We start from the raw sequence: 288,358 nt of genomic DNA, 5'->3' as shown, positions 1-288,358 counted from the left end.
TCCCGAACTCATGAGATCAGATGTGTGGTTAGCAGGGGTGGAAGCAGAGGAAGTAGGGGCATTAGATGAAGGTGGGGGTTAAAAGGCACAAACTAAGAGAAATGAGTACTGGGGATATACAACGTTACTATTAATACTGCTGCATGGTATATTTGAAAATTACTAAGACAGTAGATTTTAAGAGTTTTCAACACAAGGAAGAAATATTTTTTTTCTTTTTTTTAATCTACACAAGATGACGGATGTTAACTAAACTTATAGGAGTGATAACTTCACAATATAGAAGTCATTATGCTGCATACCTCGGTGCTGTATGTCAATTACAGCTCAATAAAACTGAAAGAAAAAAAGAATGATAAGAAAGGGAAATAAGTGTTAATTTTATGAAAACTCTTCTCAAAACTAAAGAGTGAATAAATTAGTGAATGTTTGCCCAAGTTAAACAGTAACAAAGCATCCTAGTGAAAACATCTTTCTTTCAATAATGGGTGTGAGATATAGGATAATCCAGAGATGAGATACAGGCAATTATATGATTAATAATATTTGCTTTAATAGTATAATGATAACTCAGATATTTTAAACAGGCTAAAGATATTCAGCAGATAAGGAATGCCATAATCCATATGACTTTTATCAATACTGCAAAACAATCCCATTTTCATTACGTGACTTACTCAGGATGAATATGAATCAGCCTGAAGGGCTCCCTCCCACTGATCAAACCTGGGATAATTTGAACATCAAATAACTAAAGATAGCAACAGATTTTATCCACAAAATGAAAGAATCCTGAACAATAGAAATAAACTAAAAAGAAGAGAAAATTCTTTCTTAAAATAGATTTCCAATTAATAAACATGGTAGATTTGATAGGATTAGAAAAAAAATCACAATTTGTCATGAAATAAAGAGAAAGATTAAGGAATTTCTTCAGAGTGGAGGAGACTAACAGAGACATGATAAATAAATGCAATAGGGATCCTGAACCAAAGTAAGAGCAATAGATATTTAGCAAAATCTGGAACTTTTTCTTTTGCTATAAAAGGCATCAGTGGGACAATGGGCATGATTAGAATCTCTGGACCATTACTGTCTAACAGAACTTTATGCAATGATTAAAATGGTCTATATCTATGCTTTCCAGTACAACAGCCACTGAACTGCTAAATGCTTGAAATGTTAAGTAGTGTGACTGGGGAGCGACATTTCTAATTAATTTAATTAGCCACACGTGGCTAGTCGTTATCATATTGCACAGCACAGGTATATAGATTAGACATGATACTATATCGATCTTAATTTACTGATTTTTGTAATTGTATTGAGTTTGTCATGCTGTCTTTAATTTTAGGAACTATATAGAAAAAATTTCAGAGGTTAAAGGCCATTATATGTGCAGCTTAAATACTTCAAAAAGTTTCAGAAAAACATGAGAGAGAACTAAATCAAATGTGGTTAAATGTTAATATTTGGAGTATTTGGGTAAAGGTATAGAATTCATTGTATTATTTTGCAACATTTTTGTAAGTCTAACATTACTTCAAATAAAAATTTAAAAAGAGAAAAGAATAAAATAGCACATAAAACCAATGTTATTCTCATTAGAACTTATCATAAAATTATTGAGTTTCTATCCATCTCTGTATTTTTCACTTATTTTTGGAATTTAAGTATTCAACTAATTTGATTTTCATTAAAAAAAGCAACTCTTTCAACACTCTAAAATAAAATATTCACTTTTGACCCAAAGTGTGTATGTTTAGTTATTCTAAACTTTTTATAGTTAGCAGAGAAGAGAAGAAAGCTCAGATTTTGGCCTAAGTATAGAATGTTAAAAGCAGCAAAGGTATTTAAAAGTTAAGGTCATTCAGGAGAGCACAAATAACATTTTGAGCATCTCTCTGAGGACGTGGAACATATATAGTCATTCCTACAGAGTAAAATGGAGAGGCCTGTAAAGAGTAAGATTTAGTGGGTTCATCCTTGGGAAGATACTCAAGAAAAAAATGGCTGTATGTCTCAACTTTATGTGATCAATCATAGGTCAATGACAAATAATGCAAAAGTTGCTGAATGGAAAATCTGGAAACTAAGTAAGAAAAGTTATCTAATTTTATTTTATTTTTTTAATTTTTTTTTTAAAGATTTTATCCATTCATTTGACAGAGAGAGATCACAAGCAGGCAGAGAGGCAGGCAGAGAGAGAGAGAGGGAAGCAGGTCCCTGCCGAGCAGAGAGCCTGATGCGGGACTCGATCCCAGGACCCTGAGATCACGACCTGAGCCGAAGGCAGTGGCTTAACCCACTGAGCCACCCAGGCGCCCAAGTTATCTAATTTTAAATAAGATTTCTTTTTTTTCTACATGCTCCTTAATCCAGTATAATCAAGTTTTCACCATTACTTCACTAAAACTATTCTTACCAAGATCAATTATGTGCATTTCACTAAATCCAATGAATAATTTTTCATTCTTAACATCTGGATAATGTATGATAATACAGACTATGCCTTTTTTCTTCAAACTTTCTTTTCTCTTGACTTTAATGATGTATATTTTCCTGATTTTTTTTATCTCTCTACATCCTTCTTCCAATATCCTTTGCATGCATGCTTCTCTTCCTTTACTCATTTCTTAACTATTGATATTTCTCCAGATTCTGTTCTAGAATATCTTTTCACATTATACACACTGTCCCTGAGTAATTTCATCCCATATTCCTGGCTTAGAAAAACCATATACTGCACATATAGGAATGAATCCAAAGAGCACCCTGTTCAAAATCATCCCAAAGTTCCATGCTCACAAACGGACTCATGAGCATATCCAGTTGAATGTCTTTCAGGAACCTATAACTCAAAAACTAAACTTCTTACTTTTGACTCCTATGGCTACTGCCTCCCCATAAACTTCTCTTCCTTCATTCTTGCTCTTCAAAAATGGCACCATCATTTATTTGCGCACGATAGATCTGAGAGTTATTTCTGATTTTTCCCTCTCCATTACTTCTATTTAAAGGATCATCGAGTTTTGTACATTCTACCATTTAGAGCAGATTCTCATTATTTGCAGTAGTTATGTTCCACTAAAAGTATAAAGTAAGTGTTATTGATTTAGGATCTTTTAAAAAATAACATAGCATTTATAGCTCCCAGTACTTTCTTATACTTAAGAAAATGAAAGCCAAAGCAGCAGCAAGGCCTGAAATAAAAGACCAGAGTTTTAAATTGTAACTCCCATGTATAGTTGAGATTTTTGGCTATGATTACTTATACATGAGACAAACTGGAATCAGCTAAACTAGAAGTCTAAGATTTGAGATATTTTTTTTTGAAAAGTCACATATAGCACTTATAAAAAATGACTATTTAACCTAAAGAAAATAATGGGTTCCCAAAAATGCAACAGCAGAAATTGTATCTTAAGTTGCACATCCCACAAGAGAGCATATTCTTTAATGTACACTTTAAATGTGGCTATAAATAAAAACCTTCTAACAGAAAAGCCAGGGATCACAGAATACATTGGAAAAAAAGATTCCTACCAACAAACAGAACTGGGGAGAGAGTAAGAGATAGGTGATGTTATACTGTATGTAGGAAGTAGTTTAGTTATGGCTATTTGGGTGGTCTTTCAGTTATCTATTGCAGTGTAATAAATAACCACAAATTAAGCAACTTAAAACTATGTACATTTATTATCTCACAGTTTCTGAGGACAAAGAATCCAAACATTAGTTAGGTGTGTCTCTTGCAAGGTTACAATCCACATGTTGGCTAGGCCTGGGTTCTCATCTGAAGGCAACATTCTGTTCCTTAAGATTATAGTCCTGAGCATTATATACCTGCTCTACTCAAATAAAATATCACAGAAAAGCTGTGGCCATACCCTCACCCCAAAGCCTGATAGATTTCCACTATGACTAGGTTATAACAAGGCAACACTTAGCTCTGCAGAGCTGGAGTCAGAGAAGACCAGTAGGGAACCAGACTTTCATCCACACTGGCTAATAAAAGGACCTACTCCTGGGATGTCAGTGGAGGCCTTGTGAGGAGATGGAAACTGCACCCACCCAGCTGTCATGAGAGGCTCCTCTCCACAATACCCCTTGGGAATCAACAGAGGACAATTGGGAAACCTAACTTTTCTATCTCCACATGGTAGTAATTGAGCCTCCTTCTCCTGCTGGACAGGTGCTAGAGAAAACCAGCTAAAATAACAGGTTTAAATAATATTTGGAGTCTCGTACTATAATTCTGGACAAAATAAAAATGAGGTTTTGGCTGAAAGTTACTCATCATACAAAGAACCAGGAAGATCTTAAACTGAATGAAAAAGACATTCAACAGATGTCAAAGCCCAGATAACAGAGATGTTCAAATTCTCTGACAAAGATTTTAAAGGGGTCATCTATGCTTCAGGGAGCAACTTAGAACACACTTTAAACAAATAAAAATTAGAAAACTCAGCAAAGAAACAAGAAATATAAAGAACTAAATGAAAATTTTAGAAATGAAAAATATATAACCTGACTAAAAAACTCAAAGGATAGGATCAATGACAGAAGAAAGGAATCAGAAGAAATAATTAGTATTCCAGAAGATAAAACAGAAATTTCATAGTAATAGGCAGTGGAAAAATAAGACTTAAAAATTGACCAGAACTTTAGGAACCTGCGGACCTATAACAAAAAGTCTAATAACACTCATGTCATAAGAGTCCTAAAAGAAGAGAAGAAAGAACGTGGGGCTGAAAAAGTACTCAAACAAATAAAGGCTAAAAATTCCCCAAATCCAGAAAAGACATAAACTTAAAGGGGCACCTGGGTGGCTCAGTGGGTTAAGCCTCTGCCTTCAGCTCAGGTTATGATGTCAGGGTCCTGGGATTGAGCCCCACATCTGGCTCTCTGCTCAGCAGGGAGCTTGCTTCCCCCTCTCTCTCTGCCTCTCTGCCTACTCATGATCTCTCTCTGTCAAATAAATAAATAAAATCTTAAAAAAAAAGACATAAACTTACAGATTCAAGAAGGTAAGCCTGCCAAACAAAAACCCAAATAAATTTCTACCAATACATATCATAGTCAGACTTCCAAAACTAATGACCAAGAAAAAAGTTCGAAGGCATGCAACAAACAATCTGGAAGACAGATTTTTCATCAGAAACCACAGAACCTAGAAGAAAGTGGGATAACATTTTTCAAGAGCTAAAAGAAAAGAGCTGTTAACCCAGAATCCTATATCCATTAAAATTCCATCAGGAATGACAGATTAATGAAGACATTTTTTGATAAAGAAAAACTAACAGAACTTGTCACCGCAGACACAGTATAAAAAAAAGCTATAGGAAATCCTCTAAACAGAGAAGGAATAATTAAAGATGTGAAAAAATATGGGTAAATACAGTATGCTTTACTTTTCTTCTCCAGGTTTCTAAATTATATTTGATGGCTGAAGTAAAAATTATGTTAACTACTATGTCTCTAAATGTATGTAGAGCAATCTTAAGACAACTATATTATAAATGGGAAAAGATAAAAGAACATCAAAGGAAGCAAAGTTTCTGTACTTTAACTGGTAATATGACAACACAATAGACATTAAGGGGTGTGTGTGTGTGTGTGTGTGTGTGTGTGTATTGTGTGTGTGTGTACACTAATACCTGGAGAAACCTCTAAAAAAGCTCTACAGAGATATTTGAAAACACTAAAGATAAATCAAAATTCTAAAAAAAGTTCAACTGACCCATATAAAAGTGGAAAAAAAAACAAAATGAAAAATACATTAAACAGAAAAAAAGAAGCAGAGTTAAGTCCATTATAGTCGCAATTACATTAAATGTAAATGGTCTTAGTACACTAATTAAAAGACAGAGACTGGCAGATTGGATGAAAAACATGACCTAAGTATATGCTGTCTATAAGAAATTCAACTTCAGGGACGCCTGGGTGGCTCAGTTGGTTGGATGACTGCCTTCGGCTCAGGTCATGATCCTGGGAGTCCCGGGATCGAGTCCCGCATCGGGCTCCCAGCTCCATGGGGAGTCTGCTTCTCCCTCTGACCTTCTCCTCGCTCATGCTCTCTCTCACTGTGTCTCTCTCAAATAAATAAATAAAAATCTTAAAAAAAAAAAAAATTCAACTTCAAAAATAATAATATAATCAGATTAGAAATAAAGGGATAGAAAAAATTTATCATGCAAACACAAATCAAGAAAAAGCAGGTGTGGCTATACTTAGTAGACCTCAGAAAATTACTAAATACAGATAGTGACATTATGTGATGATAAAAAGTCAGTCCATTAAGACAATATAGCAATCTGAAATGTGTATACACCTAAGAGCAGAGCTACAATATTTGAAGTAAAAACTGATAGAACTAAATGGGGAAATAGACAATCCACAATTACTGTTGAAGACTTAAACTCTCTCAACAACTGATAGAACTAAACAGAAAATCAAGAAGGATATAAAATCTGAACAACACAATCAACAAACAGGATCTAATAAACATTTATAGAATACTCCATTCCTAACAGCAGCATACACACTCTATTCAAATACCTACAGAACATACACCAAGATAGACCATATCTTGGGCTATAAAACAAATTTCAAAAAATTTAAAAGAATTGAAATATAATAGAGTATATTCTCTGACCACCATGGAGTCTAACTAGAAATCAAATATCAGAAGGATAATGGGAATATCTTCAAACACATAAAAATTTGTCAAAGACAAAGTCTCAACATAAATTTAAAAAAATATACTGCACTGAATGAAGTGAGAATAAAACATATCAAAATATGCATGCCTCAGACAAAAGATTATACCCATTAAGTGTATTCATATGAAAAGTCTCTTTATCAATAATCTGTTTTTACCTCAAGATCCCAGAAAAAGATCAAAATAAACCCAAAGAAAGTTGAAGAATATAATAAACATAAGAAAAAAAATCAATGGTATTAAAAGCTGAAAAACCTATAGAGAAAGAAAATCAAAGAAATTACAAGTTGGCTCTTCAGAAAGATCAATAAAATGAACCTCTCACAAAAGTAACAAAGCAAAAAACAGACAAGACACATATTACTAATATAAAAAATGAAATAGTGATATCATAATAGACCTGCAGGCATCAAAAGGATAATAAAAAAATATTACAAAGAAGCCTGCACACATAAATCTGACAACTTGGATAAAATAATACAATATCTCAAAAAGCACGAGCTACCATAACTCATCCACTATGAAACAGATAATATCCAACGTAATCATAATTACCTTAGAGTGAATAACCCATCATCTAAAAAATCTCCCAATGTAATAAGTCTTTAGGACCAGGAGTCTACCAAATGTTTAAAGAACTGACACAAATTATGCAGTCTTTTCTAGAAAACAGAAGAGGAGGGAACACTTTGCAATTCATTTTATGAAGTTAATAATACTCTGATGTCAAAAAAAAATAGGATATAGAAGAAAAGAACAGACCAATACCCCTCATAAGTATAGATAAAAACACCCTTAACAAAATATCAACAAATAGAATTCAGCAATATACAAAAAGGTTCTTTTCACTATGATTAATGGGGTTTATTCCAGGGATGTAAGGCTGGTTCAATATTTGAAAGTCAATATATTCCTTCATTACTAACAAGATAAAGAAAAATCGCATGATCATAATGATCAGAGCATAAAAGCATCTGACAAAATTCAACACCCATTTCAGAATTTAAAAAAATAACTCAGATAAATGAGAATAGAGGGAGCTTAACTTGACAGGGTATCTACAAAACTCTATAGCCAACATTATAATTAATGGTAAAACTGAAGGGAGAAACTTAAGAGAGAAATCCCAAGACAGGGAACAAGTAAAGGAGTGTCCTCTCTAAACGACTTCTATTTAACATAATACTGGAAGTTATAGCCAGGCGAATGGTAGAAAAAAGAAATGCATAGAAATGGAAAAGAAAGAAAACTGTTCCTATTGCAGATGACATGACTGTCTACATAGAAAATCCCAAGGAGGGATGCCTGGGTGGCTCAGTCCATTAAGCATCTGCCTTTGGCTCAGGTCATGGTCCCAGGGTCCTGGGATCAAGTCCCATATTGCGCTCCTTGCTCAGCAGGGAACCTGTTTCTCTCTCTGCCTGCCATTCCCTCTGCTTGTTCTCTCCCACTCTCTCTCTGACAAATAAAATCTTAAAAAACTAAAGGAAGGAAGGAAGGAATGAAAGAAGGAAGGTAGGAAGGAAAGAAGGAAGGCCCAAGGAATTCACAAAAAAACTCCTAGAACTAATGAGTTCAGTAAGGTTGCAGGATACAAGGTAAACATATACTAGCAATGATCACATAGACACTAAATGTGAAAATACAATATCCTTTATAACCATTCAAGAAAAATGAATTACATAGGTATAAATATAACAAGACATACAGTACTTGGATGCTGAAAATACAAAATAGAGACAAAAGAGATAAAAATCCTAAATAAATGGAGAAAAATAACCGTATTCATGGATTAGAAGACTCAATATAGTTAAGATTTCAACAGTCTCCTCATTGGTATTCAAACTTCATCAATTCCTATCAAAATCACAGCAAGAATTTTTGTAGATATAGGTGAGATTATTCTAAAATTGATATGAAGGATAAAGAAAGTAGAAAAGCTGAAACAATTTTGAAAAAAAAAAAACAGAGTGAGAGAAATAGAGCCTGTTTTCAAGACATGATATAGATGTAGTAATCAAGACTTTATATTAGTGGAGGGATACACACATAGATCAATGGAACACAAATAAGAATCAAGAAAAACACCCACACAAATGTGGCTAGCTGATTTTTGACTAAAGTGCAAAAACAATTCAATGAAGCCAAGATAGCTCTTTCAACAAATAGTAAAGGACCAATTTGGTGTCCATTATCTCCCCCTGACTCCCACCAAAAAAGAATCTACCTAAGATTTATATAAAACTATAAAACTTAATACCATTGAAAAAAACAGATTTTGTATTGTTTTTGAAACAACCCAGATGTCTTTCAATGGGTGAATGGTTAAATATATACAGTGGAATATCCATACTATGGAATAATACTAGTAAGCCATAAAAAAAATTACAACCACTGATAAATGCAACAACATACAATCATACATACAGTATGATTTCATTTATATAACGTTCTTAACATGACAAAATTATAGACATGGAGAACAGATTAGTTGTCAGGGTTAAGGGAAAGCACTGAGAAAGGAAGTAGATATGACTTTGTAAGGTTAACACAGGGATCCCTGTAGTGATAGAAATGTCCTGTATCTTGACTGCTTTAACATCAATGTCCTAGATGAGATATTGAACTATATAGTTTTGTAATATGCCATCATTAAAGGGAACTTGGTAAAATGTACAGTGTCTGTAGTAGTAGTATTACTTAAAATTGCATGTAAATCTACAGTTATCTCAAAATAAATGCTCACTTCAAAAAAATCTTTTAAAAGTATGAAAAAAAAACAGACTACAAAGTACTTCTGCCTAAGAAATCTCTGTATTCTATAAATGATAATATTATTTATCTCATATTCTCTGTGTTGGGTAATTAATTTTGATATGGACACAAATAATCTGAATAAAATAGCAATGTTGAATATAGCATAGCTGATTAAATTTAGCAAAATATGTAGAATCTTCATTCATTTAAAACTGATAACATGAAATATGACATTTCATACCCTTGTATGCAAAAGGATATGTCTAATTTTCTAATGTCTAATATTTCAGACAAACTTTCAGGCAAGAACATTTTGCTCCTAAAAAAACCACCTTATAGTGGGCTTCTACTTTATTAAGTTTCTTCTAGCAATACCTCATGACGTTGTTGATCCTAGTTAATCTTATAAGCATTCCCATCAGTGTCAAGGGAAACTGTGTTGAAGCAACCATCTGTTAGAGATGGAAATCTTAAAGCTCTCCACAAAATAATCAGCTGGACACTTTTAGACTTCTACTAGATTTCTTTTTTTAAACCAAATGCATACAAACATCATTTGCTGGCTGTGATCTTGACAGATTTAATATCTCTGAGACTCAGTTTCTTCGTATATAAAATCGCATAATTCCTACAGCAAATGACTTTTATCATTTGGTTAAACATATACAGTGTGGAAACTCTAAGTGTGGAAGTAGTAATGATACCTGGCAGTGAACAGTCATTTAATAAATTTCAATAATAGCTGATATTTCTAGGTTAAGGCATAAAAAATACAACATAGGTATAAATTACATCATGCTGCTTCAAAAAAGGGACACAAAGTTCACTTTGCACATAATTTCCCTTCTATATAATGCTAGTGTTAGATGCTAAAGGAAGGCAAAACACAAAGTTGTTAAGAACAAGTGGCTTGAGGTACCTGGATGGCTTAGTCAGTTAAGTATCTGCCTTGGGTTTATTCAGGACATGATCTCAGAGTCCTGGGATTAAGCCCCTGGACTCCCTTCTCATCAGGGAGTCTGCTTCACTCCCCTCCTCTGCCCTTTCCCCTGCTTGTGCTCTGTCTCTCAAATAAATAAAATCTTTAAAAAAATAAAAAAACAAACAAGTAGCTTAAGAGAGAAAATGCCTGGGTTTAAATTCAGTCTCCATCACTTCCCAGCTGTAAGACCTTGGTCCATTTACATCCCATCTCTAAAGCTGAACTTCCTCATCTACAAAAAGGAGCAAGAATATTATAATACATGTAAAGTTCTTTGCATAAATCCTTTCAGATATTAAAAGCACATTAATGTTAGCTATTAATAATAACAACAATCTTACCTAACATAGTTGCTCAATTATAAAAGTGATAATTATTGACATCACATCTAAAATATCTTTTCTAACAGTGTGGAGATTCCTTAAGAAATTAAAAATAGAGCTACCTTATGACCCTGCAATTGCACTACTGGGTATTTACCCCAAAGATACAGATATGGTGAAAAGAAGGGTCATCTGTACCCCAATGTTCATAGCAGCAATGGCCACAGTTGCCAAACTGTGGAAAGAGCCAAGATGCCCTTCAAAAGACGAATGGATAAAGATGATATGGTCCCTACATAAAATATGGCCTCCATGAGAAGGATGAATACCCCACTTCTGTATCAACATGGACGAGAGTAGAGGAGATTATGCTGAGTGAAATAAGTCAAGCAGAGAGAGTGAATTATATGGTTTCACTTACTTGTGGAGCATAAGGAATAACAGGGAGGACATTGGGAGAAGGAGAGGAGAAGTGAGTTGGGGGAAATTGAAGGGGTAGACAAACCATGAGAGACTGTGGACTCTGAGAAACAAACAGGGTTTTGGAAGGTGGGGGTTGGGTGAACCTGGTGGTGGGTATTAAGAAGGGCACGTATTACATGGAGCACTGGGTGTGATGCATAAACAATGAATCCTGGAACACTGAAAAAATAAAAATAAATTAAAAAATAAAATGTATTTTCTGACAAGGTAAGATGTAAGGATTAAAACATAATTAAATTGCAAAAGGTCCACTAGAACTGAAATAATTTGCAGAAAGATTTTGCCTGAATGTGTTCATTATGTAAGAAAGTATTATGTACTCTGCTCCATAAATATTTGATAAAAGAACCATAATTTCCTTTTTAGCTCGTTGATGGCATTTTTCCAGCATAAAATTAAACAAAATTATTATTTAATAATTATGTTCATATTCATAAGCAAATATATTTTTTAAAATACTTTAAAAATTATTTATGTCAGTCAATTCAGAGAAATAACAAGAGTTTTATAAACATATCAATCTGTCTCTTTAACAGTCAAATAAACTATCTTTAGAAATCAAATTGTAATAAACTACATTATGAACAATTTAAGATTAGAAATTAGATCTCATTTGGGCCTGGGAAGGGGAAATTAACTAAGAAATTCTATAATTGTAAGTAACAGCTGCACAGTCAATATTTAATCACTATATTGTGAGACAGTTCAGTAGTGGAAGACAGGATTAACATATTGCTTTAAAACATTCCATTACTTTCTGCATCTGTTTACTGATAATAAAAGACACAGCTGTTCTAAACGAAACACACTAACAGGTGTAAAGTGCCAATTTGGCATTTTACACAAAAGTTACTCCTCATTTCCTTTTGGAATACTCTAAAATTATACTCTAAGCACAGCTACCAGTAACTTAAAGAATTTTTTATACTAACTTGGATTATTCTAGTCATTGAAGAAAAGATACACTTCATTCTCCATGAATTCAGGATTATTTTTAAACAGTACACATCCTGAACTAATTATAATTACCCCAGATGTTTTCCATAAAAATGGTCACACATTTGAACAGAGTTTCTTTAGCAACTGTTCTATATCAAATTTACTGCAAAGAGCATCAAAATTATGAAGTAACATTGTATCAGATTTGTCATGTTTAAACTACAAATGATAATGAAGCTTGAGCTTATAATTTATTTTGACAAGTATTCCAGCTAATCTGTAGTTGTAGGTATTTAATCCAAGGCCACCATAAGGAAATTCAATATTTTTATAATAAATTCTCAATAATCACTCACCTAAAGCAACTTAAATTAACCAAAATTTGTGAATTCCATAAATATAACTATATAGTTTTGGCTTTTTTTGCTTGCTTGTTTTTAAAACACAATATATCACAATTAACTTAAAATATCCCAAGTGAAAGAATGCCATTCAGGTAGTTTAATAAACCTGGATAACTACTTTTTAAATTTTATAAAATACATTATGAGACAATTACAACATCAATGTCAATTAAAATACTTATTTGTGATAAGAAAGAACATTGAAATATTTTAATTTGGCCATCATATTTACTTTAATATATAAAACTTGGATTACAAGGTAGAATATCAAAGAAGTCCAAAGCGTTCCAGTCTCTTTCTTTTCTTTTCCTAAAATAAAGACATTTGTCAAATTAGCTTTAGAAAAAGAGATTCACTAACATTGAAAAATACTTGAGTCCTTGAGACTATGTATATATTTTGAGATATACCTAACCTGAGGAAAAACATATAAAATATAAACATTTTAATTATTTAAGATTACATAAAGCATTCATATCTTCCTCCAATAGTTCCTTTTCCTATTGTAGCTCAGCTACAAATTCAAATAAAATACTCTACAGCTTTACAGTGAAGTGCCCTCAGCCAGGTCATTTTGTTACTATAGCTTTTCTGATCCTTCCAGAAACATGTTATGATCAATGAAAACTCTCTTAGTTTGCTGCTTAAGCTTTGTAAAAAAACACAGGAAGCAAATTTTTACACCAAAAGAATACAGAAAAACATCACTTTTACTGTGGAATCTAATAAAGCTTAACTCTGCCTATAATGTGGTAAAATTATGTTACCTAGAAACATAACCATGGTATTTTCTGATTTGTAATATAAGTCAAAGTATACAGTCAGTAACCCAAATCATATGATAATGAAATCTGTGAGTTGTTTATATAGATTTCATAAGGCTCTCAGTCTTTATAAATTTAACTACTACATACAATGATTTATCCAAGCTATCTTAATCTTTATCATATTTAATTATCAAAAAAGGGGTTTGTTACTTGGAATTGCATGGACGTACATGCTGTGGTGTATCAGCTACAAAACTACAATGCACACCTTAAAGGATTTTTAAATTCCTTTCCCATACAAGATTATACTTAATTGTTTAATCCTTGCTGTAACTGGATATACATATGTTCTAGTAATTACATAATTATTTTGTATTCTTTTCTGTTCATAAGGAAAGGTGGATCAACCAATTTGTATTATTAAAAGAAACAGCTGAGGTAGATATAAAGGAAAAACTAGGAGTAGAGAGAAACACAGAGCCTCCTTTAGAAAACTGAGATTGTAAAACACTTGCTAAAGCAGTTAATTCCACTGATTCAGGGGAAAAAAGACAAAATGGCAACCAAGAGACAAAACGACTTGTCAACTCATTAAAGATAGTAGGAATCACAGTTTAATGCCTTTAAAGAATCAGCCTTTAAAGGAATTACAGGATGAGTGCTTCTAACAATTAAAAACTACTTAATTTTTAAAACCTATATTGTATAAATTTAAATTTCTATATTAAACTCTTGACTCTCTTTCCAGTATATATAAGTATGGTTAGAATCAAGCGATACTGGCATAGGGTTTTACGTTACACAGGACTTGAGTAGCTAAGGCACTTCATCTAACAATCAAGTAATGAGTTACAGCTGTGGTTTGAAATATTTTAGGATGGTAAGAAATCAATAAATTCTCTAAATCTCTTTCATAATTCAATAATCTTCCTGCATCAATCTTACTGTATCTTCTGGATCAATCTTAAAAACTGATATATTTCCTCCCAAACTAGTAACAAATACATAATGAGAATCCTATGTTCAAATGGGTTTTAATAAAATGGTATGTTAAGACTAGCAAACTCAGAACTTATTTTGTTCTATAAAATTTCATTTAAAAATCTTTAAGTATTGATTCCATTTCCTACAACCATGACGTAGCTATCCATCTGGTAAATTCTGAGCCATTAATTATTAAGTCTAACTAGTTGCTTTCCTTCCACCTTCTACTAATGCAATTTTTCTTCAGATGAAGTAAAATTCTTTCAATTCATTGTTTTTCAAAAATTCAAATAAAAGTTTGCGTCAACATGTAAATACATGTAGAGTAATACATAGGAGACTTCATTTAGAAAGGGTATATTAGAAGCTTAACTTAAATCCATGAAATAAATTCTGCCTTTCCTTAGCTTGAGATGTGAACAGTGCTTAAAAAGGAAAGAGATTCCCATCAGAAAGGATGAATACCCAACTTTTGTATCAACATGGACAGGACAGAGGAGGTTATGCTGAGTGAAATAAGTCAAGCAGAGAGTCAATTATCATATGGTCTCATTTACATGTGAAGCATAAGTAATAACACAGAGGACATTAGGAGAAGGAAAGGAAAAGTGAGTTGGGGGAAATCGGAGGGGGAGACAAACATGAGAGACTGTGGACTCTGAGAAACAAACTGAGGGTTTTGGAGGGAAGCGGGTAGGGAAATGGGTGAGCCTGGTAGTGGGTATTAAGGAGGGCACATATTGCATGGAGCACTGGGTGTGGTGCATAAGCAATGATCTTGGAACACTGAAAAAAATAAAATAAAATAAAGATGTTAGAAAAAAAAGGAAAGAGATTGAGGCATGTATAGTTTTTATTAGATTACCTCCAATCTCTAGTGAAAAAAATAAGTTACTAAAGAGTGTTTATAAATACTTTTTAACTATTTACATGTTACATATCACCATCTTATACCCCTAAAACAAAAGCTGTGTCTTTGCTTTCACTGAAAATTTAAATAGCTTTATTGCTGCCATATTAGTAATTTAGTTACTGATTTCATTATTGATTAACTTAAATACTGATTAACAGTAAAGAAAATTTGATTATGCTTCAATTGTTATGACTGAATAAAACAAGACGCTCATAAATATAACCATAGACTACTAATGCATATTAATCCACACTACTAATACATATTAGTCAAGCATAGAAAACTATTTTAAGAGGTAAATAAGTGAATTTTATAGGTCTGGAATTTCATTATTAGGTACATAGTATCAGAATAGGTCAAACTACTACCTGTTAAAAATCAAAAGGGATTTTCAAATTGTTCTATGACTATGCGGTTTGAGTACTTCCAGATTTTAAAAAATCAATTAAAAATACAAACTCAGATCTTATATATGACATGTTTACACAAACTGGAAGATTGTCAATGTATTAGTTTGGGTGTCAATGGAGAAAGATTAAGAGAGAGATTGAGAGAGATGGGGAGAGAAAACAGACACAGACCTTGGAGTAAACTTTTTTGGTTTGGTCATTTCTGCATACTTTCCAAATTCTTATGATAGTACAATTTAGGAAAATGTAGTTTGGTATGGAAGTGCTGGCTTAAATTCAGATTGGCCAGCCCAAGTTCATTTTCAGGAGAATATTCAGATGAGTGTAACAATACTGTAAATCAAGACTTTTGTGATATGATAAAGCCAAAACAAAAAGCAATAAAGAAATACACTGCAACCAGTGCTGATATAAGGCTGTAACTGTTATGTTTAACCTTGTTAAAATTAGTTCCTAAAAACAAGTCTCTTATTTCCATTTTTATATAAAAAGTAAATATAAATTAACATGACTTTTATGTAATTGATGCTTTTGATGTTTGTTCTAAAGTCATTAAAAATCTTTTGCTTGTATATTAATTTATTTAGCAAAATTTCATAATGCAAAGATAAATGTCCTATCCATTTCAAATGATAAGTTCTTAAATGAATAAAATTTGGATCTAAAGCTAAATTCAGAATACATCCATTTTCACAATGATATATTCATAGCGGGTAATTCAAGCATAGAGCTAAAGCAAAACATATTTATTCTAGACATGGGACCTGTGTTATAGAGACCGCTTTTATACTTGAAAAAACAACTGTAGGGGCACCTGGGTAGCTCAGTAGGCTAGGTGTCTGCCTTGGGCTCATGTCATGAACTCAGGGCCCTCGGATTGAGCCCCACATCGGGCTCTCTGCTCAATGGGAAGTCTGCTTCCCCCTCTGTGCTCACACTCTCTCAAATAAATAAATAAAACCTTTTTTAAACTAAACAAAAAAAAAAAAAGAAAAAAGGGAAAACACCTTTAACATAATTCTAAAAGCAAAATTTTTAAACTATCACTACTGAAATCAGTAATTATTCATAAAGCATCTGAGGTACATAGAAAACACAATTTTTTTATTCATAAATATTATAGCTTACCATGTCGCTATTGACTTCTTTGCCTAAGAATAAAAGATAGTTCAGATTTCAAATGATATTAAATATTGTCACATAATAGGTTCAATTTTAAAAGCTGATAGAAAAACATAAATATTGACAAAAGCAAACTAAGCAGTTCCTTATGGTACCTAAGGTGCCTATGATACCAACACTAAACACCCACTACATGTGCTAAGTACTGTGTATATAACTCCACATGGATTATTTGTAACCTTTAAAAAAATCTCTACAAGCTGGCATTTTCCAAATTTTATAAATAAGATGACCAAGTGATTTACTGATAAAACTGGTACATTTCTGAGAATTAAGGCAGAAGACATTATTAATAATTATGCTAAGAGGACAACTGTAAGTCATGACTATTCCAGGAAAACGACAATACAAGGTCACCTTACCAATGAGGAAACTGCCTTACAGACTCATTCAAAATGTATTCATGAACATTTATTTAACAAATTTTGCACTCTATGTTAGTTAACGGGGATGGCACTCTGAATTTGCAGAACAGGTAATTGCTTTCAAAGCTTTATCTCTAACCACTATATACACTACCTACAATTCATAAATAATATGAATCTCTAAGGCTTTATGTTTTTCAAAACATTTTCACATTCATATACTCTTTGATTTTAAAGGTATATTATGTGTTACCTAACCATTTCAACCAGTAACTCCTACTGTTCACATGTGTTCACTGAACTTAAAAAATGCTCTTATAAGTTTGATATGCATTTTTATTTTCTACTAGTTTTGCTCTAGTTTGACATTATATATATATATACATATATGTATATATATATATCTTACTTTGAAATATATTATGAGATAGGATTCTAAGTTTTTTGGTCCAAATTAATAATGTAATGGCTGGGGGCGCCTGGGTGGCTCAGTGGGTTAAGCCGCTGCCTTTGGCTCAGGTCATGATCTCAGGGTCCTGGGATCGAGTCCCGCGTCAGGCTCTCTGCTCAGCAGGGAGCCTGCTTCCCTCTCTCTCTCTCTCTCTCTGCCTGCCTCTCTGTCTACTTGTGATCTCTCTCTGTCAAGTAAATAAATAAAATCTTTAAAAAAAATAATGTAATGGCTGAATATAATTCTGAATAATCCATTCCTTGGCTAGTGATTTATAGCATTTGCTTTTTCATTTTCACAGGTTAAATTTAAGTCATCAATTTCATTCCACTGATATCTGCTTAATCCCATGTTATTAATATACTATCTTATTTACTAAAACTATATAATTATTACTTGGCCCTACCACTCCTTCTATACTTGCTATTATTGCCTATTTATTTTTGCAGATTCCAGTTTGAATCAAGATAATCAAACTCTAAGAAAAAAAAATTGAGAAAAAAGAATTCAGAAAGAAAAAGACAGTTGTGAAAATCAATGGTAACACAGAAAATGTTAAGATTTTGGTTAACAACTGACATAACAATTCTACATTTTGTGTTAAAATATTGAAACAAATTCTAGGTAATTTTAACAAGAAATTGCCATGGGAGCTCTATGGGTAAAGTTAAATTTGTCTTATTCAGGGGGAAGAGAGATGCTGACTAATTTTGCTAAAAAACTATTTATAGTTAAGAATATATTTTAGGAGGACTTTCCAAGTTGGTGGAGTAGGAGACTTTAGTTTTGTCTGGTCCAAGGAATTCAGCTAGATAGCTATCAATTCATTTTAAATACATGTGAACTCAACTGGAGATCTAATAAAAGAATTGCTGCAATTCTACAAATAGAAAAGCAACCACTTTCTGCAAGGCAGGAGGTGCAGAGAAGTGAATCTGATAAACTGCAGGGGGAGGGAGCCTTCATAAATCAGCTACTGGAAAGTGATATAGCAATGGAGTGCAAAATCAAAACTTTAACAAGTCTGCTCCAGTTAGGGACGTCCCTGCCTGAAAGGCACTCCGGTGGCAAAGCAGAGTGGAATCTTAGGTGGGAGAGTGTGGTCTCAGATCCTGGGGTCGGGAGGAGGTGTCACAGAAATAATGGGGGTGCCTAAGTGTGGCAGAGTTCCCAGGCATCAGAGTGAGGGAGTCAGCTGCAATCATTGAGCTCAGGAGTGGACTTTCAGCTCAGTGTTGCTATAAAGCACAAACTACCGAAGAGTTGGACAACTGCTATCCAAGCAGGGACCGAGCAAGTGGCAAAACCATGGGGAGACCCCACCCCTATCTCTGGGAGGAGTGGCACAGCTGTGCATTGCAGGAGTCAGGAGGGTTTGTAGACGCAAAGCAGGGTCACATGCCTGAGATAGAAACGCTTGGTCACAGGCTAGGCAAGCACAGAGTGTGGATGGAGATCAGGGAGAGAGGAGTGATTGACTGCTTTGCTCTGAGGGTGCACTGAGGAGTAGGGGGCATGAGCTTTTGGCTCTGGGGCTGGAGACTGGGAGGCTGCTATCTTCATTCTCATCCTCTAAAGAGACATGGAAAGGCTTCAGGGAGTAAAACCTACATAGAGCAATCCAGAACCACTTACTTAGCATGGCTGTCTGGCAATGGCAGTGTAATTCCGCCCCAGGCAAAGAAGACACCTGAGAATCAGCACAGCAGGCCCCTCCCCCAGAAGATCAACAAGAACATCGAACTAAAAACAAGTTTACCAATCACACAGAACTGCAAACCTCCAGCATTAGGGGAAAATAGGATATAGAATTCACAGTTGTTTCCTTATGGTTCTTTGGTCTTTCGATTTTAATTTTTTTCTCTTTTATTTTCAGCCAATTTCTTATTTTGTCAACTTTTTCTAAGTCTTCTTTATTTTCATCTTTACAGTTACCTTCTGTCCTTTCATTGTATTTAATTTTATTTTTGTATAAATAAGTTTTTATTCCCTACAATTTTGGTGTGTAGCTTCCTCTAACAAAGAGACCAAAATATACCCAGAATCCAGTGTATTGCTCCATTCTATTTACCTGTCTGATTATATTCTCTCCTTTTTAAGTCTTTTTAAATTTTCATCTTTACTGTTACATTTTATCCTTTCACTGTATTTAATTTTAAATTTTGTACATATATTAGTTTTTCTCTCTTTATAATTTTGGGATGTAGTTTTCTAGAAAAATGACCAAAATACACACAGAATCCAGTGTATTACTCTGTTCACCTGTATGATTATATTCTCTCTCTCTCTTTTGGTTTTGGGTCTCTTCTGACTTGTTTAGTGTATATTTCTCTGGGGTTGTTGTTGCCATTTTAGTATTTTGTTCTCTTGTTCATCTATTCTATTCTGCACTGAAAACAAGATGGAAAAACTCACCTCAAAAAAAGAACAAAAGGCAGTACTGACTGTCAAGGATGTAATCAACATGAATATAAGTAAGATGTCAGAAATAGAGATTAAAATACCAATTATAAAGATACTAGTTGGGCTTGAAAAAAGCATAGAGGACACTAGAGAATCCCTTTCTGAAGAAATAAAAGAACTAAAAGCTAATCAAATCAAAATTTAAAAAAGGCTAGTAATGAGATGCAATAAAAAGTGGAGGCTCTGCTAGGATAATAAAACAGAAGAGAGGAATAGTGATATAGAAGACAAAACAGGAACCTAGTTGGTTCAGTCGATTAAGCATCAGGCTTTGGCTCAGGTCATGATCCTAGGGTCCTGGATCAAGCCTTGCATCAGGCTCCCTGCTCAGCAGGAAACCTGCTTCTCCCTCTCCCACTTCCCCTGCTTGTGTTCCCTCTCTCTTCCTCTGTCAAATAAATAAATAAATAAATAAATATTTTAAAAAAAGAAGACAAAATAATGGAGAAAAAAGGAGCTGAGAAAAAGAGAGATAAATAACTACTGGATCACCAGAGGAGATTCTAAGAGATACGTGATACCATAAAGTGTAACAATATTAGAATAACTGGGATCCCAGAAGTGGAGAGAGAGGGGCAGAAGGTATATTGAAGCAAATTATACTGGAGAACTTGCCTAATCCGGGGAAGGAAACAGGCATTCAAGTCCAGGAGGCACAGAGAATTCCCTTCAAAATCAATAAAGATAGGTCAACACCTCAATATATAATAGTGAAATTTACAAATCTCAGAGACAAAGAGAAAATCCTGAAATCAGCTTGAGACAAGTCCTTAACATACAAAGGGAGAATTATTACACTGGCAGCAGACCTATCCACCGAGACCTGGCTGACCAGAAAGGAATAATATAATATACTCAGGGTGCTAAATGAGAAAATATGCAGCCAAGAATACTTTATTCAGCAAGGGTGTCATTCAAAATAGAACAAATAAAAAGCTTCCAGGACAAACAGAAACTAAAAAGAATTTGTGATCACTAAACCAGACCTTCAAAAAAATATTAAAAGGTATCCTTTAAGTGAAGAAGTAACACAAAAAGTAACAAAAGTAACACAGCCCAGAAAGGAACAGAGAAAATACACAGCTTTACAGGTAATACAATAGCACTAAATTTATATCTTTCAAAGTTACTGTGAATGTAAATGGGCTAAATGCCCCAATCAAAAGACAAAGGGTATCATATTGGATTAAAAAGCGAGACCCATCAATATGCTGTCTGCAAGACTCATTTTAGGCCCAAAGACACCTCCAGATTTAAAATGAAGGGGTGGAAAACCATTTATCATGCTAATGGACATCAAAAGGTATCTGGGATAGTAATACTTACATCAGACAAAGTAGATTTTAAACCAAAGACTATAGTAAGGGAAGAAAAAACCTGAGAAAGCCTATATCATACTAAGGGTTTACATAAGGGTCTAAAGGGTCTGTGCAACAAAAGATCTAACAATTACAAATATTTATGTTCTTAACTGGGGAGCAGCCAATTATATAAACCAATTAATAACAAAATTACAGAAACACATTGATTGTAATACAATAATAGTAGGTGATATTAACATCCCACTCATAGCAATGGACAGATCACCCAAGCAAAAGATCAAAATGGAAACAAGGGCTTTGAATGACACACTGGACTAAATGGACTTGACAGATATATACAGAGCATTCCATCCTAAAGCAACAGAATACACATTCTTCTTGAGTGCACATGGAACATTCTCGAGATTAGATCACATACTGGGTCACAAATCAGGTCTCAAAGAGACTGGGATTATTCTCTGCATATTTTCAGACCACAGTGCTTTGAAACATGAACTCAATCACAAGAAGAAATTTGCAAAGAACTCAAATACATGAAGGCTAAACAGCATCCTACTAAAGACTGAATGGGTCAATCAGGAAATTAAAGAAGAATTTTAAAAATTTATGGAAACAAATGAAAATGGCACGTATTGCATAGAGCACTGGGTGCGGTACACAAAGAGTGAATTTTAGAACACTGAAAAAAAAAAAGAAACAAATGAAAATGAAACACAACTCTTTAAAATCTTTGGGATACAGCAAAGGTAGTCCTAAGAGGTAAGTATTTAGCAGTACAAGCCTTTCTTAAGAATTACAGAAGCTCACCTTATACCTAAGAGACTTGGAGAAAGAACAGCAAATGAACCCCTAAACTCAGTAGGAGAAGAGAAATAATAAAGATTAGAGCAGAAATCACTGAACTAGAAACCAAAAGAACAGTAGAACAGATCAATGAAACTGGGAGTTGGTTCTTTGAAAGAATTAATAAGATTGATAAACCCCTAATCTGACCTAACAAAAAGAAAAAACAAAGGACACAAATAAATAAAATCATAGAAGAGATCACAACCAACACCAAAAAAATACAAACAATTGAAGAACATATTATAAGCAACTATACACCAAAAAATTAGGCAATCTGGAAGAAATGGATGCATTTCTAGAGTCATATAAACTACCAAAACTGAAACAGGAAGAAATAGGAAACCTGAACAAACCCATGGCCAGAAAGGAAATTGACACAATAATAAAAAATCTCCCAAAAAACAAGAGTCCAGAGCTGGATGGCTTCCCAGCAGAATTCTACCAAACATTTAAAGAAGAATTAATACTTATTCTTCTGAAGCTTTTTGAAAAATAGAAATGGAAGGAAATCTTCCAAACTCTTTTTATGAGGCCAGCATTACGTTGACCCCAAATCCAGACCAAGACCCCACCAAAAAGGAAAATTACAGACAAATATCCCTGATGAACATGGGTGCAAAAATTATCATCAAGACACTAACCAATAGGATCCAACAGTACATTAAAAGGATTATTCGCCACAACCAAATGGGATTTATTCCTGGGGTGCACTGGTGGTTAAACATCTGCAAATCAAGTACAAAATACACTACACTAATTTAAAAAAGGACAAGAACGATATGGTCCTCTCAATAGATGCAGAAAAAACATTTGACAAAGTAGAGCAAACTTTTTTGATTAAAACTCTTCACAGTGTAGGGATAGAGGGAACATACCTCAGTATCATAAAAGCCATCTATGAAATGCCCATAGTGAATATCAAGGGTAAAACCTGAGAGCTTTTCCCCTAAGGTCAGGAACATGGCAGGGATGTCAACCATCACTGTTGACTTCAACACTGTTCTTCAACATAGTACTAGCCTCAGCAATCAGGCAATAAAAAGAAATAAAAGATATCCAAATCAGCAAAGAAGAAGTTAAACTCTCACTTTTCACAGATGACATGATATTCTATGTGGAAAACCCAAAAGACTCCACCCTAAAATTGCTAGAACTCATACAGGAATTCAGCAAAGTGGGAGGATATAAAATCAACGTAAAGAAATCAGTTGCATTTCTATACACTAATATGAGACAGAAGAAAGAGAAATTAAAGAGATATTAAAGAGTCAATCCCATTTACAATTGCATCCAAGACCATTAGATACCTAGGAATAAACCTCACCAAAGAAGCAAAGGATCTATACTGAGAAAACTATAGAACACTCATGAAAGAAACAGAGAAAGACACAAAGAAACGTTCCATGCTTATGGATTGGAAGAACAAATATTGTAAAAATGTCCATGCTACCTTGAACAACCTATACATTCAATACAATCCCTTTCCAAATACCATCAACTTTTTTCACAGAGCTGGACCAAATATTTGTATGGAAACAGAAAAGACCCCAAGTAGCCAAAGGAATGTTGAAAAAGAAAACCAAAGTTGGTGGCATCACAATTCTGAATGTCAAGCTGTATTACAAAGCTGTAATCATCAAGATAGTATGGTACTGGCACAAAAACAGACATATAGGTCAATGGAACATAATAGAGAACCCAGAAATAGACCTTAAACTCTATGGTCAACAACTCTTCAACAAGGCAGTAAAGAATATCCAATGGAAAAAAGACAGTCTCTTCAACAAATGGTTTTGGAAAAATTGGGTGCCCATGTAGAAGAATGAGACTGGACCATTTTCTTACACGATACACAAAAATAGATTCAAAATAGATGAAAGACCTAAATGTGAGGCAGGAATCCATCAAAATCCTAGAGGAGAACACAGACAGCAATCTTTGTGACCTTGGCCACAGCAACTTCTTGCTAGACCGGTCTCCAAAGGAAAGGCAAACAAAGGCAAAAATGAACTATTGGGACTTCACCAAGATAAAAAGCTTTTATACAGCAAAAAGAACAGTTGAAAAAAACCAAAAGACAACCTACAGAATGTGAGATATTTGCAAATATCTTATCAGATAAAGGGCTATTATCCAAAATCTATAAAGAACTTGTCAAACTCAACACCCAAAGAACAAATAATCTAATCACAAAAATGGGGAGAAGACATGAACATGCATTTTTCTATAGAGGACATACAAATGGCAACAAGACACATGAAAAAATGCTTAACATCACTCAGCATCAGGGAAATGCAAATCAAAACCACAATGAGAAACCACCTCACACTGGTCAGAATGGCTAAAATTAACAAGTCCAGAAAAAACAGGTTTCAGCGAGAATGTAGAGAAAGAGGAACCCTTTACTTTATGACACAGCAATTGCACTACTAGGGATTTACCCCAATGATATAAATGTAGTGATGTGAACCCCCATATTTATAGCAGCAATGTCCACAATAGCCAAATTGTGGAAAGAGCCCAGATGTCCACTGACAGATAAATAAAGAAGATGTGGTATTTATATACAATGGGACACTGCTCAACCATCAAAAAAAGAAATCTTGCCACTTGCAAAGACATGGATGGAACTAGAGGGTATTATGCTAAGTGAAATAAGTCAATCAGAGAAAGACAATATCATATGATCTCACTCATATGTGGGATTTAAGAAACAAAACAGAGGCTCCTATGGGAAGGGAGGAAAAAACAAAATAAGATGAAATTAGAGAGGGAGGCAAACCATAAGAGATTCTTAATCATAGGAAACAAACTGTGGGTTGCTAGAGGGGAGGAAGGTGGGGAGTGGGATAGTTGGGTGATGGACATTAAGGAGGGCACTGGGTATACAACTAGAATATAATTAGAACTGGGTATTATGTAAGACTGATAAATCTCTGACCTCTACCTCTGAAACTATTTTTTTTTTAAAGATTTTATTTATTTATTTGACAGAGAGAAATCACAAGTAAGCAGAGAGGCAGGCAGAGAGAGAGGAGGAAGCAGGCTCCCTGCTGAGCAGAAAGCCCGATGTGGGGCTCGAACCCAGGACCTGGGATCATGACCTGAGCCGAAGGCAGCGGCTTAACCCACTGAGCCACCCAGGCGCCCCCCTCTGAAACTATTTTTATACTATATGTTAATTAATTGAATTTAAATAAAAAGAAACTAAAATTAAACTGACATTCTGAGTGTTTTTAAAAAGAATATATTCTAAACATTTAAGAGTAAACATTAAAAATAAAAACCAACAAAGACCAAAAACAATAAGCAAACAAAAAACAGAAATAAAACCTATTGCTTCCAAGCCAAGGGAGACTAAAAAAGGGAAAATAAATTTTATTAGAAAGCATGAAATCAGGGAAACACACACACACAAGCAAAAACAAAAAGAACAACATAAGATGACGGCACTATGTCCAATTAGATCAGTCATCCCAGTAAATGCAATGGTTTAAATTCACCCATTAGCTAATAATATTATATTGTCAAGGAGATGAGCAAAACTATATCCTCAATTCTGTTAAAGGACTAGAGGTAGAGAAAAGCCATGCTGCCATCTGGTTTCAATCTTCTATACAAAAGAGACTGACAATTTAAGTCTAGGGTGGTATAGACTCTCTCCTAAAATATTATTCTTCCTTCTCTCCCCACCAAAACACTGATCACCCATACTTATTACAAAGATCTCCCAGCCTCAGGGGGTTTCCAAAATGCTGGTAGTCAGGATTACCCTTTAAGAAGGAAATTGAAATATTCTTCCCTTGGGAATAGGACCAGCCCAAAGAAAAGACCTGAAATCTGTCCTGGTTCTCCAAAAAAGCAGTCCTCAGATAACTATTTAAGGAAGCCTTCAATAAACAAACCTACCCAACTAGCTATTTAATGTCCCTTTTTCTTAGTATAAACAGGCAGTCAAGGATCAGAAAACATCTGAGAAAAGCCACTAACATAAAAGACTGAAGTGAAAAACTTGAAGGAATGACTTGGAAGGAACAAAGGAATATGAAACCTTCAAAAGAACTCATATTGCATATTGAGAAAGAAGCACAGTCATATATCATTAATGGAAGTGCAAAAAAAAAAAGTATAATCCTTATCAAAAAGAATTTTGCTAATATATTTACCCTTTGACCCAGAGTTCTTATTTCAAAGATCCATCCTGAATATATATCTCTACCAGTAAGAAATAACATATTCACAAAGTTATTCATTGAAGCATTACTTATAAGAGCAAAAACCATAAAAACACAACCATATTAGGGTACTAGCTGAATAAACTAACATATCCATATAAGACTACACAGCCATAAAAAAAGAGCGAGGAAGCTCTCTCTGCACGGAGTTTGAATGATCTCCAAGATATATTGTTAAATGAAAAAAGCCAAGATGCAACACAAGCTATCTCAAAAAAAAAAAAAAGCTGAAATAAATAACCTAATCTTATAGCTAACAGAGCTAGAAAAACAAACAAACAAACAAACAAAGCCCAAAGCTAGTAGAAGGAAGGAAATAATATTAGAACAGAACTAAATGAAACTGGGGGTGTCTGAGTGCCTCTGTTGGTCAAGTGTCAACTTGTGATTCTGGCTCAGATCATGATCTCATGGATTGTGAGACTGAGCCCTATGGTGGTAGGTTCTACGCTCAGTGGGGAGTCTGCTTGAGAGTCTCTCCCTTTGCCTCCCCCCAACCACTTGCACATGTACACTTTCTCTCTAAGATAGATTGATAAATAAATAAATACTTTTAAAAAAAGAAATAAATGAAACAAGACTTAAAAAAATAGAAAAGATCAACAAAATCAAAGCTGGTTCTTTCAAAAGATAAAATTGACTAACCTTTAACCTGACTCATCAAGAAAAAAAGAAAGAGAACTCAAATAAAATCAGAAATGAAGAAGTAACAACTGACACCACAGAAATAAAGGATTGTAAAAGAATAATAAAGGAAATTAATTGCTAACAAATTGGACAACCTGGAAGAAATGGCTGAATTCCTAGAAACAGAAAATCTTCCAAAACTAAAACAGGAAGAAATAGGAAATTTGAACAGATTGAATACAAGAAATGAAATTGAGTTGGTAAAAACAAAAACAAAACCTCCACACAAACAAAAATTCAGGACCAGATGGCTTCACAGATGAATTCCACCAGAGTTAATACCTACTCTTCCCAAACTACTCCAAAAATAGAAGAAGAAAAACTTCCAAATTAACTCTACAAGGGCAGCATTACCCTAATATCAAGACCAGACAAAGTGAATATGAAAAAAGAACACTATAGGCTGATACCTCTGATGAACATAGATGCAACCCTCCCCCCTCCAAAATACTAGCAAGATTAATCTAAGAATATAGTAAAAAAAATCATTCACTATAAGCAAATTAGATTTATTCCAGGGATGCAAAGGTGGTTCAGTATTCACAAATCAATGTGGTATGTCACATTAACAAGGGAAAGGATAAAAACCATATGATCATCTAAATAGAGACAGAAAAAACACTTGACAAAATACAACATCCATTCATGATAAAACCCTCAATAAAGTGGGTGTAGAGGGAACATACCTCAACAAAATGAAGGTCGTATATGAAAACCCCACAGCTAACATCATACTCAATGGGGAAAAACTAGAAGCATTTCCTCAAAGATCAAAACCAAAATATGAATGTCCACTCTCACCACTTTTATTCAACTTAGTACTGGAAGTCATAGCTGCAGCAGACAAGAAAAAGAAATGAAAAGACTCCATATTAATAATGAATAAGTCAAACAGTATTTGCCGATGACTTGATATTATACATAGAAAATCCTAACGACCATTAAAAAGCTCTTGGAATTAATAAATAAATTCAGTAAAGTCACAGAATACAAAAGTAATATACGGAATATTGTTGCATTTCTATACACTAATAATGAAGTAGCGGAAAGATAAATTAAGAAAACAATCCCATTTGCAACTGTACCAAAAAGAATAAAATACCTAGGAGTAACTTAACTAAGGAGGTGAAAGACCAGTACTTCAAAAACTATAACTCATTAATGAAAGAAATTAAAGATGACACAAATTGAACAATAATCAACCCTCATAGATTGGAAGAGTAGTGTTAAAATGTTCACACTACCCAAAGCAATCTATAGTCAATGCAGTGCCCATCAAAATACCAACATTTTTCACAGAATTAGTACAAATAACACTAACATTTGTATGGAACCACAAAAGACCCTGAATACTTAAAGCAATCTTGAGAAAGAACAAAAATGAAGGTATCACAAGTCCAGATTTCAAGATACACTACAAAGCTGTAGTAATCAAAAAAATATAGTACTGTAACAAAAACAGACACATAGGTCAATGGAACAAAATGGAGAGCCCGGAAATAAATACATGATTATATGGTCAATTAGTCCATGACAAAGGAGGCAAGAATATACAATGGAGAAAATCTCTTCAATAAATGGTGTTGGGAAAACTGGACCATATATAAAAGAATGAAACTGGAGCATTTTCTTAAACCACACAGGGAAATAAAATGGAATAAAGATCTAAATGTGAAACTTGAAGCAATAAAACTCTTAGAAGAAAACACAAGCATTATTCATCTCTTTGACGTAGGCCTTTGCAACATTTTTCTAGATATGTCTCCTCAGGCAAGGGAAACAAGAGCAAGATGTGGTCCATATACACTATGGAGTATTATGCCTCCATCAGAAAGGATGAATACCCAACTTTTGTATCAACATGGACGGGACTGGAAGAGATTATGCTGAGTGAAATAAGTCAAGCAGAGAGAGTCAATTATCATATGGTTTCACTTATTTGTGGAGCATAACAAATAACATGGAGGACAAGGGGAGATGGAGAGGAGATGGGAGTTGAGGGAAACTGGAAGGGGAGGTGAACCATGAGAGACTATGGACTCTGAAAAACAATCTGAGGGGGAAAAAAACAATTTGAAGGGGCGGGGGGGGGTGGGAGGTTGGGGGAACCAGGTGGAGGGCATTAAGGAGGGGACGTATTGCATGGAGCACTGGGTGTGGTGCGAAAACAATGAATTCTGTTATGCTGAAAAGAAAAAAAAAAGAATAAACTATTGGACTAGACTAAAATGAAAAGCTTTCGCATAGCAAAGGAAACCGTCAACAAATGAAAAGGCAATCTACTAAATGGGAGAAGATACTTGCAAATGATGTATTTCATAAAAGGTTAATATAAAAAAATACAAAGAACTTTTATAACTTTACATCAAAAATACAAATAACCCAATTGAAACAATGGACAGAGGACCTAAATACATACTTTTCCAAAGACATACAGATGGCCAATAGAAACATGAAAAGATGCTCAATATCACTAATCATCAGGGAAACGCAGATCAGGACCATAATGACATACTACCTTATACTTGTCAGAATGACTCAAATCAAAAAGACAAGAAATAACAAGTGTTGGTGAGGATGTGGAGAAAGAGGAACCCTTGTATACTATCAGTGGGAATGTAAATTGATGGAGCCACTATGCAAAACAGTATGGAGGTTCCTCAAAAAATTAAAAACAGAAATATCATATAATCTAGTAATTCCACTACTACATATTTACCCAAAGAAAACAAAAACACTAATTCAAAAAGATATATACATCCCTATGTTTACTGCAGATTTAGTCACAATAGCCAAGGATGCAAGCAACTCAAGTGTCCACTGATAGATGAATGGATGATGAAGACATGGTACACACACACACACACACACACACACACACTCAGCCACTAAAAAAGTGAGATCTTAACCATTTATGACAATGTGGATGGACCTAGAAGGTTATTATACTAAGTGAAATAAGTCAAATAAAGAAAAACAAAACATTTGATTTCACTTATATGGGAATCTAAAAAACAAAACAAATGAACAAAGAAACAAACAAATAATAGCAAAACCACTCTTTTAAATACAGAGAACAAACCAGTGGTTGCCAGAGGAGAGCTGGTTGAAATGGATAAAGGGAATTAAGAGGTATGAACTTCCAGTTATAAAAAAAGTCATGGAGATGAAAAATACAGCATACAAAAGATAGTCAAAATTATTATAATAACATTGTATTGGTAACAGCTGATGACCACACTTAACATAGTGAGAAATGAATTATTGAGTCAATAAGTTGTACAATGGGCCATCTGGGTGGTTCAGTCAGTTAAGTGTCTCACTCTTGATCTCAGTTCAGGTCTTGAGGTCAGGGTCATGAGTTCAAACCCCACATTAGGCTCCACACTGAGTATAGTGGCTACTTAAAAAAAAAAAAAAAAAGTTGTATACCTGAAACTGATATTTTATGTTAATTATACTTCAATTTTTTAAAAAAGCAAGGTACAGAAAAGTGAATAAAATATGTTACCTTTTATCTCAGAAAACAGATAAATTATATATATATGTATGTATATATGTATGTATTTGGGTATTTTTGTAAAGGGAAACAAAAGAAACATACGAACTAATAAAAAAGGTATGTACAATAATGTCTGTAAGAGTGGGATGGTGGAAGGGAGAGGAGAGAAGCAAAACTTCTCTAAATACACCTTTTAATTTAGGCTTTGACCATGAACCTTAAAAAATGCGTTATATAGCTTAAAATAAAATTAAATACAAGTAAACTCTGAAAACAAAAACAAATTGAAGCAAAAAACCAAATCGAAACCAAAAAACCCTCAAACTGTATTACAAAACTATTAGTAAGAGGATTATTGGGACGCCTGGGTGGCTCAGTTGGTTAAGCAGCTGCCTTCAGCTCAGGTCATGATCCCAGCGTCCTGGGATCGAGTCCCACATTGGGCTCCTTGCTTGGCAGGGAGCCTGCTTCTCCCTCTGCCTCTGCCTGCCACTCTGTCTGCCTGTGCTCACTCTCACTTCTCTCTCTATGACAAATAAATAAATAAAATCTTTAAAAAAAAAAAAAAAAGTAAGAGGATTATCAAACATTCTTAGTAAAAATACAGACTTTCAGATATAGATAAAACATGTGAAAAAAATCTTACATGTCCATCAGTACTTTCACAGTTAGCAATAACTTTGTTATTGACTTCTAAAAACTATTTTACATATATTGTAAAATAAAATAAAATAACATTTTAATGTCATAAGAACCTAGATCTTTAGGATAAGAAAAACAATTTTAAGTATAAAAACAAAGCATAAAAGGAAAAAACCTGAAATATTTTTAGTTGAGTTAGAAATCTATATTTGAACTCAGTTTTTTAAAAAATGACATGTGGGGTATGTGTATGTGTGTGTGTATCTCCATCCATCTTAGCTATAGGCCCTGGGAAAGCCCCGAATTATTAATACCATCCCAGTAATGAATGAGTACACCTAAAATACCTGCCATTGGTTTCTATATGCTATTCTGACAAAAAGGAGCCAGGAAAGAGAGCTGATTTTCAGGGCTGAGGAAAGTACAAGATGAGCCTGGGGCATCACATATGGGAAAAAACAGTGATGTGCTCAAAGACCATAAAAGTGTAGGTTGAAAGGACACAAAAGCAGCTTGAAGGGACTCTTATTGGGCAGATTTGAAACAATTTTAGTGTTAAAAGAGTATATGCAGTTAACTGTAAGATACTGAATTCATAAACATTTAAGAATCCATACTAACAGTCAAAGGGAAAGGAAAAAAGTCTTTTGCCACTATAGGAGAGGACTATCACATCACTTACAGAGTGAAAATTGGTAAATATTCAAGAATTAGACATTCAACCTACTTTTTAAACTATGGCTGATGAGGGAAAGCTCTACTTCACAGAAAAAAACAAGTCAGCTAATAAACATAAAAAGAACAGTCAAATTAGAAATTGCCATTCTGTAACCCCCAGTGTAGTAACTGAAAAGAATCCTCGCACAATTAGCATGGCACCTGGGTGGCTCAGTTGGTTGAGTGTCCCACTCCTGATTTTGGCTCAGATAATGATCTTGAGGTGGTGGGATCGAACCCCAGATGATGAAGTATTAGAATATAAGGGAGGTTCAGTGGGGTGGAGTCCGGAGCTGACAACCAAGAAAGAATTCTTGAGCCATCTTTGGTGCAAAATGAGGTTTACTGAAGCACAGGGACAGGACCCATGGGCAGAAAGAGCTGCTGCAGGGGGAGGGGTGGGTGTTATGAGGGGTGGCTGATTATATATGTTGGGGTTGGAGGAAGTAAGGAAAAGGGAGGTTTTAAAAGAACTTTTATATGCTAAAGAGGACCATTGTCAAGTTAAGGTTGTTTTTCCCCTCTAGCAAGGCGTTAACATTAAGAAAGTCAGAGGAATCCTGAAGAAGTCACACATGTCCCACCCAGAAGTGGAGGGTGGGGGGAGGCTGCGGGGTGTCAGCTTCTGCTTCACTCTCAGCTCGCTTTGTGTTTCCTCGTCACAGGTTGGACTCTGAACTCAGTCCAAGTCTACTGAAATTCTCTCTCTCACTCTCCGTTTGCCCCCCTCCCTACTCATGTGCTTGCTCTAAAAATAAATTCTTAAAAAAAAAAAGGAAATATTTGCACAACACCAAGGTCTGTTCCCAGAGATAACTTGCTAATTGCAAAGGGAAAGCATGCCTTTACAATGAAGAGGGCTAACAGTCATCACCTTCACCACATGATCAAACTTAGCATCATGGATAGTGGAACAACCTGATATTACATCCTTCCGTTATTATGTAACGTATTAAGTTATCACCTATGAAGTCGTCTTGCCAAAAAGATTTAACCTGAATCTAATACAAATTGAATTTAGAAATACAAAGCACAGAACAAGTTAAAAAACCAAGAGAAAACAATCAGACAAATCCTTCAAGGGAACTTTCTTGGTCTCATTAAAAAGACAAAGCTATTTTTAAAAAATGAGAGACCCGTTCAATATGAAATAACATCAGTAGATACAAAAGCCAAATGCAATGAATGAATCTGATTGTATTTGAATTTTATTTATTTTTAAAAGACGTATTCATTTATTTGAGAGAGAGAGAGAGAGAACATGTGTGAGCAGGGGTAGGGGCAGAGGGAGAGAATCTCCAAGCAAACTTCCTGCTGAGCACAGAGCACCGATGTAGGGCGTAATCCCACGACCCATGAGATCATGACCTGAGCTAAAACCGAAAACCAGATGCTCAACCAACCGAGCCACCCAGGCACCCCCGTATTTGAATTAAAACAAAACAAACAAAACAGTTCTGGAAGATATTTTTGGACTGGGAAAATCTGAATATGGATTAGGTGATTTAAGGAATTAACATTAACTTTCTTACATATGACACTTGTTGGGGTTAATGTACAGCATGAAATCATACATAATACCAGGCTGCTAAATTGTAACACAGAGCCCGTTGCGGGGCAAGGCAAGGTTTTGGAGAAGGTCATAGGCCTTTGGAATGCCAAGGCCTGTGTGACCACACTGCCGTAGGAATGCCATGTGGAGTTGCCTTCCCTGAAGCTTTCTTAGCCCAAAGGGCTGCCCTGTGATCTAAGAGATGTATGCACTGTCCCCTCGGCTATAGTTAGCAGATCTCATAGAATATGCAGATTAGCATATTGTATCTTTCCTATAAACAGATCCTCCTAGTTCCAGTAACCCCCCTTGTCACACATTATGTGCTTGAGAAACAGTGATAAGGATTTGTATATTATCCTGAAGGACCAATAAAAGGGGGAGCAAAGAAGGGTAAAGGGTCTTTGTCCCTGAGCGTTGACCCCCTTGCCTTCTCTCTTTCACGGCAAAGTCTGGAGTAAGTTTCATCCGTCAGGACAGGGACTTCTGGCCATTCTTGGCAGACACAGTTTTATTTTTGAAGAAGAATATTTCTAGGAAATGCATTCTTTTAGGAGATACATTCTGAAGTACTTAGAGGTCAAGTGTCATGATGATTACAACTTTCAAATAGTTCAGAAAAAAAATACAAACATGTAAATAGCTATAGCAAATGTTAACTGTAAATCTAGAAGGTGAGAATATGGGTAATCACAGGACTATTCTCTCAGCTTTTCTGTTTTTAAAATGTTCATAATAAATTTTTTGAAAAAATACAGAATATGAGCAGTTGATATTAATAGATTAGCACACATTTTTTTTTAAAGTTGGAAAATGAAGTTGAGGAAATTTAGAAACTACAGTATAAAGGCAAAGAGATAGATAATTATTCATATATACATATACATCTATATACAGGCGTGTGCATATCTATCTATATACACATCAATCTAAGAAGAGTGTCATACGAAAATTTTAAGAGAATACATGTAGGAAGAAACCAGTTAGAAAACACAAGAAAATATCTCAGAACTAAAGAACATAGATTTAAAACTGAAAAGGCTCATGGGGTGCTCAGCACAGTAATAAAATCAAATCCTCACCAAGACACATTTTCATAAAATTCCAGAATAGTTAGGGTAGAAAGGTCCTACAAGTTTCTAGAGAGAATGAACAAGTCAGATACCACCTACCCTCCAAATCAAATGCCTTTAGACGGCACTGCCAGAAGCTAAGACAAAACAGAACACTGCCTTTAAAGTTCTATAAGAAATATTTTCTGAGACACCTAGAAGATGGACTTAGTACGTCACGCCACTCTATAAAAAGTGGGCATTTCGTAACACAGTCATGTTACTATAACCGTGTTATTGCAACCTTCACATACACACACACACAAAAACCAAAACGCAAAATACTCCAGACGTAACAATTTCAGGAAATGTACCCCTACCCTAAATATCTGTTTAACCCAGAATTTCTGCTTCTGTACTACATTTAGCAATTTTTAAAAACTGGCAACAGGATGTGGTTTATGCCTTTGTAAGTCTACCCCTGAGCTCATTCGGGGCTGCGAGGTTTTGGAGTGCATGAGCCCCCTCACAGCCACCAGCTTTTTAATAAAGACTCCTCAATTTGGCCTCCTGAATGTGGTGCCCATCTGCATAACTCGCTGCTCTAGATACAACACTTCCACGTAGAATTTTATATCTTGCCAAGTGTAAGCAATCAGATATAAGTGATTTCAGGCACAAGAAGTCTCAAAAGCTTTAAATCTCATGTACCATTTCTCAAGATAGTACTGGAGGATGTACCTCACTAAAATAATGTAGAAAACAGGAAAGAGAGACACTGGGATTCAGGAAACTCAATTCAACTCAAGAGATGTAAAATGAATCCCCAGATGATGGTAGATCCCTGGAAAATGGCCGTGCATGAGGCATAGAGAATGACCAATTCAGAGTAGAGCAGGTCAGAAGCCTCCAGTGAGGTGACTTTAAGAAAATAAAAATGATAGATTACATAAAGTGTGTAAATGTACTGAGAAACAATTTAGAAATTGGGCAGGTTTGTTGGATAAATGAATGACAGATGTAAAAACCCCAAAGGGAAAAAACACATAGAAAATACATTTGTATTTGATCTTGGAATACGAAAATGTTCTTTACAAAAACCTGTTATTTTTTAAAGTTGTTAGATCTTACAAGTAATAACATTTGATCTATATAGCAAAAAAAAAAAAAAAAAGGTAAAGAAAAGTCGGTGTGAGAAAATTAAACCCACCTAAAATTCTATTACTTAGAGAAAATAAACATAGATTAGTTCAGTGGTAAAAAGAAAAAAAACTAGGATAAGTAGGACAGAGTAATAAATAAAAAGGGAGGGATGGGCTATTTTTTTTTTAAGATTATTTATTTATTTATTTGACAGAGATCACAAGCAGGCAGAAAGGAAGGCAGAGAGAGAGGAGAAAGCAGGCTCCCTGCTGAGCAGAGAGCCCGATGCCGGGCTCGATCCCAGGACCCTGGGATCATGACCTGAGCCAAAGGCAGAGGCTTTAACCCACTGAGCCACCCAGGCGCCCCTGGGCTGTGTTTTATAGAGTGACTAGGGAAGTCATTACTGATAAAAGAATATTGCAGGCAGAAAGTTCAATGAACTGAGTCAATAAACAATGTAAATACCAGAACAAAAGCATTCCAGAAAAAAAAAAAAAAAAAAGGCAACTGGAAAGACCCCGAGAAAAAGATCATGGCTGACACTTTGAAGCAACATTAAAGGAGCCAGTGTGGCTAGAGGAATGAAACATGGAATCAAATACAGAATGTTAAAACCATAGAGAAACGCAAGTTGGGGCTGAGAGGCATTCATAGTGTAAAACTTTGTAGGGCATAGTAAGTGTCTGGAATTTACTCTGACAAAGTCATTGGAAATTATATAGAGAGAAATGACTTAATTTCTGTGAAGGACTGCTCTGGCTCCTATGTGGAGAAGAGTTTATAAGGAAGCAAAACCGGAATTAAGAGATCAGTTAAGCAGCTTTTTAAAAAAATAATTCATTAGCTAACATATAGTATACTATATACTATATAATAGTTTCACGTGCACAATACAGTAATTCAGCAATTCCATATATCACCCAGCGCCCACCACCTCTTTAAACCCATGCCCACAGCCCCCTGCTCTCTGGTAACCATCAGTTTCTTCCTCATAATTAAAGAGTCTGTTTCTTATCTTTTTTTTCTCCTTTTGCTTGTTTTCTTTCTTAAATTCCACGAGTGAAATCATACGGTATTTGTCTTTCTCTGACTTCTTTTGCCTAGAATTATACTCTCTAGCTCCATCCATGTCTTGCAAATGGAAAGATTTCATTCCTTTCTAAAGGCTGAGTAATATTCCATCGTATATATGCACCATTTCTTTATCCATTCATCAACTGATGGACACATAGGCTGCTTCCATATCTTGGGTATTGTAAATAATAATGCTATAAAACACACAGGTGCATGTATCCCACTGATTTAGCGATTTTGTATCCTTTGGGTAAATACCTAGTAGTGGAATTACTGGGTTATTTAGTATTTTTAATTTTTTGAGGAACCACCATACTTGTTTCTTATGTTGATTTCAGCCATTCTGACAGGTGTCAGATGAAATCTCATGGATGTTTTGATTTAATTTCCCTGATGGTAAGTGATGATGAATAACTTTTCATTTTTCGGTTGGCCATCTCTATGTCTTCTTTGGAGAAGTGTTTATTAATGTCTTCTGCCCATTTTTTATGAGATTATTTGTGGGTTTTTGGTGTTGGGTCATAAAAGTTCTTTTTTATTTTTATTTTTTTAAAGATTTTATTTATTTGACAGAGGGAGAGTACAAATAAAGGTAGCAGCAGGCAGATGGAGAGGAAGAAGTAGGCTCCCCACCAAGCAGAGAGCCTGATGCAGGGCTCGATTCCAGGACGCTGCATTTTGGGACCATGACCTGAGCCAAAAGCAGTCACTTAATGACTGAACCACTCAGGTGCCCTGGGTTGTGTAAGTTCTTTATGTATTTTGGATACTAACTCCTTATAGGATATGTCATTTGCAAACATCTTCTGCCATATACTAGATTATCTTTTAGGTTTACTGTTCCTTTGCTGTGCAGATGATTTTTACTGTGCTACAGTTCAAATAGTTTATTTTTGCTTTTGTTTCTCTTGACTCAGGAGACATGTCTAGAAAGATGGTGTTACAGCTGATGTCAGACAAATTACAGCTTGTTTCTAGGACATTTAGGGTTTCAGGTCTCGCATTTAGGTCCTTATCCATTTTATTTTTGAGTGTGATGTAAGAAAATGGCCCAGTTTTCCCAACACCATTTGTTGGAGACGGTCTTTTTCTTGTGTCCGCTGTCAAAGGTTAACCGCCCATGTAATCATGGGTTTCTTTCTGGGCTTCCTATTCTGTTCCACTGACCTATGTGACTATTTTTGTGCCATTGCCATTTTGGTTATTATAGCTTTGTAATATAACCTGAAGTCCAGAATTGTGATTAATTCCAGCTTTGCTTTTCTTTTTCAAGATTGCTTTGACTTTTCAGGGAGTTTTGTGGTTCCATACAAATTTTAGAATTGTTTGTTCTAATTCTGTGAAAGTGTTGTTGGTATTTGATAGGGATTGCATTAAATGTGTGCATTGCTTTGGGTATAGTATAGACATTTTAACAATATTTGTTCTTCCAATCCATGTGCATGGAATATCTTTCCATTTCTTTGTATCCCCTTCGGTTTCTTTCATCAGTGCTTTATAGTTTTCAGAATACTGGTCTTTCCCCTCTTTGGTTAGGTTTATTCCTAGGGTATCTTCTTATTTTTGGTGCAACTATAAATGTGATTGTTTTCTTACTTTCTCTTTCTGCTGCTTCATTATTGGTGCATAGAAATGTAACAGAAGGGGTGCCTGAGTGGCTCAGCCAACTGAGTGTCTGACTCTTGGTTTCGGCTCAGGTCATGATTTCAGGGTTGTGAGACTAAGCCCATGCTGGGCTCCACACTCAGTGTGGAGTCTGCTTGAGATTGTTTCCCCTGCTGCTCCTCCGCCTCTGCTCCTGCCCTTGCCCTGACTCATGCTCAAATAAATAGAAATTTTTAAAAAATGCAACAGATTTCTATACATTTATTTTGTATCCTGCAATTTTACTGAATTTGTTTTTCAGCTCTAGTTTTGGTGGATTTTGGGGTTCTCTATACATAGTATTATGTCATCCGCATAGTTAAAATTTTACTTCTTACCAGCCTGGGTGCCTTTTATTTCTTTCTGTTGTATGATTGCTGTGGCCAGGACTTCTAGCAGTAAATTGAATAAAAGTGGTGAGAATGGACATACTTGTCTTGTTCCTGACATTAGGGGAAAAGCTGTTATTCCCCATTAAGGATGATGTAGGTTTTTCATATATGGCCTTATTCTGAGGTATATTTCCTCTAAATCTACTTTATTGAGGGTCTTTACCATGAATTGATGTTGTACTTTGTCAAATGCTTCTACTAGAAATTATCATATGGTTCTTATCCTTTCTCTTACTGATGTGATGCCTCACACTGATTGATTTGATAATAACGAACCACCCTTACAACCCAGGAATAAATCCCATTTGATCCTGGTGAACGATTTTTTTAATGCATCATTGGATTTGGTTTGCTAGCATTTTGTTGAGGATTTTTGCATCAATGTTCATCTACAGTACTGGCCTATAGTTCTCTCTCTTGTGTGTGGTGTCTTTATTTGGTTTTGGTATCAGGTATTGCTGGTGTCATAGAATGAGTTTGGAAGTTATCCTTCCTTTTTTATTTTTTGGAATAGCTTGAGAAGAATAAGTATTAACTCTTCCTTAAATGTTTGTTAGAATTCGCCTATGAAGTCATCTGATCCCGGACTTTGAGGGGTTGGGAGTTTTTCGGTACTGATTCATTTTCTTTGCTGGTTATCAGTCTGTTCAAATTTTCTACTTCTGCCTGTTTCAGTTTATATATGTTTCTAGATATTTATCCATTTCTTCTAGGTTGTCCAATTTGTTGGCATATAGTTTTTCATAATATTCTCTTATAACTAACCGTATTTGTTATTTTGGCATTACTTCCCCTCTGTCCTTTGTGATTTTATTTATGTGAGTCCTTTCTCCTTTTTTCTCGACAAGTCTGGCTAGAGCTGATCAATTTTACTGAATTTTTCAAAGAATCAGCCAATGGTTTCATTGATCTGTTCTACTGTTTCTTAGTTTCTATGTCATTTATTTCTCCTCTAATCTTTTTTATTTCCTTCCTTCTGCTGGTTTAAGGTTCTGTTTGTTTTTTTCCTGGCTCCTTTAGGTGGAAAGTTAGGTTGTTTGAGATTTTTCTTGCTTTTACACTTATACTGATATAAACTTCCCTCTTAGAACCACTCTTGCTGCATCCCAGTGGATATGGGCCATTGTGTTTTCATTTTCATTAGTCTCCATGTACTTTTTCCCCCTTCTTTTATTTCCTGGTTGACCCATTCATTGTTTAGCAGCATATTATTTAACCACCATGTATTTGAGGTCTTTCCATATTTTGGTTGTGGTTGACTTCTAGTTTGAGTGTTGTGGTCAGAAAAGATGTCTGATATGACTTTGATCTTCTTGAATTTGTTGAGGCTTTTTTTGTGGGGTAATATGAGATCTATTCTGGAGAATGTTCCATGTGCACTTGAAAAGAATGTGAATTTTGCTGTTTTAAGATGGAATATTCTGAATATACCTGTTAAATCCATCCGTCCCTGTGTGTCATTCAAAGCCATTTTTTCCCTGCTGATTTTCTGTTTAGAAGATTTCTCCATTGATGTAAGTGGGGTGTTAAAATCCCCTACTATTATTGTATTATTATCAATTAGTTCCTTTATATTTGTTATTAATTATTTTTTGTATTTGGGTGCTCCTAAAGGAAGCTTGTTAAGTAACCCAGTGAAAGATCACAGCAGCTATTAAGGCTCAAGTGCAATTCCCTCTAGTCTTTTCCTGTGCATTTTAGTGTATGGATAATTAATGTAACTCGGATTAAAAGATGTGTACAGTTCAGTACCATGCTTCTATGTAAAGTTAAAATATTTCATGTGATTTAAAAATTCACATAAAAGGTTACAATTCTGTATCTAACAAATATTTTTCTTGGTTTCTTATATCCTTATACATTTATTTAAGTGTTAAATGACATATAGAAACTGTGAATAAAAATTTTGAGAAAATTGTAACAATTGAAATCATCAAAAATAAATGTTTAAACAAATCATCTTATATCCTGAAACACTGTGCAGCTATTAAAAAAACACCTAAAAATTATTTTTAACATATGAGATAATGCTTATATAATGGAAAGAACAAAAAACAATAAGATTATATACAAGAAATATTCTCATCTATGTAAAGTATGTATCAAAAACACTGGAAGGAAATATATACAAATATTATTTCTGGATGGTGAGATTATGGGTATTTTTCTGTTGTATTCTGCATCCTTCAAATTTCCTATAGTGAATTGGAATCAATTTTATAATCTAAAAAGTTTCATATTAACAAAAATTAAGAAACACATAGTATTGAAAGACATAAATTCAAATGTGTTATATGATACTAATCACATGTTTCTTACATTAAGTGTTCCCTTAAATATCCATTTTCTCACTTTGAAAATGAGGATAATAGTTTTACCCTCAAAGAATGACTCTGAAGATTATATACCTGAGTTCTCTCAACAGCATAAGTCCTAACATATTCAATGCTTGATAAATGTTTAAACAAATATGAAAATCTGATGGTCTGAGAATTCGTATTTCAAGTAAAATGCAAACTCTCTCATGAAGACCTGATTTAAAACAAGTGAAAAATGTCATTTTTCCTTTCACTCTGTTCACTCTTATTTGCAATCCAATTCAAACTGAAGAAAAATAGATCACTCTAAAATTAATATAAAAGGCAAACCAAATCGCTACCTTCCTTCCTTGGGGCATGTGTCTGCCTAAAGTCCTCCCTAGTATTGGAAAGAAATTTTCAAATTTTGCTGCAAAAAACTGTCTTCCTAAAGTTAAAGTAAATACTGGAGAGGAATTATTTAAACCCTCCTTTGTTCAAGCAGATGCTGAATGAAAAGTGACTGAAGTACAATTTCCCACAGCTGATGAGAGCTTGGCAATTCATATATGGTACCGACTCAATTTAACAGATAATTATCAACTCAGATTGGGATGGAAGCACTTTTAACATAATAAATATATAAAATTTTAATAGTGGCCAAGGAATTAAGGTAACTGTAGACTGTAGACATTGAAGACAAAGATAAGAATTTCCTTTTACTAGAGGAATCTAAAATTACCTTACCTGCTACAGATTTTTTTCCCATGAGTTTCAGATTTTGTTACGTGTGGGCAGGTAGGGGAATCATAAATATTAGTCTCATGCCAACTATGTAATTATTGCTATATACTTTATTTATTCAGACTCTGACATATATATCCTCATTTTCACACTTTTAAAAGAAAGTAATAAAACTCAAAATATTATTTCTTTAAGCTGCTTCACACAAATGGAAACCTGAGACGCCATGTACTTGCAACTAAACCACTAACTTTAGGAAATACAATTGCAGGTGTCTCTAGCTTCAAAAGACTAAAACTCCAGATTTAGAGAACAAAGAAATTATGAAATTACTGTATTACACAATGTACTTTACTCTTAACACTTTATCAAATTTCCTTTTATGCGGAAACTTAATTCCTGAATTCAAGTATTTATTTGTAAATTTTACTTACTGGTGGTAGAGTTTTAATAACCTCATCCTTCTCTTTTGGACAGAAAAGTGACAGAGATACATATGTATAGATTTCAGTAGGGAAAAATGAAAAAAAAAGTATGGTGCTTTGATGTATATGATCTTGTTTCACCTGAATAATCCTATCAGATTCTTTTCCCCTTTTTTAAGTGAGAACCTAAGGTTCAAAGAGGATAAATGACTTTGTGAAGATCACTGAACTAGGAAAGTACCAGAGCCATAATCGGAACACAGGTCTTTTCACTCTAAACAATGTTTTTTGTAGTATACAAAATCAACACTTCTGTGACACATTTTCCTCTGCAGGTAGGTTGTATAAATTTAAGGATTAAAGGCTAAACTACATTGACGTTAAAACTGCACAATCATTTAAAAAACCATTCCTTATGTTCCAATATCTTTTCCCAAAAGTGACTTTAAAAACAGGTTCTGTACTCAAGATGGCCAAGATGACTCACCAGAAAATTGTTTTTACATTTCATATTAAGGAATCCAGTTAGGTAATCTTTTCCCATTCTGTGTTAACAACTTTAATATAGTCAGGGATGACTAAAAGAAACAAATATTTGTCTTATAAAAAGTATAACTGTGTAAAAAGTGTAATTCTGTAAGCAACTCTGTAGAATGTCAGCATGGTGACAAAGAAATGGACCAAGAGTAAAGAGATTTGCCAGGGACAAACTTGGGTTAGTTACTTAAACATATTGTACTTCATCTACAAAACACTAATGACCTACAGTATTTCTGTGAAAATTACATAAATATGTATATGATGGAAATTTGTAAGGCATCCTATATAAATGTAAGACAACAGAACTATTGATTTGCTTATGTGTTTCCTAATGTAGATACCAATCATTATTCAATCAGATATATAGCTAAACTTATTTTAAGCTATAGAAGAGTTACTAAAAATCATACATCAATCAAAGAAAGCAAATTTGAATACTTCTTCACTCCTACCATACTTACAAATTAAAAATTTTTACATATGAAGAATGATTATAAGTTTCTAAGTTTATTTTCTACAAATCATATACACAGCCATACTTATCATCTGAAGTATATCTTTATAGGCAAAGTGTCATCTCTTTTCCAATATAGAAAAACAATTTGAATTAATCTAATGTTTACAATGTAAAAGGCATTCAAAAATTTATTGACCCCAAAGGTGATGACTGATTAATGTTAACTATTAATTCTCAAAGAACTAAAATATAATGAGTGAGATATTCTTAATACAAATTGCAATTAAAAAATTTAATCTTCCTTAAAAGATAAAAACTTCTCTTTGAGATCTTCCTTTGCTCTACAAATTATTATGTATATAAATTATTGTACAATTTTAATAATAAGTCAGCTATCTAAGGCTAATAATTAGCAAATTAATTTATAAATGTGTTTAACCTAAGTTAATATATGCAATCATTTTATTTTCCATATTGTTCATATTATTTTGGATTAATTTTATCAGCCTATATAATCCATAATAATTAGAATTAAACCTAGTAACATATTAAGTATTAATGTTTTTTATATCTTTTAAGGAAAATTGTGCAACAGAATATATAGTAATATATATATAGTAATATAAGGTTCATAGCTATCTTGCTATGTAATACATATAGTATACTATATACTATATATATAGTAATATAAGGTTCATAGCTATCTTGCTCAAGATATCTGTTGCTCAACTTTTACTCGTTGATCTTCCATTTATAAATATTTTCTCTAGAATTTATACTTCCAATTTTTCCTATACTTGAGATCCTTAAAAAGCCTATTTTTCAGTATCTACTAACACCTATCCTGTTAAACCACACTTATTTCCTTCCTTCCTCATCTCCCACTTGTTAATTTCTTTCTCTTCAGTTTCTCTCATCAGCTCCTTAAGAGATAATTAACAAAGAATCATTTTTACTTAATGTACTTGAACAAGGAAAAGGGAAGAATATACATTTTGCCAAGATGGGCAGGAAAACTGATAACCTTCCTAGAACTTGTCTTCCCTATTGACTAAATTCAAACAAAAATTTGGGGTCATGAAAAAAAGATAGTGAAAGTTGAAAACTGAAGTATGGTTTTTTCATGGCTGACCAAAAAAGGGTAATTCTGATACCTATTACTCATAGATAGTGTTTATGTCCTACACATGTTTACCTTAATAGCATATTTATAAGCACACATGCAATACTTTGAATAGTGACAGTACATACCAGTTGATATATTGAATCCAAAGCTTTAAGGAAAAAATAAAAAAGAAATGCTCTATGAGAAATTCCTAACTATGCAGCTATCATATAGAAAATATTTCAGATTTTGCATTTTTAAAAAAAGACTTTTTAAATTAGAAAAGCAGGAATTACCAAGAATTTCCTGGTGATTTTCTGAAGTCTTCATTTGTAATTATACCAAACTTCTTAATTCTCATATTAAGCCTCTGAAAATGAATAAAATATTTTATAAGCTTAAGAAACTATAGTAACATTGGAAATAAAACATAACTAAAAGACAACAATATTCCTAATAGTAGTTCTCAGGAAAAAACAACAGATAATATAATTAAGAACAGTATTTCAAACCTCAGATAGCTATATAATTTGTGGAGAGTAAGTGGTAAAGAAACATAAGATTTTAACACATGAAGATAAATATAATCTCCTAGGCTCCAAAGAAACATAAGGATGGAAACTTACCTTACCTTACCAGATATTAAAATTTCTTACATAGCAATAATTATAAAAAGTTTGGTTCTGATCATAAAATAGAATCAACAATGTTAATAAAAATAATAACTGATTTATTGAGCATATACTGAGTCAATGTGTTAAACAATATACATGTTTTATTCATATTTACATTTGATTTAATTACTTATATTTAGTTCTTGCAAAAAATTTATTATCTTAATTTTATAGATAAAGAAAAGTGCAGAGGTTAAAGGCACAGAGCTAATATACTTGAATGCATTATAATTTAGCATATGAGCAAGGCAGCATTTCAGGTAAACATGAATTATTTATTAAGTTCAAGAGACAACTGGCTAACATTTTAAGAAGAGAAAGGTAGATATTCATGACACTTCTCATACCAAATGTATTTCCATAGTTAAAGATTTTCATTAGAAATTTAAAAGGACCAAGGGGCGCCAGGGTAGCTCAGTTGGTTAAGTGTCTGATTTCAGTTCAGGTGATGATCTCAAAGTCCCAGAATCTAGCCCCGCATCCATCAGGTTCCCTGCTCAGTGGAGAGTCTGCTTGTCCCTCTCACTCTGCCCCTTGCCCTTCTCTCTCTCAAATTAATAAAAAAAATTTTAAGTACCAGAAGAAAACAATAACATACATTTATATAATTTTGGAATTGTGATTACTTACATTAGGAGATCAAGAAAAAAAAAACACTAAAAAGATCTCTAACATATTTGATTACATAAAACCCCAAACATCTACATGATAAAATACACCACCACCATGTTAAATATACATAATAAACTGGTAATTTTTTTACAACATATAGAACAAAGTTTTTCTCTCTCCAACATAAGAGTTTTACAAATACTAAAACTACTGATACTCTAAATAGAAAAAGAAACTGGTAAAACACAGAACAGGGCATTCACAAGAGAAGAAACAGAATGCTCAATTAACATATGAAAATATTTTCATCTTCACTAGTAATCAATAAAATGCATACTAAAATAGTATCAAGGTATATTGCTTGCCTGAGCAAAGATAACTGGTACTGGCAAAGGTGTAGGAAAATCTCCACTGACAATTATTGCTGATGTGAGAGTTAATTACCACCATCCTTTCTGAGAGTAAATGTGGTAATGTGTACATCTTTTTTAAAAAATCATCTTCTTAGATGTAAAAATTTCACATCTTATGAATTTAATCTAAGCAAATAAATAGGCATACATTTTTTATAAAAATGTTTGAGGGCTGCATTGGTTATAATGGAGAGAAATAGCTAGAAGCAAACAAAAATCCAACAATTCAATACTGTTTAAGTTCAAGCAAACCCATACGATATACTAGACTGTGATTAAAATGGTGACGCAAATCTATATATAGTAATAGGAAAAAGTGTTCATGCTTATTGATAAGGAAAGCAAGACAGAGACCACCATGTTTAATACTATCATAATTTCATGAATACTGTATATGTAGACTAAAAGACTAAAAGAACAGAAATTAGGTCTAGGTAGGAATTTAGATAACCTTTTCCCTTGTTTTGAATTTTCCACTTTTTCTAAAATAAATAGCAGCCCTTACACAAATAAATTAACTGAAAAAAACAAATAGGAAGTAAAAAGTAGAGAAGCAAATATAGACAATGCTTTTATGATAACAGGTTATAAAGGAGAGAGAATGAAGGTGATAGCCAAGGGGCTAATATATGAATAAAAAAGAAAGACATCCCTAAAAAATAGGGATGAGAAGGGGAATAGCCAAAGGAAAACACATACAGCTTGCATCACAGAAAAAAATATTTCAAAATTATTATAAAAACAGGCTTCAAAGACCCTTGAACCAATTATGGATCAAAAAAAGTAGAAGCTAAAAAACCACATATTATTCCATTTCTGACAATACAGTCACCAATGATATCAATGAAAATAATAATGTGGTGCCTTAGGAAACATATGAGTTAATATTTTCCAAGAGTCTATATGAAGTACAGCAGTGAACATAAAACAGAATGCTTAAGTTGATACACATGAAAGTACTTTGTAAACTGCTCAGATTTACAGCAATATTACTAATCTTAAAGACTGAGTCAATGAATTAGGCTCAGAATGAAAAAAATGGCTTATAAAAACTATTGCAGCAATGTAAGAAGCTTTTTAGCTAAGCTTAGAGCAAGAAGATGAACCAAAAATTTCTGTTTGTTTCAAATGATATATAACTCTGAGGAAAGTGGCATAGACAGAATAACACAGATCATCCTACTCTGCTTCCTCTTCCTCGTCATACTAAAAAAATCGAATTGGGAAAGGTAGAACAAATATGCAAAACTGAAATTGCAGATATGATATAGATACATTACAGAATCCTACAAATTCTTTGAATTAAAGGTCTCCAAGTAAAATCCAGATCATTCTGATATGAAATATATGTTATAATAAAACACTAGCAGCTCAGCCAGATCCTTAAACCTTCAGAAGCAGGGATATATATATATATATATATATATATATATATATATATATATATATATCCCATATATGCCCCATATGAGCCCCAGTTCTCAACAAGGAAAAATTAACAAATGCTATTATCTAGAACTAATGTAGCTTCATGTTCATGGGTACATGGACACACTGAATCATGACTTAATTGAGAAGAATATCCAAATTTCTTGGAATATACATGACTTAGGTCTAAAGGGGAGTCTCCACTCCTTGCAGCTAGAAATAAAGTACTCTCAAGAAGCTAGACAGACATGAAGAAAATGAGGAAAAGCAGCTGAAATCTATTCCTCTACCAGCAGTTAAAATGCTTCCCCAAAGTACCAGTACTACATGATGCATATACTCTACAGTTAAACAGAGCTAAGGTATGTACCTGACCTCAGCTAGAAAGTGGTCCTCAATGCTCCATGCCCATCAGCCCCTATCTTTATTTCCTCCTATCTTGCTGGATCCCAAGTCTATCTCATTCTATTAATGATTCCCTCTCTTCTGTACCACTTTTACCCATTCTTTTCTACGCCACTTTCCTAATATATAAACATTTTAAAGGCTTTTTTAAAAACATATTTAAAACAAAAATTCTCACTTGGCTTCATATCCCACTTTGACTAACACACTCCCCTCATGTTATATGTTTACACTCTTTCTTTCTTTTCTCATGAACTTCTCAACCCACTATAAGATAGCTATTTTTTCTGCTCTACTGAAAGTGCTCTTGCTAAGTTCCCTAGTGATCTCTAAACTGCTAAAACTATAAGATATTTTACAATCCTTGTCTTATTTGACCTCTCTTAAGCATTTAATACAGACTTTCTTCCCTCCTTCCTGAAATTATCATTTCCCTCAGCTTCTAAGAACACGGATGCTTATCTCCCCTGCCTCCACAACATCTCTCTGGCTGCCTCTCCTCAATAATCTTGTTGGGCTCATCCTGTCCCTTAAATATTAGTGCTGCTCAGGATTCCATTCTTATTTTCAAAATAAATATATAAATACATGCCAATTCTAAGTTTTCTTCCTCTCCATATGTCCTTTGAATAACTTACCTACACTAGAGATTTTGCTTATACAACTATTACTTCAAGTTTGCATTTTCAGCTCTATCCTCTGTTCCAAGCCTTATATATGGCTTAGTAATCATCTCATTGCAGATGGTCCCTAAGTGCTTCAGGGGGATAAAACCAAAACAAAAGAGGATAACATTTAAATTAGTATAAAACAAACAAAAAAAACCTTCCACTGGAGCCGGAAGTAAAAACATCCAAAATCACAGTGAAAGATTTTAACACCCTCTTTCACTCTTCAATAACTTACAGAGAAACAAAAAAAGTTCATGTATGTTTGTGTTAACAACACAATTAATGAGCTTGATCTGATCTAATGAAAGGGTGTGTGTGTGTGTGTGTATAAATCTGCACTCAACAAATGGATACTCTTCAAGAACATGTACAAGAGATTTATTTTATAAAGCTGTAATAATTAAAAACAGCGTATTAACTCTGAGACAAAGAAACCAATGCAACAGAATAGGGGATTCAAAAATCTGTGGAGGGGGCACCTGGGTGGCTCAGTGGGTTAAAGCCTCTGCCTTCGGCTCAGATCATGATCTCAGGGTCCTGGGATCGAGCCCCGCATCGGGCTCTCTGCTCAGTGGAGAGCCTGCTTCCTCCTCTCTCTCTCTCTCTCTCTCTCTCTCTGCCTGCCTCTCTGCCTACATGTGATCTCTGTCTGTCAAATAAAAAAAAAAAAAAATCTGTGGAGGAAGGATGTACCTTAGTAATAATAAATATCATTAGGATAATTGAAAACTGATAATCTATATGATTAAAAAAACCTGAATATATACAAAATAAATTCTAGATGAAATCAGTGCTTGAGTGTAACAATGTTTAACTTCATCTGAACCCTGTGTTCTCTGAGAAGAGTGGTAGTTGAAAAATCCCACCACATTTTGTGTTCTAACAAGCTCTATCCATCCCAAATATGACCCACTTCTACCTTTCCCCAGTGACATAACTTCCTTGTTTACCTGGCTTTATAAAACTCAAGTCCCCTTCTTTTGAGATGTTCTTAATGATTGCTGTCACTATTGCAAGACCCTCAATGAAATCACCTTCTTGAGTCGTGCCTCTGACAAGCATGAAAAGCATAGTGAAAACACTGTGAAAAGAGAATGTGAAAGAAAATCTTGGTAACACCAGGGCAAGTAACAATTCCTTGACTAAGATGGATTAACTTCAGTAACACTGTTCAAGTTAAAAAAAAGTTGCAGAAAAAACCTTCATTTATATATTTATATAAAACTTAAAAAATGTGTGTGCGCGTGTGTGTAATTAAGGATCCAAACTTATGCGACAAAAATTCAAACTGTGGACAAAAAGGATACATATCTACTTTTGAACAGTCATCTATTGTGAGAGAGGGAGGTGAAGAGCATGGGAGAGGGGGAAAGTTTTGTTGGATATACATTTTCATTTTAAATTAGATTTGCATCAAAGTTTCCAATAACTTGGGATTTCTATTAAAATACAGATTGTGATTCAACAGGATTGGGACTGGGTGTGGTGCTGAGATTCTGCATTTCTAATAAACTCACAGGTGCTGTTAATGCTTCTGGGCCACGGACCACACTTTGGATCCTTGAATTTAAAGACAATATGGCTAACTTTATTAAACCTAGGTGGTGCTTTTAAAAGAGTCTATTGTTTTCTGGTATGTTTCATCTGGTTCATAAGTAAATATAAAGTTGAAGAGAATTTCTACCAGCTTCACTGAGATGCCACCATGCAATGGTGAATAATCCCTCTCTCAACTATATATACATATAGCTTAAGGCTGTTCTCATTTTGTGGCACATACAATACTATTTACAAATACACAAACACATATGAAAATAAGGAACTCACATGGAATTCTAAAAAAATATCAGGACAGTAGCATAGATTCGTATAAAATTATTTTATTAATTTAATTAAGCATTAATAAAAATCAATAAACTATTAATAATTAATTAGTAGTAAAATTTTACTTTTTTGTCATTCAGTCCCCAAAAGTTGACAAATTTCTTAGTTAATTTAATCCTAACCTCTTCATCTGTCATTGATGAGATACTCCTGAGGGATACTTTTTGAGGTGTTCTTACACTATAAAAAAATAGAATAGAATAGCATTAATTCAGATTAACATTTAGAATTCAGATTAGTATGTAAAGTAACATAAATAAAGTGCTTCACAAAAAAGAGAAAAAACTCTGCTTCATGAATAATATTTTCTGTATTTGAAGAAATGGGTTTAGGAAGTTTACATCAATTCATTAAGACAATCATTAAGCATAGAATGAAAGGTCTCTAAAGGCCAGATCGTTGGTGTGGTTGGTTCTCTGCGATTTCATCAGCATCTAAAACACTCCTGGTTTATATATACCCTCAACAAATAACTGTCAAATAAATAAATAAATTTCATTTACTGACTCCAATGTACCAGGATATTATAAAGGCTATAAAGATAAACACAAGACAGCCTTGCCCTTCAGGTGCCAAAATCTAGTGGGGATAACAGACAGAATTAATTTATATCTTATACATTATAAAATTACATACTAATAAATATTGACATATTTAGAAATATACATATTTTTTAATTTTTTTAAAGATTTTTATTTATTTATTTGACAGAGAGAGATCACAAGTAGGCAGAGAGGCAGGCAGAGAGAGAGGAGGAAGCAGGCTCCCTGCTGAGCAGAAAGCCCGATGCGGGGCTCGAACCCAGGACCTGGGATCATGACCTGAGCCGAAGGCAGCGGCTCAACCCACTGAGCCACCCAGGCGCCCCAGAAATATACATATTTTTATACAATAGGAAGAAAGTATGGTCACATAAAAAAGGAGGAAAGATATGTATTCAGAGACAGGAACTATATATAAAGTCATGTATAATGTGAAAATAGGTAAGGTGGCAAGGATGGTAAAATACATACAAGATGCTATGAAAAACCATTAAGGAGGGAATGCTCAGTTTGCTCACAGAGATCAAGAGTCAATACTCAAGAATTAATTTTGAGTCTTGCAGGATAAAGCAAAGCTTGACGGGTGGCCTGGGGTACAGCAGGAGGGATTAAGTTATTGGGAGACAGATATTCGAGAAAGAGCAATGTATAGGAAAGCAGGAAAACCAAGGTTTATTTTAGAAAACTGCAAGCAATTTAGCATGTCAAGGTTTAGGGTAGAAGAGAAAAAAAATGATTGGATATGAGGCTGAAAAGGTATACTGAGGTCAGACTATGAAGTGCTTGATACATCATGCTAAGAGATTTGATTAGTAACAATGATTATAACCAGTAAGAGTGATTTAATTAGACTTGTATTTGAGAAAGATTCTTTGGTAGCAACAGGAAGTATGAACAAGAAATGGGTAGGACTAGAGAAAAAGAAAGGTCTTTCAATATGGTTGAGGCCAAAAGTGATTAGAGCTTGCGCTAAGGCAATAGTTTTGATAAGTGAGAAGAGGTTTAAGAGCTTTCAGGAAGTGAGCTGACAAGATGATCAAGCAGATGGTAAAATGGCTCCCATATTCCTGACTTGGAAGACTGGGTGCGGTGTGCAGCACGATTTTAAGTACACCGATGCATGTGTGCCAAAAGCATATGCACAGGACAGAAAGAAGCTGGGAACAGAGAAGCATGTCAGCACACAGGAAAGACAGGGAAGGCAACATATAAAATGAAGTATGTGTATGTGAGAGAAAAGATGGAAGCAGATGGAAAAATGTTTGTGGTGATTTTTTTTTTTTTTTTTTTAAAGCAGTTCTCATTTTCATTTCAAGTCACCTAAAACCTATACTTAAAATTCAGGGACTGTCTAGTTCTCTAAATAAGTTAACATATATAAAGGGCTTAGAATAGTAGTTAGTAAATAGTAAGTTTTAAATGAATTTTAACTATTTTATTATTACCCTGAACCGTTGGAGAGCTTTAGTCCCTACTCTCACTTTTCTACTTAATTCTGAGTTCCAAAGAAGATTTGGTAAAATCTCTGGGATAAATATAACTTTCAAATTCTTCACCCTTGTCACCCAATTAAAGCATTTTGTTGAAATAAAGATGGTCTCTTTAGTCAAAACAAGGAGAAACTGGAATAAGGGCTTTCATTAACTGTCAAGATTTGCCCCAGGAAATATATAAAACTTACCCACCCCATGTAGGTATTACAGTGACAGTGATTCCAGATCTGCCTTAGAAAGATACTTTACATCATCGAGAGTTGATGCAATCTGTTTCTAAAATGGTTATGAATGAGAAGAATTTGAGAAGTAAAGGATAAAGAAATTCAATAAATTTCCAGAATTGCTTGAATTGGACCTTCAAAATGTTCTTATTCTTTTCCTTGATAGACCAAAAATATCCATATACTACAGCAAATTTCAAAGAAAATATAAATCAAACTACAGAGAGACTTTCTTTCATTAGCTTAGTAGAAAATTAACTGTAAATTCATAGTATCAAATTACTGTCAGCATCTAATTACTCTAAGATGCTGTAATGATGAGTAACTTACTGAAGATGATACGCATTTGTTAGATGTACAGTGACAGACTAAGCATTTTTAAAACACTTTGTTAAAAAAAAAAAAAAAAGGAAGGAAGGAAGCAAGCAAGATGGTAGGGGCAAGGCAGGTGGGCAAAAAAATAAAATGCTTTTTTTTTAACTGCAATATCTCTTAAGAAATAGGTGAAAAGAGATAAGGGATATGAACTAATATTCACTGGATATCTACTATGTCCTAGGTATTATACTAGTCGCTTTACATTTTCCCTTATTTTGTTTTTAAAAAATTGGCAAAGTCTTATCTGCATACAATAATATAAAGGGGGCACACTGACGTTAACAGTCTATCATAACAGAGCTAGTAATGGATAAAGCCAGAATTTAATCCTGAAGCTTTCCAACTCCAACGCCCACAGTCTTACAGCATACTGTGTTGTTGACTCTTAAATATAGGATATATATGTCTTATATTTGACTAAAAGTTATAAATTTTAAAGAAATTTGTGTATTTCACTGACATATCATGTGCTTCTTTTGAACTACCATCTTCACTTATAGTTTCTGTTTCTTCCTCCTTTAGGGAAAAGAAAAATGTAATATTAGGACCAATCTTAACATATATACAAGAGTAGGCAGTTTTCCCCCAAAATGTATATCCCTAAATTGCCTGAAATTTAATAATTTAGAGATTAATTTCAGAGCAACTGTTTCATTTTAAAGTCCAAATATCCTAGCCATTCACATCATGGTTCCCCACCCCCCGCCGCTTTATGACAGAATGTTTCTTCATACCATTCACGTTGATATAAATCCCTTTTAATCTAATTCTTTTTAAAACTTGGCCAAGATCAACCAAAATAAGAAAAAGGAAGTGTAATCTGTGGTTGGGAAAGAAATAACAACCAAGAGGTATCTAGAAATATTTAGGCCCTTACAGAATGCAGCAGAAAGTACAGAGATAGCAATTGGGACATGGAACCCATAAAGTCTATAGAGAAGGATAACAAAATATACATTTCCCCCCAAGGCAAAACATCAGAATATTTGCTGTTATGAAAATTAAGAAAAACTAAATAAATTTAAAGCATCTTTTTGTCCATGTGCACCATAAACTCAACATTCTTGTTACGTATGGTTTGATCATCATCCAAAGTCACTAATGAACACATTTTACTGGCAAATATTAAAATAGAAAAATGGAAAAGAAAAATATGTCTTAAAATTTACTTTGAATTTAAGTTTAGAACTAACATATTTTTATACCTCAAGAATGTCAAATTCTTCTTCAAGCTCTTCTAAAGAAACAACTTCTTCTTCTATGTTGAATGAACATAATGAAAATGAGATGACTGAGACACTTATGCATACCATAAATGGAATTCTAGCAGTGTGATTTTTTTCAACTAACCTTCCTTACTCCTTCCAATTCATTTTCATCATGTTTTAAACTAATATTCTTTTTTTTTTTTTTAAAGATTTTATTTATTTATTTGACAGAGATCACAAGTAGACGGAGAGGCAGGCAGAGAGAGAGAGAGAGAGAGGGAAGCAGGCTTCTTGCTGAGCAGAGAGCCCGATGTGGGACTCGATCCCAGGACCCTGAGATCATGACCTGAGGCCGAAGGCAGCGGCTTAACCCACTGAGCCACCCAGGCGCCCCTAAACTAATATTCTTAATGTACCATTCTGATAATGTTACTTTTCTAGTTAAAAACTTGTAGCTGCTCTTACTAGAGTAAAAAATCTTTAGTCTGACATTCAGGGCCCCTCAAAATTTGTTTCTAAAAGAATGTCTAATATTATTTCCTGTGCTCATCCTTTGGATGAGGAGTAAGAGTACTGGCTAGTCAATATTTGCATATTTGGAATTAAAGGGAAAGAGTGCTAAATAAAATGCTATCATTCAAATATACAGATAATTGTAGATTGCCTTTTGGGTTAGGCACCATGCTGGGTGATAAAGATAAGAAGAGGTAAAACTATATATAAGAAATATTACAGTACTTAGTGACTTTAATACTAAGTATACCAAGCACTGAATGAATGACAAACACAAGTGCTAGAGTTTAGGGCTTATTTCATTGTTTTGGAAAAAAAAAAAAAATAGAAGGAGGGGTGCCTGGGTGGCTCAGTGGGTTAAAGTCTCTGCCTTTGGCTCAGGTCATGATCCCAGGTCCCGCATCAGGCTCTCTGCTCCGCGGGGAGTCTGCTTCCCTCTTTTCTGCCTGCCTCTCTGTCTACTTGTGATCTCTCTGTCAAAAAATAAAATAAAATCTCAAAAAAAAAAAAAAAAAAAAAAAAAAAGGAGGAGGAGGCCAGGCAGAGGTAAGAGTCTCATAAGCTATGAGTGAGAAGGAGAAAATGAGGAAAGAACTTTTGTGGTGATGAAACACAGGTTCCCTCCAAATCTAGGGCTTCTTCCTTTCTTCCTATTGACTGTAGCTGTTGCTCTCCACCCACAGAGCTTTTTCAACTTATTTTTTCTGTATTCTTTCACATTCCTTTACTATTTAATTTGAATGTCTTCTTCTGTGTTAATGGTTTTGAATTATTTTTTAATTATAATTCACTGCAAATCCTTTTTGGAAATAAAAAGTGATCAAGTCACATTTTCTTTACTGTTTCAAATTTTTTTTTCTTCAAAAAGCAAACAAACCAATTAAAAATGTATCTGAACAGACTTTTTTTTCCAAAGAAGATATACATATGCTCACATGTACATGAGAAGATGCTCAACATCATTAATCATCAGGGAAATGCAAATAAAAACCATGATGAGATATCACCTCACACCTGTTAGAATGGCTATTGTCAAAAAGACAAGAAATAGCAAGCATAGGCAAGGATGTAGAGAAAAGGGAACCCCTGTGCACTGTTCATGGGAATGTAAATTGGTAAAACCACTATGTAAAACAGTAAGAAGTTCCTCAAGAAATTAAAAATAGAACCATATGGTCCAGTAATCCCTACTCTGCATATTTATCAAAAAAAAAGAAAGAAAAAGAAAACACTAACTTGAAAAGATATAACCACCCCCTGTTCACTGTAGCATTTATTTATAACAGCCAAAATATAAAAACAACCTGTCTACTGATAAATGAATGGATAAAAAAATATTGTGGTGTAAAAAATACTGTGGTGTGTATATATATATATATATATATATACACACCACAGTATTTTTTGTATATATATACATATATATATACACACACACAATGGAATATTATTTAGCAATAAAATAATTTGTGACATTTGCCATTTGAAACATGAGTGGACCTAGAGGGTATGATGCGGAGTAAAATAAGTCATTCTCTGATCTCTTAAATGTGGAATCTAAAACACAAACCAATAAATACAGATTGCAAACTGGTGGTTGTAGAAGATGGAGGTAGGAGGCGAATGGGTATACTGTGTTTTGCAAGTTTAAATAAATTGAATAAAAAATTATTTTTAAAAGTATACCCAACATTATATAATCATGATGAAAGAATGTGAAAATATTTATTAAAAATGTAAGTGTGAAAAAAATAAAGTGAACAAAAAACATGCAAGAAACTTTAGGAAAAAACAAAACAAAACAAGAAAAATTCCCAGCCCCCACAGCCAGCTGTGCAATATTCTTCATGAAGCTGATCACCCTTGCTGATGTGATTTGCATTTATTCTGAACCTTCCTCCATATTTATTCCTCTCATTCAACAATGATTCTAACAGGGTTATTTGTGGACTATTCTCTTTTAATAGATCAAATCTTCCTGGAGGCAGAGATTATATTTTATTAAATTCTGAATCCCTCTATGTCTTGAATTCCCCAAGGTGGTTTTGATAGATGTCTGGTAAAAACAGAGTAAGTGAATAAATCTGAATAAGTTTTAAAATGTCACTAAAATAATTCTCTATGAAAGAGGTAAAGCCCAGAGGAGATTGCCCTTAAGAAACTATTATAGGGAATAATATCTACACAAGTCATAGCATGAACCAAAGATAAAAGAGAAGTTAATATTAGTAAAAATTATTAATACCTTTCTCACTCATAATTTGATCCCATGGATAGGTGACAACATGGACAGGTAAGAATGGAAAATTCTAGTAATTAAGTGGAAGAGCTGAAAATCAGATCTTCAAATAATCCTCAAAAGTAATATCTCCAGTCTCAAAGACATAATCATAATTTAAATATAAATTATTTCTTAAATATAAATTATTTAATGCTAGAACATTTTCATGAGAAGAAAATAAAATGTGGGGCTGGCTGGCTCAGTTGGTTAGGCGCCTGACCCTTGATTTCAGCTCAGGTCATCTCAGCTTAGGTCATGATCTGAGGGTCACGGGACTGAGTCCCAAGTTGGGGTCCTCACTCAGTGAACAGTCTGCTTTTTTCCCTCTCCTTTTGCCCTTCTCCCTGCTCATGTGAACTCTCTCTAAAATATAATAAATAAATCTTTAAGAATGAAAAAAAGAGAAAAGGAAAATGCTAGAAATTTCATAAATATATTTATATTAAAAAAACTATAACATTTTTGTATGAAAATTTCAGATGAATTTGCAACTCTTATACTGATCATTTTCTCAAATATCAACATGACATTTTGGTAATAAACATTCTCAAATTGGCATAATGTAAGTGTTCTGTTTGTCTATCTCTGTGTAATAAATCACATCAAGACTTAGTGGTTTAACAATTTATCTTTCATTGTCCTGGGGGTTGATGAGCTCAGCTGGGCAGTTCCCACTGGAAGTATTTCATATAGTTGTCACTAACTAAGGGCTACTAAGGCTAGAGTCACCAGAAGGCATCTTCCCTTATTATGTGGCACCTGAGTTTAGGATGGCTGAACAACTGGCAATAGGGAGTTTTCTCCACTTGGCTAGCTTGTGCTTTCTTTTAACAGATTCAAGGTAGAATGACTTCTTATGAAGTGACTGACTTCTTCAGAGAAACTGTTTCAAGACAGCCAGCAGGAAAGCTACAAAGCTTCTAGGACTTTATCTTGGAAGGCATATAGTGTCACTTCTATTATAATCTAATGATTAAAGTAGCCCAGATTTAAGGAAGTGGGGGGGGGATTACTTGTGGGTACAAGAAGGTAAGGACAGATGGTGGCCATTTCGGAGCCAGCTACCTCAATAACATTCTTGAGAATATAGAAATATAACGTTTTTTTTCTTTTTTTAAAGATTTACTTATTTATTTTTTAGAGAGAGAGAGAGAGAGAGAGAGAGAGAGTGTGTGTGTGTGTGTGTGTGTGTGTGTGTGCACACAGGGGGAGGGGCATGAGGAGAGGGAGAGAAACAGATTCCCCATTGAGCAAAGCCCAAGGCAGGGTTTCAGGGCTCTATCTCAGGACCTGAGATCATGACCTGAGCAGAAATCAAGAGCTGGATGCTCAATTGACTGAGCCACACAAACAGCCTTAAGTCCAATGTAAATAAAGAATGGTATCCCAGAAGAAAACCTAAATCTAACTTCCCAATGAAAATTGAGAATAGAGAACCATAAACAGACTCATAATCCTGATTATTTGCTTTTCAGTATCCATTTATATTAAAAATGTATCTGTATTCTATTTCAAGAACCTAACATTTGGCAAAGGATCATATGTATTCTTGTTAACCCAGTGTGGTTCCTGAACCAGTAGAAATGTCGAAATGCAGAATATCAGATCCTACCCAGAACTACTGAATCAGACATGTATTTTAGCACGAAGCTCAAGAGATTCCTATGCACATTAAAGTTTTGGGAAGTGATGATTTGGATCATATTTATGCACTAGCATACACAGGGTATCCTCAAACTTCTCCTCTGAAGAAATCTAGAAAACTTGAAGTAACCTTCTTCCAACTTTGGAGCAGAGAAGTATTGTACATTTAACTTTGGTTTTAAGTCGAGAAAATAGCTAAAACTTGACTGTCCCTAAAAAAATCTTTGACAAGTTAGAAACTACATGTGTGGAGTGGAAATCTTACATTTATCTGGGACATCAAGGATCATCACTATGTATGTGGGAAAATGTTTGATCTATGGCAGTTTATATGTATATATACACATATACATATAAAAACAACGAGGGAAGCTAAAGAGACAGACCCAAAAAGGTACAAAGAACTTCAAAATAGATAAGTACCTTATGTACGTTTAGCTAGTTATATAAAAAGACACATGGAAATGTTTTTTGCTATTATTAGTGAATCACTTAAAATATATTTTTGGGCAGGATAACATCACTGCCTTGCCAGTTAACTTGCTGTTATTTACCAACGTCTTTAGATTAAAAGAAAGCAAATTTAAAAACAAGAATGTCCTTTTTAAACGAATAAAACTAACTTTTGAGAACATACCGTTTTCTTCCAAAAATATGCTCAATCCATTCCCAATCTCTTGCTTGTTTCTTCCGAACTCATCACTCATTTCTAGGGTCTAAATTATGAAACATAAAATACCTACAAGAAAGTTCTTAAGAATCGAATCAGTTCAACATTAAAGATAATTTTTAACTTGCCAGCCATTACTTTGTCTTGCTAGGAAATCATATTTGAATACCGAAGTCCTTTATAAACAAAACTGTTTCATTTAAGGAACAACTAGAAACTTCAGGCTGGTCTCCAAAAGGCCCAGATACAAGCCTAGATTACAACTTGGACATCTGATTTAATAATTTTCTAAAAAGATATCAAATGATATTCCTAGTCTGTGAGAAACTTAAAAGAATCAGCTGCAATTACATTGACTTCTTAGTAAAGAAAGGAAAGGCAAATGACCCTCCATTCTTCTAGTAATCCGATCTCACCATAAATTAGCCAAATGAGAGACTTCTCGGAAAAGACGTGGGAACTTTAGTTCTATTACAGCATCATCTCAGAAAATCTAAATTACTGAACCCCCCCCCCCATAAGGTTCTGAGGGGCTTCAATGCCTGTCAAACAGACTCTTACTACAGAGCCTTTCTCTATCCATTTGGATCACGGCATGGTCCCAACGAACTCTTAAGTAGCCTGCTAACTTGTTCTGCTTTTAACTTGGCTAACGTCTTCCAAACCTTACAGTGTACTTCCCTGCTTAAAAATGTTAATGGCTTCCCACAGTCCTTATAATGAAATTTTCCAAATCCTTTGGGCACCTGGGTTGCTCAGTTAGTTAAGTGTCTGCTTTCAGCTCAGGGCCTGTGGGAGCCTGTGTCAGGCTGCTGCCCCGCAGGTAGTCTGCTATCCCTATTCTGCTGCCCCCCCCCCCGCCCCGCTTGTGGTTTCCCTCTCTCTCAAATAAATAAATAAAATCTTTAAAAATTTTTTCCAAATCCTTAGAGGCCTGAGACCCCTTATGAACAATGTTCTACTATTCTAATCCAATCTCCATTTATTCCTCAAGATCCAATGATGTAAAATTCCTTGCATTCATCAAGGCACTGACACATGCTACTCCGTCTGCCTAAAATATCCTTTTTTTCTTTCTTCTCCCAGATCATTCCTTATCAACTTTCAGCTTACTAGTTTCTCCCACAAGTTTCTCCAAGCCGAAGTGGGTGTGCCTTTATGCTTCCATAAGTATTCATGTTATAGTGCAAGTTTTTCTCCTTTAGAGGGCAAAGAATGTCTTCGTAGTCTGTGTTCAGCACTGAGTGTGACACTCCGTAAATGTTACTGAATAAACAAAGGAATGAATATGCAACTAAAGTAGAGATGGAGGGGTTTGTTTTAGCGATTTCTAGCCCAATCTGAGTAGGGTGGAAGAAATCTACACCCCCAATCCTCCACCACTGATAAGTTTAAAAGATTTTATGGAAAAAGTGGCCTAGGTCAGAGGCACTTAAATATGGTTAACAGTAATGTAGTAATAATTAAGTGAAAAGAGGTTATTCCAGGTCCTGCTAACGAATGTTCAAGACAAAACAGGGAGAAACAAAATTATGGCATGTGACAAAAGATTGTGCACTTAGGGGTCAAGTTCAGCATCTTCATGGCAGAAGTGAAAAATAATAAGCTAAAAGAGATGGATTTGAGATTCTTGGGGGAACTGTGATGTAGGATAGGGCAGTGGTTCAAATCTGATAACCCCAGGACATGATTTTAAAAACTAAAGAAAAGATCGTTATATTAATGTGTAGTGGCTTAAGGAGGAGTAAAGAGTGTAAAAAATATAAGCAGAGAATCTCAGGTAGCGGTGGTGAGACTTCAGTGCTAGTATTCCTGGAAACAATAATGGTTTCGAAGATTAAAAAATTTCTTAAGTTTAGGTGAGATGAACCAAAAGATCTAGACTAAGGTAATTATTAATTACTCATGCTTATAAAGTAATTGACAATATTAAGTCTTTTAAAAAAAATTTGTCTTTGCAGTAAAATTCATTCTTTCAGTACTTACCTTTGTTGGGTTTATGGTAATAACGTTTGAAGCAGAACTAGCAGAGCACCAGACCACTGTGGGCCCTGAGGCCGGAATGATTCATCTGTAAACTGTGTGGATTAGATCGCCTCGAAGACGCTATTAACTGAATCCACCAACACCGGCTGGCCATGACCCGCGCAGACTGCTCCAATTCCGAGAACAAGTCTAATTCACTTAATCACCTTCGTGTCACTACTTCCGCTGGCTCGGCCGCTTTGGTTTCTAAGTTACGGGGCAACCTTTGGGTCCAGTAAACACGTCCTATCTGCATTTTCGGTTAAGAACCGCAGGCCGCGGCGAGAGGGACTGCGGTCCTACGACCCCAGCCACGACACCGGGTACCATCGCGGGCATCGAACGGCGTCAACAAGGACACGAGCCGGGCCGCCGGATTGAAGGCCTGGTCCGTGGGTCACACGATCCGGACGTGGCAGGCTCGGCCCGGCCCGCACCGGAGCTCCCGGGCAGACGCGGCAGCGCCGGGCCCTCAAGCCTTGCCTGTGCGTGGCCCCGGCGTCCCTCGTGCCGTGGCTGTGCGGGCCGCGGAGCTGGGCCTCAGGTCTCAGGGGCGCTTCGGGGAAACCGCCCCGGAGAGGCCTCCCGCCCCGGCACACCCCGCCTCAGGAGCAAACGGGCAGTGTAGAGCTTTTCCTCCTCTCCAGAGCTCCTCCCCTTGCCCTGAACCCCAGCGCCGACCTCCCAAGCCGCAGCGGCCGTTACCTCCGTCCCCGGAGCCAGGGCTTGGCCGACGCCGCCGCCCGCCGCCGCCATCTTGTCCCGCGGGGCCGCGGCTGCAGCGAGGGCTTGCGGGGGGAATGGGGGGGGCAGCGGGGGGGGGGCAGCGGCGGCGGCACGAGGGGGCGGGACTTCCGGGGCCTCCTGGGGAGCCGGAAGGGGGCCCCAGCGGGCCTAGCGAGAGTACCCCGCCCCCCAAACTGCGCTGGAGCGAAGGCTGCGGCCTGGAGTGGAGCCGGCGGCCCTTCCAGGGTGCCAGGGCGCTCCGTGCGCTGCCCCCGGACACCGCGGTTGAGCGCAGCGGCTCCGGGGCCAGTTCTCGGGGCAGGCGGTGTGACCGTGGCACAGTCCCAGGGAAGCAGGCTCCATGCGCCTACGAGCCCAAGTCTGTTGTAAGGAGGTCAGACAAGCTAAGTAGGTGCACAGCGTATCCGGCAAATACGCAGTAGCATCTGCCATCATTACCACCAACCTGATGGGGCACAATCAAAGGCTGCAAAGAAAAAGCAAAATAAGTTTATTCGTGTGAGAGGTCGTCATGAGATCTCTTGCAACAGTGGAAGGTTAGCAGCTAGAAAATGAGTCCTAGATTTCCTTTAGCGCTGGTCCAACGTGTGATGCAAATTTTGTCATCTTCTGTATCTCTGGGGGCTTCTCTTTCTCAGTTTACCCAGTAATTTAAAAAGGATTACTCTCAGAAATGCCTCCCAGAGAATGGCCCCAAACTTCCAAAGGGGATAATGGAAAAAATACAGTATTGGGGCATTACGGGTAAGAGGATCATATTGGCAGGGAAAAAAAGGCCTCCTACAGGTAAAATTCCATGTATCACAATTTGTACCTCTTACACAAGGTCCTTAAGAATTGAAAACTTCTTGAGAATTACGGGAGATGGTACTGAGTATGGAGATAGTGTACCCAGTATAACACATCTTTCTTTATTAAAAAAACCATATCCATTAAAAATGTTTCAACTTTTTGGAAATCAAGTGTTTTAGTGCAGTATGCGTGGGACCTAGTTTTTTAAAGGACGTAATTAATAAGCTTACCTAAATTTTTTCTTTTCTTTCTTTTTTTTTTTTAAAGAATTTATTTATTTGACAGAGATCACAAGTAGGCAGAGAGGCAGGCAGAGAGAGAGGAGGGGAAGCAGGCTCTCCACTGAGCAGAGAGCCGATGTGGGGCTTGATCCCAGGACCCTGAGACCATGACCTGAGCCGAAGGCAGAGGCTCTAACCTACTGAGCCACCAGGCGCCCCTTACCTAAATTTTCTATTAAATCTCTGGATCTTCCTATCTTCTCTTACAAATGGTGACCCCAACGCCCAATAATTTCCATATAAGAGATAGCAATTTCTAAACTGTTACCCCAAAATAGAAGTATATGGCAGGATTTTGAAAGCTAAACTTCCTTCATCTAAATGTTATTTTCTCACTTTCTCCCACTCTGTCTCTCCATCCTATTTTAGACAACATGGACAACTTCTGTCAGATATGCCAGCCCAGTCTTTGACTTCTCTTGGCATAGGACTGCTAAGTGTATTAGTCCATTCAGGCAGCCATAACGTAATACCATATACTGGCTGGCTTAAAAAAACAACAAACATTTATTTTCTCACAGTTCTGGAGACTGGAAGTCCAAGATCAAGATGCCAGCATGCTTGGTTTCTGGTGAAAGCTCTATTCCTATATTACAAAGGGTCACCATCTCTCTGTATTCTCATATGGAAGTTGGTGAGAGAAAAGGGAGAGTGAATAAAAGCTCTTGATGTCTCTCTCTTCTTATAAGGGCACTAACCGAATCATGAGAGCCCTTCCCCTCATGACTTCATCTAAACCTAATTACCTCTAAAAAGGTCCCATCTCCAAATTCTGTCATAATGGGGGTGAGGACTTCAACATATGAATTTTGGAGACACAATTCAATCCACAGCCCCTAGTAAATCAACCACCCAAGAATACTAGGTATTTTCAGTTTGGAGTTTACAACCAATAATAATTATGAAGGCTGGTTCTTGAGAAAAAATCAAATAGTTGACGTTAAAGTTTTCAAAATCTTTTAAAATATAAAAGTCAGCAAAGCGTCACTTATAACTAACACATGATAGTACAAAAATGGTTTAAAGACTGACTCCTATTATTTTATTACCAAAACAATTTTAATAGTAACAAATTTTCTTAAACATATTTAATCAGGTATCTTCTGGAATATGGGTTAAATGATGAAAAAATGGGCGACCATGAACACACCCTTTAATTTCATTTCCAAATTGGTCCTTCATTCTGTAGATAATGTCTTGGACGTCCTCTTTGGATAAGTACATGGGCAACTGTCTAGATAGACGCACTGCTTCTCCCTGTGAAGAGAAAGTCACATGTTATACCATGATACACCCTGAAGCAGAAAACACGTTATTCCTGACAAGAAAGAAGACCAAAAACAGATTATATTATTATTCATTCACACACATATTAAACACATATTACATGTTCATCACTATTGTACGTTTTACACACAGTGGAGAATAAGACAAATATCCTTGCTCATGTTAAATTTTATTCTAGTGCAGAGACACGAAACAGATAAAAAGACAAAATTTTGGGGCGCCTGGGTGGCTCAGCCAGTTGGGCGTCCAACTTTTGATTTCAACGCAGGTCATGATCTCAGGGTTGTGGGATAGAGACTGGGGTTGGGCTCTACACTGGGCATGGAACTTACTTGGGATTTTCTCTCTCCTTCCTCTGCCCCTCCCCACACCCCTCTCTAAAAAAATACAAATAAAAATAAATAAATTAAAAAGAGTCCTCACATGAACAGGAGGTAAAGTCAAAACCTGTTGATGAACTGGTTATGAAGGATACGGAATCAAGGGTAATGTCCACATTTCTGGTATGGTGATGCTGTTTTCTGAGATACGAAAACTGAGCATTTAGGGGTAAATGGTATTAGCAAAGCTGGTTTCTTTTAAAATTTATTTAAAAACAAATTGTACTTCAAAGAGCTTGAGCCTAATCTAATTCTCTAACCACATACCCTCTTCCATTATCCTACTCCTTTCCAACTAAACCTATTTTTTCCTTCACTTTGACCTTTAATCTCCTCAGTCCCTCTTTATTGCTCTGCCGCACCAGCACCTTTCTTGTCATCTTTCCCTACGTAAGGCACAGATAGTAAGCCATTAAAGATACTATTTCTAGCTTTCTGTATTCCTTTTTGATTCCTACTACTAGAACCTGTTGGGTCGGCGGTTCCGGGAGTGCAGGAGGAACAGTAGAAATGACCGCCGGGGCCGCCATCTTCCAGTCTCCCCCCATTCCTTAACTCTTGACTCTCCTGCCAAAAGGATGTATGCCCAGGTCTCGTCTCCATAGCTAACCCAATACCTATGCAGGAAACAGGAGTATCAAGAGCCCCCTACCCCATACCCTCCTATCACCAAATACCCTACCATATATGGATGTGAACCCATGCCCTGCCTTGGCCGGATAAAAGACCCCCGCCAACTCCCTCCCAGTGCGACTTCCCCGACTCCACTTTCCAGAGTCACGGAACTTTGCCAGAGGGTGCCCACCTCCTCCTGGCACGACTTTCCTGGCTCCCCTTCTCCTGAACCCTGAAACTTCGCTGGAGATGCCTTTAATAAATCTTGCCTTGCGCCTACCTCACCTGGTGTTGTGTTTACCTCGCCTACAAAATTTTACAGAACCTAATTCATCTTTAAAATCTTCTAGGACCTAACACAGTTTCTTGTGTACATTATGGGTTCAAATGTGCTCACTCACCCCCTTGTTCTACCATATTCACCTTGTAATCCCTATACCTGGATAAACTGTACCATGTACTATTAGAAAATCACCAAACTATCCTGGCTGGATCCAATACCAATGTTAGCTCTTGTCAGTGCTAAAGGCCATTTGGACATCTTAGTCTTCTCTAATCAATCTTCTCTTATAGTACCTACAGCTCTTATTTTTGGATCTTTTCTACTATACTCAAATCCCCAATGCCTTCCTAGCCTCTTCACTCTCAGGAAGTAACTTCTCCTACACCTTCATCACATGTATCATACATGACTTCTCTCAAGTTTACCTGAAAATAGTTTTACTTCTACTTTCCTTCCCTTTTGCTCTTGATTGAGAGAAGTTTCTCCTTTCTAAAACTTCTATCATTACCCTTGTCTTCCTTCCTGCCTCTTTTGGAACATCTGCTTGCCAATCTTTTATGTCAGTCTTTTCCACCAATAACAAAGACAAGCTAATCTCTCTTTTCTTCTTTTTACCACCATATGACTTGCTGCCTACACTTTTTCACGACTGCCCTACTCTTTTGCCATTGGCGAGTCTTGCATCTGGACTACTTTTCTATTATCATTGCCATCCAGCAACCATACCAAATGGTCTTTAAGCAACTATTACCCTATAAAGAATCTGCTACTACTTTCTCATTTTCAAATTTCTTTCCTCCCTTGACCTTTATATCTACTCTTCTACTGTTTTTTCTTTCACTCTCCTGTCTTTATTTCTGATTCATCTTATTCAGCTTGACTTTAAACGTAAGTATTCCTGTAGATCTTATAGAAGTTCTCTTTTTTCCCTAGACTCTCTTCCAAAACAATCAATTCACAACTGACTTAATGTAATGAGGTATAATATTAGTAAAAATATTTATACCTAATGCCAACCACTTTTTTTTTGTTGTTTCTGAAATCATATTTCTTCCCATATGGTTTTTCAATATACAAAATACTACCCTCCTTCAACCTTCATTTAAGTTTATTCTACCTCTTTCACAAGAAGATTCCTTTGAAGTCATTAGAAACTATCAGTGTTAAATTGCTCATGCAATAGGCTAGGAAAGTCCACAAGTCAAGGCTCTTGAAGGACCTATAGAATGCTACTGAATACAATCTTCAGAAAGGGTGAAAAGTGGACTTTCCTGAAGTCTGGCCCTCAGAATACAGTGGGGACATCATGATTATATTCTAAACAAAAATGGCCCATTTTTTTTTTTAATGGAGAAAACAAATCTTATTTATGTTCAGGTTTGTTTTTGAAATAATACCAAACTTGAGGGAGAAAATTCAAACATTGAGACATTCACTATGACATTTAAAACCTTATAATCTTCCTCCATCCCATATTACATCAGAACTTATTTTTTAACCCACTGTTATGTTTCTTATTTGTGGTAGATATTCCTAGGTAACTAAAATTTCCTTTTATTCAATAATACATCTTTCACTTTATCTCTTTTTGCTCTTGCAGAGGTCAAGGATTTCTTTTTTTAGTAGTATTTCTCCTTAGAAAAAAATAATAGACCTTACAGAAACTTTACTATTTTGAAAACTTACTGTTTTATTAAGAAACCGTTAAGTATGTTAAAATCCAACCAACCTACATAATCTAATAATAAATACCTCTAAGTAGCTTATCACTTTGCGAGGTCTACATTCATAAACTTCCTTTGCATTTTTGTTTAATATAGCATTAAGAATTTCTTTTAAGTCCATCACTCCATAGAATGGGAGACAATTAGCCATTTCTTCTATTTCCAAGTAGTCTTCAGCAATGGAAATGCCTAAAAGAAAAATAAATAAAACCACATGTAGATATGGTCAGTTTTGTTTAAATTATATTCCAGAAAATGTCTATTAAAAACAAAATCACTGTTAAAAATATTTAGTGAACCTTCCTTAGAATTTAATGTAGTCAGGACAAAGTTCTGTTCCTTAGTTGGAGAACAAATAGTAATTTCCCATAGGACTTCACATTAAGTCATAAGCGTCAGAGACACCACATGTGCTTTATATCATTTAATTTAATCTTAGTTATTGCACTTCTGTTCCCTACATTTGTTTAGAACATTTCTTACTTTGGAGAGAAAATGAAGTCCCATGATATTTATTAAAATAAAACTGGTTTAAGTGTTTTAACAACTGCTGCTATTCTATTCAAAGTCTATTCTACTAGTTTAATACTAACTTAAAGGCCTGAATTATTTCTATGATTATTTTAACTTACAATTTATAAAAATACTCATATAGTAATTTATTTTTTATAGTTCTATTAAGATATAATTGATAAACACGAAGTTTATGGTATGCATAGTACTGATTTGACACACTTATATACTGCAAATAGTAACATTAATATATTACTAGTTTGAGAGAATGAAATACTGTTTAATCAGTAATGTTTACTCAAAATATCTTAGTAAAACAATATTTAAAACTGACATTATTTATTAAAGTACTTTAAATAATTTAGTGACTAAAATAAAACTAAAAAAAGCGACATGATTAGATATATCATGAGGTAAAATATCCATAAGAGCATATATTCCAAAGGATCAAATTTGGCTTTAGAATGCATTTTAAGATGTTGCAGAACAGCAGATATTGAACTTCTTTGGCTCTATCTGTGTAACAGTGTTCTTAATATGTAAGCCCGCCCATGTTACATAGAACTAAGAAAACAAGACAGTTCAACATTGGGTAAGTGGCAGCTATCAACAGATGAATGAAAAAAGAGGAGTGATACAGCTTGAAGAGTTTCAGGTCCTGAGACATCAGTGATCCTATCCCTAATCTGTTTCCAGTTAGAGATCACTTTCTTGACCTGGAGAAGATGCAATGATGGTGCACTAAACAGAGCAGGCACCCCTGGAAACAACTGGAGAGTAACAGAAGATCTATAATCAGGCACTGAGGAGCAGAATACAAAGTTTGGTCAAGGAAGACAAAATAAGAGATTGAGCAACCAGGGCAACTTAAATGGGACTTGAAACAGGATTTACACAGGCAAAGAGGAAGAAGCAGAGTATTATAGTTCACATCTTTTTGCATATATAGAGAAGGAAATTACAAAAATATTAGCCCAATATTAGACTTTTCACTATTGCTGGTTCTTTACCTTTTATAGAACAATTAGACTGAAGAGTCTAATAGTGACTAGATTTGCCCTGGAAAATCATACACTTTTCACAGAATTACTTGTGGATATGGGTACAGTATTTGGCAGTAGATGAGGAAATTGAGCAATATTTTAATTACCATGTTTGTAAAATTCTGATATGGGAAACTTACAGACATTTGGAACCACGTAACAATAAACTTTCAAGAATTTTCCATAAGATTCTGTGAAATGTGTCCCAATTTTCAGGGAAAATATTTCAAATGAGTAAGTGGTTTGACAAGTTTTCACTTTCTTAAAATACAGAATTCTTATTGATGCAGAACAAAAAACTAATCCTGTGAATGAGAAAAATTCTTAGGATCACATTCAGAATCTTTTCCCTCAGAGTTAGATGTATTCCTCCTCTCTTTTAAACGTCCTTATCATTCAAAGATGTTTAGTGACAATTGGCAAACTGCTCATCCAAAGTTCGTCCAAGAAAACAAACTCACGAAGAGGAGAAATGGTTTTTAAGAAAACGTGACATAAAAATTAATGAAGGAAAAGAAAGGCTTAAAAAAGAGGAAACCAGAGTTTTAAATTTGATCTGTTACTGCTAAGATAAATAATGCTGTTGACAATCTAAGAAAATTAATTCCAACCAAATCAAGTCAGTTTGCAGGTGACTCTTACTCATTTTTATATCTCTGGTGCCTTGTAAAGTACCTAGTATTCAACAGGACTTAAAGAACACTACCCACAGGGTACCTGGGTGGCTCAGTCTGTTGGGCGTCTGCCTTCGGCAAAGGTCATGATCCCAGGGTCCTGGGATATAGCCCGGTATCAGGCTCCCTGCTCATCAGAGAGCCTATTTCTCCGTCTCCCTCTATGGCTCCCCCTGCTTGTGTGCTCTCTCCTTGTCAAATAAATAAATAAAATCTTTAAAAACAAAAACAAAAAACACTACCCACAAGCTAAGAGCTGAAAGCATAAACATGTTCTTAGAAAAGACAAGGAAGTAGTTATTCTAACTTTTTAAAAAAAATTGCTGTGATACTATTTTTTATGAAAAAAAAAAAAAAAAAAAAAAAAAAGAGTAGCACCTGCCAGCAATACCACATAGGTCGTTAGAAAAACAGATTAAGAAAAAAAAAAAATCTTATTACACACAAACCTATACACACCCCTTGTTTCACACTTCAAATAAGTGCCAGGGGTCTTGAGGAAGAAAGATTTCTGGGAGGACTAAAAGAATTACAGAAAGGGGTACTGGAAGATGGGAAGAAAAGAGAATATCCAAACACCTACCACTGGCAAGTGCTATGCTAACTGATTTCCCTAAGTACCTCTCTAGTGCTCACAACTACTTTCTGAAGTAAATATCTCAATTTTTGTAGGAAACAATATAACATTAGTTAAAAGCTAGACTGTAAATGCGCTTGGGTTGAAATCCTGGTTCTACTACTAACTGGTATGTTTAAGCAAACTTCATTTGTGTCTTGATTTTTCCATCTGTAAAATGGAGACAGCAACAGAACCTACTTCATAGGGCTATTAGTTAATATTAATACATTTACTATTTAGAATAGTGCCCTGTACATTATAATTATTCGTTAATTATTAGTTGTTATGGTGAGAAAACATTGAGTCCACTCCAAATCTAAATATCCAAGACTGAGACAGAAGGTAAGAAGTCCGGGGCAGGTGCTCCTAAAACTGCAGAAGTAGGTAAAATTGAAGTTTGGAGCACCAAACCATTTTCTGTATATACTTAATTTCATAGCTTCATACAATTGTTTTTACTCATTTTCTTTTTACGTCTAAATAAAACATCCCTATAAAAATCTTCAACTCTGTTTTGGTTGAACTTTTTCTGTATATTGGTTATGACAAGTTTAGTGGCAGGCAGGAGGGGAACAGTGGCATCACTCTTCATGATACTCTTGAGACCAGACAAAGGGAAAATAATAGGACAAGACCAGCCTAGGCAGGGCAGAAAAGAGTTAAGTATGAAAGTTATGAAAGAATAGAGAAGAGACCAACCAGGAAAACAGAAGTCTGCTTCCCAGAACGATTTAGTTTTCTCTCCACCCAGTGACTTGCCATACAGAGAAGATAGTGTTATCACAGTCTTTTTAGCAAAGCAATGCAATCAAATCATTCTCCAAATATTAAGACTGCTGATGTTACAAATCTAATTGGCAAAACAGGAAAAGAGATGGCCATTTTTGTTAGACCTTTCCGATATACGACACATTTATTTCTTTCATCATCCAAAGGAGTATTAAATACTTTAAATACACTAGGCATATTGTGCCAAAGATGTCAAAAATTACAATGAAACTTCTCGATTAGCTATGAAAACACAAATGCAAGGTAACAGACTGAAAGGGATGCCAAACTTCCTAGTTTCAGGGATTACCTTTTTGAAATAGGATTGTTTTTATGTAGCTGACACTGTACTTTTGGTGAGACAAAAATACACCGGTATGTATATTACGAAACCCAAATGAAACTTCTGGAACAAGACTTCTTTTACTAAGTCAGGAACTAGTAAACCACATCTTCATACCTGGTATCCATTTTATCTTGAAACCATTTGCTGTAAGACGAGGATCGGACAGGTAAGCTGATCCACTGTATCTCTGATCATCTGTGGTCATTTTACATAAAATCTCTAAATAATGAGATCCATTAAAAAGACTGAAAAAGAAATTATGGTCCTTTAACTTATTAAATATGTAAAATGAAATAAGAGGATTTATGGAAAAAAGTTAATGCAAGGGCCCTTTAAAAATGATTCGTAACAAAATACAAAGATGTAAGTAGCCCTGTGAGAAACTTTACTTTTTTACATCTCTGTTAATATCTCTTAGAAGACCTACTATATACAGCATACAGAAAGGAGGAAGAATGGACACAAAAGACAGTTTCTATCTTTTAGAACATTATGAACTAAATGTGAGATCAAAAACTGTGCTCTCTCTATAAAATACAAGTGAAAACTTTATAAATAATGCCATTGCTATATTATTATTATTCTATCATAAGGTTGTTGTTAAGATCAAAGGGTTTAGTAAAGTTCCTATCATATGGTAAATCCTCAGCAAACATTGGCCGTTGTTATTACTGAGCTCCTACTTCGTATTTTACGGAGATCTAAGTTACGCCATTGAGAGATAAATGACACAATCTTCATTAGAATCATAGTAAGGACACTGAACCCAACCCATAATTCCTGTCTTCCACTCAGTTTTGAAAAACTTATATTAATTGTGGTGGGCATGTCACATTTGAAAAGAAGGGTGAAAACAATTTTGAATTCAGTTTTGTTGCTGTCCATGTTCAATTAAGAAAGCTTTATTATCAGGCTAGTATGGGTCCCAAATAATAGTTTATTATTATTATTTTTTTTTCAAAGGTTTTACTTATTTGACAGACAGAGAGATCAGAAGTAGGCAGAGAGGCAGGCAGAGAGAAAGGGGGAAGCAGGCTCCCCACCAAGCAGAGAGCCTGATGCGGGGCTCGATCCCAGGACCCCGAGACCATGACCTGGGCCGAAGGCAGAGGTTTAACTCACTCAGCCACCCAGGCACCCCGCAAATAAGTTTTCAATGTATTTGTTTTTGAATAACAGAATATCATAAAGGAAAAAAAAATCTTTAAAAATGTTTAATTTGTAGAAGCACAGAATGATTTTTAAAATATAAATGAAAGTTCACAAATAACCATGTAGAGAAGTAATCATGTTTAAAATTTCAGATATATCCTAGTTCTTTTTAAGGGAAGAACAGAAAGTACTATCAGATTTTTGAACTGTTTAATACAGGCCAAATCTGTATTAATTCTTTTTCTAATTCTTTGACAGTTTGCTAAGCCAATCTCAAAGAGAATACTATAAAAGATGCTGGATTTAGGTGAATGTGATTACTGCTGTCTTAATTAAAATGACAGCTCTGGGGGCGCCTGGGTGGCTCAGTGGGTTAAGCCTCTGCCTTTGGCAGAGAGCCCGCTTGCAGAGAGCCTGCTTCCCCCTCTCTCTGCCTGCCTCTCTGCCTACTTGTGATCTGTCAAATAAATAAATAAAATCTTAAAAAAAAAAAAAAGACAGCTCTGATACATGTTTTCCTGTGTCTTGGCCCTATTTTTTCCTTCTGGTAACAGGGATTTTTTTTTTCAAAATACAAAATTATATTTTTATATATATCAAGAGCAGATAAATAGACGATGAAATTTAAAAAATAACCCCACTTATTAGCATAAAAACCCAAAATATTCGGGAAAAATTTTTTCAAAAAAATACCTCTATACTGAAAACTACAAAATATTGCTGAGAGAAATTAAAGAAGACTTAAATCAATGGAGACCACTGTGCAGGGATTGGACGATGCAGTATTGTTAAGATGGCAATTCCCCCCAATATGATCTACAGGTTCAAAGCAATCCTAATCATAATTTGGTAGCAGGGCTTTTTAACAAAAGAATTTTAATATACTTTATAAAAGATTTTTTTTATATATTCTTGGGAGTTCTGAAACAGAGTTATCTAGTGACATGTCCCAAAGAACAAACCCTCAATATCTTTCTAATTTCAGGTTTTTTTAAAAAAAGATTTTATTTATTTATTTGACAGACAGAGGTCATAGGCAGAGAGGCAGGCACAGAGAGAGAGAGAGGAGGAAGCAGGCTCCTGGCCGAGCAGAGAGCCCGATGTGGGGCTCGATCCCAGAACTCTGGGATCATGACCTGAGCTGAAGGCAGAGGCTTTAACCCACTGAGCCACCCAGGCGCCCCTAATTTCAGGCTTTTATCTCTTTTCATATATATGATTCTTTCCTCTGTCAGACCAAAGAAAGAAATAATAAACATTAAGAAAAGGGAAATGTTAACGGGTTAGCTGTTAGCTATTCATTTTTACAGAAAATAATTTGCTCATGTAGGATATTAAAGGGAAATACCCCATTTGGCAATCTATAATAAAATCAGTTCAGGCCAACAATCATCAGTGGATGAACTCATTAGATGGAAAGGTTGCCCGGGAATTTTAAGGTATGAGAGCCGCTGTCAGTATGTGAAACCAGTGATGAGCGCCTTCTGCTGTGATGAAGCAAGAAGCACACAGCACAACTCATTAAATAGTCGCCCCAGAAAGTAGAATCGAGATCTAGTCAATCCTCCAGGGCTAACTTCTGGTTAAACATGGGAGGGGCAAAAACAAGGAACCACGAGGAAGCCAAGGGGCAAACTGAGACAACAGGATATTCTGAAAAACAAGTGACTTAGTATCAACAACAAGTTAATGGTGTGATATTAGAAGAGACTGAAGAGACAAAATGTAACAGCTGGACCTTGTTTAGATACAAATTAAATTTAGTAATTTAAAAACCATAAAAAAGACATGTTGAGACAATGAGGTATACTTTCAAGGAATTAATATTGTGTAAGATAGGAAAAAGTCATTGTGGTTAGGTAAGTCATTTTTAAAAGAGAGAAACCGAAAGATGTTTGGGTGGAAATCAGCTAAAAAATTTAGGAAAGAAAAAGAAAATATATCTCTGTGTGTGTGTGCATAATATACATATATATATATATATATATATATATATATATATATATTTGAAAGGACAAATAAACAAATGTGGCAAAATCTTGGTAATTGTTGATAAAGGCATTCATTGTATAATTCTACTGTGGTATACATTTGAAATGTAAAGTGTACAATGACAGAGTCATGGCAACCTAACTTCAAAATTGTCCTAGGCAAGTCACTTATGAACAGGAAAATTGAGGCTGATATTTATAAACTGCAGAAGTAAACTAGCTAGAATATTCTAAAATTATTTATTCAAAAACAATTCCATTGAAGATTAGAAAATCAACTTTAAAAAAGATTTCCTTAAACTTTTCTCTACCAGAAAACACTTCCAACTTTTGCTTTGAATTTCCAATCTAGTATGGATTGATAAATCTTTTGAGAGGTAAAAAAAGAAATCTATTATTTCAACATACCTCTCTGTTAATATAATTGGCTTTTCCAGTGGCTCTGCAGGAAGTTTATGATTTTCAATAAGTCTTTTAAATAGCAGGGCTTCTTCCACTCTGTAAGGATTTAATAGCATTACCTCTGTTTTGGATGTAATTAGCCACGCATCAGGAAACTTGAGATTGTGGAGCAAGCAAAGTTCCTCCTTCTCTTCTAAGTCAAATTTATGTTTCTCAAATTTTTTTTTTAAGTTTTCCATAGAAAAGGGGATCTGAACTATTTTAATGTTTTGGTTCTTTTTTTCAATTTGGGACTGCAAGAGCTCATCAAGTTTTGGCTGATTAGATAATGAAGTTTTCAATTTGTGCTTCTGTGCCAAATTCCATGCACTGGTGGGCTTTATCTTTTTTCTGCCGTCCTTAAATGATGTTTGTGATTCCTGTTCAATGGCTCTCTTGATTTGCTTATTGTATCGTTCCAAATCTTTAGTAGCTTTCTCTTCGTATCTGGGAATAAAGATAAAATAGAACTAATGAGGTCATAATCAGAAACGTATTGGCCATCTGAAGTAAATTTTATAAAAAACAAAGAGCTGGTGTTCCAAGTCTGATAATGATGAAGGAGCCTATATTGGACTAACCTTCCCTACGTAACTATAATTCTGAACAAAATACAGAGATCAACTATTTAAAATGGACATGGAAAAGCAACCAAAAATAGGCAGATATTGGAATGACTCAACATTCAAAAAAGAGATCCATATTTATATAGCTTTTACCTCAAGGGCAGTTCCTAGCATTAAAGGGGAGTGGCAAAAATGAAAGCAAGCAAGCAAGCAAGCAATAAGCTGCATTCTTTTTGAAAAAAACAAAACAAAATAAAACAAAACTTTTTTTTCCAATATTTTATTTATTTGACAGGGAGGAAAACAGTGAGAGGGAACACAAGGAAGGAACACAGGAGGGAGAGGGCTAAGCAGGCTTCTCACTGAGCAGGGAGCCAGATGTGGGACTCCATCCCAGGACTCTGGGATCAATACCTTAGCCAAAGGCAAACACTTAATGATTGAGCCACCCAGGTGCCCCATGAAAAAGTTTTTCTTTTTTTTAAAATAATTTTTATTATTTATTTTTATATCACATAATATTACATTATATAAGTTGCACTCTTACTAGCTTGAATAACTAGAACAGAGTTCATTGCTTCCAAAACAACTGGAAATTAAAGGAGAAAAATCCCAGAAAATTCCATACGTGGAAGCCTGGAGGAAAACAACTGCTAGAATGTTCAATGAGCTAGACACAGATTTTAGTGACTACCTATGGCAGAGTAAATGGAATTTAGAGTTTGAATTTTATATAATTAGATGGCTTAATAAACGATTTGCACTTCAAATTAAAACTGGATGAGGGCTACATCCTAGGGTAAGGGAAAAACTATGTCCTAGAATTAAGAAAGCTACCCCAGGGTTGGGGGCAATATTTAAAGTCTCTCTCTAAGGAAGTATAAAACAGCCTTCCAAGCTCAGTGTGATCTGTCAGTAACTTAAATCGTTGCAGAACAAACACCAACACTTTTCAGAAGAAGACAACAGAATCTAGAGTTTCTTCAACTATCACCCACAATGTCCACTAAACAATTAAAAGTTATCATTCAAGCAATAAAAAGGCAAAATGTGAGTAATGATCAAGAGAAAAACTGGTTAGTAAAACCAACCTCAACATGTCTCAGATGCTGGAAATTGCCAAAGGGAAAAAAAAAGTTATTTTTGAAATGGGTTTTTATAAATATTTAAGGACTTAAAGGAAAAGATTATCCTAATGAGAGAACCAAAAGGAATGTAAACAGGGAAGGGACATTATAATAAAGAACCAAAGGGAAATGCTACAACTAAAAAATACAATATCTGAGATTAAAAATGTCAAAAAGAAAGCCTGAAAATGCTTAACAGCAGATGAGAGATGGCAAAAGAAAGGGTCGGCGAACTTGAAGGCAGAGCAATAGAACTTATCCAATCTAAACAGGAGAGAAAAATGAAGATTAAAAAAAATCTCCGTGGCCTATGGTACAACAAACAACCCAACATATTTGGGATCCCAGATAAAAATGTAATTGGAATTCCAGATAAAAAATGTGGAACTGAAGAGAAAAAAAAAATTAAAAAAAATAACTGACGACAATTAGGCAATTTGGATGAATGAAACATTTTGTAGATCCAAGAAGGTCAGTGAACCCGAGCGGGATAAATACAAAGAAATCCACAGCTTGATACATTAGATCAAACTGCTGAGAAACAAAGACAGATTCCCTGAAAGCAGTGAGAGGAAAAAAAAAAAAAAAGACATTACAAAAAAAGAATACCACAAATGATGGATATTACTTATTAGAAGCAATGTAGAGTCAGATGGCAGTAAATTACATTTTTTAAGTGCCAACAGAATCCAATGATACAAAGCAAAAATGTCCTTCAAAAATGAAAATGATATAGACATTTTTGGATAAAAGAAAGCTTAGAATCCCTTGCCAGCATAACTGCACTATTAAGAGTTGACACAATAGAAACTGTGATCTACAGGAAAAAGTGATAAGCACCAAAATGGTAACTATGTAGGTAAATAGCAAAAAAGGATTTTTTAAAAAATTCTCATTTCTTTGAAAGATAACTTTAAAATTTTTTAAAATAGCATTTTAACCATATGATTTCACTCATGTGGAATTTAAGAAACAAAACAAATGAACATAGGAGAAAAAAAAAAAGAGAGAAGGAGGTAAATCAAAGAGCCTTCTAACTACATAGAACAAACTGAGGGTTGCTGGAGGGAAGGTGGGTGGGGGGATGGGCTAAGTGGGTGATGGGTTTTAAGGAGGACTGTGATAAGCAGTGGGTGTTGTATGTAAATGATGAATCACGAAATTCTACTCCTAAAACTAATATTACACTACAGGTAAACTAACTGGAATTTAAATAAAAACTCGAAACAAAAATAAAGTTTTATTTTGTATGTAGATATAAAACATATGACATCAACTGCACAAAGGACAGGGGAAGTAGTGATGGAAGTCAAATAGTGGCTGTGTACAGAAGCTAGCTGATAAGTGGCATAAGTGAACCTTCTGGGGTGGTTAAAGTATTCTGTATTTTTTTTTTAAAGATTTTATATATTTATTTGACAGAGAGAGATCACAAGTAGGTAGAGCAGCAGGCAGAGAGAGAGGGAGAAGCAGGATCCCCGCTGAGCAGAAAGCCTGAGGCTCAAATCCCAGGACCCTGAGATCATGACCTGAGCTGAAGGCAGAGGCCCAACCCACTGAGCGACCCAGGCACCCCGTAAAGTATTCTGCATTTTGTTTGAGGCAGTGGTTACATGGGTGTACACATATAAAAATGCGTTGAACTATATATAAAGTTAAGATCTGTGTATTTCACAATGCTACATTTTACCCAATTTTAAAAACCATTTATGGAAGCACTGAAGACATAAACACTAAAAAAAGAAAAAGAAAGATAAAGAAAAAACTTATAAATAACTAAATAAAACAGTTAATTCTACATCTGAAGAGTTCCTTACACATTTACTGTAACATCAACATGGAATAAATAATTTCCTGAGCACTACAAAAGAAAACTTGCACACAATACTCCATTTACTAATTAGACACTGGTAAAATTAAAGTTACTCTAGGGGTGCCTGGGTGGATCAGTTGTTAAGCGGCTGCCTTTGGCTCAGGTCATGATCCCAGGGTCCTGGGATTTAGAGCCTTGCATCAGGCTCCCTGCTTAGTGGGAAGTCTGCATCTCCCTCTCCCACTCCCTCTGCTTGTGTTTCTTCTCTTGCTGTCTCTCTTCTGTCAGATAAATAAAATCTTAAAAAAATAAAGTCACTCTAAAAAAAAAAAAAGTCACTCTAATGATAACATGCAAAATAAAGATTTTATGATTAAATTTGTAATGGATTCATAGCTAAATATTAACTTTTTCAGTTGCTATTTATTTCTCATTTTAGAGTGATCAGTGAAAAAATATGTTAAAAAAAAAAAACTCAATACATCCAAACTATTTAATTTAATTCAGTTTCAAAGGTACAAGATAATAGACAATTCAAAATTATCCTGGGTAAAATCAAGACATCTTTTATTTTGGGTTAATGAAACTCCTACAGCCAATCAAAGACAGTCTAGCATAGAGGTTATAGAAACTGTTTCTAAAAAATTGAGATGCCTGAATCCCATCCTCAAATTTTCAAATTCTCCAGGTCAAGATTGAGGTTGAACAATACTCTTTAAAAGGCTCCATGTCCACTTCCTCATATCAGGGAGATCATATGATAGTTGTCTTTCTCTGATTGACTTATTTCGCTAAGCATGATACCCTCTAGTTCCATCCACATCGTTGCAAATGGCAAGATTTCATTTCTTTTGATGGCTGCATAGTAATCCATTGTGTATATGCAACACGGGGGGTTAAGGGGGTAGGAGAAGAATAAATGAAACGAGATGGGATTGGGAGGGAGACAAACCATAAATGACTCTTAATCTCACAAAACAAACTGAGGGTTGCTGGGTGGGAGGGGGGTTGAGAGAAGGGGGGTGGGGTTATGGACATTGGGGAGGGTATGTGCTATAGTGAATGCTGTGAAGTGTGTAAACCTGGCGATTCACAGACCTGTACCCCTGGGGATAAAAATATATGTTTATAAAAATAAAATAAAATAAAAGGCTCCATGGATGATTCTGAAGCACTCCCAAAACTGAAAACTACTCTTAGGTGTTCAGTAAATTATAGTGGTAAGAGCACAGACCCTGGAGACTGACTGACTGGTCTGGTGCTGCCACTTAGTAGCTCTGTAAATCTACAAAAATTATTTAACTTTTCTGTATCTCAGGATAATCATTTAATATAGATAATCTACATTTACTTCATAGTTTTGATATGAGCAATAAAATGAGTTAAAATGTTTCAAGTACTTAGAATAATGCTTGGCACTACAGTAAATAATTATAAACATTTGTTATCATTGTATATCAAGGAACACATCCTATAATGAATGAGGCACAAGATTGACTAAAGGCTGCTAATTATTTAAGCAACTTTACTAAAAAAATTTTTCAAATGCAGTTTTAAGTTTGAGACTGAAGAATTAACGCTCTTTCTAATCTTTTTTTTTTTTTTTACGCTCTTTCTAATCTTAAGTAACTCAAGAAACTGTCTAAATTCTATTGTAGGTAATATACATGGAACATTTTTAAGGAGAAATTTATATAGATATGTGTTAGGATATAAAAATGGCATTCTTGGGGTGAACTGTATTAAATGTTAAAATTGAGACTAAAACCTGGGTGGCTCAGTGGATTGAGCCGCTGCCTTCGGCTCAGGTCATGATCTCGGGGTCCTGGGATTGAGTCCCGCATCGGGCTCTCTGCTCAGCAGGGTGCCTGCTTCCCTCTCTCTCTCTCTCTGCCTGCCTCTCCGTCTACTTGTGATCTCTGTCAAATAAATAAATAAAAATCTTAAAAAAAAATTGAGACTAAAAGACAAGAGACCACATTATGTTGTGTAGTTTGTACTCAGTATATGTTTGTTAAATACAGAAATGTTAGCTGGATAAGAATCTAAAAAAGACCTTGTGTCACTGTAAACTAGAAGAAAAATGCTTCTCTGGTTACTTACCAGGCTATATTCATAATTTTGTATATGATTTTCTCTCATTTCTATTTAGAATCTGACATTCTGGATTAGCTACATAAAACAGATAATTTTCAACAGTTTCCTTTAAATAGGTACTTTAAGTAAGTATTTTTAGCTCTTGGACATTCCAATTCAAGATTTTTCCCTTACGGTTAAAAATGAGTTCAAGATGAAGGTCACCATTTGTAATTAATTATAATGTGCAAATTTTCACATATGGTACGAATCTTGTGATTTACTCAAGAAGTCAATTTAATTAGTTCCTTGGGAAATATAAAAAGCTATGTCCGAAGGAAGATTAAGCAAATGTTAAGTAAAAACAGCTGCTACATTTGACTTAATGTCATTAAGGGATTTAGTAACCTGAATGGAAAATATTAATTTTGATTTGACCAGTAATCAAATCGAATGCTTTTGTGACAAAAGATTACATGTAATTATAAAGTTTATTTACCATTTTTAATACCCCAATTACAATATTATTTTAAGTAGAGGTATGTTCATCGTATGCAAATGTAAAGTTCAAGTTAACATCAATTGACTGAAACCCCAGTGGGCAAGAGTAAATCTGGCTAAATCTGGCTTCTAAACCACCAGAGGAAAGGAGAAAAGCAAAGGAAAAATATCTGGAAAAGAAGAACTAAAAAATGAAGTACTCCCCACACCGAAGTCTGTCCCCTAAGCTCTCAGCGCAAAAACCCTGATCCTAGGGCTTATTCAAATTCTTTGTTATGGTTTACAGAATCTTACATAATCTGGCCTGCTTTCCTTCAACTTATTAGACTCTCTCATATTCTGTTCCTGTTACAGAGAGCACTTTAATTTCCTCAAACACTATTTTCCTTTTAGCTGTTTTATTTAGAAAATTTCCTATACCTTTCTGATTATTTTTACTTAGGGAAACATTTCCTGTCTCATAAATGAGAATAAGCCCACTGATAAGTATTTTCATAATTCTTTATATTTATTTTAAAACTGACTCATTGTATTCTATGATTACTTTGTGTTTTCCTCATTATACTGCATCATTTATAAGTAGAGAAAGTATATTTTCTTTATCGCTATATCTGAAGTGATTAGCTAGAATACATAGGGCCTTGTATACAGAATGCCCTTAGTCAATATTTCCTAACTGAAGACAGGTAGAAAAGGAGGGAGGAAAGAAGGGAAGGGAAGAAGGAAGGAAGGGAAGGGAGGGAAGGAGGGAGAGAGGGAGGAAGGAGAAGAAAAAATAAAAGAAAAAGGAAAGGAAAAAGAAAGAAAGAAAAAGAAAAGAGGAAAGGAAAGAAAAGGAGAAAGGGAAGGGCAATGAAGAAGGAAGGGAAAGAAACAGAAAGAAAAGAAGAAAAGGAGAAGGGAAGAGAAAAGATGAAAGGAAGGAAGAAGAGAAAAAACCAGTTAGGATAGGAAAAAGTGAAGGGAGGATAGAGAGAAAGATCAATTACCCAAAGAAGAGGAGTCTACTCTGATATCCCTTAGCATTTCCTACAGAATTTAGGATCATGGAAAGAATTCCAAGATAAATATTACAGAAAAGTGGTAGTTAGTGTGATTGTTGAGTATGGTATCATTTTTGCTATACTTTCTCACTGATCATAATTTTGGACACAGCCACCATGGTCCCCAAACCCCCGGCTCTCAAAGATTCTGACACATTTTGTGACATATAGTAAGCTCTCTGATTCCAAAATACTTATATTTTCTTCTATTTATGGCCTCCAAATTAAATTTAATCTTCACTAAGCAAGTAAAAAATGTCAATCAAAACATAGAAATTTTCTTTTCACAGGTTAAAAATTCTAAGTAAGATCACGAACAATGTGCCAGTCATTTTTCTTACATCATAACACATAATATCTTACTTAATCCTCACAACAATTTAGGAGATATTGTCCACACATTTTTACAAAAAGCCAGCAGAGAAAGAAACTGGAGTTAAAATCCCGGTGTGGTTTCAGAAGTCTGCTCTTGTCCAACACTGCCTCTTTTGTTTACCTACTGGCAGTAAGATAGAGAAAACTTTGGATTCTTGAATACTGCCTGATGATAAACAAATTTTTAGATAGGGACTATTACCCATAATCCTGTACCCTGATACCTTGGGGCCTACAAGAAGAAACAATGCTGACACTCCCCAAAAGTCAGCTGGAACAATACCTGCTGTTGTGAGGCTGTGAGGGAACAGCCATCTTTTAAGCTGTCACCCACTGTCCCTATCTTCCAAGAGAGGGAAACATCTATGCTTTTTTCCCCTCCTTCTCAGATAACACATCACCTCCTTGGTCAACACAATTCAACTTCTGTGGACTTGCTGTACTAGAAGTTAAATGCACTGATCTTAAAATGCCTATGCCATTTAGATAAAACTAAAGACAATCACAAGGTGTGAACCTTATTTGCATCTTGATTCAAATAAACAAACTTTAAAAAACCTGGTATTAATAAGAGAATCTTAATCTCACAAAACAGAGGGTTGCCAGGGGGAGGTGGGTAGGGAGAGGGTGGTGGCGTTATGGACATTGGGGAGGGTATGCGCTATGGTGAGTGCTGTGAAGTGTGTAAACCTGGCAATTCACAGGCCTGAACCCCTGGGGCTAATAATACATTATATGTTTATAAAAAGTTTTAAAAATTTAAAAAACAAACTGGTATTAAGTAATTAGAAATTCAAACACTGAATATCTGATGATATTAGGAATTCTTGTTTTAAAAATTATGATGATTATATTATGGCTATGTTTAAAGTAGGAACGTCTTTACTCTTTACAGATACACAGCAAAATGTTTATGAAATAGATGATACTATCCTAGGATATGCTTTAGAATAGTAATAGCAAAAAGAGGAAGTGAAATGCATAAAGGTATGGATGATACGAGACTGACCATGACATGGTGGTTCGTGAAACAGGGTGATGGGTTCACTGTACTCTTTTTGTCTATTTCTGTGCATGCCTGAAAATAGAAAAAAACACAAACATCCCCACCAAAAAGAAAGAAAGAAAGAAAGAAGTAAAGAGAGAAGCTAATTTTATGGAGGTTTTGCCTGTCAGTGTTAATAGGGACACATGATGTGATGAGCACATGCGACTAATGAATCATTGAAAATTACATCAAAAACTGATGTACTATATGTTGGCTAATTGAAGTTAAATTAAAAAAGAAAAAAGAAAGTTGCTTTTTACTCCCACATACAAAATAGTGGTCATTATTATTTTAAATTGATGGTGTCTTCATAAGACTGAATAAGCTAATGAAAAAGTGAAAAAAAAATTGGTCAAGTGTCCATGTTTGTCATCAAATAAAAACTCTGAATGATAAGTTATGTTTAAATTTTCTTCAAGCTATTTACCATATTATTGAGATACCATACATAATATATGGTTGGAAGTATAATTCCACTGTTTCATTTTCTGGTGGGCTAGATCACTCAAGACATACTACTCTGTATTTACAGTAAGTGCCCTAAGTCAACTATAAACACTCATCATATTAGTTTATAATATTTACTTAGATCATCTAGTCTAGAAATGGCAAGTAATAAGTAGTTCTTTTCATCATAGATAGATCAAACCACCTATTGACCTACCAAAACACCCCACCATAGTTTATAAGTTGCCAACAAATAAATAAAAGATTTTAGAAGGAAGCCTTCAGTTTATACTGAATAGGGACAGTATTGATTCCACTAAATTCAATCTGTAAAAATACTGTAATTTTCATTTTGTGTTACATATTTTGGAGACCAATTTAAAAAAGGGAATAGTCAAGATATTTCTTAAAACCACCACTGTTATAACTCTTCTAATGCATAAGCTTAAAAAGGAGAAAGTCCTGTCATAGATTCTTTAACATAAAATTTAAAAAAGAGAAGAAAATACATTTTTAAATTAAGAAGAATGGAAAACCTTTAAATTTTAATAATAAGTAGTGAAGGCCTATACCAAAAACAAAAAAACCCCAAAAATAAAAAATAAAACACTGAAAACCTCTAAATTTAAAAAAGTGATGCCAAAAAAGGTACTCTAGCCAAACCAAAAGGCATTTTCCATTCTGGTTTTCCATAAATAAGAAGTTAAAAAACCCAGTGAGTCATATAGAATGGAAATATCCCAGCAGCAAGTCACAAGCAAGCTCTGGAAACTTACTTCAGTTTCTCCTCTTCACTCAATGTCTTCCACAGTTCTTCAATTTGTACTGTTGTATCCTCCAAATTGGTCTTAGAATTTTCTGTGAGAAACTGAGCACGATGATCTTGAATAAAAAGGGCGCTTGCTGACATGGGTTTTCTGATTACCCGATTGCTAATTAAATCATATGCTGTAAGCTGTCCAGATTTGTTATCTACCACATTTGATTTTTTGTTACAGGAACCTTCACTGAGATTCTTTTGTTCAGGGCTTGGATAAGCTTTATTATTGAGTTCATATGCTGAACTTTCTCGAGGCACTAAAATTTTCACAGGTTCAATGTTTTCTCCCATTGAATTTTTAAGTGTATTTCCCTTGCTCCAGTCATCTGCACAGATTTCCAAAGACTTCTCAGGAACTGCTGCTTCCTCATTTTTTCCACTCCCAGCGCTATTGTTTTTACTGCCATTTTCTGATTGGGTATGCTTAACGGAACCTACAAAACAAGTCTCACTACATTCCTTCCGGACATCCTCACAAGATAAATTATTCACTGGGATCTCTTGAAATGTATTTCTACTATTTCTACCAATGTTAGAATTTTCATTATTAAAATGATCATCATAATGGTCATCAACATGTATCTGATGATTTAAACAATAATTAGTGCTTTTCCCAGATTTATCATTATGCACATCATTTTGGAAAGGAATGGCTGAAGTATCAACATTTGGATAATTATTTCCAGATGATTCCATCTTATTAAAAAGCACATCTGTTTCTGTTGTATTACTAACAACCATGTCAGCTGAGGAAACATCTGTTTTATTATTTTCGTAAGAATCTGTACTAGGTAGTGATCCATAACAAGTCGTCATCAGATTTTCAAGAGCAATTAAAACAGATTCCTAAAAACATAAATTAACAAATGTTAGGGAAAATTACAAAAAATAATAAATAGGCAAGATTTAAAATATTTAAAAATATGTATAAATAAGCAACTTTCCCATGTGAAAATGGTTAGGACTGTGTAAGTTTGTAAATAACATAAATAAAAAAACTATCCCCAAATTTACCTTATTCTGTAATAATACTTGACTTTTATCTGGTGTTAAATTTACGTCCACATCAGCTGTAGGAATGTCAATTTTCAGAAAGAAAATGGGATACAAACGAGTTGGTTCCTTTAGGCACTTCAGATTGTAATGATGTCGGATTAACTAGAAATACATGTAATAAAGAAAAGATAAGAATAACACGTAAAGATAGTACTGCCGTCCTTAAATAAAATCAAAAAAATTATAGTCTGCTGAGAAACTGAGGAGCTGTAAATGCTAATGAGGAAAAGCAGTATCTAAATGGTAATACTCATTTGGAGGCCTTGAACTTACATGAAGCACCAACATTCACTAAGAAGTACAACTCTCCAGTGCATCTGGCTTCACGGTTAAAAGATCAGAGAGTCATGGATGTTTCCAAAGTCCAGGGTTCAAATCCAGACTGCTGCTTCCTGGCTAACATGGGCTTCTTAGTCACTAACTTCTTAGTCACTAATACTTCAGTTTCTTCACTATAAATAAGGATAATAATTCATCACAGAATTGTTGCGAAGTCCTATGTAAGACACCTAGCACAATGTTTAATAAATACTAGAGTATCTGCTTATCTCCTCCTCATTTTAGAGCAAATCCTTGAAGTAGTTCTTACAACAGGTTGACAAATGATAGAGCTAGTTTTTATTTCTGATCCAAGTAATACTTTTTTTTTTTCTAAAATAGATTACCTTTAATATGTCTTTTTGATGTATTGGTCGTTGGTTTATAAAGATAAAACTCCTTTCTGGGGTTGAAAGACTTGTTAAAGAGTGGTCTGCATCATGCTTTGGAAGAAATCCACTTAGATAAATCTGCAATTATAATAAATAGTTACAGAATTAGTATACAATGTCAACAATGAATGTGTTTCCAGGGGTCTATTTACAGTACAAAAGGTATAAAAAAATAAAATGGATTTTCATTTTACGGTCTCAAGAGTCTTATACTTGCTGATAACCATGTCTTGAACATTAACCTTAAATAAAATACGGAAGCTTATTACACTGCTGTTCGTGGCCTCTAACTCTCTTCCTGCAACTCTGTTTAAGGAAAAGTTGGCATTCATAAAAGCTTCACAAATGGGCATATATATGTTTTACGGTCATAGGACATACAACATAAATACTGCTGTCTGTTCAACCCTATCTTCTTTCTTCTTAAAATTTCTTTACTGTCTAAAAATTCTTCATACTGTGACTTTCTTTTAGATATTTGTCCTTTTCAGCCATCTTTTCCTATAAAGAAGTGGCTATTTCTATTTTGTGGAGTCAACCTGACTGTGTTTTCATTTCTCATTTAAAAATCCCTTTCAGGGGTGCCTGGGTGGCTCAGTTGCTAATCATCTGCCTTCAGCTCACGTCATGATCCCAGAGTCCTGGGACGGAGCCCCACATTGGGCTCCCTGCTGAGTGAGAAGTCATCTCTTTCTCCCTCTCCCACTCCCCTTGCTTGTGTTCCCTTTCTTGCTGTGTTTCTCTCCGACAAATAAATAAATAAAATCTTGGGAAAAAAAAAGGGGGGCACTCATATATCCTTTCAGAAAAAAAAAAAATCCCTTTTACTCTTTGATACCAATTATAGTACTTTATTTTCATTTTTGTTCAGAGAACTTTTCCACAATCAACCCAATTATTTTTATGCTCTTTATTTTACAAATGTATAAAAAGGAGGGAGAAAATGATAAAGGATCCTAGAAAAAAATACCAGAGAAAAGAAAGAGATTGAGGAGACAGAAGCAAAGAAAAAATGTTCCTACTTATTACTTCTAAAGATAATACAGAGATTTGTTAAGAATATAGGACAGAGCCAGACGGACATGATTTAAATCCTAGCTCCATTACTAACTATGTGATCTTGGTCAAGTTATCTAAAATATAAGCCTGTACTCTCTTATCTGAAACAACTAGAAACAGAGGTATTTATATTAACCTGTTAAGAAATACTAATAGTAAGATTTCAGCTTAGGTCTAGGAAAGTGAGAGTGTCAGCGGAGATGCTATTTTTAGGTAAGGAGAAACCGTGAGGCTCTTTACCAACACACTGGGTAGGCTGCCCTCTATGTCTACGGCTATCCCTACTCTTGGAAATAAGTGTTTAAGGAGATGCATTACCAATTTTAGAACACTAAGTGCATTATTGTCACAGTGCCAAACTGTGCCAATTTAAAAAATAAATTAATAAAGCTGGATAATCTATTACAAAATACTACTTAATTAACTGTAAAAGTCCACAGCATTTATAAATGGTTGCATAATTTACCAGGTAACCTGAGATCTTTCTTAAAGCACCTGCTGAGTATCAGGAAGCACCTGTTTAGTCTCTGAAAGACTTACTGGGTTTGTGGACTTAAAACTGACCCAAATAGGTAGGAATGAAAAATTAAATGAGGAAAAACTGGTAATATTGGTAGTATTTTCCTTTTATACCGTCTTAGTTGTCCACTGAATAATTATCATTTCCAAATACTGAGTTTTAAAAATGACTTAGGATGACCTTAAGAACAAAGTATATTTAAGTTATATGGAAAAGCAAAATCAAAGAGCAAAGTCATAAAATGCTCTAAAAATGAAAATCAGGGTACCTTATGGAAAAAGAATGTCTGTTAGAGACCCAAAACAGTGCCAAAAAGACAGAGAGAGACTAAATCAGTGCAACCAAATAAAAAATTTGACCATACAAGATTCTGACCTAAGTATTCCTCAACCTACAAAGCAAAACAAAAATGAAAAGGCAAAAATATAAACAAATACTTCTCCCCTGATTGCCCTGCAACTATGGACCTCTCCTCCTTCCCTTCATCATCTCCAATAATCCCAAAGAATCCCCTACAATCTGGTTTCTACTACCTCCAATGGACACTCAGTCTTTCTCTTACTTGATTCTCTGCAGACCCTTGAGAGGGTCCAGGATGGCAGAGGAGTAGGAGACTTAAATTTCGTTTGGTCGCAGGAAGCCAGCTAGATAGACATCAAACTGTTCTGAACACCTACGAACTCAACTGGAGAATGAAGAATACAGCAACTCTATGAACAGAAAATTGACCACTTGCTGCAAGGTAGGAGGTCGGGAGAAGTGAATCTGAGGCAACAGACGGGAAGATTCTCTGAAGAGCCTGACGCTGATGACAACTCTGTCACTCGGGAAGCCTCTCTTTTGGTCTCTCTGCTTCCTCCTTGACACTTCCTCTGTAGTCTGGTTTGCTGATTTCTCTTCCTTTGCTTACCACCTATAAATGATGATGGTTCCCCTGAGTTCCATCATCAGAGCCTTTCTTCTTGGACTGGACTCTGAGTAATTTCATTCACATCCATACACATACACCAGCGATACTAAGATATAGATGTATAGCCTCTATTTCTTTCACCCCCAAATGCTTACTATTTTTAACTAGCAGTCACAAAAATCTTTCAATCACATGACATTCAAAACTTGATGAAATATTTCATGCCACTGCTGCCCTGCTGTACTACTGGCTCCTCCATGTTTCTTCAGCATGATAGTGAGTCCTGCCACCAACCCAATCTGTCAAACCCATCTCCTCTCCTCTCCTCTGATTCTGCTGAAGTAACCCTGACTGGTTTCCTAATCGTAGTTTTCCCTTTCAGTAAACCTCAAGAACACCAGGGAGTTATGTTTCTAAAATAATAATTTAAGTAATTCTGCTCAGGACAGTGGGACAAATTCATGCAGAAACTCCCTTCTCCCAGATCCCACCTGCAAATACCTAACAGTCATAGATAAAATCAATTTTTACAAAAATCTCAAGACTGAACCCTTTAAAAGGAAGACAACATAAGATGTTAAGGATGCAAAACATAAGGGATAGTGATGGCTGAAATCAAAAGTCTTATGTGCTCTTGGATCACAAACCAGCTGTGTCAGAAAAAAAAGGTTTTTGTAACCATGTGTGGTCATAGATGTAACCAGACTTACTGTGGTGATTATTCTGCAATATATACATATAACAAACCATTTTGTTGCATGCCTGAAACTAATATAATGTTATAGACCAACTATTTCTCAATTAAAAGAAGAAACCATCTGCCAGGTGGAGATTACATTCTGATGTGGAAACAGGAACAGAAAACACATACTAGGCAAGAAATTAATTAAAATCAGTCTTTCCATGTGAGATGAGCCACTGAAACAGCCCTCTTCCTCCCCCTCAAAAATGCTTAAAAAATACTGTGACTACTGTTTATGGAGCTGCTTGCAAGGGTCACAAGAAAGAACATGGATAACTCCAAAACCAAAAATAAAGCTAAGCGAAGTCAGCTAGGGAAAGGGGTCGATAAAATCTTGGCAGGACAGAAGGCATGAACTACTAAGATTAGCACCTGGTTTTGAACTGGGGCCGGGAGGGGGTGGTACCTGCCAAGCCACGGGGAGGAAGAAGGTGGAGTGGATAAAAACAAAAATATCAAAACAATAAACCTGCATGCACAATGACTGTGCAAATTAAAATTTCAAAGCATATAAAATAGCAGAGAATGAGAGACTATTCTCCCAGAAAAGTAGAAATGACAGAGCAATAGAAAAGAACTTTGAAATCAGTACATGTACTATGCTTTCAAAAGAGTAAAGTAAAGCTACATCCAATATTTAAAAAATCAGGTGATTAAAATAATCAAGCTATAATCGTAGTTATAAACAAGTTTAGAAGAGAACAGGAAAACAAATTCTGAATCCTGGAAATATATAGTTTTGGGAATAAAAATCAGGCAGCATTGAGGAATTCACCCAGAACTTGGCATGGAAAAACGCAGAGATAAAAATATCAAGAGAAGATAGTTATCAAAAAACAAAACAAAACAAAAAACAAACACACAAAAAATAAAATCTGATATCTATCCCTTAAGCTAACAATGCCACATTGGGAAACTCCTAATAAATGCCATCATAGCAGTGGTTCAGCGGGGATCACCATGCATAAATAAGAGATTCTCCAACATTAAGTGGCTCTAGGAAAGAAAGTGACCCTCAACATTATGGGAAGAGATACAGAAGATTCTCTTTATCCAAGGTTCTCAATGACGAATGCATTTGCCATCCCAGTACAGTGAAGGCGTCTTGGTGGCCAAGTTTCACAACCTGAAGGTATGTAATAGGGACAGAAGTGAGGTGAGATGGGGCAACTATTAGCAGTAGGCAAACAACGTAAGTTGCTTTTGGCCAGGAATGAGAAAGGGCCAAAGAAACTCTGATACAGGATAACCCTCCTTACAATTCCAGAAAGCATGGACTGGTGATGGGGAGCTACTGGCAACATAAATACAACACCCATTTAGATACACAGTACATAAATAGAAGAGATTTGGTTAGATGGTCACTCTCACTAGAGACATACTCAGAAATTCATCATTCTGACAACCCATGGAACTGGAACTATTCAGCAGCACACACTTTCCAAATTCCTGCATTCTTCTGTGCAAGGATAACCACATTAAGGTATAGCAAAAGTTTTGATATCTACGACAGATGACCAGCAGCTCTCACCCAATTCAAGAGAAAATTTAAAAATCAATGGGCAAGCACAGACCTGGCAACACATCTCAATATAGTGATTTCCACTGGGAAAATGACTAACAGGACAGTTCCAATCACACATGAAAGCATAACTGACCAAGATCTACGTCAGTGTTTTTCATATTTGAATGTGGGGGTCTTGTTGAAATGCAGATCCTGATTCCCTATGTCTGGGATGAGGTCCTTCATCTCTAACAAGCATATAGGTAATGCCAGTGCTTTAGACCAAACTATGACAGCTAGAATACCAAGAGCACAATACCAAAGATCATCAAGCCTGGATCTCCTGTTATAAGCTTCCTGGGTTACCAGTGTAGGCAATGAAGTCCCATGAAACCACAAGGAATATGGGGGAATTTACTATCCCGAGACAGTACCTTTATTATCCCAAGTCAGCCACCATAACGAGTCTAAGATGGCACTAGGGTATATTGAAACTACTTAACAACTATTAAGGAAGCTCTGAAAAACAGGATCTATGTCAGATCATGGCCAGTGCTCCAGGCACCATAGCTGGCCACTAAGGCTGGCCTGAATTGTTCCTCAGGCAGAGAGAACATCAACCGAGCACAAGCTTCCATCCAAGACCAATAAAATGATAATTATTAAGAACGCAATACTGCAAGGAGAATAGAAGAACTAGTAGCAGAAAAGAAATTTCAACAAATTATGAAAAAGAGAAGAACAAAGAAACCAACTGTCCCACAGAACATAGAGCCTTCCGGCTTCAAGTGGGCAGACAAGCAAAGACAAGCAGATTCTATATGATACACTGTTCCGTAAGGAAACTGAATGAGGATAATCTGTCATGAACAATGACAATTATCTAGCTTCGTGCTAAGAAGAAAAAAAGAAAAAGAGGAAGGAAAGGAGGGGAGCGGGGAGAGATGAATTTCCTGAGAACTGGAGCAGTGAGTATGGGTGCAGTGTGTTAAGCCCCCACCCCATGATGGCACTTGTGACTCCCCCAGACTCTGGGAACAGGACCAGGATCTTGATTAATCCTCAACTGAAGCCTGACACTCAATAAGCCCAGCACAAACACTAAGTTCCCAATTAGACTTTTTATTCATAGAAAAAAATGGCTTGGAGGAAGAAGACCCGAAAAGCAAAACAAAACCGATCTCCTCCTAAAAAAGAGATAATTTAAGGAACAAATAATTTAAAAATAGAAATAAAACTTAGTATCTCTAAAGAGAATCAAGATTTTGTATCCATAAAACAACAATATGAAGTTGTAAAAAGGCAGTAAAATTTGAAAACACTCTTGGAGGGGCACCTGGGTGGCTCAGTCGGTTGGTTGAGCATCTGACTCTTGATTTCAGCCAGGGTCATGATCTCAGGGTCATGGGGTCAAGCTCTGCATTAGGCTCTGTGCTGGGCATAGAGCCTGCTTGGGACTCTTTTTCTCTCCCTCTGCCCCTCCCCACCCTCATTCTCTCTGCCTCTTTCGCTCTAGGAAAATAAAAAATAAAAAATAAATACTCTTGGAAATGAAACATAAAACGTTCAAAAAAATCCAGAAGGGATAAAACAGAGTGAGACATCTCCAAAAACTTACAGAAAAAGGAAAAGATACAAAACTTGAGAAAAACAGTAGGAGAAAAATAACAGAAGATCCTAAATCAATAATAAGGAGTTTCATAAAAGAGAAAAATGATCAAAGTTATGACAGATAGAAGTATATAACCCAGACCTGAAAAAGAAATAAATTTTCAGATTCAAAAGGTCTCACAAGTGCTCAGCATAATAAGCAAATGAATAATAAAAGACATGCATCTTGAGACATTCTTGGAACAGAGACCAAGGAAAGATCCTAAGAACATTCAGAAAGAAAAATACAGAAATAAAGAAAGAACTAAAATGCATTCATTTTCCCATCAACAACAATGGATGGTAAAAGGTACTCAATGTCTTCAAAGTCCTGAAAAATTATCTTCAATCTAGAATTCTAGATCTACCAGACTAGAGAGAAAGTCAACAAGAGAAAGTATAAAATAAAGGCATTCTCATACATAAAAGTCTACCTCTCATGTCCCCTTTCTGTGGTAGTTAACTAAAGATGTATATGAGGAAAATGAGAACGAATACTTCTCAGGAAGACATGGGATATATGAAATAATGTAAACAACTAGTATTCCTTTGAAAAAAAATTCCAGGATGGGAGCTATATGAAACACCTGGCATGTAATCAGTTCGATTAAGAAATTACGTTCTAAATCTAATGCTTTTTAAAAATGGAATAGAATAAATTACCAGCTATAGCTACCAGAATAAGTAGAAGAGCTGGATTTAATTGTCGACATGATGAAGAAAATTTCTTCAACTTAAGAAAGGGAAAAAACAAACAAACAAAACCCAAACCTTGGAAAGTCCAGAAAAAGCAAAAACTATATAAGAGAGTTCATATATAAAGCACATTTTGAGCAAGTGACAGGAGAACAAGAAAGGAGATTCCACTTAATTGCAACAATAGAAATAGTCTCATTTGTATAAAATGGACACATAACATGGATTCTTAGGAAATGTCATCCCAGTACAATACTTGGCTTCGCACTGAAATTTATTTGTAGACATGCAGTATTCTCCAAATAAATTTTCAACCTTTGCTGTCAATTTTCAAACAAAAGATGGAGACTTATAATTGGCTGCAAAAGAAAACAAGTCATTAAGCTTGATAATATAAAAGTAGGGCTGACATGATATAAAAGTAAGACTGGGAGTGTTCTTAATTCATAACCTCATCTAGCATTACAGGAATTCAAGAAGCACTGTCTGAAGCTGAGAGATCAAGAAAAGGAAGCTGGAGTACATATTTAGAACTGTTAAGAGAAAACAAAGGTAAGAGAGAGCTCAACTCTTCTTTTTCTTTTTAACATTTTTTTTTCCAAAGATTTTATTTATTTATTTGACAGAGAGAAAGAGAGATCACAAGTAGGCAGAGAGGCAGGCAGAGAGAGAGGGGGAAGCAGGCTCCCCGTTCAGCAGAGAGCCCGATGTGGGGCTCGACCCCAGGACCCTGAGATCATGACCCGAGCCGAAGGCAGAGGCTTAACCCACTGAGCCACCCAGGCACCCCTTAACATTTTTTTAAAAAAGATTTGTGTATTTGCGCGAGAGCGAGCGAGACTGGGGGAGGAGCAGAGGGAAGGGAGAGAATCTCAAGCAGACTCCCGGCTCAGTACAGAGCCCAATGTGGGGCTCAATCTCATGACCGTGAGATTGCGACCTGAGCTGAAATTAAGAGTTGAATGCTTAACCAACTGAGACACCCAGGTGCCCCAACTCCTCTTCTTTCACGGCAAAAAGTAAATGGATAAGATCCTTTATTGAAAAGCATTATTAAAAAAAAATGTAACCACAATGTTCAAATTAAAAACAAAACAAAACAGGAAGTAGGGCTAGCAAGAGAGGGTTAATGTAAGTTGTAAATGTATCTTCTTTTTTTTACCCTATACATACATCTAATTAAAATGTTACAAGAAAAACTTCTTGCCAACCCAAACCCCAAAAGAAAAATAATTTGTCAGTTTCAGTGGTAAACCAGAATTATTTAAGAACATTTTGCGGTATACCTGAGATTCTTCAGAGTGGTACTGAAAGGATTCCATATTGCCCATAACGCCAGTCCCCAGAACAGACATGAGAGCCATCTTATGATCAGATACTCTATTTTTCTGCCAAATAACTGCCTAGGGACAAAAAGACACAGACAATTTTTAACACAATTTAGATTTACTAAACTCAAATGCTTACCTCATTTATTTCCGTATTTAGCATTCATCCCCAGCTTATAATGTCAGTATCATTTAGAAGAGATGCACGGGCTATAAAGTCAGAACTCCGGTTGTGAATTTTAGTAACTGTATATGTTATGGCATAAAATCTATTTAACTTCCCCTAACCTCAGTTTTCTCCTCTCTACAAAATGACTAAGAATATTTATCTCCCAGAGTTGATGAAAGATGAAAATAAACAATGTAGGCAAGCACACAGGGCAGTGCCTAATCCTAACCTTTATATACTTTAAAGTACATTTAAATTAAATTGTTATTCTCAGCAAGGTATTACTATTTTATTGAGGATGGAAAACTAAGCTGCAAGATTTCTGTAAATAGTCTAAATGGTATAAAAACTTGGGATAATGCATGCTCTTTAAAATTATCTTTGCAATTACCTTGTACATACAGACCACTTAAAAAAGCTAACTGAATCTCATAGACATAAAAAGCTGAATAATGAGCTTGGATTTTTCTCACCAGAAAAATGTAGTAGGGTAGTTTAAGAGAATCATGGTCCAGAGAGACTGGACCAAAGTTTGTGAAGTGCACCATCAGATATAATATATTGCAATTTGTTCAGTTAACAAGATCCAATTATAGTAAATCTCTTGAGAAACCATCAATACAGGCATAATTTGTTCATTAACATTCACCTGGCACCTCCCAAATCCTTACAAAAATGTGTAAAGGACCTAGGAGAAAACATCAACATTCAAGGGACTTGCAGAGGAAGAAGAGACTGAAAAGGAGTAGTGTCGACGCAGAGGGAGGTCGAGCTATAGGACAGTACGGTACATAGAACAAGATAATTTTGTAAGAAGCAGTCACAGAAGACCAATGTCAAGAAACAAAGATATGAACAGAGTTGTGGCTACAGGATTTAACAATCAGAAGAGTGTGGCAGTTCTAGGGAAGGAGAGTAAACGAAGCCAAATCTCAATGATGTATAGTGATTATGGGGAGAACGTAAAAAATGTGAACCTAGGGGTGCCTGGGTGGCTCAGTGGGTTAAGCCCCTGCCTTCGGCTCAGGTCATGATCCCAGGGTCCGGGGATCAAGCCCTACATCGGGCTCTCTGTCCAGCAGGGAGCTTGCTTCCCCCTCTCTCTCTGCCTGCCTCTCTGTCTACTTGTGATCTCTCTGTCAAATAAATAAAATAAATCTTTAAAAAAAAATGTGAAACTAGACAGCATTTCAGAAAGTTTCACTGTAAACTGAGAGCAGACAGAGCAATAACTAGAGGCAGGTGTGGATCAAGGGTGGGTCTTAATACGACACACCCGAACTGGAAGCAGTAAAGAAAGAATGGGTGTATAAAAAAGTAGGTTTATAGATTCAATGGCTAGAGGTTAAGAAGTTCCTTATAATTTTCCCCTGTAACGTAGAAAAGTTACATTTGTTGTGAGTGAAAAAACTGTGATTTAAATATCTGATTGTAGAGGGGAGAGAGAGAGTGAGAGAGAGCGAGAAACAGTGAGACTCTGACAAGACCAAACTGGATCAAAGGATTCTGGCCAAATGAGCTCCTTAATATGAACAGAAACCTACAAAGGCAGTTTGAAGTACTGAGAATATTATATATAATAAAATGAAAAGTAAAGTAAATGGATTCAGTGTTGCCCTCTAACTGGCATGCTGGGGGGATAGCAGTGAAGGAAAGTGCCCCTCTGGACATGACAATTAGCACTGACCCTACATGTTGATGTGTTAAGATTTTTAGAATCTTAAAGACACACCTGCTTAGGAAAACAGAGGCACTATAACAACTACTCAACTACTCAACAATAAACCTGAAATTCAGTGTAACAGGAAACCTTTTACCTATTTCTAGAGTTTTATTAATACTAATCACATAGGAGTTATGATTTATGAAGAACTTACTTGGCATTACTATTCCAGACACCACTGTTAATTTTCACAACTTTTTCACGTAGGTATTATTATCTCATTATGCAGAGGAAGGCAATGTACCTCAGACTGACTGATTTATCCAAAGAAACTTAGATAGTAGGTCATGAAGCCATAATTTATACCCCATCTTTTTGGCTCCAAACTTACTATTTTTACTCTGCTAACATCTCTCCCCTCTCTAGTCAAAGACAGTAATAAGTTAGAGCCAACATCAGACCCTAACTTGGAATTCTCAAAGACAAATGCATTTTCATGTATGATTACCCTCCACATCCATGTGATATACTCTCTACTCTCCAATTAACTTGAGGGTATTAATGTATTCTCAAACCAAAATTATTTTTAATCTATTCACTTAAAAATAAATAAATAATTGGGGTCCCCAAATCAAAGAAACCACACCAGAATAATGGGAGTCCAAAAAGACTGGGAGCTACTATCTCAGCATCCTAAAATCAGAATATTTTTGAATGCAGTTGTCCGTACTAATACAGATATTATAATACAGATCCTTATACCTAAGAATTTCTAAATTTCCAGTTATTTTCATTCATTAATATTCACAGAAATACAGATGTGCAGCAATTAGGCCCAAAGTGCACAGGAGAAATGACAGAATTAGGAAAATAATTCAGGTATGGTATTGCGCCATCCTAAATTCACTTTTCCACTATTATGTATTGCTTTCAAAGTGATCTTAATTAGAAAAAATAAAGTACATGAAGAAATCAAAGTATAAAAATAAATTATAAACATAGGTTCAATGTGTGTATTTCTCTTTTTTTTTTTTTTTTTTTGAAGATTTATTTATTCATCAAAGACAGGCACCATGGAGAATGAGCGGTAGGAGAAGCAGAAGGAGGGAGAATCCCTAGCAGACTCCATGCTGAGCACGGAGCCCAACATTGGCCTCCATCTCATGACCCTGAGATCATGACCTGAGCCAAAACCAAGAACTGGATGCTTAATCGACTACACCATCCAGGTGCCCCCAATGTGTATATTTCTAAACAAAAATTACGTCTTGGTAACTACATTTATACTTACAGGACAATATACTAGACTATTTAAAATTGGAACTGCTTCAGGAAATATGGGATGTAGAGTCACAAATATATTTTTAATCTTCAATTTTATCACATATATTCTATAAATACTTTGGCTAAATTAAAATTTTTGGAGGAGCTCATTTCAAAATTTTTTTGAAGACTTATTTATTCATTTTGAGAGAAAGGGAGAAAGAGAGCACATGGGGGCAGGGCATGGAGAGAGACTCTTAAGCCGACTCTGTGCTGAAGCCAGGGGGCCAAGAAGGAGAACTCAATCCCATGACCCTAAGATCACAATCCAAGCTGAAACCAAGAGCTGGAGGCTTAAGCGACTGCACCACCCAGGTATCCCACTCACTTTGAACTTATTCAGCAAATATTTATTATCTACTTCACTTCAGATTCCATGCTAAAAGCTGGGAAATTAAAGATAAAAGGACAAGGAACCGACTCTCCAAAAGGAACTAAAAATATAAGAGGAAAATAAGATATTAAAATAATTATAATGCATTATAAAAACTGCTATTATGAAACACAGCAGACGCACTGTAGTAGAAACCTAAGTCTACTTCACAGAGCAACTGTAGGTGCAGAGAAACCTGAAAGGAGTCTGTCACCCATGACTCATGGGATAGGCACTGCTGACAGACAGAAGGGCACATGCAAAGGCACGGAAGCACAGAGGGTACAGGTTGCTGGAGATGAAGCTGGACAGACAGGAGCAAGATCATGAAAGACTGATCATATCACACAAAGAAGTTTAGTTTATCTTATATGCAATGCAGAGTCACTGGAGAAAGATATCTAACGGGGAAAATGCTTGATCAGATATGGATGTTAGAAAAAGATCTCTGGACTTTAAGGACATTATGTTAAGTGCGAGGAGTCAGATACAGAAAGACAAATACTGTACAATATTGTTCATATGTGGAATCTAAAACCAAACTCGAAGAAACCAGAGAATAAAATGATAGTTACAAGGGAACAGAAGGTGGGGAGATAGGACAGATGTTGTTTAAAGGTACAAACTTGCAATAAGTAGTAATTAAGTCTAGAGATCTAATGCACAATATAGCAAATATTAACAACAGTACCGTATAATAATCATCAAACTTGCTAAAAGACTGAACCCTAATTATCCAACCACTAAAAATAAATGATAATTATGTAATATGATAGAGATGCTAATTATTGCTACAATGGCAATCATATTACAATATATAAATGTATCAAATTAATATGCTATATACCTTAAATTTACATAATGTTGTATTGTGAACTATATTTCTATAAAAAAGATCTTTTGTAAGAATGATTTAGTGAGAACTGAAACTAAAGCAATATAAGTTTTTAAAAATGTGATTGAATTTATCCAGCTCAGAGATTCTCACTTTTCCTGAGGACATGCTAAAATGAATGAGTTCACATTCACAAAATATTTCAATAGGCATTGAAGATTGTGTATAATTCCTGGCACACTAGTTATAATGGTACCACTTTTTCTTACACTTACAAAAAAACAAAGTGGAATGCAAGCCAGTCAGTGTGACAATTACAGGATTATTCTTCTAATTTTTTTTAAGGTAAAACATTTGCATACATTGGTACTTTACTAATATTAATACTATGGCTGAGGGCTGCTTGGGTGGGTGGCACAGTTGGTTGTCTGACTCTTGGTTTTGGCTCAGGTCATGATCTCAGGGTTGTAAGACTGAGCCCCACATTGCGCTCTGCGCTCAGCATGGAGTGTCTGCTTAACACTCTCTCTCCTTCTGTCCCTCCCCACGATCAAATACATACATCCATCCAAACATACATCCATACATACATACATCCTGTGGCTGAGAGTCACTGGACTAGGTAAGAGAACTAAACATATTGCTAAGAGGGAAAGAGGGCACAGTGATCAACTAAAGAATATGAAAGAGACTTGATGTGACTTGGTGATGGCATGTAGAGAGGAAGCAAAGAACAATCGGGAATGTGACTGAGTCCCTTGTATCAAGAACAGTGTCAGGTATGCAAAAGGGCACAATGAACAATTTGCTGAAGGAATGAACATTTGTAGAATACATTTTTTTAGAGAAAAGTAACCCCAGTGGAGTTGAAATCCACCTCTTTATTTTTAAAAATTAAGACTGCTGGTTGTCACACCACTACATGGGTTAGAAATTATAATCTTTTTCTACTCCTTTACTTTAGGAAATCCAAAGTAGCCTTCATTTTTCTTTCATTTCTTAAATATTACAGTCTTATTGATATATTAATTCATAAACCACACAATTTGCCCATTTTAAGTATATAAGTCAATGTTGTTTAGTATATTCACAGGGTGATGCAACCATTACAAGTAATTATAAAAGCATTTTATCATTCTGAAGAGAAACCTTATACCTGTTAGTAATCACTCTCCATTCCCTGCCACCTTCATCTAAGGCAATCACTAATTTATTTTCTGTTTTTATAAATTTGCCTACTTTATGTATTTCACATAAATGGAATTATACAATACATAGTCTTTTGTGAGTGGCTTCTTTTGCCTAATGTAACATTTTCAAGGCTCATCCGTGTTGTATTAGCACCTCGTTCCTTTTTAAGAGCTAAGTAATATTCCATTGTATGGATACACTTTTTAATTATTCTTTCATTGGATGATGTACATTTGGGTTATTTCCACTTTTTGGCTATTATGAGTGATACTGCTATCAACATTCATATGCAAGTTTGTGTGTGCAATATGTTTCCACTTCTCTTGCTTAACATTATTATTAATATTATTATACTGCTGGGTAATATGGTAATTTTTTTTTTTTTAAGGAGCTGCCAGACTGTAATCTTTGCATTTCTTAATGTGTATGTTTGTATGTGTGTGCGTATGACTGTAAAAAGACAAAGAAGTGCTGGCTTCTGATATCATAGCTGTTATTTTAAGCCAGCTAGTAGTCGGTGTTTTAAGGAACAATATTCAAAATAACACCAAGCAGGTAAGGTTCTAAGCAATCTGCTGTACGGGAAGTATCCTTGTTTCATACTTACCATATCACAACTTCCTTTAAACAAGGACCAGCTGAGTAATAACAATTTATTCATGAAAAGTTTATCTCTTTAAAGCTATGCTACATCTCTGATACATACATGTAAATATATTTAAAGTAAGTAGTCAAGAAAACTTTCCAGAAAACTAATGTTTTAAAATTCCAAAATTTCTTGCGTTGATGCAGATATAAAGCCGGGGTTAGTTCTAATGTAAACACCATGTTAGTTTAGTTGGTACTAGAGCGCTGCCTCAGGTGATGCCTAAATATAGAAATCGGAGCTGCTGATTAATGCAAAAATGTTGTTTCACTGTCTGACGTGCTTAGTAGCTAGTGCACAGAACTGTAAAAAGATCACTTGAAGAAATGGGTTAGTTCTAAAAAAGCTGTCGAACATAAGAATCATTAAATGTAGAACTTCATTTTTGACTAAATACTGCTAGTAGTCCTAGAACATTATTTCAAAGTAGACAATTACTGGATCAGGTCAAGGTGGGTAATTTAGGAGCATTTTCTAAATTAGTTACAGTTGGGACAGTAATAAATGATTATAGAGGTCTGCCAAAAAGTTAAATCTCTGCTATTGCTCAGGCAACTAAAATTCATTTTCAAAACAGCACTCATTATTTAAAAATGGATTAAAATTTTAAAAAATATGGTAATTAAAAATTAGGGATCTTTATCTTCTAAAAAACTGAAAATTTTTAAATACCATATTTACTACAGTAAATAGTTTTTAGTGCTTTTCTACCATTTCATCAATTCTATATTATTTTCTATAACAGAGATTTTCTTTCCACTTCCTAAAGTTTTGCCTATATTTTGCCCTAAGGCAGAAAGCTTAACTTGCTAAAAATACATGCACATACTCCCATATGTTTTCTATCTAGGTCACACAAAGTTGGAGCATCTGGATGTGCCAAGTAAGAATCTGACTCTAGTCAGAATGATGACCGTGCAAAAACACCTCAATAAAAAATATATTATTACATGCACACCAAGTAATTGATTGACATTAGCCAAATATATCTTGCCACTCTTCTACTTCATCGACATATACTATTTGAAGGAAATGATTAGATGAGAATATTCAGTATTAAATTAATAAGCCTCAATTGTGAAGGCAATTTGTGATAGCAGGAAAGAGGATGTTGCAAACAGATGATATACAATTAACTAAAAAGTGCAGTGCTACTACGACTGCCTGAACAAAGGTGATTCCAATCAAACTTTTCATACAAATTATATGCACAGATATACTAATAAGTTCACATCTGAATTTCTTTAAAAAAGCTTTACTTCCTTTACAATATCATTACTATTATTAAAAGAATATCACATTCTATTAACATAAGCATTCATTTGATTGTAAGCTGGTCTTGGGTGGCCACAAGGTAAGTAGATCTCTGCACCCACTCTCCTGAATTTTAAATGTCTATATAAATAAGGCCTTAACTGGGATGTCTCATACAATGTCCAGATGGTCTCAACAACTCTCTACTCTCTGAAGGCTATGCCCTTGGAACAGCTCCCACTGAGGGAATGGCAGGCAGAGCAGGCACTGGGGGAGAAGGGGTAGGAATGGGAAGGGCGCACTGAGGAGCTACCAATTGCCCAGGGTTCAGTTCAATGGTCAACTGGTGGTCATATCCTCTTGATTACCCCTGCAACATGAAACTACTTATTTTATTTCCTTTGGCCACATGGCAAGAAATCCACATTCCCATATAAGGTAAACAAGATCCTTTAGAATCTAGACCCAAGCACCTTTCCAGCCTCATTTCCTACTTTCCTACACCAGCTTTCTCTGAGCTCTGAGGAGTCTTTGGCTTTGCATGTGATTTCAAATGCCTGTGCTCAACTAGTCTTTCTCAAAAACCAGCTCTAAGGCTACCTCCTCTGAAAATACTTTTTGAACCTGAGAAGCATTTAATAATTACCTCCAGATTAATGCCCCAATACTGTTTACAAAAAACCCTTCAGATCAGTCTTTCTGACAAGCTCTTTCATCTTGGAACTCTGAGGCAATCATTACTTCCACCCATATTTAACTTCACTGAGCAGGTTAGGTGCAAATCAAGCTGCTATTGCTCACAACAGTATCTCATTTCAGCATTTCCTCTCTATTCTCACTGAATAGAATACATTAACTATTAATTTTATTTTTCATGAGATTTTTATTTTCCAAACTTATTCGTGCTTCTAAATGAAGCTACTTCAACCATCTCTTTTGAAATCCAACTCCATCCTCCACATAGTCCTCTAGGTGGTTCTGTTTTCAGATCAAGACCAATAATGGATAGAAAATCCAGACAGAAGATTAGTAAGGAAATAGAGGACTTGAACAACACGACAGACCAAACAGACCTAAAAGACGTATACAGAATAACCTACTCAACAGCAGCAGAACACATATTCTTCTCAAACTCACAGATCTTTCTCCAGGATAGACCAAGTGTTAAGACAAAACGAGTCTTAACAAATTTAAGCAGAATGAAACATATCGATTTTTTTCTGACCACAATGGAATGAAACTAGAAATTAATAGGAAGAAAAGTGGAAAATTCACAGCATATAGAAATTAAATAACACACTCTTGATCAACTACTGAATCAAGAAACAAAAAGAATATTAGAAAATACCTTGAGATAAATGAAAACACAGCATACCAAAACTTATGGGATGCAGTAGAAGGAGGACAGTTTATCTATAGCAATAATGCCTACATTAAAAAATAAAGATGTTAAGCAAATAAACTAACTATATATCTTAAGGAGCTAGAAAAACAACAAATTAAGATTAAAGTTAGTAGAAGGAAGGAAATAAAGATTAGAGCAAAGCAAAGATAAATGAAACAGAAAACAAAAACAGGAAAAAACCTTAAGACTTGGTTTTTTCAAAAGAAACAAAATTGACAAACCTTTAGCTAGAATAATGAAAAAAAAAACCCAAATAAAATAAAAAATGAAGTGATATTACAGCTAATCCCACAGAAATAAAAAGAATCATGAAAGACTATATGAACAATTATATGCCAAAAGAACAGGATAACTGAAGGCTCCATTCCTAGAAACATAAAACCTACCAAAACTCAATCACGAAGAAAGAAAAAGTCTGAGCAGAATTACAACTAGTATAAAGATTGAATCAATAATCAAAAACCCTTCAACAAAAAAATGCCTTGGACCAGATGGCTCACTGGAGAATTCTACCAAACATTTACTTAAGAATTAACACTGATCCTTCCAAACTCATCCAAAAAACGGGAAGAAGAAATACTTCAAAACTCATTTTATCAGGCCAGCATTACCCTGATACCAAAGCCAGACAAGAACAGTGGGAGGAAAGAAAGCTACATGGCCAAATCCCTGATGCATATTAGATACAAAAATCCTCAAGAGAACACTAGAAACTGAATGCAACAATGTATTAAACAGATCATAAACCAAAGGGATGTATCTCTAGGGTGCAAGGATGGTTCAACATTTGCATTTCAATTAATGTGATACACTGTATTAACAAAACAAAGGATAAAAATCACATGATTGTCTCCATGGGTACAGAAAAGCATCTGATGAAACTTAAACCCCTTTTATGGTTAAAAACTCAATAAACTATGAATAGAAAGAAAATAACATAATAAGAAGCCATCTTTTTGGCTTTTATCTCACTGCAACCATCAAACTCAATGGTAAAAAAACTGTAAAACTCTTTTTTTAAGATCAAGAACAAGACATGGATGCCTATTCTTGCTTGCCACTTCTATTCATCATAAAACTGAAAGTCCTAGTTTAATTAGGCAAGAGAAAGAAATAAAAGGCATCCAAATCAGAAAGAAAGAAGTAAAACTGTCCCTGTTTGTAGATGACTTGATCCTTCATACAGAAAACCCTGAAGACTCCCATCAAAAAACTGTTAGAACTTAGAAATTCAGTAAAGTTGCAGTATACAAAATCAAGATACAAAAAAATAGTTATGTTTCTATACACTAACAATGAGCTATCGGAAAAAAAAAATCGAAAAACAATCCCATTTACAATAGCACCAAAACCCAATAAAATACTTAGCAATAAATTTAACTAAAGAGGTGAAAGCCTTGTACACTAAAAACTAGGGAACACTGATGAAAGAAATCAAAGATGACAAATGGGAAGGTAACCTGTGTTCATAGATCAGAACATTTAATATTGTTAAGATGCCCATATAACCCAAAGCAATCTACAAATTCAATGCAATTCCTACCAAACACCCTAATGACATTCTGTACAGAAAGAGAAAAACACAATTCTAAAACTCATGGACCCCCAAAGGACTACAAAAAGCCAAATCAATCCAGAGATAAAGAACAAAACTGGAGGCATCACACCTCCTAGTTTCAAAATACATTACAAAGCCACAGTAAACAAAAACAGCATGGTACTGGCATAAAGATATAAAGGCCAATGGAAAAGAATAGAAAGTTCAAAAACAAATCCATGCATACATGGTCAGCTGATGTCTGACAATGGTGTCAAGAATACACAATGGGGAAAGGAGAGTCTGCAACTAAGAGCGCTGGGAAAATGATATCCATATAAAAAAGAATGAAATTGGACCCTTATCTTACATCATACACAGACATCAATTTAAAAGGGATTAAAGCAATGAATACTGTTACACTGAAAAGAAATAAAAAATTTAAAAAAAATAAAAAAAAGGGATTAAAGATTTAAATATAAGACCTAAAATTGTAAAACTCCTAAAAGGAAAGACAAAATATTCCTGACACTGATCTTGGCAATATTACACCAAAAGCATAGGCAACAAAAGAAAAACAGACAAAGGGACTACAACAAACTAAAATGCTTGTGTACAGCTAAGGACGCTACCAACAGAATGAAAAGGCAACCCATGGGATGGCCGAAAACAAGTACAAAGCATTCATCTGATGGTTAATCTCAAAGATACAGGCATTCCTAAAACTTACTATTAGAAACACTAGTAACACAAATAAAAAAATGGGCTAAGAGCTTGATAGACATTTCTCCAAACAAGAAAATACAAATGGCAAACAGGTAAGTGAAAAAATGCTCAGTTTCACTAATCATCAGGTAAACGCATATCAAAACCACACTGAAGTACCAGCTCGCACTTGTCAGGATGGCTATTATCAAAAAAAGAAAAGACAAATATCAGGGAAGATGTGGAGAAATTGGAATGCAAATACTACAGAAACAGTATGGTGATACCTTAAATATTAAAAATAGAGCTACCATATAATCTAGCAATCCATCTCATGCCAGAATATTTATGCAAAGGAACTGAAAGGAGGCTCTGAAAGAGATACCAATATTAGCACTCCCACGTTCACTGCAGCACTATTTACAATAGCCAAGACGTGGGAACAACGAAATGTCCACTGATGGATCAATGGTCAAAGAAACTAGTATATACAGTTGTATATGCTAGTATATGACAGACTATGATTCGGCCTTAAAAAGAAATTCTCCAACATATGACAACATGGATGAGTCTTAGGGATATTACGCCAAGTGAAATAAGTCAGTCACCGGAAGACAAATACTCCATGATTTCATTTCTGGGAGGTATTTAAAATCATTAAATTCGAAGAATCAAAAATTGGAGTGGTAGTTATCAAGAAGATGGGGGAGGGGGAAATAGGGAGTTACTAATGAATGGGCATCAAATTTCAGTTAAGCGCAATGAAGAAGTTCTAGAGATCTGCTGTGTAACATCGCACCACTAGTCAACAATACTGCACTGTACACTCAAAATTTTTTTTTTAAAGATTTTATTTATTTATTTGACAGAGAGAGATCACAAGCAGGCAGAGAGGCAGGTAGAGAGGTAGAGAGAGAGGAGGAAGCAGGCTCCCTGCTGAGCAGAGAGCCCGATGCGGGGCTCGATCCCAGGACCCTGAGATCATGACCTGAGCCGAAGGCAGTGGCTTAACCCACTGAGCCACCCAGGCGCCCCTGTACACTCAAAATTTTAAGGCAGCTCTCATGTTAAGTGTTCTCAACAAAATAATGGTTAGAAAGAAAGAAAGAAAGAGAAAAAGACCAAATCCTCAGATTCTGACCTTCCAACACTCCATCAGCTAGCTCCCTGGTATTTTCCCAACGGTATTCCTCTTTCCATGCATCCTATATTATTCAGATAGACGTCCCAATAATAACATTATTTTTCCAATTTTGCGCCTGCTTTTAAAAAACAAACAATTAAGTTTTAAGGCTAACAAGTAATATCCAGCCTAGACATGATTAGCTTTTCTTTCTTAATTGACTAGTTAACAAAACCTCTACGATGAGGTAACAATAACTTCACTTTAAAACTTCCCTTTTTGTTTGACTATATTAGCTTTTTGGAGTGAAATCAAAATTATGTCAGAATAATACACATGAAGGTAACTACATTTTATTAAAAATGAAAGTCAGGGGGCGCCTGGGTAGCTCAGTCAGTTAAGTGTCCACCTTTGGCTTAGGTCATGACCATCCCAGGCTTCTGGAACAGAGCCCTACATCAGGCTCCCCCTGCTCAGTGGAGAGTCAGCTTCTCCCCTTCCCTCTGCCTGCCTGCCCTTCCCCCTGCTTGTGCTCTCTCTCTGTCAAATAAATAAATAAGATCTTTAAAAAAATAAACAAAACTGCAAGTCAGACGCATCCATCCAGGGATAAAAAAGGGGTGGTGTGCCTTACCACTTTCCTAGGCACATAAATTAAATAAATAAGACATTCTCAAATCTTTTCTATTCATTTTCCATATGCAGTCAGCCAACCAGTCTCATTGATTCTTCCTCATAATAGCTATCACAGACACCCTTTGCTTCCTATGTCCAATATATTTATCCTGATTCAGGCCCATAATGCCTGGATTTCTGTTACAGCTTAAAGCTGTAACACTCATTGCTTAAAGCTTCCTATAATTCTTCCCTGCACACTACTGCCAGAGTTAACACCTTGACCAAGTCAGTTCTCTACTCCTGATCTTCTATTAAAAAAAAAAAGCAAAAAAGATTCAGCTTAGCAACAAGACCCTTTATAATCTAGCCTCAAACTTTCTCTCTCTTCCTCTACTCCTTTATACAAAATACCTGACTCACTTAAATCAACTTAATTGCCTCTAAATGTGCTCTGCACTTACCTGCCTATACCTTTTATGTTCACACTATTTCTCTACCTAGAATGACCATGATCCTTTTATCCACATTAACAAATTCTATAATATATTAGCAAATACTGTAACAGAATACCCCTATGACTCACCTACCCTGGAGAGGGGGGGTTGTCCTAGATGAGATCACTTTTCCAGGTTCTGAGTCTACTCCACTGAATCAATAACACTTACCTTTGCCTAGTGACCAAAGTCAGCTCTCCCCCCTTTGGAGACCTTCCAGAAGTATCCAGAAGGAAAAGGAAGTGTCTCAGGACTAAGAGCTGGTATTTGTTATTATGCCACTTGTCTATTCCAGTCGCTGTCTTTAACCCTTGGTGACCATATCTGCCAATATCTTAAGTGCTTAAATACCTATGTTCGCAAGCTGGAAGGCACTAGGGCCGCACATGTGATGGAGCCCTCCTGTCCTCCATGCTCGGAACCCTTAATTACATTCATACACCACATGTTTTTTGAGCACCTGTACAAAAGACTACTGCAGGCTCTAGGAAGACAGCAGTGAAACAATAGTAAAACACCTTTACCCTCATGGAAATTAATATTCTAGAGAACAGAAAGGCAGTGAATCAAGATAAGTATTATAATATATAACATATTAGATGGTCATGAGCTTTAAGAAGAAAACTAGAGCAGGAAAATGTGTGTGGGGTAAGGGAAATGGTTGCAATTTTAGGGTGGCTAAAGAAAGCCTGAGACGTTTTAAAAGATGAGACTGCACCACATACACAGAAAAGTGTTCTAGGCTAAGAAACTATAAATACAAAGGTCCTGGGTTGAAAGTATGACTGGCAAGGTCAAGGAAAAACAAGGAGGCTAGTTCAGCTGAAGCAAAGTGAGTGAAAGAAAGAAAGGAGATTAGATACGATGATGGGTCTGATCATCTACAATAGGGATAAGCAAACTACAGCGCAAGGGCTGAATTGCCTTTACATTTTTTTTTTTTTTTCAGTTTTACTGCCTACAGTCGTTTTCATGCTACTTCAGCAGAGCTGAATATTTGTAAAAGACTGTATAGCCCACAAACCCCCAAATATTATATGGCTTTTTTTTTTCATAAAGAATGTTCTCTGACCCCAATATAGAATTCACAGGCCATTTATAAAGGCTTTGACATTACTGAAATGGAAACTCATTAAAGAGGAGTTGTATGATCTGACTTACATTTTTACAGGGTCACTCAAGCTGTTGGGCTGGAAACAGAATGAAGACAGCAAGGAAGGAAATGGGGAGATCCAATTAGGATGCTATTACAAAAAAACCAAGCGAGAGCTGATGGCAGCTTGGAACATGGTGGTAGTCACAGACAGTGCAATCTAGTTAGATTCTACATATTTTTTTTACATATATTTTGAAGGTAGACCTACAGAATTTACTCTGTGGCAAATGCTAATTAGTAAGATAAGGAGTGAGAAGTGATCACTGGATTTAGCAATTTGGAGGTCAATAGAAACCCTGACAAGAACAGTTTTGGGAGTGATAGAGGAAGCCTGAGAGAAAGTGGGTTCAAGAGAGAATGGGAGGACAGTAACTGAGACAATGAATAAAGACAACTATTTCAGGAACTTTGCCCAAGTGAAGGGACTGGCTTTTCCTGGGAACATGGGGAGTAGCACATTCACAGTGATGAAGGGAAGGCAGAATCTATGAGCTCAACTGCAGATAGGTGGGTGCTTTGTAGAAGTTCTCTTTTTATTGCTCCAATTTTCTCACTAAAATAGGATGCAGATCAGATGACAGTGAAAACAGAGAAGGTGTTGGCTGTCTGAGGAGAGAAAAGATGAAAGAGCCATTGGGGGCCTCGCCATTCAATGCGCGCTTCACAATCCAGCAGCAACCACATCAACTGGAGACTTGGATGCAGAAGCTCAGGTTCTCCCTAACCTACTGATAAAAATCTGCATTCTACCAAGATCCCAAGTGATCTGCACGCACACTAGTCTGTCTAAAGCACTGATATAGAAGACCAGAAGAGAAAATGCCCGAGAGAAACACAGTGTAACTACCAAGCAGCAATGAATTTAAAGTGGTACTACTTAGGATGAGTGTGTTTTCTTCCAGCACATTCAGCTTGGTTCAGGCACCAAGAAGACAAGAAGATGGCTTTAACCAGGATTCAGTTAGTCAAGCAAGTACAGTTCAAGGAGAGAAAAGCAATGGTAATTATTGACCTTATAATTTAAGAAGAGAACTGAAAACATCAAAGGCAAGAAACAGCTAAAAGATAGTAGGATCAATGGATCACAGGTCCAGCAGACTCTGAAGACTTCTGGAGGGAGTAAGCTGGAGAGACAGAGGGTGATGGTGAGACAGTGAAACACTTAACACTGAAATTATGGAGAACGTGAAGTTTTGGGCAATGATAATGTCTATAGTAGAGTCAGTCACTGGAATTTATGGCTGAGGTAAGGTGGAGGAAAAAAAAATCACTGGAGAAAAGGTAAAGGATTTGAGAAGCTAGGGAGGACTATGTGGATACTGAAATCACCAGAGTGATAATGATTGAGGAATTTAAAGACCTGAAATTCAAATCTGAATGAGATTTTGGGCTGAAGAAGAAAAGGAATGGTCTGGAAGTTGCCATGAGGTATAACGAGGTGAGGAACAGATGAGAGAAATCAGTCACCATTTGAAAGGGCTGCAGAAGATACAGTGTTCTCAGGAAAAGCCAGATTTCAGAGCAAGAACATCAAAGAAAAGGCTAAGAACTCAGGGATTTTACTCATGACTAATCATGAAATGGGGCATTTCAAGACATGGAGATGTGAGAAAGAGAGAGAAAGCAATGGTATGTATGTATACATACATACCAGGTATGGACATACATACATACCAGGGCTCTGGGTGGCTCAGCTGATTAAGCATCTGCCTTCAGCTCACTCTGGTTCTCATTCCAGAGTTCTGCAGTCGAGCCTCACGTTAGCCTCCCTGCTCAGCGGGAGTCTGCTTCTGCCTGGGCCTCTGCGCCCCCACCTCCACTCATCTCTCGGTCTCTCTCAATCAAATACACAATAAAATCTTAAACAGTCCAGAGTAATAAGGGTTGAATTGAGAGACTCAGGCGTTCTGGGTTAACTGACATAAATGAAAATAAAAACATGAGATTAGGACTGGTAGTCCCAAAGCACTTTGTAGTTGCAAGCCTGACTTTTAAGGGCAAGGGTAGAGAGGTCTTGCCAGGATTGAGAGTTCTGGGAATCCCATCTGATACCTGCAGACAAAAGCATGGAGGAGAGAGGGATGATTTTGTTCTCACAAGTGAAGATGCCCTAACGGTAACTACCAGTGGACATCTACACCCTATTGCTCTAGGCTCTCACCTGTCTCCTATCAATAAAAACCTAAGAAGAAGTTTTCCTTTTTGTGTATTAGATACCTTCCCTCACTCATGGGAATTTTTTCAGAGATTTTGCCGATCTGCTCTTGTCTTACCACCTGCTTATAGTACAGAACTGAATCCCAACTATAAAGAGGATTTAAGCTTATTTTCATGAAGCTCTTAGGCCTTAGGAATATTCTTTGAACAAAGAGACATTTTATCTGTTCAGAGCAAGAGAGAACTTTTGTTTAGGGGGTCAAACCTATCTCCACACACTGATCTACCCCAGCCAAGACATTTGTTGAACATCCACACAAAGATACAGATCAAAACACGTCCACCATATACAAAGACCAGTGGAACAGAGCAGAGAGCCCAGATATGGACCCACAACTCTATGGTCAAATAATCTTTGACAAAGCAGGAAAAAATATACAGTGGAATAAAGATAGTCTTTTCAATAAATGGTGCTGGGAAAACTGGACAGCTATGTGTGGAAGAATGAAACTCTACCATTCTCTTACATAATATACAAAGATAAACTCGAAATGGAACAAAGACCTCAACATGAGGCAGGAATCTATCAAAATCCTAGAGGAGAACATAGGCACTAACCTCTTTGACATCAGCCACAGCAACTTCTTTCAAGAATGTCTCCAAAGGCAAAGGAAACAAAAGTGAAAATGAACTTTTGGGACTTCATCAAGATCAAAAGCTTCTGCACAGTAAAGGAAACGGTCAACAAAACAAAGAGGCAACCCACGGAATGGAAGAAGATACTCACAAATGACACTACGGACAAAGAGCTTATATCCAAGATCTATAAAGAACTCCTCAAACTCAACACCCACAAAACAGATAATCACATCAAAAAATGGGCAGAAGCCATGAACAGACACTTTTCTAAAGAAAACATACAAATGGCTAACAGAGACATGAAAAAATGTTCATCATCATTAGCCATCAGGGAGATTCAAATCAAAACCACACTGAGATACCACCTTACCTTACACCAGTTAGAATGGCCAAAATTACCAAGACAGGAAACAACATGTGTTGGAGGGGATGTGGAGAAAGGGGAACCCTCTTACACTGTTGGTGGGAATGCAAGTTGGTGCAGCCACTTTGGAAAACAGTGTGGAGATTCCTTTAAAAATTAAAAATAGAGCTACCATATGACCCTGCAATTGCACTACTGGGTATTCACCCCAAAGATACAGATGTACTGAAAAGAAGGGCCATCTGTACCCCAATGTTTATAGCAACAATGGCCACAGTCGCCAAACTGTAGAAAGAACCAAGATGCCCTTCAATGGAAGAATGGATAAAGAAGATGTGGTCCATATATGGAATGGAGTATTATGCCTCCATCAGAAAGGATGAAACCCAACTTTTGGGGGCACCTGGGTGGCTCAGTGGATTAAGCCGCTGCCTTCGGCTCGGGTCATGATCTCAGGGTCCTGGGATCGAGTCCCGCATCGGGCTCCCTGCTCAGCAGGGTGCCTGCTTCCCTCACTCTCTCTCTCTGTCTGCCTCTCCGTCTACTTGTGATCTCTCTCTGTCAAATAAATAAATAAAAATCTTAAAAAAAAAAAAGCAGAGAGAGTCAATTATCATATGGTTTCACTTACTTGTGGAGCATAAGGAATAACATGGAGGACACTGGGAAATGGAGAAGAGAAGTGAGTTGGGGGAAATCGGAGGGGGAGATGAACCATGAGAGACTATGGACTCTGAGAAATAAACTAAGGGTTTTGGAGGGGAGGGGTGTCGGGAAGGGGTAACCCTGGTGGTGGGTATGATAAAGGACACGTATTGCATGGAGCACGGGGTGTGGTACATAAACAATGAATCTTGGAACACTGAAAAAAAAATGAAATTAAAAACCAACCAAACAAACAAAAAACCCCCACATCCACCATGAAGTCTTCCTTGATTATTCAAGCCTGACATAATCTTTCCCTTCTCTTACTTTTCATAGTATTTATCAGTGTCATTCAATAATCAGCAAGTTTTCATTATTCTTTTCATCTGTTAAATGTTCATACACTTTCACATCTTCCTCACTTATACTGTAAGCTCCTATAACATAATTATTCCAGAGGCCATCACATAACTATTCCATGGCACCTACTCAAAGCTCTGTATCCAGTAGCTGTGGAAAAGCTATAGCAACAGCGAATGAATGTTACAATAAACTCCAAGAGATCTGAACTTTAGCTCATTTTATGCTACATTAAACATTTAAGTTATTGGGCAGTGCACAAAAACTCTTGGGAACACATGAAGATAAAATGGAAAGGGATTAGAATAAAAAATACTCGCTAAAAGGTTTGTGACAGAACAAAAAAAGATTTTCAGTGGTCTTTTCCAGATGTAAAGATCTAGGAATCAAAGAGATATAAACTCTTATTATTTTGTGATTTGATATGTGAATCACCTCTTTAGAACTTTTGGTAATGGAAATGTGAATCTCCAATTTTGTCAGAAAGAAATGGAAGTACTCAAGATACATGTTGTAGACCTTAAAAATCAGGGTTTTAGGGGCACCTGGGTGGCTCAGTTGGTAGAGCATGCAATTCCTCATCTCAGGTTTGTAAGTTTGAGCCCCACATTGCCTGTACAGATTATTTAAAAAATAAAACCTAAAAAAACAAACAAACAAAGGATTTTAGAGTTGAAAAGGGCCTTAGCAATCAACTTTTACAGGCCTAGACTCAGAAAAGCTGGATTTGTGCAGAATTCTCTGGATATTACTGATCAGAAATCTACTGTGTTAAAGTAGAGAAATATATTACAATAAATAGTAAATACATAAGATACATGTGATTAGAGGATCTGTAAAGGAATAATTATATACATAGTTCCATTTAACTACGTTAATGGAAAGAAAACATATTAAATTGAAGGCTCTTAAAGACTATGTCCCTGTCAACTGTTTCTCCCACTGCCCCATCCACGCAGTCTTTATATATTTCCTGACTAGTTCTAATGAAGATGTGTCATTGACTTACCTGCCAGAAAAAGAAACAGACTAGAATAGTACACAACAATACGAGTGAAAATATACTCTGTAAAAATGTAAGACGTCATTGGAGAATCCAAAAGGATGAATCTTCAAAAAAGGATTCATTTCATATAATATGAGGAAGGTCTGAAAGAGGCCAGAGTGTTTGAAACTGGAGCTTTATAAATTTATGTGATTTTTGAGTTTAGCACCATCTACTTCATTTAGCATATTACTCTGAGCTATGCACTAAGTATTAAGGGAAATATGAGTAAGATACAGCTCTCATTCCCACAAGAGTTTACTGAGAAGGGGAAACAGGATGCAAATCACTGCCAACAAAGCAAAAATGTCATAATAGAGATACACAAATAATGTTACAGAAGAAGATGAAGAATAACTATGTCATCTTGCTGGGGATGGGGAAGAATTCAGAGATGCCTTCAATAGTATGGATAAACATCAAAATCAGAAACAAACTATAGTAAAATGTGTCTTCTATATGACTATCATCTTTTCAATACAATAGTTCACAGAAATTAGGTGAAAAGTAAAAGAAATGAATATAAGAAAGAAGAAAACATGAGAACCATTTTAAAAATTTAGTTATCATTAATTTGCAAGTAGCAAACACAAAACAAAACAAAAACAAAAATCCCAACCAACCAGCCAATCAAGATTGGTAATCAGCTTCAAGCTAACCTACCATATTTGAATGGACTGCTACCTTTGTTCATTAAAACAAAACAAAACAAAACAAAACAAAAAACAAAATCCACCCAAACTTTCAAAGTTGGAACTGAAAGAATAATTTCTTCATAAGAAAAGGACATTTGAACCACACTCCTGAACTGGAATCTCTTGTTGACTATACTGCTTCCATAACCTTGCTTAGGACGTGGGAGGGGGTTAACCCTTTCACATTGGTCCAACTGTGGTCTTTTTCTTGATTCCTCATATGGCACAGCTGAAACAAAACTAAGACATTTAACAATATTTGAGGAAAAGGCTAAAAGATGCAAAAAAGAATAAAATGAGGGGCGCCTAGGTGGCTCAGTGGGTTAAGCCGCTGCCTTCGGCTCAGGTCATGATCCCAGGTCCTGGGTTCGAGCCCCACATCGGGCTTTCTGCTCAGCAGGGAGCCTGCTTCCTCCTCTCTCTCTGCCTGCCTCTCTGCCTACTTGTGATTTCTCTCTGTCAAATAAATAAATAAAATCTTTAAAAAAAAAAAAGAATAAAATGAACAGAGAATTACAGGCTACAACTTTTTTTATCTTCAGTTTATAATCTAATAAACATGTCCCATTTTTTTATTATTCTTGACACCTGCTTCCTCCCCAGTCTTCAGCCACCACCACAAGAGTCTCTCTCCCTCCTAGAGACCCAGAGAACTGTATGTCAAGAGACAACCACTACACTCACTACCAAATTTCCAAGGCCACTTTGGTGGATTTCTGTTCTCTAAGGTCCTGCTCCTTCCTAGAGTGACTGATGCCAGAGATATTCAACTTTTCGAAGCTGTGTCATCATTCTTCCAGACCTCAAAAATAAACAAACTGATCCCAATAAGCCTTAACACTCATGTGACATGGAGGTGGGGTAGGTAGGTGGGAAGTCACTCCTTAAATTACAGTAAAAACCCTGCATCAGTGATAAGCCAATTCAGCTTTTTTAATACAGTGGGCTTCTAATTATCAAGACAAAATTCGATTCAAAACAATTTTTAAAACCATGAATAGTATTTTAGGCAGAAGAAAATATTCACAAAAATCGACAAGCATGCAGTATGAAAGTACCCCTTATTTGAAATCACCGTTTACACAATGTTCTCAATTAGCTGTCTACAAAATTATTTATGCACATATGAAAGAGTTAAAATACTAGTTTCAGACATTATCACACTGAGAAAAACTTTTAATTCTAGGAAATAGCTACTTTATAAATGAAAATATACACAGCAGGACCTCAGAGGAATTAAGTTATTACAACAAAAGCTGAATACTATAGCGCTTTTTAAGGAATGGCTCTAGCAATTTCTCCAAATAATATCTACTTTAAATGAAGTCGCTGAATCCACTTGTAAATTATTCCCCTTTAGCTGTCTCATTATTCAATACGCTTTCAAGGAACATGGTGATGAAAGAAGAAAAATACCTCTTTCTGACGCAACGACACTGGCAAGGACATCAACATTATCAGTATTCAAAGAATGTCTTGGCAGGTTAAACCTTCATAAAAAGAAGGAACACTATCTAATCCAAGATGTCAAAATAGCAATAGTACTTTTCATATTATGTGCAACATGATTGTTTGTTTCTAAAGAAGAAAAAGACTTCAAAAGAAGATGTCAATATCGTCGTGTGTAAATACTAAGCAAAAGCAAACATTTTTCAGAAAAGCACATAAAGAATGATAAACATGTTTAAAAGAAAAAGGCTAAGAGCAGAGCAGGACTCGATGTTCAAAGAGATTTAGGACATGTGCCACTGCTATTCTGGGAGGTTTAACAATATATTTCAACATCTGAGGTAGAACAGTACTATTAAGAAACAAAAGTGGAACAATAACTAGTACTAAAAGAAAAAAGCTTGAAGACAGGTAGCTTATTCTAATTCAGTCCTTGATTTCCTTGTGTAATAACAGCTAACAATTCTACATTAAGACTTTTTATAATCTTACATTATTTTTACTGTATGATTTTCTCAGCATACTCTTCAGGATTTGAATTGCATCTGAAATTACTGAAGGATATCAAGGGACTCGTGTTTGTTCATTATCAGTTCAGACGCGCTGTCCTCCAAAAATAGTAAAATGCAGCATTTCGTAAAATACTTTCCATTCTCAAAAGATAATGCATGCAATGATGATCTCAGAGTGGTTGGGAAAATTATTTTAAACTTATTCAAAACTTAGAAAATATGCACTTGACTTTTAAGTACTCACTTCCATTACATGAAGCAGAAATCTTGGTTTAATCTAGTATTATTTTCTCATACTCAAAACTTTCCTATTTATAATGGCTTTTCTTTTAAAAATATGTGGTTCCTATCATCATATTTTATCCTTTTCCATATGTTTTCCCTTCCTGATTCTTCTGTCCTTGATCTTTTTTTAACTTGGGTACATTTAACTTTTAATTGCTAACTGTCCTTTGGATCAAGAGGTCATGGGGTTATTTATACTAGCAGGATGAGCCTCCATCTATCAACATCCTGAGGAATCACAGCACAGTAGAACTGGAAGAGATCTCAAGGTATCATGTGGTTGAGCTCTATGGCACCAGGAACAGGTGGCTGACTAATCTTAATGTTCTTCTTTCTTTTTTGTTTTTTTTAGGATGATCAGAGATTTTGATCATAAATATTCTATCACAGCTTGGTTTAATACGGAATCATCTTAATAACAAGTAAACACAGAATAGAAAGAAAACTGGATGAAAAAGGGTTCTGACCTCAGTACTATTAATTGCTATTAAAATATAGAACAATTTCTTTGATTATTCTGAGTGTCAGGTTCCTCGTACAAATAAGAGATAATGCTGTCTAACTTACAAAGTTATTATGAGTGTTCTGAAACCTGGAACAGAATTATATAAATGTAATATAGTGTTAAAATGGGAAAACAAGACAGTAGGGTGTAATGAGCCTGCACTCTTTAGTCATGTTAAGTTTCAAATCCCATCTCAACAATTTGATAGCTGTGCAATATAAAGTTTTTAACCTCTCTGAGTTCAGTTTAGAGGACAACGTAAGTTAATATGTCTACCTCACTTAGTTGTTGCCATGGATTATAGGAGTTTAATAGACTTAGGATATGATGTAGCATTGCACAGGCCCTCAATAAATGTTAACTCTCAACTCCCCATGAGGTTTCCATAATTCTGCTGTGTGGTGCTGCTCTCCTTCCATTAACTATTTCAAGTGCACATGTGGAACTTTATGAAAAACAAAATAATCACAAAATACATAAACTTTTCTTCCCACCAAGATTCATCAAGCAAGAAGAGTTTCTTAGTCAGCCTTGCTTTGAAAAATGGAAATGAGGTAGAGCTTCCTTAAAAAAACAAAAAAAAAAAACCCCAAAACAAAAAAATCTCCTCCAAAGAAAAAACTGTAACAGAAGGTGAAAAATATCACTGAATTTTGAACTCCTTAAAGGAAAACATGTCTTCCTCATCTTTATATTTAGGAAGCACACAAACATTTCTTGGGGGTTTCCTGGGTGGCTCGGTTGGACAACTGCCTTCAGCTCAGGTCATGGTCCTAGAGTCCCGGGATCAAGTCCCACATCGGGCTCCCTGCTCAGCACTGAGTCTGCTTCTCCCTCTGACCCTCCCTGCTCTCACGCTCTCTCTCTGTCTCTCAAGTAAATACATAAAATCTTAAACAAACAAACAAACAAACAAAACACTTCTTGGATGTCTCCTGGCAGAATCACTGATTTCAGTAATTACGAAATAAAAGGTTCAATCAGATTTCATTTAGATATCAGATAAGAAAGTAAAGATGCTCTTTATAAAGATAAAACTAAAGAAATGTGGACAAATTTTTTGCAAGAAGACTTTACACATATGATTTAGATAAAATACACTGTCCATTTATAATAATATCACATACCAAAAAATCTTACAGAAGCATAATAATGGGGACACCTGGGTGGCTCAGTCAGTTAAGTATCTACCTTCGGCTCAGGTCATGATCCCAGAGTCCTGGGATCAAATCCCACATTGGGCTCCTTGCTCAGCGGGGACCTGCTTCTCCCTCTGCCTGCCACTCCCCCTGCTTGCTCAGTCTCTCTTTCTCTCGCTGACAAATAAATAAATAAAATCTTTTTAAAAAGCATAATAAGGCTTACCTTGTTATGTATAAAAACAATTCTTAAGTCAGGCTTAAGTAAACCATAGCTTATGAGGAGATCCTGGACCTTTTTAATTTCATCTTTACATTTTTTAGCAGTTGAGTAGAACTGCTTTCTTACAGGGAGATTCTTAAACAATCTTAAAGCAGTTACAGTTGTACCTGTTGGCAGATAAGAGAAAAGCACATCTAGATGTGAAAAGAACTTCAGAACCTTCAAATCCATATACACCAGTATTTAACCCCTTCTAGAACTCGTGTCTATTCTCTTTTCTAGGTCTCATAAAGCATTTGTTGTTTTTACAAGAAAACATTTCTGAAACTGTTGTTTATTCCTGCAATCAACACATGAATTACCAATTAATACACAAAACTTCTTGTCCAAATCTGGGGAGGCCATTAATTATAAGCCACAGCTTATTTTCAGAGATGTCAAAATTTGACAAAACATGCATCTTAGAATTGACTAAGATATATTATCTGAGACCTACAGTATTCAAGTTACATAATAAAACCTTATTCAATATCATCACGTGGATGTCCCAAAGCTACCTCAAACCAACCACACCCAGAACTGAACTCATTATTTTCCTCCTTGAGTCTGATACTTATACCTATTCTCTTTCTCATGTAACATGGACATCCAACAGTTTCCAAGACATATACTCTAGCTTTAACTGATTCTTCCCTCTACCTCTTACTACATAAGTCTTCTAGGCCTATGTATTCTATCCTAAAAATCTCTCTCAAATCTATGTAAAGTCCTTTTCCTTCCTTCAAAACTTAGTTCAAGATGACATGTCTTATAATAAGATATAATTTATGGTATTATAATGTTCTACTGGTTAATTTTATAAGTAACATGATATTCATCCTCTACCTAAAAAGTTTCAGTGGCTCACTGTTGGCTATAGAAAAGGTATTAACTTTTACTTTCAGTTCTAGAAATTTCACTTGGTTCTTTTTTAGAGTTCCATTTCTCTGCTGAAATTCTCTACCTTTTTACCAACTTTGACCATCTTTTCCTCTAAACTCCTTAACACAGTTGTTTTAAGTTCTTATCTGCTAATTCATACATCTAGGTCATGTTTGTGTTTGCTTATATTAACTATTTTTTCTCTTGATTATAGATCCCATTTTCTTTGTTTCTCAATATTTTTGTTTTTGCCAGATATTGCATACAAAAATAAATGCTGAAGTAGATAATATTTTCCCCCAGAGAAGGCACTTCATTTCCTCTGTCAAGCAGCTAGAGTGACGAGAGGATCTCTTCAATATAATTAGGAATGTATCTGGGTTGAAGCTGAGCTGTCCCTTTATTTAGCTCCAGTTCACTTCCAGTTTCAAATGTCGTTAAGGATGGAATTAGGTCTTCTCCTCCAGCAAGGCTCTGGGATCTAAGCACTGCGAGACTTTAAGATCTTTGTCGATCTCAGTCCCCATTTTCTTTATCACTGCCTACTCAGCGAAAGTCCTGATGAGATTTGGCATCCAGGGTGAACCAGCTGTATTTGAGGATCCCATCCTCCCATCTGTCATGTCGGTTCATATGTGGCTGATAAAATTCAGCTGGTTTCTTCTAGGTCTGTAAAAGATCCCTTATCCACAACAGAGAGCACCTATGCCTCCTGTTTCAGTTAATGCTCCCATGGATACAAGGAGCCACTAAGTCTCTTCTTGTCTAGGAAGGGGTATCTTTCTCTTGAACTTAGTTCATTTAACCTCTTTCCCCACTCCCCCAAGTTTTCATTTAAATTCCAGTTAGTTAACATACAGTGTAATATTAGTTTCAGGTGTAGGATTTAGTGATTTATCACTTACGTATGAAACCCGGTGCTCATCACAACACATTCCCTCTTTAAAGATTTTATTTATTTATTTGAGAGAGGGAGAGAGAGCATGAGAAGGGAGAAGCAGACTCCCCAAGGAGCTGGGAGCCTGATGTGGGACTCGATCCCAGAACTCCAGGATCATGACCTGAGCTGAAGGCAGTGGCTTAACCAACTGAGCCACCCAGGCATCCCCACATTCCCTCTTTAATAGCCAACATGTATTTAACCCAACCGCGTACCCACCTCCCCTCCAACAACCCTCAGTTTGTTTTGTATAGTTAAGAATCTGTTTTATGGTTTGCCTCTCTCTTTTCTCCCCTCTATGTTCATCTGTTTCGTTTCTTAAATTTTACATATGACTGAAATCATATGGTATTTGTCTATTTTATGGCATAGTTCTCCAGTGGATTGAAAAAAAAAATACACGTTTTTAAAGGTATGTGCTCTTTTCCTTCATCATTCCTCTCTTGCTGCAAGGTTAAACTCCCACCCCTTCTCACCTACCATCTTCAAACTCAAATGATAACTTCTCTGAAAAACTCCATAACCTTCCTCTAGGCAACTGGTGGCTTCTATTTACTGTCACTACTTTTCTAGTCATCTCTGTTCCCTTCTACTTTGTGAGTTCCTTTAACTCATCTGTGTTCTCCACTAGCTGTGACAGATGTAATGGCATATACTGTAGCTGTGGACAGATGGTGAGAAGAAAGGCAGACGAAAATCAATAAAATCAAATATAAATGTATTTTTGAAAAGAAAAGATATCTGTTTTTTAAATTTGTTATACATGAAAGATCACACTGTAATTAATACATATGTTGATAAATTATCACTTCAGCAGATAAAAATGCTCTCTTAGAGCAAAATGAGAATTCTCAATAAGCCAAGATTGTATGTTTGAGTAAAACTTAATGATGGAAAACTTTGCTGATTCTAAATGAAATGTGTACCCTTAAGAAAAGTACCAAGTGATACTGGCCAGTAGGCAGGAGGTCCTAGTATACTATCATATTTTACAAGAGAACTGCTCACCTCTCTAACTTTAGCACATTCTACAAACACCAGAATTAAGTTGCAGTCCTATAGTACGGCTCCCTGTTATATTTTCACCTGACCCTATGTTATGCCATTTATAAAGGTAGCTATTTTTATTCCTAATGCAAAGGTGTATGGTTGCTTGAATATATGAAACCTTAAACTGGTTAATGACAAAGTTTCATTCTCCAGTTGAAAAAATCTTTCAATACATGCACAATCATACCTAGCAGGGATTTACAAAGAACACGACGCTCTACTCTAATAACGGTAAGGAAAGGAACTACCCTGATTACTTTAAATATACTACTTTTGATATCTGAGAAATTCCTAAGGCAGAAGTACAAGGAGGTGTTAAAAGAACTTGTCCAGGAGGGTAAATCAATTTAGAAAGCTTGTACTGATTAGGGTAAAGAAAACAGAAGTGATGACAGAAAAAAGATAGGATTAAAACAAGTAATTTAATAAGTTATTGGTAAAAATGATTTAAAAGCTGGGGGCTTATTTTTACATTTGTTAATTTTTAAAATGTCTTAAAATAGAAGTGACCAGAAGGGTAATTTAAAATGACATACTATTAAGCACACATATCATTTTAAATGGCTAACTTAATCCATAAAACAAATATCTACACCCAAAAAACCCAGAACTAGAATCTCCAGTCAACTATTTTTAAACATTTTAAATGTGTTTTTTTAAAGGGTAACAAATTTTTCAATGCCTAAAAAAGATTTTGCAGTGAGCTGTCCCTGCATCTACAGTTAGGTTGTCTAAAGGTATCATTATCTGATCTATCAGATGACATGAGGAGTAACTGCTAAGCAAGGATGTTCACACCACTGCAGAAATTAAATCTACAAGAACCCTAAATGAGGGGCGCCTGGGTGGCTCAGTGGGTTAAAGCCTCTGCCTTCGGCTCGGGTCGTGGTCCCAGGATCCTGGGATCGAGCCCCGCATCGGGCTCTCTGCTCCGCAGGTAGCCTGCTTCCTCCTCTCTTTCTCTCTGCCTTCCTCTCTGCTTGTGATCTCTGTCTGTCAAATAAATAAATAAAATCTTAAAAAAAAAAAAAAAAGAACCCTAAATGAACAGGTATTAATTAAGATGGTTGTACTGTAGTTTTATCTTACACAGAAATATTTAAATGGAAGTTGAATGACAGCTGGTGGTGAAATGTGAGTCTGTGATTCAACCACTCGAAAACTATCAGCACTGGGCAATATAAATGTAAAAGGCTTTTAAAAGTATTTGCAGATTTCTATAAAATGTCCATCTACAGCAATTTGAAACTAAGAGCTTGATTCTTTATTGCTTTACTAGTTTCAAGTATAGTTTCTTAAGATGAATATGCAAAAGAAAATAAGGCTCATTTATTGACCGCAGAAATTCTTTAATATGCATACTTAGTCTCAGTGAAAGTAGAAGACTAGGTCAGCAAAAAAAGAAAAATCAATCAGCAAATGGGCAAAGATCAGAGGGACTCCATATTTAAGTATTGCTATTTCATACTTCCCGTGGAGAAGAGCACAGGAAAGTACGAGAAGAATGAGTGGTACAGAGCAGGAGCCATCCAGATTAGACTGGTGACTACTAAGATAAAAATGAATACATTTAAGTATTAAAATGTGACTAGATTACTTCAAAGTACTCTACTGAACAGCCACACAAAAATCTCCTAATGGTTTCTTAACTTGAACTCCTAAAAACTGGGAGTCAGAGCATTTCTAGAACTAGACCATACTAAAAAAAAAAAAAGCCTTCTCTTTCCTAACCTTCAGTACATAAAAAGAATCACTATTATTTTTAATTAAAATATGTACATTATTATACATCAAATTAAACAGCTACTAGACGAGCTAATTTTAATTAACTGAATAAATGAGAAAAAAGTATTTTTTTTGAGTTCCTACTAATTCTTTCCTTTGTGTGGATATGAAAATATTACTCTTAATATTACTCTTAAAATATTACTCTTAATAAGCAAGAATAATCAGTAACTAATTTGAAGATTTATAAAATAATAGAAAAAGTGAATTTGGCATCAGTATTAAAATATAAGAAAAAATATATATATTTAAGATTTTATTTATTTGAGAGAAAGCATGAGTGGGGGGAAGGGGCAGAGGGAGAGGGAGAAGCAGGCTCCCTGCTGAGCAAGGATCCCAATGCAGGCTCCATCACAAGACCCCCAAGATCATGACCTGAGCTGAAGGCAGATGCTTAACCAACTTAACCACCCAGGCACCCCAAAAGAAAATATTTTTCAATGAATAAAGATCATAATCATTAAAAAATAAATCCGATAATTTAATATTAAAATTGAAAGAAAAAAAACTACAGAAAAATATAGAACTTTATTAGATACAAGGGACACAAAATTAAAAAATAAATTTATGATACAAATTGGAAGGGCAAACAGCAATTAAAAAACAGAAGTCCCTTTCAGATCAAATAATTCTTTTGAACATGATTCTAAAGAGGTCATATCTTCAACATTTTCTCAACTTTAAACATTCCATTACCACAAGTTAGTAATATGAAAAAAATTAAGGGAGATACAAGAAACTTAAGCCTGAAGAGATTTTCTTTTTCCTTATAAATAAATGGTAGAAGAACTTAAGAACGTAAGATGTCGATTAAAATGTAATAAAATTACATAAGTGTATGAAACACTGAAGAAATATATTACAAATAGCAACAAAATAACCAGTACATTTATTTTCTCCCAATAATACAGAAAGAGGAAGTAGGTATTAGATGAAACAACATTAGCAATGGGTGGACAATTGTTGAAATTGAGCAATGGGTACACTATTCTATTTACTTGCACATACATACGAAGTTTTCCATAAATAAATATATTTTTATTATTTATTTAATCATAGCATCTTGATGGTATGGTTCATTACCACGATTACCAAATCAATAATGTTTTATGCATTTCAATAAACTATCGTTCTTCACATATAAAGAAAACACAAGTGATGCAACAATAGTAAAATTGTTCTTACAGTTTTACAGAAGGGTGACTAATCTGTATTTGGTCCTAAGGCTTTTACACAGCTCCTTTGGAGAACAATTCTAAGTATTTAAGAAATGGTACTAAAAAAAGGGTTGAATATTCACTTGGAAGTAAAGTAGACTTTATCACACGACCAAACCTGAAGCAGCATATTTGAATTTAAGGGGTAACAATGTTTTAAAAAAAGACAAGAAAGGCAAAGATACAAAGCTACTTTCTTACCTTGACCAAGATGTGAAGGTTTTTGAGAAATTATGTGGCCGCTGCCATCTAAAACATACTGGGTGCTAAAATTATCAGAAGCTGTCCTTGTAGTAATTAAAACCTGGAATATAAAAAAAAAAACACTAATAAAATTATTATTTTAGATACTGCAGTGGACTCATTATCCTCATTATCAAATCAGATTTAAAATAATTATAAATTTACTTAAAATTGAAAAAAGTTTTATACTTGCTAATCTCTTATGATCACTTCTCTTGTAATATTCCCTTAGAGTTATATTCATAATAGGCTAACATTTTTTTCAGGGGCAAATCACTGATCTTTGAATATTTAACTTTAATTAAAATACTCATACACAAATCAGTATATCTGAAATGGCTATTTGTGTTATATAACTTACATCTGTAAAACCAATATTTTGATTGCATTAGGGAAACTTACTTTTTAAAAGACAATTCCTATAAATTTGTTGGTAATGTGAAAAATCCTTTTGTAAAATGATAATTCCCTCCCCTTTTATATTCTGCATAAAACTACACTTCTTTTAAGCTAATGGTTCAAGGAATAAAAAAATATAAATCATACACATATATTTATGCACAATTTTTTCTTAAAAACAAACAGAACTATTTAAAGGTAAATTTTCTATTAATTGAAAAATACTTTAGCATTAAGGCATGTATGTATAAGAAAGGGTTTTACTGACCATGAATATATTTCCTTAGATGTTAGGGACAGAAATAAGAATTTAAGAGTATCTGCATTCAGGGTGCCTGGGTGGCTCAGCTGGTTAAGCCTCAGTCTTTAGCTGATTTCTAGACCAGCGACAGGCTTCCTCATCAGGTGGGAGTCTGACCATTCCTCTCCCTCAGCCCCCCACCCAACCCTGCTTGTGCTCTTTCTTCATATCTCTCTCTCAAATAAATAAATCTATTAAAAAAAAAAGTCTGCATTACCTATTTTTTGAGATGAGTGGGAGAGCCTAACAATAGTAAACCATTCCAGTATCAGAAAATACCATAGGTGGAGAGTGGGGATGTCCTAGGAAAGCACAGTGGTTTCAGAAATGGGTGGCCTCTTCACACATTTTGTGAGCAATGATAACGCAAAGCTGGAGCAATCTTTCTTGGCCATTCTTGGACTCAGCAGAGCCGACTATGTAAATTAGGAAGAAGCCATAAAGATCCAGCTCCACTGCTGGAACTCATCTACATTCAGCTGGAGCTACACTGGATTTGATGGTTCTACCTTCCTGTCCTAAGCATGCACTAACTTACCGTAGGCCATATGGCTACAGAACATGTGGGTACCATGCAGGAAATAGCAGTCACCCCAAAAATGTCTTCTCTAGCTCATAATACTAGTAGAATCTATTATATTCTCTCTAGGGGTAATGTCCATCAAATTCTTACCAGGGGCATTGCCTCAAGCTGCCATTTCCATAATAACTGTTCCTCAAAAAAGCTGCACCTAACATAAAGTTGTGAGTCTATATAATCTTAAGTGATTTTTCTACTTCTTCCAAAAATATATTCCATGGTTCAAAAGTTGTATAATTTTGAAAGTTTTCCTGATAATTGACCTTAATCTTCCCTGCTCCATCTCAATTCTATTCTATCCAGTAATGACTTTTTCTAACAAAGTTTAATACGAAGAGTACAAAAAATTTCTTTCCAGTCTCTAATTTAATTACTTTATGATTATCCCTTTAAAAATAATTCGAAATTTAATCAACCACTTCTCAAAAATGCGAAGGTCAACTAAATTCTACTTCTATTCTCCAAAGAGCTAGCCACCTAGCCTAAAGTTGGAGTCATTGAGCAAAAGTAGCCCTGAACTCTCGAGTTCTAGTACTAACTATGCCAGTGGCTTGGTTAGATGGCCTTGAATAAATGATTACTCTACCATCTTTAAGGGGAAGGCAATGATAAGATGAAGGTGATGCTACTTTACAAGGTTACATGGGTATTTGTTTTGACTACTTTCAAAGCATTTCATAGTTATTAACTTGTTCATCCTTTAAACATATTAGTTAACAGTAAATACACTCCAGCCTAGATGAATAAACTGATACACTAAAAATCAAAACAGGACCTCACTGGTCCCATTGTAATAGTTGCATTAAAGTAAAAACAAAAAACAAAAAAACAAAAAAACAGAATACAATATTATTTTCCAATGTTAAATTCTTTTAAAATTAGAATGTGTTGGGTATTTTGAAAATTTATTTCAATAGGAAATTCTTTGCAATTCACTGTGAAAGACAGCAAAGGATAACACATAAGCATGTTTCACAAATTCATGAAACACAATGTGTTCCTCAGAGGAAGGAATTGTATTTCAAGAGTTCATTTCATCATATGACCCTGTGTCCTGGGCAGGAAACCTTTTTTTGGACTAGGCACAAGCTTAGAATGTGTTTGCTCTACAGGAGCTAACAAATTTGAACCCATAGTAACTCTACCACCGGATGCATCTCTAACATTACAAACTATTACTTGTGCTTCTTACTAGAGACATTAATGAACTGTGGCAGAATGAATCTAGCGGTGTCAAGAACTAAATAAATTTATTTTAAGAATTTTTAAAAGTTTATTTTAAAGTTCTCAGAGAACCTTATGGGTTATATTAGCTATCAATTATTAAAAACTGACTTTTCAGTCCAATTATTGAGTTTCAAGGGAACTATAATACTAATAAAAAGTTAAATTACATAAAAGCATTTAAATTTTAAATAAGCATAATGTTTCTCAATATTTTAGATAAAACTAAAATTTAAAACTTAGGATATATCCTCTTAATTCATGCAAAACCAACCAACCAAACAAAAAACCTCTCTTGGCAAAAATTCATTTAAGATAATTTTGTTAAAATTTTGTTATTTTTTTTGCTGACTTTTGGATGAATACTTTGACACAAGAAACAGGAGTCTGAAAACTAAGGCAAATGGTCTTCATGATTCAGGAGAAATGTCAGCTTTGCCTGGATCACTGAAATGCCTTTTCCTTTCTGGGTGTGAATATGCCCGCCTGTGCAGAGTTGTACACTAATATAAGAGCTCTGACGTCAGAACTTCTCCCGGATAATTCACTCTGGGAGACTAACAACAGGGAAATCTTGGCTCTGACTTCTCTCCTTTCAACAGAGTTCCATTACCTGTGAGGAGGCTGCACTTAGAAAGGAGGATACCCTGCTTCTTCAAAAATTCCTTAGAAACCAGGATACCCCACTGCTTCAAAAATTCCTTAGAAACCAGGATACCCCACTGGTTTAAAAATTCCTGTGTCTATTCTAATTAAAGCTCTATCACCATGGCTTTAAAGAACACAGGATGTATCCTACAGTATGGAACAGGAGGGAAGAAATTATCAAAATGATTCTGGGGCTTCCTCCTATCTTTTACATCTAAGAGGGCCCACAATTAAGGAAGTCCCAACTTTCATATTCAAAACAGAATCATATAGCTTCTGATTTTGCCCCCCTTTAAGCCATGAGGTTTAATGAAATGTAAAACAAAAATGAACCTACAAGAAATAGTGCAAACAATCATTAAGGGAAGGGAGAGAAAACTGAATGGTAGAAATCAGAGAGGGAGACAAACCATGAGAGACTCTTGATTCTTGGAAACAAACTGAGGATTGCGGAAAGGGAGGTCGGTCGGGGGATGGGGTAACTGGGGGATGGGCATTAAGGAGGGCACATGATATGATGAGCACTGGGTGTTATACGCCACTGAAGAATCACTGAACACTACATCTGAAACTAATGTTGGCGGTTAATTGAAATTTTAAAAAAAAGAACCACATATCATGTTATCCCATCAAAAAAATACACACAGTGAACTTCATGGAGCAGAATACTACCCAGCACAAGGTAACCACTTAAAAAAATGTACTTTCTGCCCAAAGATTTTCAAAATAAATTAGAGCCTTTAAAACAAATATGCGATATCTATATGTGAAATTTCAGTTCTGAGTGAAGAATATTCACTAAATTTAAAAAGTGAACTTGCCTCCCCAAAAAGCACTCATTAATAACTATAATTCCTCAATAAAATTTTTTAAATCTAATTGACCTTAACAAGCATATATTAGTTTCTGTATTTCTGAAATACTATTCAGAATCCTCCCACATAAGTTCCAACTTATGATTGACTTGACTTGACTACTCCTTGATATCATCTACTGAGCTTACGGCTGCAGGCCTGAGTATATTCATTATTTTAGTACGAGGTATTTTTAAACTAATAAATATCTCTCCAATCATACTAGTAAGAAGGCAGCATGACCTACTGTGGTAAACTCAGTACTAGGAGACATGATATTGGAACTGAATTCTTGGCTTTGTCATGGACACATTATATGTCCCTAGATAGGTCACAATTTTCATATTCCATTTACTGCCCTGGGCACAGTTCTTCTAAAGTAAACTACTTAGCACAGCACCCTGCATACAACAGACAATTAAATAGTAGCTGACTGATTATTAGACTATGTTTCAAAGTTGGAGTAAGAAAACCTGGCGTTTGGCTTCATCAGTAATATGAGACAGAACCACAGAAGATCTACATTTTAGGGTGGCTTACCCATAACACAGATTGAGAGGGGACACTAGTGAGCAGGAAGCTCATTGTGGGTGCTCCCAAGATGATCACTTGTGATGGCAGGGCAGAAAGAGATGTGGGGCTCTGCAGTCACAAACAAGGACTTGGCTGACCCTGGAGGGTCACTTTTGCCCAGAGATAGCATGGCAGAAGTGTTCTGAATTGGAATAGAACATTTATAATCCCTCATTAGTCAGTCATTGGATGCAGGTTGCCCTGTTCAGCTGAGATAAAGGCAATCTCCAGAGAGAGACTCAGTTTTGAGCATTCAGGTGCCAATACTAGGGAGCTAGGCAAATGGACTCCGTCCTGATGAGGGGGATCTGGCAATGAAACAGGGTCCTACCAGGATCCCTTCTGAATCTAGATTTTTGATGATGCGTTAGCTTTCAGAAACAATCAAACCCAAATCATCATTATGAAATCTGTGACAAAAAAATACATATTGTAAGATTTCATTTACATCAAGTTCAAGAACAGGTAGAACTAATCTATACTGATAGAGGTCGAATAGCTGTTACCTAGTGGGAGGGAGCACGAGAACACCTTCAGGGGTGCTGATCATGGTGTATATCTTGACCTTGAGTTCACATACGTAAAATATGCACACATGTATCTATGTGTGGTTTTCCCAAAGATTTACAAGAAAAGAGATTACATAAAATGCTGTTAATATTTTGTAAGATAAACATTTGACTTTACAATGTGTAAACTGAATATAACTTTTAAGAAGTTTACAGTCTTATATTATTCTGGTAGTCTGACAATTCCTTTATTCCTCCAGTAATTCTGATAAATTATTTTAAGTATTTATACTCAAGGCATTCGAATGCCTCAAAAATAAGGCGCCTGGGTGGCTCAGTGGGTTAAGCCGCTGCCTTCGGCTCAGGTCATGATCTCAGGGTCCTGGGATCGAGCCCCGCATCGGGCTCTCTGCTCAGCAAGGGAGCCTGCTTCCTCCTCTCTCTCTGCCTGCCTCTCTGCCTGCTTGTGATCTCTCTCTGTCAAATAAATAAATAAAATCTTTAAAAAAAAAAAAAATAAAACAAAAGACAAAATGATAAACTTGGATATCAACTGGGCTTAAGTAGTCAAATAAAGAAACAAAATAGAGTACCACTGGACAGAGAACTGCAAAACTGCCATTTAAAATCAGAACTACAGTAAAGATTTGGATAAGTCATATGGCTCATTACCATGTATTTTAAAAAGACTAAGTATAGTGCTGCCACCTAGTAGACAAAGCTGATAATAACCAATTTCAGTTCTGATAGGTTACATACATCTTATAGAAAATACAGAAATGACTTTTTGTTTATTCATTTGTGGGTCCCCCCCCCTTAAATTCCACCTCTGAATAAAAGGAGATACTGGTTTCCAATGATATGGACTGAATAAGTCATGGGACCTAAGAGGCACAGCATAGAAGAATGTAATCAACAATGTAATAGTGATATATCAAGACAAGTTAGCTACAGTTGTAGCGAAGACAGCATAATGTATAAACTTGTCAAATCACTACGTTGTGTAACTGAAACTAGTGTGTCAACTACACTAAAATTAACAAATTAATTTCTGAAAACCCAGAAATGCTTAATTTTACATTATTTAACAATACTTTGCCAAAATATACCTTAAAGACTACCAAGATCAGAGGTGCCTGGGTGGCTCAGACAGTTAAGCGTCTGCCTCTAGCTCAGGTCATGATCCCATGGTCCTGGGATCAAGTCCCACATCAGGCTCCCCGCTGAGCAGGGAGCCTCCTTCTCCCTCTCCCTCTGCCTGCTGCTCTGCCTACTTGTGTGTGCTCGCGCGCTCTCTCTCTCTCTCTCTGTTAGGTAAATTAAATCTTAAAAAAAAAGCAACAAAACAACTAAAAAGTTTGGCCAGCAGCTTAAAAAAAAAATCAAATAATTATTTTCTCAAACAAAAAAAGAAATACATGATTTCTGGGACACCTGCGTGGCTCAGTTGTTTAAGCCTTCAGGCCTTTAGCTCAAGTCATGATCCCAGAGTCCTGGGATCGAGCCCCATGTCAGCCTCTCTGCTCAGCAAGAAGACTGCTTCTACCTGCCACTCTGCCTGCTTATACTTTCTCCCTCTCTTTCCCTCTCTGTCAAGTAAATAAATAAAATCTTAAAAAAAATAAATTATATGATTTCTAAAATAGCTACCAGGAGCTCAAACAATAGTATGTGCTAGTGCTGGGAGTTTCAGAGGCTCCCAGTATAAATCTGAACCCACTTAAAAAACACACTTTCTGCAAGATGCCAGGGCTGTAGGTTCCCAGATATGGTCTCTAGGGAGAAAGATGGGCAATGCCCAGTGAGCTGTACCCTCTACTAGCTCTTCCCTAAAATCTATTTGGAGACTCGGTGAACTCTAAATAAAGCAAGTGCTGGGACAGATAGGTTAGCACAGAAAGCAAGGGGTATGCAAAATTTTGAATAGAGGTTTTAAGCAGAATGCATTTAAGGACAAGGCTTTTCCTTCTTTAGCAATGTCTGAACATCTGGATTCTTCTTTTTATTTATTTATTTGAGAGAGAGAAAGAGCGTGTGTATGCGAGTGGGGGGCAGGGGTGAGGGGAGGGAGAGAAAATCTGAAGCAGACTCCAGGCTCAGCACCAAGCCCAACAAACACTGGGATCCATATCACAACAGCGAGATTACAATCGGAGCCAAAATTAAGAGTCAGACGCTTAACCAACTGAGCCGCCCATGGGCCGCTGGACGTCTGGATTCTAACACACAAGGGCCCCTCGTCTACCTCTGTAGTAGAATATCAAACTCTCCCACTTTAAAGACCACCTCCTTCCCCAACCACAATTTTTCTTCGTTACTTCGGCATCACCTTACAGAGCTCCAAAAGACAAAAGTGAATATTGAGCAGGGGTTCTTTTCACAAAAAAACGGAGAAGACCTATACCATGCCAGCACTTTAAGAGCAGAATGAATGAGGGAAGACCACAGTAAGCATGGAGATTATATGACTGCTGTGAGAATGGATGAAAAGTAACAGTATCTCGTGGACATGCTACTTTTCTGAAACAGTAAAGTTCTATCATTTGATTGTACCTGAGCATTCTCACCCAAGTAGAGATGGCCAGCAGAGCACAAATGCAGGGATACACAGCCAGTGGACACACACAGGACACAGAGACTATCACACTATAAAACACAGTCCAGTACACAGAATAATATAGTACAACACAAAGAAACTAGTACAGAGCAGTGTGATCAAACACTACTAGATCAAGGTTCTAGACAGACTTTGACACAAACTAGTTATGAAATCCAATGCAGAGGCAGTGAAATATAATTGGTACTATGCAAAAAAGTTGGTCAGACTCTGAACTGAGGGGTTTATAAACACTGAAAGCACCTAACCAGGGTCAGGAGAGCAAAGTTCTGGAACCCAATCCGCCTCTGACCAGCTAGGGTTTAGAACAAGTCAAGTTAAGGGGCACCTGGGAGGCTCAGTTGGTTAAGCAGCTGCCTTCGGCTCAGGTCATGATGCCAGGGTCCTGGGCTTGAGCCCCACATCAGCCTCCCTGTTCCGTGAGGAGGAACTTGCTTCTCCCTCTCCCTCTGCCTGCTGCTCCCTCTGCTTGTATTCTCTCTCTCTCTGTCAAATAAAAAAAAAATCTTAAAAGATTTTATTTATTTATTTGACAGAGAGAGTGATCACAAATAGGCAGAGAAGCAGGAGAGGATCGGGGCGGCTGGGAGCAGGCTCCCTGCTGAGTAGACAGCAGCCCGACACGGGCCTCAATCCCAGGACCCTGAGATCATGACCCGAGCTGAAGGCAGAGGCTTAACCCACTGAGCCACCCAGGAGTACCAAATCTTTAAAGAAAAAAAAAAAAAGTGGAACATAATGAATAGCATGGAGGACATTAGAAGGAAGGGAAAAATGAAGCAGGGGAAACAGGAAGGGGAGAAGAACCATGAGACTATGGACTCCGAGAAACAAACCGACGGTTTTAGAGGGGAGCGGTGTAGGGGAATGGGTGAGCCCAGGGATGGGTGCCATCCTTAGATGGCACGTATCGCATGGATCACTGGGTGTTATACGCAAACACTGAATCATGGAACACTACATCAAAAACTAATGATGTACTGTATGTGACTAACATAACACAATAAAAAAAAATGGAAAAAAAAGGATTAAATGATAAATTTTGTTATATATATTCTACCACAATAAAAATCGTCCATACTTTTTGCCAAAAACTCCATTCATTTTCTCTTAATGCTATCACTCTGTGATTATGAAATCACTAGAGAGGTCAATATATATTACCTTACCTCAGCTACACAACAAATTGATCCCAAGGCTTCTCCACGAAAACCATAAGTTGTCAAATTTTCCAGATCTTCATGACTATTTATTTTTGAAGTATAGTATTTCACTGCCATTACAGGTGCATCAATGGCCTTGATACCCTCACCATTGTCTCGTACCTCAATTTTATCAAATCCATAGTTCTCCTACAAAAAGAGAATATTTTTAGTATATAAAGATAGTCAACTGTTACCCACTAGAAACAGAAAGAAACACAAGAGAAACAATTGTGTCATTTATTTTTTTATGGAAACTTAATATTTAAGAAAGTAAGAGTTCAAATTCTTAACTCTATTAATTCCTAACTATGATACAATGGACAAGTCCCTTGTTTTCCCTGGTCTCAGATTCAACTGTAAAAGAAGGTCAGTCTAATCTTTAAGGCTCCTTGGAATTGTTTCAGCATCATGGATACTTGTGCTTAAATTCACATTTAAACTTGACTAAGAAAATTCTACTAAATTATACTTTTGCATATATAATCTCTCAAAAAAACAGAATACTATCACCATCAGCAGCTGGTTCTACCCACTAAGAGTCCAGCAATTAACATTATACATCCTGACTTTAATACTTTCTCCCTTTAATAACTTATTGCTTTCCTAAGAATTTTAAATATTTACCACATAATGACTTTCTAAAGTTCTTTTTGCAAACAGAGAACAGAAAGATGCAAATACACTAATTTGGCAATCTCTGTGAGGTCTTCACTTGAAAAATGAGGGCAAAAAACCCCCAAACTCAACTCATAGTCTAGTTTTCCTAGTCTAATACTAGTATGCATACACACACAAAACATTATCTAAATTCCTATAGAGATCTTCCTATAATTACAATGACTTTATTTAAAAATAATAACCAACAAAAACCTAAATTTATATAATTCTGTGTGTCAGTACTTTTTAGGTCAATTAGATATGCAAGATATTGAAGTCTTATTGAAATCTTAAGATTTAGTTCCTCATCTCTCTCTCTCTCAATCAAAAATTAACATCCTGGAAACATTCTGGCAACTTCATTTTTTTTTTTTTTAAGATTTTATTTATTTATTTATTTAAGATTTTTATTTATTTATTTATTTATTTATTTGACAGACAGCGATCACAAGTAGACAGAGAGGCAGGCAGAGAGAGAGGAGGAAGCAGGCTCTCTGCTGAGCAGAGAGTCTGATGTGGGGCTCGATCCCAGGACCCTGAGATCATGACCTGAGCCGAAGGCAGAGGCTTTAAGCCACTGAGCCACCCAGGTGCCCCTGGCAGCTTCATTTTATATAAAAATCATTAACTACAGAAACACAAATCTTGCAATACAAATAAGAACTCCAGGCATCTGAGTAAAATAACACAAAGATCTGTTTAAAATTTTAAATTATATCAACTGTAGTTAATTATGAAAATATTTCTAGTCAGGACAATTATTATTATACGTAATCATAATAAAATAGGTCTTACTGTATAAAGCAAAATAATATAGTTTAAAACTCTACAAAACAGAAACTGATAAATATCAAGACACTAAAATATAAAGTCAGATAAAAATGTGTACTTTTCTAAGAGGAGTTCCATTGGCTTTCTAACAATAGTTTTAAAAACATGTTTTTCTTTCAGAGAGCTTTAAGAATGTCTGTCTGCCTAAGTAAGATTCATAAGTGAAATTTACCAAATATAAGTATCTAATCCTACTTATTATCAATTGTATTCTAATCAGGCTGTACTATAGGAAATGCCTTAAAAAAAAAAGCTGCCTTTCTTTGGGTTTAATGAATTTCCATGTTTATAGAGCTTACAATACAGTTGACCATGGAATGTAGGGATTAGGGGTACTGACTCCCACATCATCAAAAATCCGCATATAACTTTTGACTCCTCAAAAACCAAACAGCCTACTATTTTTTAAAAACTGTAATTCCAGTGTAGTTAACATAGTGTTATTAGTTTCGGGTGTATAATATAGTGATTCAACAGTTGCATATATTACTCAACGCTCAACTCAATTGAGAGTAGTGTACTCTCAATCCCACTCACCCATTTCACCCTCCCCACAGTCACCTCCCCTCTAGTAATCATCTGTTTTCTGTAGTAAAGAGTCCGTTTCTTGGTTTGTCTTTTTTCCTTCGCTCATTTGTTTTGTCTCCAAAATTCCACATATGAATAAAATCATATGGTATTTATCTTTCCTTGATTTATTTCACTTAACATTATACTCTCTAGCTCCACCCATGTTGTTGCAAATGGCAAGATTTCACTTTTTATGGTTGAATAATATTCCATTGCATATATCCACCACTTCTTGATCCATTCATCTATAAATGCACACCTGTGCTTCCATAATTTGGCTATTTTAAGTAATGATGCTATAAACATAGGAGTGCATGTAGCCCTTTGAATTAGTGTTTTTGTATTCTTTGGGTAAATACCCAGTACTGTGATAATTACAGGATAGTTTTAACTTTTTTTGATGAACCTATATACTGGTTTCCATGGTGACTGTAGTTTGCATTTCCACCAGCACTGCGAGAGGGTTCCTTTTTTTTCCACATCCTTTCCAATACCTTTTGCTTCTTATTTTTTAGATTTTGGCCATTCTGACAGGTGTGAGGTGATATGTCATTACAGTTTTGATTTTCCTTTTTCTGATGATGAGTGATGTAAACATCTTTTCAGGTCTCTGTTGGCCATCTTGATATCTTCTCTGGAAAAATGTCTGTGCATCTCCTCTGCCCATTTTTTAACCAGATTATTTGGGTCTTGTGGTGTTGAGTTGTAACAGTTCTTTATATATTTTGGATACTGTTTACTGGAAATGTCATTTGAAAAGATCTTTTCCCATATGGTATGTTGTCTTTTATTGTTTCCTTTGCTTTTTTTGGTGATGTAGTCCTAATAGTAGTCCCAATTATGGTGATTTAATCCCAACAGTTTATTCTTGCTATATTTCCCTTGTCTCAGGAGACATTATCCAGAAAAAATGTTAATATTGTTACGGCTGAAGTCAAATTACTGCCTGTGTGAGCTTCTAGGATTTTATGGTTTCAGGTCTCACATTTAGGTCCTTAATCTATATAGAGTTTATTTTTGTGTATGGTGTAAGAAAGTTGGTCTAGTTTTATTCTTTTCTAGTTTCCCCAACACCCATTGTTGAAGAGACTGTCTTTTTCCCATTGCATGTTCTTGACTCCATTGTGGAAGATTAACTGACCATGTAATTGTGGATTTACTGCTGAGTTTTCTATTCTGTTTTTTCATGTGTCTATTTTTGTGCCAATATCATACTGTTTTAATTATTATTTTTTTATTATTAACATATATTATTTGTTTCAGGGTTACAGGTCTGTGATTCATTAGTCTCACACAATATACAGTGCTCAGCACAACACATACCCTTCTCAATACGGCTTTGATTACTACAGCTTTCTAAGTCTGGAATTGTGATACTTTTGTTTTTTTCTTTTTCAAGACTGTTTTGTCTATTTGTGGTCTTTAGTGGTTCCATACAAATGTTAGGATTGTTTGTTCTAGTTCTGTGAAAAATTCTATTGGTATTTTGATATGGACTGTATTGTGTAAATTGCTTTGGGTACAATTTAACAATATTCGTTCTCCCAGCCAATAAGTATGGAAGGTCTTTCCATTTCTTTGTATTGTCTTCAGTTTCTTTCATCAGTGTTATAAGTTTTCAGAGTAGAGGTCTTTCACCTCCTTGGTTAAATTTATTCCTAAGTACTTTATTATTTTTGGTGCAGTTGTAAAAGGGATTGTTTTCTTAATTTCTTTCTACTGCTTCATTATTAGTATATGGAAATGCAACAGATTTCTGTATGTTGTTTAATGTGTGACTTTACTAAATTTGCTTATCAGTCCTGGTAATTTTTTTGTGAAGTCTTTAGAGTTTTCTACATACATTATCTGCAAAAAGTGAAAGTTTTACTTCTTCCTTACCAACCTGGATGCCTTTTACTCCTTTTTGTTGTTCGGCTGCTATGGCTTGGACTTCCTGGAAGTAGGCTGAATAAAAGTAGTGGGAGTAGACATCCTTGTCTTGTTCCTTACGTTAAGGGAAAAACTGTTTTTCACCACTGAGTATGATGGCAGCTGTGGGTTTTTCAAATATGGCCTTTATTATGTTGCAGTATGCTCCCTCTAAATTACGTTGTTGAGGGTTCTTATCATGAATGGATGTTGTTCTTTGCCCAGTGCTTTTTCTGCATCTATTAAAATAAATAAGATTTTTATCCTCTTGATGTATCACATTTATTGATTTCCAAGTACTGAAAAACCCCTGCAACCCAGGAATAAATCCCACTTGATCATGGTGAATGATTTTTTTAAATGTATTATTAGATTTGGTTTACTAAGATTTTCTTGAGGATTTTTGTATCTGTGTTCATCAGAGATGGGGGTCTGTAGTTATCTTTAATTGTGGTGTCTTTATCTGGTTTTGGCATCAGGGTAATGCTGGCCTCATTGAATGAATTTGGAAGTTTTCCTTCCTCTTCTGTTTTGTCAATAGTTCGAGAAGAATAGGTCTTAACTCTTCTTTAAATGTTTGGTAGAATTCCCCTGTGAAGCCCGCTCATTTTTAATTTTTGTTTGTTGGGAATTTTTTGATTACTGATTAAATTTCATTGCTGATAATTAGTCTATTCAAATTTTCTCTATTTTTCCTGTTTCACTTTCCATTAGTTCATATGTTTCTAAGAATTTATCCATTTCTTCTAGGTTGTCCAATTTGTTGGCATAAAATTTTTCATAATATTCTGACAATCCTTTGTTTTTCTATGATATTGGTTGTTATTTCTCCTCTTTCATTTATAACTTTGACTTTTTTTTTTTTTTTGATGAATCTGACTAGCGGTTTAACAATTTTGTTGATCTTTTCTAAAAACCACCTCCTACTTTCATTGATTGTTCTATTACATTTTTTTAGTTTCTGTATCATTTATTTCTGCTCTAGTCTTTATTATTTCCTTCCTTCTGCTGGTTTTGGATTTGTTTGTTCTTTTTCTAGGTCCTTCATTATAAGGTTAGGTTATTTGAGATTTTTCTTACTTCTTGAGGTAGTCCTGTATTGCTATAAACTTCCCTCATAGACTCACTTTTGCTTCATCCCAAAGATTTTGAAGCATTACATTCTCATTTTCTTTTGTCTCTCTCTCACTCTCTTTTTTATTTCTTCTTTGAGTTCTTGGCTGACCCATTCATTCTTTGGTAGCATATTATTTAACCTCCATGTAGCTGTACTCTTTCCAGATTGTTTCTTGTGGTTGTTATCTAGTTTCATTGCATTATGGTCAGAAAAGATGCATAGTATATGACTAATCTTTTTGAATTTATTGAGACTTATTCTGTGGCCTAATATGTGATCTATTCTGGAGAATGTTCCATGTGTACTTGAAAAGAATGTGTATTCAGTTTTAGGATGGAATGTTCTGCATATATCTATTAAATCCATCTGGTCCAAAGTGTCATTCAAAGCCACTCTTTCCTTGTAGATTACCTGTCCATTGATATAAAGTGGGGTGTTTTAAGTACCCTACTATTATTGTGTAACTGTTTATTTGTTCCTTTCTGCTTATTAAGTTGTTTTATGCATTTGGGTGTTCCCATATTGAGTGCATAAATATTTAAATTGTTATGTCTTCTTGTTGGATTCTTCCCTTAGGAGTCTACAGTGTCCTTAGCCTCTTGTTACTATCTTTGTTTTAAAGTCTGTTTTGTCTGGGGTGTCTGAGTGGCTCAGTCGGATAAGCATTTGTCTTTGGCTCAGGTCGTGATCTCACCATCCTGGGATCCAGCCCCATGCAGGGTACAGGGAGCCTGCTTCTCCCTCTCCCTCTGCCTGCTGTTCCCCCTTTCTCTCTAATAAAAAGAAATAAAATCTTTTAAAAAAAAATGAAATCTATTTTGTCCAATATAAGCATTACAACCCCAGCTTTCTCTTGACATACATTTGTATGAAAAATGTTTCTCCACTCCCCATTTTCACTCAACAGGTGTTTTTAGGTCTGAAACGAGTCCCATAGGCAGCATATGGATGCGTCTTGGTTTATTATCCATTCCATCACCTTATGTCTTTCGATTGGAACATTTAGTCCATTTACATTCAAAATAATTATTGATATGTATTTATTACCATTTTCGTAGTTGTTTTTGTAGCTCTTCTCTGATCCTTTCTTTTCTTGCTCTCTTTCAAGGTATGTTGGCTTTCTTTAATGATATACTGGGGTTCCTTTCTCTTTGTTTTTTGCATATCTACTTTTAGTTTTTGATTTGTAGTTACCATTTGGTCTGTACATAACATTTTCTGCATATAGCAATCTATATCAAGTGGATGGTCATTAAGTTTGAACCCATTCTTTACTTCTCTCCCCTAATGTTAGAGATACATCATATCATATTTAATATCCTTTCGTGAAACCCTTGACTGATTTTTATAGAATACTTTTTAAATTGCTTTAGTGCTTCCTACTTTTTTTGTTTCTACTTACTGTCTTTACTTTCCACTCAAAGAGTCCCCTTTAACATTTCTTGAAGTGGTGGTTTAGTGGTCATGAATTACTTTAACTTTTGTCTGGGAAACTCTTAATCTCTCCTATTCTGAATGACTGCCTTGATGGATCCAGTATCCTTGGCTACCAGTCTTTTCCTTTCAGCACTTAGAATATATCATGCCACTCCCTTCTGGCCTGCAAAGTTTCTGCTGAAAAATCCACTGATAGGCTTATGGGGGTTTCCTTTGTATGTAAATGTCCTCTTCTCTTGCTGCTTTTAAGATTCCCTCTTTATCACTACTTTTTGCTATTTTATTATGTGGCTTGGTGTGTGCTTCCTTGGGTTGACTTTGTTGGGGGCCTTCTGTGCCTTCTGAATCTGGATCTCTATTTCCTTCCTCAGATTAGGGACATTTTCAGCTATCATTTCTTTTTTTTTTTTTTAAAGATTTTATTTATTTATTTGACAGACAGAGATCACAAGTAGGCAAAGAGGCAGGCAGAGAGAGAGAGGAGGAAATAGGCTCCCTGCTGAGCAGAGAGCCCGATGCGGGGCTCAATCCCAGGACCCTGGGATCATGACCCAAGCTGAAGGCAGAGGCTTCAACCCACAGAGCCACCCAGGCAGCCCATCAGCTATTATTTTTTCAAATAAAATTTCCCCCCTTCTCTCTCTTCTTCGTCTTTTGGGATCCCTATAATTCGAATGTTACTATGATTGATGGAGTAGCTGAGTTCACTAAATCTTTTCTCATTCTGTATAGTTTTTTTTTCTCTCACCTGTTCAGTTTGATTACTTTCCATTACTTTGTGTTCCAGTTTGCTAATCTGCTCCTCTGCATCCTCTACCCTACTTTTCCATCTAGTGTTTTTTTAATTTCATTTATTGGGTTCTTCATCCATGGTTCTTTTTTACCTCTTTGTTAAGGATGTCAATGATGTCCTCCATTATTTTCTCAAGTCCAGTGAGTACATTTATGGTCATTACTTTAAATTCTCTATCAGGCGTATTACTTCTGTTTTTCTTAGGTTTCATACTGTGGTTGGCCCTGTTCTCTTGTTTGGGAAATATATCTTCTGTCTCTGCATTGTGTCTAATTCTCTGTTTCTGTGTGTTAGGCATGTCATCTCTATCTCCTGCTGTTTAAAGTAATGGCCTTGTGAAGAAGTCCTATAGTGTCCTGTACGATAGTGTCCCCTGTTCACCAGAACCTGACACTTCAGGGGGTGCCCTGCTGTTGAGTCCTGGCCACTTTTTCCTTTGCTGCAGCACTCTGCAGAGACTCTCGCTTTCTAGTGTGAGCAGTGTTTGGTCCCCAGCTGAGGTCAGGTGTGCAGTTTTAACAAAATGAGTGCTGGTCTGCAGCAAAATGAGACCTGCTGCCACTGCTGGACTGGGTACTGCGAAGTGCATGGGTTGGGAGATGCAGTGTTAGGAAGGTCTGCACTGGTCTTCTAGGGGACTTGAAATGGGGGGACTGAGGCATATGTAACCAGGAAGGGTGGATCTGCTCAAGTGTAGTGTTGGGGAAGTGAGGAGAGCTTGGTGCAAGCAAGTTAGGTAGTGTCAGTGCTATGGTGGTTCTCACAGGTGGCCATGTGTTTATTATGCTGGGGGACGGGGCATGAGAGAAAAATGGTGTCTGCCCACTCCTTTGTTCCTAAAGAGTCCCTCAGTGACCCCTGTCCTCTGGGACATGCTCTGAAATGAGTAAACCACTGTCCCACCCATTTTCAAACTGCTGCTTCTAAGCTGTAACTCCGAGGGCTGTTTGTTGTGCTCTCTTTAAGTGCAGGGATTCATCTTCCTCTTGCTCTCTAGGCTCTCCCAGAATGGAGCCTGCTGATTTTAAAAAATCCGGGCCTTCCCTCAAAAAAATTGAAAAATCCAGAACACACCAGCTGTCTCTACACCTTAAAGAACTGGAGAATCAACAACAAATCAAACCAACTCCACACATAAGAAGGGAAATAATCAAGATTAGAGCTGAGATCAATGAGGTAGAAACCAGAGATACAGTAGAACGTATCAATGAAACTAGAAGCTGGTTTTTTGAAAGAATCAATAAGATTGATAAACCACTGGCCACACTAATCCAAAAGAAAAGAGAGAAAGCCCAAATTCATAAAATTATGAATGAAAAAGGAGAGATCACAACTAACACCAAGGAAGTAGAAACAATCATCAGAAGTTTTTATCAACAGTTATACGACAATAAGTGAAGCAACCTAGATGAAATGGATGCATTCCTGGAAAACTATAAACTCCCAAAATTGAACCAGGAAGAAATTGACAACCTGAATAGAACGATATCTGGTAACGAGATTGCAGCAGTGATCAAAAACCTCCCAAAAAACAAGAGCCCAGGATCTGATGGATTCCCTGGGGAATTCTACCAAACTTTCAAAGAAAAAATAACACCTATTCTCCTGAAGCTGTTTCAAAAAATTGAAGCAGAAGGAAAACTTCCAGACTCTTTCTATGAAGCCAGCATTACCCTGATCCCCAAACCAGGCAAAGACCCTACCAAAAAGGAGAATTTCAGACCAATATCACTGATGAATATGGATGCTAAGATTCTCAACAAGATCCTAGCAAACAGGATCCAACAGCACATTAAAAAGATTATCCACCATGACCAGGTGGGATTCATTCCTGGGCTACAAGGATGGTTCAATATTCGCAAATCAATCAACGTGATAGAACAAATTAATAAGAGAAGAGAGAAGAACCACATGGTCCTCTCAATTGATGCAGAAAAAGCATTTGACAAAATCCAGCATCCGTTCCTTATTAAAACGCTTCAAAGTATAGGGATAGAGGGAACATTCCTGAACCTCATAAAATCTATCTATGAAAGACCCACAGCAAATATCATCCTCAATGGGAAAAAGCTTGCAGCCTTCCCGCTGAGATCAGGAACACGACAAGGATGCCCACTCTCACCACTCCTGTTCAACATAGTATTAGAAGTCCTAGCAACAGCAATCAGACAACAAAGAGAAATAAAAGGTATCCAAATTGGCAATGAAGAAGTCAAACTCTCTTTTCGCAGATGACATGATTCTTTATATGGAAAACCCAAAAGACTCCACTCCCAAACTACTAGAATTCATACAGCAATTCAGTAACGTGGCAGGATACAAAGTCAATGTACAGAAATCAGTGGCTTTCTTATACACTAACAATGAAAATACAGAAAGGGAAATTAGAGAATCAATTCCATTTACTATAGCACCAAGAACCATAAGATACCTGGGAATAAGCCTAACCAAAGAGGTAAAGGATCTGTACTCGAGGAACTACAGAACACTCATGAAAGAAATTGAAGAAGACACAAGAAGATGGAAGACCATTCCATGCTCTTGGATCGGAAGAATAAACATTGTTAAAATGTCTATACTGCCTAGAACCATCTATACTTTTAATGCCATTCCGATCAAAATTCCACCTGTAGTTTTTTTTAAAGATTTTATTTATCTATTTGACAGAGAGAAATCACAGGTAGGCAGAGAGGCAGGCAGAGAGAGAGGAGGAAGCAGGCTCCCTGCTGAGCAGAAAGCCCGATGTGGGGTTTGAACCCAGGACCTGGGATCACGACCTGAGCCGAAGGCAGCGGCTTAACCCACTGAGCCACCCAGGCGCCCCTCACCTATATTTTTTAAAGAGCTGGAGCAAATAATCCAGAAATTTGTATGGAACCAGAGGAGACCCCGAATCGCTAAGGAAATGTTGAAAAACAAAAATAAAACTGGGGGCATCACATTACCTGATTTCAAGCTTTACTACAAAGCTGTGGTCACCAAGACAGCATGATACTGGCATAAAAACAGACACATAGACCAGTGGAACAGAGTAGAGAGCCCAGATATGGACCCTCAACTCTATGGTCAAATAATCTGCGACAAAACAGGAAAAAATATACAGTGGAAAAAAGACAGTCTCTTCAATAAATGGTGCTGGGAAAACTGGACAGCTCTATGTAGAAGAATGAAACTTGACCATTCTCTTACACCGTACACAAAAATAAACTCAAAATGGATAAAAGACCTCAATGTGAGACAAGAATCCATCAGAATCCTAAAGGAGAACATAGGCAGTAATCTCTTCGATATCAGCCACAGCAACTTCTTTCAAGATATGTCTCCAAAGGCAAAGGAAACAAAAGCGAAAATAAACTTTTGGGACTTCATCAAGATCAAAAGCTTCTGTATAGCAAAGGAAACAGTCAACAAAACGAAGAGGCAACCCACGGAATGGGAGAAGATATTTGCAAATGACAGTACAGACAAAAGGTTGATATATCCAGGATCTATAAAGAACTCCTCAAACTCAACACACACAAAACAGACAATCATATCAAAAAATGGGCAGAAAAGATATGAACAGGCACTTCTCCAATGAAGACATACAAATGGCTATCAGACACATGAAAAAGTGTTCATCATCACTAGCCATCAGGGAGATTCAAATTAAAACCACATTGAGATACCACCTTACACCAGTTAGAATGGCCAAAATTACCAAGACAGGAAACAACATGTGTTGGAGGGGATGTGGAGAAAGGGGAACCCTCTGACACTGTTGGTGGGAATGCAAGTTGGTGCAGCCACTTTGGAGAACACTGTGGAGATTCCTCAAGAAATTAAAAATAGAGCTTCCCTATGATCCTGCAATTGCACTACTGGGTATTTACCCCAAAGATACAGATGTAGTGAAAAGAAGGGCCATCTGTACCCCAATGTTTATAGCAGCAATGGCCACGGTTGCCAAACTGTGGAAAGAACCAAGATGCCCTTCAACGGACGAATGGATAAGGAAGATGTGGTCCATATACACTGTGGAGTATGATGCCTCCATCAGAAAGGATGAATACCCAACTTTTGTAGCAACATGGACGGGACTGGAAGAGATGATGCTGAGTGAAATAAGTCAAGCAGAGAGAGTCAAGTATCATATGGTTTCACTTATTTGTGGAGCGTAACAAATAGCATGGAGGACAAGGGGAGTTAGGAGAAGGGGAAATTGGAAGGGGAGGTGAACCATGAGAGACTATGGACTCTGAAGAACAATCTGAGGGGTTTGAAGCGGCGGGGGGTGGGAGGTTAGGGAACCAGGTGGTGGGTATTGGAGAGGGCACAGATTGCATGGAGCACTGGGTGTGGTGCAAAAACAAGGAATACTGTTACGCTGAAAAAAGAAAATAAATTTAAAAAAAAATAATAAATTCCGGGCTTTAAGACCTGCTGGTTTTAAGAATTCATGAAATTGAGCCCCTTTGGCTTCCAAAGCCAAATACAGGGATTCATCTTCCCCATGCAGGTTCCCTAGTGTGACATAGCTTCTCTCCCCTTTCCATGCCTGCTGCTTTCTCCCCTCCATGAAACACCATGGTCTGTTTCACTCCCCATTGGATCTCTGCCCTTCTTACTCTTTTCGATGTGTCCTCTTCTCTACCTTTAGTTATGGAGTTCATTCTGTCAGACTTCAGGTCTTTTCTGGGTTATTTACACTGATGTGAGTGTTATCTAGTTGTATCTCTGGGATGAGGTGAGCTTAGGATTCTCTTAGTCCACCATCTTCGAAGCCTCCTATTTATAGCCTACTATTGACTAGAAGCCTTACTAATAACACCAAAAGCCAAATAACACATATTTTGTATGTTATATGTATTATATATATTCTTACAATAAACTTTAAAAAAGAAATTTTAAAAAAGAAAATGTTATTAAGAAAATCCTAAGGAATAGAAAATATATTTACAGTACTATACTGATCAAAAAAAAAAAAAATCCATGTCAAAAATTTATACAGTTCAAACCTATGCTGTTCAAGGGCCAAATGTATATTATTCACAACAAATACAGGTTTGGTATGATACAGAATAGCAGTGAGAATTCTCAGCATCAACAAAAACTTGTTGCAAATGTAAATTCTTGGGCCCCACCTAAAATCTGAAATTCTAGAGCCCAGTAACTGTTTTAATAAACTCTCTAAAGTATTCTGATGTACCCAAATATTATTAGAACCACTAGCACAGAGCAAAGATCTTGAGTGAGTTTTAGAAACACAAAGATCTGAACAGAAATCTCAGATTCACTACTTACCAATTATAGGACTTTGGGCAAGTTCTCAGAACCTTCATTATTGTTTACCAAAAAAAAAAAAAAAGGTATAGTAGTAGAGAAATCCCAGGGTTTTTATAAGGAGCAACTGCAACTACATATACATCCATATACATGCATTCTATATATAAGCTATCTCTGTGTATATATATAGAAAAAGTAAGTCTCTTTACTACAAACATTTTTATCGCTATTATTTCTAATGTTGTAATACTAAATGCAAATATATGATAATTAGAAGATCACAAAAAAAGTATTCCTCTATTTACTCAATTTATTCATCATTTATTTACCATGCACTGGCCACGTATGGAGGACACAAAAATGAAAAAAATATAGACCTCACTTCTACAAACTAGTTTGTAATAATGGAGGTAGATACGCCAACTAATTGTAACAAACCATAAAAAGTGTCATAAGTCATATTAATTCAAACAATTTAATATATAGCATTTAAGATCTTTTAATATGAAAACTATGACACAATAAGGGCTTTAGTTTTGAAATCAGATTAGGTGGAAAAGATAAAATGCAGATGAGTATAAAATAAATAAATATGAATAACCAACAATAATTAGTAGAAAATATGGACAAATTAGATTCACATTTTAGGTGATGGGAGTCCTAAAGAATAAGTTTTGTTTCAGAATTTACTTTAGTGTTATTGCAGTATCGATTTAAATTAAAACTTATTTTTAAGAATTTCCTCTTAAACAAGACAAAAAAAATGCAACATCCTCAAAATAATTTATTAGTACAAAAAAAAGAAAAGAAAGGTAATCGCTGTAAGGAGAAATCATCTGCCCAGCCCTTCTTTTCTTTAAAGTATTTGGTTTCTCAGGGACACTCACCAGTTTAACATCTATGCTTGTGGCACCTGCATCCAAGGAGTTTTCAATGAGCTCTTTTACCACACTGACCACTGAAGTGATTATTTGAGAACTTGAAAGGAGGCGCACTGTTGCTGCAGGCAACTGTTTCATTCTAGCTTTTAGTAGAGTAGCTAAAGATAAAATGCAAGTAAGTTGTAAACATAAAAATTGTTAAACATTTCTAACTAACAGATCTGATAGCAACAACAATAATTAATTGCAGCTCACATTTACTGAACTTCCCACTATGCCAGGCTCTATTGTAAGCCCACACAGTATTAAACACTTTATTTATTACACTATTTTTTAAAATAGGTGGCATTATCACCCCCACTTTATAAGACCGGGGCACAGAGAGGTTAGTGGTAAATCCATACAGTAGTAATTAAAGAACAGTAAGAAAAATTGTGCTATAAAGAGTACAATATCTGATCTACCAGGGTAGGAATGACCAGGTGGTATTCTCCCTTTGGAATGTGGATAATGTTAGTCTTAAGCCTTAATGGCAATCTCAAAAATCATTAGTCATCTATATGTTTTGGTGAATTACAATGTCTTTTTCAAATATTAAGTTTTATTGGAGTTAGGGTACTGACACCCTAGCATTACTGTTAATCTAAACTAGTCAGATATCAGACACATCAGATGGCTCTATCTACTATACTACTGTGTCTAAAACATCATTCTAATCATGTGGCTCCTCAAGATAAACTTCAAATCTCTGTGCTGGCATTCAAAGTCCTTTACATGCATTCCAAACTTACCTCCCAAAATCTCTCTGCCACTGTTTTAGTGGGGAAAAAAAAAAAAAATCCTTTGTCTGAAACTCTTTCAAACAAAGAACTAAAGGGGAAAAAAAAAAAACAAAAAAAAACCAACCTCATATGAAATCCCACATGTAAACATGCAGGGAACAGTGTTTACTTTTGCCTGAATTCTTAATTTCAGAAAAGATTTCAGAAAAATAAAAACACTAGGTTGACAACATGGAATTCCTCTGTAGATTCAAGACAAAAAAAATGGGGAAAAGGGGAACCCTAGGTACTTCTTTAATTTACCATGACTCACATGCTCACATGATTTGATCTTATGGAATCTAAATCCAAACAAAACAGCAATGCCAAAGATAAACAATATAAAAAGATACCCATTTAGGATTCTTTCTCAGACAAATTAAAACACAGAAGAGCAGAATCATGTAAAAAATAGATAAGAAATGGGAGTACAGCCACTATAATAATTACAGAGGAATTTAAGGGATGCATTTCTGGGAAGAGATCAACACACTGAGTTTGGAATGATATTAACTGATGACAGTTAATAAATATATTTTGCTTTGTACAAGGCAAACCTGATCAGCACAGTAGAAAAACATACCACACTGGAGTCGACAAAAACAGGTTTAGAGGTTCACCTTTAATACATGTAAACTGGGGGCACCTGGGTGGCTCAGTGGGTTAGGCCTCTGCCTTTGGCTTAGATCATGATCTCAGGGTCTGGGGATCGAGCCCCACATCAGGCTCTCTGCTCAGCAAGGAGCCTGCTTCCTCTTCTCTCTCTCTGCCTGACTCTCTGCCTACTTGTGATCTCTGTCTGTCAAATAAATAAAATCCTTAAAACAAAACAAAACAAAAAAACATGTAAACTGCAGCAAATCCCTCCCTCTGAAAAATCAATTCATTACCTCCATAAGCAGAGATAGGGCTTTGTAGGTTTGTTGTGAGGATCTAATAAGCAAATACATGTAAAATATTTTTAGGGGGGCCTGGGTGGTTCAGTTGGTTAAGCATCTGCCTTTGGCTCAGGTCATGATCCCAGGTCCTAGAATCAAGCCCCACATCTGGCTCTCTGCTCAGTGGGAAGCCTATTCCTCCCTCTCCCTGCTACCACCCCCCCGCTTGTGTGCTCACTCTCCCCCTCTCTCTATATGTCAAATAAGTAAGTGAAATCTTTTAAGGAAAAAAAAAAGATTAAAAAATAATCTAAAAATAAAATAAAATGTTCTGTAAATGATAAGACTATATAAAATGTACAGTTTTGTGATCTGAGATCGTTATGGAAAGAAATACTGGAAGTTTTTAATACTAGTTTTTAATTAATTAATTTAATTTAATTTAATTAACTTCTAATTAAGCTATATATTTGATTTAGTTTTAGGGTACAGTTTAAGGGAGAGTAGCTGTAAACAACTACCTTTCAATGGCTTTTTGTGGGTCTCAAGTGCTGGGAGGCTTTTCCAGTTAGGAAAAATGTGGACAGGTAGGTTGCTTTACTGTTCTACCATTCACACAAATGAGTGCTATCACAAGCAAAAGGCACCCTCAGCATGCTACCCCAGGTTCTTCAGCCTGCAAACAGGCTAAAGGTCTAAGCTGCATTGTCCAACATGGTAGCCACTAGACAAATGTGACTGCTGAGCACTTGAAATGTGGCAACTCCAAATTAAGATGTTCTAATACACTCTGGGTTTCAAACTTAATATGAAAAAATATATATAAACTTTTACTAATTTCTTACACTGACTACAAAATGAAATGATTTTCTGAATATATCAGCTTACCTCAATATATTATTTTCATTTTTTTACTTGTTTTAATGTGACTACGAGAAAATCTAAAATTATATATATGTGGTATACATTATAGTTCTATTCGACAGTGCTGTATAGGGCAGTGGTTAACAAAGCAGGCTCTGAAATCACATCACTTGCATTATATGCTAGCTCTTATGCTAATAGTTACATAATGCTAATAATTAAAGCCTAAAACTCAATCATCTAATCTATAAAAATGGAAATAATAACATCATACAGTTTTGGTGAGTAGTAAATAAGATAATGAATATAACTTTTTACAGTGTTTGGCATACACATGTTAAAGAGCCTGGGATACATGGGCTACACTGAGTTCCTCTAAACTCTTAAGAGAATAGGTTTCCTACCCCCTTCTAATCCCTACTCCCACAAAGGTTACATGGCCTGCAATCAGATGAGGGTTGAGTTGAAGAGGTCTTCTACCTTAGTTTGAGAATGCCAAGGATCTAAGAAAACACTGATCAAACTTTGGGTATAAATCTAGCATTACCTCATCTTTTACTCTTTCTGAGCAAGCTCCTTATCAACCTCAGCATTTCTGCCTCATTCTCTACAATCTGTCTTTCAAAATCTATTTTTCCCCCAAGTCCCTAATTCCATCCCAATACTGACGTCAAGGCAGACCATTATGTGAACTCTATCTTCACACATATCTTACCTCCTCCACCCCACTGTGTCCTCTGGTTTCTTAAAATATTTACACCTCTGTCCACACCCTTCTTCCCTAACTCCCAGGTCTCTGTCTCTTCTCCTAAGAACCTCCACCTAATTTCTTTAACCAGTCTGCCCTTAGGCATCTTGACCTTCAATGCAAAAACAAACAAAAAATTATTCCCTCAACCCTATTACCCCAGTGATTATCTTCTTTCTCTATGAAGCCAAACTAACCTCTAAAACTATATCCCCAACAGAGATCTCTGTCTTTCCACATTAAAATAGGCATTTCTAACAATCAGTGTCAAGGCTACCTCAAGATAATTATTTGTAAAACAGAATTTATCTTCCTGCTCCCCTCCCCCTACCCGCTACTTCACTTTGCTATTTCCCTTAATAAACACTGTTTTTTTTTTTAAGATTTTATTTATTTATTTGACAGAGAGAGATCACAAGTAGGCAGAGAGGCAGGCAAAAGAGAGGGGGAAGCAGGCTCCCCGCCGAGCAGAGAGCACAACGTGGGTCTTGATCCCAAGACCCTGAGATCATGACCTGAGCTGAAGGCAGAGGCTTAAATCACTGAGCCACCCGGGCGCCCCAATACACACTATTCTTAATTAATAAGATCAAAAACCTCAATCTTCCTTTGCTAGCAATCCCATCCTACTTGTATCTCTACTTCCTCCTAGTGCAATCCTATCTATCAACCTAGAGTCAGTTCCACAGCCACTTGTAACATGGTCCTTTCTGACCACCCGATCAGGAATGATCCTTTCCTCCCCCTACATTCCTAAAGAACTTGGTTCACATTACTTGTTGAATGTTTATCACACCCCTGTCCTGACCTGTACAACTTCTGAATACAGGCAATTATATATTATGTATTTCTAGATGCAACACGGAATAATCAGAGTACTTCACTCACAGTAATCACTTGAAGAAGACTAATCAAGGGTCACAAAAAAAAAATTTTATCAGCATTTCAACGTAAACATTAGCAAGAGTGTCCTCCTTCCTAGCAAGTCACCAGTGCCTTAATTCCTTCCCTTTATAAACTCTATTTTAACTGGCTTCCATGTCATCTCCTATCTCACCTGTATTTCCTAACCAGACTTTTTTCTGGACCTCATTTCCAAGAACCTTCTAAATATCATCATTTGGATAACTCAGAGGAAACTCACACTTAAACATGCCCCAAACTAATCTCAGATATTTCTCTATTTAACTGTTGTTGTTCTTATATTTGTTTGATAATAAAAGTAACAGCTACCATAAGCAACTTTACATATATACACATATAAAATCCCATTTTAATCTTCACAACTGCCCTATCATTCCTCTATCACAAATGAAATTTAAGTTTTATAAGATCGAAGATCACAAGACTCAAGATCACAAAACTAGTCAGTGACAGATGCACATGGGCTTATCTTGACATGTTTGACTCTAAAGGCCATGCTCAGCCAGACTCACAGGCCAGAATTAGAATCCTGAAGTCATACTAGAAATCCTCTACGCTTTCTACATCCTGCCACACAATCCTATCTATCTACTATCTATCTACTACTTAAATATTTCTCAAACTAGTCCTCTCCTCTCTACACCTATAACCTCTGCTCAGCCCCTGAACATTTCTCCTGAAGTAGGGCGTAACCACCTAATTGATAGTTTGCGTCAAATCTCAACCAATGACAGGGCTCTTTCCATATTTGAATCTCTTGAGGTTGCTCTCCTACTTCAAGTTTCAGGACGAGTTCCCACCGCTAATCAGGCAAAGTGCAAATTCCTAACACCTGGACCTCTCCCTTTCTGATCTCATCCCACTAGTCCGGAAACGCACAGGAACTCGTCACACCACACAACTTGTCTCTCTTAACGCGGTGGCACTTGCTTGTTCCTCAGCTCACAAGGCTGTCTCCACCGAGGACTTCTGATTTCCCTTCGGATTTAGTTCCGTACCATCTGCTCAGGGAAGCACTTCCTAAGTGCTCCAACCTGGATGGAGATGAGGCTGTCCTTCCTGGGTACTCCCCACAGCAGGTTCTCCTTATTTCCAACCCGACACTCATCATGGGCTCTTCCACCTCTTGTTTTGGTCTCTTCCGCCCAGCTCCGAGTTCTCTGGGGACAGAGACTTCATAGTCTCTCATAGCCCCAGCGAACCTGGGGAACCCAGCAAGGGCTCGACCACCTGCGCACCGAGTGACCCTTAGGGCCGTGAGAGGGGGCGGCTTACGTCACAAGCACGGAACCGGCGCGCATCCGGAGTCCGTCTCCGTCCACACTCGCTGGCAGGGAACCGAACACGCCTGGAAGAGACCGTCCAGCAAGGTCGCTGAAGGACCGCAAGGTGCCTAGAAAAGAAGCCGAGAGTGTGCGGCGGAGGCAGACAGGATGAAACCACTTACTTTAAAGACAGTAAACGCAACGCGGCCGGCTTCGGAGCCAACGGAAATTCAGGACGCGCAGATCGGGTGAAGCTTCGGACACGAATTCTGAAGCGTCACTGCACGTCACCTCCGCAAGGCCGATCGGTGTCGTGAACGGCCACGGCGGCGAGGCTCGATTTCCGAGGTAAATCCGAACAGCCTGACCTTCTCTCCATTCTCAGGTAAGATCACTCTGCAGCCTCCACCTCCTCGGCGCGTCACCCAGGCGCCCTCCCCGCCGTGCGGGCGCACCCACGACACACCCACGACACACCCACGACGCCAGGCGAAATCACGGCCCAGCGACAGTTCGCTTGCGTGCCGTGTGCGCCGCCACAGAATGCCACACACAGCCGGCTCCGAGCTGCGGCCGTCCGCAGTCAGAGTCCGCCGGCACAAACTTGAAATCCCGCCCTCAGAAGGCCCCGGGCCACGGGCTGCAGCAAAGCCCCCGCGGCGTTCAGTCAGGAAGCGCCAAAGCGGACAGACACCGGCTGAGCCCCGCTTAAAGGCCGCGCTCCACGCGCACGCCCGAGCCCGGCTGCGCCCGCTTCCCGCCCCTTCCGGGCAGCGGGCAGAGCGCGCGGGCGGCGCAGGGCTGCCGGAGGTGCCCTCACGCCAAACCCGGCGAGCCGAGGGGAAGGGGCTCTGGAGACGGACAAGAGGAGAGTGAACGCCGTCAGGCACACAACACTACCTTCTCGCTCGCGCGAGGGGGCGATTGCCATCCACCGGCGGACCCGCCGGCGTCCCGCCGAGCTCCCAGGACCAACCTCGCGGGTCGCGGACTCGCCCCTAAGCGTGCGCGGCGGGGCGGGCACTGGGCGCGCAGCTCCTAGTCCCGCCCCGCCCAGGCGGCGTGAGATGGACGCTGCCCGCAGCCAATCCCCTGGCGGCGCGTTCCGCTCCGGACGCTTCCGCAAGCTGTGCTGCGCCGCGCGGCTCCGAGCCGATCGCAGGCGCGCGGGCCTGAGGAGCGGCCGTCGCCCCGGAGCTGACTGGGTTCCGAGCCGGCCGCCGGGACTGAGGCGGGGGGTGAGTGGGCACGGGAGGCCGTGGGAGCTGTGCTGCTGTCCGCGGCGGTAAGGCGCTGTTGGGCAGGGGAGGCTGGAGGGGGGAAGGTGGACTGCGGCTGCGTCGGCGGCTCCCGGTCGGCGGGTGCGGACCAAATGGCCTCCGAGGCTTGTCCCCAAGACCTCGTCGCTCGCCGTGGTCCTGTGGGAGGGGCGGCTCGGAGAAGGAAGGGGCGAGTCGGGGAGGCGTGCGTGGGGGGCCGCCGCGGCTGTAGCGGAGCTTCCGCGGGCCGAGCGCTCCAGCCGTCGGTAGGCGCTGCCGCGGCTTTCCGGCGGGCGAGGAAGTCCCCAGGAGGGCCGTCGCCGCCCTCGAGACACCGGCGTGGGCAGAGCCGAGCGGCTCCTCACAGTCGGAAGCCCTGAAGGAGCGCGGCGGACGCCCGGGAAGGCTTTCTGCCCTGGGGTGGGGCGCACCCCCGGCTTTGCCTCCCAGCTCAGACGAAAATGTTCAGCGTCTCTGGAGCTTTGGTGTTTTCTTTCCAACCGTGGAAGGTGGGCAGACTGTGCTGCGGCTCCTCTGAGTACGGCCTGCAGCTTGGGAAGATGGGGGACGCGGCGAAACGCGCCCTTAGATCCGCGGACGCGCGGCACCTCGAGCCCCCGGCGTCGCCGGCGTGTCCCGCTGCCCTCGCGGAGCCGTGACGCTCCGTGGGCTTTTGCAGAGCGAGTGCGGCCTTTCGTTCCGGAAACGCTTGTTGGATGGCGTTGTGAGAAAGTCCTCCTGCGGTGCCAGCTCGTGCGAGAAAGCGGTCGTGGGCTTCTCTGACCTGCTCCGGGCGCGCTGTCACCTCCCGCCCTGCAGCGGGCGAGCGACCCCGGGGACGGTGGACGTTCTTCAGGGCCGCTGGGTTTCCTTCGAGGGAGGCTGAGAACCGAGGCAGCGTCGGCATTACCGTCCCTGGGAACTAATATCCCGTCTTCCTGTGGTGGTCATCTCGAATGCAGTGAAAGGAGCAGCTTAGAAAAATCAAAGAACTAAAATTTTAGGGGAGTTGAGGAGTTAAAGGAGGAAAGACTCATTGTTTTAACTTCCCGGTATCGTGAGACTGAGAAACCAACCTTAGCCCTTGACCACGCAGGTTTCTCACCACCGTGAGCTCTGCCAGGGTCAGTATTTAAAAAGCAGTGATTTGATCCTGACCGCTCTTTGGAAACAACGTTACATTAGGTACAAGAGTCTGGCTACTCAGAATATGACTGGCTGGATCCACTTTGCCTTTTTTTTGTCTTTAATCCAGTTATAATTAACAAACTGTTATATTAGTATCAGGTGTGCGATATAATGATTTAACACCTCTGTACGTTTCTCAGTGCTCGTCAAGATACACGTAGTCTCAGTCCCCGTTATTTACTTCACCCATCCCCTCTCACCAACCTCCCCTCTGGCAACCACCCCCAGTTTGTTCTCTGTATTTAAGAGCGGGGTTTTTTGGTCTTTCTGTTTGTTTTGATTCTTAAATTCCATATATAAGTGAAATATATGGTATTTGTCTTTCTATAACTTACCTCACTTAGCCTTATATCCTCTAGGTCCATCCATGTTGTTGTAAATGACAAGTTTTCATTCCTTTTTATGGCTAAATAATGCTCTATTATAGAGAAACTAGAAACTAGAGAAAAATGATCCCAGTGACACTTACTTTATCATGCCAGAATGAAGACTGTTTAGGTGTCCAGTTATATCATTGTTGATTCATTTCATTGCTTTCCTGCAGAGCAAACATGAATGTTGGAGTTGCCCACAGTGAGGTGAATCCAAATACCCGTGTAATGAACAGCCGGGGTATGTGGCTGACATACGCGTTAGGAGTTGGCTTGCTTCATATTGTCCTACTCAGTATTCCCTTCTTCAGTGTTCCTGTTGCTTGGACCTTAACAAATGTTATACATAATCTGGTAAGAATTTCACTTTATACAAAGCACCTAAAAACCTAAGGTTTAGTATTTGTCAGGGACTGAGGGAAGAAGAAAAAGGGAGTTGCTGTTTAATGGGTATAGTTTCAATTTTGTAAGATGAAAAGAGTTTTAGAGATGGATGGTGGTGATGGTTGCATATCAGTGTGAATGCACTTAATACCACTGAACTGTACACTTAGAAGTGATTACGATGCTACATCTTATGTGTATTTAAACAATTTTTTTAAAAGTTTAAAGCTTTATGCTATAAAGAAGAAAAACACATGACTTAGTTTAATAGTTTTATTGAGATTTAATCATAATTATATAGTATAGAATATAAAATTTGCTGACTTAGAAGTGTACAGTTCAGTGATTTTTTTAAATATATGTGACAATTTTGAAGCATTCTAACCTGGAATAGGATTATATTTTTTTCTATAATACTTTATATTTAAACATTGGGCCCTTTTTCTAAGTAAGACCTTTTTTTTCTTCCTTATGGTTTTATGGAATCTAGAAAATAGTAGGTCATTTTAGCAAAAATTACAAGACACTAATTCAGGCTGTTATAATATATTGACTAACAAGAATGCTTCAGAAGTAATTATGGTTTTTGATTAACTGGAGACTAATAACCATCTTTGATTTCAATCCTTGTTAAACTTCAATCCTTTCTAAACTGTATACATATGCTCTCCTTCAGTATAGAAATTTTGAGCTTAGGTATATCTTAAGTGATTGAGGATCTTATGGTGCCTTAGCTTTTTCATGTTGACTGTGGTTCTTCTGTATTATAGGATAGCTCTGCACAGTATCCCACAAAGGTTCAGTTGATTCTACTGACCAGATTTTGCAGCCCTGGAAATTGTTTTAAAAAAATTTAAAAAACCTGATAGTGACCTCTCTTATCTTTAACAGTCTAAGAAGGCAGGATGAAAGAGGAGAAATCCATTAGTTGAGACTTATAATTGACTCCAGATTAATTATATTTTTAAAGATATCCAGAAAATGAGGAACATGGAATATTAAGGCAGGAAAATATAGGAGAAATAGTTCTTTTTTAAATTAATATTATTTAGTTCCTATCTTCTGAAGGGTATTTGAATTTGATTGGAGGAGAACAAGGATAATGTGATAAAAATAAATAAATGTCATTTAGTCCATTTTATGTGATGGACTTTGGTAGGACTATTTTTAAGTAGTGACTTCTCTGAAATATTTTACAGGAGTTATATCCGTTACTAGAATTCCTTTTCTTTGGTTTTCATGGGATCACTTTTTCCTAGATATATTTCTCATTTTCCCTTTTCTCTTTCTTGTAAATTCTTCCGTTTTCCTCTCCTAAATATTTCTGCCCCTAAGGTTCAGTTCTTCATCTCTTTTTATTCTGTGTATTCTATCAAGATTACTTCACCCCCCCCCCAAAAAAATAAATAAATAAATAAAAATTACTTCATCTATATTGCCAAATCCCCTTGTACCTTAAGCCAAACAATTATAAATTGAACTCATTCCTGGTCTCTCCCTTACCACTCACAACCTGTTCCTCTGGCTTTGTTCCTGATCTAATCTAAAGGCACCACTGTCTGTCCGGTAAGTCAAGCCAGATAGCTGAATGTCAAAGGTAAAGTGATTCATGTAAAGAATTATCCAAATTGAGACTGTTTTGAGAGTAAAAGGGAGCACTAGTAAAAACTATTCCAAGAAAATAGGTGTAAATCAGGACCATTCATGCTATCTAAGATATGTGGTCACTCTATTTTAGATTAACTCCTTTTCCTCTGCTTTCCATATCCATTTAGTCAGAGCCCTGTTTTACTGCTTTACTGTCTCAATTTGATCCCCACTGGCATTGCTAAAATTTGTGCCCTTATTTTTTTCTCAGGTGGATTACTCCAGTAGATTAAATGGTTTCCTTGATGTTCCTCTACTGTCCTCCATTCCAACTTGGCAGAGAGTTATTTTAAAATGCATATATGCTCAAGTCATGTTCTGAGTCCTTTTATGAATCCTTATTATATTCATAGTAAAATAAGTTCCTTATGTGGCATACAAGACCAGTTGATAACAGTACAGAGTCAAGAAAAGGACTCAACCTTATTTCAGTGCATCTCCAAACATGAGTATTGCTCTAACAATAATGAAAATTATCACCTTTTATTTTGGCTTAGGCTCTTTCCCACTATTTTAATACCCTCCCTCCACCCACCTCTGCTGAGCAGATTCCTACTTGTCCAGGAAAACTACTCGAATATCTCCTTCTCCAGGAAGCTGGAGAACTCCATGCTGCATTATTTTAGGTGTATTTATCATAGTTTTATAATTAGGAATCTGTCTCCTCATTTCCCATATCCTAAAGACCTTTGTAACTGCTTGCTGAATTAGTCTGTGTTCTCATATAATTTTCCCTTCTCCAGTGGCATATGTATTAAATATAGTTTAGAAGTCACCCTCTCCCCTTGCCCAGATGTTTTCAAGTTGGTTGACTGAGATTTTGAAACACAGTATATGTCTCTGAACAAAGCATAGGTAATTGACAACTTGTTGGAAAGCAAACTTTTGGCTTATTAGTTCACCACACTAAAAACCTAACTACCAGCCATTGATGTAGCAATTAACATGACTCCAGATTTAAGTTTCCTTTGAAGACAGAGTACATTAAACCAATAAAATATTAAATAGTCCTGAGCCCTTTTAAATGGGAAAATAGACCTACTTGTTATCCGTGGTTAGAAAAAATACCACCTTTAACTTTCTGAACCATACAGTAGAAGCCAACAGTGATTATTTTTATTCATTTTTACAGTGCTGTAGTTCACTTTTAGAGGTATTAATATTTCACAGAATTCTCAGCCTAGCTTTTTAAATGAATGAAAATGTTCTGCATTTTGAGACAGTAAATATTAACGGCTAACCATGAGCTACATATTTTCTTCCCCAATTTTTTTGATTGGGTATAAATTTTCCATCACTAAATTTTATGGAATAACTATTAAAAATAATGGGATAGAAGATGTATGGTCAGATAAGATTTTATTCTTTTTAACTGAAAAGGATATATAGGATATGCTTTTTTTTTTTTTTTTTTTTAATTTATTTGATAGGCAGAGATCACAAGCAGGTAGAGAGGCAGACAGAGAGAGAGGAGGAAGCAGGCTCCCCATGGAGCAGAGAGCCCGATGTGGGGCTCGATCCCAGGACCATGGGATCATGACCTGAGCTGAAGGCAGAGGCTTTAACCCACTGAGCCACCCAGGCGCCCCTATGTAAGATATTCTGTTTGAATATTCTAAACACTAGTGATACATGTAATTTGAAGGAAATAATGAGAGGATTGTTTTTCTCTTTGATGTTTCTAATACATGCATGGGTTAGAGTAGAGATTCTTAACTTTTTGGGTCCTATACTCCTCAGAATTTAACAGACAATTTCTGTTTAATTGTCTCCTATAAAACCCATGTGAGAATGGTTTCCTTGTGCTTACAGAATAAACATTCCTTAGCTTAGTGTCATCTTGGCTTAGTATCTAGTACTTGCTGTATACCAACCTTTGTTCCTGAGGTGTTCAGGCTAATGGGAGAACTAACATGTAAACAATTCTAACAAAATACATTGTGCTAGAAATAAAAGTATTTTTAATAAAATTCTATACAAGCACATAAGCTATTACTAATGAGGGAGGCTTCACTAAGGAGTTGTCGCTTGAGCTGAACCTTCAAGAATGAGATAGTTGACAAGGTAGCATCATAGCTTTTGCCTCAGCAGCAAAGAACCTTTCCCTCTTCCGCATTGGCCATATACTCTGACTGTACCTTTGGTAGCGGTTTCTGCCCTACATTCTAGTTGCTTATGGATGTCTTTTTTCTTACCGTCTCATAGAAGATTGCATTTTTTTCAAGGCTGTGGACGTTTCTTACTCAGTTTCATATGTGCATACATGTCATGTGTCATGAACATATAAGCCATTTATTAAATGCTTTTTGATTTAAATCCAATAGAACAAGAGTGTGTTTCTGTATAGCTTAGGTGTTATTGTAGCTAAACAACTTTTGAAATGCCTGATGGAATAACTAGAAAGTAGATTCAGCTTTGAAAAGAATGGCTCTCTTAACCTAGTTAATAATATAAAATTTCAAACCACTAATTTTTCTTTCTTTTCCATATATTTATTAAAAGTTGAAGAAGCAAAAAGGACACCTCACTGTGACTTCTAAGAGGAAAACTGATGATAATATTTAGGAAAGAATATTCTGTTACTGGTGCCTCAGTGATCCATCCTGCAATGAAGTACTACCAATGATCTAAAGAGAATCATAAAATCAAGGATACAAAATCTAGCATATATTAGTTTTTTCCTAATGGCAAAATTAGATGTTCAAACAAATCCCCAGACAGAATGGATTTTAGTAATGTTTTTTACTTTCAAAAAAGCTAACTTTAGGGCCACCTCTGTGGCTTAGTTGATTAAGCATCTGACTCTTGATTTTGGCTCAGGTCATGATTTGGCATCCTGAGACTGAGCCCCGCATCTGGCTTTTCTCCCTCTCCTTCTGCCCCACCCTTTAAATCAATAAATAAATCTTTTTAAAAATTAACTTCAAAAGAAACACTATTGGGGCACAGTGGTGATTTTAAAACCAAATTGAGTTGAACATTATATCTACTATATAACCATCTTTGTTGTGTTAGAAAAAGACCATTGAGACAAAGACAGTCTTAATATTTTCAAAACCATTTTCCCCAATGCAGAAATTTTATTATTTACGAATTTATATGTTTTTATAATTTTGTAAGTATCATCAGATTTATTAATATGACCCTAAACATTCCTATACATCAGGGATAAGATACTCCTGTTTCCTGAGTCTAGGTGGCTCAGTTCGTTAAGCTGCTGCCTTCTCTGCCACTCTCCCTGCTTGTGCTCTCTGGCTCTGTCTCTCTGTCAAATAAATAAAATCTTAAAAAAAGAAAGAAAGAAAGAAAGAAAGATAATCCTGTTTCCCAATAGGAAAGGTATTAGAAAATCTAAATGTGATGATGTAAAGTTATCCTGATTTTGTGTGTGTGTGTATTTTGAGTTTAATAGAAGATGAAAACAGGTTAGTTTCAGTTGATCTTTTATTGGTTTTCACCAAATAATATTTATATGTCTCTGGAAGTTTTATTTTGCTTTGAAGAAACTGGCCACAGCCTTTCACAAATATTATGAAAGCTTAAAATTTGAGCTGTTAAGTTGAATCACCCATACTGTCATAAGCCCTCTGGAACTATCTTAATGCTTACTGACAAGTACATTTTATATTTGGTATTGATTATATATCCCCTTGCTTGTTTTCCAGGGCATGTATGTATTTTTGCATGCAGTAAAAGGAACACCTTTTGAAACTCCTGACCAGGGTAAAGCAAGGCTCCTAACTCATTGGGAACAACTGGACTATGGAGTACAGTTTACATCTTCACGGAAGTTTTTCACAATTTCTCCAATAATTCTGTAAGTTGGTGGAAATTTCTTAGGTATAAAGAAGATTGAGTAAGAGGGAGCTGTCCTTTTAGTAGGTTGAATTTCAATTAGAAACAATATTTGTTGAAACATCTACCAATAAATACCTACCACAGAGCATAAAATACAGGCAAAATTTTTAACAGCTGGTAATGAACTATTTTTACCTCAGTCAGTAATACACAGAGACAACATAGTGTGCCAGTTAGTATGTTTAGACATTCTGGGTTATACAAGTCAAATATATCCTAGCTCATAGCCTTAAGTTACTTACAAGAAAGCTAAATATATCATCTTATTCCGTATCTCCCTAAACAAGGATTTGGATGATTTCAGATGAATTTCGTTGACCACCTTCCCCCCGGCCCTGCCCCCAATTTAAATGTTCAAACTCCTTGGGAGAGACTGCTGTATAGTTTATAGACAAGAGAAGCTAGGCTTTCATCATAGAACAGATCTCGGTCGAATCCTGTGTTTATCACTCACCCTGCTTGGTTTGTTCATAAATGAAATTCTGACCACTAGTACATAGCTCAGTTTGATGCCATAAGAAATAAATGAGATAATATCTATCTGTAAAGCATTTAACCTTAAGTTACCTCCTTTGCCCTGATACTCGGGGCCTTTCACAGAGTGGTTCCTACCTCATTTTCCTTCTATGTGAATATTTTACCCCCATCCACCTCCCATCTGGTAAAGCTTTTCTAGCCAGCATTTCTTGAATACTTCATATGTAGTCCTATTTCTGTGCCTTTGTTCAAATCATTTCTTCTACCCCAGATACCTTCTCCTTTCTTAATTTATCATTCTTAGAAGATTTAGATCCTACCTCCTCAATAAGGTCTTTTCCTTAGCACCCATCCTTAAGTAATAATGGTCTGTTGTGAGCTTTAGTAGTTACTACATATCCCTTATTTATGCCACTTTGTATTATCTGTAATTGTAAATGATTTGTTTGTGCAAAGAATCTGTCAGTGCATAGATTGCTTTGAATCCCACACTCAGTATAGTTGCATACGTATAATGGACATTTTACATATATCTTAGTCCAACACTGGGTAACTTATAGCTTATATATAGTAATGTAATGCATCCATGATAAAATCAGTGCAGTCTGGAATAACTAGAAAGATTTCTTGGAGGCTTTAGGATTCCTTAAACTAGGATTTTAGATAGATGAGCAGAAAAAGGAAGGCTCTTTCGAATGAGAAGAATAAATTGATCATAAAGTGATAGATTTCTTTTTTCTTACATTGATAGCACTTTGAAGAAATTTTTAAAGTTTTTGTTCCAGCCCCCTATAAAATTAACATCAAAAGATAAATGATTTATATGATATAATAAAGATAAGTGCAGTAACAGGAATAATAGTTATACAAACAACCCTAAATTTGGATTTTAGCTCTACTGCTTACTAGCTGCATGACTTTTGGCTATTTCTTTGAAAGCCTCAGTTTCCTCATCTATAAAATGTTGAGGATTGCATTATAATTAATGTAAAAAGCCTGACATTTCTACTGAATTTTCAGTAAGAGCGATCACAAAATAGTCAACTAAGATGTACCTGTGTACAACATCCATATTTCTAAAAATGTATTTTTGACCCACAGGTATGATTTCAAATATTCTGTGATTAAATTACTTATATAACTGAAGAAACAACATTAAAGCCATCTATATAAATTGATACTTTTCAGAGTGCTTTCATATTTTCTTATTTGATCATCATTTGTCAGGTAGGTGGGGCATGCAACGTTATCCCAGATTTTTAGATAAAGAAATAGGCTCAAATGCGTTACCTTATTTCAGTCTTACAGCTAGTTAGAGTCCAGAGCCCAGATAAAATCCTAAACTTCAATATAGATCTCTTCCCAGTATACCCTTTGGTAACTGGAAATTGGCAAATGGAAATCTGGCATCTTGCAGTTAAATAATTCCCACCTTGGTTTTGCATCCCTTTGGAGGGTTGTCTAAGTTTTTATAAGAACCAAGTAATTTTCCTATCATTTACACACAAAGTTAGTCTTTATTAAAAGACCTAAAAGGGGACATGTGCTACAGTATGAGAAAAACCATTCCAAGAAGATAAACTATTTCCAACATATCAGGTTATACATTAAACCCATAATGATTGTAGGAAATCAGATATGCTTACTAAATGCAAGTGGTATGCTATTTTGTTCAGTGAAGGGAGTATAAAAACAGTCTTCAGGTATACGAAATGTGGAAGAAAGGGTTTAGACTCAAGATTGAAGAGTATGGTTTATTCTCCAGAAGTATTTTCTGATTATAGTTTGTGAAATAGGTGGAAAATTATAGAATTCCTCAATTTAGATGATTCTGAAAGTGATATATGGAGCTCTCTGTGATTTTTTAGTTATACCTGAAAATAGCTGTTCTTTTCTAACCATATTATACAAGATGTTTTTTTCCCCTTATTAGAAATTAATGACAGTACTTAGAGGAAAGGCTACTAGGATACTTTCCTGTATACTCTTAATAGTACTAATTAGATGAACAGCCATATCAGAATAACTTCTTAGTTATGATCAAGTAAAGTATGATATTTTAGTCTTTACATCTTATCTATAGCAGGATACTCTCAGTGGCCAGATGATGTGTCTGCACTCTGATGTACCCTTGGGTAAAGCTAGACAGTTCTCACTTGATGGTTTATGGTCCTAAAGGTAGCTTAGTCTTGTTAAAACAAATTCTCAGATGTTGAATGTCTTTGAATATGCACATATGTCCAATTCGGCAAAGCAGTTGGAATTTTACAACAGCGTCTATCAGTTTTCCAGTTAAATTGGTTGTCGACCTGTACAGCTACAATATGGAAATGAGAACATCAAAAGAGCGATCAAGTATTTGATTTCTTTCAAAGATACTGAATTGTACTAATGTACTAACACCCCATTTTTACAACTTTATAGCAGTAGTTTTTAACCTTCTGGTACATCACAAAACCTTTGAAAATATGATAGATGCTTTGGATCTGGATCTTCTCTTCAGAAACGTACACATAAATACAAAACTGTACCTGAAATTGACTTATAAAGGATACTAAGTAGCAAACACCTTGTTTTCTTTTAAGATTTATTTATTTATTTTGGAGAGAGAAAGAGTGTGAGCAGGAGAGGCAGAGGGAGAGAGAATCCCAAGCAGACTCCATGCTGAGCATGGAGCCTATTGCAGGGCTTGCTCTCACCAACACCGAGATCATGGCCTGAGCCAAAACTGAATGTCAGACGTTCAACCAACTGTGCTACTCAGGCGCCCCGCAAACACATTCTTTCAAATGCATTTAATTTAATGGCAGAAATGTGAAATGTGCGTATATGCCTCCGTTAAATCACTTTTTAAATCCCAAATTAATGTAGGCCCCAAAGGTATTTATTGTTTCACTGGCCTTTTTTACCTTTAAATTTTTTACCAATTTTACATGTTACATATGTTTTTAATTTTTATTTCTGCAGATATTTTCTGGCAAGTTTCTATACGAAGTATGATCCAACTCACTTCATCCTAAACACAGCTTCTCTCCTGACTGTGCTAATTCCTAAAATGCCACAGCTTCATGGTGTTCGGATCTTTGGAATTAATAAGTATTGAAATGTTTTGGAATGGAACAAAAATGTTTACAGCTACTGAGTTTTCTGTAAGGAAGGAGTGGTTAGGAAACTGCACTGTTTCCATGATAATGTGAAATGAAAAGCATTTACATTGGAGGGCCAGTTGCTGGTTCTTCATATGCTCTTTTGAAGGGCAGATACTTACTAGAAGATGCCTCTGTTTAATGCACGTGGTATCTTTCTAAAGAGAGGCTTTATAGGCAGGCTGGGCAGGCCCAGCATATAAGTTAAATGGCTGCAAAGTGAGGGTATAGTAGATAAATCCAAGGAAAGAAGAGATTTATAAGATACTAAGAACACCTTAGCTTATAATGAGTGGGCATTATGTTAGGAGAAGAAAATTTCCAATCATTCAGTCAGTTTAAGCAGACATACATGTAAACCAGAATCATCTCTTTACAAGTTTATTACAGATCACTTTTATTACCGTATATATTCCTCTTGTGTTACATAAGAGGATATTTCTCTCTTGTTTTATACAAGCCAATCCCTACTTTATGATTGTACTTTTTTGGTTTTGCTGGCTCAACACTGTATTGAAGGATGAGGTCGTTTTTACATTTATTAAGTTACTGTGAAGGTCCACCTTCATGACTGGTGATAGAAGACAGCCAGGCATCTTACAAACAGCCTCTGAGTCAACCTTCTCATTTTGGAGCAGAGTGGGTTTTGTTGCCTTTCTAGGCACAAGGCTGCTAATCCAGTGAAGAAAATAATTTATTTCACACAGTTAAAATATATGATAAGTTAAAGCTCTCTGCTGATTTAGTTGATCAATCTGATTGTTAAAGACCGCTATTGTTGAGAAAAGGAGACAAAATGGACAGCTATTAAGCCGACCTGTGGTCTGGCAGAAACTGCTTCTCTAGCAGTAGCACCAAAGTAAATAATGAAGTCGTCTTTAGCGGGATTGCATTAAAAAAAAGAAAAAATTTCTTTTCTTACATCCTCTGCTCTCAGCCCCCATATTTTGCCCATTAATGTTTTGCCTTTCAGTACATGAATCTTAGTGTAGATTAACCAAGAGTGGTAACTGTTTCCAAAGCAGCAACCACATTGAATTCTTGTGGCTTAGAGACGCTTCTGATAGCTGGCATTAATTACAAGAAATAACTTATACTGCTTTGAGAAGGACATATGTCAAAAACAAAGTTCTGATATGGGATGAAACTGAAAAGTCCGGTAATATTTGTAAACAGAACTGAGTGAAAAGAGTTATAGACCAAGTGAAAAATCAATTTGTTTCAATAAACTGACTTTTGGGGGGTAGTGATCATTATTTTGTATTTCAGAAGTACTGAGTTTAGAAATCAGTTGTGTAATAATGCTTTTGTATGTTTGTCTTTTCCCATGTATTTTTAAACCAGTAATCTATACTTGAATAAAACTTTTCTTTCATGTAAGATTATTGCAGATAATTTCCAAATTCAGTCAGCAATGTCACATTTATTTTTCAAGGTTTTTTTTAAGCAACTAAATTTGTAAAGTGAAGGTAGTTAAAAATGTTCCTTTGCTTTTCTTCATTTTAAAGGCTTACATTTTTGCACAGACTTCAGAGATAGAAATCTACTTCTGTTAATGCAGGCCTTCTGCTTTTTCCCCACTTATCACCCACCCTTCAAAGTTTTAAAAATATTTATTCAATAGATACGTAAGGGCCCAGTCTCGTGTAGGTATTGTTTTAGGTGTTGTGACTACGGTTTGCGAACAAGACAGACAAAATCTTTTCCCTTACAAGCTTACGTTCAAATTGGAGAACAGATAATAAATGAGTCAAAACATACTATTTCATGTAGTGATAAATGACATGGAAAAATATTAAGCAGGTGAAAGTCAGGAGAGCCTACCTCAGAAAGCCTTCCCTAATGTTCCTAAGGTGATTTTTGGATGAGAAAGGCGTGATAAGCAAGAAGACAAGAGTAGTAACAAATGAGGTCAGAGAAATAGAGTCAGATGATATAGGGCTCTATTGGCCAAAGTAATAAGTAAATTTTCTTCTAAGCTTGATGAAGCCATTGGATAGTTTTACATAGATTAACGGGATCTGATTTTTTTTTTTTTTTTAAGGGTTATTGGCTAATGTTGAGAATAAAGTGTAAAGCAATAGAAAGCAGGAGGAATAGTTGGAAAACTACTACAGACAAGAGCTAGCTCAGACTAGGAAAATGGCTGATGAAGTGGTGAGAAGTGATCAAATTTGGGATATGCTTTTTGGTCTTAACACCAGGATGAATGGTTGTGTTAAATATGGTAGCTTACCAATTTCATAAGTTTGTATCATTTTATGTAAAAAAAAAAAAAATAACTTCTTTTAAAAACAAAATCTGTAATGACTGTGACTATTATTTGGAACAAAAGTAATTATTGTGCTGTCATTGTTCCTAATTTCAAATCAGGAAACAATGGCAGTTTCTAAATATACATGAGTTCAGAACTACCACTAATTCTAGGATTCATTGGTGAATTTCCCCAGCAACAGTTATTACTGTGGAGTTCCATGGTGGTTTTCTACTTCCCTATTCCTTCTACATTTATTTATTCAATCATTATATTATTTTGGACTTGCAGATGTTTTTTGGTTTATAGTTCATTGTCATTACTAATTTGTTCAGATTGTTCTCCGGATTTGGCATTGGAAGTCCAAGTTCCCAGTGATAATTTCCAAGTTGGCTTCTGTGTCTTTTTGAGCTACCCCCTGCCTCTTTTTCTTAAGCATAGAACTATATTTTCTATGTTTATGGCACTATGATCTATTAAACCATAAAGATCCTAAGAGGCATTAACAATATTTCCTTAACTAAATATCTGTACGAATTAGCCTTATGCAGTTATATGATGCTAAGAGTTGGAAAAGACCTTAGAAGATAAATAATTTCAACCCCTTACCTTACCTTGAATTTTCATTAACCATCATGCCTCCATTCAGTTCTATGTTAATGCTAATAAAGGAGGACTTAAACTTAGGTTGCATTTTGTAATGGAATTTATAATTTATTTTACATTAAGCCAAAATCTTATCCTTATTCTATGTAACTCTTCATTTAACTTTTAAACTGTTATCAGTACACTGAATAAACATTACCAGGGTCTTCACCATTTTCCATGTGATACAGTTTTAGATTTCTCCTACTGTCCTGGTAATTCTGCTCTGAGTTGCAGTTTATTATTACATGGTATTAGAGCTGACTATAAGAGGTGAAAAGATGTGATGTCATTACAATGGTACCTTGTTCTGGATGCTGGTTGGTTTTTTTTTTTAAATATAGTCTCATTTTAGCTATTTTGACAGCCACATACCACTGATTCATGTTGCAGTCACTAAAACCTCAACTCTTCAACATGTAGTGCCCTTAAATGATGCTCTCCCTTCATATACTTAATAGATTTATTAAGTCAAGTCTAAGATTTCTTTTTCCTGTGAAACCCCATCTTGGTAGATACTAGCCTATTGATTCATATTATCTAGTCAAGTCGAAACTTAATTGTCATGCAGTATATTTCTCCTATATTATATCTTCTTTATTAATATGTCTCCAGTAAATATGACTCCAAAATGCACTCATGTTAATCCTAAAGAAGACAAATGCAGCAGCCCAGTGTAGACCAATGCAGTTTCATAGTGCTTCTAACAAGACAGAGTAATTTTCTAAACAATTACATGTGTATTACATGTGGATATAGGAAATATAGTTAGGGTCAGTCCTGGGAAGACAGGTCCAAGTAAAATAATCTAAAAGGAAGTTTGGAGTAGCAGGGAAGGAAGGTAGGTAAGAGAATAGCAAAGATACATTCTCCCTTATTTTGCCTAATGTCAAAAAGAAGAGTTATGAAATATCTTGGGTTTTTATTTTACTCCCTAAATATTTTACTCCCTAAAAATTATTCAGCAGGTAGTTTGTTATATGGGGTTTAAAATTTTTCATTTTGCTTCAGATGAACACATGAGAATTAGAAACTCAATTTAGAATACTGAATATCTTAGTTGTATAGTACCTGGAAGGCTTTAGCTGTATTAGATAATATTTCTCTTAAATGAGTGTTGAGTTCACAGAAGTTGATTATAGTATTCTTGACACTTTTTCATAATCTCGGATATTTCATAATTAAAACATGGTTTAGTAAAAATATATTTGCATTCTATGTTCAGCCTTGTAATTTATTCCATTTCTTGACTCATACAAACCTTTGATAATCAATTAATGATTACGGAAGTGAGTCAGTCCATAGCACTAAAGTTCTGTATGATTCTAAGTTTAGCAAATAGGCCAAGTCTAACTGTATAATTACATGGATAAAAATAAATTCTCAATTATAAGAACTATAGTAAAGAAATTATATCAACACTATAGAATAAACTCTTTAAAATATAAAATATGACAGGAATTTTATAGAATTTTATATTCTGACGTTCTAATTTTGTAGTTATAAATTTCTATTGACATTTTTAAAAATGTCCAGATTTTGCAAAAACTATGTTGAGTGCATTATCAAGAAGATAAGGGATGTCTGGGTGGCTCCATCGATTAAGTGTATGCCTTCAGCTCAGGTCATGATCCCAGGGTCCTGGGATAGAGCCCTGCATCAGGTTCCCTCTTCTCTCTGCTCCTTCTCCCACTCCCCTGCTTGTGCTCGCTCGCTCACTCTATCAAATAAATAAAGTCTTAAAAAAAAATTCATCATCATTTTAAAACTTTTTAAATAGGAACAGAGAAGCCAGATGACATAACTAGCATTGCTGAGAAAATACCAGTATACCACCTACTACAGAAAACCTGATACAGTGAATCTACTTTCAGAAATTTATCTCTCCTATGAATTATCAAGTCATATATTTCTGTTATGGTACTTAACAGTCATAGAGATTATATAGGAGCAACAAAAAGATTCACCCTCTCTCCCCCCTGCCAAAAATACACATAGACCCCACGTACTTGAAAAATAAGATCATCTGGGTGTGGCAATTCCTCAAAAATTAAATACTTACCATATGATCCAGCAACTCCAATTCTGGGTATATACTGAAAAGAAATTTTGAAAGCAGAGATTTCAAAAGGTATTTGTGCAACCCATGTTGATAGAAGCATTATTCACAATAGTTAGAAGATGGAAACAACCATGTCCATTAACAGATGAATGGATAAATGTGATATATACAAACAATAGGATATTATTCCACTTTAAAAAATTTCTGACACATGCTACCACATTGGATGAACTTTGACATTAATGCTATGTGAGCTAAGCCAGTCACAAAAGGACAAATATTGTATGATCCCACTTATATGGGGTACCTAGAGTAGTTAGAGACATAAGTTTCCAGGGGCTGGCAGGAAGAGGAAATGGAGAATTAGTGTTTAATGGGCACAGTTTCAGTGGGGAAAAATGAAAAAGGTTTGTAGATGGATGATAAAGATGTTTGCACAACAGTGTGAATATACTTAATGCCACTGAACTATACACGTAAAAATGGTTAAAATGATAAATTCTGTTGCATATATTTTACCACAGTAAAATAAATCATCTGGAAGTAAATTTGTAAAATAAGCATGATGTCTTAGCAAATAAAAAATTGCAAAATACTTTCCAAGGATGACATCGAATTGACAGTATTGCCATTAATGTAACAATTTCTACATCAAAGACATTTGTAAGCAAAAAAACTCTTTAAAGAGGAGAAAGACTAATGACAGTGTATTTTTAGCACAATCCAACCCATGAAGAATGTAACATGACTCAAGTGAAAAGAGATGCATCAGGCCTGAAACATTAGCCATTTAAAGCACCAAACTCATTTCTTGATTCCATTCCATATTTACCAAACAATCTTCTCATGATTTCGCTCTGGCTTTCACTGTAATTTGCTCAATACAGAGAAAATGATGATCAGCAGGCTTTAGTATTCTACCTCCTTCATCATTACATTTTTCATAAATTAACATGTTAGTATATGGTTTTTAGAAAGCAATTTCTTAGCAGATTGAGTGTGACTCAAAACCCTGGAGTCCAGTAACTTCCAAATCTGATAAACCAATTTCAAGCCTAGAAGATCAGATGTTGAAACCCATTGATCACACCACGGTCCTGCTAAGTTGTGGATACCTCAAGCTATACCACCTTTCCCAAACAACTCCCCATTCTAAATATATACTTTCCATAATGCTGTATTGTAATTACCTATTATTAGACTTCATTCCTTGAAGATAGGGAGTGGATCTTATCTTTTATCCCTAAAACTGATGAAGTTTTTGCCCAAAGGAAAGAACCCAATAAATATGTAACAAATGAAAATAAAATCCAATTTAGTAAGATATAACTAAGAAATTATTAAAGATTTTTCTATATATTACTTTCCTCTAAAACTTCCAAGGCAGGCAATAGTACAGAAAAAATGAGCATATTTTGATTCTAAATTCAAGTGGAAGTTATGGTAGTTAAGCCATCTTTCCTTGAGAATGTCCACCAGTGGCATTCAAATCATATAATGTGATCTGTATAAAAGCCCAGGTAGGCCTCATAGAGCATAAATGTCTTTCCACCAATAATTTCTCCTCTAGTGCAATAAAGAAAATGGAAAATGTATACCTTTACTTACCAAAGGTACAATGCCTTTTTCTTTCTGCTACTTATGTGCCATCAATCTAAGGAAGAATAAAATTCCTTCCTAATGCGTCCTAGGGTTTTGCTGTTTCCCATAATGCAGCATTAAGACTCAACACCAGCCAAAGAGCCTGGATAAGGAATCTACCAATGATACCAGCACATACAAAAGGGATAACTCTTGACACATTCTTGCAGAGGATGGCGTTGAGACACACCTGCTGAACATAATCCAAATTGCAAGAAAACGCCAGATATGAAAGGTTTTATGGTCATTCTAGATTTCAGCATATAATAGAAAATAACCTCTAACCAATCGTAAGCAGTTAGAACAAATTTTTCTTAACCTTTTGGTCTTAATTTTTCTTTTTTTGGGTCAGCCACACTTCCTAAGGAAAATATGAGTTATTTTATCTTCTAGAAGTTAAGGAAACAGATTCCAGAACCAGATGGCCTGGTTTTTTGTTTTTTGTTTTTTTTTTTAAAGATTTTATTTATTTATTTGACAGAGAGAGATCACAAGTAGGCAGAGAGGCAGGCAGAGAGAGAGGAAGAAGCTGGATTCTGAGCAGAGAGCCCGATGCGGGGCTCGATCCCAGGACCCTGAGATCATGACCTGAGCTGAAGGCAGACGCTTGACCCACTGAGCCACCCAGACACCCCTAACTTCTAATCCTAGCTTTAAGTTTACTAGCTGTATGACCTGCAAATCATCAAACTTTGTGGTCCATTTGCCTCATCTGTAAAAGGAGGACAGTAACTAATTACCTCACAGGATTATAGTGAGGTTTAAATAAATTAATCTGCAACACTGCTTGGGACAACGTAAGTTAATTGCTAATTATGGTTACTATTGTGACACACAACATTTTGAAAGCATAAGTTTCACCTAGAAAATTCTCAACATTTTGGTAATTATGAATGTATCTATTAGTATCTGCCAGTAGACTATAACTGTGACTTCCCACAGTGATTCACTTACATTTACTTATATCAAGAACTTCATGCCATTCCAAACACGGATCTATGTGACAGCCTTACTCAGTCTTGCATAAATGAAGTCCTTGCTTAGCTTAGTGAAACCTTGAAGTCTAGCAGGCCTGTGGCAGAAGAAAGACTCTTGGGATAATGTATTCACACAAATGACAAGTTCACATACCAGTAATAGGGAAAAAAACCAACCAACCACACTGAAGGAGGTCCAAGAATGAGTATTTTCCTGAAGGTTGTGTACATGGCAAGCAAAGACCATATTATAGTTTTTTCATGGTAAATGAATATACATAGCCCCGTCCCCTTTTTAATCACAAAAATGAGGCAGCCCCACACCTTCGCTCCCCAAAGTGGCAGTGACGGTTTAGTCTGCCCGACCCGCAGCGCTTCCGTCCCTCGGACCCTGTACAAGCCGGTCCTTGCGTCGTCCCTACGTTCCACACTTTGTTTCTGGAATCACTCGCTAGTCAGGCCACAGCCTTCAGAGCGGACTGACGGACACTCCAAACCTTCCTTTTCGGACAGGGGCGTCCGAACTCCAGCCAAAGGCAGACGGATCTTTCCACACAGCTTAGTGTCCGGAAGTTAATGCTGCGGAGTCAGACGAATCCACCTTCGGCCTCCACTGGGTCCCAAGCCGGGTGACCCGGCCGAAGTCCCGCTACCTGTAAACCTAAGGGCGGCGTCCCGGACGAGAGCAGTCCTCGCGCGGCTGCGGACCGAGCTCTGCGACGTCGGCGACCAGACGCCGCCCCGTGTCGATGACGTCACTTCCGGGGCGACCGCTCCGCCGCTCGCTCTGGGGGAAGCGCGGTTTGCGGTCTTCGCCAGGCCAGGGCTCCGGCGCTGTGGCCACGGTGGTTCGCGGGGACGGAGGGTAAGACGGCCCGCCCTCCCCCACGGCTTCCTTCGCCTGCCTGCGAGGGCGATTCCAGCACCAGCCTGGACCACCGGCCCAGGACCCTGGATCCACTTGGGCGCTTTCGTGGCCTTGAAGACCAGTGCTTCGCTCAGGCTTCCCTGCCTGGGTTTCCGTGATGCGAATCTGATTCCTTCGGGGCGGCGGGGCCAGGCCTGCGCTCCCCGCCGCGGTCCTCGCGCGAGGGCCGTGCCCGCCGCTCCACCCCCGGGGCCCTCCGCCACGGGGGACGATGAAAATCCCAGCACTTACTCTCTGATTTTCCCGCTAGTGTGTAGGGAAGGGCCCGCGTAAGCCCCTAGAAAGTTCTAGAACAGGTCGTCTGGGGGCAGAAACCAGATACTTGAAAGAGTGAAGATACCAGGGTGCTTTAGTGATGGGCTGTTGTCATTTTGAGAAGAAAAAAGGAATTTGGGGAGATCCTACTAAGATAACTTGTGGTAAAATGGAGATGGAGTTAGAAAACTTGTGATTAATGGATGAAGTGGGTATGAGGTTGCAGTCGTCCTAGTCCAGATGTGGTTCTCGGAAGATGAGCTTTGTAAGAACAGTTGTTCCCAAAGTGGGCAACTGAGCTGTGTGTGTGTCTTTTATGTGGATTGTTTTCTAACCAAATTGCTAAATTTTATTTTGGTAGATATTTTGAGGAAATGGAATGCATTTATCTGTTCTGTTTGCCTTTGTCGTTTAATTCTCTTAAACCAATTTTGTCTTAACTGTAGCTATCAAAAATAAATAGCACTTTCCAAAGGACTATCCATGCAACCATTAGCTATTTTATGAATAATGAATAGTTTACTGAGAACATCATGATAATAATACTAAGAGATTTCATAATTGATTTCCTTGTTTTCACCTTCGAGAGCGTTGTATTCATTCATACTGTTATTTATGTTCAAAAATTTTTGCTAACTTTTACAAAACTTTCCCCTAATTTTACAAAACTATTATATTGAAAAATAAACCAATAAAATTGGAATTTTGCTTAACTGAATGGGTTAGTGGTTATTGTCAGTTCGAAGTAATTAGTTTGTTTCTTCATTTCTTTTCCAGGAGTTATTTATAGAGTAATTATGCTAATACTGAGTAAGACAGCAGGAGTCTTTTCTAAACCAGCAAGAAGGAAAACTTATGAATTTTTAAGAATTTTTAATTTTCATTCTGGAAAACCGTTTCTTCATAAACTAGTGTTGGGAATCGAAACCAGTTGTGATGATACAGCAGCTGCTGTGGTGGATGAAACTGGAAACGTTTTGGGAGAAGCGATACATTCCCAAACTGAAGTTCATTTAAAGTAAGTAGACATTATCTTCGTAGTTCCCACTTTTGGGAAAAACAAAGTGAAATAATTATTTTCTATTTATCATATATAAAAGTTCAATTTTAGGAGCTAAGTTCTTCTGTGCAAAAGCTCCTAGTAGCTGTAAGAGAAAACCTTAAACCCTGCACCCTGGCTTTTAAGGCTGTCCACAGTAAGGTCTCAACTTGAGCTGAGTGTCTTGCGAAAAGAACTAAGCTCATTCCCAACTCTAAGACTTATCCATGATTTCCCCTTAGTAATGCCTTTTCCTCTTTGTCCACCTGTACGTTTCATGGTCTTAACTAAAGTCCTAGGAGAGCGTGACCCCATCTCTAGCCTATGTTAATCTCTGGGGGAAAAACATCTTATTCACATTTATACTTATAACTCATGTTGGTACTTAAATAATAATACACTGTTGTATAAAAGCATTGAATGGTGCAAGGTTTATAAACTCATGTCTTTGCAGAGGACCACTAGTGAGGCTACACAGATGAGTGGGCTGGGTATAAAGTGGAAAATATCTGGAAGAAGAAGAAGCCAGTTTTCGCCATGTAGAAGCGTAGGCCCTGTTTTATTTGACCCTCGGAATTTTCAAGAGAAAATTGGAAATCCAGAATATAACTGTAACATCTCCAGGTGTTAAAATTAGTTGTTAATTCAAAATATATTAAAATGCTGTGCAAATCAAATATGCCTTCAAGCCATCAATTTATAACACCTGAATAGTGAAAAAGGTTGGTATTTTGAGATCACAGACCTGTGTTTGAATTATGAATTAAGCAATTGGTGTTGGCTCTGATTTTAGGCAAGTTCTTTATCCTGATTGTGTTTTCACACCTGTAAAATGGGAAAGATAATAACCTGCCTTATAGGATTGTAGGGAGCATAATAGAAATAATATATATGAAAAGACAGAATAGACCTCTAACAGTTATGTACTGTGTGAAACAGACTGAGGTAAGTGCTAATCAGGTGTAGTGAAATACTAAAAAGTCCTTCCCTTCAAGGAGCTTAACCTATTCTCTGAGGCATGATACATAGACCTGCAAGGAAACATACAGCTTTCAGTCTAAGGCAGCATAAAGCATCAAACAAGTGGTGCAGACAGTAACTATTACTACCATGCCTCAGTCCCACTCAGTATTTCTGAGTGTCCTGGACGTTTGCACATGTAAATGTTGACTGTGTAGAAAGGCCTTCCCTGACCACTTCGTTTAAATTCGGTATCCCCACCATGCTTATTCTGTATCACCACACCCTGCTTATTTTCTTCATCATCCTTTTGATAATTTTTACGTTTGTTTACTTCTGTGTAGTCTCATCGCTTCTCGGCCTTTTGGCTAAGATCAAGTGTACTTCTGTGTAGTCTTTTCCCCAGCAGACTCTGAACTCCATGGGGACAGGCTCCGTCTTAACTGTCTGTATTACTCACTGCACGGTGCCAGATAGCCAGCGCGGCATCTGGTACACTGCAGGGGCTAGTGACCTCGGAAATAGGCCTTCAATGAATGGAGATGGAAAAAAGCATTGTAGCAGGAGTAAACATTACGGTAGAGGCAAGGAGGTGAGAGAGTACAGGACGGACGTTCAGTTTAGCTACTGCCCAGGTCACTGGAGATGAATACACAGGAAGTAAACTTTGTGGAACCATCTACACAGCTCATCTCAGCACTTACTGAATTCCTACCAGGCAACATTTGAAGCACCGTGGTACAAATACGACTAAGATACATAATCCTTGCCTCTGAGCAGCTTGCTATATAAAGTGCTTTAGAGTGTAGGTTTGCATTCTGGTGCAGCTATCAACGATCTTACACAGTTTTCTGTGCCTCGGTTTCCTTGTGTGTGAAATAGGGATAGTAATGGTAACAGTAACTAATACTGTTGTGAGGATTAAATGTAAATTCTTCCAAGGTGTGTGGTGCAGTTCTTGACAAACAGCGCGAGCTCAGGGAAGCTGCCTGACAGGCGCATCAGTCCCGCCTCTAGTGCGGTTACAGATGAGTGAAGGACACAGTCGGGTGAGCAAGTCCTTGTAAAGCAGCATGGAACATGCATTGATAGAGGAGAGCTGGGGGGGGGGGGTCCTTTCTTCAAGCCAGAAATCTGAAGGACAGTCTTCACTTTTTTCTCACCACTGTGTCAAATCAGTTGTAGTAAATCTGCCTCCCAAATATTTCTTCAAACGTTTCCCTCCCTTTCCGTGTAATTCAAGCCCTTGTCTCTTGCCTGAACCCTTGGCTTCTACCTTGAGGCCAGATGGTTTCCCTGACTTTCTATTAGCCTTAGCCCCTCGAACGCCTACTCTTTATGCTGTGTACAAATTAACTATTTTGAGAATAAAGCCACGGTCTTACTCATCTCTTTTGTCTCGAATGCTTAGCTAGCATAATCCTTTGAAGATAAAATACATAAAAGAGGTACAAAAAGGAAGGGAGGTAGGCATGTGGGAGAAGGAAGAAATAAGTAGAAGAGGATTTAGACTTAAGGTTACCCAAATTTCAAGAAAGTAAATGTTTTTGAGTAGGATAGTTAGGGGTCAGCATTTTGCTTTACTTTCCGGCAACACAACATAGAATGGACTCCAGGGTGATCAGAAAATCCCTCCAGGGAATTGCATTTAGAGGGTTTTGAATAGACTGAGATAATAGGAGCTTTTCGAACTGGTGGCAGTGGGAATGGTGACGTACTTAATTGTGGGAAGTGAGATAAAGGAGATAAAGATGAAGCTGGAAACCCAAGTCATTAGAAGGTTTAATGCCATTAACAGAGTTGAAGAATATAAGAGAAAAAGTAGCTTTGAAGAATTAAGAAAAATGGTATTACTATATATAAATGTGTTGAAATAAGACTGTTTCTTTTATTCCCCTCATTGCCTGATACAATATATAACAATTTTTAAAATATTTTATTTATTTATTTGAGAGAGAGAGAACAGAGCTAGAGAGACACAGCATGAGCAGGGGGAGGAGCAAAGGGAGAGTGAGAAGCAGACTCCCCACTGAGCAGGAGCCTGCTTTGGGGCTCCATCCCAGGACCCTGGGATCAAGACCTGAGCTGAAGGCAGATACCTAACTGGCTGAGCCACCAGGCGCCCTGCATATTATAACTATTAAGTAAATATTAATTGAATGCACCTATTGAGGGTTTTCATATCTGTGTATAAAAGTTACAGCGTTAAATATTTAAAGATCTTTTTGAGATTAGAGGTATATCTTGCAGACCCTATATTTTATTGCTCTGCTTCTCTGGTGTAAGTTAGTCACATGCTGGCAATTTTTTTGCTAGCAGCTTTGCCTCCTACTTCTTTACTCTTGACATTTGGAGTGGGTCCTACGTAAATCCAAAATCAAAATTACCAACTCTGAGCACTAGATTCCCAACTGTATGTCAGGATTGCAAGCTGTCTGCTGTCCTGCCATGACCTCAAGTGCAGTGTGTTTAAAAATAAACTCATCTTCACAAAACTGTCTTCGAGTTTCTCTCTGTTACTCTTTCTTTTCTCCTAGTCACTCCAGCTCGATATGTGAATCATGTTGGTGCCGTGGACCCTCTTCCCCTCACATCCAGTCGGTCATAACAGTTTTCAGGCTCTCTGTCCCTTTCTTTCACTTCCCATGATCATGTAGTTTAAGATGTAAACAAATACTTTTATAATGACTCTTTAAAAATTCTCCATGTAGGGACACTTGAGTGGCTCAGTCAGTTAAGCTTCTGCCTTTAGCTCAGATCATGATCCCAGGGTCCTGGGATGAGTCCCACATCACACTCCCTGCTCAGCATGGAGCCTGCGTCTCCCTTTGCTTGCCACCCCACTGCTTGTGCTCTCTGTCTGACAAATAAATAAATAAAATGTTTTAAAAATAAAAATTCTATCTCCAGAGAGATTAATTTTTCTAAAATCCAATTTTATCCTGTCCTTTCCTTGTTCAAGACATCTTCCATAGAATGCTTCTTAAGATTGTTTTGGTGGTTCCATTCATCATCTAATCCATAGGAATTCGTTGTGTACAATTTTGAAAAGTCAGACATTACACCCTTAATCTCTATATACTGAGTTTTTATAGTCTGCTGCATTATAGGACATGCATATTTGAATATACTTGACTAACATATTTAGCTGTAAAATAATTAATTTGAAAACATGCCTTCAGCCCTAATATAAAACTTTCCTTACTCTGTGTTCACAATCTTGAAATTGTGAAAAGGCTGTTTTTTTGTTTCTTCCAGAACAGGTGGGATTGTTCCTTCAGTAGCTCAGCAGCTTCACAGAGAAAATATTCAGCGGATAGTGCAAGAAGCTCTCTCTTCCAGTAAAGTCTGTCCAAGTGAACTCTCAGCGGTCGCAACCACTATAAAACCAGGACTTGCTCTAAGCTTGGGAGTAGGCTTATCATTTAGCTTACACCTAGTAGACCAGTTAAAAAAACCTTTCATTCCCATTCATCATATGGAGGCTCATGCACTGACTATTAGGTTGTTAAATAAAGTAGACTTTCCCTTCTTAGTTCTTTTGATTTCTGGAGGTCATTGTCTGTTGGCATTAGTCAGAGGAGTTTCAGATTTTCTGCTTCTGGGGAAGTCTTTGGACATAGCACCAGGGGACATGCTTGACAAGGTAATTATTTAAGAGTTAATTTCTCCATTCTTTTCTGTTAAGTTGTCTATTTCAATCAAATAATAATACACTACTACCATTTATCTAAATATTTCTGATGAATATATTAGACTGAAAAAATTCATATGAGCAGTAAGAAAGAAAAAGAATAGTACATAGTTTTAGAAAAGATTTCTAGCCATTATGAGTGAAATGGTAAGAGGTTTAGATCAGTACATAAAGGCTCAAATAGTTTGCAGATGCAGTTATGTTTTTAATAAAAAAATATATCTGAAAGAAATTGCCATGTAAAGAACTATAAAAATGTGAAATAAGAGGGTATATAAAATAAAATAAAGACATTAAAGATGTACAAAGTTTTGTGATTAAACATCACAATTGCTGACACCATCACCAAGCAGGTTTCTTTTTCCTTTGTGAATGAATCCTGAGCCTGCTGGTCTCTGCAGAAATCTTAGTGCCCACAGCTGCAATGATCAGAAGAAATGGACAGGTTCTCATTTTTGAAGCTAATCATTAAGCACTCATTTTGAATTTCAGACTTGCTTTTCATCTCCAGTAGAAGAGCTGAAGTAGATAGGGAAGCGGTGATTGCCCACTGCTGGGCGGGCTGTGAGAAGGAGTGAGTCTATCCTTACTGACTACCAGCTACAGTCCATTTATATAAAAGCAGAGCATATCTTACTTATCCAGGCTTCTTGTTCTGTTTTGGGTTTTGGTTGGGTTTTGTGTGTTTGTGTGTGTGAGTGGTTTTTTTTTTTTTTTTTAAAGTAAATTTCATTTCCTTTGCACCTTGGTTTCAAAATGTGCAATTTTATCACTCATTACTGAAATTTTTGTTTTCGATAGGTAGCAAGAAGACTGTCTTTGATTAAACATCCAGAGTGCTCCACCATGAGCGGTGGGAAGGCTATAGAACATTTGGCCAAACAAGGAAATAAACTGCATTTTGATATCAAACCTCCCATGCAACGAGCTAAAAATTGTGATTTTTCTTTTTCTGGACTTCAGCATGTTGTTGGTAGGATAATAACACAAAAGGAAAAAGAGGAAGGTACATTTCTACTTGGAGAGTTGGAAAAATAAGTAATCCTGCATTGTACCTAAAAACACCTGCTCATTTCTGCAGGGATCCAAAAGGGGGAAATCCTGGCTTCAGCTGCACACATTGCCGCTGCGGTACAGCACGCGACAGCGTGCCACATTGCAAAGAGAACTCACCGTGCCATTCTGTTCTGCAAGCAGAGACGCTTGTTATCTCCAAGTAATGCAGTACTGGTAAGTTCTGTCACCTCCTCTAACAGTATTATTAATACTTTACAGTATGTTACTTTTCTTCTAGGAGCTTAATTGATCCTGTGCATAGCATCAAATGTGTTTACGTCATAGCCCGGAAGTATGGAATTGTGCAGAATAAAGACTAACAGCCATTTCTTACACAGGTGTGACAGCTTCATGGGACATCTGCACAGCCTGTGTGCCAAAAAACTCCAAGACTGCATCTTCTCATTGAATTTAAAAGTGGGTTTACAGTAAGAAATGAGATGCGGGAACTGCTATCATTATTTTTAGAAAAATAAGCTAGTTCCCTGCAAATTTATGTTCCTTTGATGAAACCCCTTTAGAGCTGTGTAAAAGCCTTGGTAAACTTCTGTTTAACTGTATGTTAAACTTCATCCTTTTGAAAATTACTAAATGAGAAAGTATTTAAATGATGGTAGATTCGCAAAATAGAATATTATGTGAATATCAAAGGTAATAATAGCTTTTGAAGAATAATGTAAAATGAGAAAAATGCTTACAAGTAAAAATGGCAGGGTCTAAAACACTGTTGAGCTTTGATTATAATTAGAAAAAAGTTAGAAGAAAATGTACAAAAATGATAGTGGTCCGGGGCTTCTGATGGTACAGTGGGTTAGGTGTCTGACTCTTGGTTTCGGCTCAGGATTCTGAGATCCAGCCCTGGGACAGGCTCTGTGCTCAGCATGGAGTCCACTTAAGTTTCGTTCTCCCTCCCTCTTTTTGTCTCTCTCCACCTCCGAAAATAAATAAATAAATCTAAAAAAAATCTAGTGGTCATTGTATACTGATATTGAAAATGATTTTCTTTTCCTCCAAATTTTTACTATACAGATTGATCACTTGCCCATTTCCCACCTCTCAAAATGTGATGTTTTCTTACTGTATATTGCTGGTATTTTCCCCAGATTAAGCTAACATTTTGGCTCATACCCACACGTAATTGTTAATTTTGGTCTTTTTATTTCCTTCAGGTTGTATCTGGAGGTGTCGCGAGTAACTTATACATCCGAAAAGCTCTGGAAATTGTAACAAATGCAACAGAGTGCACTTTGTTGTGTCCTCCTCCCAGACTGTGCACTGACAACGGCATTATGATTGCATGGTAAGCCACAGGATGTATGTGCTTCACTCACAATTTGCCATTTCATTATGCTACATCTTCTTCCTTTGAATCTTGGTCTGTGTATTTTATTTGCATCACTCTTGCTTAGGAACGGTATTGAAAGATTGCGTGCTGGTGTGGGCGTTTTACACAACACAGAAGGCATCCGCTATGAACCCAAGTACGTGGTACCTTTTATAAAATCTATGCAAGCAGTATAAAATCCAAAGCCTAAAAACAGAGTATAGTTAGTGGTGGCCGAAGGCATCCCCTATACTGATGGCCTAGCCTCAGGCAGAACATACTGTCTGCTCCAGTGTTGCCTTCTTGTGACAGTGCTGAGGCTGAAGATGGTGGCTTTTTCCAGACTAGGATCCAGTTGAAGCCTTATATTGGGCAATGTTGTAAAAAGCAAACGTTGGAGTCCACAGTTACTTAAGGAGGAAGAACAGAGAAAAAGAGTAGAATCTCGGACCTCTCCTGCCAGTAGTGACAGAGGAAGGTAGAAAAGGGACAAGCTGGCTTTTGAAACCTCAAAGAAGAATCAGTAAAAACCTCGGGAATTTCTAAAGTAGAAATGGATGCAAATTTGACCTTAGGTGTATGGTAAACTCTTTTTATCCTTTCAGCTTTGTATAGAATTATAAGGCATTTTTATCATTTTTCTATTTCACTTTTTTATTTATAGTATGAGAGCAGAACTATTTCTTTCAAAAACTTCAGTCCTCAAATTCACTGAGTTGTATACATTAAAGATGCATAGCTTTTCAATATCAGTTATACCTCAGAGTCGTTTAAAAAAAAATCCCAAAATTTAGATCTCTTAATGGCATTAACTGGCCTTCTCTTCACCCATGGTTCCTGCTGTATTTGTTTTCAAGAACTGGCATCACATATGATTATACAGTAGCTGCGCACTGTTTGTCGGAATTCTAAGCAAACAGTTTGCAGAACTAGTGACAGATCAGGAAGCAAGTATTTGAAATAATGTGATTTATCTGATTGTGATGCAGATGTCCTCTTGGAGTAGACATATCAGAAGAAGTTGGAGAAGCTGCCATAAAAGCACCGCGGTTAAAAATGGACATTTGATTTTTGCTTTTCAAAAAAATCCCTAAAGGTAGTATTTCAGCATTAAGTTGTGATTTTTTTTGTATTTCAAATTGTGGAAGATGCATGATATTAATTGCTCTTCAAGACTTTCTTTTGTTTTTCTTTATGTTTGATATTTAACCCGCTCTTCTGAGAGTCTATAGTAATATGTTATAGTCTTATAATGGAATATAGATTTTTTATTATCAAAATTAAAGTAAAACATCTTGTGAGGAAAAGAATGTACTGATATTTGCAGGTAGAAAGAAAACCTTGGAAGATATACAGTGAATCTGCTAAATCCTAGCCCCGTATTAAAAAGGCCTAGACCTTTTGGTGCTTTTCTCATATCAGGATTATAAAAACTATTTTTTAGATATGTTCTATTTATTTTATGAAATTTATTTTTAATTGAATTATAGTTGACATACAATATTATATTAATTTGAGGTGTACAGCATAGTGATCCAACATTTATATGTATTACAACAGCACGGTATCATTTCACCATCTGTACCATACAAAGTTCTTATAATGTTATTGACTATATTCCCTGTGCTGTAGTTTTCATCCCGCAATTTATTTTATAACTGGAAGTTTGTACTTCTTAATCCCCTTCACTTATTTCCCCTACATCCCCCCCCACCTCTGCCCTGAGAAACTGGTGGTTATCAGTAGAAGCTATTTTTTAGCTCCTTTTGAAACATTCGCCTAACTTTTCTAATGAGAGCAATTTTAGAAAAGTAGCCTGGTCAAAGTCATGTCAAATCAGAGAATTCTGAATAAAGACAAAAGGTGAATTTAGCAGAATGGATGTTATTAATGATAAAAATATATGTTATTAGGTATCCTCCCTGGAGCAATTGGGATGTCTATATGTTTCTTAAAATCCATCTGAGATTTTAAGAAATATGGTAGGCAAGTAATCCTTCCAAGTGTGTATTGTGCTTTTAGTTGACCACGTACGTTTACATCCACTATTTTAGAAATTGTATTTAATCAATGAAAATATATGAGATGTAAAGGTTTTGCTTGTGTTTTTGGATAATTTTCTTTGAATCTGAAACTTTATACCTGCTTATCTTTTTTTCTATCTAAAGTAACTGAATGTACTGTCCTTGAATATAAAGACAATGCTACTGACTTTATTTTTATTTTTATTTTTTTAAAGATTTATTTATTAGACAGAGATCACAAGTAGGCAGAGAGGCAGGCAGAAAGAGAGGAGGAAGCAGGCTCCCTGCTGAGCAGAGAGCCTGATGTGGGGCTTGATCCCAAGACCCTGAGATCGTGACCTGAGCCGAAGGCAGAGGCTTAACCCACTGAGCCACCCAGGTGCCCCAATGCTACTGACTTTAATGTCCTTTGAGAGATTTTACCAGTAAAGAGTTGTATTACATCATCATACTGGACCAGGTTGCTAATTTTCTAGTCAATGACTTGCTTTCTTCAGAAAATAGGGGGTAAGGATAAAAATCTAAACTATGAAAAGATTTCTTATTTTAATCCTAACTTAAGGTGACCTCAATTTTGGGAAATTCCATAAGTAATTCTTTTTTTTTTTTTTTAAGAATTGTGATCATAGGGTATTGCTTTATGATCACCCACTTGGAGATAGAAAATATAATTTATGTGAGGGAACATATAGAAACAGCCAATATTTATTTAAAAAAAAAAACTGTATTCTTTGCTGTTGAGGTATAGCTATGATAGAATTAGTTTTTTAATATTATTTAGAAGAGGGCGCCTGGGTGGCTCCGTGGGTTAAAGCCTCTGCCTTTGGCTCAGGTCATGATCCCAGGGTCCTGGGATCGGGCCCCACATCGGGCTTTCTGCTTAGCAGGGAGCCTGCTTCCCCCTCTCTCTCTGCCTGCCTCTCTGCCTGCTTGTGATCTCTGTCTATCAAATAAATAAATAAAATCTTTAAATATATATATATATATATATATTATTTAGAAGAAACTTAGTTTATGAATTCACACTTTTCATTTGAATTTGTGTTCTGTATCATGTGAACCTAAATCCGTAGAGAAGTAAGATAAGTATTTCCTGTGCGTCTCACAGTCAGAGTGCATTCAAACCATGGAAGGAAATTGACCAAAAATTCTTCCCCCATCATAAATATTTTAAAATGGGGTATCTGTAATCTGTTTTCTTAAAATTTTTAAGTATCGAAATTGCTACAGGTGTTACAAGCACACATGTCAAAATAGAGTTCATGCTGTAAATAAGAGAAGCTACAGATAAAGAAAATGAGCCATTTGGGGATGCGCTCCATAACTGTAGGCCTTTTGTACTTGGCAGTAAGGAAGGAGGGCGAGGAAAGGAGAGAGAAAGAGGGAAAGGATAAGGAAGGGGGGGGAAGCACTGAACTCTATATGGGCAAGCATATGTACCAGTTAGCTAATAGTACAGGTAAAAGGCAGACGATTTGCTGAAATCCTCTGTATCTTGAGGCGTATCTTGTATTTTATCTATTAATTTTTTAAAGATTTGTTTTTATTATTCATTTGACGGAGAGAGGGAGAACACAAATAGGCAGAGAAGCAGGCAGAGGAAGAGAAGGAAGCAGGCTCTCCGCTGAGCCAGGAGCCCAACGTAGGGCTCGATCCCAGGATCCTGGCATCATGACCTGAGCCGAAGGCAGCCACCTAACTGACTGAGCCATCCAGGCGCCCCACTCATATATAATTTTTAAAAAACGGGGATGCCTGGGTGGCTCAGTCGTTAAGCATCTGCCTTCAGCTCAGGTCATGATCACGGCGTACTGGGATGGAGCCCCACCTTGGGCTCCCTGCTTGGTGAGGAGCCTGCTTCTCCCTCTCCCACTCCTCCTACTGTGTTGCCTCTCTTGCTGTGTCTCTCTCTGTCAAATAAATAAAATCTTAAAAAAACGAAAAAAAGAAAAAAAATGCAGGGTAATGAAAGTAATCTTAACTGGAGGACCTGTACTTCAGGAAAAGTACTATAAGTTTTGGGCATAGTAGGATGGCCTTGGGAGGCCAAGAAACTCAGGAGTGTCTTATATTATTGAATACAAAGAATCCCTGATACTCAGCCCTGAAGGTGTTCTTAGAATATAGTCTTCAGTCCGTCAGAAGCCAGTTCCAAAGCTCAAAGTTTGTTGTCTAGAGGGTTTTGTTTTGTTTTACATCTACAGAAGCTTAATATTTCACTAATATGAACTCTTACCCTTAACCGTGCTGAATAAATGACTCATTTCTTATCACTTGAATTATTTTTCCCTTTGTAGTATGGAATAAGTCTTTCCCCCCCATAATTCCTATATTACAGCATCTTCCAGAAGTAGAATTAAATTTGAAGATTAGAGAGGTCTCCTGCTGTCCGATGGCCAAAAGCCTTGGCTTTAGACTCTGGTGCATGGAAAGCCCTGCATGCCTGTGGCTGCCATCACCTCCATCGTTATTGTGTTAAGGCATGTGGGAGAAAATAACGGCTGATAATACTTCAGTATTATAATAATAGTATAATAATAGTTCAGTGCAGCCTGGAGCAAAGTGGTCAGAGAAAAATGAGGGCTTTAAAGGCTACTGTGAAGCCCAGCTTGATTTTATATCAAATCTATCTGCTGCAGTAAAATAGAAGCAGACCTACAGCAGAACTCGGGCCCCCTGGAAACGGTGCTCATTGGGCAAAGACATCATGTGATTCTGAGCCACAGAGTGTCACACTTTCTAGTTGTAAACCAAAAATACTTGTAGGTATGGGGAATGGTCAACACTGGTAGCCACAGTGTTTAGCCAGACTTTTGTACTTGGTGGGCAGTGATTTCAGATTTTTTTTTTTTAAGTCTTTTAAAAGTATACATTTCTACATTTGGGGTTTTAAAAGCCTTGTGCCTTTGTAGTATTTATCATTAACTATCTCAAGGTGCTACAGTGCGTGTTAACATGTGGGCTGTTTTGAATCAGGCCTCTTTAGCCCAGCATACCGATTTAAAAATGTTTCTGACACTTGGTATAGAGATACTAATTATGCCACCTGTGTCAGTCGCTGTATTTTAATAGTGTTAAGTGCAGGAAAATTCTATTTAATTCTATTTAATAAAATGTTTAATAAAATATTAATTCTATTTAATTCTATTTAATAAATTCTGTTTATTTTTGAAACTATTAGTCTGACCTGATGTTAAACTTTGGTAAACAGGCTAGAGAAAATCTGTTAAGTATCAATATCAAGAACTTCCATTCAAAATGTTAATACTCAGTTTTATATATTTTACTAGAATTAGATTAAAATTAAAAGTAAAAAATGGGGGGGCACCTGGCTGGCTCAGTCAGTAGAGCATGTGACTCTTGATCTTAGGTTTGTGACTTTGAGCCCCACATTGACTGTAGAGATTACTTAAAAATAAAATCTTTTAGGAAAAGTGAAGAATTTGAAAAGATCGCTCAGGAATTCTTTCATACTTTCATATTAATGGTTTTATTAGCCTTCTGTAGGCTCTGGGTTAGCTTTCTGTACCTGTTTCCCAAGTTGCCTCAAAAATACTATTCTTGGTCTTGATACTTCTGTGATATCTGATGAAATTGCAGATGAAAAGGAAAAAATATTGTGAGAAACAGGGGCCTTTTTTGTTGCTCTGAAGAGTCCCATGAAGTTGGTTACAGGAGGTATTAAAGTCAAAGAATCTCTTGGTTGAATTTTAGGTTTTAATTTTCTTCGATGCTCTTTCCCTAGAAATTAGAGAGCCACAATTAAATGTCTTTCTTAAGCCCAAGAGCCCTAGATATAGTCTCATTGCCTTTGGTTCTGTATAGTTGTATTTTCTTCAAATCACTAAAACATACTAAGAGAATGGATCCATAACTTCCAGACTTTCAGATGTCAGAGAGCAAAAATTTGTGGGGCTAATATATGGTTGTCAGCTTTTTATTATGCCAAGTTGAGACTAATAAAAGAACAAATGCCAAGGTCATTTGTAAAAGTAGGGATATCTTAATACCCAAAAGAAAGTGTAAAAGGTACTATCTCAAAATGACACATTTTATATTGAATGAAACTAACTTTTTCAGAAACTTGCTATATTGTCCTTATTTTTTCTTATATTACCATAAACCTATGAAAACATTATTATACCATTAGTGGTACACAGATTGCTATTTAGAAACCAATATTAAAAAACAAAACAAGAAAACAGTATTAAAGAAAAAAATGGGACTGACTTTATTTCTTTGTGTAAATTAACTCTGACAGGGCGCCTGGGTGGCTCAGTGGGTTAAGCCTCTGCTTTCAGCTCAGGTCATGATCTCAGGGTCCTGGGATCGAGCCCCGTGTCAGACTCTCTGCTCAGCAGGAAGCCTGCTTCCCCCCTCCCCCCCGCCGCCTGCCTCTCTGCCTGCTTGGGGTCTGTCTCTCTCTCTCTCTCTCTCTGTGTCAAACAAATAAATAAAATCTCGTTTAAAAATAGATAAATTAACTCTGACACGAAAGAAGCTATACAAAAAACATTCTTCTACTCATAACATTCATATATATAGCCTCCCGCACAAACCTAGCTTTCCTCAGAGACTCCCTGAATGATGAACTTCTCTCCTTTTTTTCACTCCCTTTCCATATGTGACTCTTAAAACAGATCCTGGCTTTGGAATGGTTCTATCCTTGGTTTTGGCGATAGGGTAATATACCGAGTAAGACTGATACTGGTCCTATACTAAACACACGTGACTAAGCACTAAGCATATAAATTAAGTCAAAAAATAATTTATTTTCCCTATTACATGTCTGATAGGAATTGATGGGTAACCTTATAAGATCTGGACTCTGATCTTGCAGGCCTAAAATCACTCAGCCAACATCTACCAAATACGTATAAAACAGTAGTGTATCTGTGGAAAAAATGTGGTCTCTACCTTAAGGACTTACAGACAAGTTGTACATGGAACAACAGAATAGCAAGATCGAAATTTAAGCCACACTTACATGTTTCAGTAATGACCTATTTCTATGCATGGCTTATAAGAAAAAACTAAGAGGGATTTCTGACAAGTGATATGGTAGGGAAGGCCTTAAAAGAAATGATTAACAGGGGCGCCTGGGTGGCTCAGTGGGTTAGAGCCTCTGCCTTTGGCTCGGGTCATGGTCCCAGGGTCCTGGGATCGAGCCCCGCATCGGGCTCTCTGCTCCGTGAAGAGCCTGCTTCCTCCTCTCTCTCTGCCTGCCTCTCTGCCTACTTGTGATCTCTGTCAAATAAATAAATGTTTAAAAAAAAAAAAAAGAAATGATTAACATAGTCTTTTAAATAGGAAGATATTTTAAGTATACAGAATGGCAAAAGCAGAGTTTACAGGTAAATTTTGGGGGGTAACCTCTACATTTTGAATTTTAGAAATGAAACACAGAACTGTAAGGTTTCAGGGCTAGACATTACCTCAGAGACCAAAGAAAAATCAATTACCTTTTTTAAAGACAGGAATTATGGATGGTCCTCCATTTTTCTCTAGACTAAAAGGAAAACATGTTGATCACAAAAATTTTCAAAGCAATGGTTTACCAATGTTTCAAGCCAAAGAATAACAAGGTGTACCTAGTTAATATGGTGTGTGTCTTGGGGGTGGGTGGGTGGCTTTTAAAAGCAGTATTATTTTAAATCATCATCCTGTACACGTAACATAATATAGTTACAGAATTTCCCTGGTAATAAAATTTAAGTCTCGCTTAAAGTTAATATAGTAAAGGTGGTTATCTCAAATGTGTAGCTGGTTAATTTGATGAGGAACATCTGCTGTTGGCCACGTTAGTGAGGCATAAATTTCAGTCTGTCCATATGCCACCTTCGTGGCCAAAGGGTAGCATGGAACTAGCTGGCATTTAGGCTGAATGCTTTCATACAGGGTCAGTTAACACCAGGAAAATTATGTCTCTCTCCATACTTCAAAATTTGCATATCCAGGGATTCTTCTAATCTGCTGCTCTGGGAACTGGATAGGGGCATGGGAGTAAAGAAATGGTATATACGCCGAGAACATTCTATCATGACCCCAGCCACAATCAGCATACTTGCCAGGAGCGGTATCAAGGAACATTTCACGGAAGGGTTTGGTATCCATGCCAAAGTTTCCAAACCTGTCTCAATAATATTTTAGCACATTCCCCATAGTTTCATTTAATCAATGAATGGTTATGAAAATTAAAGGGAATAGTCCATGTAAATACTCTATAAATTCATAATACTACTAGTTATGGGAGTAATTATTATTTACTTAACAGTTCCACCTCACCTGGTAACCATTCTTATAAATGTAGTGAGCACTGGTCACTGCTTTCAGTCCTAAAAGTTGAGTGTTCACAATTCCAGGGGCTGCCATTCACCCCGGCCACTGTAGCTTTGTATAGTTAGTACACCTGTTCTCCAGCAGAGGACAGTAATGCGTCCTGACGAAGGGGTATCTCTCTAATTCCTGAAAAGTTGCCACATGGGCTAGTTGTGGGAGTAATTGTGTAAAAGAATACTTCCCGTTATTTATCCTAAATTAATTTTTTGAACGAATAAATATTTTTTAACACTGTCAGTTACAGGAATTTAGATTTCCCTGTCTTACTATATAAAATAAGGTAATCGGTTTTGCATCTTTGGGTTTTCCAAGAATTAAAATGAAGATGTACTCATTTTTCTCCATACTGAAAATTGATTTACGGAACCACGATACAATATTGGATCCTATTCTCTACTATTATCGTAGAGTTAATACTGTATCTTGAGTAGTTCTGTTTCCTACACAAATAGTGCAATTGCAGAGAAAACTTGTAATTCAGCTACATCGACTAAAGAAAATATGCCCATTCTAAGCAGATTCTCCTCTCTGTTTGCAGAAACTTAAGCTCTGATGGAACTCCAGCACTGAAGCAAAATCCTGTGGATAAATTAATGCCCATCAGCCTTCGCCATAACTGCAGGCACTGCATCTGATTTAGCCCTGTTTCTACCCTGGGAGTCTGGCCTAGCTTTGAATGAAATTCAAAGGTCTTTTAAACCTTTTTTGATGATGCCAAAGTCATGGTGGTATTCCTGGTTGGCTCAGGACTCTCAAGTAATATCCCAGAAGTGGTTTTCCAGATCAGACTTGGAAGCAACCCCAGAAACCCCAGAAAGTTTTTCTGAAACATGAATAACTTGGCCAAATGGGATCCCCAAGATTGCCTCCACAGGTAGTTTTGTTGCTAGATCAGAATTAAAACGGGCTTTGGTAGTGGACATTTAGGGTGAGTTTTCTCTCTTGGTATTCATTCACACCAGGAATAGCTAGCTCACCTTGTTTGATCTCCCTTAAGCTTTCTTACAGGTTCTTCTATCCATAATCTCACTACTGCAACTTCACAGATACAGGCACAATACCTTAAGGAAGGAAGTCCCACTCGTTGCTGCATTTGAAATTCCTTTAAAAAAGCTGGGTTGATACTTGCATCTCTGTTGATATTATTTGTTATACGGAGGAACTGGTTAGGCTTAGTTCTGCATTCCTTTAGTAGGATGCGGAAAGCATTCGCGTTGTAAGTTAAGTAGCCGAGAGCACAGGAGCAAGCTGTGCGAACCTAAATGAAGAAGCAATTCAATCCCTTCATTGAGCTTTATTCTTAAAATATCTAACAAACTGTTCTCACTAAACAGTTCATTAGCCTCTGTAGCTATGCCCAGCAAACATGGATGTCCACCCATGGCAATGTATAGATGGAAGCAGAACAGCTATATTTTTAGAGAAAGCTGTCAACTGCTGTTGGTTTCTAGTACTTGTTCTCAGTCCTGACTGCGTTTTAGAATCACCAGCAGTTAAAAAAGAAAAAAGAAAAAAAGCCCACCAACTGTCTATTGGTTAGAATCTGGGCATTCACATGGTCTTTAAAAGTGCCAGAGGCAACTCCAGTATGCAGCAGAGTAAGGACCATTGAGTTGGAACTAAGGGTCTCAGTCTTGATTGTGCATTGGAATCCCCTTGATAGTTCCTAAAATTACTCAGTGCCTGGGTTCCACCCCTAGAAACTCTTAATTATTTTGGCTGCAGCCTGGACACTAGAATTTTTCAAAACTGCTCAGTAGCTTGTAATAGGAAACCAGGCAAGAGACTAGAGGATAAAAATAAGGTAAAAACAACAACAACAACAACAACAAAACAACAACAACAACAACAACAAAAAACCACACTCAAGAAAGCAATTCATTTTTCCACTGGCAAAAACTAATTATCAGTCACAGGACTGCAGAAAAAAATATCCTCTGCCTGTGATCCGGAAGTAATCAGGTTGTTCATAAGATTAAAGTATATTCCTGGGAAGTTCTTAGAAAATCTGTTAGTGGTGGCCTAAGAAATGTCGCAGAATGAACATAAGCCAGAGTTGATATTCTAGTTTCTACACTGGCATGTGACTGCTGCATATGCCCGTATATCTTCCATACCTTGAACTGTGGCTCTCAGTGTATATGGTCCCAATACCATTTCTAACCAGCTTCTAGGAGCTGGTTAGAAATGCCCATTTTAGGGCCTAAACCAGATGTATTCAGTAAGAAATGCTGGGAATGGAGCCCAGGAATCTATGGTGTAACAATAGATTCCAGTGATTCCTGTGTACCCTAAAGTTGGAGAAACACTGCCTCACACCTGGGGGAGGGGGCAGGGGAATCTCAGAGGCAGACCACTGGCCTTCTTCATACTGTCACCTCTGATCCTGCTTGGCAGATAAAGAAAACTGTCCAGTGGATCCCACTTTCATGCATTCCAAATAATCATAGAAATGACTTAGATCACAAAAACTACTTAGTTACTAAGTTAATAAGTTAGTCACCAGTTTTTGTGAGATATTTTGTAAATATTTTAATTACAAACTTCTATATCATCAGTGTACTTGTTTGCATATTGAGTCTTAAGTACTGAAGTTAAAACAAATAGGCACATTTTGTAGGAACCAGAATTATGGATGGCAGATGTGGTACTAGAAAAATCTAATTTTGAGTTAAGTGACATGAACTATTATATAACATAGTCAGCCCGCAGAGAAAGTAGCACACAAATATGAGAGCAATTACATTTTTAGAGTATTCAGTTATACAATTGGTTTTGTTTTTACCTCTTCTTTTCCAGAATACAAATGATAGCAGAGCTTTTGGATTGTCCCTAATGTGGTAAATGCTTCTAGAATAGCAGCTCTAGAATGAGCCAGGCTAGCTATTAAATTCCCTGAAAATTAAACAAGAAGAAAATGTTTGTGTTATTTAATTGATATAAACTGATATACTGTACTTTTGTTCATTTGCACGTATTATTAAAAGGGTTGAGTCACAAGACCTCTCTGAGGAGGCCTGAGAAAAAGCCCGTATATATTAAATGAGGAGTTCTTTCCCCAAAGTTACGATTTGGTTTTCTGTCACAAACAGTACAAGTTGATTAGCTTTATTTAAAAGTAGGGAGTTTTGAAAATTGGAGTTTTTCTTTCCTGTGGCTTCAGAATATATTGTTTTGAGCTTTTGTGTTTTTTTAATGACCGTGAACATGATGTTGGAACTACCATAAAAAAAATCCAGTTTGTCCTTTTTGCAATTCAGATCACTTTGAGTTAAGAGCTTAATGGTATTTTGAACCCAAACAATGTATTACTTAAATTTAAAATCTTTGATGTTTTTGCCATACAAAGAAATGTTTGGAGATTGAAAATAATAAAGTAATTCAGTAATTAAATAAATATGCAACTACCAATTTAAAACTCTTTCATTCAAATGTGTGTTTTATTTTTAGAGCTTTCATGTGGTATTTTTTCACAGTATTGTTGGCTGTGGTGGAATAAGTGCATCACAGATTTTAAAATATAAATGTGGATGGTGCTCTATGGAGGCATTCACTTAGATTTTGTTCTTGTTTTCTTTTTTTTTTTGCATTCTTTATAAACCAAGACCTTTGTATTTATTGTTTCAGGATGGGGAGGGATGGCTTGTGTGGCTTAAAGCAAAACATGTCTAAAAATAACTTTTTTTTTTCAGGCATATATTTAAAAGCCTGTGAACATAGAAGGCACTGTTCCAGGTGAAAGGGAGAGAGGGATAGAGGGTTCTTTAAAGATGGGGAGTAAGGAACGGAGGCAGCGGAGGCAGGTAGAGGATCCAAGATGAAGGAGGACACACAAGGGGCAGGGGCTGCGTGTGGAGAGCGGTTCTGTGGTGGACACGGGAAAACTGGACCCTTGGCAACAGAAATCTAGTCTTTGTGAAACTTCTGTGCCTCTGGAGCCATGTCTGGGAACCTTGTCAACTTAGACATCTGGCACAACATTTATTTTACATTATATCCGAGGCCCGAATATCCTGCTTTGCTTGGGATACCCCGGACAGGCACGTCACTCTGGAGATGCAAGTGACTGTGATGCTGGAGGGCAGAGAAAGCCCAGAAATTTTTGAGATTCAGTTCCAAGCAGCCTGAGAAAATTAATATTTGAAGGATAGTATAACATAGTATTTCTTGCATGCAAGAGTTTCTGCAGTAAAATTTAAAACCACGATGATTGTTTTTCAGAGTCACAGAATTACTATGACTTGAATTAAGAATGCTATTTAAATAAAAATGTATTTAATAATTTAAACATGTTTTTTTCCTAGTTTCCTTCAGAAAGTTTTCATTTGCATGAATTTTCCTTCCATGCCAAGTAAAAATATAAGTGTAGCAGCAAGTGTAACTTCCTTTCCTACCTTCAGTGATCCATTTCAGTTAAAAAACAAAGACCTTATTTATTTTTCGGTAGTAGTAATTTCATGTGGTCATCATTCTGATACTGTTTCATGTTGTGTTGAGAGTGATATATCAAGTCAATTACCTGATTATTCATCTCGAAAATTAGCTCCAGAGTAGATACAGTTACACGGTTAGCATTAAGTGTGCCAAGAACTCTGCTGGACTATTTTGCTTTGCTATATCGCATAGCAACATAAGAAACTCTTGAATGTTAGCAAAATGTGAAGTTGATCAAAAGAAAACCAGACACAGGAATAGCGTATAAATCTGCCATTACTATTATAAATCAGTGTGTCAATTTTCTGGTTAGTAGCTCAGAGTTGGATTCTCATTTTATATTTGCCAAAAAATAATTAGGGGATTGAAAAGGTCACTAGGAAATCAAAAAGGCCACGGTCAGAGTTGCCTGGCTTCTGTTGGGGTGCAGAGTAGACTCCCACTGTCCCATGTAGACTTTGTGTGGAGTTGCATGTAGACATACACCAGTTCATTCTATTATTGTTCAGATTACAAAAAAATTTTTTTGAAAACAGTTTCATGCAGATGTAGGTTTTTTTTTTTTTAAGATTTTTATTTATTTATTTGACAGAGATCACAAGTAGGCAGAGAGGCAGGCAGAGAGAGAGAGGAGGAAGCAGGCTCCCTGCCGAGCAGAGAGCCCAACTCGGTGCTTGATCCCAGGACCCTGAGATCATGACCTGAGCCGAAGGCAGAGGCTTTAACCCACTGAGCCACCCAGGCGCCCCTCATGCAGATGCAGTTTTATGTAACCACCTTCCAGTTCTTTCTTACCTGTCAAGATAATGGTAGTGGAATGAACTGAATACAGACTATCGACTAAAATAGTAACACCTCTTGCAGACAAAGTAATATGGTCCACATCTATAATGACTTTAGCTAAGATAATAATCTGAAAACAAAAGAGAAGCATTAAATCACCGAATGTTTTCTACTCTGCTCCTCTAATTAAGCTTTTTGTTCTTTGGTACTTCTCAGGAAGGTAAGGGGAGTGACTTGAAATGGTCCAGTACAAGAAAAGCAAGTGGCAAGGGTTTGAGTCAGAGTAGTTTTCACTGTCTGATTAACTGTGGTGAACATGGCAGGCCAGTGTGTGCTTCCTACAATATTTGCAGCTTTTGCATCCTTGAAGTATGGGTTCATAGAAAATAGTTCTCCTAAAGGTCACTGGATAGAAAAAGAAGCACCCAGATACATCCAGGTGTCATAGGTTGAAGAATCCGTGTGATCAGCTAAAGGTCTCCAGTTAGAAAATTTGTCTGGTACACTACCGTGATTCTCTGCCTGTAATAAGGGGATGATGAAAATGATAACTATCTGCCCACCAGCCTGACAGGGTTGTTCTAAGTATCAGAAAAGGTACAGAGGCAAAAAGTGCCTTGTAACTTGTAACACTGTAGATAAATGAGGAATCCTCATAAATAATGGAGTTTCTATGAGGTGGAAGGGGCTGGTGTAAAAAATACCGTGTATTTTACAAATTGGTAAACGTTTTCCAGATCGAAATTTTTTCTCATTTTTTAAGTTTTGACGAGAAAGACTAATTTATTGATTTGAAGTTTGAATTTCCAGTTTTATACCTGAAATGCTGCCATTGCCTTCTCAGTTTCAACTGTTGATTCAAGAAAGGGTTCAAAGATTGATATGGTCATGATTCCACTTTCCAAAATTAAGTATTGTTGAAGGCGATTGTTGAAGGCAAAAAGGGATAATGCATAGCCCGCCCTTAAACAGATATCCTGCACATAAGAGAAACATGCATTATCTTTAACTCAGTTCATCTATTATGTTACTCAAGGTAATGAATTTTGAATTCTTGGCTGTCTAAATATATTGCATTCTTATCTTTGGGAGTAAAATTTGACATTATTGGGGAAAATAGGTAGTTGAGTTAACCCAGAATGTTATTGAACAGATAAAATAGAGAAGTAGGTTGCGGTATCAGAGAGAAGAGAAGTAATTTTAATTTTCAGAGGGAAAGTTAGGTTAATGATTATGCAAATGAATACCTAAGTAGTAAGGAAATTCCATAATTTCATTAACCCTCAACTTTTTTGTTTTAACATATTTTTATTTTCAACATTTCAAAGTAGACTTGATAAAACTTCCCTTGTTCTAGCATGCTATATATTACATTTTATGCATTCTGGGATGATCTCTGTCATCTCTTAAAATAAGTTCATTTGTAAAATTCTGTATCCTGAGGGGAAATAAAAAGAAAGAAGATTTAAAAATCACATTTTAACATTCTGGGATTTGGCAAACAGCAAAAGCCAATTCTTATTTACTTGGCAAAGATGAACAAATACAGTAGATCTGCCAGAAAGCCCAAAAAGAATTTTATCACTAAATCTTATTTTTAGTATTTTGTTTGAACAGTATAGTACAGAAAGAGCCATTAATGAAGTGAGTTTTCTTCTGCCACTGTTAATTATGTAAAAGTGCTATATGTACGTACCAAAATATTTACCAATAAAATTATACGATGCCTGAGATTTGCTTCAAAAGTAATACAGGACAAGGGGCTCCTGGGTTTCTCAGTCAGTTGGGCATCTGACTCTTGGTTTTGGCTTAGGTTATGATCTCGATACCGTGAGATCCAGCCCCCCAGTGGTTCCACACTCAGCAGAGTCGGCTTGAGATTCTCTCCCTCCGCCCCTCCCCCAACTCATGCATCTGCACGCTTTCTCTCTCGCATAAATAAACCTTTAAAAAATAATAACAACTTGGGAAGATGAAGTGGGTATATAGGTATAATAAGATTGGCCAGGATTGATAATTGCAGAAGTTGGGTCATAGAAATAAATATTTAAGTTCATTATGCTACTCTTCTGCATATGTTTGAAATGTTCCATAAAAAAATTATGTACACATAAGGAGCCACCTGGCCATAAAGGAAGAAAAAGGGTATTTTTAGGAATTCACAAAAGAATAGGGTCCAGTAAGTGAAGCAGGTGGGAACAGGCTGGGAAGAAAAGGGGAGTGAGTCGGAGGAGAATTATTAGTCAAGAAAAAGGAGAAGGGTGTCCCTGAGGAATAGGGTGATGAGAATAAAATGTGAAATGAACAGAGAGAAGAAAGGTGGCTTAGAAAGTTAGATCCAAATTCAGTCTCCTTACACACTGCTCGTATTATTCCAGCAGCCCATCACCATTTTTCATATACTACAGTAGAATACAATTCTTTATTAAAAAAAAATAATAATGCAGTGAGTTCATTTCTCCTCTTTTAGCCCTCCTTTCTTCCTCCCAATTCCACCAGAACCAAACTGACAGAGATAGTTGGCAATTTTCTTCCCTGATTGCTAAATGCACTGCAGACAACAGAAGTTCTCAAAATTCTCTGGGGTTGGTGCTGTTCAAAGTGTGGCCCATGGACCAGTGATGGTCCACAAAATGGTTGACAACAGGATTACAGAAACTGGGAATTAGCATCTAAAAGGAATAGCTTTGGGACTCCTGGGTGGCTCAGTCCATTAAGCCTCTGCCTTCAGCTCAGGTCATGCGTGATCCCACGGTCCTGGGATCAAGCCCAGCATTGGGCTCCTAGCTCAGCAGGGAGCCTCTTCCCCCTCTGCCGGCCAGTCCCCCTGCTTGTGCATGCTCTCTCTCTCTGACAAATAAATAAATAAACATCTTAAATAAAAATAAAGGAACAGCTCTTCCTTATAGTTAAATACTAATTAATAAATATACAAAGATGTTTATAGCAGCATTATCAACAATCACCAAATTATGGAAAGAGCCCAGATGTCCATTAACTGATGAATGGATGAAGAAGATACGGTATATATTTACAGTGGACTATTATTCGGCCATAAAAAATGAAATCTTACCATTTGCAATCGTGGTTGGAGCTAGAGTGTATTATGCTAAGTGAAGGAAGTCAGAGAAAGATAAATACCATATTATTTCACTCATATGTGGAATTTAAGAAACAAAACAAACAAACGGGAAGTGGGGGAAAAGAAGAAAACCACGAAGCAGACTTTCAACTAGAGAGAACAAACTGGTGGTTGCCAGAGGGCAGGGGATGGGATGATGGGGTCAATGGGCGATCATGACCAAGGAAGGCACTTGTGATGAGCACCAGGTGTCATTTATAAGTGTTGAATTATTAAATGGTACCCCTGAAACTAATATTATACTGTATGAACTAACTCGAATTTAAATAAAACTTGATTTTTTTAAAAAAGAATTTTTAAAAAAATTGCCATTAGGCAAATAAACCATGTAATCATTGTTGCATCCGTGGATGCTAAAAAAAAGTGCATGCAAAACAGAATTATTTGCATCGGCTCAAAGTGTCTCACCTCAAGAAACCTGTTAATTAAAAGAGGCAAGTACAGTGACTTGACAGTGGAGAAATATGACAGATAGTACTTTAACCAAGTACCCAGAGTTAGCACTGCCTGTTATAAGACGTAACAGCAGCATGTACCTCCCGAAAATAATGCACTGGGCAGGTGAGTAAAGAAGACCACATCAGGGGCGCCTGGGTGGCTCAGGGGGTTAAGCCTCTGCCTTCAGCTCAGGTCATGATCTCAGGGTCCTGGGATCGAGCCCCGAATCAGGCTCTCTGCTCAGCGGGGAGCCTGCTTCCCCACCACCCCACTTGTGATCTCTCTTTCTCTCTCTCTCTGTCAAATAAATAAATAAAATCTTAACAAAAGAAGAAGACGACCACATCATTTCTGTGGTATTCTTGCCAAAATGCACCACCTCAATTTAATCATGAGAAAACATCAGCTAATTCAAATTGAGGGACATTCTACAAACTAACTGGTGTAAACTCACAAAAAATGTCAAAATCATGGAAGACATGTAAAAGTCATGAAAGACAAAGGACAGTGTTTCACAGATTGAAGGAAACCAAAGGGACATAACAGCTAGATGTAATAGGAGATCCTGGATTGGATTTTGGAAGAGAAAAAGGACATTAGTGAGAAAATTGGCAAAACTAGGTAAAATTTGCAGATGAGTTAATTATTTGGTATCAGTCTTGATTTCCTTATTGATATCCAGGAAAGCTGGATAAAGGATATGCTAGAATACTCCATACTATTTTTGCAAAATTTTAGAAAACCTAAAATTATCTCAAAATTTAAAGTTTTTGGGGTTTTTTGTTATTTTTTATTATTATCAGTTAGCCAACATATAGTACATCATTAGTTTTTGATGTAGTTTTTTTGTTTCTTTGTTTTGAATTATCCTGCCCATAACAGATTGCTGGGGAAAAGCTTTCCTTCATCACAAATAGTTTGAGAAGCTACCACTCTGGAATATTGGGTAAGAAATGGATGATTGAAAGTTGAAAGGTCATGAAATTAGGGAAAAGTTTCAACACATCCAGGGCAGAAAAGATTTATTTGCTCTTTGAGCATAAAATTGCTACATTTCAAAGAAGAAATATAACAACTATGAAAAATATGGAACAGTATTATTTCATCATTACAAACTAATGACCTACCAAAGAGATTTTACTTTCTTATGTAATATAGTTAAGTATTGCTGTGAAACATTTATAATTTCACAATGGGTCTAAAAACCTTCCCACACGAGCTCTAACATTTTATAAAGATAGTACCTTATCTGGTGAGTGAAGAAGTTCAAGGACATCGGCATACCTAAATCCTTCGTTTTCTTGTAATTCGTTCTGTAACAGATCATTCCTTAGGACAATGCATGCCAAGGTAAATGCCACTTCAACCTAAATAGGTGGTTTTCAGAAATTATTTTTCACTCATGGTTTATCAAATGACATATTATACAGACTTTCATATGGGATATACTTATTCAAAGATAATATATAATTCATTGATTCCAGTTCTCTAATATTTATTTTTTTCAGTTCTCTAATATTTAGAGGTTGGTATTTATAATGTTTGGAGGAAGGTCCCTTATAATTTTTTTTAAAGATTTTATTTATTTATATGACAGAGAGAGATCATAGGTAGAGAGAGAGAGAGGAGGAAGCAGGCTCCCCGCTGAGCCGAGAGCCCGATGCGGGGCTCGATCCCAAGACGCTGGGATCACGACCTGAGCCGAAAGCAGAGGCTTTAACCCACTGAGCCACCCAGGCGCCCCCGTCCCTTATAATTTTTAACAGCTAGGAAAATATCCTCCTCCTGTGTGCCGTCGGCACAACCACACGACTCCGCTGGGGAGCATCGGAGAAGGCAGCCAGAAATGGGAGGAGGTATTATCTGAAGTGCATAGTTGTATCCCTTCCACATCTAAAAAAAATTTTTTTTAATTTCCTGGCATGGGGATAAAAGCTGTTTTGAACCGCTTGTTAGCTAGTGACCATTGAGTTGGAAGGCTTCCATGGAATGCCTCGGAATTAAAGCACTGAGGAGCAGTCCTGAGAAATACTGTATTTCAGGAGTCATCTGACGCACACTCTGAAGACTTTTCAGAGGATGTAAACGAACCTCATCTATTGTTGGGACTCGACAGATAATGTTCTTTAAGTATTATGCGTTTCTACGAATAACGTTATGAATTTGAAAAGCATGATTATTATTACAAAACTTTGTTTACTATAGAATCATATTTGAAGAAAAGTATTGGAATATATTTGTGTTCTGTTTTTAACAAGTTAAAGATCTCATTGAAAACATGTACCAAAATACAGATGGACGCAATTGAAGTAAACCGTTTTGCCATGAAATTGCGTGTTTTAAAATAAAAATGTATTTTTATGTGGCATTTTCCATAGTCGTATGAAATTTATTTGTACTTTGAAAGTCAGCATAGGTTTTACATATAATTCAGCCCCAAAATTGCTAGTATAGGCTCCTTCCTTTTTCCCCCCAATCAACTCCTATGAAAGAATATTCTCTCATAGCCAGAAAAGCTGCATAACTTAGAGCATCTTTTCTCATAACACATTCCTTAAAAGAAATAATACTGTATTTACTTTCATATTTCTGTTTTCTCATTTCTGACAGAACTCATACCCAATTTTGAAGAGAAAATATATTTTTTGGTCTTAAAATTTCCTGCCTGGCTAACTCTAGATGTCCTAAATTTCCAAAGCTTTGGTAGAGAATTTGAATAGACGTGAGCATCATTTTATTAAAGGCAGTTTACTAGAAGTAAATAGAAGAGTGAATGACTCTTAACTCATCAGCTATTTATATAAGAAAACTATTGTTGCAGGGCAACACAGACCGCTTGGTAGAAGGTAAAGCTATCTTAGTGGTGCAAAACTATAGGAATCACTTATATCTGAGAAATTTCGCTACATAAATCACACACATCCTCATTATCCCCACCGTTTTAGCAACCAGTATCCGAAAAAGAAGGGAAGAAATTCTGTGAATAATCAGATATCTGAAGAATAAAGCTTATTTGATGAGTAAAGACGCAAGACTTAATTATTTGAAAATGTAATATTTTAATAAAATTTACTATTTTTATAGCAACTTTTTAATTTAAAACTTCTAGAATTTTGTTTAAAATGTTAAATTTTTAATTATACTTGTGAATTTACATAAAGATACAAATTATTCTCAAAAAGTCCTATTTCTGTTAATTTTTACTACATCAGAAAAAAACCCCTTAATCAGAAAAAACCTTAAAACTTTTATATACCTTGATGTTAGGAGAAGGGTGATTTCTCAGTAGTTGAATAAGTACTGGAAAGGCATTTTCCTCTACAACAAATTGTTGACTGATAGGATTACTTGTATGGGCGACACCTATAAGAATATACATATCAGTAAGAATATTTCTTTCCATCTTGGAAATGATAAAGTCAAACACAGATTGGTATGTTGGGTTAAGTTTTCTAGCATAATATGGTTAATAAATTACAAAAGAAAACACCATATTTCCGGGTATTTACCAAAAAGATACAGATGTAGTCCAAAAGGGAACCTGCCCCCCAATGTTTATAGCAGCATGTCCACAATAGCCTAACTATGGAAAGAGCCCAGATGTCCATCAGCAGATGAATGGTTAAAGAAGATGTGGTAGATATATATACAATGGAATATTACACAGCCATCAGAAAATGAAATCTTGCCATTTGCAACTAGAACTAGAGGGTATTATGCAAAGTGAATTAAGTTAACCAGAAAAAGACAACTATATCATATGATCTCATTGATATGTGGAATTAAGAAACAAGGCAGAGGATCATAGGGGAAGAGAGGGAAAAATGAAACAAGATGAAACCAGAGAGGGGGACAAACCACAGAGACTTTTAATCTTAGGAAACAAACTGAGGATTGCTGGAGGGAGGATAGGGTAACTGGGTGATAGACACTGGGGAGGGTATGTTTTAAAATGAGTACTGGGTATTATATAAGACCGATGAGTCACAGGCCTGTACCCCCTGAAACAAATAATACATTATATATTAATTAATTGAATTTAAATTAAAAATAAGGAAATGCTATATCAACAGTACTTTACCTGAATTAATTTTTTAAAAAGCAAAATGAATAAACATGGAAAAATTACTATTAGAAGTGTGGATGTTTTCTACTAGTCACAAAACCAAGGAATGAAAAATGTTAGACTATCAAAGAATAATAATATAAAAACTATCATTTACTGAAGATTTATTACTTGCAAGGTACTTAAGCTTATAGTTGCTATTGTATTCCATAAAAAAGCATTTTTATAAAAATGACTAGAGTAAGTCACCTGGTTAAAATTTCTAGATTCCTCAAATACACATACTAAAAAGATAATCTCACTGTCTCCTTTTATAGCATAATACTTTAAATTATAGGCCAATCTCAGTTTAAAAACTTCTCATCTCTATCTAGTGGATATACAAATAATTTGAATTTTGTTGTTTTGCTAACAAATACCACAACATACACAGCAGGTTTATATACTTAAATATAAATACAATATCAGACCTCTCTCTCTGAACAATGGAGAGAAGTCACTTATCATCTGGGGAAGTTTGAAGGAACTGGAAGAAATAGGAGCAAAGGACATGTTTGTTTCCTCCTCCCCAACCCCCACACTGGCCACCTAGAGATGTACAGACATTGATTACATGAATATTCTTGATTCAGCTGGCAGGTCTTGAATGCCTAACTCATCAGGAACTGAGGTAAAAAGTAGAGTTAAAAAGAGAAATTAGAGGGTGCCTGGGTGGTTCAGTCAGTTAAGTGTGTGAATCTTCATCTCAGTTCAGGTCTTAATCTCAGGGTCATGAGTTCAAGCCCTAATTGGGCTCCACATTGGGCATGGAGCCTACTTAAAAAAAAAATGGAAAAGAGGAATTAGAGTCTCTGCCTTCAAGGTGTTTATATTCTACAGGGGAAGCAACTATTTAAATACATGATTTCAGTACATGCAATGGGTGCTTTAACAAAGATACAAAAAATACACTTGAAGCACAGAAAAGGGATTGCTCATCTCAGAGTAAGTGGAAATGGAGTAAACAGGGAGGTTTTGAAGAGTGAAGGTGCTAACGTAGGTCCCCCCCACAATGAATATTTTTAATAATCATGATTATGATAACGATGATGGTAGTGTGATAAGACGAATACCATCCCATCTCTAACTGAATCTTCACATGTTAATAATGGGATGAAACTCCATTAGGTTAGGAAAAGAACCACTACGGGCAGTAGGCTGAACCATTCTCAGAGCTCACACAGCGCTAGGAATGGTTTATGCTCTGTGGCCAGAGTTCAGATTCCTCATAATTCAGGGGATTATATAAGGAATTAAGTCCTTGGAACGATATCATCTTAATAGTGGAGTTAAGTTAGTTCCAGAGTGAAAGCTGCTCTAGAATTGTCCTAATAAAGCTTGAAAGCTAGCTGCAAATGGAGCAAACTGATCCCAAGTAAGATAACTGCATGCCAGAACAAAGCCCAACTCCCTTTAAAGGAAAACCAAAAAATTCAGCATCTATCAGTTTGCAATTCACAATGTCCAGCATTCAATCAAAACTTATTATGCACAATTTTAAAATAGAAAATACCTAAGATAAAATATATACAAGAATTGTGTATTGGAAACTAGGAATCATTGCTGATTGATATTAAAGAAGACCTAAACAAGTAGAGAGACATACAGTTCATAGATTGGAAGTCTTAATATTATGGAGATGCCTGTTCTCCACAAATTTATTTATAGATTTCATGCAATTCCAATAAAAATAATAGACCTTTTTCATAAATTGACAGATTGATTTTTTAAAATTATATGGAATGGCAAAGGACCTAGAGTAGCCAAAACAACTTTGAAAAAGAATAGCAACGTTGAAGGACTTACACTTCCTGCCTCCACGATTTACTGTAAACTTTCAATAATTAAGACAGTGAGTATAACATAAAGATAGACAAATGAGTAAATAGAACAGAATAAAAAGTCCAGAAATAACTCAGAAAAATTCAATGGAGGAAAAGATAATCTTTTCAATAAATGGAGCTGAAATAATTGGACAGCCATATCAAAAAAAAAAATCTTGGCCATATGCAAAAATTAACTCAAAATGGATCATATGTCTAAATACAGAGAAAAACAGAAAACCTTTGTGATCTTGAGTTTGGCAGATTTCTTAAAGAGGACACAGAACTTATGAACTAAGTTTAAAATACCAATAATTGGACTTCATCAAAATTAAAAACTTTTGCTCTTCAAAAGACCCTGTTACAAAAATGAAAGGACACACTATAGACTGGGAATAAGCAAAACATACATCTAACAAATTACTTGTATCTAGAATATATAAAGAATGCTTACAATTCAATAAGACAACACAATTTAAAAAACGGGCAAAATAGGGGCGCCTGGGTGGCTCAGTGGGTTAAGCCTCTGCCTTCGGCTCAGGTCATGGTCTCAGGGTCCTGGGATCAAGCCCCACATCGGGCTCTCTGCTCAGTGGAGAGCCTGCTTCCCCCCCTCTCTCTCCGCCTGCCTCTCTGCCTACTTGTGATCTCTCTCTCTGTGTCAAATAAATAAATAAAATCTTTAAAAAAGAAAAAAGTAAAAATAAGGGCAAAATATCTGAACAGACACTTTACCAAAAAGGATATACAAATAGCAACTAAGCACATGAACAGATGTTCTGCATCATTAATCATTAGGGAAATACAAGTTAAAACCATAATGAGATTTACTACATATGCACTGGAATGGCCAAAATCATCGTACTAAGTGTTGGCAAGGATGTGAAGCTGTTGGAACTCTCATACACTGCTAGTAGGAATGCAAAGTAATAGCACAACTTTGAAAAACAGTCTGGCAGTTTCTCTGTAAGTTAAACACACACCTACTCAATGACCCAGGAATCCTTTTTGGTATTTACCCAAGAGAAATGGAAACATCTGTGTCTGTACAAAGACTTACACACAAATGCTCATGGCAGCTTCATGTATAATAGCAGGAAACTGGCAACAATCTAAATGCCCATGAGTGGGCGCCTGGATGAACGGGTCATAGTATGTCCGTGTGCATTCGTCAGGCTGGCCAGAGGAACAGCAACAGCGTGTGTATGCATGTAGGGAGGCAGATAATAACTACGGGTACCATAAGTCATAAAATCATCCATCATACCATACAATGGAATACAACTCAGCATTAAAACAGTGAACACATGTGCATAAATATCAAAGTAGCTATGCTGAGTGAAAGCAGCAAGAAAAAGGCATATCGGGACGCCTGGGTGGCTCAGTTGGTTAAGCAGCTGCCTTCGGCTCAGGTCATGATTCCAGCGTCCTGGGATCGAGTCCCGCATCGGGCTCCTTGCTCAGCAGGAGCCTGCTTCTCCCTCTGCCTCTGCCTGCCATTCTGTCTGCCTGTACTTGCTCTCTCTCCCTCTCTCTCTGACAAATAAAATCTTTAAAAAAAAAAAAAAAAAGAAAAAGGCATATCTGTAAAATCCAGTTACAGAAAATTCTAGAAAATACACACTAATCTATAGTGATAGAAAACATCAGTGGTTCCCTGGGGATGGAAGTGCAAAGAGGGGGGGGATTCCAAAGGCACACAATGAAACCATTTGGGGTGATGGCTATATTCATTTATTTGACTACTGTGATGGTGTCACAGCTGAATGCACATGTTAAAACTCACCAAATTGTATGGTTTAATGTATTTTTATATTTTATTCTATTGTATATTTTATTTAAATATTTTATTGTGGGGCTCCTGGGTGGCTCAGTTGGTTAAGCGTCTCTCTTCAGCTCAGGTCATGATCTCAGGGTTCTGGGATCAAGTTCCACATGGGTCTCCCTGCTCAGCAGGGAGTCTGCACCCCCCCCCTCTGCCCCCGCCCCCTGTGTGCTTGCGCTTACATGAACATGCTCTCTCTCTGAAATAAAATCTTTAAAAATAAATAAATATTTTATTGTATGTAAACTATTTCAATAGGTCTTTAAAAACCCACATTTAAAATTTTCTGGGCATGCAAAGAAGTAGGAAAATATGATTCATAATCAGGAAAAAATATTGGCCAGTAGAGACCCAGAAATGCTACAGATGCCGGAACTCATTACAGGGACGTTAAAACAGCTATTTTAAATGTTTCATATGTTCAAGAGTGTAGAAGAAAAAATGAACATGAGGAGGAAGAAAAAGGGAGGTGTGTGTGTATGTATACCCACTCTAAACCAGTAAATTTGAAATCAAGAGTTTTCCTCCACAATTCTCGCGGAGATCCCCTTGTCTGTGGCAAAAGTAGATGGTTTGTAGACAGCTTCGAAGTGAAGTAATGAGAAGAAATTGCATTTGTGCACGGGCACGTACACACACACACACACACATACACGGTAGTTTTGTATATATGTTGTCATCTATTAGAATTTTAGAAATCTCTATAATCTATACCATAGGCTCTGGCTAAAAAAAGAAACGTTATTTTGTCTGACTGTCTTGGAGCTTTAACGAACTTTGGCAAAGTAGCTTTTTCAAGCAAGGGGAAAAAAAGTCTTTTTGGAACCAATTCCTACATTCTTCATTCAGCTAGACTATTTTTCGAGGAAATAAAATCAACTACAAATAAAGATTTTTTTTCTTATGTATAAGAAACAGTCTACAATCAGCTTCATGCATTCATGAAGGTCAGCAAAGAACAATGTTTATTTTTGGTAGCTCAGTCACTGACAATTCTATACACTCTCACAGACATCCCCAAACGTTAATTCCTTTGCAATGAAAGGAACAGCCAGACTTACTGGCCACTTTTTCTTTTTTTTTTTTAAAGATCTTATTTATTTGAGAGAGAGAGAGATCACAAGTAGGCAGAGAGGCAGGCAGAGAGAGAGGGGGAAGCAGGCTCCGGGCCGAGCAGAGAGCCCAATGTGGGGCTTGATCCCAGGACCCTGAGGTCATGACCTGAGCCGAAGGCAGAGGCTCAACCCACTGAGCCACCCACATTTTTACTCATTAAGGTCTTCGAGAAATAAAAAACAATAAGCCTTTTATAGATTGATTATGACTTAGGGCTTTATCAGTGGAGACAGAGAGGAAGGGAAGTATCTCACTGATAATTTAAGAATGGAGAAAAACTTTACAAACCAACACAAATGGACCCCACAGCTCTGATGACACTCAGAAGTGTGCCTTCCGCGATTTTACTAATCCTCAGTAAGCGAACCAACGGAGCGATGCCATTGCCCTCGCAGATCTGGTTCTGATGCATCCTGCTGTCCTTACTTAGGGCTATGACTGCCTCACCTCCTGGTCAAGAAGAGCAAGAAACACGTCGGCCACTTCGAGGTGCTGCTCCACGTGGTGCGGGTTTACGCACAGGAAATAACTTACCAACGTACTGCATTTTAGCGGACGGCGACAAAAGCATGTTTATTATAAAGTTGTATCCGATCTGCTCTGCCATGTACTTCTGCTGTTTCAGGGTTTGTCCCGCCAAGGCCCAGAGGGTTACAGCTCCTTGTTCCTTAACATCTGTTTGAAATGCCTATTAAAAAAAAAAATTCCATTCTTCCAATGCACATTTATTGAACATTATAGGGATGTTTTATAAAATATTCATTCTAAGGGAGCCTGGGTGACTTAGGTAAGTGTCCAACTCTTGATTTTGGCTCAGATCATGATCTCAGGGTCATGAGTGGAGCCCCGTGTCAGGCTCCACACCAGGCACGGGGTCTGCTTGAGCTTCTTCCCTGCTCCCCGCAGCAGGCTCTCACGCTCTCTCTAAAACCAACCAACCAACCAACAAATAAGTAAAATCATTTTTAAAAAAAGTTCATTCAAGAATTCGTTTTAGGGGGACGCCTGGGTGGCTCAGTTGGTTAAGCAGCTGCCTTCGGCTCAGGTCATGATCCCAGCGTCCTGGGATCGAGTCCCACATCGGGCTCCTTGCTCGTCTGGGAGCCTGCTTCTCCCTCTGCCTCTGCCTGCCATTCTGTCTGCCTGTGCTCACTCTCTTCCTCTCTCTCTCTGACAAATAAATAAATAAATAATCTTAAAAAAAAAAAAAAAGAATTCGTTTTAGGGACGCCTGAGTGGCTCAGTTGTTAAGCGTCTGCTTTCAGCTCAGGTCATGATCTCAGGGTCTTGCGATCAAGCCCGGCATTGGGCTCCCTGCTCAGTGGGGAGCCTGCTTCTCCCTCTCACACTACCTCTGCTTGCTTGTGTTCCCTCTCTCGCTGTCTCTCTCTGTCAAATAAATAAAATCTTTAAAAAAAAAAAAAAAGAGTTGGATTTAGTTTTCTTCTCACTTTACTAAATTCAGTATTGAATACTTTGTCTAAGAAAAATGACAAGTTATCATAAAATTCCTACCTTGAGGAGTTTTAAAAGATATTTACTTAATGATTTTTCCAGAAATGCTCTCTGTATATACGGGTTATAACTAGCCAGTGATTCCACAGCCATTGCTCCCTTCACTTGGACACTAAGTTGTTTCCCTTTAAAAAGAGCCACCAGAGGAGGGATGGCTCCCTCCAGAGCAATAGCATCCTGAACATCCCTGTTGTCACGGGCAACCTCAGCGATTGTGGCAGAAGATACAGCCTTCAGCACATCTTCAAATGAATTCAAGAAACAGTTAAACAAACCTTTTAAAAATATAAAAATGCAACTTATCATTAGATTCCTTATTAAGAAAATCCAACTTAGAGAGTGTATAGAAAATTTAGAAAATAAGAAAAATAGGAATAAAATTGTCCATATTCTCACCACCCAAATGCAAGTATTTCCTTTAGTCTTATTCACTTTTTTAAGGAAAAGATATATTTAAGTAGTGTTACAGTCATATTTAACATAGTTGTACTATAAGCACAATACCTTACATTTTAATTTACCAGTAAATCATTTTCTCATTCTTTATGAACATCAGTGTCTCTTAAATGTTCCATTAATGAGTGTATTACATTTCCTTATCCATTCACCTTTTAACAAAATAGATGTCATTTCCAACTTTTCACTGTGCTAAACAATATTTAGGAGAAATCTTGGCACAAAAGTTATTTTTCTTTCCTGGATTTTCCCTTAGTATATAGAGTCCCAGTAATACAATTAATATATCACAGTAAATTAGTTTCCAAAAATGATAATTGCATTTTACCCTTCCATAATCAGAGTATAAGAATTTCAATGTGACTGTACATTTTTAAGTATAGATAGAGATACCAGCATTAAGAATAAATACATACATTTAGCTAAGTTGATAAGCAAAAAACTGTGTCTCCTTTTATTTCATATTTTTGGATACTGTTGAATCTATAGTTTCATACATTCTTATTAACCAGTTGTATTTGTTCTCTTTAAAACTTACAGAAAATTTACAGAAGTCCAAGAACTCCCTCAAGATTTAGCAAAAATTGATATACGTCCATTTTTATAGCTTTTTCTTACTTTCTGTCATGACGTTTTAAACTTACTACATACCTGCTCTGCTCCTGCCCTGAAATGAACCATTTCTTCACGTTCTCTTTTCTTTTAATGAGGAATGGTACTTAGAAATCAAGATTTTTGGGTACTAGATATGTTCATTTCTACTGAAATATCATTGCCTCTAGATTCTCCTAGCAGACAAAACTAGGAAAATAAGTATGTTTCCAATTTTCCAATTCCAGCCCAACCCTACAGGATTCTTCATTGCCTTCCCGTATTCTGTATACTTCTTTTCACAGCGAGACCACAATACTATCAACATATTTATTCACTTGTTCAGTTCTACAATACTCAGAACACAGGTTCAGAGCCGTTTCACCCATATCACTGTGAAATACAAATCCAAGATATGTTTGCAGTTATCTTTTTTCTCCTCTAGGCTGAGATTATATAATGAAGTGCTATGTTCACCCATTTTGTTTTGTTTTTTTAAGCAGGGTCCACACCCAGCTTGGAGCCCAATGTGGGGCTTGAACTCACGACCCTGAGATCAAGACCTGATCTGAGATAAAGAGTCAGATGCTTAACCGACTGAGCCACCCAGGTGCCTGTGAAGGGCTGTGTTCAAAAGTCACAGGTTATTAATTTTTTTCTTCTTCTTTTAAAATCTTCATGTGGGGTGCCTGGGTGACTCAGCCAGTTGAGCATCTGCCTTCGGCTTGGGTCATGGTTTCAGGGTCCTGGGATCAAGGCCCCTGTTGGGCTCCCTGCTCAGCAGGGAGTCTGCTTCTCCCTCTCTCTCTCTCTCTCCCTAATAAATAAACAAAATATTTTAAAAAAATAAAATAAAATCTTTACATAATTCATTTGAAATCTAGTTGGGTTCGTTTGTTTCTGCTTGTTTTAAATTTTAGTTTCCCCCCAGTAGCCTTGTAGATCTCATGTGCTTTTTTGTAATATGTAAGACACGTTTCCCAAAGTCAAAACTGTACAGAAGGAGTCTTTGTATTCAAGTGGGCAGACTCGAAACCTAGTGCTTGTGCTTTCACAGACTATTCAGGTTAGTTCTCTCTATTAAGGCCGATTGTTCATATATGTGTGTGTGTATGTTTCTGTGCATGTGTGTGTGTGCCTCTGTATGTGTGTGTGTGCATGTGTATGTGTGCCTATCACATATCAAATATATTAACTTTTTATTATGAATATTTTCATCATTCAATCATTTGTTTTCTCAGCAAATACTTTATTGAGGAACTACTACATGCCAGGCACTGTCTTAGGCACAGAGAAACAGTGATGAACTGACAAGACAAAGTCCTTGAACCTTATGGGACAAGCCAAAGGCCAGAAGTATGAAATAGCAATATGTTCCACACTAACTCAGAGTAAAATAAGGGAGGGAGTGACAGGAAGTGATGGGAAGGTCATTTCTATTTGGAATTAGGTTAGAAGGGCATATAAGCTATGACAGAAATTTGGGCTTTATCTTAGGTGACAAAGAACCAGTGAATGATTTTAAAAAGGGTAAAAATGTGATCAACTTTGCATTTACCTATATAACTCTAGTAATACTTGGAATGTTAAACCCAGTAGGTTACTAAAATTAAGAGAGTGTGGGGGGGGGATCATTTTTTTACCCTGTACTGCTGAGTCTGTCCAAAAAGTCGAAATTCCTATACTCAGGTGTGTTGCTCATTTCGGAATAGTGAGGGGGTGCCTGGGTGGCTCAGTGGGTTAAGCCTCTGCCTTCAGCTCAGGTCATGATTTCAGAGTCCTGGGATCGAGCCCTGCATCAGGCTTTCTGCTCGGCGGGGAGCCTGCTTCCCTCTCACTCTGCCTGCTTGTGATCTCTGTCAAATAAATAAATAAAATCTTTAAAAAAAAAAAGGAATAGTGAGTTACAAAATTTCTTAATTTGGAGAATCAGTCATCACAAATGCATGACTTGGGTTCTTTTGGCACTATTTTTTTTTTCTCTTTTCTCGAAGCAAACTTCCCAACAGTGAGGCTGAAGTTTTCATCTATTTGACTCCTGTGTCTACTTACCAACTGGATCCAAATTCTAAAGGGAGAGGGACTATCTTAGCGCCTCAATAACCCAAACTGTCTCCAATGCTTAGAGGAAAAGCAGGGACTCAGAGGGCCAGCAAGAGTGGATCCGAACCACAAGGAAGTTCTGAACAGTAAATACAATTGCTTAGGAGAGTGTGGTATATTAAAAACCAACCAACCAACCAACAAACCAACCAACAAAGACAGACCGAGAACAGAGGCTGAGGAACCCCAGCTTTAAGAGTTTAGATGGAGTTGGTCTGTATAAGAGTTAAGAATGGAGATGGTCTGTATCTCAAGTTCCTGTGAACTGAATTGCGAGGTTTTCAGATTCTGGAAGGTCCTGACTGCAGGTCCTGTCTCTCACCTAACCCCGCAGGGAGTGTGGAGAGCACACCTGCCGTGAGCGTGTCAGTGCTCAGCCTAGGAAGGATGACGAGCTCCGTAAGTTTTGCTGACAGTTTGCGGTTGAAAAGCATTTTGTGTAGTTTCTGTACAGCTTTCTACTTCCACGGTGGGGTCCTGCGAATCCTTGTCAGTAGCACAGAACAGGACGACTGTGGGCCAGAAGGATGAACTGTGCAGCCGTGCAGGGATGAGGGCAGGCGCGCCCAGAAGGCGGCAGGGCAAGAAATAGGCACCTGCAGACGGCGAGGCAACGGCTTACACCCAACCGGAGCCGGCAGCGGAGGAAGTCCCGGAGCCAGGGCGAGACTGAGGAGGTGTTAATAAATCCGTCGTCTCAAGAAACTGCCCGTGACCTTGCTCTGGGGCCATTTTACCTTAATGCGTGAAATCTTAATTAGAGTCGGTGAGAATGGTTAAGAAGATACTGGAATTAATAAAATTCCTTTTTGAACCCCTGCACATTAACAACCCAGCTAACAGCCAAGAGAATTATTTGTTAAAGCACTAAAATTATAAATGAGGCATTTATAAATTATAAATGAAGAGAAAAAAATGATTAACTTTTTTTCCCCCAAAATTATCTTCCTTGGAATGAGGAGATAAAATAGATTACAGATTAGGATAAGTTACATTCATTAAGATAAGGCAAGAGCCCAAAAGAAACAATTTCAGCAATTTATTTCTACAGCTTTCTTTCATGAATTTATTCATGAATTCTTTCATGAATTTATTCATGAATGTATTTGTTCAAACAGCCTCTATAATTTGTGCTTTGTTCTAGCATCTAGGATTTGGAGGATGAAAACGGATAGGGAAAAACTAGTCCTGGCTTTACATTTTTTCAGGGGGGAGGGGCAGAGGGAGAGGGAGAGAATCTTGAGGCAGCTTCACACCCAGCACAGAGCCAGACTTGGGCTCAATCTCACAACCCTAAAATTAGGGCTTGAACTGAAATCAAGAGTTAGATGCTTAACCAAATGAGCCACCCAGGCATGCCCTGCTCTGTCTTTACATTTTAATTAAGGAGATAAGACAGAAATAGTAAAATAAAGAACAATTATAAACAAGTAAAAAATTCTACGGCTGAGATAAGCATAAAAGCTGGTTCTCTCATGCTTTTTAAAAACTTCTTTAAAAAAAAAAGAATTTTATTTATTTATTTCTGTGAGAGAAGAGAGCATGAGCAGGGGGAGCCTTAGGCAGAGAGAGAGGGAGAAACAGGCTCCCCGCTGAGCAGAGAGCCCAAAGTTGGGCTCGATCCCGGACCCTGAGATCATGACCTGAGCCGAAGGCAGATGCTTAACCCACTGAGCCACCCACGTGCCGCTATAATGCTATTTTTTAAATTTATTTTTATAATGCTATTTTTTAAAACTGCAGTACAATGTTGTATCAATTTCGGCTGTATAACACAGAACATAGTGATTTGATGATTCTTTGCATTGTCTCTAACACTGTTCTTAAAAATGATACAGTTGGGGAACCTGGGTGGTTCGGTTGGTTAGTGTCTGTCTCTTGATCTCAGCTCAGGATCTCAGGGTCCTGAATTCAGGCCCTGCACTGGGCTACACAGTGGTAGATAAAGTGGAGCCTAGTTACTGATGTGGCCAATTAGAGCAGATGACCTTGGGAATTTTAATGAAGGGAAAGGACTTCAAATGATTTCCCCATACAAGAGAGGTTCTTAGAAGATGACCATTTTTTAAAAGATTTTCTTTGTCAGAGAGAAAGCACAAGCAAGGGGAGTGGCAGGCAGAGGGAGACGCAGGTTCCTCACTGAACAAGGAGCCAGATGTGAGATTCGATCCCAGGACCCTGGAATCATGACCTGAGTGAAAGGCAGACACTTCACTGACTGAGCCAGCCAGGCGTGCCCAGCAGACCGGAGTTACTAACTCTGAAGCTCTAACGTAAGAGCAAGTTCTGTGAGACACCCCCTCATCCATACCCCGACTGACATTTTTCTATCTTTATTCCTGGAAAACTAGAACAGAAAGATGATAAACTGAGGAAGAAAAACGGTCAAGCTTTCCCTCATTTTTTAATCCCCTCAAATTTGGGAAAACCATGGACTTGAGGCTTACCCTGTTATGTGTCTGCTCACTGCAATGAGCTAATTCCTACAGAACCGAAGAGACCGCCTGCAGTGCAGACCAGAGCTACCTCACAGCTTGTGATGCTCTGTGCCGATACGTAATTCAGAATGTGGTAATTGGCCTAATGACCTGATGACCTAGAATTCTGATATCCAATATCAGCGAATCTGAAGCTTTCGTGGCAACTTATTAAATGGTTCCCAATGACCAATATATGTGTCATTCACACAAGGAGTTATCTACTCAAGTCCCTGGGCGTATTAACTGCATTCTTTTCATGATTTATGCCAGTATTTCCATTTATAAAAAAAAAAAAGTCTAATTAAACTTTATTTTTAAACTATAACTCTGAGAGTCAATTCCTTTATAAACCAGCATTTGAACTTGAGTGTTTCGGGTATTTAGTTTACATTATACACGTGTAGATCCATTCTAGGACACGCATTCCTACTGGACAAGTCCAACCTGTATTTGCTTCAGTTCATATATCTGATCGCTTAGAAATAAAACAGAAATTGAGGCTCACCTGAATCAGAACTCAGAAATGTGATAAGATATCGGATGCCTTTATGGTCTCTCACTGCTCTTTGGTTTTGTTCATTTCCCATACATAACACCCGTATACAGTTCATTACATTTATTAGCACATTTTCTATGTCTAACCTCAAAAGACTTATTAGAGCTGGGATTCCATTCTAAAAATAAAGGAACAAAAATTAATTGGTGGGCATGTTATGTGATAAGCTCTGGTGGTATACACTAACACAACTAATGAACTGTTGAACACTGCAACTGTATGTTGGCTGATTGAATTTAAATTAAAAAAACATTGAATTTTATAAGATTTATTCAGTCTTTATTTAAAAACATAAGTCCATAATCTCTCTCACTATAAATATCTGCTTATGTAGGAGAGAATGCCCACAAACAAATATGTCTACCGGTATGTCACATTAAATCACAGTTAATATAAGTTTGAGCATAAAGTAGCCTCCTCTACACCAAAATAAAGTTCACTGTAACACTTAATAAATTTCTAAAAAGTAAAGCAACTGATTAAAATTAATTGAATATACTGCCAATTTGGAAATATTTGCCATTGCAGACATTGTAATGGTAATTGGTGATTATATTTGTGCAACACAAAATATCTTTAAATGTGAATATAATTTCCTAATTTTAAATGGAATAAAGATGGCATTTCCCTCTATTAACAGAAATAATGCAAAAGCATTAAGAAAGATCAACAGAAGTGTAATCTCATTTTCAATAAAAGCAGGAGACATCTACAATGTTGAGTCACAAATAGTAGGTGTGAGTTACCAGAAGACATGAGCAAGATAGCCCATGGCCACTGTCCACAGGAAATGCTAGCAGAGCACAGTTTTCCTAACAAGTTGCCTCTACCTTGAGGAGCAGAAAAAGAAACACACAATTCTCAGTCTGAAACAATAGGAATGGGTATGCAGGATGGTGGCAGGCTCTTTCCTGGGTCTACTTAGCAAAAAATTTCAAAATTTAAGGAAAGCAAAGATTAGCATCGAATCATACTGACAAGACATGTTTGGAAGAAGTAATCTGGTGGTGGGTACGATGGAAGAGACAGATTCCGCATTGTGGAGGAAACGGGATCCACATTGTGAGACACAATGCGCCAGTCTCTGCTGGCTCAAGGAAAAGGAAGGTGGAAAGGATCCATGCAAGCAACTCCGTGGCATAATCCATAATTCATAATTCACTTCATATGTGTTCTTTCCCACGTATACTTCCTGCAAATAGCCAGACCAGAAAGAACTTACCTAATTCAAAGATGAGTAATGATCATAAAGGAACTAGAACAGCATCTGTCTAAATATATTTAAGAAAAAAATAGAAAAACTTATGACAGATGAAGAATGCTCATCAAAAAAATATTGTCACAAAATAGATGAAATTGTAACCACAAGTGGCATATTATTGTCACTGAAAAACTTAATGAGGCAATCGCTTCTATAAAACAGTAATGCACAGGAGAGACATCAGAGCTCAGGAAAGGTTTTCTTTTTGAGATGGGAAGAAGAAACAAGAGCTGAAAAAGCTCAGGAAAGATATGGAGAAATATAAAAACCAAATTTTAATCAACACAAAAATAAATCAATTCTGAAAAACATAGCAAGTGACATGATAGGATTGAGAAAAAAGAAAAAAGAAATAAATTGAAATGATGAGTGGACAAGGACGAGAGACAAAGTGACAATTACAGAATATAGAATACAGACAGCTATACGAGACAGGAACAGGTGATACAGTACACAAATAATTAGTGTTTGCACAGACAGATGGTCCTTTAATTCAGCGGTCAGTACTTGACTTTCACCTTACGATAGCTTTGACACTATTGATCATTTTTTCCTCTTTGAAACACCTTCTTCACTTGGCTGATAGGACAACAGATTCCTCAGATTCCTCCTACCTCGCTGGCCATTCTTTCTTAGTCTCTTTGAGGTCCTTCCAGATCTTTCAACTTTCCCACACATCCTGGCGACTCAACTTTCAAAATGTAACACAGAATGTGATCACTTCTCATCATTTCCACAATTATCGTTCTGGTCTAAGACATCATTACATGTCATCTGGATTACTATTATAGTTTTTAAATCAGTCTTGCAACATCCACCCTTGCCTGCCTATTTCAAAACAGAAGGTAAAGTGATGTAAATCTCTCCTTGGAACTTCCCAGAACAAAATCACTCAGTGACTTAACATACTCAGCACAGAAGCTAAGGTGTCTCACAGTTGCCCACACAGCCTTACGTGATGTGGTCCACCACCGCCCAGCTGAGCATCTCCCTTCTCCCTTCACTCTGCTACTTTCGCTTTCCTGCTGTTTCTTGAACATTCCAGGCACATCCCGCCTTCCGTTAACTGTGCACTGTCTCCTCTGCCTAGAGTTCTCTTCCCGAGACGGAAAAGCATGATACACACTCCTACCTCCTTGAGGTCTGTACTCAATTGCCAACTGCCCCCTCCCCTTTCCCTGCTTTACTTTCCTCCTCACCACTTCTGCTCACCTAACGTACTATGTTTGGTTTATCTGTGTTGTTTATTGTCCTGCTACTCCCAGCTATAGGCTCCATGACACTGGAGTTTGGTCTGTTTCCCTCACTGCTGTCACCCAGCATCTAGAATAAAATCTGCCATCTAGAAACCCACAAAAAGTACTCATGTGAATGGACTAAAAGGCTACTACAGGAAAAAAAAAATACTTAAACATATGAATTAGGAAAACATTCCAAAAATAAAAGATGAATATACATGTTGAAAAGTTATAGCAGATCCCAGGAAAAACAGGTAACTAATGTTGATGTGTCAGTCCTGGACTTTAAAGATAAAAAGAGAAAGAAAACACTGACCATACAGTAGAAGATTAAAAAATAGTATTAACGAAGATTAAACGTCATGTCAATAAATGTAAATGAGCCATATTCAAAAAAAGTGAATGACAAAGCAAAACTTAACTATACTGTATACGAGGACACACTTATCCTAACTCTGGCTAATTGTTAGATTAACTGGAGATTTCTGAGTTCTAAATAAATAAAGAGTAACTCTAGAGGTGGGCTCAGGGTATCCATCTTTCTAATGTTTTTTCCAAATGGTAACAAACCGACCAACAGGAAATGACTCAAAAAAGTTAAAAAGAGTGGGCAAAGCCGAATTACACATGAGAACACAAAGGAAACCGAGATCACAAGCGTAATTCTGGACCAGACAGAACTGAGGGCAGAGGCAGTACATTGACAAAAAGGGCACATTTTATCGCGCGGAACAGCTCCGTCCACGTGAGGAAGCGTCGCCGGAAGAAAGCCACGGAGACCTTCGGTGGACGGAGCAGACACCAGGGTGGCTTTACTTGAGGACACACTGCAGGGCAGAGGCGGCCGGAGGGGACTTCCCGGCGCACGGTCGGGCCACATCCTCCAGCCAGAACAGGCCTCGCCGAGCGGCCGCGTGTCCTGGGGAATCTCGGGGACACACGCACACCCTGGCGCTGAGGAGGTCGCGGCCACCGCCCGTGTCACCACCGGGGACAGCCTCACACGTGCTTTTGATGCGACGCGGTCCCCCGGGGCCCCTTGCGCGCCCACCCGCGCCGGACCGCGTCGAGCCGGTGGCGGCTTCTTCCCCAGAGCCACTGCCCGGGCTTCCCGCGCGCGGAGGTCCGGGGAGGCGCAGGGGCCTCCCCTCCAACCCGCCCCCAAAGAGCCTTCCTGCCGGCCGCTGCCGACCCGGCGCGTTTCTGAAGCTCCAGGTTCTGCGGGCGCGAGGCAAACCCGGCGTGCGGGCGCGGGCGCGGGCGCGGGCGCGGGCGCGGGCGCGGGCGCGGGCGCGGGCGCGGGCGCGGGCGCGGGCGCGGGCGCGGGCGCGGGCGCGGGCGCGGGTGCGGGCGGGGTCCCTGGGGGGAAAGCGGTGGCGGGTCCCGCCCGCCCGGCCGGAGATCACGGCCGCGGCCCAGGCCCCGCCGCCGCCGCGGCTTCTGGCACACGCGGGCCGGGGCAGGTCGGGTCCCCGCCGCCGTCCTCCGGCCCGGAGCCCGCCCCCAGAGTCCGCCGGGCACGGGGACACGGGCGTGCACCTGCCCAGCTTCCCAAGAAGGGAATCGTCCGGCAAAGGGAGATTCTGCGAGGAAACTCACGCATCTGGCAATAACGTCCTTGTTCTCGAGTTGAGCGGCGTCGTACAGGATGACCGCGCAGCGGGAGTGCAGCTCGGGCTCATCCGACGCCAGCAGGTGGATCAGGGCCGGGACGCCCCCCGCCTCCACCACCGCTCGCACGACGCTGGCGTGGGTCGAGATATTACTCAACAACCCGACTGTCTTGCACTGTAATTTTATTTTGGAGCCTTTCAATAGATTGATTAAGGCAGGAATGGTACCTATAATGAAGAAATCAAGAAAAAAATGAATTATTTGTAAACATTTATAGTTAACTTATGATGAGATTTAAATGATGGTTATGGTCATTGCCATTTAAACAATTAGCAAATCACTCTATGAAATCTTTATAAAATTATTTGAAACTGTATGAATGTACTTTTCTGTCTCTCTACGATTCCGGCAACTCTCCTCGCGCACACATCGGATATTCACACAGCACACGAGCCTACATGGCACAGAGGCCACTGAAAGCTTGGAACCGCCAACTTCTGGCTGAACATGATGGATGAATAAATTCTTTGAGCATATCACAGAGTTCAGTTTTGGTATTTCATCCAATTTTTGTGACGGATTTGTGCAACTGTTTGAACATTTTATTACATTTTACCCATTTTTTTTTTGCAAACAACTGAAAACAAGTGCTGAATTTAGTAAAAAAAAAAAACAAAACAACTTTAGCTTCATGAATAACTATTGGTTCAAGGATGGACATCACCGGATATGGTGAAAAATAAAAAATCTGGCTTCACCTGATGCTTATGTATCAGTTCCATGTGAAAGATAGCACAGAATACCCCCTAGAGCATACTAGAAATGCCAAAAAATATAACGGGTATAATTAGGCTTTTATTTATTTATCCACCTGAAATGAAACGACTTATCTATGGTTCCCTTTTTGGACACAGAGCTTTGTGTACATGTTTCTAGGAATAGGAAAGGTTGGTTTTTGGGTACTACCTGTATTTTTTATTCATTCGTTTATTCATTCAATAAATATTTATGGAGCATTTCATATGTGTCCAATATCCACATCAGAGCTGTGGATACTATACTGGGCAGTGCAAATAGGACATACCATCATTTCAGAAAGTTGTATTCTCAAAACAACCCAGTGAGGTAGGAATCATTTGATTAACGAGGAAATTAGGGTTAGAGAGGGCAAGAAATTAGCCTAAGTTCTAAATGCAGGTCTAGTTACAAACCCAGGGCAGACACAAGAATGGCTATTTCTTAAAGTTTTTCTTTGAATTCCAGTGAGTTGCCGTACAGTGTAGTATTAGTTTCAGGCGTACAAGGCCCTGAGTGATTCAACCTTCCATACAGTGCACAGTGCTCATCACAAAATCCCGCTATCTTTAATTTTAAAAACAAATTGTGTAAATACAGAATAGGGATAATTTCTAAGTGAAAGTACATATAAAAGGTAGAACAGGAAGTAATTTAATAACATTTTTGAGTTTATAAATTTTTAGAGAAGTGGAATTTAGAAAGTTTTTTGATCATTTCCAATTTTCATGTGAAAATAAAATATAAAGTTGTCAGAGAAAGACAAATTCTGTATGATGTCACTTACATGTGAAATCTAAAAAAAAAAAAAACCAAATAAATGAATAAACAAACAAAAAGCAGACTCAGACCTGTAAACACAAAGAACAAACTGATGATTGCCAGAGCAGAGGGAGGTAGGGAGGGGGTAAAAAAATAGGGAAAAGGGAATGGGAGATACAAGCTTCCATACAGAATGAATAAACCATAGGAATAAAAGGTACAGTGTAGGGAATATAGTCAATGGTACTGTAAGAGTGTTGCATGGAGAAGACAAGGACAGACATTTCTCCAAAGAAGACGTCCAGATGGCCAACAGACACAAGAAAAGATGCTCCACATCACTCAGCATCAGGGTAATACAAATCAAAACCACAATGAGATCCCACCTCATGTCTGTCAGAATGACTAACATTAACAACACAAGCAACAGCGGGTGTTGGCGAGGATGTGGAGCAAGGGGAACCCTCTGGTACTGTTGGTGGGAATGCAGACTGGGGCAGTGACTCTGGAAAACCGTGTGGAGTTGTCTCAAAAAGTTACAAATGGAACCACCCTGTGGTCCCACAATTGCACTAAGTATTTATCCAGAGGATACAAAAACACAGATTCAAAGGGGTACATGCCTGTAAAATACCAATCAGTGAATATACAAAGATGTTTATAGCAGCATTGTCAACAATAGCCAAATAATGGAAAGAGCCCAAATGTCCCATGACTGATGAATGGATAAAGATGTAGGGAGTGTGTGTGTGCGGTGTGCAAGTTGCTCAGCCATCAAAAGAATGCAGTCTCGCCACTTGCAATGACAGGGATGGCGCTAGAGTGTATTATGCTGAGTGAGATAAGTCAGTCCGAGAAAGACAAATACCATATGATTTCACTTCTAGGTGGAATTTAAGAAAGAAAACAGATGAACACGCAGGAAGGGGAAAAGAAAAAAAGGAGAGAGGGAAATAAGTCATAAGAGACTCTTAATGATAAAGAACAAACCGAGGGTTGATGGCTGGAGGCGAGTCGGGGATGGGCTAGACGGGGGGTGGGCGTTAAGGAGGGCGCTTGCTATGATGAGCAGCGGTGTTGTATGTAAGTGATGAATCACTGAACTCTACTCCTGAAACCAATGCTGCACTGTATGTTAACTAACCAGAATTTAAATAAGAATTTGAAAAAAATTGCATGGGGACAGATGGTAGCTACACTTATGGGGAACATAGCATAATATATGTATAGAGTTGTTGAATCACTAGTCGCACATCTGAAACTAATATAACATTGTGTGTCAACTACGTTCAAATTTAAAAAATATATAGATATATAATATTTATAAATTAATATATAAAAATATTTATATCTATCTATATTTGTCGGGTAAAGGAAGTGATCTTAGAAAAAAGAAAAATGGAAACTTAAAATCAAGTAAAAAGTTTCCTCTACAATTAAAAATAGATTTTAAGGGGCACCTGGGTGGCTCAGTCAGTTAAGCATCTTCCTTCAGCTCAGGTCAGGATCCCTGGACTTGAGCCCTGCATTGGGCTTCCCGGGTGGAGGGAGGGGCAGTGGGGGGAGGGCTGCTTTTCTCTTTCCCTCTGCAGCTCTCCCTGCTTTTGTTCTCTCACTCACTCTCTTCTCTTGCTCTCTGCCTCTCAAATGAAGAAATAAAAACTTAAAAAAATAGGGGCGCCTGGGTAGCTCAGTGGGTTAAGTCGCTGCCTTCGGCTCAGGTCATGATCTCAGGGTCCTGGGATCGAGCCCCGCATCGGGCTCTCTGCTTGGCAGGGAGCCTGCTTCCTCCTCTCTCTCTGCCTGCCTCTCTGCCTGCTTGTGATCTCTGTCTGTCAAATAAATAAATAAAATCTTTAAAAAAAAAAACAACAAAACTTAAAATAGATTTTAAAGTGACTGAACATAATTATAGCCCCACATAAAATAGCATAAACAAAAGACAGTTAAGAGACTTTACATCACCTGCATCCAAAATGTATTTCCAGTATCCATCATTTGCTAAGCAAATTACTTCCAAAGACATCACAGCCATCATCCGTCGTTTATAGCTTTCACAATGCAACATTTCTGGCAAGTGTTCAACAGGAAAACACATGTTATAATTTTACAAGTAGGAATGACTGATCTGCTTTGTACAGGCCAAGTGAAGCTGTGTGTTGAGATCACCACTATCACCACCAAAAGCTGTTCATTAAATTCCCTCTGTGCATGGCCTTCGATGAGGTGCTGAGCAGACTGCAAATGCCCACCGTCTTTAAGGTTTTATAATCTGTAGAGTTAGCACCAAAAATTCTGAAATTTTTTATCTTTGGTCTGAATGACTTAGATGATGGGTCATGAGGTTCAGATCCACTGGGAAATCAGCGCACATTTCTCTTGCCTGACATCAGTTGCTGAACAAAATTTCAGTGTGGGGGCACCTGGGTGGCTCAGTCCCTTAAGTGCCTGCCTCTTGGTTTCGGCTCAGGTCATGATCTCAGGGGTTGTGACTCTGAGCCCCGCATTGCTCCATGCTCGGTGTGGGGGTCTGCTTGGGATTCTAGCCCTCCGCCCCTCCCCCCACTTGCATGAGCCCTCTTTCTCTAAAACAAATGAATCTTTAGAAAAAATTTTGAGTGTAAGTTTCAAGGATGGCAAAGTAAACCACGTTATTGTCAATAAAAATTTAATACCCATTAGATCATATATGAAGTTTTATACATCTCCTGAGGATGAAGAAGACATTTCAAAAAATCTTAAATAACTTATACTCTAGACAGGAGATAATGCAAATAAATATATATGCTTCTAAACAACATTCACGGTACAAGAAAAAAAACCTGATGGAAGTATCCTTTCCTGGCCTCTCTTTTCCCAACCCCTCATAATAGCAAATCTGGGTCTAATCCTGCCTTTGCTAGATCACTCAAAATTCGGATCTCTTAACATTCAGCTGCTCTACAGGAGCTAACCCTGGAGACGTCCAAAAAACTGTGACTAATGCTTCCTTTCCTCATCGTGTGAGCAAGGAGACCTACTCCAGGGCTCAAAGAGGCGATGGCCACATGCTCTCTGGTCATTGTTGTGTTCAGGTGAGTATCAGCACTTCCCAACAATGACTGCAGGAAGGAGTGCCTGTCAGGAATTTTTTGTGCCATTAGGCTCTTCCTGTCAGGGGCTGGTTCCTCCAACTATTGAGATATTTCACATGAGTTATTCTCTTAAAAGTAACAGGATGGTCTTCTGAGTTCCTCCTAAGAAGCCTGGGATATAATGACACATACGCATGCAAATAAGCATTGGAAACTCTCCAGTATCTCGCAGCTGATGCAATTGGAATGTGTTCCCAGTACCCAGTAAATTCCAAAATCAGGTATTGAGTCTTTTTGAAACTAATTATTCAGACTTCTTGAGTCAGTGGAATGGAGTTGAAAATCTGAAATAGATCTTATCCCATCCTAAAATCAGTTGTTGGGAAAGCCATCAGTGTACACTCCCCAATTGGCTTCATTCTTGCTTTAGTTTTATTTTAGTGAAGTAATACATGCTCATGATTCAGAGTTCAATATTACTGAAAGGTCTATAACAAAATATAGTGGTTCCCTGACTCACCCTCTCCATTTTTCTGATTTCATCTCTCCAGATTTAACCACTTTGGACTCCTCTATACCTTCTGTGACTTACATATCTCCATATTTCTAAATACATTTATTTTCCCTATATCAATTTTATCTTAATATTTTTAAAAGATTTTCTTTCTTTCTTTGTGTGTGAGAGAGAGAGAGAGAATAAGCAGGAGGAGCAGCAGGCAGAGGGGGAAGCAGGCTCCCCACTGAGCAGGGATCCCGGTGCAGGACTGGATCCCAGGACCCTGGGATCATGACCTGAGCCAAAGGCAGATGCTTAACCGACTGAGCCACCCGGGTGTCCCGGCGCCGTATCCATCTGAGACATCTCAGTCGACTTCATGTTATGGTGAATGAGAAGCTCTTTCAACACTGCAACACTGCAGGGCCACTTCCTGTCTCCCCTTCCCCATGTTTATAGTATTCAGTTAAATTAATATTCCAGACTTACATTATCACGCCTGTATGATATTATTCACAGGTAAGCATCGTAATGTACTACAGTTTTGGCTCCTTTCTTTTATCTTTCCTGGAGGTAATAATTTCCTTATTTTATTTCATCTCCTCAGGGTTCTTTGTACCTTTTGGGAATGCCTCCCACATTTTCCCTTTGGCCTGAGTACAGTGTCCATTCTGGGACCTCCCTTTGCTGTCGTCTTTGAAATCCCCTTGCTTTTCTCTTGGGTCAGACTCCCAATTTCCTTTTTGTTGAGAGTCCCCACCGTAGTATCTCTAGGTCTCTTCTGGCCTCAGCAGAGAACATTCCCGATGGGCACTGTGCGTCCTAGAGCCCCCGGAGATTCACGGTGGAGGGCTGAGAAGTCCTCAGCGTCCCCACGTTAGCCTGGAATGATTTCTCCAGCCTGCTAAGTCCTTGTCTCGCTGTTCCCAATATTCTGTGGCTGCGGCATCCTTCCCTGCCACCTCCGGAGTGTGTGTCTCCTGCTAATGCCAACGTTCTTCTGTGAGCTCGTGTGACTTAGTGGGGTCTTGGGAGAGAGTCAGATTAGACATGTGCATTCAATTGCCCTAGTAGCCCTTACCTTTATAATATTTCTGGCTACACTGAACCCAGATTTGGAAAAAAATCTCCAGCAAAATTTTTTACACATTTATCAATAGATGAGGAAAAATGTTGCTGAATCTGTCTCTTAAATTAAGAAGGAATAAACTGGAGGGAATCTTTTTCATTTGAACTTTAATTTCCTTCTTCTTTCCTTGTTTGGTTGTTGTTGTTTTTTAATTTACTTTTTTGATGGAGAACAAGTTAGATGGACTTTGGAGAACGTTGGAAAATAAAAATCAATATAATTGTATAAGATACGGTCTGGGTCATGACTCTTTGATTTTGGAAATAAAACTACTTTTGTACACACAAAATAAAGCTCGGTATTATTTTTATTTCTGGTTGTAACTAAAAAATGTTTATTTTATTATTTTTAACTGTTTAAAATATGATGCACGTATTATTTTATTTGCTCTATTTCAGAGTAAGCATCAATGACTAAGCTGAGTGATAATCAAAACATTTGTTTATAAAGCAATTATGTGTTGTATACTCACCTACCAGAGTTTTCCAAACTGGGAGTTCAGGAATATTTAACTCTATTATATGTTTGAGAACCTCTGTGTGAAAAGTTAGCACTGATAAATGAATTATATTATTTCCTTTGATGTCTGTTTTTCTCCAGTTAGCACCGAGAGAAAATAGGTACTGAATAGTGTCCAGTGCTCCCGAGGTGGCAGCGAGTAGCAGGGGAGTACACTGATTCCTAAAAATCAGGACATATCACAGTAAGTAAGCGCAAGTATTATCAGCACATTTTATAAACGAGGAAACTGAGGCTCAGGTAATGCTCCAACCCATTTTGTTTGGTTCTCAAATCCCAGCTTCCTTCTTGCGGCAGAAACCAACAGAGTTTCTCAAAGTCCCACTATCTGCTTTTTAGATAGTGAAGATCTTTGGGTTGGGCACAAGGCTACCCAGCCCAATGTTACATTTCCCAGCTTCCTTTATGGAGAGCTGTGACACATGCCCACATTTGGCCAGTGTGATGTTGTAGAAGTTACAGGGGCAACTCCCTAAGGAGAAAAGAATGTGCTATCACTTTTCATTTCTTTTTCCCTTCATGGCTGAAACATAGGCATAACAATGAAAGCAGGGGTCCGTCTTGTATGAGGACACAGAAACCAGATGGGTTTACGTGGTCACCTTGTCTGAACTACAATGTTTTGGCAGACTTTTGTTACTGCAACTTGAACCTTATCTGAACTATCAGATCTGCTGACTACAATGGGATCTGAAGCGAACTGGGTTACATTTTCCTCTGTCGAGAATGAGGGGAACAACATTCAGCTCACAGTGTTAGTGTCGGGGTGAATAAGGCGCTCGGTCCTGACATGTGTTCCCCTCTCATTCTCTTGTCACCATGTCACATGACTCAAATGTTATTATTTTACCCTTATACCCTGGCTTTCCTCTCTTCATGAAGCCCCCCTTATCTTGCTTTCTGTCTTCGAACTTTCACCTCTGTCCAGCCAGCCCCAGACCCTCCCCCCCCGCCTCTCTCTCTTCCCTTTTTCCTGGGCCTTGGGGAAACTCTTGTCTTTTATGAGTACAGATGTATCTCTTCACTTTCTCCCTTCTGTACTTAACAAGACTGTTCTCTTGCTTTCTTTATCCTACTCGGTAGTAGGAATAAAGACTACTTCTATTTTAACAGCATCACTCTGATTTTCCTCATATGAAAAAATATACTATCAAATAAATTATATTTCTCTTTTCAGTTCCTTATTGCCCTTCCCCCTGCCCTGCGGGGTCCTTCTCCAGGATATTAGCTCATGAACTGCCTCACCAACTTGACTTGAAGGTCATGCTAATGACCGTCTGTGCGCTGATCTCTCGTTCTTCGTCCTGCCTTCATGTGTGTTCCGCAGTCACACACCCCCACGCCGGTGCACTTCTACATCAGCTCCGCAGAGATCCCAACCTCCGGAACTGTCCTCTCTATGAAGCCTTTCCTCTTCCTTATGTTTGCAGATAGCGTCTTACTTCCACCTCTGATATGCAACTGTTTTTTGTGATCCACCAGTCTTTATCCCCAAACCCCTTCTGCTCAAAGACACATTGTCACAATATGACAGTCAGAGCTGACTGGGGTCTCTACATTCCATGGCTCTTTGCAGAATCTGTTAGTTAGAGAATCTATTAGCAAGAGACCTAGTGTCCTGAAAGCTTTCTCTATACACATCTCTGCCCCAACCTAGAGGGAGAATTAATTTCTTCACTGAATAATAATGGTCAGGTTCTATGAAGACCCAGAAATATCTAATGAAACAATGCCTAAATCATGTTCAGATTCCAAATGAGAGCCTGTCTTTCAATTACTACCAAGAATGTACCTTCAGGAGAAGGTATACCTCCATCCTAAATGTTGGTCCTCTGCAAAATTATGAAGTAGTATTGTGAAATAGAAATTGTGAAATAGAAGCTAACCTGTGAAACTGTGTTTGGGATGTTTCCCTATTTCAAAGTTACCTTCTTCTTTAAAAAAAACAAACAAACTTGTTTTTAGAAGCTTTTATTTTTGAGGAATCTCTACACCCGACCTGGAGCTCAAACTTACACTCGAGATCCAGAGCCGCACGTTCTGCCAACTGAACCAGGCAGGTGCCCCCAAAGTTATTTTCTTTCTAATGTATTTCTTTTCCGAGTACCACTAGATGTTCCTCCTGTGACCTGAGGCCTCTCCACACTGGTCTAGAGCACTGAGCTGCCCCCTGGTTGGTTAGGCTCCAAGGTAGAGCACATTTCTCCTCCCCCGTCTCGGGCTTCTTCCAGAGTGCTAAGTGGTGAACTTGATGAACTAGTCTGTAGAGCCACACCACTGAGATGGCACGCGGTGGGCTAATAGAAGTTCTGCCTTTCCACATTCTAAAGGTAAGTGGTAGACGAAGAAGATAGTGACCAGAACAGAGTAAGCCTTATACCTTTCACGTCAATGATACCAACCATTCCTTTACTGTTAGTGTTTGGGGCAAGTCAAAAAAGCAGAAATTTATATTTTTACAAATGCTTAATAACTTACTCAGCTGTTGCCTCTGCCTCCAGCAAACTAGGATCCTTCCTATAAAGGGCAGTGAGGACGCCAATATTGTCATAGAAAGCAGCAAAGTGAATGGGCATCCAGCCTCGTTTCTCAGAAAGCGTGTAATCAGCTTTGAAACAGAGTAGACAGATGGTCGTCTCCAATGAGCAAGCCTGCGCTGCCAGGTGTAGAGGTGTTGGACCTAAAATGGATGGACAGTTACTTAAGTGATCAATTTCTAACATGTCTATCCAAAAAAATACGTCTTTTGGGGGCCCTTGGGTGGCTCAGTGGGTTAAGCTTCTGCCTTCAACTCAGGTCATGATCTTAGCATCAGGCTCCTTGCTCAGCAGGGAGTCAGCTTCTCCCTCTCCTGCCCTTGTTCTCTCTCCCTCTCAAATAAATAAATAGAATCTTTAAAAATAAATAATTTAATTAACTAAAAGATGTCTTTTTGATAGCCATCCACAGAACTTAGTGCTGTGATATAAAATCCCCAAGAGAAGCACTAAAAGGATTAATTTAGGCAATTCTATATTTCTTTCACTCAGAATGTCTGACCATTAAAAATCAATCCTTCTTCATAAATTAAGAATAACATTGAAAATATTAAATATTTGAAAAATTAAGTCAATGTTTACAATAGCCTTGTGATCAAATAAGTTGTTTCTTGTTTAAATTATTTTTCATTTCGTTTAACTGCTTTGTAGTAGGAAGTAAGATCCTTTGAAATTGAAGGAAAAATGGGCTGACAAAAGCCTTCTATGCCACAAAATCCAGTGGGTGGTTTTCAGTTCTTATCTTACTTCTCAACAGTAAGGTTCTTCCTCTCTAAAATAGCTTTTTTCTCCTTGGCTTTTGTGACATCATAACCCTCCATTTCTCTCCCTCTGGTTACTCCTCCACAGTCTCCTTCTGGACGTCCTCATTGTTCCGACGCCTCCATGAGCCTTCAGGCTCCATCTTGGGCCTTTTTAGCTTTGCAGTGACTTCATTTACCACCTAAAAGTTGATGATTCCTAGGATTATGTCCCTAGGTCTGTTTTTTGGTTGTTGTTGTTGTTTTATTTTCCACCAGGCTCTACGTCTTTATCTCCAACATCTCACTGGTGTCTCCACCTCAAACTTAACATGTTCTGAGTCAAATTATTTTTCCCTCCACACCTGATCCTTCCACTGCTGCCTAAATCAGTGAAGGAATCACCATCCAGCCTGTTCTGGAAGACTCCTTGGTATCTCCATCTCATCTCATCTCATCTCCACGACCAGTCCGTCACCAAGGCTAAGTCTCTCTACAACCACGTTTACCGCCACCGCCTCCCCACCCTGCATGCCTATACCCTACCCACGTCGTTCTTGCCTTTCACCAATCCTTTATTTCAAAATAGAAATCTGATCTTCTTTTCAGGGGCTTCTCCAGGCCACCCGAGCACGGTAGAGGAAAAGGATCCACTGGCTCCAGTTCAACCTGAACTGCGAGCTGTCCCCCTCCTGCCAAAACACCCAGGACATACACAACTTGCTCCCTTCATCTGGGCCTTCTCGAAGCTCCTCAATCCCAGGGTAACCAGCCCCGTGGCCCAGTTGGCCCAGGAAGGTGCTCCTGGTGCCTGTGGCCCCAGCGCGCTGATGTACAGTGCCTCTTCCATTTCAAGGTTCCCTGATTTCGACAATTTGGTCTGGTCCTGCTGTCTGACAGCTTCCTTCTCCCAAACACCGCTTTCCTGACCAGGTCCAGCGAACTCCTACTTCTCAGTCTGAGTGGTAATTCCTCAGGGAAGCACTGGTTTTCTCCCAACTCAGACACTTCCAATGGCCTCCAGTCTACCTTACTTGTCAAAGTTTATGTCGTAGCCTTGGATCCTCTGTAATATCTGACCTGGCTTATTGATCTAAAATCATGGCTTGGTCTTCCAGGCTGGCCAGACATGGGAGGCACTTTTGTCACCACTCCGTCCTAAGCAAGTCAAAAACCAAACAAACTCAGAGATCAAAAACTCTTCTTAGATACGACGGAAAAGTGAGATCTTGGCACAAATGCTGCCCCCAGAGATGGGGTATAGAGAGGCTGATACGGACAAGCATAACGGGCTGAAAGCAGACCTCCACCGCACCCAGGCTAGAGCAGTACAGCCACCTCGGTCCCTCCAGCATCCTGGCAGTCTTTAAGTTTTAGCAATCACCCCTCGTCGTTTGATCGATGAGCCTTTCTTTGTCTACCTGTGAATCACAGGTTCTTTCCCAGAAAGAACAGAAGCCTTTTACACAACACAAAACAGAGACCAGACCCTCTTGCACAACCCTTGGCACTAAGGAACCAGACCCCTGTGCACAACTGCCTTGCACTATGATAACGTCTAAAACACCACTGAGTCTGCCTGTAGTTAAAGAAATGAGACAGACCGCTGCAGCCGATTGGCGGTTAACGGCCTGAAACTCCCTCAAAATCCTTCTTGGGCCAAGAAAAAGTTGGCCTTTGGACAAGAGTTTGCCTTCTCTCCAGGTGGCCAGCCTCCTGAGTAAAGCTCATACATTCCTTTCCAGTCAAAGCTCATCTCCGGGGCATTGGCTTTTTGAGCAGTGCGCGGCTGAACCGGGTTTTGGTAACAGAAGGAAAATCTGAACCGTACTTAACCTGCTGCAGACTCATCGTGGTAAGTTGGGGAGTTAAAAACTCCAGGGCGACCCCTTCTCAGGGGGTCCCCATGCTTCAGTGAGTTTTAACTCCAGGAGTTTGACCAAGTCCTCATGGTGGGTATCAGAGAAAGATCCCCTCGTCCTTGGGGGTGGGGGAGTGGGGAGGGGAGGATCAGGGGAAAAGGGACCACTTGGAGATATGCCAGACCATTCCATTTCTCTTAACAAGGCTTGCCCTCGGGAGAAACGATGTTTTCAGAGCCAGACCTGCTGGGTTTTATCAGAGCCTAACCTGCCCGGGGGAAGGAAAATACCCCTCTCCAGCCACCCTGACGCACCTAAGGTGGGGGCGGGGACTGACAGGTAAAGTTCACAGTCCAGGAGCACAGGCTCCCCAAGACTGAGACCTAATCATGGGACTAGAGAACATGGCTGCTCATTTCAGTCAGCAAAAGGCTGTTAGCTGCTCTCAGCTGCGGCAACATATTACAATAACCTGAAGAGGTTTTTTAAAAAAAAACACACAAGCCTCCCTACCCGCCTTCTCCCTCTTTTCCACCTTCCTCCAAAGGAAAAAAAAAAAAAAAAAGATTTTTTCCAGCCCAACCTGAGGGCAGAAGTACCATTCTTCTACTCCCTTTCACGACTCTAAAGTGTGCTTCCTAGAAATGCTGAATCTAGGCACCCACCCAGGCCCTCTGAATCCGAATCTGCATTTCAGCAAGGTCCCTGGATGATTCCCCTGTACTTGAAGGTTTATCTCAGCATCCTGGGGTAAAGTGCTCTCCCCCAACATCTGAATGTCTGAGGACATTTTCGTTTGTCACCGCTAGGGTGGGGATTGCTACTGGCATTTAGTGCTTAGAAGCCAGGGGTCATACTAAACATCCTTTTTTTCCCCTAACATTTTAAAATTTAAATTCAATTCATTAACAGCACATTATTGGTTTCAGAGGAAGAGTTCAGGGATTCATACTAAACATCCTATAGTGCACAGGAAAGCCCCGCACAGCAAGGAACTACCCAGCGCTCAAGTCAACAGAAAACACGGACCTGCGACACGCCAGGATTAGGGAAGTTCTGGAGAGGCTGATGTACTTGAAGAAGCCGTTCCCTGGTTGGGAATCCTGGTCTGGAGAACAGATGCTCTCCTGGGACCTGAAAGGCATATTTATGCCTTTTTTCTGAAAATCTCTATCACGGGACTCTATGAACCCGCTGGTGCTCATCAAATGCCGGCCCCACACCCATCCGTTCGTGCGTTCACTTAATGACTATTTCGTAATCACTCACTAGGGCCAGGCTTTCTTCTGGCCACCGGAGTATCATGGCAAAGTGAACCAAATCCTTGCCCTTAAGGAGCTTATCGAAGTGAGGGAGACACATTAGAGGGACAATATCATAGAAGGCAGGGATAAATGATACTTAGGAAATGAACAAAGAAAGCAAAAATGCAGGAAGCACACTATTGTTACTCAGCGGCAAATGCCTACAGTATGGGTGGGTCAGAGAAGCTCCTTGCAGCCCCCTCCCGCCCCACCTCCCCCTACTACCCACGCCGCACAATTTGCAATCCCTGTCCTTTTGGCTTTCTGTCAGTGTCTGCCAATGGGGACTGCTGACAGGAGACTGGGGAAGGGAGGAGAATGAGGTCAGCGCACTTATTGTGTCTAAGATCATCTCAGGTTAGCTGCATTCCTCCACTGACAGAAGATGGCTGGTTTGATTAACTACTGCCTTCCCCCTAATAGATTCAGGTCTTTGTAAATGGTTTCTTTAAAAACAAACTCTCTGGGGCACCTGGTTGGCTCAGCTGTTAAGCCTCTGCCTTTGACTCAGGTCATGACCCCAGGGTCCTGGGATCGAGCCCCACATCCAGCTCCCTGCTCGGTGGAAAGCCGGCTTCTCCCTCTCCCAGTCCCTGCGGTTTGTGTTCCCTCTCTCACTGTTTCTCTCTCTGTCAAATTAATAAATAAAATCTTTAAAAAAATAAAAGTAAACTCTCCTTGGCAAGAAGATGCAACGTGACAGTCTCTTGAACAAATGGTATCGGGAAGATTGGACAGCCACATGCAGAAGAATGAAACTGGACCATTCCCTTACACCACACACCAAAATAAACTCAAAATGGATTAAGGACATAAGCGTGAGACCTGAGACCATAAAAATCATCGAAGACAGAACGGGCAGTAATTTCTCTGACATCGGCCATAACAGCAGGTTTCTAGATATGTCTCCTGAGGCAAAAGAAACAAAAGCAACAATAAACTATTGGGACTACATCAAGATAGTGAGCTTCTGCACAGTGAAGGAAGCAATCAATAAAACTGAAAGGCAACCTACTGAACAGGAGAAGATATTTGTAAGTAATACATCTGATAAGGGGTTGGTATCCAAAATATATAAAGAACTTATAAAACTCTACACTCAGGCAACAAACAATCCAATTTTAAAATGGACAGAAGACGTGAATAGCATTTCTCTAAAGAAGACATCCAGACGGCCAACAGACACATGAAAAGATGCTCAATGTCACTCAGCATCAGGGACGTGCGGATCAAAACCACAATGAGAGACCACCTCACACCTGTCAGAATGGCTTAAGTAAAAAACACTAGAAACAATGAGCATTGGTGAGGAGGTGGAGAAAAAGGAGCCCTCACGCACTGTGGGTGGGAATGCAGACTGGTACAGCCACTGTAGAAAACAGTGTGGAAACAATCCTCAAAAATTAAAAATAGAATTGCCAAAAAAAGGGGGGGGGGAGAAGCTTATAAAACTAAATATGGATCTCAGCATTAACAGCTGAACAGAGAAAGGAATTAAAACGCTTTAATTAAAAAATCACGAGTGGATGATAAAGTGTGTAGAAACTGAAAATTTACAAACTATTTAAAACCTGGAATCGCTGACTGTTCAGAAACTACACAGATGGATCATGGGTGGTGGTGAACAGCAGAAAGGGATTATGGATGAATCTGCATTGTTCTAGCTGCTCCCCATGCCACCCGTCTCCGAGGAAAGCCTGACATTGATTAGGTATTGAGCCAGGCCAATGCTGGCAGCAGACCCAGTGATGGTAACCTGCCTATCAGTAGATCCTTCCACTGGGTTCGCAATTTTGATCTGCGCCCCAGACATCTGACGGATCTCATTGATTTTGGCGCCTTGACGCCCGATTATGCAGCCAATCAAATCGTTTGGAATGGTGAGTTCATGAGAAGTAGTCCGAGCAGATGCATCCAAACCACTGAATCCGGTGTTGCCACGTGTCATGGGAAAATGAGATGATATGATACAGTTATCACCCTACTGGGTATTTGCCCAAAGAACTAAACAAACAATAATTCAAAAGGATACATGAACCTCTATGTTCACTGCAGCATTATTTACAATAGCCAAAATATGGAAGCAGCCCAAGTGTCCGTCAATAGGTGAATGGGTAAAAAATGTGTGTTGTGTGTGTATATAGTGGAGTATCACTCAGCCATAAAGGAATGACATCTTAACATTTGCTCCGACATGGCTGGATCCACGCTAAGTGACATAAGTAGACCAGAGAAACACAAATACTGCACTCGCATGTGGAATTTAAGAAGCAAAACGAACAAACAAATAAAAAAGAGACCAAAAACAGACTCAGACATTCAGGACAAACTGGTGGTTACCAGAGGGACGTGGGCGGGGACCGCGCCGGACAGATCGCTGAATCCCGCGTCACACACTGACGCCAATGTAAACTGTACTGAGTTGTACTGGAATTAAAAACAGATGTCAAACTCCCGAGCTGGAAGAACGGCTAAATCATGCTACGACGCAGCCCTTTCCTGCCCGGTCCCCGTGTTGCGGCGACAAGCCACGCTGCAGGTGGCTGTCACGGGCCTGTCAAAGACGGCGAGAGCCCGAAACAACGGACCCCCTGAATGACTACGAGGACTACGAAGGCGCCGTCCTGTAGATACAGATACAGAAGACACGGCCTTCAAAATTCTTTCTGACTCTCCATGTTCAAGGGTCTGATTTTATACAAATAAGGGGAGGTAACTGCAAATTCCACAGTGGGGAAAAAAAAGAAAAAAGAAAAAATCCCCAAGATGTAAGAGGAATGTGAATAAATGGCCACGGCTAGACAATACAGTGCACACTTCAAAACAGAGACAAAACATCATCACGTGACATGCTCATGTGACAGAACATTTTGGAGATTACATTCTATAAGGAGAGTTTTAATATATGCAATAACTTTTCCAAACACACCAAATATTTCATTATGTCTTACCATTTCTTTCTTTTTTCATGTCCATTTTTGATGACTCTGTTTTAAAGGGGAATACACACAGAAGTATGATTATTAATAAGCAGCAGTTGCCTGAATTAGTCAAAATAAACTCATATGAATAAGAACAAAATGGCTGTGTTTGGACACCAAAGGCAGGATTACGCCAAACAGGACCGAGTTTAAGCTTTGGTCAAGCCGCCTGGGCATAGTGGCCGCCCCCAACGTCATGGCAGAGCAGACCTGGGCGCTGCCTCTCAAGTGTCTGGTCAAAACTGACACTTGGGGCTGTTCTGTGTGGCAAAGTCATAATGTGCAGACATTGCAGGTAGAGGTACACATTTTCCATACTTCAAAATCTATCCAATTCTTAGCAACTGGAAATTCAAGTAGTCACAACACAAAAGAGAGACTTCAGTTTACAAAAGATTTTTTTTCACACCAAAAAAGGCTTAAAATATAACACATCTTTAAAGAACAGAGTACTCACCGCATTTAAATTTAACTGAATTTCTGCTCTATTTTAATCTATAGAAGTATCCTAATTTCAAAACATTTTAGTTACAGAATTAATTAGTAGTCAGTAGGATTAAAGCAGAACATTTTGTTTTGGTGCGTGAAAATTCAACAAAATTTTTTAAGATAGCTGGTTAAAATATAAAATCTTCGCTTCTTACTGCCAATATTGTGGTATCAGCTGCTCCTGATGTTTTATCTCTAATGCTCTCTTCAGTTATGGAGGACTTCTGCTTTCATTTTCAACATTATCATTTTTATACTGGTTAAATTTATTCCAGTGAATACATATATAGGTATGCATATCTAATACTCAGGAAAAATGGCTTTTTAAAGTCAAAACTAAGTTAGCCTTAAAGGGCCCATTAATCTAAAAAATTATTACTACGGATGAATTTTTTGTTATTCATTATAATTTTTTATGTATCATGAAGAAACTATTCCCTGGTTGAGAACTTGAGGATAAGAAATGGATGTCCTGCTGGGTTCTCCATTTATCTACCTTTTCTCTGCATTGCTACAGGACATCACTGTATATTAATCATCCCAGTGATTACCAGGTGCTACCCTGCATCCGTCCGACCAGGCACTCACCCAACGTCCACTTCCTGAGGCTTTCTTCTGGGCACTCGAGTAACATGGCAGACGAAGTAAACCAAATCACTGCCTGTGAGGAGCTCATGGTCAAGTGAGGGAGTTACAATAAACCAATAAATGATACTATACAGGACAGCAATAAGGGATACACTTAGAAAACTAAAAGGACCCCTTCTGAAATAAGGGAAACAAAACCTCAGCTTTGCTCTGGGTCTCAATGCCAAATTTTAATCTTGCGCCAACGTCAACATGCATTCTTCATTCTGAATCGGGGCAGTAAGTAAAAGAAAACCAGTTTCAAATGTAGAAACTTCATGGTACCTTGGCTAAACATAATAAAGCGTCTCTGGTTGACGTTGAAGTTCGCATTGTGCAGCTGACATATGATAGCCACTCTGTTGTGCAGGGCGGCGTGATGGAAAATGGCATAACCTGATTCGTCTGAAACGTTGATGGTCAAGCTTGAGGTTTTACGGCTAAATGTATGGAAAACAGCAGACAATCCTCTTTCAACAGCAGACTTCATCCCAAATGGGATGCTCTAAAATTATTAAGAGGGTCAGAGTAAATTTTTTCAAAATATACCTCAAGTTTAGCTTAAGGAAAAAAAAGAACAATAAACATACTAACATACTTACAATAAATACAATGTTAATATATAACATAATAAATATATATTAATATCACAGGATTGGTACCCAGTTAGGGTAGAATTTTCACAAGATCCATGTGGAAAGTGTCTCACTGGACAATGATTAAAATTATTAGAACTATAAAGAAACACTGAGAAATTTAAAAAATATTTTTGGGAAGTTTTTTTTTTTCCTCCACTACTTTTTAGGGAGAAGTTGTAGAACTTTCTTTGAAGACAGTTAAAACAGGATAGACAATTTTCTTTCTGAAATACTTAAACAAAGGGAGATCAATGAGTTCCTTTTTTGATTTAATAACCATCTCATTTAGAAACCTAGAAACTAGAAACATATAGCTACAGAAATACAATTTGTCTTCTTTGCTCTAGGTCCCAAAATAGAGATGTAAAAACAGGACACTCTTCTTTGAGACATATTGACTACTTAATATTTTAAAAATTAATATTCAAATCAAAACCACATTGAGATACCATGTTACTCCAGTTAGAATGGCCAAAATTAGCAAGACAGGAAGCAACGTGTGTTGGAGGGGATGTGGAGAAAGGGGAACCCTCTGACACTGTTGGTGGGAATGCAAGTTGGTGCAGCCACTTTGGAGAACAGTGTGGAGATTCCTTAAGAAATTAAAAATAGAGCTTCCCTATGACCCTGCAATTGCACTGCTGGGTATTTACTCCAAAGATACAGATGTAGTGAAAAGAAGGGCCATCTGTACCCCAATGCTTATAGCAGCAATGGACATGGTCGCTAAACTGTGGAAAGAACCAAGATGCCCTTCAACGGATGAATGGATAAGGAAGATGTGGTCCATATACACTATGGAGTATTATGCCTCCATCAGAAAGGATGAATACCCAACTTTTGTAGCAACATGGACGGGACTGGAAGAGATTATGCTGAGTGAAATAAGTCAAGCAGACAGAGTCAATTATCATATGGTTTCACTTCCTTGTGGAGCATAAGGAATAACATGGAGGACATGGGGAGATGGAGAGGAGAAGGGAGTTGGGGGAAACTGGGGGGGGGGGACAACCACGAAAGACTGTGGACTCAGAAACAGAGGGTTTTGGAGGGGTGGGGGGTTGGGTGAGCCAGGTGGTGGGTATTAAGGAGGGCACGTATTGCATGGAACACTGGGTGTGGTGCATAAACAATGAATTCTGGAACACTGAAAAGAAATGAAAAAAAAATAAAAATTTTTAAAAAAGAGCTCATTAAAATTTTACATTTATGGACATTGAGACAAATACGTGGTAAATAAAGGCTAGTGTATCCATTAAAGTGGGTGAGCTCACCACTTCTAGTTCCAGAAGCCATCCTTCAAGGCCTGTTGAAACAGGTACAGAAATCTGATTCAGGATGACATGTTTGTTCCTCAAGTTTGGGTCCCAGGACTGAAGCCTAACTCTGCCATTTAGTGTGATTTGGGAAAGATCCTTAACTCGCTGCATGTCAAATTTCTCACATGTAAAACAGGAATGATAACAATAGTCTTAGCACCTTGAGAAAGTTTGTTAAAAGGATTTAGGAAGTGCCTGGCACACGAAAGCAGCAGTCAGTGCGCACGAGCCTTTATGAAGATTGGCCACGATGTGGTTCATTAACAGATTACTTTGTAACCCTGCCAGAGATTTATAATCCAAAATTATATAGCTTCTAAGCTGCTGAAATGTGGAGTTTTTATTTCACATTGAAAACTTTATTTAACCTAATATTTATCCCTAAGATAGAAATTTGAGACATACAGTTATCTATAATGTATTATGTACACTAAATTATGTCATAATTACTGAAATACCTTGCATTTCATAGCTTTTTTGAAACCAAATTTTTTCTTAAATTGTTCATGTAATTGAGCATCTGTTAGTGGAAGCCTTTTTGGTTTCAGACTGTTCACAACTTCATTTATGGCTCCCCACCATTTTGTCTTGTATAGCTGATGATAGAAAGCTTCAAGTTCAAAACAGATCACATAGTAGCTATAAAAACATAAAGAAAAAAGATAAATCTTTCTGACTTTGAAGTAATTTGCTACTTTTTTTCTATGCTGACTAAACCATATTTTTTCTGTAATAATTAAATATAAAACTGTATTTTATTTTATTTTTTATTTTTTTAAGATTTTATTTATTTATTTGACACAGAAAGAGAGATCACAAGTAGGCAGAGAGGCAGGCAGAGAGAGAGGGGGAAGCAGGCTCCCTGCCGAGCAGAGAGCCTGATGTGGGGCTCGATCCCAGGACCCTGAGATCATGACCTGAGCCGCAGGCAGAGGCTAAACGCACTGAGCCACCCAGGCGCCCCTAAAACTGTAGTTTAAATTGTACTTGATTGAAAACGAAGGTCTTAGGGAAATAGTATGTTATGAACTAGCCGGAGGCTAATATCCTCTCTTCCTTGACCCTCACTTCCATCCCAGCTTTCTGAACGCAGCAGACTTCTACAGGCTTGGAGGCATACTTGAGGACCTAGTCACATTTATTTGAGGTTGCCATTCTTCGTGTCCGACGAGGACACGAGGCCACAAATACAAACTAAGGCTGTCCTCACCCACATCCTGCAAATACAGTGCTGGTCCAGGGGGTGGGAACTGTCACCTTGCCCGTGGGCCCTGACTTGCCGAGGTGCCGCCTTCATGATGGAGGGCTGGCCTGACTCCCTAGACTCCCACCTCCGGAATCGGGGACAGGTGCTCTGAGTCTTACCCGGATCTGAAGTCTTTCACATCACAGTGGCAATAGCTTCTAGAGCCTTAAGGAGCTGTATGAGTCACACCTGGATGCTTGATTTACAGTGGATGACTAAACTACATTTCTAGAAGAAAACAGCTCACCTTCCTTCGGTGTCATATACGCAGCTAAGAGTAGACACCACAAAGAGATACACCAGGTCCCACATGACTGCTTCCATAGATGTAGTCATAGGGGATCACACTAAAGATATCCTTTGGTCTCTGAGTGGCCCAGTGCCACACCATAGAGTCCCAGTGCCTACAACCTCTTCTTTCTATGATTCTCCAGAGCCGGCTCTAGCTGTGGTAAACTGTTATGGGGTCAGGAGTTGCTGATTACCCCTGGGGCCCCGGTACTCAGTGCTCTACTCTTCGATCACTGCTGAAGCAATGCAACAGACTTATAAATTTAACAAACACCAGGGGAATGTGGGTTGATTTCTTCTAGAAATTCAATTTACTTATCCAATACAAATCAAGCATGGAGAATCAGCAGGGGCCTATCCTACCCTAGAAACTGGAGAAGAAAGAGGTGGTGAAGGTGGCTATACCCTGAGATGGTCTCTACCACAGAATTTCGTGACCCGCCCTCCCCACCCAAGGGTGGATCCACAGCCTGCACTGGCCCAAAAAAAGATGACCTTGGAAGCACAGAGAGCCCACAAGGCCAGCGCCACAAGGGAGCCCTCGTCCAGGTCCTGCAGCGTGACATACCACTGCTCTTACTCAAACCTTCTGTGCCGTCACGGCTATGAGGGCGCCTCACCTTTACAATGACCGCATTCATACTCTTCCCTGGAAACCGGCACCCAGCTTCTGAGGAGTTTCCAGCACCACATTTCCCTGATATACCACTGCCATGTTCAACTGATTTCTGACCTGCTTCCTAATACCCACAACAGTGTCACAATGCTGGTCTGCTCTCCATACCGATAAAATAGGATGTTTTAGTACTGGTATAAATTAACCTTTTTGCTCTGGTCATCATCACCTTAATAATTCATGAATTCTTGTACTTTTATGGGTGGCCAAATCCTGAGTATCTGACTGTGGTCCCTACGTTTTGATTCTGGGATGGCAGGAGAACCCAACCTGAACCAAAACAGTCTAGGACTTAAATGTTTCCAGGCATGCCTGGAAGGCCAGTGGAACTGATCCTATTTTCTTAAGGGACCTGGGGTGTCCTAGGAGATCAACCACTCTGAGGAAAGAGAATATCAAACCACATGAGTTCAGTCCAGTAACAAGGCCCTTAAAAGCAAAGAGGGGAGATAAGATGGCATGTTTTCAATCGTTCATTCAGATTATTCTCTGGTCCAGCACCAACACAGAATGATCCCTACATCACAGAAAAGAACGACTGCAAGCAAAATGACCAAAAAAGATGTTTTTGCACCAAATTATTAGGGATTCAAGGCAGCACTTCATTGAAACCAAGAAAATTAGGAGAGAAATTCTCCTTCTTCAGTAGATGGGCCTCAACACGTCTCACAGCGGACGCCACTTTTCAGCACGCATGAGCAGCAGCCGGCCCCAGAGGTGACACGGACCTACAACCAGGAGCAACAGCGTCGCTCATGCTATAGCACCAGGGCTGAGTTGCCTTCATGGGCTGCTGAGCGTCAGGATCCCAGCAGCGGATCACTACGGAGAGCTCAGACGGGAATGAGGGGATCTCATAGCACCTGAGAGCTGAATGAGCATCTGGGATCTCTAGGAAAAACTATGTGGGGGACGCGATTCTGAAACTGAAGGTTCTCTAGTAACTGGTACGGGTACCAGGAAAATACTATTACTCCACTCGCCTGGGTCTGAGAAAGAAGCCCCTGCTGGTTTTGAAAGTCTGCAAATTCAAATCCAGCTAACTGCAGGTCACCAACCCTGGGGACCAGATGCTTGCATTAGTCAGAAGCTAGAGCTCATTCCGCCACGGCATCCCATTGCAACAGTGGTGAGACTGGTCCCCTCCAGTTCAGCGGCAGTCAGTATGCTTATGCCGACCAGGCTCCCTCACCCACAACCACCTCTACCAAGCACAGCTTTCATCTCCCCCGATGCCCTGCACTCCCAGGATCTTAGCGTCCAGCCAGACACTACACCTGAGGGAATCAAGTGTTATTCAGAGGGGCTTCTGGGATACTGTCCAGCTTCGCGAGGGTTGTACGTGCAGCCTATCAGCAGGTGCTGGGTCCCTGAGCGAGAGAGTTCCTCCTCCAGGGAGATGCACACCAGCTGCCGGTTCTAGAGGCGTGAGCTCTATTGCTCGATTCCCTCCAAAATCATGGCGGCCACCAGCCCCAGGGTCTTTGACTTCATCTCTAGCACCATGTGCACATTCAGGCAGAATTAATGGGGCGATCCACCTCTCATTGTTTATCCTGCTTCTCCCTCTGCCTTGTTTCTGGTACTTTCCTCACTGCCACGCATACTGACAGAAATTTATAATCGTTGTCTTTACTTCTTCACATCCCATGAACTCTCCCGACTTCACCCCTCGGCCCACTATGTCTAGCCTGTAACCAGAACTAGTTTCCTTCCCAAGTCATTGCTAAGCTCAGTGCTTTCTTCAATCTTAAGTTGACCTGACCTTTTCTTGAATTTGAGGCTTTCAACTATTTACATATTTTGAAAATTCTCCCCATTTGGCTTCCATGCTACCATGCTTTCCTGGCCCTCCTCCCTGCCTCTTTCCTGTGGGTCTCCTTGGCTCTCTCCCCTGCTTCTCTCCACCCCATTTAAAAGTGGCTGTTCTCCAGAGTTCTCGACTTGGTCCTGTTCTTTAAATCACTTCCATGCCTTAAAAAACAAGATGAAAAAACCTCTCCTATATGCTTTTAAATCTCAAGTCTCCACCTCCTAATGACAATGCCCCAGCTCTACCTTCCATATTTCCAAACTTCAGCATCCAAGATATGAAAATCCAAGAGCATAATACATAAAAGACCCTAGCAAAACTTAGAGAAACATCTAGCTTCAAAAGATGACAGGCAGGGGGCGCCTGGGTGGCTCAGTGGATTAAGCCGCTGCCTTCCGCTCAGGTCATGATCTCAGTGTCCTGGGATCGAGTCCCGCATCGGGCTCTCTGCTCAGCAGGGAGCCTGCTTCCTCCTCTCTCTCTGCCTGCCTCTCTGCCTGCTTGTGATCTCTCTCTGTCAAATAAATAAATAAAATCTTAAAAAAAAAAAAAAGATTTAAAAGATGACAGGCATAGGCGCACCTGGGAGGCTCAGTCATTAGGCGTCTGTCTTTGGCTCGGGTCATGGCCCTGGGGTCCTGGGACTGAGCCCCCATGAGGCTCACTGCTCAGTGGGCAGCCTGCTTCTCCCTCTCCTACTCTCCCTGCTGTGTTCCCTCTTGCTATGTCTCTCTCTGTCAAATAAATAAATAAAATCTTAAAAAAAAAAAAAAAAGATGACAGGCATAACAAGACCCAGCACAGGAAGAGGAGTTTAAATCCTATTCTCGGGGCACCTGGGTGGCTCAGTGGGTTTAGCCTCTGCCTTCGGCTCAGGTCATGATCCCAGGGTCCTGGGATTGAGCCCTGCATCGGGCTCTCTGCTCAGCAGGGAGCCTGCTTCCTCCTCTCTCTCTGCCCGACTCTCTGCCTACTTGTGATCTCTCTGTCAAATAAATAAATAAAATCTTAAAAAACAAAAAAAATAATAAAAATTTAAAAAAATAAATCCTATTCTCTGTGCTGAGTCCACTGCCCTTCCACGGACCCACATGATTTGATCCCCACCTCCATCCCCATGTAAATGCAGTGATAGTTTTAAGAACCAGTCCCCATCGCTAAGGGCTGTTATACAGAATGTACCAAAGAGCATGAAGTAATAAATACACTATTTAATATTTTGTTGAGTCTGGATTTCGTTCATGGAAGTTATTGTTCTAGCATCTCTGTGCTGAGGTATTAAGTTAGCCTTGGCATTTTGACACTTTCCTTGTTTTCTTCTAACTTTCAACAAGTTGTGGCTACTGTGAATGATTACCGAAAGTTCCTTACCTTTTTCCATTAAGTTCCATGACTGGTATTGAGTAATGTTCCTTGTATCCCGAATCTTCCACAAAGGCATTGGCAGCACAATCCCGTATTTTTTCTAAATTGTTCTAAAATATGAGTTCTGTTACTAAAATATATCTTTAAACAAGTCTAAACAATTATGGTTTCTTTTAAATAAAATTTTATACTTGTAAATGTTAATTTTTTTAATATAATATCCCACCAGACCTTAATGATGACTGCATGTATCCAATTCCTACTTCAGGAGTGAGGAAAAAAATACAAAAGATAATGTAAAGAAGGTAGAAAAGCAATGATAATTCAAATATTATTTTTATATGAAACTCTAGATTAAATTATTGTTCCTCTAGAAGACTCTTTTCTAATACTAACCTTTGAGGAAAATGGAAGAATATGTAGTGAATGTTGAGGATTTTTACTATACTCTGATTATTTTAGGGCACATATGGTCCATTAGAGGCCTACAAATTCTGTAAGGATAGGTGTACCTCGCTTATTTATCGTGTCATCTCTGATACCTAACATACCTTGGATATAGCTTGCACTTAAATTCATGTATGTTACATGATATATGAAAAGATTCGTGAGTTAGGCAGATAGTCATTTGGAGACTGGCCTAGTGCCGGTACCAACAGAGACTCTTTGTTGATGGAGAATAAGATAAAGGAGTTGTGAAATGACAAACTGTTTCAGAAACAATAATAATTAAAACCTTAAAATCTTCCAAAGCATTCTCAATTGAAGGTGTGCTGATATCAAATTCAACTCCTCCATGAACATGAAAGTATTGATCCTCTTTGTAGTGAAAATGCTGACATTTAAAATCTCGTCCATAAATAAACGGAGGCAATTCTCGCTCTGTCTTGACCTTGTCATCTCCAAAAATGAAAACAAACTTTAATTTAAAAAGTGAAAACAGCATATATATAATCACATTTTGAAGACGCTGGGATCATGACCTGAGCCAAAGGCAGAGGCTTAACCCACTGAGCCACCCAGGTGTCCCAAAGATCTAGATTCTAATTTACGTAAACCAAGTGGGAAAAAAATCCACATTAAATGAATATCTTGGCAATTTTAGTCTTTAAAATCATTGCCTTAGTATATATTTAAAACATGAAAATATATTTATATCATACATTTTGGGCATTTTCTATAGTTTCATTTGTAAAGACATTTCAAGAGAACAGCCAAAACATTATTCTACTTACTGATTTCTACGTGTGAGTTTAAGACTTATATATTACCTCCAATTGTCAGAAAAGATTTGAAACTATGTCTCAGAGAATCTTGGGCTAAGTAAAAAACAAAACAAAACAAAACAAAACAAAAACTTAACCTGAGCTGGCTCAGGTAAAAAGAGACATTAAAAAGAAATAGGTAAGTATCTCTCCCGGACAAAAATAACCAGCTCACCTTTTTGGAAGTCATAAAACCACATATACAACATTTATTTTACAAAAATAATTTTCTAAAACTCCAGTAATGACTAGGTTTGTCCAGGATTTTGATTTAGAAGCAGAATATGGTTTCATCAATGTAAAGCACACAATGTATTTTGAGAAATGTAAACGGCACAGAAAAGTTCAAGGAATAAATATAACATCCGAATATCACCACTTGGAACTATTAACATTGAGTCATATTTGCTTCCAAAAATCTAAGTAATAAAACATTACAGTTATAGCTAATATTCTCTTTAATCAAGGGCTTCTTGATTCCATACGCACTGCCCTCCTACCTCCACCCCAGGATAAGAATGGTCATGAACCCATTTTTAAGTAGTTCATGGATAAGGGTAATAATTTTCACCATTTGAATGCTCATGATACAAATTTTCATTAAATGACCTGCAAAATTTCTACTGAAAACTTGCCACCTGTAGAAAGCCCACCATAATAAGCCTACATGTTTGGGCACCAATGAAAATATATAAATTGTGTACTCATCTGGGTGCAGGGAACAGTTTGCACTACGTGTCAGAGTCAATGCAAGTATGGTCCTATTTCAGTTCTCCAGTCTCTTACATCGGTTTGTTTGTGTATAACAGTTTTAAAATATGTTTTTGTCTCTTTTTCAGAAATGTAACACCATTCATGATCCTTTACTGCTCCATAATAATTTCAGAATCAATTTATAAACTTCCATGAAAAACATGAGACGGATTTTAATAGAAGTGCCTTGAATTTATAGGTTTATAGATCAGATATGATACAGTCAGAGCATATCATATGTCCCATAATGAACACGCATATTTCCCTATTCTTCTCAGAATTTAAGTCTCCTAATAGGCCTTATAATTGGTATAAATATATACCAAGCACTACGTACATATGGCAAATATTTTTAACTACCTTGGAGACATTGAATTTTGTTTTATTTTGTTTCCTAATAGGCTACAGCAAGGTTATATGCCTGGACACACCTACTATGAGCAGAGTTGAATTTAAATATAATATATATATGTGCATATATATGTAATTATTTTATATTTGATTTTTATTGATACGCTTACCTGAAAAAGGCGGAAGCAGACTACTTAAATATGGAACTTTCATCTTCTTTTTTAAACTCAATAAAAATGGAGTCAGAAAACATATTAACTTTAGGTATCCTATCCCTCTTCTGATTTCTTTTTTCTTCTCAAAGTGTTTTTGAATAATCTTTTTCTGGAGATACAATCTTTGCTGTAGCCTCTGGTAGGTACAAATATCAAGATAGTCCTGAGTACATTTTATAGCGTTTGTAAGCCAATAGGCTGCTTCAAATATAAAAACATTCTCATACTGCTGAACTTGTGTGGTACTGAACGTTAATTTCAGCATAATGCTTTCAGCATATTTCATAAAAACAGCTTTTTCTTCAGGGCTATTGGGATCGTACGTGGGATCCTCATTCATGTCTTCGTCATAGATCCCATCGAAGTCTGGGTCCTTCGTGATGTCAGTCAGGCCTTGACAGCAAAAAAAAAAAAAAAAAAAAAAAAAATAGTGAAACATCCTACTTGGCTTCTGGATAAATAGAGGAGATTGAACACTGGGTTTCATCTGGAAATCCTACTACAGTGACAATAAAGGAATAATGAGATGCCAAGAAATTTGTTAAAGATGAAAAGCAAGTGGATGAGTGGGAATTAAGCAGAGTAAAGAAAGACGGAAGCTTGTAGATTGGGGATAGATTTCCATTCCCTTTGGACGCATGAAACCCAATACCATGGATACAATGTCTCATATTTAATCACGGTAACTATGGAAGAACAAAAAAATGTGATCTCTCTTTAAGCAGGGATTCAACTTTTCACTTGGCTAAAAGTATAATCTGCGGTTTCAAGCCTTCTATTACATCTTTCTTGTTTTTGCTGATATCAGAAGCTAAACATACACAATAGAGAACTTTCTCGCTAACTGGGATGAAACAAATAAGAATTTAAACTTGATTTTACTCTATTATAAGTGACACATTTCCTGTTACATTTTCTTCCTATTTATGATGAAATTAAGCACATCCTTGTTGTCAAATTGTCTTTTTAAGGACAGGTACACTTATAATGCTACCCTTAATCTAAGCTTGAGAAAACTGCATGGAATCATAAAATATGTCTTGGTAGGAAATGTGGAGTCTAACATTTGTGCCTTAAAAGTGCAAACGATACCTCCATGTGCCTCCCTTTCTCTTTCCTTTTTGTCCTTCCTCAAAGGTATTAAAAGAAAAACAGACGATAAAAGCCAGAATATACTTGGATTTTTAAATGGCAACTATGATTCACTTCCCTCTTGCAAAGGTTAAATTAAGAAATTATAAAGAAATTGAAGCATTCCCGAAAAGTACTAAAGTATTTCTAAAAAGAAGATCCGAGCGTGAGCGCGCGCACCTGCTGACGCCGCGCGCTCGGGGGCCGGGGCGGCCGCGGGGCAGCAGCGCAGCTGTCGCCGGCCGAGCACGAAGGCCCGGGACCCGGACGCACGTGGACCTTCCGGCCCGCAGGTCCCGGAGTCGGGTTACCGCCGCTCCCGCCCCCAAGGACAGCAGGGGAAGGAGGAGGGGGTGGGAGCGTGGAACCTGCGGGGGCGGGTCCCCGTGTGAGAATTACCAAAAAGGGGGGGAGGGGCAGGAAAGGTCGGCTCCCGGCCGGATTAGGGCGCAGCGAGCCCCCGACCGCCTCCCCCGCAGGGCTGGAGCCGCCGAGCGGAAAACCGCGCGGGGAGGGTCTGCGCGCGGGAGACCCCAAGCTCCTGCCCCGCCTTGGCCGGGCTCCTCCTCGGTCCAGGCCGGACGCCGCGGGACGGATGGACCAAAGCGGAAAGACGGCAGGTGCGGCCTCTGGGGAGATGCTCCCCGCGAGCGGACAAGGCTCCGGCCCGACCCCCGCAGCGCGACGCCTGGACAGCCCGGAGCGACCCGGAGCTTGTGTGGCCACGAGAACCGGGAGGACGAGGAAGGGGCACGAGGAAAGGCGGGGTAGGGGTGGGGAGGGGAGGGGAGGGGAGGGCGGGGCGGGGCAGAGCGGCGCGGGGCGGAGCGCGGGGAAGGACTCCGGAGAGCCCGACTGCGAAAGGTAGCGGAGAGCATCAGTTCCCATAGAAACGGGGTGGGGCGGAGAGGGACGTCGCCAGCGGAGATGCACCTGCTGCTCCCGGACGTTCGACGGTACCGCGGGGAGCTGCGGACTGAGCCGGAGCCCGACCTGATGTCTTACGTGACGCAGTTCATGGCACAAAGAATGTGAAGGTATTAAAGAAAGGACATGTGGGGGCGCCTGGGTGGCTCAGTGGGTTAAGCCTCTCCCTTCGGCTCAGGTCATGATCTCAGGGTCCTGGAATCGAGCCCCGCATCGGGCTCCCTGCTTGGTGGGGAGCCTGCTTCCCCCTCTCTCTCTGCCTGCCTCTCTGCCTGCTTGTGATGTCTGTCTCTGTCACATAAATAAGTAAGCAAAATAAAAAAAAATTTAAAAAGAAAGGAAATGTGATCACAACATGTTATGCAAATCGTATGTACAAAGTCATAAGAAAGTAAAAAATGAGAAAGGATTTAATTTAAAAAACTGGTTATAACTAAATTTGGAGGATGAAGAAGGGGAGACACACGATTCCATTGTATCGCCCTCTACGTTAATTTCTTTTAGTCTCGCCTCCTACCCTGCTTTTGCTCCCGAACTCCGTTCTTTCTGTGCCCGATGCCTGTCTTTATCTGAAGGTCCAGAAACACTCCCAAAGCAAACACCCTGAAAGGTGCTTTTTTTCGTTCGCGGTTAATGGAACTATTTATCTCTCAGTGCCTCAAACTAGAAACCCAAGAGTCTCTTCAGTTCCTTTCCCCGCACACTCTGTTGTTATTAACACTTAATTTCCACGGGCACTGAACGTTTACGTTGTGCCATCCACAGTGTGAGGTGCTGGGGGATCTGAAGAAGAAAAAGACATACTTTTCTGTGCTCTTGAAGAGGAGCTTAAGGGCTAATAAGGGAGACAGAGGAAATCGGTAATTTCAATACAAAATGACAGAGGGTGTGTAAAAGAGAAGAGGCTGTGTCTGATCCAAGCCTTGAGAAATGAAGAGCTATAACCTGGGGAGGAGTGCGGAAGAGTGAGGTGAGGTGTCGGGGAGAAGACCGTGGCAGATAAAGGACAGGGGATGAGGAGAGGCATAAGGAAAAACAACAAAAACCATTCCATTTTACCTGTCGTGCTATGAAATGAGAATATATATACACAATATATGTATATATAGTATATATATTTGTATTAATAAACACATACATTTATTTGTATTTTAACTAAAAGTTATCCCCTCCACATTTTTCTATCGCAAGAATATGTTTCCCTTCTATCCTCTCATCCCACAAACCTAATGTAATAAAGAATCCAAGAATTACTCAGATAAGAAACCCTCCATAATTAAAATCCCCTACAGAAAACTAGATAATATGACCAGATTTTGATACGCTCTGTTCTCTACAGCTGCTACGACTGTTTTTTGAGTGGTGTTCGCTGATGGTTTTGTAAATTGCAAATCAGAGAGGTAAATGAGGTTTAACACGGCCAGACTGATTCTTAGCCGTCTGCCCTCCTAGAGAGCTGGCCTCCTGCTGAGTCCCTTGGGAATCCACGTTAGCACAGTGTTTAAGGCAATGATGTGGTCAGTTGCTGGGGAGTGCTCCAGGATTTAGTGGTAACTGTTGTGAATATACAGGCTTTAGAGAAATATGGCCCTAAGAAGGAAGGAACTTAAAAATTAGGTGAACCAAGAACAAATACTCATTAAGCCAAATGCTACTAAAACACCAAAGCCTAGATCACTGATGCACATCTCTCCTTAACCTCAATTCTCCTAACATTCGTTTTTGAGGTTTATAAAATGGCGACGTAGATGACTATCCACTCTGACAGTCATTTTGTTTCCAAGTTTGGAGATTTTTCTCATGCACTTTAATTCTACTCTTGGCTCTATTACTGATTCTCCTACTTGGGCTCTACAAGACAAAAGGTATAAACTGAAAACTCCAACTGAGACAAAGATAAATAACGTTTAAATTAAAAAGATGGCTTCTAATAAAAATAAAGCATGTTAGATTCTCTTACCTGCAGAACTAAACTCTGCAAAAATATCTTTTTGGGTTTGAGGCTTCCCGTCTGGATCAATGTCCATGATAGTACGCCACAGTTCAGAGAATCTGGCTCGTTTTTCTTTGGGCATGTATATCCCGTGCCACAATGCTTTCAGCATGTAGTCAATATTGATCAGAATTTGCCCAATTCTGGTATCATAATAAGCGGGTGGTAATTGACAAGAGGAACTCTGATCGTAATTAGCTTCTAAACTGATTGAGGGAATTTGATGTAAGCAATAAATTCCAACAGCCAACTCCCTTATGATTTGATGGACTTCCCTATAGTCTAAGAGGGCAGTCGGGTCCACAGGAGTCAGCAGGATGGCCGTGGAGAAACCCACATTATTCATTTGGGTCATAATTCCACACGGGAGGTCGAGCGGAGAGCGGACGTCGTCTTTGGTGGACAGCCAGCTGACCAGCGCCGTGGTCAGCAACTCCTGCCCTTCACTCCGGTCGTACTTCTCAAAAAAAGCAGAAGCGTTTCTCTGTACCACCAAGTTTTCCAGGTAGGTTTCTTCATCTTGAATTTGGTCGAATCTAGGTAAGCCTTTTTTGGGCAGTCTTAACATTTCTTATTAATTGTAGGTGGCCTTTCTGAAGTTCCTGTAATGAAAGAAAGGAAAAGACAGGCCGTGAAATCTGTCATGCTAACGAAGTTGGATTTCTCAGATCCATCTGTACCTTTGTCTTTATTAGGTTGCTTTATGGTCAACCATGGTCGTTTTCAATCTTTTTTTTAACATGTAACACTTTAAACAATTGAAGTGTAATTGTCATAAACATTAGTTTGAGGTCTACAACACAGTGATTCAATATTTGTATATATTTTTAAATGATCACCACAGAAGTCCAGCTAACATTATCAACATGCATAGTTACAAAATCTTTTATGATACCTACATTTTTAAGAATTTGCTCTCTCAGCAACTTTTCAAAAGGCAGTGCAGTATTATTAACTATAGTTGCCACACTATACATTACATCCTCATGACTTCTTTTCTTTATAACTGGAGGTCTACACTTTTGACTCCCTTCCAGCTTCACCAAACCCCCAACCCCCTCCGGCAACCACCAATCTGTTCCCTGTATTTATGAGCTTGTGTGTTTTTAAAAATTCTACATATAAGCCTTTTTGTATATTTTTATTTTGTTTTAAGTTTTTTTTTTTAAAGCAAGAGAATAAAGACCTGCTTAAAAGGAAAGACAGGAAGAGCCTATTTAACTTTCTGTTTCTATGTCACTAACTGCCTTTCTGTTCTTGGACTAAGAATGACCATAACCACTGTTTTTTGAGCATCTACTACTTGCCCAGCTCTTTATACATAATATTTTAGTTATCTCATTTAATTGGCCCCTCTCTTATTGTGCTTCTCAACATCACCCTGCAGCAGAACCACCTAGAGCTTATTGAAACACAGGTGGACCCTGCTTAGAGTTTCTGATCCGGTCGGTTGGGTTGAGCGGGGTAATTTGCATTTCTGAAAAGTCAGCGATGATGCTGATGCTGCTGGTTCGGAGGGGACACTTGGAGAGTCCAAGCCTCCGAGAGAGGCACTAGTCTCCCCGCTGTGTAGACGCAGACATGAAGACCAGGAAGGTTATGGAAAGTGCCTAGGGTTTCACATCTAAAGAATCAGAACCAACCCAGGTCTGGCCCAAGGCCTACGCCCATAGGGACACGAGAGAGGGGACAGGACAAGGGAAGGGAAGAAACCTACTTTGGAATGATTGTTTTCTTGTCCAGGAGAAGGAAGCTGCGTCCACTCTGGTCCCCAGAATATTCACGGCGACCGGGTTCAGTGGTCTAGTCTCCTGGACCGGCCTCTCACATTCAGGATCCCCGCGTGGGCGAGGGGGGCCGTGGCAGGTGAGATCTGAGAGGGCCTCTTTTGCGGCGGTCGCCTGGGGAGGCTCCTCCGGGAACCCTCCGCCTCCGGCCAGGGCCCACGCGTGGAAGCCCTGGGGCCTCGCGAGGACGGCCCGGCGCGCCACAGGGGCCGCCCCTCGGCGCCCGCGGGCAGTGCTTCGGGCACTCGGCGCTGCTGAATTGTCCGGGCCACGTGTCCCTGCCCCTGCCGCCTGTAGAACTCAGCCCAGCTTCCCGCTCCCACGCCCGCGCTCCCCCATCACTTCTCACCTCCACGGAAACCCAGAACCAGAGTGGCAGAGGTGAAGGCGCCGGGCTCCGAAGGAATCGCGGGTTGGAATCGCACCCGCATCCCCACCCTTCCACGCGGCAAGGGGTTCTGGGACGCCTATTATGAGCCAGGCACTGGCCCCGGGGCTTGGAGACCCCGGAGGGCCGGACACACACAAGCTCCGGGAGCTTCCAGTCACATGGATAACATTTAAACAGGGTGACGAATGGGAGATGTCATGACAGCCCATGAAGGAAACCTAACGAGACCCCGGGCCGGGAAAGGCTGCTGGGGGAGGTGGTATTTTTAAACTGGGCCGGAAAGATGGACGAGAGCTGTGCGAGCAGAGTCGGAGAAGCAGACGCCGGGGGATGGGGAACAGCAGGTGCTGAAGAACCGGGCTGAGAAGGTCGTTGCACTTTCTGAGAAACCGAACAAAGCCTTGCTTCAAGAACGACAGAGACAGTGGGCACAAAATTAGGCCCTAATCACCCAGGTCGCCGAGTTAATGATTTTGAACTTTAAAGATTTAGGCCATGTTGGTGTCAGCAGATGCGAGGTACAGCTCCAGTATGCGGCAGTGGAGATGCGCGGTCGTGGGTGGCCTGGAGAAACAATGAGGTGGTAACGGACTGGGAGGTGGTGGTGACCCCAAAAAAGTGGCTCTCCAGATGACACCCAAATTTCTATCCAGAGAAATGGGGAATCGGGGCAAGATGAGTTCAGCTGTGGACATGTTGACCTTGACATATGTGTGAGAGAACCAAGGAGAGATGCCGTACTTCGACTGTACAAGTCGGGTTCGGGCTAGGAACGGCAGGCTGGGGTAGATGCACACCTCTGGGCAGGCTCAGCGTGGGTGAAACCAAGGGAGTGGCTGAAATCACCAAGGGGGAGAATTGGGAAGTTCGGAACCCAGGACGGAAACCTGAGAATTTTACTGTCTAAAGTTCAGGTGGAGAGGACGGAGTCAGTGAGGAACAAAAGGGCCGGCAGTCAGGAAGGCAGGAGGAGAACCAAGATCCGGCACAGAAGCGCTTCGTGAGTAAGGGAATGCCCAGCCTCACTGCTGCTGCTAGGTCGAGGCGGACAGCTTAAACTCTTCCACTGAGCGTACCAACATGTACGTTTTAGTGACGGTTTGGGGGCAGCATTTCTTAGTCCGACCAGGTCATGATTGTAGGTGCTGTGGGGGTAGCGCTAGATACTATTGCTGTTCCAGGGCAGGGATGTAAAGACATCATCGCTTCTGTAACAGATTTGGGTCTTTGCACTTATGAACGACATATATAAATTCTTCTACTGACATGTTTTTTGCTCAGGTACCAGATGGTTTGTTCTAAGTGTTTCAAATCTTGGAAAAACTAAGGACTAACACAGAACTTCATCCCAGGGTTTATGGAATTAAGTCCTAAGAGGTTCTGAAGGATTAGGCTCTCCGGGAACACAACAGAACAGCAAACCCGCACACACAGCATTCTGCTAGAGATGACCTGGCAATTCCCTAGAAGTTCAGCTGGGTTGATCCACGCAGAGCTGCAGAAGCAGTGCCAGCCACACGGTTATCAGTGTCTCAGTGGTAGATGTTTTAGTGTTGAACTCTATGGTTACTTCATTATATTCAAACTAGGCTGCTGGGCAAAGCTGTTAGTTTATTCCTGATAGGAACGATGTCAATTTGGTGCTCAGGATCACACAGACACTTGAAGTTGTCTGCCCTCAGGTAGAGGGATTGAAAGCTATTAAGGTTAGTATCTAAATATGGTTTTTCCCAGGGGATAAATTCAGGGCATGTGGAAGTCTCTGACAGGCCTCTGTTTGTCAGTATCCTAAAACTGCTTTCCCACCAAGATGAAAAGAATCAAAGCGTGTCCAGATCCAGGAAGGATGTCAGCTCTAATTGGGGATGGACCCATGACCTTGGTATGGTGGTCGTAGCTCATGCAGGTGGATGTCAGGCTGGAACGGAGATGACATGGTGGAGATGGTGAGTGTGGATGGGAGGCTTGAGGTGACAAGCAGAGGAAGATACAGAACCACATATGTGCATTTGAAGTTGGGTAGACCAGAACACCTTAAATGATGGTAGGAAGGATCCTACAGAGAAGAGGCTGAAGATACTGGAGAGATGAGCATAAGGGTCCTCTAAGGCAAGAAGGGTTGGGATACGGAGAACAGATGGCCACACAGCCATCCAATGGGTGGGTGGACACATCTCCCTTTCTAATAACCAGAAGGGAGAAAAGGATGGGTGTACCTACAAGGTAAGGTAGAAGTTCTGGTGTTGGCGAGTGGAGGCATTTCCTGTCCCGATGACTCTGATTCTCTGTGAAAAGCTCAGGTCATGAGCTGAGAATGAGGCCAAGAGAGGGAGGCTAGAGATTTGGGGGACTGGAGAACGCTAAAAATCATCAGAAGTTCTGAGTGGGAAAATCAGCTGCCTAAAGAGATGTAACAGAACCAGTGTTGCCCAGGAGTGCGAACCTCAAGCAAATTGTTCGGCCTTTCTAAACCTTAGTTTTCTCATCTGTCAAAGAGCCCTGTTTAACCAGGCCCCTGACAACAACAAATTGGGTTATTTCTGGGTGTAGCTACCAAGAAAAGAGTTGGTAAAAGCTGCTTTCTTTTAATGTTGCCCGTGGGACGTTACCATGTAAGAGCTCAGTGTGATGTTAGTGTCACAGCTTCAAACATCCAAGTTGTTCAAGTATTCTTTTTCTTCAGTGTCAATCTGACTCAGTTGGTTATATTAAGTTATAGCTAAGTAAAAATTCATGTAATGAACCTTCATACCATTGCATTATTTAATAAAAGGGCAGCAGAGTGTTTTCTTTTTACATAATCATCATTCAGTAAATGTTAACATGCTGAAGGATTATGCTTTCATCTCCTTTTCACTAGAAAGGTTTTCTAAGGAAACGACTTGGAGTCTTTCACATTTATCAGATGCCTTTTCATGATTCTTTTCCATTTTTGCAATTCTTGATCCGAACTGCATGGCCCGCTTTGGCAGGAGAGCACAGGTTGTTAAGCCAAGTTCCACTGCTGCAAGGCGCAAAATTAGTTTTTCACCAATTCCACGGGGCAAAGTCAAGTCTGCCTTTTCCCACACCGGTAGGGAATTTAGAAAGGAGACAACATTTTCATCCAGAAAAGGAAATCTAAAATAAACAGACAAATAGAACCATAAATATAATCCCATAAGTATTAAAAAAAGTTATGATTTTTCTTTTACGTTTTATTCAACGTTAAAATTTATAGCATCAAATTAATTTTAAGATTTTATTTATTTATTTGACAGACAGAGATCACAAATAGGCAGAGAGGCAGGCAGACAGAGAGGGGGAAGCAGGCTCCCTGCTGAGCAGAGAGCCCGATGTGGGGCTCGATCCCAGGACCCTGGGATCATGACCTGAGCCAAAGGCAGAGGCTTTAACCCACTGAGCCACCCAGGAGCCCCAACATCAAATTAATTTTTGATGGCACTGTTTTTCTCAATTAAAAATATTCTGGTTATTTACACAATTTTACGGCTAAAACTTAATCACATTAACAAATATTTCATGTGACTAATTTTAATACATAGGCTACAAAATAAATTCTGCCTCAAAAAATAAATTAGGCCTATGGTAAGAAATAATCTCAAACTGTTTCACAAGGTTTCTTTGGGGATGCCTTGAAAATAAGTAGTCTTTTCTTTTTTCTTTTAAGATTTCATTTATTTATTTGAGAGAGAGCCTGAGCAGGGATGGGGGGGCATGGGGGGTGCTGGGACAAGAACAAGCAGGCTCCCTGCTAAGCAGGAAACCTGATGCAGGACTGGATCCCAGGACTCTGGGATCATGATCTGAGCTGAAGGCAGAGGCTTAACCGACTGAGCCACCCAGGTGTCCCACAAGTACAGTCTTGACTCAATTACTCAATCTGTGTGCTCTCTATCACGTCAAAAGAAAACTAACTTTAGAGGTATGAAATCAATATAGAAGGGCTCTATAATCCTGAACTTGTGAAACATTTACTTAGGGTAAAATTTTATGGCATCAAAATGATTTAGGGGCGCCTGGGTCGCTCAGTTGAGCGTCTGACTCTTGGTTTCAGCACAGGTCACGACCTCCCAGTCAGGGATAGAGCCCTGAGTCTGGCTCTGTGCTCCTCAGGGAGTCTGCTTTCCCTCTCCCTCCACCTTTCCCCTGTTCGCACTCCTGCACACACTCTTTCCCTGAAATAAATAAATCTTAAAATAAAATTGGGGTGCCTGGGTAACACAGTTGGTTAAGTGTCTGATTCTTGGTTTTGGCTCAGGATGATCGCGTGGTTGGTTGGGGGACTGAGCCCCTTGGGAGGCTCCAAGCTTAGCAGGGAGTCTGCTTGAGGATTCCCTCTCCCTCTGCCTCTCCCCTGCTCATGCTCTCTCTCTGAAATAAATAAATCTTCTAAAAAATTGTTTGATTGCATGAATGCCCTTTAAATGGAGACAAATGGTGTAACAGAACGAAATATTAGATTGAAAAAAAAAAAAAACCTGCCTCTTGGTTTCCCTAGCTTCCTATAAAATTCTCATTTTTGTTTAAAATACTTTGAAACTCTCCCTCTAATTCTTTAAATGCAATACTGTTATATTAGTGTTTCTGTTTTATTGTATCTTATTCTAGCTTACACAGAGAGACCGGAAAGGGTAAAGGCACTTGTTACATGGAATATTTTATAAAAGTGAATCAACTGCAAAAACATCTCTCTCTATAAGATAATCTAATTGATCACTGTTAATATATATGCCAAGATACATAATTAATGAATTATTTAGATCCAGCCACTATCATATTTGTTAAAGCACAAGTCTGTATTCGTTGTTTCAAACTTTCTTCATATGAGGGTATCATATGGGGCCTTTAGAATTAAATTTTACTAAATAGAATAAATTCTTTTCTATGACCTATCTGAAATAAAGACTGAATTTGTCTCTCTCTCAAATACATACACCCTTCAAAAGAAAAACATTTTATAGTTTTTATATTACGGTAATATGTATAAATTATGTATGTATATTATATATGTAGAGTCGATATATACAGAATTTACACATTTTCTATATATACTGAAAAGCTGAAGTAGTGTGAAGAGTGAAGTGTTAGAGTGTTGTACTATGATGTTCCAGTTCTCACAAAGCTTACTGGACTCTCTGTTCTCATATGCTTACACACTTGTAATAAACTACCACCTAATTAACCTACTTGAACAAACTTCTGCTTTTTGTAACTCAACAATACCTCTTTCTTTATCCTTAATCATTTATTAAAGTTGTCTTCAAGCATTTGTTTACTTCCTGCCATCAGACATTCATTGGAAGTAAAAATAAATCCCTGAATTAAAAAAAGAATATACATATGAAAGTGCCCCAATGTCTCTGACACTTTCAGGGAATCTGCACCGTCCGACCAGACTGAGTCCGACGCGAGGTGGGTGTGGATTTCTACACACAGAATGTCCCTGGCAACAAAGCCCGGTGCCCTCACGCTGGAGGGGAAAGCGTGGGAATAGGGCCTATGCTCTTACTGGGATGAAAGCAAACATTTGAAACAAAACCCAACCCTTTAAAAATACCCTCTCTAGCATTTCATTACCTCAGTTTTACAGTCTTTCCCACGTAACATGGAAAACAATCACGTCATTGTATTATCTTTGAAAATGACCAAAAAGACATTTCTTAAGACAATGAGTGCTGGAAAACAACTGCTCCCCGACAGCTCCCCAGCTTTCCCTCTGATGGACAGTGTTTGTGACAGAGGCCGAGACATTATTGTTTCTACTGCAATTCGTGTGAACAGTCTCCAAAGAGAAGGAACGTGAATATCTTCTCTTACAGTCTAGTGTTTCTACAGAACTACCCACAGCACGCACATGAGCAGAATTACCTTGCTTCTTTTCCGTGATCACCAATAACTCTGTCATCACGACCAAGGTTTCTAGAAGATATTCGTCCCAGTTCCATCTCAATTTCCTTAATTAATCCTTCCATTCCGTGTGTCTGAAAGCGGACACGATGGCGAGAATAACCCGCAAGCTGCTCATCAGCACCAATTCCAGAAAGAACCACCTGTGATGGTTTAAGGAAAGCCATACTCCCAATATGAGATAAAGGAAATAACTAAAATAAAAGCAAAGCTTTAAAAGTTATCTTAAACATATTTTCTGACAAAAACAAGGGAAGTCATAAAATAGTCAAATATGCCCAATTTTTAAAAAGTCTTACACATAGCACTGTTGATTAAATGCAATTAAGATATGCTATGTTCTTGCCACCATGTTAGTAGCTTCAGAGGGTCCAAATCAGGTCTCGGAAATTCCGAGTCCAGTGTGCCTGCCGTCCCATACCTTTGCACTGCTCTGATAGGATCCCACGTCGCCGTGGGCCACTAACCAACCAGCTCCTCTCGCAGCAAACCAGACTGCGCAGCCAATGCTGTCATCCAACACTGTATCCAAGGGCTGAACCAAGTGGCGTATTCGAGCTCTTCTTAATTCTTGTAGTTCCTCCAGAGAAACATTAATTTCAATGAAATTCCAAATCCGGGAAGGGTTAGCGGCTTGTAGCTCCTTTAGTCCCGCTCTTCCTGTGACGCGATCTGGCACACCGAATCGTCTATCAGCGCCCCTGTCCCCGCTGCCAGCGGCATTATCTCCAGAGGATTCTTCGGAAGGTGTTTCATAATGACTTTTCTGGTTTTTCCTCTTTTGGTTAAAACCCGCTAATACGGTCTTCTCTTTAGTCTCAAAAGCCACGTTAAGAAGATCAATGGGTTCATCCAGGGGTACGTGGAGGTCCGCGAGGGCTGCAAGAACCATGGAATCGACACCCCCTGAAAACAGGACCGCGACGTTTGCTCTCCTGGCACCCGTTTCCAAAGCCGCACTGGGGGTCAGGTTTGCATCCCTGGGTAAGCACGAGACACGTCTCTGCACCGCCAGACTCAGGACCTCGAGGAACTGCTGAACGACTTCCTTCATGTGTCCGTCAGTAAGAAACATCTGAAGCGTTTCCCTCGTAGGAGGGACACTGGCGACGGTTCCGCGAGAGATCTCAAGGGGAGCTTGCCGCAACGTCCTATTTAAAGGAACAACAGGTTCCTTCAGATGTAGTCCGGCTTCATTTGCTACCACTGATACAAATGTTGGCAAGTCTGCTGAAACCTGAATTAGGCTATTAACACACTCCTTGATAACATTCTCCCCAGAAACAGATTGCCAAGGGTACAATTTTAAAACCACAGATTTGGAAATGGAAGCAGACTTGAGATCAATTCCGAAAATTCCAGATGCTGGAACTTCTTGCCACTGACCGGCCACTCCGGATGTCTGTGGGCCAACTGAAGAGAGGCAGAAACTCCTGTCCAAATTACTAAAATGCCAAAGCAGGCTACGGCGACCAAAAAAGTCTCTACCAAACCATAGATAATGACTAGACGCTTGGTAATATATAAAAGACCAAGGACCTTGGACTTCTGAGAAGAGTGACAAAATATCAGATTCATTCTTACAGGAGGAAAGGTAATTAAACATTATTTGAGTATCATTCTCTTCAGCTTCAATCTTTATGCCACTGAAGACTTCTCCATTCCACAGGAAAACATCGCCCCTTTCACCTTCCACAGGTTGGGCAGTTAAAACACCTCTTAAGTGAAGGACATGCCCAGAAAACACACACTGGTAGCTAACACTGGACTTTAACAACTGTTTACTACTACTGGGTCCCCGTCGGCTAAGATTATACAGTAAATTCTCTTTCAAGTCTTTGCTGAAATGCTCAACAGAAAAGCTCACAGAACAACAAATGCCACACATTGTTATGTGAAATCAAGTTGACTCTTTCTTGATTTTGGTCTTCTCAGAGTTTTCTAATTCTTGGTATTCTTTTTTCAGTTCATCCAGTATATCTGTGGGGGAGGGGAGAAGAAATATTAAGTAAAATGAAAATTCTCAGACCTTTCCCTAGTAATTCATAGAGCAACAATTACCAAGATCAAACCACTAGAGTACAGGCACTGCATTCAAAAGGCTTCTAATGACAGATGTCTATCTTTTAGGAAAATAACTTCTGTTTATTAAATGCTTATTTTGGCCCAGGTACTGGGCTATATAAATTTTATCTATTCCTTCTTGTTTAAATCCCAAAAAACTTTGGAGGCTCAAAGTAATTCACTCCAAGTTACAAAGGGAGAAAGTGGCAGAGCAGTTTTCATACCTAGATCTGCCAAAAAAAATCTAAAGGAGACATTAATAATTATGGCTTTCTAACACATCTTATATATTTTTATTTTATTTTTTTACTGTAGACTTCCATCTTTGGAAGGCTAACTTAAAGAAAAACCAGACCACAGCATTAATTTCATCTAACATACTGCCATCCAATCTTCAGATATATATTTGAGCATTCAGATGTAGACAGCATAATTTAGGCACTATCATGAGTTTCTACAGAAAACTCTGAAAAGGCTTTTCATGCATTTCTATATAATATACCAAAAAAACTTACTTTTGCTTTCAGAAAGCATTTCTGTTCGGTCTGCAAGAAAGAATATGTTGCTGTTCTGTTGCTGCCTATATACTTTCTGCAAAACATAATTTAGACTAGTATCAGGATTGGATCTAAAAAGTATGTCAAAACTCTGAACACTTTTATTGCATATTCTTGAACTTCAGTAACATATATTCAGAACAATACCTTAGTAAATATAGGTAAATAAAAGTCATCCATTATTTTACCACCTAGAAACTGCTACCATTAACACTGAGCTGAAATGTTTTTTTCTCTGCATATATCAAACTATCAGTTTCCTTGAACAAAAAGGCTCTTATTATAAACAGATTTATTATTTGCTTTTATCAATGAACAATATAGTGGGAATACTTTTCCTTATCAATAAGTATTCTTTTACAACATTACTGTATGGGTATAACACTATAGTTTATCCCATAAGTCCTCAAGTTTTAGACCTTTAAGACATTACCAACTTTATAAATCAATGTTGCAATGAAGTTTTTGTAACTAAATCTTTGTTCACTCAATTACTATAAATGGAACTGGGTCAAAGTGCTACAAAGTTTTAAGGTTTTGATACATTCTGCCAACTTGTCCTCTAGAAAGTTTGTATCAGTTGTGACTTAAATTCTAAAATTCCAAAAGGAACAATACCAGAAACGTTAAACAACCTGTTAGTTATCAAAGGCTTTAAAGGGCTCAAAATAATTTCTTCCTGAACTTTAAAATGTAATTTCTGACAGTATAACTATACATAAAGCAGTAGCTTGCTTGTTTATGAATACATTAATGCACATGACATTAAATAACCATGTTAAATATATGGAAGACTTGTGTAAAATAATTTCAGGTAGGGGGAGGCAATTTATCCTTTTTGTTTTTTCAACAATTATCCATAGTCACTTAAAGGCATGGTTTCCTTTCTTAATATATTTAAAAGTTATTCACTTCAAAAGAAAACACCAAATTCAAGTATAAGTCAATGCCATTAGTGATTACAGATCCAAGATACCACTGTATAATTAGTATCGTTTGGTTCAAAGGTACTGCAAGTTTCATATGATGGGAAGACAACATTATCAACTATTATCAACACAGACATCCACATACGTGTATAAAATCTTGGGCACTTTACACTTCAGCAATGTAAATAAAAAAAGATTCTGAGATCTTGCAAAATTTAATGCAAATATAAATCTTACATATAATTCTTTTTACTTTAGTGTATAGTTAAAAAGATATAACCAAACCTTCCCACTTACAATTCAGAATTATCCTCATAACTCACCCTGTTCTTCTTCAGGTTAGAAAGTTCATCCACGACAATTTTTTGTTCTTTAATCTATTGAAATAAAGAAAAACTTCTTAAATCAGAGGCTAGCAAAGTGTGCTCAACTGAGGGCCTTTTAAACTTGGAGAGATGGGACAAGGGGCTCTAATTCGCCGGTCGGGCAAATGGGCAGTCTGCAAACACACGGATTCTTTTTGAACAGCAGCGTGTGGGCCGCAGCCGGGGAAAGCTGGGAGAGGAAACCGTGACTACACTTGACAGGTGTTCGAGAGCCCCCTGAGCCCAGACTGGGGGTTTGGTGAGGGTCACCAGCACTCATGCAAGGGCCCCAGTTACTCAACAAAGTCTGTGCTTTTTGTTTAAAACAGACAATACGCATCAAAAGTCGTATCCGTTTTCAAAGACTTCTTTCAAGTCACGCTTTTGCTTTTTTAAAAAAGTAGCACGTGTCATGGCCTAGCAATGGTTTTCGTGATTTATGTATAAAGAGCGGAGCCATGTGCTGAGCTCGAGTAGGTCGTGCAAACGCCCTCCATGGGGCCACGAGGCCGATCGCTTTCCGTCTCGGCTTTGCTCCTGCTGTCTCCGAGGCAGAACCGGGCCGGCCCCGCGGCGGCCGCGTCTTCCCAGCAGGACCGGGCCCGCGGCGCGACCACGTGCGAGCAACAGTCCCCACGCTCTCCCGTAGCGGCGGGTCTGCGATCCGGTACGCCCCGCGCCCGTCGGAGACCCTCGTCCGTCGGCAGAAACGCTCGTTCCGGCGGGGGCTGGGCGGCTGCTGCGCTCGGAGGCGGAGTCCCCGCGGGCGTGACCGTCCCCGCGGCGGGCGCACTGACCGGCCACTGAACTCCGGACGAACCCGTGTGGGCGCCTTCGGACCCGCGTCGGACAGACCCGTCCCCGTGAGCCGGCGAGCGCGCTCGTCCCTTTAACGAGGGGACGACCCCGAGGGGTCCGGGCTTGGCGGACCGGTCGCTGCCGGGACCGGGCCGGGCCGAACCGCACCGCAGGCCGCTCGCAGCCGAAAGGCGGTCGCACGGCGGTGCCCAGCGCGTGCCGGAGCGTCTGTCTGCGGGCGGCCGCGCACCCGCACCCGGGCCTCCCCGCCCCTCCGCAGGCAGCCCGCGACCGAGCGCGGCAGGACCCGCGCGGGCGAGGCGGGGCGCGGGCGGCGGCAGGCGGGGCGCGTGCGGGGCCCGACGGCGCGCGGACTGACGGGCTCGTCGACGGCGCTTCACACACGGACCCGACGGGTCTTGGCGACCGACACAGGCCGGGGTGCGAGGTCACGGGTCGGGTGCGGGGCGCTGCCAGCGGCTCGGAAAGCGCAGAGCAAAGACCCAGGCACGCCTCGGTGCCCGCGCCGCCCGCGTCTAACCGGGCCGAACCTCACGGTCTCCGCTTAACGCGCCGCCGAACGCGACGACTGAGGGGCGAGCGGCGGGGCCGAGCGGCCGGTCCGGGCCTCACTCACCCTGCTGCCGAGGTCGTCCTTGCGCAGCGCCGAGGCGTCCGCAGAGCGCAGCCCCGCGCCGTCCTCGGGCCGCCACCCGCCGCTGGGCATCTCCACCGCGCGGGGAACGCGAGCCTCCCGGCCCGCACCGGCGCCCGCTCCCGCTAGGCCTTGGCCTCCGCGCGTGCGCACTCCCGAGGCCCCGCCCTCCCTCTCTCTGTCCCATCAGTCTCAGCGGGAGCGGCTGCGCAATCCGAAGGAGCGTGCCCGAGTTGTGCGCGTGCGCACAGATGCTCGGGGAGCGCGTGATCCCGGGTGTGCGATTCGAGAGATTTCCGAAGGGTCCCCTAGTGGAGCCAACGCAGAAACGCTCCTGCGGCCTCCGCACGTCCGGGAACCCAGTAGACTGTGCGTCACGTGCGCCCTCCAGTGGTAAGCGGGAAGAATGGAAGCGGGGCGGAAAGTACCGCGGTGATCTGGGCAAGGAAGGATGCACCGCGGGGCCCTGATGGAAGAGATACATTGTTGGCAACCGAACCGCACGGGTTTGTAAAATTTTTGTTAACTTCTTATTAGGCTCAAAAGATAAATACAGGGTGGACAGTTAAATGTGACTTTCAGATAAATGAATAAATTTTTAACGTAAGTGTTTTCCATGCAATATTTGCAATATCTCACTCCTATGAGAATCATCATCCAAACTTGGTAACGAGGAGATTGCTGGGTTCTTTTATGTCTTTTCCGGACTCGACTCTCCCTGACGGGGCTGTTTTCCCGTTCGGCGGGAGCATGTGATAACTTGTAGGTTTTGATGCGGCGGAGATGCAAACAGTTTCTATCTGGTGGGATTGTGATTTCTTGTTCAGTTTGTATCTAACTCTGCGATTCTAACGATTTCTTCATGAATATATATGCTTAGTGTCTCATAAGCTGTTTGGCTTTGACGTCTTATCTGTTCGTTAACTAATGGACTGAGTAAAACTTCGGCGTGTTGTACTTGTGAGAGCCGTGATTTCGGGTATACTGTCGGGCCCCGTACTTGAGCGTGGGCATCTCGGGGTTCAGAGCAGGTGCCGGCGGGTGTGTGCCCACCTGATGGAGAGGGCACCTCGGGGTTGCCTAAGCCCAGGCGTATCTTTTCCTGGCTCTTGGAATAAATCCAGAAGTGGTTATAGAACTAAGTTTACTGTTTACTTTCCCTTTTTGCTCATCTTTTAAAGTTTTGTTTTTGTTTCTAATGTATAGATGCCTGATAAATTATTATACATTACTAATAGCCATGATGAATTTGGTTTCATGTATGTCCATTTGATGATACCTATTGCATGTTGAGTATTTAGTTTCTATTAGAAGAGAGATGAAGAGAATCCAGTTTTTTGTTCTTTTTGTTTGTCCTTTGTGAGCTCAAATTAATTAAGAACTGGATTTTTGACTTCTGGGCTGATTAATATTTGTATTTCTGTTGTGCTTTCAACCCAAGATAGATGTAAAACTGGAGCTATAAGCTCTCTATGTGTCCATATGAGTATAATTTAAAAATAGCCTTTATATGTTGCTATCTGAGTGTAAAATGTTTTCATTCTTCTGGAGGGTATTAATAAATTCCATTATAATGTCTCTTAAATTAAAGAACTTCTGTTCTGATTGGTCTATAGACATAAATGTGCCCTTGGATAAATCCCCAAATTTTAAAAAGCCCCAAATTTCTAGTATTTAATATGTGTTGGACTTTTTTTTTTTTTTTTTGCTTGACAGTACAATGTTTTTACTTTTTATTTATTTTTATTAACGTGTAATGTATTATTTGCTTCAGAGGTACAAATCTGTGAATCACCAGTCTTAAAACAGTTCACAGAACTCATTAGTACATATCCTCCCCAATGTCCATAATCCACCCACCCTATCCCTCCCCCCGGCCCCCCCAGCAACCCTCAGTTTGTTTTTTGAGATTAAGAGTCTCTTATGGTTTGTCTTCCTCCCTGGTCCCATCTTGTTTCATTTTTTCCTTCCCTTCCCCCATGACCCCCCACCCTGCCTCTCAAATTCCTCATGTGCTGGACTATTATGGAAAAAATTTCTTCTTAGAAAAACTGCTAGCTTAGATAAATTTGAAAAATATAAATTTATATAATTAAGGTGAGTCTGTGGAGAATCAAGTTAGATTAAAAATTTTGGTTTAAGAAAGAAAAAAGCACTTATATGTCTTTGTGCTGATTTGTCAATGATAAATAAAATACAGATACATTTTTTAATGACATTTAAATTTGTCTTTTATGAAGAGATTAGCTAATCTGAATTTCCTAAACTGCTTATATTGATTTACTGATTAAATAAGCTGGCATTATGGCTATAAAATATGGAAATTTATGAAAAATGTAAATTTATATCCACAAAAATGAGTAATTATTCAGACAGACTTTTTATATCAACAGTAGTTATGTTCTGTATCATGTAAGTTTATGCATAACTCCAAAATCCTTAGGTAACTTGAAATCCTGAGATAAGAAATTGGGTTATTTAATGATTAATCATTAGGTAAGTAGATAACTTATTTTTAAAAATTGAATACAGAAACACTGACTAGTAGAAACATAATTTTAATTTTATATACTTTTGCTTCTTGTTTTTATACACTTTAGAATGGATGTCCTTTTGGGTCTTTTTTAAAAAGGTTTTATTTATTTATTTTTTAAGATTTGATTTTTTATTTGACACAGAGAGAGAGAGAGTGTGGGCACAAGCAGGGGGAGTGGCAGAGGGAGAAGCAGGCTCCCCGCTGAGCAGGGAGCAAAATATGGGATTGATCCCAGGGCCCTAGGATCATCACCTAAGCCAAAGGAAGACTAACTGACTGAGCCACCCAGATGCCCAATTTTTAACAATCTTATTACCAACTATTATATTAACTAAAAAAACTAAAATTTGGCATTCTTTTAACTCACCTCTTATTTGCCATTTTCAGAAGGTGTAAAAGGAAGTGATTGGCTGTAGATAGTTGTATTTTGTTATGTTACTTATGAGCATTATTTATCTGTTAAAATATTTGCATATGACAGTTCTCAATTACCTACCTCCAGTTCTATGAAATAGAAGTTATTAAATTGCTTAAAAGTTATAATTAGTATGGTGGCGGAGATCTCATTAGAGGCAAGAGTAGTGGAGAATGCAAGGTAATGGGATGAATCTTGTTTTGCAAGAAAAAAGAGGGTTCCAAGTACAGTGTCGCTTTATTCCAGAATGTGAAGGAGCAGAGTGAAAGGCAAGATTTGGGGAAATGGAGCAAACTGGACAAGATTTGATGAAGGTGGATTTTATTTACCTGCTTTATAATACCTGGGCCTGAAAAGAAGCTATGAAATACATTAAAATTTTGGGAAAGTACATTAGCACAAGATAATAATATTTAACAATTTTTAAAAGATTTTATTTCTTTATTTGAGAGAGAGAGAGAGAGAGCACCAGCAGGGGGAAGGAATAGAGGGAGAAGCTGACTCCTTGGCAAGCAAGCAGCCTGATGGGGGATTGATCCCAGGACCCTAGGATCATGACCTGAGCCACAGGCAGACCAACTGACAGAGCCACCCAGCGCCCAGTGTTTAACAGTTTTATTACCAACTATTGTATTAATTAAAAAACTAAAATTTGGGATTCTTGTAACTCAACTCCTGGTTGCATTCCCCAAAACCTTTAGGGTTAAATACAGTTAAGCTGGTGGGAACCTGGGAGCACACCTCTCCTGACACATGGGGTGTTATTTTAGTTCATGCTCAGAGGCAGAGTTGTGGCTTTTCTGTATAGCTAGAGACCGAGCTTCCCAGGATGTTGTTCTTCCTCGTTCTCCGTGGTCGGTAGCAGCGGCTGGCAGGGTGGGAGTTCTAGCTCCGCTTTGAGTTGACTCTTTGATCCATGATTTTGTACATACTGAGTGGTCAGAAATACCGCAGGCCAGTCTATAGCTGCTTACCCCCTTTTGGTGGTGGGTTGTTGCTTATGGCTGTGCTTGGCTTGGATATTTTGTGTGTGTGTGTGTGTGTGTGTGTGTGTGTGTGTGTGTGTGTTTTAATTTCTGGGGGCCTCTCAAGGTGGCATACTACTTAACAAAGTAGTGGTAGTCATATTTGTGTGGTGAGAAACTGTTTTCAAAGTTCTTTCACATTTTATCTTTTTTTTTTCATGTATACCAATTGTTTCTATTTCCTCCCTCAACTGCTATAATTCCTACACTGCTTAAAATAACATTCTGGTATCATTTGTCTTGTGTGACTGGTTCAGGACTGACCATGTGCAGCCCACCACCGAATGAACTAGGCTCTTCCTTCTTTCACTTAAGTCCATTGCTGTCATGCACCCTACCTGGTAAGATAATTTCATGTTTATTAATGCTGTTACACTCTTGCTCTGGTGCTGCATTCTTAATATATTTCATTCTGCTTAACAGTACATAATTCACTGTTGACCTTTTTACAAAAGCATAAAGCATTATTACCCTCCCTTCCAAGGTTTTGAATGATGGTTCCCCAACCACTGTCTTCCCTTGCTTTCTTGGTATATCGCAACACATAATTGTTTCTAGTCATAGAAGTCTCCTCTCTGTCTTTCCCAAATGAAGTGTGCAATAGTGCTGTGGTTCCCACATACCATGGTAGGTGGTGCCCTTCTAACTATGTAAAATCATCTGAAAATTTTGTTCATATATGTATTGATTTCTCAGTCCTTTCCTCAGATTTACTGGATCAAATCTTTGGAATTGGGATATGGTTGTCTGCTATATCGCTTAGTATTTACCATTTGCCCTATAATCAAAACGGCTGGGCTTGAATTTAGGCCTATATTTATTATATGTCTGACTTTGGATAAGTCATTAACCTCTCAAGCCCCAGTTTCCTAATCTGTAGAATGGGAGTAGTAAGCGTGCTTAAGTCAAAGCGTTGTTAGGAAGATTGGGTGAGTTAATGTTTGTAAGATGTTTATACTAGTTTCAGGCATATAGTAAGCACTATCTAAGTGTGTGTTAAAAAGATAAGTTAGAAGTTACCCCAGATGAATTTGACACAAGCAATGGAATGGAAAGGACCAGGTTCCAGATGCTTGCCCTGTTTTTCATCGACGGTATGTCTTCTCTTCTACTTCCAGTGATCCCAACAGGGCTAAGGCTGAAGGCAATTTAGGTTATCTTGGTTGTCACAATAAATGGATGGTTCTGTTAACTCTGATGAGGTAGGACTAGTTGGAAGCCAATTGAAAGGAGACAGACTGACCCACAGACTTTTAAGAAGCCTAGACTAGCAGGCTAAACGGTGGTCTTAGCAAGGAGCCAGCACTGGAAATTGCATGGGGTGGGATTTTGGCCTGGCTCTAAATAACGAAGAGATAAAATCAAGGATGAGGTAATATTGTAATCCAAGTAGGTGATTTGCATCAGGAATTCTGTCAGACTGTGACGAGGCCTGAAATATGGTCTGGTGTTTATGAGCAGGGTTCTAGTATCAGAAGGCGGACTGCTGGGTCTTATCATACAGGCACTGGGGGGAGGAGACACTGTCTTAGCTTAGTAGAGAACCACATCAGCCTGATCTTGGTCACTTGAGGGAAATGGCTGAGTCCCCAAGCACTGGGCAGGAGATGAGTAAACCCTTTCAACTAGAGAGAAGATGGGTTCTGCAACTTAGTTTCAGGTATGGAATGTGGAGATTGGACACACTTGACTCTTACAACCTGCATCACTTTGGGGCTCTTGGGCAGGGCAGGGGTTGGAGGAAGATAAATGAGACCCCTAGGTGCAAAATTTAAGGATGCACACACACTCAGGGTACTGCAATGAGCACCTCTGTAGATTTGATCCCTAGGTATCTCACACACCTCATTCTAGGTGGGCCCAGCTCTTGTATCTACTGGGTTTGAACATCTCATTATTGGTGATACAGTCTTACAGTGCAGGGCTCAGTGTGGCTGTCAATGACAGCAGTGGGGGTTGCTTTTTATGGTACCCATACATCTTTCCATCTCTGACAGTTAAGAAAAAGGCTGCTTAAAATTATCTTAGCTTCTGCCATAATCTCTGTGGTATGTTCACCTCATTTCTCAAAACTAGGGATATGCTTAAGAAATTTTGTTCTACATTATTGAAGAAGCAAGGTTAAATGTAACCATCTCTGTGAGCTGGATTACAGTGAATGGCTAAGTCAATTGAATAAAGTTATGAAATGTTTAATATCTGGAGAGTGCTAAAGTGATTAGGCATTTATTGTTACCAAATTTGCATTTAGGTGCTTTTAAAACATGCAGAAATGCATCCATCTGAGTGAATCCATAGGAACAAATAAAGTCTGAATGATGTATTAATAATATGTATTTATATATTTGCATAGTGTTTCTTCATATGCCCTCCTTATAATGCAGAGCTAGGTATTTTTACCCCAGTTCTGATTATTAGCTATAATAAAGTTTTATAAAGCTGTTACTTCAGATCTGTTTATGGTAACAGTGTAACTCTTCCTTGGTGTCTTAAGTTTTTGTTTTTATTTTTCCTTTCTTTATGAAGCAACTACCAGGAAAATTCTATTTGTGTTATCACAGTATAAACAAGCAAACAAGTTAGTTCCAGTTCAATTTATAAGTTATTTTGCTTGTAGGTTCTGTTGTTTTAGTATTAAAAGCATTGCTACGCTGTGGTTATTGGCTTGCCCTAGTAAAACAAAACAAAACAACACATGGATATGTGTCCACAGGTCCCAGGGGTTTTATAGTGGAAGTTGAGTGTGCAAGCCTGAGATTAACTCCCGGACGACTAAAGCTGTACTCAGTGCTGATTTACTGTGTCATACGTGTGGCTGCCACCACAGCTGGGCCTGTGTGGTTGAGCCTTCTTGAAAGAAGGAGCAGAAGATAATTTTTACAGAAGAAAGAATTTATATAAGTGACAGGGGAAGAGGGAGTTGGTGAGAGTATGGAGGAAGTTGGGCAGTTAGAACTTGATTGGTCAGAGAATAGAAATTATGATCATACCAGTGGTACTAATATTTGAACTAATTGTAATTTTACTTAAGAGTTAAGTAAATGAAGACAAAAATGTAACTATGTAGAGTTACCTATTAATATAAACCTATAATGAGGCCTTGGCTTTTTTTCTATGTTACATGGTTTAATTAAAATGTTTAGTTCAACTAAAGAAAATTTGTATCACGGCATGAAAATTTCTTTTGTTGTTATTTCCTTTCTTTTTCTTTTTCTTTTTTTTTAGCTTCAAGTTTTTATTTAAATTGCAGTTAGTGGGATGCCTGGGTGGTTCAGTAGGTTAAACATCTGACTTTGGCTCAGGTCATAATCTCGGGGGTCCTGAGATGGAGTCCTGTTGGGGCTTCATGCTCAGCAGGGTGTATGTTTGTGCCTCTCCCTCTCCTTCTGCATCTCCCACCGTTCATGCTAACTCTCTCTCTCTTTCTCAAATAAATAAATAAATATTTAAAAAAGATAAATTCCATTTAGTTAACATACAGTGTAATATTAGTTTCAGGAGTATAATTTAGGAGTATAATCTAGTGATTTATCACTGCTCATCTCAAGTGCCCTCTTAATACCCATCATCCATTTAACCCATCCCCCACCCAACTCCCCTCCAGCAATCCTCAGTTTGTTCTCTATAATTAAGACTTTATGTTATGGTTTGCCTCTCTGCCCCCCCATATGCATCTGTTTTATTTCTTAAATTCCACATATGGGTGAAATCATATGGTATTTGTCTTTCTCTGACTGACTGACTTTGCTTAGAATAATATACTCTAGCTCCATCCATGTTGTTGCAAAGAGCAAGATTTTGTTCTTTTTTATGGCTCAGTAATATTCCAACACACACACACACCCCACCACCTCTTCTTTACCCATTCATCAGTAGTTAGATATTTGGGCTCTTTCCGTAATTTGGCTATTGTTGATAATGCTGCTATAGATATTAGGGTGCATATATCTCTTCAAGTCCGTATTTTTGTATCTGGGTAAATACCTAATAGTGCAATTGTTGAATCATAGGGTAGTTCTATTTTTAACATTTTGAAGAACCTCCATACTGTTTTCCACAATGGCTGTACCAGTTTGCATTCCTGGCAACAGTACAAGAGGGTTCCCCTTTCTCCATATCCTTGCCAACCTGTTTTTTCCTGTTAAATATTGACGATTCTGATGGGTGTAAGGTGATATCTCATTATAGTTTTGATTTGTATTTCTCTGATGATGAATGATGTTGAGCATCTTTTCATGTGTCTACTAGGCATCTGGATTTCTTCCTTAGAAAAATGGCTATTCATATCTTCTTCTGCCCATTTCTTGTTTTTTTTTTAATAATATTTTTTCCCTCTTTTTTTATTTTTTATTTTTTAATTTTTTTTTTCAGCGTAACAGTATTCCTTGTTTTTGCACCACACCCAGTGCTCCATGCAGTCCGTGCCCTCTCCAATACCCACCACCTGGATCCCTCAACCTCCCACCCCCCGCCCCTTCAAAACCCTCAGATTGTTCTTCAGAGTCCATAGTCTCTCATGGTTCACCTCCCCTTCCAATTTCCCCTTCTCCTAACTCCCCTTGTCCTCCATGCTATTTGTTATGCTCCACAAGTAAGTGACACCATATGATAATTGACTCTCTCTGCTTGACTTATTTCACTCAGCATCATCTCTTCCAGTCCCGTCCATGGTGCTACAAAAGTTGGGTATTCATTCTTCTGCCCATTTCTTAACTGAATTATTTATCTTTTGAGTGTTGAGTTTGGGAAGTTCTTTATAGATTTTGAATACCAACCGCTAATCACACAGGTCATTTGCAGATATCTCTCCCATTCCATTGGTTGCCTTTTAGTGTTGTTGATTGTTTCCTTCATTGGGCAGAAACTTTTTATCTTGATGAAATCCCAATAGTTCACTTTTGCTTTTGTTCCCTTGCCTCTGCAGATATATCTAGTAAGAAGTCACTACAGCTGAGGCCTGTTTTCTTCTCTAGGATTTTGGTGGTTTCCTGTCTCACATTTAGGTCTTTCAACCACTTTGGATTTGTTTTTGTGTATGGTGAAAGAAAGTGGTCCAGTTTCATTCTTTTGCATGTTGCTGTCCAGTTTTTCCAATACCATTTGTTGAAGAGAGTATCTTTTTTTCCATTGGATATTCTTTTCTGCTTTGTTAAAAATTAGTTGGCCATAAAGTTATAGGTCCATTTCTGGGTTCTCTATTCTGTTCCATTGATCTAGGTGTCTGTTTTTGTGCTAGTTCTATACTGTCTTGATCATTACACCTTTGTAATAGAGCTTGAAGTCCAGAATTGTGATGCCTCCAGATTTGCTTTTCCTTTTCAAGATTGTTTTGGTACTCAAGGTCTTTTGTGGTTCCATACAAATCTTAAGATTGTTTGTTCAAACTCTGTGAAAAATGCTATTGGTATTTTGATAGGGATTGCATTAAATGTATAGATTGTTTTGGGTAGTATAGACATTTTAACACTATTTGTTCTTCTAATCCATGAACATAGAATGTTTTTGCATTTCTTTGTTTCATCTTCAATTTCTTTCATAAGCGTTGTATAGTTTTCAGAGTACAGATCTTTTATCTCTTTGGTTAGGTTTATTCCTAGGTATCTTATGGTTTTTAGTACAGTTGTAAATGGAAATGATTCCTTGATTTCTCTTTCTGAAACTTTGTTATTAATGTATAGAAATGCAACAGATTTCTGTATGTTGATTTTGTATCCTGAGACTTTACTAAATTCATGTATCAGTTCTAGCAATTTTTGGGTGGACTCTTATTGGTTTTCTCTATATGTGGTAGCATGTCATCTGAAAATAGTGAAAGTTTGACTTTTTTCTTGCTGATTTGGATGCCTTTTATTTCTTTTTGTTTGACTACTGAGCCTAGGACTTTCAGTATAATGTTAAATAACAGTGGTGAGAGTGGACATTTCTGTCTTGTTCTTGATTGTAGAGGAAAAGTTCTCTGTTTTTCCCTACTGAGGATGATATTAATCGTGGGTCTTTTGTATATGGCCTTTATGATGTTAAGGTATGTCCCCTTTATCCCTACTTTGTTAATGGATTTTACCAAGAATGGACACTGTTCTTTGTCAGATGCTTTTTCTGCATCCATTGAGAGTTCTTATCTTTTCCTTTATCAATGTGGTGTATCATTGATTGATTTGTGGGTATTGAACCACCCTTGAAAGCCAGGAATAATTCCCACTTGATCATGGTGAATGATTCTTTTAATGTATTGTTGGATTCAAATTGCTGGTATTTTGTTGAGAATTTTTACGTCCATGTTCATCAGGGATATTGGCCTGTAGTTATCTTTTTTAATCCTGATTTTGGAATGATGGTCATGCCAGCCTCATAGACTTGAGTTTGGAAATTTTTCTTTGATTTCTATTTTTTGGAATAGTTTGAGAAGAATAGGTATTAATTCTTTTTAAATGTCTGGTAGAATTCCCTTGTGAAACCATCTGGCTCTGGACTTTTGTTTGGGAGATTTTTGATTACATATTCAATTTCTTTGCGGGTTGTCAGTCTGTTCACATTTTTTTTTTTTTTGTCTTCTTGTTTCAGTCTTGGTAGTTTGTATGTTTCTAGGAATTTATCAATTTCTTCCAGGTTGCCCAATTTGTTGACATATAATTTTTCATGATATTCTTTTATAACTGTTTGTATTTCTGTGGTGTTGGTTATGATCTCTCCTCTCTCATTTATGATTTTATTTACTTGGGTCCTTTCTGTTTTCTTTTTGATAAGTCTGGCTAGGGGTTTATCAATTTTATTAATTTTTCCAAAGAACCAGCTCCTGGCTTCATATATGTTCTACTGTTTTTTGTTTGTTAGTTTCTGTATCACATATTTCTTCTCTGATCTTTATTATTTTCCTTCTTTTTCTGCCTTTAGGTTCATTTGTTGTTCTTTTCCTAGCTCCTTTAGGTGTAAGGGTAGGTTATGTATTTGAGACTTTTATTGCTTCTTGAGGTAGTCCTGTGTTGCTATATACTTCCCTCTTATGACTGCTCTTATTTCATCCCAAAAGTTTTGGACCACCATGTTTTCTTTCTTTCTCTCTCTTTTTTTTTAAGATTTATTTATTTATTTGACAGACAGAGATCACAAGTAGGCAGAGAGGCAGGCAGAGAGAGAGGAAGAAGCAGGCTCCCTGCGGAGCAGAAAGCCCGATGCGGGACTCGATCCCAGGACCCTCAGATCATGACCTGAGCCGAAGGCAGCAGCTTAACCCACTGAGCCACCCAGGTGGCCCTGGACCACCATGTTTTCATTTTCATTTCTTTCTGTGTATATTAAATTTCTGCTTTAATTTCCTAGTTGCCCTTTTCATTCTTTAGTAGGATGTTTTTTTTAACCTCCATGTATTTGGGGTCTTTCCAAATTTTTTCTTTTGTGGTCAGAAAATATGCACGCTCTGATATCAGTCTTTTTGTACTTGTTGAAGCCTGGTTTGTGACCTAATACGTGATCTCTTCAGGAGAATGTCCCTTGTGTATTTGAAAAGCCTATTTATTCTGCTGCTTTAAGAGGAGATGTTCCAAATATATCTGTACAGTCCATTTGGTCCAGCATGCCATTCAAAGCCACTGTTTCTTTGTTGATTTTCTGCTTAGATGATCTGTTCATTGAGGTAAGTGGGGTGTTAAAGTCCCCTACTATTACTGTATTATTATCAATGAGTTCCTTTATGTTTGTTATTGTTTTACATATTTGGGTGCTCCCAGCTTGGGGGCACAAATATTTATAATTGTTAGATATTCTTGTCAGGTAGACCCCTTTATTATGATATAATATAATCATCTCTTCATCTCTTTTTACAATCTTTAGTTTAAAATTTAGTTTGTCTGATAATATTGCTCTTTTGGCTTTCTTTTAACATCCATTTGCATGGTAAATGGTTCTCCATCCCCTCAGATCCAATCTCAGATGTCTTTAGGTCTAAAATGAGTCTCTTATAAGTAGCATATAGATGGGTCTTGCTTTTTTATCCATTCTGATGCCCTATGTCTTTTGGAGCATATAGTCTGTTTACATTCAGAGTAATTATTGATAAATATGAATTTAGTGTCATTTTATTACTTGTTTTGTTGTTGTTGTCTCTGTTCCTTCCTAGTCTTTGTCATTTTTATTCTTTCTTTCCCACTCAAAGAATCCTCTTTAATATTTCTTGCAGGGCTGGTTTAATGGTTACAAACCCCTTTAGTTTTTGTTTGTCTGGGAAACTCTTTATCTCTCCTATTCTGAATGATAGCCTTGGTGGATAGAGTATTCCTGGCTGCATATTTTTCTCATTCAGTGCATTGAATTTATCATGCCACCATCTTTGGCTTGCCAACTCTCTGTGGAGAGATCTGCTGCAAAGTTTATTTGTCTTCCCTTGTAAGTTAGGAACTTCTTTGTCTTGCTGCTTTTAGGAATTTTTGTTTATCTCTGTATTTTGCAAATATAACTGTGATATATCTTGGTGTTAGCCTACTTTTGTTGATTTTGATGGGATTTCTCTGTTCCTCCTGAATTTGGATCTGTTTCCTTCCCCAGATTAGGGAAGTTTTCAGCTATAATTTCCTCAAATAAACCTTCTACCCCCTTTTCCCTCTCTTCTTCTTCTGGGACTCCTATGATATGAATGTTATGCTATGGAGTCCCTGATTTCCCTAAGCCTCCATTTGTGATCTAATATTTTTCTTTCCCTCTTCATTTCAGCTTCATTATTTTCCATAATTTTGTCTTCCATATCACTTATTCATTCTTCTGCTTCTTCCATCTTTGTGGCCATTATATCCAGTTGGTTTCAAATCTAATTATTGCATTTTTCATTTTGGTCTATCTAGTTTTTAGGTCTTTAACTCTGATACCAAGGACTCTCTGGTATCTTCTGTGCTTTTCTCAAGCCCAGGTATTACTTATATCTGTTTCAATTAGATCTCTGGCCATGACCTTTTGTTCTTTCTTATGGGATGAATTCCTCCATCTTGGCATTTTTGTCTAGGTCTCTGTCTTCTGTACAGGGCCTGGTGCCTCAGGAAATGTCCCTCATATGCTCTGTGCACTCTGCTGCTTTTTTTGGTCTGCTTTTCCGCTCAAGTCAGTCCTCCGTGGAGTTTCCCCTTGCCTGCAGTTGGGAGTGTTTGGACCTTGGCCAGAGTGTGACAGGTTTTAACTAGGTGTGTTCTGGTCTTCTTGTTTAAAGAGACCTGATACTATTTCCACCAGAGCTGAAGCTTTGCAGAACTCTGTGGTCAGTAGATGTGGTGCATGCAGGGCAAGGAGGGGTTGGGCAGTTGCGGTGTGGATCGTGTGTATGTTGGGTGGGGGGGGGTGCTGCTCTTCTGCAGGAGGGGCCTATTGCTCTGGTTCTCAGGCACGCTTGTCCTAATAAAGAAATACTAGCAGAGTGCAGGAGCTGCCCCTGTTGGCTCCGCGCTGCTTATTGAAGTTAGTTTATAGTGAGGGACAGGGGAAAGAAATGGCATGAGCCTCCTCCCTCGTCCCGGAGAGGGGAGCTGCTGTCTAAGAAGTCTCCCAGAAGAGCCAACAATCTCCCCTCATGTTCCCAGGTTTTCCTCAGATCCCTGCCTTCACCCTGTCTGTGTCTAAGCTGTCTGCCTGCCTGGCAGTGCCGTGAACCTTCGGCTCTATCCCAGACTGGCTGGCTGAGTTTTAAAACTCTAAACTTTCAAGACCTGTTATGGTGGGAACCTGTGATAGTCCCCTGGGGAGGGTCTCAGCCATATTGGGGCTGGTGCAGGTTTGTTCCAGAAGGGCAGTCACACCAAAGTCTAAGTGGGTGGATTTTGTAGTGAAGCACAACAAAGAGCCAGTATATAGGTTAACCACCCTCAGTAGGTGTCTCTGTCCTTATGCTGAGGGACAGTGATGGAAATAGCAGCTGTCAGCTCTTTTGTCCCAGTAAAGGCAATGCCACCTTTCCCGGGTACACTCCAAGAAGGGGGAATTGTCTCTTCCAGTGCTACCTAGGGGATCCTCAGATTGTACAGTCTGTCCCACCCCCTCCCCACCATCTGCCTTCCTTCCCCACAGGAACACTGCTATGCCTGCCAGTCTCCACACCTGCCACAGTGTGAACTTCTCAACCTCCAGTCTCTGGGCTCTGCTGGTTGTAAAAACTTGTGAAAATCAGCCCCTCTCACTTTCCCAGTCAATGGCTTTGGGGAAGCATTTTCCTTGTGCCATCCCCTGTGTGTTCCTCTCTCTCCTCCTCTCTCTCCTCCACCCCTGACCAGAGCCACCTCCCCTCCACAGCACCCACCATCCATTTCTCCCCCAAACCATGTCACTTTTTCTCCTACCTTCCGTGATGTGACTTCTTCTGTTTCTCTAGTTGTGCAGTTCTATCTGTCAGTCCTCAGATCAATTTCTTTGGTATTCAGAATGATTTGATATTTATCTAGCCATGTTCAAGAGACAAGGCAAGCCTGGGGTCCTATTACTCTGCCATCTTAGCTTGGCATGAAAATTTCTATCATGAGGCTCACAGGACCCTGAACCATTTTTTCAATTTAGGAATTCTTTTATCAATAAATTTAATTGAAAAAAATAAAAACAAAATATTTCATAAATTTCCTAAGTATAGTAATTTAAATATTATATCCTTGTGATATATGAAGAAGATTACATATTAAGGAAAGAACCAGAAAGAAACTGGTAGGAAAGGAATATCCTTACTGAGAACTAAATGCTCCTGCAACCAACTATCTGAAGCTGGTGTAATATTTTATAACCCTTTATTAGAGTGATAAGCTCTGTTTTTGAGCTCTATAGTATCTCACTTTTTTTCTTTACTTTTTATGCTTAGCTGCTTCTGATTTTAAAATTATAAATTCTGATTAAAGGTCTTCATCAAAAAATCTATCTGATCCCTATTGATAAACTAAACAAAATACAACAGCATTAACAAAATCCTATGGTATTTCATTACTTCCTCTTTCATGTACTTAGGAAATACTCAACACCCCAGATAAGTAAGTTCTAGTCTAAAATGTGGAATCCTAGCTTCTAAAGCTGAGATAGTTCTGATTTGCTAGTTTACTAAATAGTTCTAATTCATTGAATAAGTTTCAAGAACTCTGTGCCTCAGTTTCCTTACCTACAAAATAGGATAATAATAAGCACCTGCATTATAAGTGTGTTATGAAGCTCCCTAAAGGATAACTTAAACATAACTTGAATAAAAAGAAGAAACAGAAACTACATTGAAACTTTCTTGGATACAGAATACTGAAAGGAAAGTCATTTATATGTTTTCCAGGAATTAAGTTTTAAAACCTCTTCTGTAATTGAGGACTCAGTTCATCTCTTAAGACACAATTTCATATGCCATCTGGAAAGGCAAGTTTTATAATATAGATATCTGAAGCATCAAGCATTGTGGAATCAAAAAACCCCAAAGTTAACACCTGGATCTCCCAATTAATTCATGACTATAGGTTTTTAACTTAGTCTCATTAATCTTATGGTCTCAGAATAAAAATACCAATGCTGCTACCAAGAATATGAGTTATTTTTGCCTTTCAGGAATATCTTACTAAATAAGTATAGTTAAATTACTATGCTGTAAAGTGATTAGATCTTTTTTACTTATGTCATCAGTATTTTCTATTTCTCCACATACATATTTTGTACCTTTTGACATACATATCTTTACAACTTATTCATGCATAGCTATCTTATGGGTTTTGGTGGTATTGTAAATGGTAGTTTGGGTTATTATTTTATTTTCTAATTGATCACTTGCTAATATATGCAAATGTTTGATTTTGTAGATTGATCTTATGTCTTCGTGACCTCACTAAACTCACTTATTCTAGAAACCTTTTTGTAGCTCCTTCAGGATTTTCTATGTATAAAATTATGTTGCCTGTGAATAAACAGTTTCATTCTTTCTCTTGTCTGATTGCACTGGCTAGAACCTCTAGTATGGTGCTGAATAGGAGTAGTGAGAACACACATCTTTTCGTTGTTCTTAATCTTAGGGGGAAAGCAATCAGTCATTTACCATTAAGTATGATATTAACAAAAGGAACTTTCATAGGTTTTTAAAAATCAGAATGAGAAAGCTGAAAGTTTGTTGAATGGATATTGAATTTTATCAGATGCATTCTTTAAGGTGATCATATGGTGTTTCTTTAGTCTGTCATTATAAGGAATTAAATTTCTAAATGTTAAGCCAATCTTATATTCCTGGGATAATTTCTACCTGGTTGAGATGTATTACCTTTTAATGTATTTTAATGTAATTTACTAGTATTTTGTTGAGGATTTAAAAAAATCTAGGTTCATGAGTGCTGCTGGTCACTTTGTGAAAAGCTGTCTTTTCTTTGCAACCTATTTTGCCTGATTTTAGTATCAAGGTAATGCTGGCCTCATGAAATTAGTTGGGGAGTACTCTTTCCTGTCTGTATTTTGGAAGCATTTGTATAAGATTAATATTATTTTTTTCTGTTAATGTTATGCAGAATTTGCCAGTGAAGTTATCTGTGCCCAGAGCTTTCTCTTCCGGATAGTTTAAAAAAACTATTATTTCAATTTCTTTAATAGATATAGGACTATTCAAATTATATATTTCTTCTTGGGCTTTGTCTTTATTTTCAACAAGTTCCTCCTTCAGCCTTGCTTCAAATCTTACTTGTGAGCACGGGTGGTTGTGCATTTCCCTTCTCTTTATGGCTTCCAGAGGTTTTATACTCTCATTCTCACTCATATTTGCCTTTTAGCAATTCATGGACATGTTAGCTGAATTCTCCGTCTTGAACTCTATGGTGTCTCATGGGGTCTCTTTCTGTTCTGCACTGATTTTCATGAGATACTTGTTCTTCATCCCAGCAGCCACCAAAACAACTGTGCAAAGAATTGGCATCATCAAAAGAAATATAGTAGAAGCTAATGTTGAAACTGTCAATACTTAATAAATAAATAAAATCTTTAAAAAAAATCCACTCTCTCAAATAAATAAAATCTTTAAAAATAGACAGGGCACCTGGATGGCTCAGTCAGTTGGGCACCTGACTTCAGCTCAGGCCATGATCCCAGGGTCCTAGAATCAAGCTCTGCATCAGGCTCCCTGTTCAGTGGGGAGTCTGCTTCTCCCTCTGCCCCGCCCCTTGCTTGTGCTCACACACACACTCTCTTTCTCTCAGCTAAATAAATGAAATCTTAAAAGAAAAGAACAAACTGTCAATAACTTGAGTGACTAACTCAAGCCATGTCCAACAGATGTCATATATCCCTGTTTCTCTCCAAAATGTAAAACATCGTACAGTGCCCCTGTGAGTTCAGTCTGACACCCTGGAGCACCTTAGTGCACTGTTTGGGAATGTAGGCCTTGCCATGTTGCTGCTATAGTCATCACAGACAATTTAAAAACCTATGCCCTCTCATCACTTCCATTTCCAGGATAACCTTCTTCAAATTTAGCAACAACATTCTATTTTCTGAACACATCAGTATGGTCACACATCATTTCTCATTTTCTATTGCCATCCTTCTGCCATTTTGTACCTCATAGTCTCAACTCTGAGTCCATGCTATTAGGCTAGAAAATCACCTACCATCCCCTTACTTCCTTATATGTGTCATCACTTTCTCAGTCCAGTGGAATACAGTACTATTCTTATCTCTACTTACAATTCTTAAAACTCTTAAATTCAAAATTTGAAATTATAAATTAAAAAAAAATCTTATTAATACCTTGTTCCTTATGACCAGCTTGACAGCACTGAATGCAGAGTTGGAGAGAGAGGAGCAGTTGCATACTATAAATGTAAAAAGCTAAAAAGCATGGATAGCAGTAAAATGTAGGGGAAAAAAAAGGATGTGATGAGTTTTTAGTACTTACTCCTTTGTTTTAAATATAATTTATTTAATTGTAAATTTACATAATTAATTTAAAATAATGGTCATGTTTGACTACCAAGTTATAAAAGTTCTGAAAACCTAACAATCAGCCAGGTTGGGTTGGCCCCAGCCACTTCCCCTCTCGAGGCTAAAGTTTTAGTTATAAAATTAAAGGATCAAAGGGCATGGGAATTTTTTGGTTCATATTTGTTTTGTCAGGTTCTTGTTACCTGTTATGTTTTACTGTGTGACTATTGCTCTTGCCTTGATTTCTATTCAGTATTTGGCTGCCCGTTGGAACTTCAAATTGGCCGTGGTTCAAGTAAGTGCACTCCATAAATTGGCAAAGGAAACAAATGAGCACTTCTTCCACTCGTCCTTTCCCCACCTCACAGAGGGCAGTTTTTAAACATTATTACCACACCATTGTTCTTTTTAGGATATAATTTAAAGGTAAAATAAAAAAGTTATGCCTGAAGAAATGTGGCAGAATTATTCATTGCAAAAAAAAAAAGAAAAAGAACTGAAAATACTTTAAATGACAGGTCAGGACTGGTTAATGATTTATGGCTTTATCTCTCTGAAACACTATCAGTTCTCGTAATACACATAGGATGTCTAGACGCATGGACTACTGTGGAGATATAAAACAATGTTGACTGAAATTTTTATAATTATGTGAAAATTTTATATAGAGAGAGATAAAGACTGGAAAATATCCCAGAAAAATTTTAAATGTTGTTTTGGTGAAGGCACATTACATCCAAAAATTATTTTAGTTTCAATGATTTCTCATTTACTTTACCTTATTTTATTTTTAAAAAGATTTTATTTATTTGTTTGACAGAGAGAGAGAGAGACAGCGGTAGCAGGAGCACAAACAGTAGGAATGGAGAGGAAGAAGCAGGCTTCCCGTGGAGCAGGGAGCCCAATGTGGGGCTCAATCCCAGGACCTTGGGATCGTGACCTGAGCCAAAGGCAGACGCTTCACGACTGAGCCACCCCGGTGCCCCTTCTTATTTATTTTATATATTGAACCCAACATATCTTCTTTAACTCTAAGGAAAGACTTTTTGTATTTATTTCTTGTTATAATGCTATTTTGAAGAGATGAATTATGAGACTAAGAAAACTTAAGTGATCTTGGTAGAAAGAGTATATAATGATCCTGAAAACTAAAATTCTAACCCTAATAATGGTAAATTTTTAAGACACTTCATAGTTTACAAGCATTTTAACACATGTCATTTCATCTAATTGAACTAGGTATTATTTTCCTTGTTTTATAGATAAGGAATCTGTACCTCAGATAGATTCAGTGACTCATTCAAAAGCATACTGCAAAGGGAACGAGTAGGTCAAGTCTTTTATTTTCCTTGGGAGAAATTATTTATTTTTATTTGTAAATGTCCATATCAGGGCATGCAATTATATATTTTAATGATGTATTTTTGTTAGCAATACTAAAGTCATAATGTAAACATGATTTATGAAGGCAAAGGGAATGTACACATCAGTAGAAAAGCATTTTCATACTGCCTTAAATTAGCAGATGGGAAGGAGTAACTTGAGTGGCGGCATGTGCAGCACAGGAGCTGAGCGGAGCTATGAAGACCAGCTTTGTACCCAGCACCCCTACTGACGTTCTTGCTGTGTGAACTTGGGCAAGTTACTTAAGCTCTTTAAATTTATGTCTTCTTCTCTGGAGAAGGGGCATAATAGTTCCTATTTAATAGTGTCCTTTTAAGCATTGAAAATATCCTGAGGAACCAGCACTGAATAGTCCCTTGATTATTGTCTACATGTTGTTAGAATTCTATCTTATTAATTTGCTGTGTAAAATTTTAAGAATTCATTTTGATTTTTTATTTATATGTTTAACACTTAGAACATTTAACATTTTAATTAACATATCCTATCGGTATATGCCTGTGTATACATGCATGATTATGTAATATATTAAGTGCTTGTAGCTAGTTTGCACACATTATTTTTATATTCAGTTTTTTAAAAATAAAACTAAATACAGAGTTTTCATGTACCAACAACGTCCACATGCACGTGTAGTTCATATAATTATGTTTTTTCTTGCTTATATAACTGCTACTAGATTGACATATTATAGTTTCCTTGATCATTTTGAGCATGTTTTGCTTTTTTTTTTTTTTTTAATTTTTATCTTTAGAGCAGGGGAGGGGCAAAGGGAGAGGGACAGAGAGAATCTTGTAGCAGGCTCCATGCCCAGTGCAGAACTTGACACGTGGCTTGACCTCACAATCCTGAGATCATGACCTGAGCCAAATCCAAGAGTCTGACAACTAACTGAGCCACCCCAGTGTGCCGGCATGTTTTGTTTTTATGAACAATACTACTTTATTATTTATGGGATTATAGACTACTATACGCCCACATATGGTACATAATGTAGCAATATAACCCACGAGTTATTTTCAAGTTGGGCCTGAATTCCAGCCAGTTATTTACTGGGCAAGTTACCAAACCCTTTGAAACTTCAGTTTTTTTTCAACCGTAAAATGGAGGTGAGCATAGCCCTACCTCAGAGAGGTGGATGAGAACCGAAGGAGAGAATTCATTTAAAGCGCTTAGCAGGGCAACGGGAACATGATTGCCATTGCTCACTACCAGCATCATTCTTGTTTTGCTCAAAACCGTTTAATAGCTTTTGACAAAATAAGAAATCCTACATGATCTACAAGGTCCCACCTATGGCTGTAGACTCACTTCCACCACACGTTTCCTTTTCTATACTCTGGGTGAACTGTTTTTGTTTTTGTTTTTTTCTTCTTTCTTTCTTACAACGAGCTTCACAGCATCCCAAGGCCTTTACTCATTCTAGACCAGGGTATTCTGTCATTCTTTTCAATGTTAATTCCTGTTCTTTAGGTTTGGGTTTAAATGTGAGACCCAGAGAAGTTTTTCCTGACCTTCTGATTTAAATTTGACTCCCTTTCTCTCCTGAGCACTTACAGAAGTTGGTAACGACACGCTTGTATGTGTGCTCACTTGTTTAGCTTATTCCGTGAGGGCAGAGTTGCACCTGTTCTGTCTGGCACACAGGTAGGTCATTGTTGACTCTTTGCCAGAAGTTTGAGTAAATAGTTTTATTTCCTAACCAACCAGAATTTTATACTTGTAGCAGTGGGGATTTGGAAAGAAGACAGGTTGGTGGGGGAAAAGCTTGTTTTAAAAAGAAAGAAAAGTTCTCCAGAGAGAACCTAGAGCTTCTAAAACAAATTATTAGGATATGTTTCTAAATAATCAACCAAAGTGTTTCAGGTACAGCTGAGTAGATTTGATATACCAATATGACTGCTAGGAAAATATAACCTAGATTTAACAAGCAACTTAACAGCTTTCTTAACAATTCTGTGTTGTTATAATTAACGTATTTGAAAAAAAAATATGTAGAAAGGACAAGAGAACACAGAAGGAATGGAATAGTCCACACAGTTGCAAACATATTTGCTATTCTTATTGTGCAACTGGAAAGCAGTTGAATGCTGGTGTTTCTGTACTTAATGGCAAAGGATCATGTGCGTATAATTAGATTTCGGGGTCTTTTCTTAGAGCAGAGAGAGTAAGATAATATAATTTTGCCAGACATTTCTTTTTTTGGAATTACTGGTTTTTCTAATATAAAATTAAATTGTATAACAAATTGAAGATAATAAGGAAAGTGTTAGAATAGAAAAATATTTATTTACAATATTTATTTCCAAGATCAATTGTCTCTTATAATCTATTGTTTTTACCAAATGAAATAATTGGAGATGCAATGTATTATTTTTTTTTCTTAGTGACCAAAATATGATGAGACACTTAAGCAGTAATTATAATGTACTCTCATTTGTCTGCGCCAATAAAATCACTCAAAAGCAATCAGGCATGATCAATCCAACTATACAATTAATGTGCTTTTATACTTGATATTTGAATGTGCACATAGAAATAACAATAGCCAAATTGATTAGGACTTAAAATTACAGATCAGGCACTATATAAGAACTTTACATATTTTAACTAACTTAATCCTTACAACAATGCTATCACGGGCAAGGCAATTAGTATTTTTTAAAAGATTCATTTATTTGAGAGAGGGAGAGAGAGCAGGGGAGTGGTGGAGGGAGGAGAGGGACAGAGTCTTAATTCCATGCTGAGCATGGAATTTCATGTTCCCCGGACAGCATGGGGGTGGATCTCAGGACCCCGAGATCATGGCCTGAGCTGAAACAGAGTCAGGCACTTAACTGACTGTGCCACCCAGGCACCCCAGCAATTAGTATTTTTAAGAGGGTATTATTTGTAATTCAATAGTAGTAAATTTGAACATTTATTTAGTATGGCTTAAATAATAAAACCTGATTTTTAAAAATATAGAGATAAATATGTAAGTATAAACAAATTCAATCCATCACTAAATTGGAAGAAGACCATAGCAAAATGGAACTTGTTCCAAGCTTACCAGAATGGGTTTCCTTGTTGATAACCTAAATGTCAAGTGGATAAAGCCCAGATGTTAGAGAATTAAGTAACAGTCTCCAGGGTTTAAAGCAAGTCATTACAGTAATTCCTTTAATACACTTACAACCAAGAACTGACCTCGGTAAAATGCAATTAATATAAAGTCATCAAGGATCTTTGGAAAAATTGCCTGTAAAAGTCTAAAATTTACTGTTTAGTAACAGATGAACATTTATAAGCCACATGGTCATATAACGGTATCATCTATCTGGTTCTTTAAAGGGTGCCTGGGTGACTCAATCGGTTGAGCGTTAGACTCTTGATTTCGGCTTGGGTTATGATCTTGGGGTTGGAATCAAGCCCTGCATTGGGCTCCATCCTGAGCCAGAGTCTGCTTGAGATTTTTCTCCTTCTCCCTTTTACCCCACTCGCATGCTCTCTCTCTTTCTCTAAAATAATAAATAAAATCTTAAAAAAAAATCTGGCCCTTTAAGGAAAGAATATAGTA

General features: G+C 37.9%; 6 protein-coding genes and 1 long non-coding RNA gene across 34 annotated transcripts; 2 read left to right on the top strand and 5 right to left on the bottom strand.

The window, feature by feature from the left end:
• Positions 1-64,429: 64,429 nt before the first annotated feature.
• Positions 64,430-154,885, bottom strand: PMS1 (PMS1 homolog 1, mismatch repair system component). Of its 15 annotated transcripts, none has more exons than XM_047720555.1 (14): positions 154,677-154,885; positions 153,803-153,904; positions 148,283-148,434; positions 134,779-134,961; positions 125,863-125,965; positions 119,752-119,915; positions 95,197-95,313; positions 86,785-86,907; positions 86,078-86,221; positions 85,020-85,909; positions 75,215-75,694; positions 71,778-71,908; positions 67,729-67,889; positions 64,430-64,668 (listed from the first exon to the last, which is right to left on the bottom strand). In XM_047720555.1, exons 1-14 carry the CDS (start codon positions 154,705-154,707, stop codon positions 64,504-64,506), a joined length of 2,946 nt encoding a protein of 981 aa, XP_047576511.1. In that variant the 5' UTR covers positions 154,708-154,885; the 3' UTR covers positions 64,430-64,503. The 15 variants fall into 15 exon arrangements, with proteins under 15 accessions (XP_047576511.1, XP_047576515.1, XP_047576510.1 ...); XM_047720559.1 differs by having other exon boundaries at positions 153,860-153,904; XM_047720554.1 differs by lacking the exon at positions 154,677-154,885 and adding an exon at positions 154,068-154,190.
• ORMDL1 (ORMDL sphingolipid biosynthesis regulator 1) lies at positions 154,020-175,777 on the top strand. 8 transcript variants are annotated; one of them, XR_007125735.1, is made up of 5 exons: positions 154,020-154,161; positions 156,768-156,948; positions 162,291-162,442; positions 164,062-164,187; positions 165,928-166,057. XR_007125735.1 is itself a non-coding variant. In XM_047720583.1 (4 exons), the coding sequence occupies exons 2-4, from the start codon at positions 156,775-156,777 to the stop codon at positions 175,656-175,658; spliced, it is 339 nt and encodes a 112-aa protein (XP_047576539.1). In that variant the 5' UTR covers positions 154,020-154,161; positions 156,768-156,774; the 3' UTR covers positions 175,659-175,777. The 8 variants fall into 8 exon arrangements, 7 of the variants coding, with proteins under 7 accessions (XP_047576539.1, XP_047576533.1, XP_047576540.1 ...); XM_047720583.1 differs by lacking the exons at positions 164,062-164,187; positions 165,928-166,057 and adding an exon at positions 175,646-175,777; XM_047720577.1 differs by lacking the exon at positions 164,062-164,187 and having other exon boundaries at positions 165,928-167,486.
• On the bottom strand, positions 160,174-179,336 carry LOC125094904 (uncharacterized). Its single transcript, XR_007125737.1, has 3 exons — positions 179,208-179,336; positions 176,757-176,760; positions 160,174-160,213 (listed from the first exon to the last, which is right to left on the bottom strand). It is a non-coding gene; the product is annotated as an uncharacterized LOC125094904 (long non-coding RNA).
• OSGEPL1 (O-sialoglycoprotein endopeptidase like 1) lies at positions 174,460-193,115 on the top strand. Of its 6 annotated transcripts, none has more exons than XM_047720574.1 (9): positions 174,460-174,550; positions 175,646-175,659; positions 175,781-175,886; positions 180,126-180,513; positions 181,363-181,567; positions 181,643-181,791; positions 182,787-182,917; positions 183,027-183,098; positions 183,931-185,041. In XM_047720574.1, coding segments are annotated over exons 2-9 (1,131 nt in total). In that variant the 5' UTR covers positions 174,460-174,550; positions 175,646-175,658; the 3' UTR covers positions 184,010-185,041. The 6 variants fall into 6 exon arrangements, 5 of the variants coding, with proteins under 5 accessions (XP_047576530.1, XP_047576528.1, XP_047576529.1 ...); XM_047720573.1 differs by having other exon boundaries at positions 174,523-175,122; positions 175,644-175,659; XM_047720576.1 differs by lacking the exon at positions 174,460-174,550 and adding an exon at positions 176,362-176,454 and having other exon boundaries at positions 180,131-180,513.
• Positions 188,446-256,858, bottom strand: ANKAR (ankyrin and armadillo repeat containing). 2 transcript variants are annotated; one of them, XM_047720552.1, is made up of 24 exons: positions 253,800-256,858; positions 252,050-252,684; positions 247,987-248,424; positions 246,184-246,347; positions 245,454-245,557; positions 240,515-240,695; positions 238,385-238,604; positions 236,954-236,989; positions 230,038-230,239; positions 227,513-227,721; positions 224,307-224,411; positions 220,770-221,011; positions 216,621-216,789; positions 210,486-210,727; positions 209,505-209,658; positions 209,259-209,420; positions 203,358-203,464; positions 201,346-201,468; positions 197,340-197,498; positions 196,534-196,651; positions 194,090-194,199; positions 192,366-192,562; positions 190,428-190,474; positions 188,446-188,706 (listed from the first exon to the last, which is right to left on the bottom strand). In XM_047720552.1, the coding sequence occupies exons 2-24, from the start codon at positions 252,648-252,650 to the stop codon at positions 188,459-188,461; spliced, it is 4,338 nt and encodes a 1,445-aa protein (XP_047576508.1). In that variant the 5' UTR covers positions 252,651-252,684; positions 253,800-256,858; the 3' UTR covers positions 188,446-188,458. The 2 variants fall into 2 exon arrangements, with proteins under 2 accessions (XP_047576508.1, XP_047576509.1); XM_047720553.1 differs by lacking the exons at positions 216,621-216,789; positions 220,770-221,011.
• Positions 256,859-257,009: 151 nt separating this feature from the next.
• On the bottom strand, positions 257,010-262,058 carry ASNSD1 (asparagine synthetase domain containing 1). The gene is made up of 3 exons (XM_047720571.1): positions 260,592-262,058; positions 260,132-260,313; positions 257,010-257,380 (listed from the first exon to the last, which is right to left on the bottom strand). The coding sequence occupies exons 1-3, from the start codon at positions 262,056-262,058 to the stop codon at positions 257,095-257,097; spliced, it is 1,935 nt and encodes a 644-aa protein (XP_047576527.1). The 3' UTR covers positions 257,010-257,094.
• Positions 262,057-265,702, bottom strand: ASDURF (ASNSD1 upstream open reading frame). The gene is made up of 4 exons (XM_047720585.1): positions 265,521-265,702; positions 264,044-264,097; positions 262,750-262,825; positions 262,057-262,150 (listed from the first exon to the last, which is right to left on the bottom strand). Exons 1-4 carry the CDS (start codon positions 265,608-265,610, stop codon positions 262,071-262,073), a joined length of 300 nt encoding a protein of 99 aa, XP_047576541.1. The 5' UTR covers positions 265,611-265,702; the 3' UTR covers positions 262,057-262,070.
• Between the last annotated feature and the right edge of the window lie 22,656 nt (positions 265,703-288,358).

Source organism: Lutra lutra, chromosome 3 (genome assembly GCF_902655055.1).
Source record: "Lutra lutra chromosome 3, mLutLut1.2, whole genome shotgun sequence".
Classification (NCBI taxonomy): domain Eukaryota; kingdom Metazoa; phylum Chordata; class Mammalia; order Carnivora; family Mustelidae; genus Lutra; species Lutra lutra.
The sequence above is the reverse complement of the archived record's forward strand: the minus strand, read 5'-3'. Positions and strand labels throughout refer to the sequence as shown.

Excerpts from the sequence above, each read along its gene's own strand:
- PMS1 (XM_047720554.1), bottom strand. The coding sequence starts at position 154,155 with ATGGAGAGAAGGTCAGGCTGTTCGGATTTACCTCGGAAATCGAGCCTC. Across the intron at positions 125,966-134,778 it reads CAATTTGTTGTGTAGCTGAG|GTTTTAATTACTACAAGGAC; the intron begins GTAAGGTAATAT and ends TTTATATTCCAG. Across the intron at positions 71,909-75,214 it reads CCAATTATATTAACAGAGAG|TCTTTTTAATGGATCTCATT; the intron begins GTATGTTGAAAT and ends TTTCTTTTTCAG.
- ANKAR (XM_047720552.1), bottom strand. The coding sequence starts at position 252,650 with ATGTTAAGACTGCCCAAAAAAGGCTTACCTAGATTCGACCAAATTCAA. Across the intron at positions 240,696-245,453 it reads ATGGAACTTAATGGAAAAAG|CTACTATGTGATCTGTTTTG; the intron begins GTAAGGAACTTT and ends ATGTTTTTATAG. Across the intron at positions 196,652-197,339 it reads AGGCAATGGCAGCATTTCAG|ATTATTATCTTAGCTAAAGT; the intron begins GTATAAAACTGG and ends TTTTGTTTTCAG.
- ASDURF (XM_047720585.1), bottom strand. The coding sequence starts at position 265,610 with ATGCCCAGCGGCGGGTGGCGGCCCGAGGACGGCGCGGGGCTGCGCTCT. Across the intron at positions 264,098-265,520 it reads AGGACGACCTCGGCAGCAGG|ATTAAAGAACAAAAAATTGT; the intron begins GTGAGTGAGGCC and ends TTATTTCAATAG. Across the intron at positions 262,826-264,043 it reads CTAACCTGAAGAAGAACAGG|AAAGTATATAGGCAGCAACA; the intron begins GTGAGTTATGAG and ends TATGTTTTGCAG.
- OSGEPL1 (XM_047720572.1), top strand. Across the intron at positions 180,514-181,362 it reads CAGGGGACATGCTTGACAAG|GTAGCAAGAAGACTGTCTTT; the intron begins GTAATTATTTAA and ends TGTTTTCGATAG. Across the intron at positions 181,568-181,642 it reads ACAAAAGGAAAAAGAGGAAG|GGATCCAAAAGGGGGAAATC; the intron begins GTACATTTCTAC and ends TCATTTCTGCAG.
- ASNSD1 (XM_047720571.1), bottom strand. The coding sequence starts at position 262,058 with ATGTGTGGCATTTGTTGTTCTGTGAGCTTTTCTGTTGAGCATTTCAGC. Across the intron at positions 260,314-260,591 it reads CCTATCAGAGCAGTGCAAAG|GTGGTTCTTTCTGGAATTGG; the intron begins GTATGGGACGGC and ends AAACCATCACAG. Across the intron at positions 257,381-260,131 it reads GATCACGGAAAAGAAGCAAG|ATTTCCTTTTCTGGATGAAA; the intron begins GTAATTCTGCTC and ends TGTTTATTTTAG.
- ORMDL1 (XM_047720577.1), top strand. The coding sequence starts at position 156,775 with ATGAATGTTGGAGTTGCCCACAGTGAGGTGAATCCAAATACCCGTGTA. Across the intron at positions 156,949-162,290 it reads CAAATGTTATACATAATCTG|GGCATGTATGTATTTTTGCA; the intron begins GTAAGAATTTCA and ends CTTGTTTTCCAG. Across the intron at positions 162,443-165,927 it reads ACAATTTCTCCAATAATTCT|ATATTTTCTGGCAAGTTTCT; the intron begins GTAAGTTGGTGG and ends TTATTTCTGCAG.